Source organism: Prionailurus bengalensis, chromosome A1, assembly GCF_016509475.1.
Source record: "Prionailurus bengalensis isolate Pbe53 chromosome A1, Fcat_Pben_1.1_paternal_pri, whole genome shotgun sequence".
In the NCBI taxonomy this organism is placed as follows: Eukaryota; Metazoa; Chordata; class Mammalia; order Carnivora; family Felidae; genus Prionailurus; species Prionailurus bengalensis.
In genome coordinates, this window is record NC_057343.1 from 101,528,891 (window position 1) to 101,756,466 (window position 227,576).

General features: G+C 43.2%; 2 protein-coding genes across 2 annotated transcripts; one reads left to right on the forward strand and one right to left on the reverse strand.

Annotated features, from left to right (window-relative positions):
- The first annotated feature begins 6,084 nt into the window (after nt 1–6,084).
- SNX24 (sorting nexin 24) lies at nt 6,085–165,409 on the forward strand. The gene is made up of 7 exons (XM_043586286.1): nt 6,085–6,208; nt 94,538–94,621; nt 106,851–106,955; nt 157,453–157,547; nt 158,883–158,915; nt 159,451–159,515; nt 163,807–165,409. The coding sequence occupies exons 1-7, from the start codon at nt 6,149–6,151 to the stop codon at nt 163,872–163,874; spliced, it is 510 nt and encodes a 169-aa protein (XP_043442221.1). The 5' UTR covers nt 6,085–6,148; the 3' UTR covers nt 163,875–165,409.
- Nucleotides 165,410–177,469: 12,060 nt separating this feature from the next.
- Nucleotides 177,470–190,512, reverse strand: PPIC (peptidylprolyl isomerase C). The gene is made up of 5 exons (XM_043586300.1): nt 190,359–190,512; nt 184,143–184,256; nt 183,584–183,677; nt 180,852–181,036; nt 177,470–178,125 (listed from the first exon to the last, which is right to left on the reverse strand). Exons 1-5 carry the CDS (start codon nt 190,473–190,475, stop codon nt 177,997–177,999), a joined length of 639 nt encoding a protein of 212 aa, XP_043442235.1. The 5' UTR covers nt 190,476–190,512; the 3' UTR covers nt 177,470–177,996.
- Between the last annotated feature and the right edge of the window lie 37,064 nt (nt 190,513–227,576).

Sequence of the window (227,576 nt, forward strand, 5' to 3'; positions counted from 1 at the left end):
TTTTTTTTTTTTAAATGTTCCATACAGTATTCAATAAATTCCAGGAGATAGTCAATACTTGGTTATAAAATAGTCTTTGTGTTTGATGATTTTGCCCAAACGTAGATTAACAGAAACATTCTGGACATGTTCTGGACATCGTGGGCTAAGACTCGATGTTCACTAGGTTAAGCAAGTATTAAATGCATTTTTGGCTTAACACTATTTTCAGCTGATAATGGGTTTCTCAGGACATAACCCCACTGTAAGTCAAAGAAGGTCTGTGCTATGGCTTTATAATGTTTTGATGTCCTGTAAATTAACTTATGCCTTCATTCATTTTTCTTCTTGTTCAAACTTGCCCTGACTATTCATTTTTCATGTGAATTTTAGAACCAGCTTGTCACTTTTCTTAGCTTATTGGGGTTTTAATTGCATTGACTTTATAAATCATATTGGTGAAATCTCCTATCTTTAAAATAATTGATTCTTTCCATCTGGGAACATGCTGTAACTATTTGCAGACCTTTCTTTATGTCCTTTAATAAAGTTTTTTATGTTTCTTCAAAAGGTCTTGAACATTTATTGTAAAGTTTATCCTTAGACATTATAAGTTTTAAAGGTTGTTGCTGGTGATATCTTTTGTTTTTCCCAATGTTGTTTTCTAACTGATTAATGTTAGTGTGTAAGAAAGCTATTGTATAAGAAATCTACTGATTAGTATATATTGATTTAATATATGGTGCCTTATGAAACTTTTATTAATTCTAATAATTTTTTAGTTGACTGTGTTCTATGTAGAGTTCATCTACACATGACCTTGGTTTTCTTTCTTCCTATCCAATATCTGTACCTCTTAGGTCTTTTATGTGTCTTATTTCACTGGCTTCCAGCAAAATGTGAAAGAACAGTTGTGATACACTTATTGGTACTGTTATGATGTCTCCTCATATAATGCTGAATAGATTTGCTGTGGGATTATGGTAGTTAACCTTTATTAAGCTAAAGGTGGGCGCCGGGGTGGTTCAGTCTGTTAAGCGTGCAACTCTTGATCTCAGCTCAGGTCATGATCTCATGTTTCATGAGATCAGGCCCTGTGTCGGGCTCTCTGCTGACAGTGTGGAGCCTGCTTGGGATTCTCTCTCTCCCTCTCTCTCTGCCCCTTGCCAACTCATGCACATGATTCTCTCTCTCTCTCTCTCTCCCTCTCAAAATAAATGCATAAGCTTTAAAAGAAAAAAAAAAGATGTTTCTAGCTCTCCCTAGTCTAAGAATTATTAGGAAGTGGTACACTGATTTATTAATGATTTTTTAGGATTCATTGAAATATTCATTTGGGTTTTTTTCTTTTCTAATATGATGCTAAGAAATGCATCAACGGATTTCCTAATGTTTAGGAAACCCACCAACATAACCACCTTTATGTTGCTGGGATAAATCTTATTTGGTCATGATGTATTAGTCTTATAATTGAATGTTGAATATGTAATCCATTCCTGATAGATTTTGGTCAGAACTTCTAATATAGTGGTGCCTGGCTGGTTCAGTCGTTAGAGCATTCAACTCTTGAACTCAGGTCAAAAACTAATATAAGTTGGTGTTTTAAGTAGTTTATATTGCTAAAATATATTTCTACCCAGTATTATGTAAATATGGTGTTTTTACTGTAAGAGTTTTATACCTGGATTCTAACAGAATTTTATTATTTTGGTTATGCAAATTTTTTGCTTTTGTTTAAAAAAATTTTTTTGAACATTTAATTTTGAGACACAGAGACAGAGTGTGAACAGGGGAGGGGCAGAAAGAGAGGGAGACACAGAATCCAAAGCAGGCTCCAGGCTCTGAGCTGTCAGCACAGAGCCTAATGCGGGGCTCGAACTCAGGAACGGTGAGATCATGACCTGAGCTGAAGTCAGAGCTTAACCGACTGAGCCAGCCAGGTGCCCCATATTTTTTACTTTTATTAACAGGTACTAACTGTTCAATGTCTTACATATGTATTTGACATGTATTTTTATTAAGGTTCTGAGAAAAAATTTAGCTGGCTTGTCGCTGATCGTAGAGTAAGTCTAAAAATTATGTAGGAACAACAGGATAAAAGAGTTGCCATGTTCTCTTTAGTGTTCTTCTTTTCTCCCCTTCTTAGTGGTTACTCACAGAATTTGGTTAGAAATTTAGCCTGGGTGGCTCAGTTAATCATTAACTTGATTTAGGCTCAGGTCATGATCTCATAGTCCTGAGATCAAGCCTCACATCTGACTCCATTAAGATTCTTTTCCTCTCCCTCTGTCCCTCTTCTGGTCCCAATCATACTCTGTCTCTCCCTCTCCCCCTCACACCCCCCAAAAAAAGAAAGAAAGAAAAAGAAAAGAAATTTAGCTCTTTAAAAAAATTAAGGTCTTCTATTAGCTAGGAATTTCATAGTTACTTATTTTGTCTAAGCCTCAATTATGCCATCTATAATAACTGAAATAATAGCGATACCACTTATGGCTGAGCCGATAGACCCCAAGAACACACCCACATATTGGATTTTCAGCAAGGCAAAATTAAATTATACACAGCTATTAGAATACAGCAAAGGGGCGCCTGGGTGGCGCAGTCGGTTAAGCGTCCGACTTCAGCCAGGTCACGATCTCACGGTCCGTGAGTTCGAGCCCCGCGTCAGGCTCTGGGCTGATGGCTCGGAGCCTGGAGCCTGTTTCCGAGTCTGTGTCTCCCTCTCTCTCTGCCCCTCCCCCGTTCATGCTCTGTCTCTCTCTGTCCCAAAAATAAAAACGTTGAAAAAAAAAAATTTAAAAAAAAATAAAAAAAATTAAAAAAAATTAAAAAAAAAAAAAGAATACAGCAAATAGGTTTCACTTGGACCGTTCTGTCAGATCTTCATAGATCCACACATTTCTGCCTGTTCAGTTCAACAGGTAAACAGGTGAGCGATGCCAGACAAAAATGTATATGCCAGGTTACTAGCAGGCTTTGGGGTAGGAGAGTGTAGAAAGCATGCTAAAAGTTTGCTCAGCAATCTCTAGCACAAGGATTTTATGGTTGCATAATCCTGGGTTACATGAACCACTGAGACTTTTTTTTAAGATTTTATTTATTCATTTATTTATTTAGGGTTTATTCATTTTTCAGAGACAGAGCATGAGTGGGGGAGGGGCAGAGAGAGGGGGAGACACAGAATCCAAAGTAGGCTCTAGGCTGTGACCTGTCAGCACAGAGCCCCACGTGGGGCTCGAACCCCCAAGCCATGAGATCATGACCTGAGCTGACATCGGATGCTTAACCGACCCAGCCACCCAAGTGCCCCTATTTTATTCATTTTTTTTTTTAACTTTAAGACTCATGATTTTTTCCCCAATAATCTCTACACCCAACATGGGGCTCAAACTCAAAACCCTGCGATCAAGAGTCCTATGCTCTTCTGACTGAGCCAACCTGGCACCTCACCATTATTATTCAAAAAAAAAAAAAACCACAAAAACACAAGACAGGGGGTGCCTTGGGTGGCTCAGTCAGTTAAGCATCCAACTCTTGATTTCGGCTCAGGTCATGAAGTCATGGTTCATGAGTTCGAGCCCAGTGTTGGGCTCTGTGCTGACCGCACACAGCCTGCTTGGGATTCTGTCTCCGTCTCTCTCTGTCTGCCCTACCCTCTTCTCTCTCTCAAAATAAATAAAAACAAACTTCAACAACAACAACAACAACAAAAGAAACACTACTTCTTAGTTCTTTCAAGTCCTACAGCAGATCACACCTCCGCATGGGGTTATCAGAAAGCTTAATACTGAGACAGGGTAGTTAATAGCATCTGCCATAGTACCTGCTGCATTCTGCTGCTTTTGTAGAGATTATTTATTTTTTATTTTTTTTAACGTTTTATTTATTTTTGAGACAGGGAGAGACAGAGCACGAACAGGGGAGGGTCAGAGAGAGGGAGACACAGAATCCGAAACAGGCTCCAGGCTCCAAACTGTCAGCACAGAGCCCGACGCAGGGCTCGAACTCACGGACCGCGAGATCATGACTTGAGCTGAAGTCGGCCGCTTAACCGACTGAGCCACCCAGGCGCCCCTGTAGAGATTATTTAAATGCTTATGCAAGGCTTTCAAGAAAAATGTGCCAGGCAAAGTGCCAAGCAGGGGATAAAAAAAATATTTTTAAAGGTATATGCCCTAAAACCTACTGGGTGAGGCAGTGAAGTGAATCACAAAACACCCGGTGATAGTCACCAGAGGCATAAGAGAACCTATAAGCCAGGCTCTGAACTCAGACAGCATGGTGTCCATAGAGCTGTTTCCTAACATGAGATGGTGCTGGCCACCAGAAGAAAAGAGGAAGACGAGTCTGGTCACGGGGCACAGATTTCTGCTGAGGCATGGAGTTGCGAGGGGGGGATGCTGGAGTCGCAAGGGTGTGGGTCAGCAGACAGGTCTTCAGATGAGGCTAATGAGGTTTTGTAGGTCCACATCAGGCCCGTTCTTTCTTTCTTTCTTTTTTTTTTTTTAACGTTTATTATTGAGAGAGAGAGAGAGAGACAGAGCATGAGCATGGGAGGGGCAGAAAGAGGGGAGACACAGAATCGGAAGCAGGCTCCAGGCTCTGAGCTGTCAGCGGAGATCATGACCTGAGCCGAAGTCTGACGCTTAACCTGCTGAGCCACCCAGGCAACCCGCACATTAGCCAAGTTCTTAAAGGAAAGGGCCTGATGCTTTCTCTTTTCCCATGATTTAGGGGCTCAGGATAAACTTCAGAGCTTACCAAGTTGTAATGCCCCTGGCTTCCAGAGCAAACAGAGTTGGAAGCAGGTGTTTAGGGGCACTTGGCTGGCTCTGAGGATATAGAGTGTGGGACTCTTTGATCTTGGGTTGACAATAGAGTGTGGGACTCTTTGATCTTGGGTTGACAATAGAGTGTGGCACTCTTTGATCTCTGGGTTGTGAGGTTGAGAAGCTGATTGCCTGCAGCCCCAACGCTCACTGGCTGGTCACTTCATAATGTGACCCACAAGTCACCTCCAAGTTTCTATTCTGCTCCATGCTTTATTTATTTATTTATTTATTTATTTATTTATTTATTTTACCGTTTATTTATTTTTAAGACAGCATGAGCGGGGCAAAGGCAGGGAGAGACGGAGACACAGAATCCGAAGCAGGCTCCAGGCTCTGAGCTGTGAGCACGGAGCCGGACATGGGGCTGGAACCCACAAATTGAGAGATCATGACCTGAGCCAAAGGCAGAGGCTCAACCACCTGAGCCACCCAGGGGTCCCTCATGCTTTAAGGCAGAGTTTGCAAAGGTAATCTGCTAACATTTCATCTGTTAGGCACTTTCAGCTTATCTGGTCCTGGCCTGAAGAGCACATTCGGGCCCTCTCTTTTCTTTTCTTTCTTCTTCTCTTTTCTTCCTCGTGTGTGTGTGTCTGTCTTCTGGTTAAAATGCCACAGATACTCAAAGGCAGTATTTTAGAATTGGACCTAGAAGCCAGAACGTGGGTGTCTGTGGCCCGCTGACTTTCAGGTTCAGTATTACAATACCATCCCCAGCTTCGCGGGCGAACTCAGAACGAGACGTTGACCTTGGACTCTAAGGTAAATAGAAAAGTCTGGGTAAAAAGTTGGGAGGGTTCGCTGCTGTTCCTGCCAGCCGAGAGTTAAAAACGAAAACCCAAGCATCTGAAACCGAACCCAGGAGCTCCATGCTTTTGTGTCGCCCGCGGTCCCGCCATCCGCTCGGGTGGCGTGTCGGGAACTGCAGACACAGCGCGGGCGGGCGCCCGAAGGACAGGGAGCGCCCGGGTGCGGCCGGGTCCCGGCGCCTGGCGCGGAGGCGCGCACACCCCTTTTCTGCAGACTCACAGGTTTGCAGGCCCCGCCTCCTCCGGGCCCAGCTCCGCTCCGCCGCCCTGCGGGCCCAGACCCGGGAGCCCAGAGCCCCGCGCCCTCCGCCGCGGAGGGCCCCCAGCTCCCCGCCCCGTGCCCCCAGGAGCGCGGCGCTCCAGTGGTGCGCCGGGGGCGGCGGCGGCGGCGGCGGCGGCGGCTCCCGGCCGGGCCGCGCAGCCTGTGGGTCCCGGGGGCGCAGGGCAGGGAGGCGGGGCGCTCGGCCGGGGGCGGAGCTGCGGCCGCGAGCCCGCCCCCCGCTCGCCCTCCGCCGGCCGGCTGGCGCGGCCATGGAGGTCTACATCCCGTCCTTTCGCTACGAGGAGAGCGACCTGGAGCGGGGATACACGGTAGGCGCGGGCCGCGGCCGGACAGGGCCCCCGAGCGGGGCCCGCGGCTGCTGAGCGCGGTGGTGCCCCCGGCCGCCGCCCGCCCTGCGCGGGGGGTCCCCGGGCTGCCCTCCCTTCCCCCGGGCCTGAGGCTGGGCTGCGCCCCGGCGCGGTTGTCAGGGAGACGGGGCCCCCTCCGCGGCGCGGCGGCTCCGATTCGCTCCCTTCCCCCTCCCGGCCCCGCTCCGGGCCTCGGGGCAGGAGCGCGGGGAGTCCAGCCCTCGTGCGCCGCGCTCGCCATTCTCCCCGCCGCTCGCCCTCTGCAGCCCGGGGTGGGCTGCGTTCGTGTCTGGCACGGCTGCCCCCTCTCCGCCCAGACAGGAGTGGCTTCGCGGCGGATTGATGTCCGTTTCCAAGTTCCGTGGGTCCATTCAGATGGAAAACATGCTAATTAAAAAAAAAATCATTTGTAGCGATTTATTAAAGCCCGAGTGAGCACGTGTGTTGCTTTTAGATGGCTTCCAAAGTTTTTTTTGTTTTTTGTTTTTTTTTTTTCCTCTCCTCGTTCTGCAGTGCCTTGAGATGCCATCATCAGGTACTTTCTGAGCACCTGTTCCGTACCTGAGACTGATCCCTGAGAACTGAGAAACAGGGCCCCTCATCTCAGGCGTGGAAGAGTGTGTCGGGAGGGCGAGGGAGGGCCTGGGACCTTTGGGCAACGAGTTCAGTAAGTAAAGTGTGGGTGGTTGATTTCCCAGTGAACGTAGGCACCTTTATCTAGACCATCATTGCTAAAGGGAGAAATTCCTCATGCTGGTTGGACCTTGAAAGAATTTTGTTTCCAGTTGTTAAAGAGCAGGTAGGCAGAGAAGATTGCAGAGGGCAGCCTGAAAGGAGTGATCACATTATTCAGCTCTAACTCACTCACTTGCTAAACACCAGAGACTTTAATTCGGCAGGCAAGGGTTTGAACCTTTCTCTCCTCTAAACGTTCCTGGGTTTTGGTGACAGCCTATTTGGAACCTTGTGTGTTTTCATAGGGAGGATTAAATCGACCTCTCAAGGGAATTTTGAGAATTAAGAGCAGTGATTTAAAAAAAAAATCAGGGAGTATGTGGGCTTTTAGGATTAAGTGGACCTCTGGGTTCAGGTGTCCCAAAAGAAGCACTCAGAGTGCCTTCCTTTGGGGAGGAAACTACAACTGGGGAGGGTGGGGGAGGGCAGAGCTGAGATCTGTTTGGCCATTATTTATATAAATAAGTCTTTACAATGAATTGACATTTGGTTAAATATTGTCTATTTCACTTAAAAAGGGCGGGGGGGGGGGTGGTGTGGTGTGGGAGATTGAATTTAAGCTTGAACGTATGCAAACCCTTTTCCTTAAAGCCTTGAAACCTGGGCTGTCTTTAATTCTTCCAGATAGGTCACTTCCCCCATCAGCATCAACAGTCATGGAGGGCTTACCATCTTGGGGACATTCTTTAGGATCTGAAGATCATAGCCTGGTTGTTTGGTCATTTTTAGACGAAGGCCGTCTCAGTAATCCAAACTAAAGTTAGTTACTTCCCCAAAGAAGCACTTTCAAATCAACATTAAGGCTTTTGGGCCATTAGCGATTCTCTTCTCTTACTGCATCTGTGTTTTCCCACACTGTTTTCAAATACCTTTTCCTGACTTGTATTATTACCAGGCATGTGCCAGGTTGTGAATTAAATCGATTTGGAAGGAGCCCGTTTCTTGGTCAACTTGGCAGTGTGAAGGTTGCCTATGTGATGACAGTTGGCGTGCTTTTTAAAAGTTAACTTTTTACAAAAATCCCATTTCATTTAGACTGGTAACCATATTGTTAAGATACCACTGCAAGTGATTTTTTTTTTTTTTTCCTCTATGAGTCTAGGAAGCAGCTATTGGATACTTTGTTCCCTCTGAGCAGCTATTTTGTAACTGCTCAGCAGTTACTCATTTAGCAAATATTAACTGAATGCATGCTCCCTGTCTGTATTCTAGGTCCTGGGAATTTAGCAGCGGATAATATTTCGCCTTTAACAAACCCTCAGAATTTAAAAATACGATCGCAGGTTGCTCAACAAGAAAGTTGTGAAATAATGGATACTTCAGAGTAAAGCACATCTTTTTACTCTAGTGATTATGTCTGTTGTAAATTTAAGAAATAGTGTGCTCAAATTCAGTGATACGAGGTTCATTGTAGAGAAGTGTGGTTCTTTCTCCTTGCTTCTAATCCCTTGCCCTAAAGACATAAAATGTGGGGCTGCTGTCTTAGAGACTTTTCTGTTTGCCCTGAAAACATGATGCTTTTTTCCCCTTAGAATAAGTTGTAAGATTCATCCTACAACATGGATATCTTCCTGTGCCGATATGGATAGGTCTGTCTCCTCCTAGCTACTAGCAAAGGATCTTCCTCTTAAGGAATATTCCATCATTTGTTTACCCAGATCTCTTGTTCATGGCGACTGGCATTTGCTTCTAATTTTTAAAACATTTTTTTAAATCTTTATTTTGAGAAAGAGCAAGTGGGGAGGGGCAGAGAGAGAGACAGAGACAGAGAGAGAATCCCAAGCAGGCTTCACACTGTCAGCATGGAGCCTGATGCCATACAGGGGCTCGAACTCATGAACCATGAGGTCATGACCTGAGCTGATAACAAGAGTGGGACACTTAACCACCTGAGCCACCCAGGTGCTTGGACATTTGCTTCTAATTTTTAGCACCTGTGTCAAATGTTCGCCTGAGAAATCCCCATACATGCTTTTTTTATGCCTACTACTAGAACCTACCTAGAACCTTAACTAGAAGTGGTACTTCGGGGCTGTTTAAAGTTTTTATAGATATTGCTCCATTGTTATTTAAAAAAATTTACACAAACTTATGCTCCATGTACAAGGTAATTTACCTTTAAAGAGTGAAATTTTGCCCTTTGAGCACTTAAACATTGACTGTGGGCTTGCATGATGTCGAGAGGGGAATTGAAAGGTGCAGGGGTGTTGTTCCTTAGGGACTCTCAGCCTGGAGGGACAAGGTAGGAAAGGGCTAGGGTGCCCTGGTGTTTGCAGGGCAGAGGGAGAGGGCACTTGTGCTCTGCCTTAGGGTGGTGTGCGGGGATGGGGCCGGCGGAGGGCGGGGGCGGCTGCTTAGGAACGCTGACTTTAGAAATCAGGTGAGGTTTTTGCTGACATTGTGAAGTCTAGAAGGAGGAATTGCAGGGCAAAAATCTCATTTTAAGGGCAAGGCATTTTAAGCTCCCAGATTTAAACAAACAAGCAAACAAACAAGCTGGGAGGAGGGGCGCTTGTAAATCATTTAAGTTTATAAAGAAGCCCGAGAGGATATTCTAACAAAATTCACATGCATTCAAGTAGTACTTCATTGGTGGGTTATTCTCTACCCACCTTGTGTCCCCATAGCTTATTTGTTGGCTGTCTGTTCCCCTGCAAGGCTCTACACTTTTTAAGACTCAGTGTCCGTCTCCACAGCTGTATTCCAGTACAGGGCCTATCACATAGTCAGAATTCAGTACATGTGCGCTGAGTAAATAATGAGTGATTAGGTCTTCTAATGGGAGAGGAACACCGGAAGAACAGTGATTATGAGGCGTGAAGCAGCTCCCTGGGTGGGTGGGGGTCTGGGTGCAGACTGGAGTTTCTAGTAGCAGCAGGGATTCTGCAGGGTGACTCCTGACCCTCGAGAGAGGTGGGGAGAGACCAGCTCGGTAGCCTTGAGAGCTGTAAAGAACTGTGGACTTCAGCTCCGGACTTTGGGAAGTCGTTGGAGGATTTTTAGGAAGGAAGTAAATACAGGATGATGAGCTTTGCATTTGGAAAGAGGACCCTGGAGCATTAATCATTTAAGGAATGCCAGCCGAAGGACCAGAAGGGAGAGAGGGTGAGAGCCTGAACTGAAGGCATCTGGGAAGGGAAAGGGGAAAACGCCAATCTCCAGGGCCTGGCGACTGGACGTGAGGCAACAGTGGTGACTCCCGTGGATGCCGTTGCTGTTGACCAAATCAGAGCAGAAGCAAGGAGGAAACTTCATTTGGGGCCGGACGTATTGAGGTTTTTGTGATTGACGAGGCTGCTTAGTTTTGGAGCTCAGGATAGAGGTCTGGGCTAGAAATACCGCTCTAGGTGGTCGTTCAGCACAAAAGATGAAAAAGTATCGAAGTTGATGCTCTTCCCAGGGAGAGCATGTGGAGTGAAGAAAGATGGTGGACTGAAAGTAATCTCCTAGAGTCTGCCCGAGCAAAGATGTCTCAGCACTGCCTCCTGAGGGAGGAGGGGGAAGGAAGCAAAGGGGTGGGAAGAGAGAGAACGGTAGGTGCTTCACCGCAAGGAGGGTGCTGGCGGTGGCTGAGTGGTCTTGTAAGGATGTTGGACAGTTCGTTGGATGTGGTGGTAAGCAGGTCCCCGGGGGCGGGGTGGGGGACAGCGTAGGCTACTGTTTTCAGGTTTCAGGTATGTTGTCGCTAAAAGTAGCAACACCAGAATTGCTACCTAGGTAGCAACACAAAAGTTGAATGTATTAGATTTCATTTTTTATAGCTGTGAAAAAAGGCATTGAATTAGATGGTTTTTCGGGTTTGCTTTAACTATATGTGACTGTGTTATATGTGTCTGTGTTATGGTTATACACATCTTTTTCTTGGATTCTGGACTCTCACTGATGTACCTGGTGTATCATGCTTTTTTTTTTTTTTTTTTTTTAATACTACATAAGGCAGCTTCATACATACATGATCATAATGTTGAGATATGTGTACGGAACATTATTGTTTTAATACTTTATGGAATAGGGGCATCCGGGTACTCAGTTAAGCGTCCGACTTCAGCTCAGCTCATGATCACGCGGTTTGTAGGTTCAAGCCCCACATCAGGCTCTGTGCTGACAGCTCAGAGCCTGGAGCCTGCTTCAGATTCTATGTCTCCCTCCCTCTCTGCTCCTCTGCCACTGTGCTCTCTCTCTTTCGCTCTCTCTCTCTCAAATTCATCTCAAAGATGAACAAACATTAAAAAATTTTTAGATGGACGCCTGGGTGGCTCAGTCGGTTAAATGGCCAACTTCGGCTCACGTCACGATCTCACAGCCTGTGGGTTCAAGCCCCATGTAGGGCTCTGGGCTGACAGCTGGGATCCTGGAGCCTGCTTCTGTTTCTGGTTCTCCCTCTCTCTGCCCCTCCCCCGCTTGCGCGTGCACACTCTCTCAAAAATAAACGTTAAAAAATTTAAAAAAATTTTTAGAATATGGATTAAAATACAAAAAAATTGAACATGAGCAATCATTTACTCATTACTCACTTTCAATATTTTAAATTATTACTTCATTTGTCACCCCTTATTTTTCATTTTTTTACAATTCTGGAATATTTTAATACAAATCTAAGCTATAATTTCACCTGTAACCATTTCACTTAGGATATCCAACAAGTAAAGACTTAAAAAAAAAAAAACCCTATAACCGAAATGTCAGTATTGTCACACAATTATTGACACCTTAATATCATTCCAGTTCTCAATTCTTTTTGTTGTTTTTTAGCGTAACCCCAAAGCACGTATTGCCTTGGAATTAACAGTGATCTGCAGGAAATATTTTTATTGCCATGTTGTGTTTGTGAAAATTACAAGAAGTTGAATGAGGGCATCTGGCTATTCAGGAGTGGACCTCCCCTCTGCTTTCACCTGGTGACCGAAAGGAACAAGTTGCAGATTAAAAAAAAAAAAAAAAAAAAATTGTGTGTGCTTGACTTCCAGAGGAAGCCAGGGCGTTTCTTCAGGATATGGGCACTTTCCCCCAAGAATCTCGGAACAAATACCTCTCCTTTCATATCCTATTAGTCCCACTTGGTTTTCAACCAATCCTGTTGCCGGGGGAGCTCCGTGAGCTGATTGGCTGAGACCACAGGCACCTGGACCAATCACCGTGGCAAGACTACATTAACTAGATGGAGTTAAAATAATAGGCCTTTCTGGAGCTGGGAATGAGGTCAGTCCCCTTCCTGCCATCTAACCCAGTAGGCACGACAGTGGGAGAAGGTCAGAAGGACAGTGAGACCACGACGTCCACCACAGTATCTCAAAGTCACTCATTATAAGCATCTATGATGAAGGAGGCTTCTGTGTAACAAGGACATAGCTGCCACAGTGCCTCATGCCCATAAATTCACAGCATCAGCAAACATTAAATATGTGCTGCATAATTAAACCAGGCACGGGTAGGGTATGTTCCTTACCGTTAAAGACAGGATATACAATTGTGAAAATATTCTTGAACGTTAGCCAACACAATACTACCTTAAGAATCAAAATAGGGCACAAGAGGATTGAATTCTGCAAGTATGGTGCTTAGAAATTTGCGGACAGAAGTTTATTTTCCTTGGGCTAGAAATACATTTTAATCTTTTTTTTTTAATAGTTTTCATTTTGCAATTTATATATATTTTTAATTTTATTTTAGTATACTAATATTTTAGAGAGTGTGCAAGCAGAGAGAGAGAGAGAACCTCAAATGGGCTCCATGCTCTGCCCAACTCAGGGCTTGATCCCACCACCTTGAAATCATGACCTGAGTGAAATCAACAGTCTGTCAACTGACTGAGCTACTCAGGTGCCCCGTAATTTATATGTTTTTTATTTATTTTTTATTAAAATAAAAAAACACATTTATTTATTTTTGAGATGGGGGGAGGGGCAGAGAGAGAGGGAGACACAGAATCTGAAGCAGGCTCCAGGCTCTGAGCTGTCAGCACAGACCCAGACGCGAGGCTTGAACCCACAAGCTGTGAGATACATCATGACCTGAGCTGAAGTCGGACGCTCATCCGACTGAGTCATCCAGGCTCCCCATATGTGTTTTTTAAAATAAACTTTTAATTGCAAAATAATTTTAGACTTACAGCAAAGTTGCAAAGTTAGAAAATGCGACTACCTGTATACCCCTCACCCAGTTTCCCTTGTTAGCATCCAGTATCACCATGGTAATGTCAAAACAAGGAAACTAGCATTGGTATATTACTGTTAACTAAGCTCCAGACCTTATTTGCATTTCACCAGTTTTTCCACTAATGTCCAATCCAGGATATTATGTTGCATTTAGTTTTGTCTGATGTGATGTGAAACTAAGTTAGTAGTCCAAATTACAGCACACTGTCTCAAAAATGAGGCACGTGTGTCATTAGAAATGAACCTGTATGGATCAAATCAAATTTTAGCTATTTTAGTTGCTTTATGTGTAATTTTTACCATTTGGCAAAAAGCCTACTTGTTCTGTTCCACAAGTTTGTGACAGAGGCTGACACAGCCTAACGGTGAAAGGCTCAGGCTAGAGACTCATGCTGTCTGCGTTCAAATTTTGCCTCTAACATTTAGCTTGAAGTCTGACTTTGGACAAGTCACTTCATCCCCTGTGCTTTATTTTCCTCATCTGTAAAAGAGAATACTACTACCTACCCTGTAGAGTGGTTTGAGGCTCAAATGACATAATTCTTGCAAAGTGCAAGGAATAATGTATCAAGCTATGTTTATAATTTATTCTTTTTTTTTTTTTTTAACGTTTATTTATTTTTGAGACAGAGAGAGACAGAGCATGAATGGGGGAGGGGCAGAGAGAGAGGGAGACACAGAATCAGAAGCAAGCTCCAGGCTCTGAGCCATCAGCCCAGAGCCCGACGCGGGGCTCGAACTCACGGACCGCGAGATCGTGACCTGGCTGAAGTCGGACGCTTAACCGACTGAGCCACCCAGGCGCCCCATATAATTTATTCTTAATAGTAGGGACTGCCTTGAAGTTAACTTTTTTTTTTTAAGCTCTTTAATGTCAATGAATAATGTAAACAAAAGTCCAGGAGAAATAGTCATTTGCTATATAAAATAAAATCTTTGCAAATACTCTGAAGTACTTCAGAAGTAACACCATGGATTCATTTCATATTCTTAGTACAACTTTCAAACTGTGTGATCAATTCAGGTTTTGTTTTCTAGCCTTATTTACTGCCTATGTTTTTTTTTTTTTTTTTCCCAAGATGCTACATAAGTGATTAGGATATATTTTAGAGGGCCTAGAGATACATGCTTCTCACCTCCTCTTTTCTACCCCGTTCCCAGCACCCCTGCAAAACACTGGGGCCATCAGGCTCACACCTTGCATTCTTACGCTGGTTTTCCAGGTTCTTATTCAGATTTTCAATGCAATTTTCTGTTATTTTGCTTTGAATGTGCTTTTTCTGTTTTAATTTCCTGTTGTCTTGCCCCCCCCCTTCCTTTTTTGTTATGAAAAATTCCAACATATAGAGCAGTGAAGAAAATGATGCCTTTACTAAGCTTTTAAAATAATGAGCTTACAGCCAGCTTCGTTTCCCCTCACATTCTCCCCTCTTTCATTGTGAATCAAATCTCAGACCTGTCTCTGAGTATTTCCAGCATGTGTGTCTAAAAAACGAAGATTCTCCTTTAAAAATATAATCCTAATATAATTATCAGACACTTTAAAAATGAACAGTAAGAAAAAAAGCAGTAATTCTTCTATTATCATAAGTATCAATTCATTTTTACATTTTCTTAATTTTCCCAAGCATGTTCTTTTTTTAAATGTAGTTTGTTTGAATTTGATTGAAACTAGGTCCATATCATGTGATTGCTTAGTATGTGTCCTGAATCTTTTTTAATCTGTAGGCTCTTTTAAACAGTTCTGGGTTTTTTGTTTTTTTTTTTTTTAATTTGTTTGTTTTGAGGGATACCCAGAGCCAGTTGGGGAGGGGCAGAGAAAGAGAATCCCAAGCAGTCTCCTTACTGTCAGTACAAAGGCCCCAACCAGGGCTTGAACCCCACGAAGCCTTAAGACCGTGACCTGAGCAGAAACCAAGAGTCGGAAACTCAACTGACTGAGCCCCTCAGGTGCCCCTTAATCTCTAAGTTCTTTTTACCATCTCGTTCTCTTTCTCTTTTTTCTCTTACAATTATTTTGTTGTATAAACTGTGACATTTGTCCCATAGAGTTTTCCCCACTGAATTTTGCTGATTACGTCCCTATGATACCTTTTTCATTTGCTTACGTCATGAAAAGGCAGAGGCTGGGTCATTTTCAGCTTTGATTTGTGATGCTAGCAGCCCTTGAAGAGCATTGCCTAGATCTCTTAATTCCTTAGTGGTTGCTAAGTATTGATAGTTTAATTTTACCGTTCTTCCTTCATTTATTGACTTGAATACATGTGTACAAAGAAACTTTGCCTCGTAACTTGGTTACTCTGAGGTGTAGTTTTTCCAGGAAAAGCAGGATAAATGCCTGCTTCTTTCTTTTATTATTTATTTTTCAAAACCGTAAGTTGGCTGCCTCAAAGATCACAAATTAAAGGTTTTCAGAGAGGCTCTCTTTAAAAAATTAGTATTGTTATGAATTTGTGGATATTAGCATATTCGATACAATGTAGTCCCTTGCATTTATGATTCTGATATACTTTTTGCCCCTCTTTGGCCATCTTTCAAGTTTGGTTTCTTTGTAACGTTTTATATATTTTTGAGAGAGAGAGAGAGAGCACGAGCTGCAGAGGGGGTGGAACAGGGAGAGCAGGCCAGAAAATCTAAAGCAGGCTTTGTGCTGACAGAAGCAAGCCCCATGCAGGGCTCAAACCCACGAACTGCGAGATCACGACCCGAGTGAGCCAAGGTCAGACGCTTAACCGACTAAGCCACCCAGGCCCCGCTCAAGTTTGGCATTTTCCAATTGGGTGCTGTGTCACTGACACAATCTTAGTGGTCTTTGATCACTTCCTTGCTTCCTAACAAGGTATTCAAGGTACATCTTTTACCTTTCCTGCTCCAGGTCTGGAATTAGGGTTTTCCCTAAAGACCTCTGGTTGCTTGTATTGAGAAATGCTATTTAGAGACCATGAGCTGGGCACAGGGTATTTGTGAAGGTTTCGAGATCTCTTCGGTGGTCACAGCAGAGGAATTTTTTTAAGTTGAGGCCAACAGGAAATTTTATCTTGATCTTTTATCTTCAGTGGTGTCTTTTGTCTCGCATCGAAAATCTCAGTGCTTTAAATGCTGAGCCTGATGGAATTGGAATATCATGATTAGCAGTTTACTTTGTCTCACATTATACACATCAGCACAGAGCCGGATGCTGGGCTCAGACACATACAGTGTGAGATCAAGAGTCGGGTGCTTAACAGACTGTGTCACCCAGCCTCCACCTTAGGGCTTTTTTTTTTTTTTAGAAACTGATTTTGTTTTATACTTGTGTTAAAGTATGTGCTGCCTTAGGTTTATCTGCTGAAACTGGCTTCTTTTTATGTTCCCTTCATTCTGCTCTCTTCCTCTCCCTTTGATGACCATTAAAAAACCAAAAGTTGTTTATCTTTCCATTAAAAAAATATAAACAAATACAGGTACATTTTTGTACCCTTAGATGAAACTGTAGTCTAAAATTAAACAGTAGTGTATTAAAACATTTCTTTCCACTTGTTTTTTTTTTTCTTTTAACCTAACAATATACCTGTAGTTCACCCCCCACGGGCATATTTAAAGATGCCACCTCCTTTTCAGTAGCTCAGTTGTTTTCCATTTTTGGCTGCAGTCATTAGCCTTGTGCATATGTGTTTTTGTATTTTTGTCAGGGCATCTTTAGGATAGATTCCTAGCAGTGGGTTACTGGATCAAAAGGTACATGCCTATTTAATTTTGCTAGATATTGTCAAATCCCCTTCCTTAGGGACTGTGTTATTTTGCATTCCTATAGCAGTTTATGAAATTATGTGTTTCCTCCCAAGCTTGCCAGCTGAATGTGTTGTCAGGCCCTTGGGTGTTTGCCAATCTGATAGGTAAGCAGTGGTATTTCAGTATACACTCTTTGTAATTTGCTGGCTCAATGGCTGATGACTAGTTTGGGCATGTTTGAAACATGCTAGTGTTCCTTGTGGTTGCTTTTCTCTTTCTTTCTTTCTTTCTTTCTTTCTTTCTTTCTTTCTTTCTTTCTTTCTTTCTTTCTTTCTTTCTTTCTGAAGTAGGTATTGGGTGGGTGGGTATTTGAAATACACTATCGTCCCCTTGTTGATTTTTATTAAAAAGGCAAATGACTTAGGTTTTCACCCTATAATTCTCACTCGAGGGAAGAATCAGTGTGTAAGTTGAGTCCTACCAGCCGCCTTTCCTTAGTTCTTTGCATGTAGGCATTTAGAAGTTGTTTGAGAAACTAGAAGCTTCTCTCCCCTCTTCACCCTCACCCTTCTGTCTACCTTGCTAGTGGATGGATATTGTTCTTACTGTCAGGATTACACAAGGCAGGTAGAGAAAACACTCATTCACGTGATTATGTATTATGTGCTTAGGTCTCCCAGGCATTGTACTAGTGTTGTGGGCTCAGGGGTAACTGACCTGAATGCTTGCTCAGGAAGGATGAGTGGAAGTTTGCCAGTTTGGGCAAGGGAAGATCATTTCCGGTTCTGGTTCCAGGCAGGACGTGGTGAAGGGTAGGAAGTAATGGGAGTCAGTAAGGAGGGGTAGGAGTTTGGAGTTTGGGTTGAGTGGTTAGTGGGACTGTGGATACTCAGAATTTTATCCTGGAAGCAGCTGTATATAATGAGCATGTTGGTTGGTTGCTTGGTTGGTTCGTAGGAGAATAAAGACATCAGAGGTACTAAATGACCGAAACATATGCAAAGATAGTCACTCTCACCAGTAATTAAAGAAAAGCAAAGTAAAACAGACTTTTAAAAAGTGAATAGGCAAGGGACTCCTGGCTGGCTCAGTGGATAGAGCATGCGACTTTTGATCTCAGGGTTGTGAGTTCAGGTCCCATGTTGGGCATAGAACATACTGAAAAAAAAATAGGTAAAATGAAAATGATAAAAACCAGTACTGATGGGAATGGGGCTGAGGGGGGACAGGTTCTCTAACACCCTGTTGGTGAGACTAACTGGGAAGATGTATTTTGGAAGCCAATTTGGCAATATTTATTAAAGAAAATGTATACTCCTAGTCTTAACCTTTCCCATTCTTTGGTCTCTACCCACAAATGTACAAAGGTAGACACATGAAGCTATTCCTTGTAACATTGTTTATAATGTCAAGAAAATATGGCAACTAATCGTTTGTTTAACAGATGTTTATTGACAGCCAGCCGTGTGGCAGGCACTAATATGCCTGTTGGAGATAGAGCAGTGAACAGAGCAGTGAAGTGTCCCCTCAAGGAGCTTACATTCTAGTTGGATGGGTGGAGAGGGTCAGACATAGACCTGACAAGTACATTATACATAATATCTCAGATAGTGATAAGTGCCACTGATTCAAATATACGTGGGAAGGGAGTAAAGAGTACTGAGAAGCCCTCCCTGGGAGAGTAACAGTAGAACTGAGCCCTGAGGTTGATGAGGGGTGAGTCATGAGGTAATCTAGGGGAAGAGTGTTCTGGGCAGAGGGAACAGCACGTGCACCAAGGGCATGAGATAGGAATGTGCCCCCTGTGTTTTAGGAATAGAAATGAGTCCAGGGCAGTTGGACTGAATCAGAGAATAGAGGGTGGTCCGAGATGAGGCCACAGGTAATATGGTAGAGGGATAATGTGAGGTAGACTGGCGGGTAGTGAGGACCGAGCTGGTAGGCCTGGTAGGCACTGATAAGACTTCTACTTTCAGAGATGGGAAACAGGAGTAATGAGGTTTAGTAAGTACTGGCCACCAGCCATGTGCTGGGCCCTCTTTGAGATGCTGAGGACCCAGTGAAGAAAACACATGGAAATCCCTGCCCTTATGTGGTGGTGACAGGAGTTGTTTTAAAAGGATCAGTATCGTGGCACCTAGGTGGCTTAGTCAGTTGAGTGTCTGACTTGGCTCAGGTCATGATCTCACGGTTTGTGAGTTTGAGCTCTGCCTCGGGATTTATGCTGACATCTCAGAGCCTGGAGCTTTGGATTCTGTGTTTCCCACCCACCCACCCCACCCCCGCTCTCTGCCCCTCCCCTCCTCAAGCTCTGTCTCTCTGTCAAAAATAAATAAACATTAAAAAAAAAAAAAAGATCATTCTCATTTTGGTGAGTACAGACTCTAGGAGTACTGGGTGTAGCCACAAAGCTCAATTAAAGAAGCTATTGTACTTTCCTGGGTAAAAGATGATGATGGCTGAGAACAGTTCTATAAGTAGACATAGTGGAAGAAGGTTGCATTGTGGGTAGATTTCTGCTCATGGAGCCGGTGGGATTCACTGATGGATTGGATTTGGAGTGTGAGAAAAAAAGACCCAATAGGAGGACTACTGAAATGAAGAATTGGGGTTGAGCAGATTTTGGAGGAAAGATCAGAAATCCTATTTTGGACGTGCTCAATTTGAAATGTGTGACCAAATATCTGGGTGCCCTGTGCCCCAGTCAGCTTGACACATAACAGTAACCATCACAAACCTACCCTTTGTCACGTGGACACGCCTGCACATCTCCTCACACCATACCTAAGCTACAAATAAAAACACTGACAAGGTCGTAGTTCTGCCCAGCAAGATACAACTCTCTAGTGTGCAACTGAAAACACGTGAACCCCTTACCCCGAAGAGGTGATGAATCCTGAGTCATGTGTACTCTTCTCCTTGATATCCCCTAAGTTAAATACTATGATGTTAAGTTAGCACTCCTCAAATTCTGCGATATGAAGTCATTACCTCTTATGTTCCGTGATAAAGTGATGAGAGGGAAGAAAAAGATATCTGCTTTACATGTGTTAATAGGTGAGCACATAAACGTACTGAAGACAAAATAAGGAGGGAATATTTTGACAATTCCAGTCCTCGTTTCTGTGACCTGTCACATGGTCATGGCTGGTATTTATAACTACTTTCTTTGGCTGCTCACTCTGTATTCCCTTTGTCTTCAGCGAACACCTCAGCTGGTTGTGGTTCTTTACTACGTAGGGTGACTCAGATCTTTATTCCTGAGGGGTCTGACCATTAGTAGTCCTTTTTGAATTGAGTCATTGTAGCTTTCCATGGACTTTAATCACAGGGCATCTTACTACTAAGAGACACCCTTAAGGATCTCCTCCTATCCTACATTTGATCTTCCTTGTCTCCACTGTGGTCCCCTTTCCCCTTGCTAGTCAGGATCAGTCACCCCAGCCAGCACAGTCATCCCCTCCCTTGCTTGTTGATTCGGAGACACAAGGAGCTCAAAGTGGCCACGTGGCAGTCTTAGCTTCCAGTTCAGTAGAATTGCTGTGTCTCCTTGTGGAAGCATTCATCCTTGTGGAACTAAGACCTCCAGGCCAACAAAGCATAAAGTCACAGAGACTGGAAGCAATAATTTTGGGCACCTAGGGGTAATAATGAGTGATGTCACTCCCATTTCTATGCCTTGATTCTTAGGACTGTGAATTCTGGTTATGGGGACACAGCATCAGGTACTGGACACCGATTCAGGCCATATGCGGCCACTTGGAGAACTTTGTCCCAACCCTGCAAGGTGTTGCCACCCAGCTGGCATTGTAACTGAGCGTGTAAAAGGCCATGCCACCATTCTTTCCAGCCACCTGCTTGAAGACGGTGGGGAACATGATCATACCAGTGAATTCCATGTTTATGGACCCACTGCATCATTTTGTTTACTGTGAAATGAGCCACTTGATCAGAGCAGTGCTGTGGAATACCATGGTCATGGATAAGGAATTCCGTAAGTCCAAGAATGGTAGTTGTAGCAAAAGCATTGCACACAGGGAAGGCAAATCCTTATCCAGAATAAATGTCTATTTCATCGAGAACCAGACACTGTCCCTTCCACAATGGAAGTGTAACCCATGTAATCAGCCTCCTCCTGTGGTGCCAGATTGGAGGTGCAGAACTGGCCTCTACTGTTGGCAGATTGGGCACTCAGTGGTGGTCATACCCAGACTGGACTCACAAAGTGGAAGTCCATGTTGCTGAACCCGTGCATAACCTACATTCCTGTCCCCATGGCCATTTTGTAAGCCCATTGGGCAATGACAGAAGTGACTGGGGAGAGAGCCTGACTGGCATCTGCAGAACAAGTGATCCTATCTACTTGATTGCTAAAATCTTCCTTTGCTGCAGTCACTAGTGATGAGCGTTCACATGAGACACAAAAAAGTTTCACATGTTCCTCCTCCCCCTCCCTTCCCCTTCCCTTTCTCTTCCTCCTCCTCCTACTCCTTTGTTGCCTCCTCCTTCTTCTTCTTTTGCCTATTCAGAGAGGTCTGTCTAGGTAACCTCATCTTCCCCTTTCCTCAGAGCCAGTTTTCTAGTCATGTTCTTTGCACTTCCCTGACCATCCAGCCAAACTATTGACCATAGCCCGTGCATCAGTATCTAATCGCACATCTGACCGCTTCTCCTTTTCAGCCAAGTGAACTGCTAGGTGCATTGCTTGAAATCTGCCCCCAGGGAGGGTTTCCCTTGACTCTTGTCCTTCCTAGCTGTCCCAGAGAGGGACTAGATGGCCCAGGTGTACATTCACAGGAGGTGCTTGCATATGGTACAGACTCCTCCATCGACCAGGTCCTTCCTCTGTCAACTAATTCTGGGGAACTCCTCATGAGGCCACAGGTGCAGGCTGGAGAGGGAAGCTAGTGCGGCAGGAGTGGGGACCAGGGGCACTTCTTCACATAACTTGTGCCTTCAGGACCGGCTTGGGCTTGATCACGCATATGCCATTTTAATTTGGTAACCGAGTGTTGCTGTGCCCAGCTTTATAGCTTGGTGGGTCAGATAACACCCACTTCATGAAGGGCAGCTCAGGTCGCCTGGTAACTTGGTAGTCTCTTGTCAAGCCTCCAGTCCCTCCTAAGGTGCAATAGCAAGCCAAGAACTCTGTCTCAAAAGGAAAATAGCTATTCATGGAGGATGGCCGAGGTTTTGCTCTAACTTCCTAAGGACCTGTGCTGTCATTCACTTGTGGGGGCCTGCCAGAGGCTCAAAACAACATCCCTGTCAGCTTCTGCCACTTCATGCACTATGGGATCTGGTGGATCATATTGACCCATGTGGCAAAGCACTTTGCACAGCACTCTGGACCTCTTGCAGATCCTTCTCTTGTTCTGGACCCTAGTCGAAAGCATTAGCTCTTGGGGTCATTTGGTAAAGGGGTTGGAATAACACACTCAGAGTAAGTTGCCTCCAGAATCGAAGGAGGCCCACCACATTATAATTTTTTTAAAAAATGTTTATTTATTTTTGAGAGAGAGGGAGAGGGAGATTGAGAATCCAAATCGGGCTTCAGGCTCTGAGCTGTCAGCACAGAGCCCAACGTGGGGCTCGAATTCACAGACTGTGAGATCCTGACGTGAGCCGAAGTCGGACGCTTAACCGACTGAGCCACCCAGGCACCCCTAGGCCAACCATCATAGGGGTCAATCTGCTTTGCTCAGTCTGTAGGTTGAAATATTAATCTCACCCAAAACCACTTCACAGAAACACAGACAACAATGTTTGACCAAATATCTGGGCACCCCACGGTAGAATTCACCATCACACTTCCTTCTAAAATTGAAAGACGCACTTCATCAATAAACATGGTAGTGTTTTTCTTTCTTTTGTTTTAGTTCAGATGTGTGTGACACGAGAAAACACACTTTAATATTTTAGGATCTGATATTTATGGTAAACTATGTTTAGTGCTTTCTTGCTCTTGGAAGGTTCTTTCCTTCAGATGCATACCCATGGAAAGTTTGCACCTCCGTTTCCCAAACGTGATCGTAGTGCAGGGAATAAAAGTTTGTAGGAAAGGCCTGCTTTCCTTGTTTATTATTAGTGGACAATTAGATCTCATTGTCAGTAAAAATTGATGGCGGCAGCTTCCAAATTATCGAGCCTGTGCTAATAAATGCAACAGTTGTTCATAATTTGGTGGCAAATGACCTTTAAATGTAGATGTTTACGCAGGCTGTCCTTGGGGAACAATTTAACTTCCAAATGACACCCATGAGTACTAGTTATCATTTAAATATGCTTCCTTTTGTCAATAACAGAATAACAAATACTGGTTAGATTTCTAATGTTGATTCAGATACCAGGGAACCTGCTGAATAAATTAGTGTACATTTGATTTATATTGACCAAAATTTTTTACACTGCTGTGTTACAGGTCAAGGTGGCATGCATTTAAATGCATTGTAGAGCAGAGGTCATGCTTGACTGACACGAATGCTTACACTGTTTTTAATTAACTTTTAAATATTATCCTAAAATTCCTTCTCAAATACCAATTATTAGGAACAGGAGTGAAATTAACTTGGTCGAGAGAAACCTTATTTTAAAAGTCAATAATCCTGATCTTTCCCATAAAAATTACTGGAGTAAATTATTGCTACATTTTTACCTTATAATTTGTAAAGAAATCAGATGCGCTTTTTTTTTTTTTTTGCATCACAGACTCTGAATTCATGGTGGGTTTTACATGGGTAATTTTGCAGAAATAACCTGAAATAGTGTTGAAAATAAATTTTGCAAAGGAATGAACAGTCTTCCGTAGTGCAGGAAGTACATTACCAGGCAAATGCGTGTCCTTAGCGCTCTGAACTTTTTTGTTGATGTTGTCATGTGTACGTGGAAGGAGGATGGTTTGCAGGGTGCAGATGTGAGTGGATTTTGTCCGCCAGCCATTAGTAGTCCAAAGTAGTGTACGTTCTAGGGAAGCTTTAATCAACAGCTCATTTGCCCTTTGAGACGCTGTCTTCACAATGAACGCTGCTGCTTTTGCATAGAAATATTGTTGGATAAAAAGCATTTTGCTATCAGTGTAGAATTTATTTCATTTATGACCCATGCCAGAAGGTTCACATACTTCGGAAGTTTAGAACTGAAATGCACAAAGGTTGTTTTGTTTTGTTTTGTTTTAAACCATGAAGATCTTTGTAGGCAATCAAGAGTGTGCTTTGGGAATTCAGGAGAACCTTCTGAGCTTTGCTTCTCCAGAAGCTGCGTGGCATCTCCAGAAGCTGCAGGACAAACCTCCTCTACATTAAAACATTGCATCCACAGGAACTTTTCCACTCCCCTCCAAAGCCAAGAAGGACGTCTGCTCAGCCTGCCTGCAGTGAATGGCATTGGTGCTGGGATATCAGTTCAGTTTCAGCCACAGTGTGGGTCCTTAGCTGGTAGCTTTGTAACTAGGCTTCAGTGTACCCAGAGCAGCATTAACCCCAGAATGCCCAGAAGGGCAAAAGAAGGGACAGTATTGAAAATAGTAGTAAGAGAGAAAAGGAAGTGGGGATACTAAAATTGAAAGTGGCAAGAGAATGACAAATGTTGCATGTGCCCAGGAGATGAATCATTCAATAGTGGGAAGGCTTCTGAAGGACAGAGAGACAGTCATGTAGCATTTCTCTTAAGTGGGCATGCCCGTAAGAAGTGATTGATGAATGGAAAGACTTCTGGGTGGCAGCCGATGCTAAGGGAGGAGGCAGGGAGGAGGAGAAAATAGGCTCATAGTCGATGTGATGGTGCCGCTGGTAAGGTAGCACTTTGGATCTTTGTCCAAATCAGGGCTTGGCTTCTGGTGCAAATAATGAGCTGCTAAGGCCGTGGCGCCCAGCCCACGCTGCACCCTGCAATCACCTGGAGATCTTTACCAACTGCCAGTGCCTGGGTCCCACCCTCAGGGAGTCTGGTGCTTCTGGAATATGGGTTGAGCATGAGAGTTTTTATAAAGCTCCCTGGGTGATTCTAATGAGCAGTAGAAATAGAGCACTGCCATAGAAATGTCCCCAAGATTCTTGTGGAGATCATTAAGGCACGTTACTTGTCCCCATACATCTTAATAGGGTAAGTCTATGGTTCTTGGGAGAGATTAAACACACACTGACTTTTCAGACTCTCTGCCCAGAGACTCTCATGTAACTGGGGCTCCAGCTTTGGTATGGTTTCAAAGCTCTCCAGTTGATTTTAATTTGTAGCCAAGCCTGCAAATTATGGAGTAAGTGACTTACCCTGTTCTGAAAAAGACGCCCTATAGAGTGCGGAGTTAGCACGGAGGAGGAGAAACGTTAGCTTTGTTTAAAGCTTTGAAGGACCGGTTCACATTGTGATTCAGCAGGAGTGCATCTAGGACTGAGGGCCTGAACCACTCTTGATTCTTTGGAGCCATAAACCAAATGAACTTAAGCTTTTCTGACCTCACCAGGTTTGAGGAACTTCTTAAGGAGAGTCATTTCTAAACTTTGGAGCCAGACAGAATTGGTTCCACATTCTAGGTGTGATACTAGTGAGTGTGCTTGTGCTGTACAAGCCATAAACCTTCCTGGGCCTCATTTCCCTAAAATGCTTACCTCCTTTTTCTCTGAAAGCATCCTTGTAAGTTCTGGGCACAGAGTAGGAACTCGCCATGTGGGCGGCTCTTGTTATTTCGAGTACTTTTTTTTGGTTTGTTATCTTAAGTAATCTCTACCTCCAAGGTGGGGCTTGAGCTTACAACCCCAAGATCAAGAGTCACATGGGTAGTGGACCGAGCCCGCCAGGTGCCCCATTTCTGGTACTCCTAATTAAATCTTTGACAGTATGGGTAAAATGTCACGATATATTTTACCTTCCTGTCATCTACTATGAAAGTTTTTCCTTTTTCCTTGCTTTTGAATAACTCTATATTTAATGCACTGCTTTAAACAAATTCTTTTAAAAAAGTAATATCAAAAGAACCTTGCAGCGCTTTCGTATTAGAGAATGACATCTACGGTGTCCTAGTCATTTCATCTGTAAGAACACGTGAAGAGTGCCAATGGTATGTTTAAACATCGAGTTATTGACAACTATTTGTCAATCACAGAACCCCTAGGTGATGTGTCAGCCACTGTTCTTTGCTTTAGATGCTTAACAGTGTTCTCAGGTAAAACTTTGAATTGGTTTTCTACATTCTGCAAATATAAAGTCTTTTTAGAAGAGGCCAGACAATCCTGCCTCCATTTATAAGTGTTTAAGTATATGGCACTGGCTTGGCAGTGGGAGTGAGGCCATCCCCTATCCAGACTCATTCTTGGTGTTCTGCTCTGAACTGAGAGAGGGAGAGAGAGAGAGCGAGCGAGTGCAGGGGAGGGGTAGAGAGAGGGGGAGAAGAAGAGAGAATCCTAAGCCAGTTCCACACTGTCAGCGCATGGGGCTCAAAGTCACAAGTTGTAGGCCAACACGGGGCTCAAAGTCACAAATTGCGAGACCATGACCTGAGCCAAAATCAAGAGTTGGACACTTAACTGACTGAGCCGCTCAGGTGCCCCCAGAAGTAGAACTTTTGACTTCTGACTCATCATTGTTCAGCTTTGCTAGGTTCAATTTTAACAAATCATGTTTTAACCTAGAGTTTTGTTTTGAAGCTGTTTTCTACAGTCAGGGTTTGCTCCTTTACTGACTCTTGGGTCTAAAAAAGTACCGTGGAACTCATCTTTTTTTAAAATTGTATTTTATTTTAGCGAGAAAGCATGCAAGAGTGGGGGAGAGTGGCAGAGGGGGAGAGAGAGAGAATATTTAAAAAAATTTTTTTTGACGTTTATTTATTTTTAGAGAAAGACAGAGCATGAGCAGGGGAGGAGCAGAGAGAGAGAGAGGGAGAGACAGAATCCAAAGCAGGTTCCAGGCTTCGAGCTGTCAGCACAGACCCCAATGTGGGTCTTGAAGTCATGGACCGTGAGATCATGACCGAAGCCAAAGTTGATGCTTAACTGACTGAGCCCCCCAGGCACCCCAGAGAGAGAGAGAGAGAGAGAGAGAGAGAGAGAGAGAGAGAGAGAGAGAATCTTAAGCAGGCTTCATGGTCTGCACAGAGTCTGACCACATGGCTTGATGCCATGCCCCTGGGATCATGACCTGAGCCTAAATCAAGAGTCAGATGCTCAACCCACTGAGGCACCCGGGAGCCCTTCTGTGGCCTCATCTTTCTGTGGCCCAGAGGATTCTAAATGGGTGTCAGGGGAGGCTGGCGGTCTGTTGACTTGGAAGTTTAGTTCAGAGTTTATGTGATCTGCTCCACAGCAGCACATTTGCAACCTGGGTACTCTACGTGGTCTGAAGAGGGGACTGCCCGGGAGAGCCAGGAAGAAATGCCAGGTGGGAGCTGTAAGAGGTAGCAGCGGATGAGGGTTGGCAAAGAGGCAGAGAAGTGGAGTGTGGGACACAATTTTATCAGCCCCAGTATTTACTTGTATTCATTTATTCAGCCAATGGTGCTGGAAGGCCTGCAGTATACCAGGCACTGTACTGGGCCCTGGGGATGCCATCATTTCCTTATTTTCTCTTCAAGACCCTCACGACATTCCAAAACTCTCTCTCGCAAAGGGATTCTCCCTGTTTGTGAACACAAGGTACACTGGAGCTGTAGTAAACTAATCGTGTGTTGCCCCGCGGATTGCTGAACGTATACGTATGGTTGTGTTAATAAGCTTAAATTTGAACGCATTGGGAACTTGAGTTTCCTTGTCTTTAAAATGGGTTAACATTAGTACCTAACCCATACAGCCACTGCCAAGTACCCAACCTGCAGTGTCCTTGCCACCATTAAATGAAATAGTGCATGTGAGGGGCGCCTGGGTGGCTCTGTCGGTTAAGCGTCCATCTTTGGCTCAGGTCATGATCTCATGGTTCGTGAGTTTCAGCCCCACGTCGGGCTCTGTGCGGACAGCTCAGAGCCTGGAGCCTGCTTCAGATTCTGTGTCTCCCTCTTTCTGTGCCCTTCCCCAGCTGTGCTCTGTCTCTCTTTCTCTCTCTCATTCTCTCTCAAAAAAAAAAAAAAAAAAAAAGAAAGAGTGCATGTCATATGCCTGGCAAGGTGTTTGCCCCATACTATAGTTGGCTCAGTAAGTATCACTCCTGTTATTAGGCCTCTCTCTGCCTTCACAGTCTCAGCTTAGCCTTTTCCCAGAAGGCTAGGCACTAACGTTTAGTCAGGAAACCTTTGTGAAAGTCAGGAGGATGTCTGGGAGAGGGGACTCTCGACAGGTTGTCTCAGATGCTGGGGAAGGAGGGATGGGACAGTAAGTAGACGAGATTGGTCAAGTGGAGAGGAGCGTGGTCAGCATGTTGTACTTGATCTGATATTGAACTGCACAGCATCACAGCCAGCTCTTGTGAGTCAGGCAGAAGCTGAGGTTATGGTTATTTTGCAAACTTGACCTCTTTGGGAAGATGTTCTATGAGAGGGGAAGTAGCAGTGTGGTTCAAGAGTGCACTTTGCTGTTGGTGACATGGAACCACTTCCTAACCATGTGTTTGATGACCACTGGTTGCCTAAATGCTCTGAGCCGTGGCTCCCTAAGTGGGAATGATAGTTCCTGCTTCGTAACTAATAGGGATTGTTTAAGCAAATGAAATAATGGGTGTAAAGCAGTTAGTTCTGTAGTTGTTAGCGTTGGCATATGTTTCTAAAAGCTTACATCTTTATGTTGGATTTCTAGAGAGGGTTGCCTGAGTGAGGGTTGTGTGGGATTTCTGACATGAGTACCATTGCAACCATAAATTCATCTCCTGTTCCTCTGCTTTACCACCAAAGGAAAACTAAAACAACAAGAAGAATGCCTATCAAGTAAAAATTTGAGAGACATTTGAGTATGTGGGGGCTCATGAAGTTGAGTTAGAGTTTAACCCCTGTTGATTTTATCCATGAGCTATCCAGAACTGTGTCTTTTGAGCAGTAGACAGACCCTGTCAAAACCAATTAATGATAGGAGTGCCTGGGTGGTGGCTTAGTCCAACTTCAGCTCAGGTCATGATCTCACAGTTTGTGGGTTCAAGCCCTGTGTCGGGCTCTGTGCTGACAGCTCGGAGCCTGGAGCCTCCTTCGGATTCTGTGTCTCCCTCTCTCTTGGCCTCTCCCCTGCTCATGCTCTCTCTCTCTCTCTCTCTCTCTCTCTCTCTCTCTCTCTCTCAAAAATAAATAAACATCAAAACCAATTAATGATAGAGTTTTAACAAATGAGAAATTGATGCTGTGGGAAGAGATTACTGAGAACACTAGAGCTCACATATTAAGACCTCGTTTTTATGGAGAAAAAGTATATAAGTCTTATGGATGGCCCATCCAAAGATGCACTTGTCAAGAAGTCTTCTCTTAGTATTCTGCCATCCTTTGCTTGAGGCTTACACTCTAGGAGTGCGCCGCCTCATTTGTAAGATGAGAACTAGCATTGAGAGCCACGAAGAGAGAAAAGTCATGCAGATAATCAGTAACAGGCACCTAGCACAGTGCAAGGCATGGACTGAAAGGCAGCTGCTCTTGTCATTGGGCATCCGTCAAGCTGGCAGAGAATGGTATGTTCTCGTTTTACTTCTGGTGGTGTCACCTCTGTCTCTGGCCTGGGCATCTCTGCTCGCTTGCCCGTTGCCACGGGCCCTGAGGCCCGCAGTCTCTTGGGTTCACACTGCGTAGTGGGGAGCTGTTTAACCTGCCAGGTGGATTGCGTGTGGTTGACTTTGTGCTCTGGAAATTGCAGTGAAGCCTGCTGTGGTTCTGGTGCCGTGCACGGTTATTCTTGGCCAAAGAGCCAGAAGCCCCAAAGCCCAGGATCCTACCCGAACCGTCTGGGTCCTGAGAGCTCTGCCCTTGCTGGGGCCCAAGTGCCTGATTGGGGGGGGGGGGGGTGTTCTTGGGCACATAAGGAGCAGGTTTAGGGGGCAGATTTGAAACATGCTCCCAGTTCATTGGGGGTTAACTTAAGCAACCAAAGAGAGTTTTCCAGTAATATCATTAAGCACTAGAGAGGAACTGAAAACAGAAACTCTACTAAGGATGATCTGTGGTACAGTGAGTTTTGGTAATTTGAAGAAGTACCCCGCAACCTGAAGTGTTCAGTCATGTGTAGAGTTAAACTATAGGAAACATTTTCACATAAAAAATGGTTGTAGAACCAGAAGTGCCAAGAACTGGCTTATTAAATAACAGTGGCCAAAAATGATTGTATGTTGAAATGGACTTCAACACTTCTCTTCTTTGATTTGCCCACTTTTTGCTTCCTTTGGCTGCCCTTGGTCTGTGCAAGACCACCTCACTGTATGATGGAACACTGTGGAACTATGCCCTTTGCTCCTGAATCTATGGTGTACTGTTTTGTACTGAAGCCTTTATAAACATGCCCACTGGTTTCCTTCAGGTGCTGTTCTTAAATGGATGTGGATAGGCCCTGGGTTCTTAAGTTGGCTACAGTATTGTCATTTTGAAAATATATTATTTGTTTTACAGTTTTTTAGATTTGGAGGGTTTTTTTTTTTTAAGGCAACATTTGCTTTATGTTACAGATATATTCATTTTTTTTTTGGCCATTTATAATAGCATTAGGTTATAAAAATGAAGAAATATTAGTCTTTGAAAGCACCATAACACAGTTTGAACCAGTCAACCCCTTAATTAATGTATTTGTGACATATACATGGTATGTTAACTAACTTGATTTAAATAAATTAATTTAAAAATAAAACTGCATCTATATCTATATTTATATGTATATATTTGTGACATTGTGAGAGTGAATTTTAAGGAACAGTTCCATAAGAGATGGATAGAGATTATGAATGATCCCTGGCATGGACCCTCTGGGCTTTTAGTCTCAGTTTACAGTGGAAGCAAAGCCTTTACCTGTTATAAAGAAGCACAATTAGGGATGCCTGGGTGACTCAGTCAGTTAAACATCCAATTCTTGATTTGGCTCAGGTCATGATCTCAAGGTCGCATTATTGAGCCCTGCGTTGGGCTTTGGGCTGAGCACGCAGACTCCTTAAGATTCTCTCTCTCCCTCTTCCTCTGCCCCTCTCCTCTGCTCCTGCTCTCGTTCTCTCTCTCTCTCTCTCTGTCTCTGTCTCTGTCTCTGTCTCTCTCTCTCTCAAAAAAAAAATATAATTGGGGTGCCTGGGTGGCATGGTCGGTTAAGCATCTGACTTTGGCTCAGGTCATGATTTCACAGTCTATGGGTTTGAGCCCTGCATCAGGCTCTGTGCTGACAGCTCAGAGCCTGGAGCCTGCTTGGGATTCTGTGTCCCCCACTCTTTCTTTGCCCTCCCCCCATTCATGCTCTGCCTCACACTGTCTCTCAAAAATAAATGTTCAAAAAAATTTTTTTAAGTATACTTAACAATGGAACTTAGTAAATCAAGTATCTGAATACCTGCTTTGTATTCAGATATATATATTGACAGCTGTAAGGCCTGATTCCATCCCTCAAAGATTTTGCAGTCTAGTGCCTGTACAAGATGACAGTGCTTACGAGGCAGTAATGAATACTTTTTGGTAACAAATACAAAATGGTAAATTGCACTGGATGGAGATTCTGAGAAGGAGATCAGAAGAGTAAAGTGCCTTCAGGGAATCATGCTTCAGGTGCATTTTGAAGGCTTCGTGTGATTTAGGTAAGCAAGTGGAAAGGATAGGGCTTGTATGAAGGAGCCCCTCTCTAGTACAGGTGGGACCACGTAAGTGAACACTGTATGACAGGGGATGGGAAGGGAGCAGTACCCCGTGTGCCGGAGGCGGTTGTAGGGAGAGAAAGGAAGTCTTCTGGATGCTTGGGGCAGAGCTGCTTACAGAGGGGCCCCGTGGCGATTGCTTTGTTCTCTGTGCTCCTGGAGGGCAGGCAGCCACCAGCGTGGAAGGTGTCAGAGGCCTTTCCACTTTTGATGAGTGGGGAGAGCAGGGCACGTTCAAGTGGGTGGAACATCTGCGTTGCCTTGGAGGGAGGGGTGCGGAGGAGAGGACACCCATCACTGGCATCAGGTAAGGGTGGGATCCGAAGCTCTGAAATCTTTTAACTTTGTGCAGAAGTCAACAGGGCGGCCTAGCATGTTTCCGAGCTGCCGAGCGACGTGGAAGTGAGGAGGTCATGCCGGTGAAGCTTGGCTCGGTTTACGGGATGTTTCCATAGGGGGTTGGCTGGAGCCCCGTATTGGGCTGTCACTGTGGCCTCGTCTAGGCTGGAGGGACGGGCAGATGATCAGGATGGCAGTGTGGACCGGGACAGTGGCACAGGATGGACGTGAGGGATTCTGAAGAGAATGTCAGTGGGCTTCAGAAGCTGTCTGCAATTGGCAGCTAACAGAAAAGGATGAATAAAAAAATAATTGAGTGGCCTCTGGCTCATTCTACTTACCTCTCCACGTGGCACCTGGTACCTGACACCCCTGAACTGCTCCCCGCCTCCCTCAGCGCCTGGACATCCCCGGTGCTCATGCCTCTGAGTCTCACATATTCCTGCCTCTCCTGCCATCCTAAAGCCTCTCCTGCTGCCCCAGCTGTACTTGATCAGCTGTGTTTGCTAGTTTCATTTACTTCCTCCCTGCAGCCAACACCTTTCTTCTTACTCCCTTGTCTTCAAGGCTGTAAACCAATGAGTGGGGATTCCCCATGGGACCCCACCCTGGCCATGCGTGCGGCATGGCAGCCACATGGATGTCCCCTCCGTCAGGTGATGTTTGAGGCTCACCCTGAGTCCGGCTCTTCCTAGACAGGAAGGGCAGAGCGGAGAGAGAGCACACAGCAGAAGGATGGCCACTCAGGGAGGGTCCATGAACAGCCTCGCCTTCAGCCACATCTGCCTCGAGCAAGAATTTCTAGATAATGAGAGAACATCCTCCTTTGGACCAGGGTTGGGAGAATGGGCGGGGAGACGGGTGCCTCTTCCAAGTGCCTGGTTGATGTCCAGTGCACGGAAGCCCAGGGTAGGCGAGGCCACTGAGCGGTCGGGAGAGCGGTCGGCAGAGCATTGGAACGAGGGGGAGAACAACCACGGAGGTGAGGCAGGACCTTGGGGGAGCAGCAGGAAGGGAACTCAGGGTCAGGTAAAGGCTTTCTCTCACTGGGAACACAGACAGTGAGTGTTTCAAGGTCAAGAAGAGGCAAGGGTGTGAGAAAGGAGAGGGAATGAGTGGGAATGAGGCTTGGGGAGAAGAGGGGGCAAACGGCAGTTCTTAGAGTTACTCTTCCTGTCAGGTTACAGATGTGTGTTGAGGATTCAGCCCATATAAAGTTGGGGCTTCAGGGATAGGTTTAGAGCAGGGCTGTCTAGGGGAAATAGAATGTGAGCCACACAAGGATTTTAAATTTTCTGGTAGCCATATTTTAAAAAAGGTAAAAAGAAAGAGGTGAAATGAACTGTACTAATATATTTCATTTCGCCAAGTAAATCATAGTATTATTTCAACATGTCAGCAATATAAAAGTTACTGATGAGACATTTTACATTATTTTTTTTGTAGTAATTCCTTAGATGTGGCATGTGTTTTACACTTACAGGACACCTCTCTCTCGGGACCAGGCACATTTCAGGTGCCCAATGGCAACACATGGCGCGTGCCACCATATTGGACAAGACAGATTTAGGGACAAGGAGGGGTCCAGTTCACAGCAAAACCTCTAGCGAGGCAGGGGTAAAGCGCTCCACTCTGGGGAGCTGAAATCTCAAGTTTTAGCTTCTTCAGCCACTGGTGAGAATCTTTCTATTTTTAAGATTTCATTTTGAAGTAATCTCTGCATCCAGTGTGGGGCTCGAACTCAAAACCTTGAGATCAGGAGTTGCATGCTCTATCAACTGAGCCAGCAGGGTGCCCTGCTACTGGTGAGAATTTAATCTCACTGTGTTTTGTATGTGTGGTCAACCTGAATACCCTCCAGGCTCTTGGTTTCCACTCAGATGAGCCTGTGCTTGACTTGTGCTCATGTAGGTGGGGCTGTGGAAATAGGAAGCAGTATTGAAGGGGGCTCCAGTCCCTCTTTGGGCTCAGTTCCCAGCACCATTGTTTACCAGCTGTGAGTCATTGAGTGCATCAGGTACCTTTCTGTGCCTCAGTTTCCTGATCTCTAAAATGGGGATAACAGGAGCGCCTGGGTGGCTTAGTGGGTTAAGTGTACGACTTCGGCTCAGGTCATGATCTCACGGTTTGTGAGTTGGAGCCCTGTATTGGGCTCTGTGCTGACAGCTCGGGGCCTGGAGCCTGCTTCGGATTCTGTGTCTCCCTCACTCTCTGCTCCTGCCCTGCTCACACTCTGTCTCTGCCTCTCAAAAAGTGAATAAACATTAAAAATATATATATTTAAAAATAAGTAAATAAAACGGGGCTAGCAATCACAAATTTTATTCTAGGAAATTCTGTATTTACCATCAGAGTTGTTGTAAGAATTACATGTGGATGGCTGACCCACTTATTGCTTAACAAATTATAAATTTTTTTTTTTACCATTTTTATTCATTTTTGAGAGACAGAACACTAGCAGGGTAAGGGCAGAGAGAGAGAGAGATGGAGACACAGAATCCGAACAGGCTCCAGGCTCTGAGCTGTCAGCACAGAGCCCGACGCAGGGTTCGAACCCGCAAGCCATGAGATCATGACCTGAGGCCAAGGTCAGACACTTAACCGACTGAGCCACCCAGGCGTCCCTGCTTCACAAATAAATTTTAAAAGAAGGTATTTAGATGACTTTGTCTGAGTCCACGTTCATCATTGTTACAGATCAAAAAAAGAAACTTTTCTCGGGACTAGAACTTTATGAAATGTTATTTGAGCCTGTATTTTAAACACAAACCTGCGTCCTTTAATCTTGGACTTTACTTTGGAAAAATATGAAAATACAAAGTTTTACATCTAGTCAATTAAAATATCTGGAGCAGTGATCAACATAGTGTTCTTAGGATATGCCTTCGGTGAGTGTCTTTCACCTGTGGAACAGCACTCTAGAATCTGAGACCCTGGGGTTTCTCAGAAGTGCGCCGTGGACACAAGGCTGCTTGGTTCCGATTGTATCCCAAGTTGGAAAAACTTTTTCATTAAGAATATCTGAACGAAGAGGCTGGTGGAACAGAGTCGGCGACAAGGGGAATGGGAGCAAGGGATTTGCTGTGGAAACCTGTAACAGTTACTGCTCACGTGCCCTTTATCTGTCAGTCGGTGTCCCATTGTTCAAACGAGCGTTGACAGTCACCGCAGCCCTGGAGCGCATCCCTGAGGGAGGGCCCGGCCACCTACCTGCCGGCTTGTGTCCAGCTCAACCCTTCCCACTGGGCCCAAAGTTGACTTTCGCCTATAAAAGTGGAAAATGGGCCTGATAAAAATGTTTAGTCTGCAGGGCCTCGTTTTATTTATCATATCAGAAAAGAACAATGTTGTGTGGTGTCGTGGTCAAAATAGAAGCCGACCTTGCTTGTTCACAAAAGCTCAGCTCCTGGAGATAAGGGGGGCAAAATAATAGAGTACAGTGGAAGGAGTAGAGTGTAATTATTTGTAGCTTGTCAAGTGAAGCCCTTTCAAGCCCCAAGTGATTCAAATCTGGGAACTCTGCACAATTGGGCAAACTAACCACAGCCAGCATCAGAGAAATCTCTCCCGGCCCACAGACAGCACTGAAATTGCATCAGTTTGTCATGTACTCAGCATGCCAGCCTCACACAATATCATTTGGTTGCAAATGGGCCTGCCCCCAAAGCCCTGAAAGTCTGTGGTATCTGACTCTTGGCCTGTGATTTGTCATGTCCCGGCTGCTATCAGTGCTCAGTAATTTTAATAGGTTCTGATGGTTTCCTCGTAGAAACACAGGATGCATCTGGTTTGGGCATAGGACGTGGGAGAGACTCTGCTGGCTAAAGACAACAGGAGCATGTGCAGAGAAACTGGATATTCATTTTACCTCATTAAAAGTTGGTTTTAGGTTATAAGGTTGTGTTTTCTGAATTAAAAAAAAAAAGAAAGAAAGAAACCTCCCTGCACAGTTTAATAGCTATAACGAATACTGCGTGTTTTTTGTCGTTAAAGCGGTTACCTCCTTGGGAATGTATTGGCATCCATCTCGACGTTTAGAAATCACAGTTGTAAGTATGGAATCTGTCACACACAATACTTTATTGAGCCCCTTCCTCCTCAAAACGTGGCCCAACGATCACCACCAGGGTTGGGAGCTTGTGAGAACACAGAGTCTCGGGTCCCAGCCCACACCTACCGGAATCGACGTTCTCACAAGATCGCCAAGGGGTGTGCATGCGCATTAGATACAGTTTGAGAAGCTGAGAAGAAACTCAGGCTTAGAGCACAGGCTTTGGAGTCTGAGAGAGGTGTGTTTAAAGTCCATCTTTGTGACTGTATGTTTGGCTCTGGGTCAGTTCTGTCAGTTGCCCATTCCCATCTGAACAGGGATTGCATAACTGCATCATACGGGTCTTTTGATGATTCAGTTCAACAATGAATATGCAGAGACAGAAAGGTCTCTTCCTGTACCTCAATCAGTGCTTGGCATGGGGAAAGTGTGCCATAAAGGAAAGAGGTATAGTGGTGCCTCCAGGGACTTTACCTTGAGAGCGTGACATTTGATCTAATTGGGAAATAATTCACTTGCAAGTAATTTCCACCCTACAGGGATTATCAGCTTTGTAGATGAACTGTAGCTGAGTGTGGCTGCATTTAGTGGCCCTCCATACATAATCACTTATCTTGTTTTATTTGTTTTCGGAGAGAGAGAGCTCATGAGCAGGGAAGGGGCAGATAGAGGGAGAGAGAGGATCCCAAGCAGGCTCTACGCTGTCAGCACAGAGCCCGACACAGGGATCAGACTCACGAACCACGAGATAATGACCTGAGCCAAAATCAAGAGTCTGACGCTCAACCGACTGACCCACCTAGGCACCCCAGTCACTTATCTTGTTGACATTTGTCCCATGGCATTGTCCTATCATCTAGAATATATAGTAGAGCCATGGACAATGCCTGCTGCCTGAAGAGGTGTATAAAATGCACCTGCTGACTCCTGGAGTTGGGGCTCAGTGCCATCTCAGCATCTGCAGGTTCTGTTTCCAGAGCCCTCTCCTGGCCTCCTGGCCTCCTGGTCCTGGCCTCGTGTGGAAGAAACTCTTGCCCTTGCCCCTGTGTGCTGTGTACTAGTCCCACTCTGGGTGCTCAGGGCTCTCTCTGTTCCCAATACCTCCTGATTGTCACAGGCATTTTTTCCTAGTATGGACCTGTGGCAGGTGGGGGGCAGGGCGGGGAGGAGGAATACAGACACAAAAATTAACAGCTACATATAACACAACTTTTTTTTTCTTGAAAAACTCTATTTTCCTCTTTTTTCCTGTTTTTTTTTTTCTCGTGATAAATCTCTTCGTCTCTGTAAATGTAAAATTTTCAGCTCACAGGCTTTTAAAATGAGGAATAACAGCATACAAATTTAGTTAGTTGAGCCACTGAAACATAGAATTTATTTCCATATCTGAAGTAGTTAAGGAATTGGGGGTGGGAGGATATCTATGGAGAAACGGGTGGGCCAGGAACTGGGGAATGCTGGGCTGAGAGACAGAGGCATGGCGAGTAGGAGTGGGTATTACAGATCAAGGGCCAGGGGAAGTGCATCACAGAGCAGGGAGTGTACAGGCTGAATGGCAGGAGCATCTCGGGTACTGCAGTTAGGTCGGTCATTGTCAGCGTGCTTAGCGTGTTTCAGTAGGTAGGAGAGAACTCTTAGTCAACTCACGTTCTCATCCTGAAATAACATGGGAAAACTTGCATGTATGTATGTTTCCACAGAGGTCCCCATATTTTCATATCCGTGACCCCAAGAAGAGTTGAGAATCAGTCCAGATCCCAGGTCCAAACCACCTTCCTGTCGAAGAGAAAGCTGTTCACTGAGTTAATTTGTGTTTCCTTTTCTGTTAAGCCCTGTTATTAACGTAGTGGTACCTTTCTGTATTTGCTCATGGGTTAGTATCTGGTTAAGTCTCCTGGTGTGTCTTAAAATGAATAAATGGCATGTTTTCCTGAGTATTCCTTTTTTTTTTTTTTTTTTTCACATTTCAAGCTGACTTGATTAATTGGTTGCTTCCATGATGGTTAGCTCCTGCCATAACTCCGTGAACTTCTATTAATGTCTGGCCATTGCATTAAAGTGTTAATGCATCCAGGAAGCTTTCAGAACTGTCAGAAATGTATTACTCAAGATGGTCACATCATTGATTCTTAGGTTGGAACTTTGCTTGGATGGATTGATAAATATTTTCTGTGGCAGCGTCATCGGTTCTGTAGAAAAAGCAGATTTAGTGTCAGAGTGCTAATGAACACTACTTGATTTATTCAGTTGAATGTATAAATGTCCATTTTAACTTATGAAATTAAGATTTGGAAGTGTTAGGTAGGAAACACATTTTCTAACTTTTCCTTGGGCTTCTGTAGGAATAAGTTGGTGTCGAGTGAATTATGGACCGTTTGTCTACTTATTATTGCTGTATTGAATTAGCCTCAGTTGTTTCTTTATCTGACAAAACATATGTCAGACAATTCATTTCTCTCAGTCAAGTCTCTATTCAGTAATTACAGCCTCAATAGCAGTTAACTCACCTTAAACCTAAATAATAGGGAATAAGCCATAGAGGGGTGCCTGGCTGGCTCATTTGGTAGAGCATGCGACTCTTGATCTCAGGATTGTGAGTTCGAACCCCACCTTGGGCAGGGAGCCTACTTAAAAAATAAAATTAGGGGCGCCTGGGTGGCTCGGTTGGTCGGCCAACTAGCTCAGGTCATGATCTCAGAGTCCGTGAGTTCAAGCCCCGCATCGGGCTCCATGCTGACAGCTCAGAGCCTGGAGCCTGTTTCTGATTCTGTGTCTCCTTCCCTCTCTGCCCCTTCCCTGCTTGCTCTCTGTCTCTCTGTCTCAAAAATAATAAGCATTAAAAAATTAAATTAAAGAGCATAAGCAGTCGAGACTGCCAAGCATGTCAGGTTGGGATTAAGGGGAAGATTCTGACTGAAGGGTGGAGAAGGGGTGTGAGATGGGAGAGCAGGCGTCAAGGAGTGGGATACCCGGGTGGTTACCTGGAGCAAAGAGCATCTCCCTGCTGTGGCATCCGTGTTCACCTGGAAGGTTTGGAGCCCCTCTGAATGGGTAGCTACAGATTTACACCCATCCTCTGCAGAAAACCGAATACTTTTGTGCCAGCATTTCTTCTGGCAGTTGTACCCTGTAGGCTCACATATTCCCACACCTCCACTGGCCGTGTCAGAAGCATTTTTGCTTTTTTGTGGAAAAGGACATATTTGAAATGGCAGTCATTTAAACTGTTTAGAAGTGAACGGGTCAAAGAGTTCAGTTTGTATTTTTTTTTTTTGAAGTTTATGTATTTATTTTGAGAGAGAGAGTACAAGAGGAGCAGAGAGAGGAGAGACAGAATCCCAAGCTGGCTCCGCATTGTCAGCACAGAGCCTGACGTGGGGGCTCGAACTCACAAACTGTGAGATCGTGACCTGAGCCGAAATCAAGATCCCGACGCTTACAGACCGAGCCACCCAGGTGCCCCAAGATTTCAATTTTTAGAAAGCCCAAGTGAAGGGTTGGCCTTGAATAGAGGGAGGGTCTCGCTTTGTGAGAGTAAAAGGAAAAGAGGCTGGATTTGTGGGGCTGGATGACAGTACGTCAGTAACCAGCCCACCGTATTGGGTGTCACTGCCTCCCTACTTGTGCTCTGCCTCCTCTTCTCAAGCTTAGTGACTATGTTCTGGCTGGACTAGACCGCTGTTGCTCACAGGCTGGCCCAAGGTGCCCAGGGCCCCCAGGCCCCTCCTGTTCCACGGTCCTTCCACTTCTGGATTTGGACTCCCTTGCAACCTCTTGTTCATTTTATATCATCCTGTTTTGTGCATGCTCCGAGAATCATGCTTTTCTCCTTCATTTCTCTATGATGCCTTCCTATCTGTGACAGTTCTAGGCCGGTTGAGAGTACCCGTTCTCATTTTCTTTTTTTTTTTTTTTAATTTTTTTTTTCAACGTTTATTTATTTTTGGGGGGACAGAGAGAGACAGAGCATGAACAGGGGAGGGGCAGAGAGAGAGGGAGACACAGAATCGGAAACAGGCTCCAGGCTCCGAGCCATCAGCCCAGAGCCTGACGCGGGGCTCGAACTCACGGACCGTGAGATCGTGACCTGGCTGAAGTCGGACGCTTAACCGACTGCGCCACCCAGGCGCCCCCTCATTTTCGAATGTGGACATGGATTTGTTATTTTAAAATATGAACATCTATTAGAGGCGCCCGGGTGGCTCTGTCGGCTGAGCGTCCGACTTCGGCTCAGGTCATGATCTCGCAGTTCGTGAGTTCGAGCCCCGTGTTGGGCTCTGTGCTGACGGCTCAGAGCCTGGAGCCTGCTTCGGATTCTGTGTCTCCCTCTCTCTCTGCCCCATCCCCACTCATGCTCTGTCTGTCTCTGTGTTAAAAATAAATAAGACATTAACAAATTTTTAAAAAATAAAACAAAATACGAACATCTGTTCAATCTATTCATGCCAAAACACCACACCAGGTGTTGTGGGCAGTTAAATAATTCAGTCCCATGAACTTGAAAGGAAATTTGCAAAGATTATTTGATTTAAGTTAGTCCTCTGTCCCACCCTGTGGGCACAAATAATCGGTAATTGTTTATTTCTTGTAAAGATCGTAAGGGTGTTGTCTGTGTGTGTGTGTGTGTGTGCTGGGGGATATTTTACACATCGTAAGATTGAGAATTTTACTCAGTCTTAGAGAAAAATACTTAAAAAATGAATGTTTTAAAAATAATGAGCTTAGGGCACCTGGGTGGCTCAGTTGGTTGAGCGTCTGACTTCAACTCAGGTCATGATCTCACAGTCCGTGAGTTCGAGCCCCGCTTCGGGCTCTGTGCTGACAGCTCGGGGCCTGGAGCCTGCTTCGGATTCTGTGCCTCCTCTCTCTCTGTCCCTCCCCATCTTGTGCTCTGTCTCCCTCTGTCTCTCAAAAAATAAAATAAAACATTAAAAAATTTTTTAAAAATAAATATAAATAAAAAGAATTAGCTTATTTAATACGTGACATTTAACGACATAAATTCTGTAAAATACAAATTTAATAAAACCATGGTATTTCTTGTTCTGGGGGGAAAAAGCACAAAAAACAAAACAAATATATATAATGTAATTTTGGGGAATTCAGGGCAGAGGAGAAGCCTGAGCCTATACTCAGCCTATCAACTTCACCCTGTACCAAGCAGGTCTTCCTTAACCCTGTGTCCTGACCTAAATGGATGAGTGGACAGTTAAGAAATCAATGGGTTTTAAGGACAGAGGTTTGGGGGATTCTGGGTTTTGGAAAAAGAAGAGTAAAGGTGGTGAAATAGAACTAGATATAGTGTGTGCGAGAGGATGGGAGGGTGAGGTTCTGAGCAAGGGGTAGGTCTCAAAAGTTTCAGGAGCATGGTTGCAGGTGAGGATGAGTGTAAGGAAATGCTAGAACGTCATGGTTGACAGCTTAGACTTGACTTCAAGTAGACTACAGATATTTAGTTGATGAGTGACATTGGGAAAGCATTATAGTAATTTACATAGGCCTTTATAGAAGAAAATCAATGGTTTAGTACAGTGGTTCCTTCACTTTGATTACTAACACATTTCCACCATTTCATTTTATTTTATTTTATTTTATTTTATTTTATTTTATTTTATTTTAATTTTATTTATTTTTTTGAAGTTTATTTTGAGAGAGTGAGAGTGAGTAAGAGTGTGAGGTGGGGAGGGGCAGAGAGAGGGTGAGAGAGAATGCCAAGCAGGCTCTGCCCGATTTGAGGCTGGAACCCACAAACCGTGAGGTCATAACCTGAGCTGAAATCAAGAGTCCCTATTTAACCGACTGAGCCACCCATGTGCCTTTCCATTTCAATTTGTGTTTTCTGATCGTTAGGTTCGGCTTCATTCCTGCCTCTTTCTCCTTTCCTGTGTTCTATTGGATGGATTGTTTTTTATATCTCTCCTTTCCATGTACCTCCCCAGACATTTTGCAAGCTATAAATTTTAGAATATTTAGCATTAAAAATTTAACATTTATCCTTTGTTGTATATATTTCCAATAACCTTTAAAATTCATCATTATTTTTTATCTTTCTCCTGAGCAAAGCAAGAACCTTAGCACACCTTAAAAATTATACCCCCGATTCCATTTCTCTTTATATTAGTTGGTGGGAGGGGAGGTGAAAATCTAGAATTCTTGTTCACATTTTTAAATGGAATTATTTTAACAAGCATTTTGTCAGTATCTGTACTTTTTTCTTACATCCCAGTTTTTCCCTCTGAATTCACATTTTATTTGCTGTGAAATATAGTTCCTTTAATTTTAAACAAGGATCTCTGATGATAAACATTAATAGAATAAAAAAGGAAAAAAAGGTCTTAATTTTGCTCATACTCTCTTGGTTGATGGTTTAGCTCCATTCAGAAGCCTAAGGTGACAGTATTATTTTATCAGGATTTTGAGTATATTTCTTAGTTATCTTATGCATGTTTTGTTGCTGATAAAGTCTGTAGTCAGCCTAAGTGTCATTTAGCTGTAAACAATCAGATTTTCTCTGTAATGGCTTTTGAAATTTTTCTCCTCATCTTTGCTGTTCAGCATTTTCAATACAGTATGTCTAGGAGGTTATTTATTTATTTCTAAGTTTATTTCTTTTGAGAGAGAGTGGGGGAAGGGCAGGGAGAGAGGGAGAATTCCCATGCAGGCTCTGCACTGTCAGCCCAGAGCCTGACGCAGGGCTCAGACCCATGAACGGCGAGATTATGACCTGAGCCACAATCAAAAGTCAGATGCTCATGGGGCGCCTGGGAGGCTCAGTCGGTTACATGTCCAACTTCAGCTCAGGTCTGTGCTGACAGCTTGGAGCCAGGAGCCTGCTTCGGGTTCTGTGTCTCCCTCTCTCTGCCCCTCCCCCACTCATGCTCTGTCTCTCTGTCTCTCTCTCAAATAAATAAACGTTTAAAAAAAAAAAAAGGATGCTCAACTGACGACTGAGCCATCCAGCTGCCCCGAGAATTTATATATCCTTATTGTTTGTACACTTGACAATTTACATTTCATTCTGAGACTCATGTCTTTATTGACTTCTGGGTGATTTTTTGCCCTCAGAATGACTTTTAGATGTATACAGGGGCTTCTCAGTCTCTCCTTCACACCCTTCTGTTACTCTTTCATGCTTTCATGTCCTGTTTGGATTTCTCTTCCACACCAACAGTGATCTTTTCATTGTTGCCTAATCTCTTGCTAAACCGACACACTGAGTTCTTAACTTCACTGATGGTGTTTATCATACCTAGGTTTTCATATTTGGTCCTTTTTCATGCCTACCTATGTAAGTTTCATTTGATGTGCTTTTGTATGTTATTTTGTTTTAATTCCGACATGCTTTTGTTTGATGCTTTTTTATCTTAAAAAAATGTAATGTTTATTCATTTTTGAGAGAGAGAGAGAACACGAGCAGAGTAGGGGCAGAGAGAGAGGGAGACACAGAATCTGAAGCGGGCTCCAGGCTCTGAGCTGTCAGCACAGAACCTGATGTGGGGCTCGAACCCACAAACCATGACATCATGACCTGAGCCAAAGTCTGACGCTTAACTGACTGAGCCATCCAGGGGCCTCTTGGTGATGCTAATTTTGACCGCTTGGTTAGGTGTTGGTGGTTTTCATTGTTGAATATTTACTAGTTTTTCCTTTTGTAATTAGTAAAGTCACATTTGGAGAGACACTTTGAGATTATATAAATACTCTGTTCCCGATCAAATGTTTCCTCCCTGAGTCAACGTCCTTGGGCAGTTCTTGCCTGAATAAGTTTTGACTGTGATGTTGGCAAAGTGGACATTTTCAGACTCCGTCACTCCTCCACAAGACAGAGATTTCACTTCAGAGAGCATTGTAAAAGCGTGCGTTTGCAGCCTTGTCTTGACCCTTGAGTCCCCATTGTTATCCTTTCTTTTTAATGTAATTGCTTATTTTTAAGGAAGTGAGCCTTAGATGAGCAATGAGTTTAATCCTAATCCATTTTGTACCTATTCACAGACATCAATTATTAGTTGAAACTTTTATCCCTTCAGTAACTTTCTGCAAAAATTATAAACTTAAAAATTACAGAAGTTTGTGAAATAAAATCTAAAAGTCTTTTTTCTTCCCTTTATCTTACTTCTCAGGGGTAATCGTTTGTTATATGCCCTTCCAGACAAAAATGGAATCAGACATAATTTTTTTTAAGGATTTTATTTTTACGTAATATCTATGCCCAGTGTGGGGCTTGAACTAACAACCCCAAGATCAGGAATTGCATGGTCTACTGACTGAGCCAGCCAGGTGCCCCTGCAAATCATTTTTTTTTTTCAATAAAGAATTTATGTATCATATGTTTTGACTTTGTTGGAACTTTACCCGATACTTTTTACCTAAGGATATTTTTTTTCTGGTTGAAATTGTTGGGGTGTTGACTTTAAAATGCTTATTTTATTTTATTCTAATATTAACATGCTAATTATAATCTAATATCCTAATATTAACATAAAAATACTGATGGGTGGGAAACTTTAAAAACTCTCTAAAGCAAAATGTTAAATAAAAAAAGCAAGCTACTAAATACTAGGTGCCATATAAGACTATTTGTGGGAAAGAATGCCGAATCAGTTTTATTTCTGTCAGTGCACACGCCAACTTGACAGTCATGGTTACCTCTAGGGAAGATACTATTTTAGGTGAGAGGAAAATGTGGTAATTTTAACTTTGTTTTGTCTGCCGTTATTTTTAAACATTCTCTTAAGGTTTTATTTATTTTGTTTTGTTTTTAGTTTTTTATTTATTTTTGAGAGACAGAGCACAGGCAGGGTAAGGGCATAGTGTGGGGAACAGAGAAATGAAAGCGGGCTCCATGCTGACTGCAGAGAGTCAGATGTGGGACTCGAACGTGTGAACCGTGAGATCGTGACCTGAGCCCGAGTCAGACGCTTAATCTACTGAGCCACCCAGACGTCCCTATTTTGTTTGCAGTTTTTACAGTGATAATTCATCCATATTAAAAAATATACCATTCAAAGTATAACTTCTGGGTCATTTGGATTATTTTTGAATTGTTACCTGAAATTTTCCCTTGTCTCCTCCCATTCTTATTGGTATTCCAGCAATAATGAATCTCCAAAAAAACCTCTCATTATTTTCGGGAAGGTATTACTGCATCTTTAAGTTTTATTAAGAATTAAATGTGGTCTGCGTTATTTATGAACTGATTTTTTTTCCCCCAAACTCTCATTGTCTTGTTCAGTTATGTTATTCGAGTCGCCTTTTTGGACCAGCCAGGAAAATGGCTTCTGTGAAGAAGTGTGTTATGAGCATTAGATACTGACCTCTGAACAAACGTATAAGAAGAAAGCATGTGTGTAAGCTGGAGACGGTCTAGGGACCAAAACTGTCTTCTGCCAGTGAAATACGAATGGTCAATGTGGGGACCTGAGTGTGTTGTCAGGTCAGAGACCTGAGTCACTGTAACACAGGATCCACAAACAGTGAGGTCGTTACAGCAGCAGACTTACTTCTTTTTGTTCTTCCCTCCAATGATTACCTTTGAAGAAATTTAAACCTACAGGAATACTGAAAACAGTACAGGGGTATGCATATGTCCTCAGATTTACCCATTGTAACATTTTGTCACTTCTCCTTTATATTTTCTCTGTGCCTCTTTGTCTCTCTTTACACACACACACACACACACACACACTTTAATTTTTTTGGATGGACCCATTGAAAGAAAGTTGCACACTTACTCTCCCCACGAAAGTAAAACACTTCACTACTTCGATTCATTGGTTAACCAACCAGAGTAATGGTCCTTTGCCTAAATAAGGTACTACATTGATAGTGGAAAAATGGTGATTTTCTAATTTGATCATTTTTTCCCCACATCTATTAGTTGACATCCTTTTGTGAGAAGGAACTCCTTCCCTTTCTGCTTCTCAAATACCTCTGCCCTGTGTCAGCCCTCAGTTGTGTGTGCGATGCCCTACTCACCTTCCCTTCTGTTCCATTTGTAACGCCAGTGCCTCTGGAAACCAAGTGCTTGTGGATTCTTGAAAATACAGATTCAGCCCTGGTGGGTTAGCTGGCAGTGAAATAAGCAGGTTAGCTAAGGAGGTACACGTCTTATCTAAAGGTCTTTAAATCTAGTGTGCACTTCCCTTTCCTAATATATTTGGAATCCACTTATCTCTCCAAAGGTAAGTAAATATGGATAAGATGACTCTGCCTTAGAGAACTGTATGATTCTTTCCTATTTAAGATTTTGTTCCACTTCACAAGAATTGATGACTGAAGTGTGTAACCGGGGCACCTGGGTGGCTCAGTGGTGTAAGTGCCCCACTTCAGCTCAGGTCATGATCTCACAGTTTGTGAATTCGAGCCCCATGTCGGGCTCTGTGTTGACAGCTCAGAGCCTGGATGGAGCCTGCTTCGGATTCTGTGTCTCCCTCTCTCTCTGCCTCTCTCTCTCTCTCTCTCTCTCTCTCTCTCTCAAAAATAAACATTAATAAAAATAATAAAGTCAAGCGATGTGCTGGTGGAGAGCTCATTGCCAGTGAGATTTAAGAGGCAGCACGCTGAGGTAGTTCTCACCATCTCATCACCAACCTCTTGGGGAAGAGTGTGGCACCTTTGGGTCCTGGTGACTTGGCACAAAGCCACCCCTGGCCTGTGTTGCATTGTGTGCCCTCAGGGGATCACCTGTCATAAGTTGAAGGAGACTTAGGCAAATTGTGTCCCATGAGCACCACCAGCCACTCCCTTTCCAGGTTTGTGTGCCCTGCTTCATTCCTGCCACTCTCCCCATGCCTATCCAGCCAGCCCAAGAAAATCTCCCCTTTTCCCTACTTCAGCCAAAGCAGGGCTGTTTTCAAAGTAAATTTCACTGAGAAACAAAAGGAAAGACCAAATACACAAGCAAAAAATGCAGCAGGATAGTAATGAGTGAGCTTACAAAGAACGGTTCTTTGTTTTTAATCTTACGATAATGAGGTTACTAGATCTTTGACACGCATGTTATTTCCTCCTCCGTACCCATGGCAGACATTGCTAATTGATCCCAGCACTCATTTCTGTCGACTCAGCCTTGGAAACCTTAGCAGTACTGTGAAGCCGTCCTAGTCACTAAGATTTGGTGTGCGGGATGCATATCCTATTAAGAGTATTACATTCTGTCAACAAGTTAATTTCAGACAGAACTGATCACGCAAATTCACGGCATTCTGTTTGGTTCCACTGGGTCAGCTCATACCTTGGTGGCCCCCGTCCTGTTCCAAACCCTCTATTTCTATTTTAAAGTTAGACCACTTGTAGTTTAAGACATTCCCTGTGAGCGCTCTACTCGCTTGCCCATATTTTTTCCACCTGCTTCATCTTGAGCTTCTTTCTTTCCCTGTGACCAACAATTGCATGTACAGTCAAGAAAAAAAGTCTTATAAGCCTGGCCTTGTTTCTGTGATAGACCACAGCTTATTTATAAGAAGCCACACCTTGTTTATACAGCAGCTAATGCCTCCCAGCTAGGATTTTCTTGGTTTATATGATTTTTAAAAATTACCATGTTATGTGACTGCTCTCAACCAAACATATTGACTTTAGTGAGGTCTGAGGTTTAACTCCAACCACCAAAAAATAAATGCTTATGGCTTTTGGAAAATGTGAGCTGAATGCTTAAGTAAAGCCTCCCAAGCCCTGTGTATATCGTTCTCATGGTGCTCAGAAACATGAAATTGGACACCAGAAATGTGGGCTTTCCTGTAGCTTTTCCCCACTATTAGATGGATATGGCGTTTCAGAATATTGTACTTAACTCAAGTGTCATTAAACAGGAAACGCATGAACATCTGTAACTCAGGGGCCTTTGCCTGTGTGTGAATTTTCAGATCCTGTCTTTATTTGCCTCATCAGTATGCCAGTAGGTGTCACTGTGTACATTAAATGGAAATCCAAGATGTCATTAAGCGCCTTTCCAAAATTAAGTATCATTACCCGTCTTTCAAAAAGAGAGCTCCCAACACTAAGCTCCCAACATGTTTAAGAAAACGTGACAGCGTTCTTTCTTTACCCCATCCTGCTACCTTATTACCTTACATGAGCTCTTAAATACATATATATTGGGTGAATGCCTAAGGCTCAGAAGATGGTAAATAGCCTGACATAGTAATTGAAAGAGTGAATTCTTTTGCACGTGTGTAGGTCACTCATAGAGCTTTATTGCTAGAAACTTATCTGGCAGGGGAGGGGCAGGCAGGATTTCTTCATGTATAACTTATATTTAGTCACAACAATACAAGAGTATGCCATAAGTAGACATAGTGAATAAATCTTTGTATGTGCAGGTGCATCCATGTTCGCCACCGAAGATTTTCTGATCAAGTATTTTTCAGTATTCTACAGATTTATTAGGCTTCTCTTCTGATTTCTAAATTTTTCCTTAATGGAAAAAACTGTTCCCTCATTGTGGAACCTATCATTTTGGTAGAGCTTAATTGTTTAGATATCTGAGGCTGTCTCACTCTCCTCACTCTTCTGCTTGTCCCTTTCAAAAAAGGGCGAGTATTTGACTTTTTGTCTTCTGTTGCTTTGGGGGAATAATGAAAGATGTGCGTTATTCATGTACAGGTCTTTCATGTGAAGATAAGCACCGTGATAGACTACATTCTTCAATTTAGTCATACACATGAAGACTGTACAAATGTTCTGGAAAGCTGTGTGTATGTGTGTGCGTGCGCACACACGCTTGTCCGTGGGTGTGCATGTTTGCATGTGCACGTGTGCGTGTTACTATCTGTTGTCTGAAATACTTGAGTTGATTGTTTTGTTACCAAGAATGCCGATGTTACTTTTCATGCAGAGTGACTTAGAGAAGGTTCATGGTGACTGAGTGTACCTGAGTGAAACTTCAGGGCCTCACTGTGCTCCTGTAATATTAGCGTTCAGTTATCTTCAATCTTACTTTCCCTCACGTACATAATACAAATGGAGGGGTGTTCCGCCTGATGGCAAGCGGCAAATGGACTCCTAGACGTGATATGTACACAATTAAAACACGGTGGGGCTTACTCAAAATTCCTTTCCATTTGTAACCTTCTAAATTAATAATTAAAATCTGAGTCCCTGTAGGCAGTGTGATGTCAGGCAGGGAGCTGTGTGCAGGGGACCAGGGGATTGGGGCTCTGGCCAGTCTACCACCACGTCCCCGTTCTCTATTTATGGGGAGACAAGTGTTGTGAAGGTTAAATATGGGCTTTAGCTCAATCAGTGATACGTTGTTTCTTAAAAGACAGCAAAATCAAAGTAAACACAGAAAAATATAAATATCTGTTAAATCTTTTTTTAAAAGTTTCTTTATTTTGAGAGATAGAGTGAGAGTGCACGTGTGCTCGAGCGGGAGAGGGGCAGAAAGAGAGGGAGAGAGAGAGAATCCCAAGGAGGCTCTGTGCTGTCATTCCAGAGCCCAGCGCAAGGCTCAATCCCACGAACCATGAGATGATGACCTGAGCTGAAACCGAGAGTCGGACTGTGAACCAACTGAACCACCCGGGTGCCCCTAAGCATCTGTTAAATCCTGATAATGGGTAGAGGTATCTACCAGTATAAAGATACTGTTTTCCACCCAGAGACTTATCTAATTGGCCTGGTTGGAGACCTATGCACTGATACTTTCAAACCATTCTGCAAGTAACCCCCGTGCAGCCAGGAGTGGGAACGGTTGGCCTCCAGGGCTTCTTATTACTAAGCAGATGGACTAGATGTGGTTGGTGGGGCAGTTCCCAGCTCAGGGTCCAAGAATTGGGAGTCAGAGAACCTCATGTTTCCCATCCTTTGGTGGGTATTATGTATTCCTTGTTGGCTAGAGCCTTACAGTGTATATGTGTTGGTGGTGCTGGCCATTGCTGAAAGCTGCTTTTTTTTGATGGTCTTTCTCTCGATTTGAAAGCTTTGATCTTCGCCATTCCCACTGGAATAGTTTTCACCACCTACTGCCAGCCCTCCCTCTGAGATCGCTGCCCCACCTGGAAGAGCACAGTCTTCTCTGCCCTTTGTTTCCACCTGGCTTGAGTCACGTCACTTTGGAGCTAGTGTAGTCAGTCCCTTGCCACTGGTAGGATTCTGGCAACAGAGCTTCTAAGCAGAGGTGCTAGCTGTAGCAACAGTAGCTTGAGTGGACTTATTTTTGTGGGTTTTTTTTTTTCAACGTTTATTTATTTTTGGGACAGAGAGAGACAGAGCATGAACGGGGGAGGGGCAGAGAGAGAGGGAGACACAGAATCGGAAACAGGCTCCAGGCTCTGAGCCATCAGCCCAGAGCCCGACGCGGGGCTCGAACTCCCGGACCGCGAGATCGTGACCTGGCTGAAGTCGGACGCTTAACCGACTGCGCCACCCAGGCGCCCCTTGAGTGGACTTATTTTTATAGTTATCATAAAGCCAATGGAAGTGTACCATTTGCACAAGAAGAAAAATTGGCAGCATATAGTCTGTCAGTAATGCTTCTGTTGAATAGTAGAAACTTCCCCGAACAGTTACTTGAGCATTGACTCAGCTGCATGCTTCCTACAGTGATGAAGGAATTCAATGAGATCTTAGTTTTTAAGGACAGCATATGATCTTATGAGGATAATTCTCATGGTAGCGGTGGGGGTGTCTTAACATTGATGATTAACTTACAGGTAGAAAAACCAATGGGCTTAGTAGAAGTAATTTTTAAAATGTGAAATAGAAGACCTTTAAAAAAATTAAGAGCAGGGAAGACATAGGTGTTTGCATTAGAAAGTATGTTCAAATTTCAGTTCTGTATGGCCTTATGGAAAAATGGGTATTGTGTGGTATTAGAAAGTATAATTGGAGAAAGGTAAAATCTTATCTGTCAAAGTCCTGAGAGGCATGATTTTATTCATTTACTAATAAGAGTATTGCTCCTGTATTGGGGAAATGATCTACATATTTCAAAAGAATTTTTCAACGTTTATTGATTTTTGAGAGAGAGAGAAGACAAAGTGTGAGTGGGGGGAGGGGCAGAGAGAGAGGGAGACACAGAGTCCAAAGCAGGCTCCAGGCTCTGAGCTGTCAGCACAGAGCCCGACATGGGGCTCGAACTCACGAAGCACAAGATCAAGACCTGAATCAAAGTCTGGACACCCAACTAGCTGAGCTACCCAGGTGCCCCTGATCTAGATATTTTTAAAAGGAAATATTGCTAGTGTTTACTAGGAGGGACTATTCCATACTATCTTACTTTGGGGTTTCTTGAAATATAGCTTGTTTTCTTTTCATTTAGCAAGTTTCCGTTACGTTTCCCCTTTATGCCTTGTACTGTGGGTGATGCTAAGGAGGATGTCAAAGGTACATAAAAAGTAGTTTCTTTCTTTTAGGAATTTATAGTCTGTTTGAAGAGATTGCAGTTACAACAATGAAAACCAGTGTATGGTTAGGAACAAATACAAAGAGATAATAAGTGGTCTTGGAATTTAGGGACGATCAGCCTGGTCCAGAGAGGCTGGCATGCAGTAGATATTTTGGGCATTCTAGCCCCATTACTGCCCAAGTTCTGGGCCTCGTCATTCCTCTGCTGTCTCTGTCCCATTGTACTGCTCCAATTCAAGATTTGCCTGGCCTGTGACTCTTTTGACTTTGTCTCTTGTCATTGCTCCTTGGACTTGACAAATTTATTTTCCAAGATCCTGACCCTCTATCCTCTGCTTGGAGTGTCTTGAACGCTCGTTCCTGTTCTGTCTGACCTTGGCCTCTGGAGGTAAAGACAGTGCCCAGCTGGTGCCTGATTGCAGGGATCCTTCCTCTAGATCCCAGGACCCTCTTCTGGAGTGGCTCGTATGGAATCGCTCCATCCTGTCCTGCTTTTGACTCACCACCTGCATCTGGAAATCCTGCAAGTCTCCCAGTTCAAGATGTGCACAACGGACTTCATTATCTCCATTCTCTCTCTGCCTCTTCTAGAATCAAAAAATATTCTTGGGGCACCTGGGTGGCTCAGTCGGTTGAGCGGTCGACTTCTCCTCAGGTCATGATCTCACGGTTCGTGAGTTCAAGCCTCACATCGGGCTCACTGTGTCAACACACATCCTCTGTCCCCTCTCTCTCTGCCCCTTCCCCACTTGCACTCTCTCAAAAATAAATAAACAGGTAAAAAAAATTATTTTGCCGTCTGTATCTTCGAGTCCAGACATTACCATCTGCTCAAGTTCCCAACATAAAATATATGGGCAACCATCGTCTCTCCCTCATCTGGACGTTGAGCTGTTTACCAGCAATGTCCATGGCCCTGGTCCCTGCCCCAGCCTCCTCCACCTTCCCTGTGGACTATTGGAGGCTGTGCCACCTCACTCTTCCATAGGAGGCTCCCTTTGCTTTGCCCTCCGCTGACGTGTAGTTTGAATATGCCTTTCTGAATATTTCTGCTGCCTCTTGGCCGTCTCCAGTGCAAAGTCAGACTTGTAGGTATGGTCGACAAAAGCCCCTTCCCAGTCTTGCCCCAGTCTGCCTCCCTAACCTTGTCTCCTCCAGTCTCCTCCCTCCCTCTGCCCCTCAAGAGTCTGCTGAGATTCACCACATACCAGTTTGTTTCTCTTGCACACATGTATCATGTCAGTTCTGGATCTCCATTTTTGCGCTTAGTCCTGGAGTATCCTCAACCCCTCTGGGCCCATGTCAGTCCTCTACATGGAGAACCCACTACCCAGCTCAGGACTTGGTCCTCTGAATCTGCTGCCTCCCTGCCCCAGATGGACTTGGTTGCACTCTCCTCTGTGCATTTTTTTATTTTAATTAATTAATTTATTTATTTTGAGAGAGGGTGAGCATGAGCAAGCAGGTGAAGAGCATGGAGAGAGGGAAAGTGAGAATCCTAAGCAGGCTCCATGCTGGCAGCACAGAGCCCCAAGCAGGGCTTGAACTCATGAACTGTGAGATCATGACCTGAGCCGAAACCAAGAGTCGGACGCTTAACCGACTAAGCCACCCAGGCGCCCCTCCTCTGTGATTTTCTTGTACCCTGCCTATGTCTCTTATACCAACTCTTGCCCTCTTGTAATGATCACCGAACAAGTCTGTCCTCCATTAGTGTATCAACTGTGACCTTGCAACTTATGCTTTATGGATTCAGTGATCTCCATTGCCCTGGGCACCTACACGGTCCTTCTTTGTGGGATAAAACAAGGGCCCCACTGAATGGAATTTCAAAACCTGGGAAGTTTGGGCCATGTATTTAATGTTGAGTTTTCTTTTTCTTTCTTTCTTTCTTTCTTTCTTTCTTTCTTTCTTTCTTTCTTTCTTCCTTCCTTCCTTCCTTCCTTCCTTCCTTCCTTCCTTCCTTCTTCCTTCCTTCCTTCCTTCCTTCCTTCCTTCCTTCCTTCCTTCCTTTCTTTCTTTTCTGAAAACAGTTTTTTTTGCTATTTATTTTTGAGAGACCGAGAGAGACAGAGCGTGAGCAGGGGAAGGGGCAGAGAGAGAGGGAGACACAGAATCCCAGGTAGGCTCCAGGCTCTGAGCTGTCAGCACAGAGCCTGATGCAGGGCCAGAATCCATGAACCATGAGATCATGACCTGAGCTGAAGTCAGACGTTTCATTGATTGAGCCACCCAGGCGCCTGACTTTTATTTCTTAATGATCCTTAAATTTTGGTATATCATAGTATATCTGCCCCATGCTCCTGTAATTTAAAACATAATTATTCTGCAAATCCATTTGAGAAGACTGTATTTCTAAATTTTTATACTTTTGGGGGCACCTGGGTGCTTCACTCATTTAAGAGCCACAGACTTCAGCTCAGGTCATGATCTCATGGCTCATGGGTTTGAGCCCCACGTCGGGCTCTGTGCTGACAGCTTCGATCCTGGAGTCTGCTTTGGATTCTGTGTCTCCCTCTCTCTCTGCCCCTACCCCACTCGTGCTCTGTCTCTCAGAAGTGAATAAATGTTTTTTAAAAATTTATACATTTTTATGCTTAAAATAATTTTTTTTAATGTTTATTTTTGAGAGAGACAGAGACAGTGTGTGAGAGAGAGGGAGACACAGAATCAGAAACAGGCTGCAGGTTTTGAGCTCCAGAACAGCGAGATCATGACCGAGGCCAAAGTTGGATGCTTAACCACCTGAGCCACCCAGGAGCCCCTAAATTTTTATACTTTTAATAACCTCCTGCTTTCTGCATTTGTGATATCATTCCATTTGGTGGATTATTGTTTCTAATTAAAATACTTCAGGAACAGTACTGCCCTTGCTCACACTCTGTCTCTCTCTCAGAAGTAAATAAACATTTAAAAAATTAAAAAAAAAAAAGAAAATGTTAATTAAAATACCCCATTTATTCTTCAGATATGTTCTGGTTTTCTTCTTTTCCAGGGTACACAATACCTTCCAGAAACTACATTAAAAGATGTATAAATATAATGTATATTAAAATTAAAAACATAAATTTATGAATTTTGTATCTAGTTGGTCCTAGGGTTAGTTGGCATAGTAGGGACAGGGGATTTTATGTTTGGGTTTTTTTGTTTTGTTTTGTTTTGTTTTTGCACCCCTTCTAAATCATTGAGTTATATGGGTTAAGTCTAACATAGTTTTATTTTTATTTTTTGATTAATTGAACTCACATCTCTGAGATTCAAAGTCAAGTGGTCCACCAGAGCCAGCCAGGTGCCTTTGACAGGTGCCTTTGTTACTCAAGTGTAACATAGTTTTAAAAACAAGGGCAAGAAGGGGCACCAGGGTGGCTCACTCGAGTTAAGCGTCTGGCTCTTGACGTCAGCTCAGCTCATGATCTCACGGTTCATGGATTTGAGCTCCACATTATGCTCTGCACTGACAATACAGAACCTGCTTGGGATTCTGTCTCCCTCTCCCTCTCTGCCCCTCCCCTGATCGAGCACTCTGTCTCTGTCTCTCTCTCAAAGTAAATAAGGAAGCATAAAAATAAAAACTTGAGAATGACAGGTTGTTGAAATTACACAGTCATCAAAGGGAATGCCCCAGTATTTTAAAAATATGTCCATTTCTTACTTAAGGTCGTGAATTTTATTTTGAGCTGTGAGATCATGACCTGAGCCAAAATCAAGAGTTGGACACTTGACCACCTGAGCCACCCAGGTGCCCCAAGGTTATGAAATGTTTACATGCCTTTTTACAAATCTCAAATTACATACTTTGAAAAAAATGATCTCAAAGTTATACTTTTGTCTGTTTTATAGCCCCTTAAAGTATTAGTAATGTACAAAGTCATCAGATAATCCAGAATGTGTTAATTCTATTCAACATGCTGTTTAAAATGAACTCTGGGGGGATGATGTCTGGGTGGCTCAGTCGTTGCATGTCCGACCTTTGGTCTCAGCTCGGGTCTTGATCTCAGGGTTGTGGATTCAATGAAGCCCCATGTTGGGCATAAAGCTTACTTTAAAAAATAAATATTTCTCTTAGCATAATACCCTCCAGTTCCATCCATGTTGCTACAAATGGCCAGATTTCATTCTTTATCGTTGCCAAGTAGTATTCCATTGTATGTATAAACCACATCTTCTTTATCCATTCATCAGTTGATGGACATTTAGGTTCTTTCTATAATTTGGCTATTGTTGGAAGTGCTGCTATAAACATTGGGGTACATGTGCTCCTGTGCATCAGCACTCCTGTATCCCTTGGGTAAATTCCTAGCAGTGCTATTGCTGGGTCATAGGGTAGATCTGTTTTTAATGTTTTGAAGTCAGAGAAAGACAGATATCACATGTTGTCATTCATATGTGAGTCTTGAAAAACTTAACAGAAGACCATGGGGGAAAGGAATGGGAAAAAAAAATAGTTACAGAGAGGGAAGGAGGCAAACCGTAAGAGAGTCTTAAATACAGAGAACAAACTGAGGGTTGCTGGAGGGGTGGGGGAGAGGGGGAAATAGGTGATGGGCATTCAGGAGGGCACTTGTTGGGATGAACACTGGGTGTTGTATGTAAGCCAGTTTGACAATAAATTATATTAAAACAAATAAATAAATACATAAATAAAAATAAAATGAACTCTGTGACCAAGGGAGCACGATTAAGAATGCTAAATGCTTTTTCATTGATAATGAATCTGAGATTGGTTTTTCTTTTGCCTTTGACTCAAACTGCATGGAGTCTCATGGGAAAAAATGCCTCTCCCTCAGGCCTTGAGTGCATGTAGACCATGGTCTGTTGCTGCAGACAGGCTCGGAGCAGCCATGGGGCATCTACCCCTCCTGAGTGTCTCACAGGTGGCTCTTTGGGGCACGGTGACGGCGTTATCTCCCAGGAGGCATTTTAAGTAAGTGTGGAAGAATATAGGTATTTCACTTCAGAAAGGTTCTTCCAAATCCTTAAGGTCATTGGTGGAAGTAAATGTTAAGACGCATGGTGTACTTACGGCCTCGTTCTGGCTGTATGGATATAACACAGGACTACAGTAGGCATGTCTCATTTCAGGTTTCTGTTTGTGGTTTTTGCTTTTTTGTAAGAAAGGATCCTGACGTCATCTTGAGCTTGTCAGCAAGGAGTGAAAAGTAGAGGCTGGTGGGAGACGGGTAGGTGGGTGTCCCAGAGCGTTAGTTCCTGATGTGTGGGTTCATTCTGTTGGTGCCCTTGAGAAGCCTGTGAGTCTAGATGTTCACTGTGTTGGTTAGGGCTTGCCTGAATCAGCCACTCCTTCAGGAGATTTGGTAAATACAGGTGGCACTGGTCAACTACTTCCAAAAGTCTTCATAGTAGAGCATCACAGTGTGGCCCTGGAAACACCTGTTTGGAGTATATGACCAGATTTTCTGAGCAGGAGTTTAACAGTCTTACTTTCCAACTCATGTTACTCTTGTCTCTGAGATTATGTTTGTAATTATGGTTTTCAGGTTCTGGGACATTGCTTAAGAATTCAAGTTTAAATGGATTTGCCCAGACCATGCGGTTTTCCTTGTCAAACTCAGACCTACCGGTTATATTCTGTTCCAATGAATTGTGGATGTCTCAGGATTAATAGTTCAACCACATTTAAGTACCTACTATGTGGCAGGGCCTCAATTAGGAGACAGAAGTGGAGGGGCACCTGGGTGGCCCAGTTATTTGAGCTTCTGACTCTTTGTATTGGCTCAGGTCAGGATCTGACCTGATTTTGTAAATTTGAGCCCCAAGTCAGGCTCCACGCTGACAGTGCAGAGCCTGCTTGGGATTCTGTCTCTTTCCCTTTCTCTCTGCCCCTCCCCTACTTGCACTCTGTATCTCTCAAAATAAATAAACTTAAAAAAAAAATAGGAGACTGAATTGGAATAATGGCTAAGAGTTAGGTGCAGGATATGTGTATAAAAACAAAGGCGTAGAGGCCAGTGAACCACAAATGCAATATGTGTCCACAAAGAACTCTAAGACCAGAGAGCCTGCATGGGGTCGGTTTTTCTCCAGTCTTAGGGTGACCACAAAACTTAACATCTAAACTGATGTACTTTGGGAAGTAAAATGTGGCAACGCTGATCATTGTGCTGGGACTTACGTCTGAGGGTCATTGGGGTACATGGTCCCTCTCTCCGCTTATCACCCCCCCCTTGGCTTCCCACCCTGCTTGCTATGTCTGTAGTCTGTCATCATGTCCCTAACACAATTATACTTACCGGTTTTTTGTATCTTCTTCACTGTGAGTACAGCAGAGTGGGTTTGATTTGAGTCCATTTTTTGCTTCCTTTTAGGCAGAGGACACAGTGTGTGAATCGAAAGTATTTGGAAAACAACACATAGCCTGTGGTTCAGAAGCACTGAGTTGACAAGTGTCCTAAGGCATACGTGTTGGTCTGGGGAAGCTGAAGCATTTTTATAGTGTGATGTGTGACATGGCAATCCTTAGACTATTTCTTGAAAAATCAAACGTGTTTGAAATGAACACGCATAAGACTTTTCTGCTTTACTGTGTACTGTTTTTCATTACGGAAGCCAGGGCTATAAGTAAAAAGTCAGCTACACCAGAAAGTCCCTTATTCAGACCTGTGTAACTTCCCCGCTGAGGCCTGGCCAGCAGTGGCGTTTGGGCAGGCGGACTGGAAGATGTGCGGTCAGCAAGACTGCTCTGCTCTGTGTGTGTCGACAGAGCACCGTGCTGGGCTCTGGGGACTCCACAGGAGATGTGGCTTCTGTCTCCAAAAGGTCTCAGGTCGCAGGGGGAGGCCGCCACGCAAAGCTTGTAACGGCTTCACCCGAGTGTTACTGAAGCCCGGAGGAGAGCCATGGTCATTGCCTGAAAGAAACGGAACATGGTAAGGCGGGAACGGGAAGCTTTGCCAAGCAAGGAGGCCACGGCAGTGGGTCTGAACACCCTCCTTTGGCTCAGATGCCATTTTTTCCTTGTTAGTGTATGGATATTCTTTCCTTTCCTCTCCGTTTCTTTATTTTCTTTGTGTGCCCTATACCTTTAGTTTCTTCTGTCCTGTACTCTTAAAAAAATTTGCTTTTGAGTACAAATTTTGAGTATGTGCATGAGAAGGGGAGGGGTAGAGAGAGAGGGAGGGAGAGAGAATGAATCTTAAACAGGCTCTATACTCAGCATGGAGCCCGACTTGGGGCTCAATCCCATGAACTGTGAGATCACGCCCTGAGCCAAAATTAAAAGTCAGATGCTTAACGGACTGAGCCACTGAGGCACCCCTCCCCTTAAAATTTTTTAACTATATCTATAAGAAGATTGGAAAAAATAAACAGTAATGACTTAGCATTTATTTTTTTATTTTTTTGGAATGTTTATTTGTTTTTGAGAGGCGGGGAGGGGCAGAAAGAGAAGGAGACACAGAATCTGAAGCAGGCCCCAGGCTCTGAGCTGTCAGCACAGAGCCCAATGTGGGGCTCGAACCACAAACCAAGAGATCATGAACTGAGCTGAAGTTGGATGCTTAACCGACTGAGCCACCCAGGTGCCCCATGACTTAACATTTATTAACTACTTTCTTAGTGTCAGGTAATATATGGAGCACTGTAACGTATGATCTCAGTTACTTCTAAGAGCAGTTCTTCAAGTTCATCTGCTCTCAGTAGATGAGAGCATTTGTTTTATAAATCTTTTATAAATGAGAGGAAAGTGAGATGCTGCATAGAGGTTAAACAGCTTGGTGGAGGTGGTCAGACAGTAAGTGGGAGGGACAGGATTCCAACCAGCAGCAGGCCGTGACCACCTGTCCATTCATTGTCCTTTGGCTGCATTCCCAGCATTTGGATACAGGCCATTGGTGCTGCAGGAGATAATTTCAGTAATGCCTCCACCTTAACTAATATTCGTTGACAAGCGAGAAAGTTTTTGCTTCTCATGTAACTTTTAATCCTATCCCATTTTCCCCAGTCCTCTAAAAAATTCTCCGGAAGCTTTCACTTGTCTTCACGTTTCACCAGTCTCTCGAAGGAAGAGAGCAGTCTGTGGCCTCAGAACCTTCAGCAAGAAACATATCTTAAAAATGAGTATTTCTTTTCATACTCACTTTAAAGTTATCTTTATTTTTTACTGAAGTAAAAAGTCTACTTGGTTAAAAAAAAAAAAAAAAGAATTAAGTCCAGAGAAGATGCAGATGTGGCCAGGTTGTGTGTGTGTGTGTGTGTGTGTGTGTGTGTGTGTGTGTGTGTGTGTGTGTTGGAGGGGCGGGGGCAGTGGCTGTCTGGGAATTTGTAATTTGGGAGACCTCTCCCACCTCAAAGGAGAAATTAAAAAGGAAAAATCAAGGCCAGACAACCCTCAGGGTAAAGTGTTAGCTCTTTTTTCCTTCTTGGATGGGAGGCTGGTAATTTTGTCCCTTGCACTATGTTTTCCTTTTCTTATGTTTGTGGCGAAGTATTAGGTGTGTGGCTTGCTGATCCCTATTCCAGACACGTACTGATTTCAACTTTACAATCATGTGTCTTTATTGGCAATGGAAATAGCAGGTGGTTAAAACTGTTATCTTTACATGTCAAAGGAACAGGGACACCTTGGTGGCTCAGTCGGTTAAGCATCCGACATCACCTCAGGTCATGATCTCGCGGTTCATGGGTTTGAGCCCCACGTCCGGCTCCGTGCTGACAGCTCAGAGCCTGGAGCCTGCTTCCGATTCCGTGTTTCCCTCTGTCTCTGCCCCTCCCTCGTTCATGCTCGGTCTCTCTGTCTCTCTCTGTCTCTCTTTCAAAATTAAATAAAAAATTTAAAAGTAAAAGGAGCAGTTTGTATGCAGAGGGACTTGATCTGGTATTTTACTTCCTAGAAATACCCAGATTCTTCCATTAATAAGTAAATTTTGAATGTTTCTCAAGTTACCCCCCCTTCCTTTTTTTTCCCTATTTCCTTCCTTTTTTTTTCCTAGTGTAACAAGAATCAAAGAAATGCCCATTTAAACTTCTTTACCCAGTGGCATAAAAGTTTTAAACTGAGCAGTTACAGCTCACTACGTGGTCATTCCATTTTTCTTTTTTAAAGGACAGCCCAATTAGATTTTAGTAAGATTGAGATTTCAGTGTCTCTTGGTGTATTTGTCAGGACAGATTCACAAGTAGTTTGCAAGTGTTCATGAACAAATCAGGTTAGTAATCCATTGATACCAGCACAAATAGATTGTCCTCATCACCACATAGACAAAACAGTCAGGAGATGGGTTTGGGGCCGTAAGTACTAGTGGCAGGATATAATGAAGTTGTATTCCATTAAGCTCTCGTGTACGGGGGGCAAAATGTCATCACCTGAATGTGGCTGCATTTCTGTGATACAACCTCATCTGTTCCGTCAACTAGTTTTGCTCTGATCAATAAGCAGTTTTCTGTGGCCTTTCACTGCTGTCAGATGTCATTGAGTGATGTAAATGCACGTCAGAAACTAGAAACTTGACAGCTCACCCAGAGTGGGAAGGGAGGGGAGGAGAGGGAAATTGCTGCAGGAGACATGGTTGACAGCTGACATCTCGGGGTAACCGATTGGACACTAGCAGCCGGCACTTTTCCCATATAAACATCAAGGAAAATGATCCCGCTACGTGTAAAATACAGAACAGATGTTCTAGAGTAATTGAAGGAGAAATTATTACTGTAGACGGTAGGGTATAGTGCTCATGTAGATTGTTTACGTGAAGTATCACAAAAACAATTAGTTGCTGTTAGTTTTTGACTAAGAACAATGAAGTCAAACGAAAATACTGACATTTCTATCCATTTTCTCCATCACCTACTGCCAAAACTATAATTAGGAAAGTTTGGGTCAGCCCAGAAAGACACGGAGCAAAGCATTTATTATAACAGCATCCCTGAGATAGGATGTTACGTAGCAGTAAATGGAGGAAAAGGACAGTTTGTGTCCTCTCGCGTGGGGAGACTGCCAAGGACCATTGCTAAGTTAAAAAGCAAGAGATGGTTGGGTGTGTAATGTGCGCCTTTTGTGTAGAAGGGAGGCACGTAAGACTGATGCGGTTTGAACTTGTACGTCGCCAGGCTGAAAGGCCTGTTAGCCTGGGCACCCAAAGCAACTTGTGTGACTTGCTCACAGAGCGATTTGGGCTTCAAGGGAGTCTTCACTGTTTACTCATATCTTTTTTCTTAAACTTAAAAAAAATTTTTTTTAATGTTTTAATTTATTTTTGAGAGAGAGAGAGAACAAGCAGGGGAAGGGCAGAGAGAAAGGGAGACACAGAATCTGAAGCAGGGTCCAGGCTCCAAGCTGTCAGCACAGAGCCCAATGCGGGGCTCAAACCCATGAACCGCAAGGTCATGACCTGAACTGAAGTTGGACGCTTAACTGACTGAGCCACGCACGCCCCCCTTACACTTTTAAAATCAAACGCATGTGTTACCTATTCAAAATACTGAATTATTAAAATATATTTATTTATTTCATGTTGAAAATGGTCTTAAATACTCTAAAAGAAATACCGTCATTACCGTATTAACAAAGGACACTCCAAGAACCCTCTGGTTAGATTCTTCACTATCAAAGCTAGACAAAGACATTCAAATATATTAGAATTGAGGGGTCATTAAATACTAGTTTAAATGACTTTAGAACCACGGGCTAAAATTCAAGGACAGTTAGGTCACGAAAATAAGGCCCTTACTGTATGTTAGACACCATACTATGTAATTTATATTTATTATTTCAAATCCTTACAGGGAAAGTATTATTATCTCTACTTAAGAGATGAAAAAAGACTGATGCCCAGTGAGTTTAAATAACTGTAGGACACATGGCCAATAAGTGGTAAAGCTGGGATTTGAACCCAGGTCTTTGGTCTCCAAACATAAGCGAGGCGAGTGAGTATCAGAGTGGAGAGGACTGTAAACCACGTGGGCGTGTGCATCCTGTAAGGACAGTTGCCTTAGCCCGTGCCCGCATCATGAGTAGAGTGCAGTGTGTCCCTCAGTGTCCCCACTCAGCCAGCTTTCCCTATAGGATGACTTCTTTCCTGCTGGTATTTCAGTCATAATCTTGTGCTTAAAATTGGTTAACCTCTTTCTCTTCGCGGAGCTCCATGGGGGAAACACCATGTCTCTTTTGCTGCCCGCTATATTCCAGCTCAGAACCTGACCCACAAAAATATTTAATAAATATTGACACTTGAACAACACAAGCGTGAGGGGTGTTGACATCCCCCACACAGCTGAAAACCCATGTATATATACCTTTTCACTCCCCAGAACTTAACTACTAATAGCCTACTGTTGACTGGAAGCCTTACCAATACCATAAACAGTTGATTAACACATATTTTGTTTATTATATATATATTATATACCACAAAATTACAATAAAGTAAGCTAGAGAAAAGAAGATTTTAAAATCCTAAGGAAGAGAAGATTCACTTATTGTACTGTATTCAAAAAAAAAATCCACATGTAGACCAAACCTGTGCGGTTCCAAGGTCAACCGTACTTGCTAGAGGGGTGACTTATTTTCAGAGGCGGACCCTGTAGTAATGACAAGATGACATTGGTGTGGTTATCTTTTGGGAACTACATAATGGAATAATTCTTTCTAGGGCATGGCTTTGCCTAATGAGGAATGCAGCCTTGAGGCCAGAGTGGATTGAGAGCTTGTAGGTTCAGGGCTGAAAGATAACAATTGAGTCTATAAATAGTGAACCATCACTTTCCTACCATAGGAGTCACAGCTATAAAGGCAGAAGATTAGGAACTTGTCCAAGGTTCACCTTGACAATGGGAAACCTAAGTGAAAAAATCCAGTAGAACAAAGTTGCCGTAGAACATTAATCCTGCCATTGTGATGTTCAGGATTTGAGGTATTCTGCCTTATATCTGAGTGCCTTGAGACTGTCTTCTGGCTGCTCCCTTTGTGTCCACCCCATTTCTAGTCTTATTTATTTTCATTTTCACTTTTGAAATTCTTTTCCTTTTAATTTCAGGATCACATTATAAGATGTGGGGAAAGGTTCAAAATTAGGGCCATCCCCACGGCTCCTCAAAGGCTCAGCCTGCAGGCAGACGGGCTTTGAGGAGTAAGTGGGAGAGGGAGAGGAAGGAGGAAGGGCTGTTGGTAGCGGGTGGCTTTGGCGATGATGGAGACAGAGTGTGGGATCCTGACCCTCTCCCTCTTCAATCGGTTTTTTGGTGTAAGTAGGAGGAAAGGCTGCTAACAGATACATGGGGGAACTGCTTTGTATACAATCCATTCTGTTCTCTCCCCATCCCTTTCCTAGCACTCACTTGAAGAACCTTCTCGGTACTCCAGGTACTTCCCACACTGCATGAATAGGCTACAGATACATTTGCTAAATCTGCACACCCACGACACCTTCTCCCAGTGATGCTCTGGGAAGAGCCAGGCCCTTCCTTTTTACGCATCAGAGTCCTGTGTCAGCCTCATCGTTACGCAGTTTTGACTGGAACCCAAAGTGGGCCATTGTAACATGTAATCCCTGTCACTGATAGAATGCATTGTTTTATACTCATTAACCCTAACATGGGGATTGTAGATCATGGCCCATCTTTATGGAGATCCCTGTTATCACATACTCTCAGCATGGAGGGTTAATCTGAGGACTTCGCTGTTCTCCTCCACAGTGTCCTTTATAGGACAACTCAATTCAGTCTCACGTTCACAATTCTCCCCTCTCGGTGGTATTATCTCTCACTGGTGGTTTTGGTGTTCTCTTTGCCACTCTAAGTGGGCTGCTGACTTCACCCTTGGTCCAGCATTGATAGAGCCCTGTGGGTGCCTTCTGCCTTTGCCTTTCTTCTGAGACTAGCCTTTATAGGACCTTCCTTCTTCCACTCTCTTCTCCCCACTCCCCCACCACTACTTTTTCTTGATTTGTTTCCTCTGCCAACACCTGCAGACTGCTCAGTTGCACTGCCTTCATTACCCTGGAGGGGGCTCCACCCCTCGCTTTCCCTCTTTGGACTGGGGCCCACAGACCTATGGTGGTTTGCTCTCTCCTGGTAACCAGCAACCTTCTCTTGGTCTTACATGCGTGAGGAAGGGAGAAAAGGTCTTAGTGACTTCATTTTTAAAATGTCAAGTATCCACTTTGTTTGCAAACTTTTAGAGTCCCATTTTAAACTTGTTGTATGACTGAGTCCATTTTTATTATTTTTTAAAGTTTATTTATTTTGAGAGAGAGAGAGAGAACGCACGCATGGGGGAGGGGCAGAGAGAGGGAGAGAGAAAATCTCAAGCAGGCTCTCTGCTGTCAACATGGTGCCCCACACAGGGCTCGATCCCACGGATCATGAGATCATGACTTGAGCCGATACCAAGAGTCAGACACTTAACCAACTGAGCCACCCAGGCGCTCCGACTGAGTCCATTTTTAAACTGACGTGGTGTAATTATAAAATGCTTACATGAAAACGTTAAGAAACGTAAAATTTTTGATGTGGGACAGAACTTTGGGGAAGACTTCAGCACATTCCTGCTTGGTTTTCCCCGTCCTCTCAGAACTTGGCAGAATCCATTATTTCCCAGTCAGAAGGATTGTTGTGCACATCTCATCAAGGCAGCTCCTGCTTACAGTCATTGAGTGGCTTCTCCCTGCTCTCTTGAGAAAGGCCCAAGGATCCTCAGGCCCAGCGTGACCTGGCCCCTGCCTACCTACTTTCCATCCTTCCTCCCCAAGAGCTGCAGTCCTCCCATTTCCTCAAGTGCATCTGCTACTTTTGTTAAACTAGCCTTCCTCTCAGCCTCAAACCACCCCCACCTTGCTCTCAAGTCTTTATCACTTCCTTAGAGACTGAGCCCTAACTGGCTGTCCTGTTTGACACTCTCTTGGCGGTCTGTCCCTCAGAGCACTTGTCATACCGTGCATTGTGTTGTTAGTTCACTGTAACCTCACCATCCAGTGTATGTGGCCACATAGATGTGACCATACAGGGCACCTGGGTGGCTCAGTCGGTTAAGCTTCCAACTTTGGCTCAGGTCATGATCTCATAGCTCTTGAGTTCAAGCCCCATGTTGGGCTCTGTGCTGACAGCTCAGAGCCTGGAGCCTGCTTCGGATTCTGTCTCCCTTTCTCCCCCTGCCCTGCTCATGCTGTCTCTCCGTCTCTCAAAAATAAATAAAACATGAAAAATAATTAAAAAAAAAAAGAAGCGATCCATACATTTTTACTGAATAAACAAATCAACTGGAGTCATAAGTGAGAGTAAATAATTTATCTAAGATGGCATGACTACTTACTACCAAAATTGAGATAAAACTCATAGCCCTTGCCACGGCCTGGTTTTTGTTTCTTTACTAGTAGTCTCTGTCCATGCACGTGACTTGTTCATTCTCATTGACTGAGGAAGATGTGCTGCTGACATTGTTTCCAGGGGTACCTCAATATCTGTGTTCTGTTTCTAGCTCCTCTGTGGGGTTGGTTCCTTCTGGTACGTTCCTTGTGCCCCCTTGTAGTGTTTCATCACCGGAGCCCTGCTTTGTGGTTTTGGTGTTTTAAGGTCAGAAGGTGAATGTTTACCTACTTTTCTTAATTCTGTCAAGTGACTATTTCAGGTTTTGTGTTTGTAATTCTTGGTGCTTTTATATTTTAGAAGCTTTGACTCTGAGTCCCAATCTTGGTGTTTCCTTGTAAAATGCTTTTGTTTTGAATGGTAGATCTGGGGCCTTTGGCTTTATCCATCTCAAATTCTGTGGTAGCTATTTCTTTGCCCTTATTGACTCACTTTAAAGAAAGAGCCTGTTTATTTAACAGTGGCGTGTCGTCTGTTTTCCCATAGTACAATCTCTGACCCGAAACTAGGTTGAATTGTAATCCCTCTTTACATAAGCTGCCTGGACTGCCTGGAAACTGTCAGTTCAGCCTTCTCTGGTGGGTGATTTGGGATGTGGGCTCGTTATGCTTGCATGGCAAACTCTAAGTCATGATTCTTTTTCTCCGCTCTAGACTGTACAGAAAATTTACTGGCTGGCCTTAATTTTGTTATTGGGATCGACAAAACTTCACCACAGTCCCTTTTCATTTGCTCTACAAATACTTAAAGACTGCTCCCCTGGGGTAAACATCTCTCCTTGCTCTACACATGCCATAGGGATAGACCTCTGGTCTTGCTCTGGCTTCTCCATGGAAAAGACGATCTCATGTGACAATGACATGATGAAAAATGTGGCCTCCAGACCGAGCCTGGTAATCCTGTAGAAGAGTGATTCAATATGGCCCTGGTATGCAGGTCTTCAACTTCATTATGGAATTAAAGGAAGAAGCGTGCTGTTTGCTTGCTTGCTTGTGTCTGTTTTTAATTTTTTCCCCTTGGCTTCATACTTGCTTGTCCGACCTTTGTGAAGGAGGATTTGAAGAAACCACGCTAGGGTGGTTTTACATTTGCAGCTAATGGTGGTAGTAATAATGCTCATCATCCCTTTCTAGGCCTCGGGGTAAGGACCCTATCCAAAATCCATTAGCACAGATTCTAGGAATCATGAAGGTGAGTTCTTTGCATATCATCTAAATTAATCTAAGAGTTAGTTAGAATGGTTACTCTAGTTTTATGGAGTTCAAGGTAAATCATTTAGCACAATTTTGAATGGTGCTGACAGACCAAATCATTAAGAGCAATGATGATTTTTCTGGAGCGTGTAGACAGCATAGGGACAAGGGCACCTATGGCACTCTTTGATAATTGATTTTGCAAAAAAGGCTCCTCATGACCATAACTGTTGCGTGGTTATGACGCTTTTGAAAAGGCATTTATTTTTCTGATCCTTAGTCTTTTTAGCTGTAAAATGATAACATTCACCTGTACCTTGTGCCTCTCATTGGTTAGTAAATAATATCACCCTACTGAGATGAGTGAGGATGATTAACTGATTGATCCATGACCGTGAGTGTTTCATAGGCGTTTTGGCTTGCGTATAGTGGTTCCATTCACAGAATCTATTGTTTGCCCAAGACCAGTGTTAAGTGACCACGTAATGCATGTACCGCCATTTGCCAAGAGATGGAAAGCCAAACTGTGTCCTTGGATGCCTACCAGAGAAGTTGTAGACCCCGTTTACAGCTATTTCCTAGGACATTTTGGAAATCTAATTTGGTTTATCTCATTGGGCTAGCACTTTTGTGTGCTGCTTGATATTAGTTCTATCTTTCTTCTTGACTAAATTTTAAGCCTTGGAAGTTCTGTCCTGTGTGTATTACTGAGCTTAGCAGACATTAGGAATTTAATAAATATTTTGTAGCCTTTAGAGCCGAAAGGGTACTTGTTGGACATCTAGTTTAACATTCTCACATAGTTACAGATGGAGAGAAAGAGGAAATCCGGGGAGTTAGGTGGTTTACCAGAGTCACAGAGTCCTGGACACAGAGCAGAAAGACATTTCTGAAATGTCGTTTCCTCCTCTTTAGAACGTACAGCGTTGCCTTTGAACAAAGTTTAAATGAAGATTAAAACTTGTGTTTTACGAAAGCACACTTTATGTACTATTTTAAATAGGTCTCTCCCCATACAAATTCAAGTGTGTGTGTGTGTCTAATCTGTAGAAAAATTTATTTTATACTCTGGGTGCAGTTCCAACTTTTTGCCACTTATTAAGACTTCAGAGATACAAACCAGTAGCTCAGTAATTGCTTTCTTGAATCTGCCTTTAATAATTACATTTAGTAAAGCTGTATCGAAAATTAGAAAGGCAGAGACTAATGGAAAACTAGATTTTTCACTGAATTAGAAAGCAAGACAATCCATATATTGACAACACTTCAAGTTGAAACAGATCAGGAAAACTGTTTTGGACTGTTTGTGCAGAGAGGCAAACCCAGGCCTGATGGCCACTGGCATCCGCATTTTATGGAAGCAGAGAAACTCCAAGAGATCTCATGTAAATCGGCATGTTGCAAGGAGAGAGTCCAGGCCTGATTTAGGAACAAGTCATTTGAATCTTTTAAAGCCTGGAATTTCTCCTTGGTACTAACAAAGAAGTAAAAAATGAACAATTGCGTTAATGAAGTGAGAATACCTTCAAATTAAAAACTGTACTCACTTGGGGGTCCTGTCTTGCAGTCAGAAGAAACCCGACCAGGAAGATGGTGGACGGGCTTCACGTGGCTTACTTCTGTGGCATTTGGTGTCAGGTTTTGACTGTGTGGCCGGAAAAATTAGTCATTTTAGTTTGATTGCGTTTTGAGAAAGCATATGAAAGAAACGCCAACAGTGTATCAACTCAGAGTTGCTTAGGTCCTGGGAAAATAATAAAAACTGACCTCCAATGACGTTAGGTAAAAGTGCAGAACAGAAATACTACCTCCTCTCCCCCTGTCAGGTAGACAGTATGTTTTTGCACACTCTCCAGGACCAAGGCCAAGGAGGCTCTCATGCTCTGTCTCCCCTCCTGGCACCAGACCCGCTACATAGTGCACAGGCATCAAGTCAGTGAGCCGGGCTCACACTATGGAGGCACAAGGTTATTACAGCTTTAGAACAATGCCTTTAAAAGGGCTTGATGTGATGGGCCACATTATCGTGGACTTCCTGGGTGAGTCCCTTTAACAGCAAACGGTCGGCCACATCCTTTCTGAGAGCCTCTGCTTGCTCACAACCTGTGGCACTGGGATGTGTCCCTGTAAGGTAAGAGGAAATGTCCAGAGACTGGAGAACTCAGGTGAATAGTCACATTCAGACGATAGCACCTGCTCTCAGGCTAAGGAAGAGAGAGGGGTGAGCATTTTGACAAAGGAAGCTGGTGGGATGAGAAGGCACGTGGTCTAGTCTTTTTGAAAACCACAGACCGACCTGGAGCTTATATAGAGCCCTCTGATTTCACAGCCAGAAACCGCACACGAGGTAGAGGAGGAATAGGAGAGGAGCAGGGTCGCCTGTTTCGAGAACTGAATTTGCTGTTTGGTAAAAGAGAGGTAGCAGAAGGCAATCCCCTGAACAGAATCTGATCCGGAAGACAGTGATTTTGAACAGTAAGGTAAGCGTGCCTGGTCAGTTGCGAATAAGTTAACGTTTGTTTTCCCTCGTCATTGTGTGAAGCATAGCCCAGAAATGTGCATACCGCACAGTCTGTACCTGAGAGCAGACTTCGAGAAAACCACTTGCGATCGAGAAGTACGCAGTTGTCATGCACAAGTCAAACATGAGCTGTCCCGGCTGATGAACAGACAATAGAGATGAGAAATGACTTTCCTGTCTATATGGCTGCTAGATGTCAAAGAGGGACTTGGAACCCAAGAAGCCTGAGTTACAACTTTTTTTTTTCATTTTGAACGTTTTCACTCAAAATTTTAGAAAATGCTATGAGATACACATCTTCGACGAGGAAAAATTGGAGGAAGAAACCCTGAAAAGTGAAGAAGAGAAAAACCTTATCTGTTCCTTTAGAACATTTTGGTATTTTTTTCCGTCCCATCTTTCTTTGTACTTAGTACCTACAAATATACACTGTTATGGTATTATTTACTTAATTTTTAAAGTATTTATTTACTTAAATAATCTGTACACCCAGTGTGGGGCTCAAACTTACGACCCCCAGTTCAAGAGTCACATGCTCTTCTGACTGAACCAGCCAGGTGCCCTGATCATATATTTACTTAAATGCAAAAACAGTGTACTCTTTCTGTAGCCTCTGCTTATGTTTAAAAATTTTAGGGGCACCTGGGTGGCTCAGTTGGTTGAGCCTCTGAGTCTGGGTTTCGGCTCGGGTCATGATCTCACGGTTTATGAGATTAGCCCCCCCCCCCCACCTTTGTAAAGGGGTAACTTTGGGAGAACCATGGCAAGGAGTAATGGACATAGAGGGAGTGAATATTTGCTTTCCCAAATGAAACTCATGTACTAGTTTCGGTTGGAGTTTCCCTACTTGTGCACCTTTTTTTTTTTTTTTTTCGATCCAGGAAGAGACTTTGTTAGAAAGTTGCCTTTAAATCTGTATGTTGTGCCCTGTGGGGAATGCATGGCATGAGGTTCATGGTTGCACTGGCTCCGTGCGTACAAAAACACTATGGAAAGAGGAAAAATCTGTTCATGTCCAGGCAATGGGGGTGGTTTAATTATGAATGCCTAATACATGAAGCCTTAGAGAGGCTTGTGGAAAAGCTTTATCCTTGTTACCCTTGGGAACAGTGTGAGAGTCTTGAGATGTAGGCTTCGTTAGGTTAGTCCAGGCTCTAGGGAACAGGGGGGATTTGGGTTCTGCATTTTCAGTTTCTCTATAGAGACCACATATGTCATATTACTAAGGGAAAATGACCCATACCGATAACAAAACACCTGCAAAATGATTACATTTTTGCAACTCAACACCTTTTCCTCAACTCATTGTTCCTGCTTTAAAAGAGTGAAACAAATTAAGTGATTATGATATATCATGTAACTAGGAGAATCTCTTTGTTTAGGGTAAAGAAATCAATATGAGAAGCTCTTGGAATAGCCTCCCCCCGCCCCCACCTCCTCCTTAGCACCTCCTTATATATGGGCTTAGAAATGCTGATTCTACAGAAGAATGACAGTGATACATGCTAGGCCGGCCTCGTTAGGCTCCAAACTTCTGCCCCCATATCTGCGTGTCTGCCACTAGCATGTATCCTATAGGCTTAGGAAGGATGGCAATTGGTTAAATACAGCAATTCAGTTGTGCATTTTTCATTAGACATTAGATAAACTTCGTTTTTAAACACTCGTGTATCCGTGCGTTTTAAAAAGTAGGTTAACTGAAATTTAAGATAAACAAGAAATTTAACGGAAAAGGTAAACAAAAATAGAAGCTATTACTAAGTTAAGTGCTGTGATACAGTTTCCAAGTCTAGAATTCTGTCTTCCCAGTGGGGCCCACTCTGACCATTCTATTTAACACGGCAACTTCCTGGGGAGCCTGGCAGCTCATTTGGTTAAGTGTCCAACTCTTGATTTTGGCTCAGGTCATGATCTTATGGTTTGTGAGTTTGAGCTCCACGTTGGGCTCTGTGGTGGCAGTGGAGTCTGCTTGGGATATTCTTTCTCTCTCTCTCTCTCTCTCTCTCTCGTTCTCCCTCTGCTCCTCCCCCACTTGAGCACTTGAACACATGCTCTCACTCTCTGTCTCAAAAGAAGTAAACCTAGAAATAAAATTGCAACTTTCCTTCAGCACTCCCAATGCCTTTTACCTGATTCTGCTGGCCTCACCCATACCAGATAATCACTTTCTAAAACACACTGTATAATTTAGTTATTGTTTTATAAATCTGTGGTTACCCATCTCCCCTGCTAGAATGTATATTTCATGAGGGCAGAACTCCTTGTCACTTCACTTCACTGATACCTTGAGTTCAGACCCCTTGAACAGGGCTTAACATGCTAAGTCCTTAATAAATACTTGCATAAAGTGATTGATGTCCTCATCATCATTGTCTTTACAGTGGGACAGTTTTATTTATTTATTTATTTATTTATTTAAGTTTATTTTTTGAGAGAGACGGACACAGCACCAGTGGGGGAGGGGCGGAGAGAAAGGGAGGGAGAGGATCCCAAGCAGGCTGCATGCTGCCAGCCCAGAGCCCAGTGCAGGGCTCAAACCCACGAAGCTGCGAGACCATGACCTGAGCCGAAACCAAGAGTTGGATGCTTAATCAACTGAGCCACGTAGGTGCCCCTATTTATTTTTAAAATATTTATTTATTTTTGAGAGAGAGAGAGGTAGAGGGAGGGAGATTGTGAGGGGAGGAGGGGCAAAAAGAGAAGGAGACAGAATCCCAAGATGACCTGATCCAGTCAAGAGTCAGATACTTAAGTGATTGACCCCCCCCCCAGGCACCCCTACAGTGTGACGGTTTAATTTTTTTAAATCCTTGTATATGAGAGAGAGAGAGAGAGAAAGAGAGAGAGAGAGAGAGACAGAGCACAAGCAGTGGAGGGGCAGAGAGAGATGGAGACAAAATCCCAAACAGGCCCTAGGCTCTGAGCTACCAGCACAGAGCCTGATGCGGCGCTCGAACTCACGAACTGTGAGATCATGACCTGAGCCAAAGTCTCACACTTAACCGACTGAGCCACTCAGACGCTCCTACAGTGTGATAGTTTTAAACCAGGCTTCTATTGGGACAGTAAAAAACGTGATAAACATTTTTTTCTTGGGAAGAATTGAAATTCTGAGTTTAGAAAGAAGGCTGAGAATTCCACAATCTTAAAGAGCTTACGTCTTGTAGGTCTTACAGGTCCATTCTATATGGACAGATCCCCTCCAACCCCTTTCTGTAGAACAGAAGCTTCTTTCTCCTCAACAGGAATAACAAAATACCTCTTTAGGATTCTCAGTTGTAGAGTTGACCAAATGGTCTGCAGCCTTTCATGGGTTTAGAGCTTGTCCCTCCCCACCTGCTCTCTGCCCATGCTTCAAAGCTGAGCAGTAGAGCTTTGAAGCGGACATGTATATTGCAGATTGCCTATAGTCAAACAGCCTTTACTTTCTGGGGTCCAGTAAAGACTCCAAGTTCAACATTGAGAGAACACAGGACAATCTTGGATCTCACCTTCTTGGTGCCTATAGAAATATGGAGCCCAGGTCATTAGGAATGAGACCAGTAATTCTCAGCCATTCAGACTTACACTTTACACCTTTTTTGGTTAAAAAAAAATCTATCTGTCTACACATGTATGTATATGTATATAGGTGTATGTATATCTACATAGAGAATGCTTTAAAGTTTTTGATCTTCTGAATTGTGTAGATTTTTGTAGTGAGAATATGTTTTTTAAGAAATGAGTGTAGTGCATTATGGTGCTTCAGTGTGTTAGAGAAATCAAGACAATTTATAGCCTCAGATTTCATTTAGGCTTGTAAGAAACACAGTGATATTCAGGAAGATACTAGAACGTATGGAGTACCAACCGTATGCCAGGCTGGGTGCTAAGTGTTTCATATACCTTGTCTTATTTATTTACTCCATCACCAGCCCCAAGCAGTAGGTATTATCTTCCCTATTTTACATATGAGGAAATTAAGGCTTCGAGTGGATAAGCAATGTCTACAACGAAACACCACTAGCAAATGGCAGATCTGGATGTCATTTGTATCTGACTCCAGACTGGTGCTCTATCTACCATATTGTGTATAGCTTCTACAGAATAGTACTGATTATTAAGAAGACTCATAGTTTCTTTAAAAAGTAAAATACAAACTAGAAAAAAGGACTACTAGTTTCTTTTTTTTTAAGTTTATTTATTTATTTTGAGAGAGAAAGTGTGAGTGGGGGAGGGGCAGAGAAAGAGGGGGAGAGAGAATCCCAAGCCGGCTGTGTACTCCTGGTGCAGAGCCCACTGGGGGGCTCAGGCTCATGAACCTTGAGATCGTGTGACCTGAGCCAAAATCAAGAGTCAGACGTTCAACTGACTGAGCAACCAGGTGCCCTGACTCCTGGTTTGTTTTTACTAAAGGGGCTGCATTTCAAAACTATTTTGATAGCTTCTGGGTTCTCGTGAACAGTGTTCTTTTGACCAAGAGCAACACATTTTCTATAAGAAGCCATCTTATCTTGCACAATCTACCTCTGTCATGTCTAACTTACTGATTGTTTTCCTAACAAAAATAACTCATCTTACCCTTTTGCTGTAAGACTGCTGTGCTGGCCTAGGGTGTAGTCATGTTCTCTGCAGCATGTTGTCCCGCCATTAATTACTTGCTCACTCTTTCTGTCCCTCTTTCCTTCCTCGTTTATTTTGTGGATTCAACCTGTTCTATTGCCAGATGCCATTTAAGGCAGTGGACCAATAACAGTGAACAAAATAGATGACGTGCCTGCCCTTAGAGAATTTGTAATTTAGTGGGGAAACAGACAGTAAAACAACCAGCATTGTGTGTGTGTGTGTGTGTGTGTGTGTGTGTGTGTGTGTGTGTGTATGTGTGTCTGGGGACAGAGAATGGTGGCAACAAGAGTCTCTGATTTAGATGGAGTAGTTAGATAGCACCTCTCAGAGAAGGTGACCATGTACAGCATTTGAACAAAATGAGGGAAACGCTTTTAAGTAGAAGAAGCATGTCAAACCCTAGAGTTGGGAATGTGCTCCATCCATTTCATAGTCAACAAGGACACTGGCATAGCTGGACCAGGGTGAGGAAGACGGGTGTGCTAGAGAAATGGAGGAGGGGAGGGATGGGTTCTGGAGCTGGAGGGTGTAGGGCCCGGTAATGAGGGTTAAGGACTTGAATTCTGTTCTGGGAGTGATGGAAATCCACTGGAAAGATTTAAGCAGGGCAGCGGTATGATCTGATAGAGGGTTGCCAAGGGCCACTTTGGCTGCTCTGAAACACACATTGTTTCAGGGCAAGAGTAGAGCAGAGAGACCAGTTGGGAGGTCGGCAGGTGAGATCTCAGGCCTGGAAGGAGAAAGACACTTTAGATTTGCACAGGACCCAAAGGTTGGCAAAGACACTGGCTCATGACTTGGATGACTTGTGACACTTTTCACAAAAGTCTCAATATCCTCGTACACTGGGTTCAAGTGGACACTGTTTTATTGAACAGGTCGTTTCTTTAAAAAAAACTTTTTTTTAATGTTTATTTTTGAGAGAGAAAGAGTGTGAGCAAGGAAGGGGCAAAGAGAGAGGTAGACAGAATCCAAAGCAAGCTCTAGGCTCTGAGCCATCAGCACAGAGCCCGATGCGGGGCTTGAACTCACGAACCATGAGATCATGACCTGAGCCAAAGTTGAAGGCTTAACCAACAGAGCCACCACCCAGGCTGTCCTGAACAGGTCATTTCTAAAGCCTGACCTCCATTCTGAAAACCACTTGTTCAAGAGCTCTTGGGGAAGACCTGGAAATTTTGTTTGACCTCAACAGTATCATGAATCAGCAGTGAGACAGGGCTTCCAAAACCATACAGGTAGATACAGATCGCAGCTCTGGAATCTTTAATGCAGATTGAGCGAAGTCAGGATTCCTCTGGGACTTAGATGCCAGTCAAGTCTCTTCAGGAGCACATGATTCCCATTGGGTATTGACAGAGGTGGCTGCAGAGACCCACCATGTGTATGCACTGCAGGGTGAAGAAGTTCTGGTGATGGAGAGAAAAGTACTTCTCACTCGTAGAGATGAACGGATATGGTCAGTAAGTTACTCTCATGTGGGGTCATCTTTTCCCCTCTTAGTCCACCAAGACGTCTACCCTCCTTTATGCTGATAAAAACAGTTGTAGCCATGACTCAGTATTGATAATGACATTAGTAGGTAAGACTCTTGTTTGGGTTCTTGCTCAATACCAGACAGGGGGGCAAATTATTCACATTGATAATCACATTTAATCCCAGCAATAGATCTGTTTGAAAGGTGCCGTTGGCCCAAATCACGGAGTGTTAGGACAGCTCAGAGGAGAGCAGCAGGAAACACAGGATTCAAACCCAGGTAGTTTGATTGAAGAGCTAGAACTCTGACCCGCTGTGTTGTACTGCAAATCTGATGGGTGAAATAATTTCACACTTGTAATTTATGCATATTATGGGATAAATAGGGTTTTTTTTTTTATGAGTTGGAATACTTTATATTTATTCTATGAGAAAATCCGTGCTGAGTTTTAGAGTACTTCAACTATGAATTCTGGAGGTCAGTTCCATTCACTAAGTGGAGAAATGCCTCTCTTTCCTGAGTCCTGAATTCAACATTTTAGAAGAAATAATGACAATCTGTATTTTATCCAAAAGGTGGTCAGTACTGCAAAACGTGAACACCAAGTCATCTGGTGTTTGAGAGAAGTTTAATTTGGAAGGGGAAGGCTTTTAAAACACAGCAAAGGCTTCCGACTGCCTCAGTGGTAAAACCATACACCCCAATGTGAGCATCTCTTCCTAGACGGTCTGATCCGGTCTTCTGGTTTTAAATGACATTCACACACTCTTGATGACTCCCAGATTTAGATGTCTGACTAAGACCCAGGCTGTCAGTTCACTGCTGCTCAACATGGTCACATGGTGTTCTCCCATGCATCTCAAACTTAACATGGGGTGCCTGTTTCCTGGCAGCTGTAGAACTGGGTTCCCCGTTTCCTTGCGCTTGTAGAGCTCCTGTTGGCTGGACACAGACTGGTGGACGTATGGTCTTCCCAGCTCAGGATGGCTCCACCATCCTTCGTGTTGTTCAGGCCCCAAACCTCCCCATTATATTTGGTTCCTCTTTCTTCTTCCTTTGAGAAAATTAAAAAAAAATGTTTATTTAATTTTGAGGGGGGAGGGGCAGAGAAGGGGAAGAGGGAGGAGCGAGAGAGAGAGAGAGAGAAAAAGCACGAGAGCAAGAGAGCTTCCCAAGCAGGCTCCACACTGTTAGTGCAGAGCCCGATGTGGGGCTCAAACTCATGAACTGCGTGAGGTAATGACCTGGACTGAAATCAAGAGTCTGATGCTCAACTGAGCCACTCAGGCACCCTGGTTCCTCTTTTTTTAAACAGACTCCACTTTTTGTTGTCAGTCTGTGCTTTTCTTTCTGCTTCCGTTCACGTCTTGGTGCCACCATTCAGACCTCTTTTACCAACTCTTCTCCCTCCTGATCACTGCAGGCACATAACATGTCAAATATCTCCATGGACCCCTCTGCCCATCCCCAGTATTCTTACTTCCTTCAGGCCTATGGTAAAGGGACTAATGGTCCAAGAATGTCTATACCCTAATCCCCAGACCCACGAATATGTCACCTTATGTGTCGAAAGGACTTCATACTTGTGATTAAGGTTAAGGACCTTGAGTCATCGAGGCTATTTTGTATTTTCACCAGTATAATCACCTGAGTCCTTAAAAGTGGAAGAGAATGCAGGAAAGCAGGTAAGAGAAGTGTCACATGAGAAGGACTGCTTGGCTGGTTTTGAAGATGGAGAAAGCGGGCCATAAGCCAAAGATCACAGGCAGCCTCTAGAAGGTGGGAGCGTGTACTAGGCTGACAGCCAGTGAGGAAAAGGGGACCACCATTCTACAAGTGCAAGGAAACGGGGACCCCAGTGCTACAGCTGCCTGGAAACGGGGACCACAGTCTTGGACCCACAAGGAGACGGAAACCTTTCCTCCCAGTGAACCATCGAAGGGAACACCGCCCCACCAGTACCTTGATTTTAGCCCCAGGAACGTGAGGCAGAGAAGGCCGCCAGCCACACTGCCCTCCTCGCCCACAGAGCTGTGAGAGAAGAAATGGCACTTTGTGTTTGTGCAGTACGAGTAGAAAACTAATACAAGGTCTCTGCTCAGATATGACTTTCTTGGTCAGACCATTGCTGACCATCCTATATCACAGCCATACCCGCCCCCATCCAGGCCCTCTCTGTCCTCATTATCCTGATTTCTTTGGCCTCTGTAGCACGTATCAGCTAATATGCATTTACTTGTGTGATTGTCTTTGTCTCCCTTCCATTCAAATGTAAATAAGCTTTTGATCTTCCTCTCCTTCACAGTTTCTTTTCCAGAGAGTAGAACTAAGCCCTATGCATTAGGTAATTGTTCTTGTTGAGCCTTTGAGTTTACTGTTTGTCTGCTTTCCAGCCTCTTAAAGAGGTGCTAGGCTTCCAGGATGAGGGCCCTACACTCAGCTTCTGCCTCGTCTCACCTGCTGCCTTGGGACCTTTGCACATGGTCTGCCTAGTGCTTGCCCTTCCTTTTTGCCTACCTTTACCGTAGGTCTTTTCGGAAACATCAGCTCTTGAAAGAAACCTTCCCTGATTCCAGAGAGCAAATCTTGTCTTCCCTTATGTACATAGTTTTTTGTTTTTTGTTTTTTTTTTTAAATAAGCATTTTAGAGATGTCTGGGTAGCACAATTGGTTAAGTGTCCAACTTCGGCTCAGGTCATGATTCACGGCTCATGAGTTCGAGTCCCACACTGAGCTCTCTGCTCTCAGCTCAGAGCCTGAGCCTGCCTCAGATTCTGTGTCTTCTCTCTCTTCCCCTCCCCTGCTCTCTCTTGCTGTCTCTCTCTCTCTCTCTCTGTCTCTCTCTGTCTCTCTCAAAAATGAATAAACATTTTTAAAAATTTAACATTAAAAAATTAAAAATAAAATAAAAATAAGCATTTTTATATTGAGTATAGCTCACATAGGTTTTTATACTGTTATAGTTTGTATCATACCTCATAATTATATACTGTTTTGACTACTTTCTTAATTTCACTCTTCCTTCTATGTAGGCACCACAAAGGCTAGAATGATGGGTTTGGCTCACCACTGTTTCTGTAGTTAATGGATTGTGGGCTTTGGAACTCAGACTGTCTGAGTTTATAGATCCATTCCTGGTTCTGTGTCTTTAAGCTCTGGGCCTCTTTGTGGCTTGGTTTCCTCACATATGGAGTGGGAATAATACTGGTACCTGCTTACCTCATAGGGTTTTGTGTGGATTAAACCAGTTAATAAATGAAAGTGCCTGGAACACTGCATAATACACAGGAAGCACTCAAAAAATGGTAGGGTCGCCTGACTGGCTCAGTCTGTAGAGCATGCAACTCTTAATCTCAGGGTCATGAGTTCAAGCCCGCATGGGGAGTGGAGCCTATTTAAAAATAAATAAAGAGCGACAATTTAAAAAAGGTTAGCTGCTGCCGCCTTTGTTCTTAATATAGAGCATAGCGAAGGGCTTGGCACGTAGAGATGCACAGTAAATATCTGGGAAAATTCATTAAATGAATTTTGTAAGAGCTTGATGTTCGTGTTAAAAAATTGAATAATAATCATTTATTACATTTACCCCAGTAGGACTTAAGAAGGCAGAAAGTAGATTAAATTTGTCTTCTCATTGTAAAAATAATATATGCATGCTATCAAGAAAAATGCAGATTGCAGGGAAAGTCATGATAATTTGTAATTCAACCACTCTGGCATCATTTTGATTTCCTTTGTCATTTGTTCTGCAGATTTGAGAGTCAGCAGCTTTGTATGGATAAAATATTTTCTCCTGCTTTTCCAACTAGTGTATATTGCAAATGCTTTCTTACAACATTGTGGTAGGTTCTTTTTGGTGATGATTTTCTCCTTAGAAAAAGTCCAGTTTGTTTGGGGCATATAATACATATTATATGACGTCAATAGGAATACATGTGGCGAAACTTAGAGAGTGTGACTGCACTTTAAGTAATATGATTATGCTGGGGTGCCTGGGTGGCTCAGTCGTTTAAGTGTCCGACTTCAGCACAGGTCATGATCTCGCAGTCCATGAGTTCAAGCCCTGCGTCGGGCTCTGTGCTGACAGCTCAGAGCCTGGAGCCTGCTTTGGATTCTGTGTCTCCCTCTCTCTCTGCTCTTTCCCTACTCACACTCTGTCTGTCTGTCTGTCTCTCTCAAAAGTAAGTAAACATTTTAAAAAAAGTAATAATATTGTACCATGTAGATAGTCTGTTTAAGGGGAAGGTATGGAAGACAGTGATGCCTAAAATTGTGGAAGGCACTGGAATGGAGGCTGGACGGAGGCTAGGATGGGACTCCTTGGTCTGGAGGGCCTCCCTTGGAAGCATAAGCCCTAGGGTAGGTGAGCCTGCTCTGTGTAGTTGGTGCCTGGGTGAGGGAGGATTTAGGAAGGCGTTGGCTGCCATTGGCTTGGGAAAGCTGTGGAGAACAGGATGGGTTGATGGGTTGGAGGCAGATCGAAGAGTTGCTTTTTGCAGAAGCCATGAGCTTGTGATGAGGCGAGGCAGTTTACAGATGAGTAATTTGAGAGAAGAATGATAGATTCTTTTTGTTCTGCTCTATGACAAGCTCTTTCAGGCACACATCTCTTCCCCAAGCAGCCTGTGAGGAAGGCTGGCCTACATGCTCCTGGAAACCATCGTGTGCTTCCTGCTGGACACTTTGTTGCCCACTTCATAATTAGCAATTGCCTGTTCCATTTCAGAGCATCTTACAGAGCACCAAGACGTTTATTAGCCAACAAACGAATATAATTCGACATCATTTTGTCATTCCTGTTTTATTAACGGAGATACTATGGCTCCAGGGTGTTTAGAGATTGGCACGTTAGAAAGTAGTGCAGATAAAAGGTATCTGTTTTCATTCCTGCAAAGCAGGTTACAAAAGAGAACAAATAAAGCTCATAAAGCATCTGTCTTTCAGGATGCTTCATTGTTTACCACCATATTTGATGCATTGCCACAACAATTCAGGTAAGCAAAGGACCAGCACTATTTCCTTTTCACAGAGTCTAAGTCAAAATTATATGCCGTTGAAACTAATGAAAAACTATGTTAGCCAATCAACATGTAATGACGTGATGTATTTGAGTGCATTTTTTTCCTCACCCTGAATTGACTGATTGGGTTTATGGCATATAGATACAGCTTAAGAGGAAAAGAAAAATGAAGACTTCCTAATCAAATAATCAGGGAGCTGCAGCTAAAATTAGTCAGTACTAGGGTTGACACTGAAAACCTGTAATTCTAGGGGTGGCTGGCTGGCTCAGTCTGTGGGCCGTCAGCTCTTGATCTCAGGGTTGTGAGTTCAAGCTCCACATTGGGTGTAGAGATTGCTTAAAAATAAATTCTTTGAAAACCTGTAATTCTATAAACACTGGCAAACTGAAGAAAAACCTTCCCTTTACAACCAGAGAGATTTAAAACTAAAACATTTAGCAGAGACTTTGTCGTTATTAGGATATCTGAAAGTAATGTTTATACACAGAAAAACTTCCAATACTATATGAACGTGTAAAAGGAAAAACGAAATGTGTCTAATACCTTCCAGAACCATAAGTTAGTTGAAAGGTTGCTGATTTGTTTTAAGCACCCAGACTCTGAATAATATATTCAAAGCTCTATTTCTTGATGTCTGAATCTTAGAAAATCTCTAGTGTCCCTCCACTTTGAAAGAGGAACTGACACCCACCCCTGTTATACCTCCCCTCCATACTCAGTTTCTACTATGTGTATGATTTTAGTCTCATTATTAAAAAAGCAGTATCATGACTTATATTTATTAAACATAATAAAGGTAACTTGATCCATTTTCTTCATCCACCAATTTTTAGCAGTATCCTTTGATTACCAATGATATAAGATGAAAATAATTTCGACCCTATTTGGTTTCCTTCCCCATTCACCTCTTATTTTCTGCTGGTTATGCCATTACTTTTTATACTGACAAAAAGTATTTATAGTCCGTTCTGTAAAAAGAATTGTGTTGTATAGATTGATTCTAAAAACTGAGCACAAGAGTTGATGTTCCTGATATTATAATTATATATGTGTGTGTACATATATTTGTTTATATTTTCACTTTGTAATCAAGTGTTTGGAACTGTGGAGGATGAAATGTTGTCTTATAAATTATGAAATCTGTACTGCTCACTGGAGAGTGTTCTAAACATTATTTCAAATAGCCACTCTTTTTTTCATCTCATGCGTATTACGTTTATTTTGCTTTATATTTATTTTGCTTTATGTTTGGAACTTTACATTGTATACCATTTTATCTGGTTGGTTTTCTTGGAATTTTTAGGCAGCCTTTTTTTTTTCTTGGCAGAGAAAGCCAAATACTTTATACCATCCTGAAACCTTCTTAACTATGATTGATATTCATCATACCTGTTTTCTTCTTGAAGGCATGTTTCTTGGAGCCCTCTGGTTTCTTATTCTAATTTGAATATTTTGGGAGATACAGAGCTGCCATTTTAGGATTTTTCCACCATTAAAAAAATGTTTTCAATGTTTATTTATTTTTGAGAAAGACAGAGAGAGAGAGAGAGAGAGAGAGAGAGAGAGGGAGGGGCAGAGAGAGAAGAGGACAGAGGATCTGAAGTGGGCTCTGTGCTGACCGCAGAAAGCCCAGTGTAGGACTTGAACTCATGAACTATGAGATCATGACCTGAGCCAAAGTTGGACACTTAATTGATTGAGCCACCCAGGTGCCCCTCCACCATTTTATTCTAGGTTAGGGCCATAAGTTTTTTGGCTTTTCTTGAAAAAAACTCCATTTTTTTAAGTTTATTTATTTTTATTAAAAAAATTTTTAATGTTACTTTTGAGAGAGAGAGAGAGAGACACACACACACAGAGTGCAAGTGGGGGACGGGTAGAGAGAGAGGGAGACACTGAATCCGAAGCAGGCTCCAGGCTCTGAACTGTCAGCATAAAGCCTGACACGGGGCTTGAACTCACAGACCATGAAATCAGGACCTGAACCAGAGTCGGATACTCAACCGACTGAGCCACCCAGGTGCCCCAGGTTTATTCATTTATTTTGAGAGAGAGAGAGAGAATTCTAAGCAGGCCCCACACTGTCAGTGCATTGCCCGATGTAGGGCTTGAACTCATGAGCCATGAGATCATGACCTGAACTCAAACCAAGAGTCGGACACTTAACTGACTGAGCCACCCAGGTGGCCTGAAAAAAAATTCCATTTTTAAGAAATAACGTCAAAGAAAATCCCATCAGAATCTACAAAATCCATAAAGTGCTCCTGTGTGTCTGAAAAGAGCACTTTACTTTCTTGTTGGTGGAGAATTTGCCTGGATGTGGAATTCTGTGGTAAAGATCATTCGCCATCAAACTTTGAAGGTATATGCCGCTAAACATTTGCAATGGGTTTTCTGTGGATCTCTGGAGGCTCTTTTGTTTCTCTGTGTACCAAGTACTTCAACCCCAAATGCTTTCTTTGTAGAAACAAGCAACAAAGTAACTTGTGAGAAAGCAGTCTCCATGTGGCCATGAAGCCGCCATGATGCTTCCTGCTGGAGAAGTCCTCAGCCTCCTCTGGATAGTGGCCACTTTATAATGTTGCCTTTCTCTACATTCATTTACTATGTCCATGGATCATAGGCTCTGATGATGACAAAAACAATGGCTGGCCTTTTATATTACTTTTGACATATTTTTTGATATATACTTTGATGTGTATTTGTTATTTTATTATATATTATCTATTTTATATATCAAATATAAATTATATTTAAAAAATTTTAAATGTTACATATATTTAAAACTATATTAACTATAAATGCATAAAAATAATTATATATATTAAATATATAAAAATATATTACTGTCATATATTTTTGAGTTCTTAGTTTTGATTCATCTATCCCTTGACAATTCTACAGCTTTTTTTTTCCTTTTTTTTTTTTTTATTTTTGAGAGAGAGAGAGAGAGAGAGAGACAGAGCACGAGTAGGGAGGGGCAGAGAAAGAGGGAGACACAGAATCCAAAGCAGGCTCCAGGCTCCAGGCTGTCAGCACAGATCACGACGTGGGGCTCGAACCCACAAACCATGAGATCATGACCTGAGCCGAAGTCAGACGCTTAACTGACTGAGCCACCCAGGCACCCTGACAATTCTACATCTTCATTAATTTTTTCAAAAAGTATGGGTGGGCCATTTGTTTTCTGAGTTTGCTCACAGCTAAGATGGCCTTTTTGTGCCTTTTCATGTGAATAATAATGTGTCTGACTTCGGCTCAGGTCAAGATCTTGGGTCTCTGGGTTCAAGCTCTGTGTGGGCTCTGTGCTGACAGCTCACAGCCTTGAGCCTGCTTTGGATTCTGTGTCTCCCTCTCTCTCTGACCTTTCCCAGCTCATGCTCTGTCTCTCTCTCTCTCTCTGTCTCTTTCTCAAAAAAAATAAAATAAAATGTTAAAAAATAATAATAATCCAGAGTAGGTAACTGTCTTATTTTTCCCTGGGATATGGTCATTTCTTTTGATCTTCCCAACTTAGGAAACTTAGACTTCCTTTGATTTGATATTTGCTTTTGCTGTAATTTTGCTTGTGTTTTTATTTTTTCTTCTTTCTTTGGAGATTTTTCTTATGGGGGGGGGGCTTTTTGGTATCATGAGTTTTCTTTGCAAAGAAGCATCATGTTTAAAAAATTTTTTTAATGTCTGCTTATTTATTTCTGAGACAGAGACAGAGCATGAGTGGGGGAGGGGCAGAGAGAGAGGGAGACACAGAATCTGAAGCAGGCTCCAGGCTCTGAGCTGTCAGCACAGAGCCCGATGAGGGGCTTGAACGCACAGACTGCGAGATCATGACCCAAGCCGAAGTTGGTTGCTCAACCTACCGAGCCACCCAGGGGCCCCAAGAAGCATTGTATTTAAAAACTACACACACACATTTACTTATGCCCAATTCTTACAGCACTGTTTGATAGTGGCAATTATTTAGAGAATTCGTATTCCTTAAGCAGTAGTTTATTTGAAACTGCATCTTTTTCTCAAAATACTTTAAAATGTATGAAATTTACATATTTTCAAAGGCATGAGAACAGTTATTAGCAGTTTTCTGCAGCCAAATATAGTACAATTAAATTAATAATGTCTGTTACTTCATTACTGTGGCATCTTAGAGGAAATATGATTGAAGGTTCAGAATAAGAACAAATTAAATTTTTATACAAGCATTATTGAATTGTGTACTTAGTCATTGAATATCATAGTCATTTATAATTAGAGGGTTTAGTACCATCTTTCACTCATAAAAAACTGTCGGGTGAATTCATACCTGCTATAAGCCAGGCCCCCAACAGGCACACAATTAATGGCTTTTTTAGAGATGTAATTTTTTGAAGTTAATAACAACCTTTTAAATTTTATCTTTCTTGGGGTGCCGGTTGTGTCCAACTTCATCTTAGGTCATGACTTGGCTGTGCATGAGTTCAAGCCCTGTGTTGGGCTCTGTGCGGACAGCTCAGAGCCTGGAGCCTGCTTCAGATTCTGTGGCTCCTTCTCACTCTGCCCCTCCCCAACTCATACTCTGTCCCTGTCTCTCTCAAAAATAAATAAACATTAAAAAAAGAAATCTTAAATTTATTTTTTCTTTCTTGCTCATTCAAGTCAAGAAAGAGAATATTTCAGAGCATCTGGGTGGCACAGTTGGTTAAGTGTCAGACTATTGATTTTGGTTCAGGTCATAATCTCGTGGTTCATGAGATCAAGCCCTCATCGGGCTCTGCACTGATAGTGTGGAGCTTGTTTGGGATTCTCTCTCTCCCTCTATCTCTGTTCCTGCCCTGTTCACACATACAATCTCTCTCTAAAAATAAATAATGAAACATTAAAAAAAATATTTCAAACCCAGAGTTGACTTCAACCCTGAGTTAATATTTGGGCCATGTTTTTCTAACTGAGCAAGTATTAAAACATATATAAGAAAAGTCATATTTGAAGCAGGTGCTTGCCATTTGTGTGTATCTCATGTTCTCAGCATAACAATTTTTATTATTTTTTTTTACATTTATATATTTTTGAGAGACAGAGCACAAGTGGGGGAGGGCAGAGAGAGAAGGAGACACAGAATCCGAAGCACACTCCATGCTCTGAGCTGTCAGCACAGAGCCCGACGTGGGGCTTGAACTCACAAACTGTAAGATCATGACGTGAGCCCAAGTTTGACGCTTAACTGACTGAGCCACCCAGGAGCCCCTCAGCATAACAATTTTGTAACCCAGACAACTTGGAACACTGGACTGTAAGCTTTATTTGTGTATACAGTCCCCATCTGTATTTGGAAGGTTTTAAGTTATTTATTAGATACTTTTAGCATGTTAAAGGAAAAGCTTTATTTTTGCTTTCATTGGAAGTGAATAACTTTGTAGAGTACAAATTTCTGAAGGCAAGAGACTGTTCAACCTGGAATATGGGTTAAGTCTTTCTTTAGCTTATTTTATTTCTTTTTTAAAAATTTTTTTTAAATTTTTAATTTTTTTTATTTTTTTCAATATATGAAATTTATTGTCAAATTGGTTTCCATACAACACCCAGTGCTCATCCCAGAAGGTGCCCTCCTCAATACCCATCCCCCACCCTCCCCTCCCTCCAACCCCCCATCAACCCTCAGTTCTCAGTTTTTAAGGGTCTCTCATGCTTTGGCTCTCTCCCACTCTAACCTCTTTTTTTTTTTTTTCCTTCCCCTCCCCCATGGGTTTCTGTTACATTTCTCAGGATCCACATTAGAGTGAAACGATATGGTATCTGTCTTTCTCTGTATGACTTATTTCACTTAGCATCACACTCTCCAGTTCCATCCACATTGCTACAAAGGGCCATATTTTGTTCTTTCTCATTGCCCTGTAGTACTCCATTGTGTATATAAACCACAATTTCTTTATCCGTTCATCAGTTGATGGACATTTAGGCTCTTTCCATAATTTGGCTATTGTTGAGAGTGCTGCTATGAACATTGGGGTACAAGTGGCCCTATGCATCAGTACTCCTGTATCCCTTGGGTAAATTCCTAGCAGTGCTATTGCTGGGTCATAGGGTAGGTCTATTTTTAATTTTCTGAGGAACCTCCACACTGTTTTCCAGAGCGGCTGCACCAATTTGCATTCCCACCAAGAGTGCAAGAGGGTTCCCGTTTCTCCACATCCTCTCCAGCATCTATAGTCTCCTGATTTGTTCATTTTGGCCACTCTGACTGGCGTGAGGTGATACCTGAGTGTGGTTTTGATTTGTATTTCCTTGATGAGGAGTGACGTTGAGCATCTTTTCATGTGCCTGTTGGCCATTCGGATGTCTTCTTTAGAGAAATGTCTATTCATGTTTTCTGCCCATTTCTTCACTGGGTTATTTGTTTTTTGGGTGTGGAGTTTGGTGAGCTCTTTATAGATTTTGGATACTAGCCCTTTGTCTGCTATGTCATTTGCGAATATCTTTTCCCATTCCATCGGTTGCCTTTTAGTTTTGTTGGTTGTTTCCTTTGCTGTGCAGAAGCTTTTTATCTTCATAAGGTCCCAGTAGTTCATTTTTGCTTTTAATTCCCTTGCCTTTGGGGATGTGTCAGGTAAGAAATTGCTACGACTGAGGTCAGAGAGGTCTTTTCCTGCTTTCTCCTCTAGGGTTTTGATGGTTTCCTGTCTCACATTCAGGTCCTTTATCCATTTTGAGTTTATTTTTGTGAATGGTGTGAGAAAGTGGTCTAGTTTCAATCTTCTGCATGTTGCTGTCCAGTTCTCCCAGCACCATTTGTTAAAGAGACTGTCTTTTTTCCATTGGATGCACTTTCCTCTTTGTCAAAGATGAGTTGTTCATACATTTGTGGGTCTAGTTCTGGGGTTTCTATTCTATTCCATTGGTCTATGTGTCTGTTTTTGTGCCAAAGTTTATTTTATTTCTTAAAATAAGTTCCTGGAAAATCTGTGTACACCCAAATTTTGAAATATTTTATCCTTGACTTCAGTTTAATTTCAGAGATACTATCACAAAGGAAGAAAATTGCCTCTAATATGTAATCATACCATACTTAGCAATGGAAATAGTGTCTTTAAAGTTGTATCTACGTATTCCATATTCTCTATATATGTACATATAATATATATATGTATTATATGTATTCCATATATTCCATATCTTTTTAGCAGGTTTGTAACTTAGTAAATATAAATGGGGGCAAATTTGGCAAAATTTTTGGTAATTTATCTTGTGTTCGTCTCTGTGTGTAAGTCTGTTTACCGAAATAAGGAATATATTAATACATATAAAATATATGTACATATGTTATAAAATATACGTATATTCCATATGTACATACATGTGTACATATATAATATACACATATACATATAATGTGGATTATATAATGTTATATAACACATTTATAATATAGATACACATATAATGCATACATTGTATATTATGTATTATGTTATATATAATATGTATAATATATGTACGTGTATAGGTACATATATAATATATACATTATTTTATATATGTGTGTGTGTGTGTGTGTGTATATATATATATATATATATGTACATATATACCTAAATGTATACTGCTGGCCCTTGAGCAACATGGGTCTGAACTATGGGTCCACTTATATCTGGATTTTTTTTTTTTTAATTTTTTTTTTCAACGTTTATTTATTTTTGGGACAGAGAGAGACAGAGCATGAACGGGGGAGGGGCAGAGAGAGAGGGAGACACAGAATCGGAAACAGGCTCCAGGCTCTGAGCCATCAGCCCAGAGCCCGACGCGGGGCTCGAACTCCCGGACCGCGAGATCGTGACCTGGCTGAAGTCGGACGCTTAACCGACTGCGCCACCCAGGCGCCCCTCTGGATTTTTTTTTTAATAAATATAGTATAGTACTTTAAACATATTTGTTCTTTATGATTTTCTTAACATATTCTTTTCTCTAGCTTACTTTATTGTAAGAATACAGTGTATAATGTACACATAACATACAGAATATATGTTAATCAACTGTGTTATCAGGAAGGCTTCCAGTCATCAGTAGGCCATTCGTAGTTAAGTTTTGGGGGAATCAGAAGTTATATAAGGTTTTTCACTGCATGGGGGGTGGAGAGGGCTGGTTCCCCTAGCCCCTGCACTGTTCAAGGGTCAACTGCATAAACATGCATATAGACACACATATATAAGCATATACATATATAAACACAATAAATATGGGACAGAAGAGTACAGTAACTTAGTACTCTACTTGTACAGTACAGTAACTTGTACTGTGACTTAGTACCTTAGTACTTACGTAACTTAGTATCTACCTCAGAGTCCTAATTGAAGTATGGTAACAGTTATACGTAGGAGTACTGTGTAGCCATTAGAGAATTAGGTATTTCAAAATGTGCTGATAAGATGTTCAACATGTATGAAATAAATAAGGTAAAAAATAAAAATAGTAGAAGTAGTGCAACTGTGTGATGGGGCTCCAGTGTGTAAGAGAATAAAACAGCTTCTATATACATGGGTACCTACAGAACTTATATGTATGCAGACAACTTCTGAAAGGATATTTGAGCTCCCTCTTGAATCGGCAAGGACTTATACAGGTGTCTTCCGTAAGAAACTTCTACTTTTAAGTTTACAGTCTGAACTTTTTGAAACTTTTCCCCCATCAGTACATTTTGTGTGTGTGTGTGTGTGTGTGTGTGTTTTTTAGAAAAAACCATACAAGCTAACATTTGGAACCACAGTATAAAGAGATCGAGGGGGGAGTGTGAGCACAGAGCCTGGTAGGAGGAGGTAATATAAAAAAAGCACCTTGTACTCTGCAGAGTTGTATGCTTTTTGTATAGATCATTGGTCTGATTCCATTGACAGGGGCATAGCCTCCAAATAGTTGAGGGTGAAGACCTCAAGATATCACCATTCCTGTCCCTGCCAGGTGTCTTCACGTAGCACATATTTCTATGATGTTTAAAAACATGAGCATAGGGGCGCCTGGGTGGCGCAGTCGGTTGAGCGTCCGACTTCAGCTCAGGTCACGATCTCGCAGTCCGTGGGTTTGAGCCCCGTCGGGCTCTGGGCTGGTGGCTCAGAGCCTGGAGCCTGCATCCGATTCTGTGTCTCCCTCTCTCTCTGCCCCTCCCCCGTTCATGCTCTGTCTCTCTCTGTCCCAAAAATAAATAAAACGTTAAAAATAAAAATGAGCATATATGCATTGAATCACTCTTATTTGGTTATTTATAGAAATACTTGAGAAATTTGGTATCAGACTGACCTTTATTTTCTACTTAATGTCTCTTTTTTCCTCTGGCTGCTTTTCAGATTTTCTGTTTCTTACTGGGTTTAAAGAATTTGGTTATGATTTGCCTTAGATTTTTTATTTTTCACATGTTTCTTGTAGTTGGATCCATTGATCTTGTTGGGTCTTTGGGGCTATAGTTTCCATCCAATTTGGAAAATTTTTGGTCGTGATTTCTTTAAATTCATTTGTCTTTTCCATCAGCCCTGTTTCCTCTCTCTCCTCTCCTGTGGGGACTCCAAGTATACATACATTCTGCTGTTTCAGGATGTTCCATGGTTTCCTGAAGCTTTGTTTTTTAGTTTTTTTCCCCTTCTCTTTTTCATTTGGCATAGTTGCTGTTGGTGGATCTTTAAGATCACTTACCTTTTCTTTTGCTGTATCTAATCTGCTGTAAATCCCATCCATTGTGTTTTTGTGATAATCAAAGACATTGTTGATTTCATCAGTGGAACCCAGACTTGCTGTGTTTTTATTATCTTCCATGGATGTGCTCAACCTTTCCTTTGGATACTTAAATGTAATAAATTACCTTATAATAATGATTTTAATCCATTTGTCTACTAATTTTATCATCTTTTTCATTTCTACATCAATTTCTCTTGATTGGTTTTTCTTATTATGATTGTATCTTCCTGCTTCTTTTTGATTGGATGCCAGGCACTGTAAATTTTATCTTGTTGGGTACTAGTATTTTTATATTCCTAAAAATATTCTTGAGCTTTGTCTTGGCATGTGGTTAAGTTACTTGGAAACAGTTCGTACTCTCTAGGCATTGCCTTTAATGTTGTTTTTTGGGATTTTTGTTTGTTTGTTTTATTTGTTTGTTTTTTAATGCCGCACTAAAAGAGCCTTTAGTCTACAGTTAATTTTGTCCCACTGCTGAGGCAAGACCTTTTTGAGAACTCTAACTAGTGTCTCATGAATTATGAGGTTTTCTACCCTGACGTTTGGGGACAGGCTGTATGCCCAGTTGTCTGTCAGCTCTGAGCACTGTGTCTTCCCATCCCTTTGGTAAACGTGTCCAATCCCTCGTGTTGGGGAGGATTCGGCTGAATGTTGGAGGGAGAGACCACTGGCAGGTCACAGGAGTCCTCTCTGTGTACCTCAGTCTTGTCCAGCATCCTGTCCTCAGGACTTGCTTCCCCTCACACCCACCAACTGCACCCTAACTCGGGGGACCTCAGGGCTCTGTTTGGGGTAACCGTAGGGCTCCTTTTTGTTTCTTTTGTGTCTCACTTTTCTTCATTTCCTCGTGTCTAATGTCTTGAGAGCCATCTTTTCACATATTTTGCCCAGTTTTGAGTTGTTCCACATGGGAGGGTCAGTCTACTCCCTGTTACGCCATCTTGAACAGAAGTGGAAATCACCCCGCCCTAGACTTTAACTTTAAAAAATTGCGGGAGAGGCGCCTGGGTGGCTCAGTCAGTTAAGCGTCTGACTTTGGCTCAGGTTGTGATCTCATGGTTTGTGACTTCGAGCCCTGTGTCGGGCTCTGTGCTGACAGCTGAGAGCCTGGAGCCTGCTTTGGATTCTGGGTCTCTCTCTCTCTCTCTCTCTCTCTCTCCCCCTCACTCGCTTCGGCTCTCTCAAAAATAAACATTAAAAACAATTTTCTTTTAATTTTTAAGCAGAAATTTAAAAAAAAGTCCTTGTCCACCTACTCCTAGTCTGAAATTCCAGAGGCAGCCACATTCACCTTTTTTCCTGGTATTTCTCTCCAGATGTTGTAGCTCTCACCTTTTTCAGAGCATGCTGTCTGAAACAGCACCCTGTTCAGTTCTGTCTCATTACCCTGATGCCTTGTTCTTCACGTGCTTATTTCCTGACCTCACCATATTCATTCATGTGTTTATAGTCAGCCTTCCTCACCAGATAGGCTGTATGTGCCGTGAAGCCTGAGCTCCTGTCCCTTTTGTTCACTGCTGAATCCTCAGAGCCTAGAGCAACCCCTGGGTACATTGTAGTCCCTCAAGCCCCTCAGTAAATATCTGCTAAAGACATGAGCGAATCAAACAAATCCTACGCTTTTGCTTTCCCAGCCTCTGCCTGTGCTGTCCCAACCCTAGAGGCAGGTAACAGCCTTGAGGAGTTTGCCAGGAAAACAAAGCAGGGAAAAAGATTTTCCAGGCAGCAGGGACAACATGTATCAGAAACTCTTTAAAAAAAAGGAGTGGGGTGGGGGGATGCTGCCATGGATTTCAAGAAAATAAGATTAAATAAATTTTTTTTAATGTTAATTTTTCAGAGATAGCGCATGCACACACAGACACACACACACACACACACACACACACACACACACACACACCTGCAAGTGGAGGAAGGGCAGAGAGAGAGGGAGACACAGAATCCCACGCAGACTCCAGGCTCCCAGCTGTCAGCACAGTGCCCGACCCAGGACTCCAACTCACAAACCACAACACCATGACCTGAGCCCACGTCGGATGCTCAACTGACTTAGCTACTCAGGCGCCCGCAGAAAAATAAGATTTATGACATTGATGCCATTTCTTCACATCGTACTGGAAATTCTGATTAACCAACTTCCTTTCCAAGATATTTTCCCAGAATTTAAAAGAAAAACCCCTAACGATATTAGGTATATTGTACGTTTTTTAAATGGCAACACGGTAAAAATAGTGGCGTGAAAATGTACCACACACGGTGTCTGTGTGTGTGTGTGTGTGTGTGTGTGTGTGTGTGTGTGTATGTATGTCCACCTGCCCCGCCACCCACCCACACCCTCACGCCCCCCTGAACTGACTGACTGAAAAGTAACTGTGGAACTTAGTAATGGAGCCATCTGGTCGATAGAAGGGATGACATTCCATGAGGCAGCCACTGTGTGATGTGTCTTATCCCTGGCCTTCAAGAGGGGTGACCCTGAGGGCTGGCCCAGTAGGTTGAGCCTTTGTGAGTCTTCAACACTCTCCTTCTGTGTATCCAGCAGCAAACATGCCAATTAAAGTGGTATTTTTTTGTTTGGGTGTTCAAATTTTTGTTTACATGCTGATTAGTTAACATACAGTGCAATACTGGTTTCAGGAGTAAAATACAGTGATTCATCACTTCCATACAACACCCAGTGCTCATCACAAGTGCCCTCCTTAGTGCCCACCCCCCACCCACCTCCCTCCACCAACCCCTCCGTTCTTTATCTACCATGGTAGGTTTTGCGATGAAGCCTCATGTAACTGGACTCAGAATATAACTTCAATTGTCTCATGCAGTTCAGCAGATGGAAACTACTTTTATTGCCTCCACACTGTCCTGCTTTAACTCTGGGACCTGACACTAGAAAGGGATTCTGCATCCTATTAACCAAGCCCGGACATGGGAGCTGTGCTTCTTTTGTTTGTGTTTCTCAGGGTGTATTCCTCATCGGATTCCTGGCAGCATCTTTGAAGGAAAAGAATTTTCTTTATTGAATTAGTGACCAATTTTTTTTTCTAAAAAAAATAATATACATATATATGAGACTTTGAAGCATATGGATATGTTTTGAGAAGAAAATAGTTTCTATTTTCACTAATTGACCAAAGAAAAGTATATTTGGGGAGGTTTCCTGAAAAACCAAATGTTAGTATAAAATATTGATTAAATTCATAAATATTTACCATTTGCTTGATAAAAACACGTTTCTTAAACGGAGTCAAAGAACAGACGACTTTGTTTCTGATTCGAAGAAGTACAAATATACAAATATTTTATGTTTGGTGATTTAATTTTGTCTTTTCAAATAAGTAATACATATAAGGTAGAAATACAGAGCCAGAGGGGATCTGATTTCATAATCACGGCATTGTGACCTCATATTTCATGTGCTACCGTTAAGTAGTTTTCTTTAGGGTTAAAGTAAGCATGCTTTTAACACTCTTTCGTGTCTTGTGACCTCAAGTTTAGCTTTTTCCAGAAGGGTGACTGAAAGAGGAAATAGGCTTACTAAGTATTTGAACCGTGTTCCTTCATCTTGGTGTTGACCACATCTCGCTCAGCAGAACAGGAGTTCAAGACAAACTCTTGAAAATAACAGATCACCTTCTCTTCCATTCTTGCCAAGCATCCTTCCCCCACCCCACCTTAACATTGTGTTTTCATGAGGATTTCACAGTATCTCTCATCCCTTGTTCCCCAGTCTTGACCCCAATGACCTAAGAATCAAGAAAATGTCATGTTAGTGCCTACTAATTAGCGCACCCAGAGAGCCTTTTCTTCTGGCCTTTCAACCTTCTGGAGGTAGGAACGCAAGCTGTCACTGGCATCATGCAGGGAAAATGAGCCTTTACTACGTTTTCCCTGTTTTGCAAACAGTGGAATAAGCCCAACTGAGGCTAGAGATGAATATGCAGGTTAGGAAGAAATTAACCTAAAATGCACTGCTGGTTGCCTGATTGTCTTCTAGGTGACACAGCATGGCCGGGCGTCGAAATACCCACCCGTAATGGAATGCTCCAGCCTGCTGTGTCTGCCAGACTCTGTTGTCAGACAATTTGTTTCAATACCATCATACTCATTGGTGAAATAATTTTAAGGGAGGAATGTGCTCTGATTTAAAAAGTTTAAGGAGCATCCGAATGCATTTAAGTTTCTGTTGTTTTTAGACACGTTACAGGGAGACCTCACTTGGTACTAACTAAAGCATTTGGCTGGAATGCTCATTAATCAGTGCTGTTGGAACAGGGTCTCCTGAGCCTTCTGGGTTTTGGGGGCTCAGCTACTGTAATTAAAGGGATGAAATATATCATGGCCACAAACTTACCACATCAGACAACTGAGGGGTTTGAACTGGTGGAATTAATCTTTTTTTAAATTTCTTTTCTTTAGGTGTTTAAGATAGAAGTACTAATGAATGGAAGAAAACATTTTGTTGAAAAAAGGTACAGCGAATTTCATGCCTTGCACAAAAAGGTAACTTTTTTTCCCTTTTTCCTTGTATGTTAGATGCTGTAAGGTTAAGACTGTTTTCTGTGTTTTCTGAGAGCATTAACAGTTCCTGGAACCATACAGTTTCTTTTGTCATGACTAAGGTTTCCTTTTAAAATAAATTATTCAGTCCCTTAAAGGTGTGCTTTTTGAGTAGGTGGGTTTTCTGTTAAGGTCTTTTACATAAATAGATGTGAGGGCGTAAGCTCTTTGGGTGTTATGGGTTCACAAAGAATAAGACTGAGGCCTTATTTCATCCATGCAATACACTTAATGTGCTTTACAAAGAGGAAAGAAAGAAGCAAATGATGACTTTACAGGGAGAAATTTATTAAAATCAACTTACAGGTATCTGGAAAAGTAATATGCATGTCACATGTGTCCAGGAGCATTTGGGGAGAATGTAAACGGAGAACATGCACGATCCTTTTGAATTGCAAAGGCCACTTTGTAAGATTGGCGTTCGAGTTCTTGGATTCATTTCATTAAAAGTCTGAGATAAAAGAAACAAGAATTCAAAAGGAGTGGCTGAGTTTGGGGAGAAATGGTAAAGAAGAGAAGAGTGAATACTTTTTATTTTCTGACAAAATTTGATGTTTTGCAGGCTAGAAATTATTTTTGGGGTGCTGACATTACCTTAATATGTATGTGTGTGTGTGTATATATATATATATATATATATATATATGTATATATGAGTATATAAACACATGCATGAATATGCACACACACGTAAATGTATGCCATAATTCATTTTCTTCACTTCTGTTACTTTATTAGCTAAGAAGTTAGATGGGAAGATACTAAGTGAATATGTTAAGAAAGAGAGTCTATTCTTTTAATTTTATTAAAGACCTCTTAAATGTTCTGGAAATTATCAGTACATAAATCATGTGACACTGTGCTTACTCTATATTAAAAGTTCTTTGGTTATTTTTTTTTAAAGTGAATTTCCTCACTTTTTTTTTTTAAGTCAAGAGAATGGAGTATTCAGTATGAACTTTACCAGGATATTATTGAAAAATCAGTGAAACTGTTTCCCTCTGTACACTTTTCTCTTAGGATGGCAGGGGATAACATAAAAGTCATTCCTCAATTAAAATTTTGTCAAATCCAGATTCACTTCCAAAAGAAAGAACGCAGGTGGGTACAGATTTAAACCAGACGTTGCTGTTAGCTTTTAGGAAAGCTCCAACCTAGGAGTCTGAGAGAGGAACAAACCTGGAGTCTGGGTCTCCGTGCCTTCGCGAGGGCTTCTGTTTTTGTTTGCTTGTTTTTCACGGAAGCAGATCCCAGGGAGATTTCTGCTGGGCACCTCCTGCAATAAATTCTGACGCTAAGATTAAAACCAGATCTCAGCCCCCCTGCTCAGCCTCTGATGCCCAGGGTACGGACTAGGGCGCCTGTCACATGCAGGCTGCCTTCCTAACCTCCTAGCTCACCATGACCTCGACACAACCCAGCTGTCCCCAGCAGATATTCCAGGAGCAGCTCCACACCAGGCACAGCTGGGTGACTGCCAATTAGGCCCGCCCCGAGCGAGAACCTGCCGTGCTTCTAACCAGTGCAGGGTCGTTCCCCCCATGCTCTTCTCGAACAGGATTTTATTTTCTCCCCAGCGATTATAGGCAGTTCTTAGATACTCAGAGTCAGAAAAAAATTCCTGGGTTTTCTGGGATTCTTGTCTCAATTTCTGCATTTCGGTTAAGAAGGTTAGCTATTCTTACAATCATATAATCAGGCCTACCAGAGTTGAGAGAGTAAAAATTCTCAAACGTCTCAATTTTGTGTGTTTAAAACATCCTGGCTGGTACATAGAGATAAAAATGGCTTTGTGAGGCAGAGTTTTAGTTACGGATTTACTTGCCCCATTGCGATCGTAGTAGATTTGGCTAAAAGGTTACCATAGAAGCTAGTTAAGGACAGATCGTGGTAGTAGTGTGTGCAAAAAACAGAAATCTGTCATCTTGAGTCTACAACTGTGTTAAGGATTGAAATCAGCCAAAAATTTACTCAGAATCCACAAGCTCTACTGATCGCTGCTGCCTGTGGTACAACTTGACCTTTTTATTACATTTTGATACCCCAATTTCCGTATTTGAATTCTGTGATGTGTTCCGAGTGCTGTTTCTTTTTAAGATTTTATTTTTAAGCGATCTGTGCACCCTGCACGGAGCTCGAACTCACAGCCCTGAGATCGTGAGTCACACGCCCCACTGACTGAGCCAGCCCAGCGCGCCTTGGCTGTTACATTTTTATCGAAAATATTTTCCTTTTAAATTCAGTCAAGTCTATTATGTAGTTTTCTTGCAATCCTCAACTATTTCTGCGCTGTGTGCAATTTGCTGTGCTGCTAGTGTCCTGGTTTTTCCGAAATTTTACTTTTCCTTCTCACTTGTTAAAAGTGTTTGGCCAGTGTCCCCAAGTTAATTCTAAAATAATAAATGAGGGGCGCCTGGGTGGCGCAGTCGGTTAAGCGTCCAACTTCAGCCAGGTCACGATCTCACGGTCCGTGAGTTCGAGCCCCGCGTCGGGCTCTGGGCTGATGGCTTGGAGCCTGAAGCCTGTTTCCGATTCTGTGTCTCCCTCTCTCTCTGACCCTCTCCCGTTCATGCTCTGTCTCTCTCTGTCCCAAAAATAAATAAAACGTTGAAAAAAAAAATTAAAAAAAAATAAATAAAAATAAAATGATAAATGAGCTATTAACAGGTGCTTTGCCTCTTTAGAATAACAGGGGCATAGCTCTTCTGTGTGCCTCAGACAAAAATGCTTCCTGGCTTATTGTCAGGCTAATTTTGAGGCAGAAGGTGAGACTTTTACCCATTTCACAGTTCATCTGGTTGTCTAAAGAAAGTTCTTAATGATTATCACTTCTCCCAAACTTTAATAATTGTTTTTTTTATAATTTTATTTTTTAAATTTTTTGATGTTTATTTATTTTGAGAGAGAGAACAGGGAAGGGGCAGAGAGAGAGAGGGAGACCCAGAATCTGAAGCAGGCTCCGTTACTGTCAGCACATAGCCCAGTGCAGGGCTCGAAGTTATGAACCATGGAGATCGTGACCTGAAGCATGGGCTGAAATCAAGAGTCAGACACTTAACCACCTGAGCTACCCAGGCGCCCCTATACAAAAACATTATCCCATTCGTTTACACTTTTCTCAGGATTTCTTTCTATTTGGGGGGAACATTCAAAAGGTGTTTTTTTTTTTTCATTTTTTTCACACCATAAAGCTAAACCTTGCAGGAGGTTTGGGGACAGGGTAAATAACCCATTGTTACCCACACATATTTCTACTCTGCTACCATAATGGCTGTTTTCCTTCTTTTCTTGAAGTTTTTGTTTGTTTGTTTTTTAAGATTTTATTTTTAAGCATTCTCCCTACCCGACGTGTGGCTCAAAATCACAACCCTAAGATCAAGTCGATTACTCCAACTGAGCCAGCCACGTGCCTCTCTCTTCTTGAATTTTTTAGTAAAGCAAATGCTGCTGGGCTAACCATGTTCCTGCATGGTGGTAATTACGGTGTCGAAGTTAAGTGTGTAGGCTCTGGAAGCAGAATTTTCCTGAGTCTGCCTTTACCTCTTCCTGGCTGTCAAGTTCATGGAGCAAGTTACAAGATCTTTCTGTGTCTCACGTTCCCCATTTGGAGAACGGGAATAGTTACAGTACTAACGTCATAGGATTATTTTACAAACTAAATGACATTGTGTGTGCATCATATGGTAAACTTCCAATTATTGATGGCTTTCATTAGATATAATATTTTCCATATTCAGGGTGGTTTCCTTATGCTAGATTGCAAAAAGAAGCTTTCTCTGTCAAAGGATTTGCATATATCCTACCAAATTTCTTTTCAGAATGGTTATAGCAGATTTAAAATGCAGCCAGCACATTGGAAAGTACCACAAAATCTCATTGTGTTTGAATATTACCCCCCAAAATTATATTTATTTACTTTAGCAAACAATGTATGTTGCCTTGTTGCTGTTTTCATTGGTGTGTCTTAAGTTTGTTTAGAAGTTGTATTCCCTGGGTGCCTGGGTGGCTCAATGGGGATAAACATCCGGCTTCAGCTCAGATCATGATCTCACCATTCTTAGGTTCAAGCCCCGCATCGGGCTCTGTGCTGACAGCTCAGAGCCTGGAACCTGCTTCAGATTCTGTGTCTCCCTCTCTCTGCCCCTCTCCTGCTTGTGCTCTGTCTGTCTCTCTCTCTCAAAAAAAAAAAAAGAAACATAAAAATAAAAAAAGAAGTTGTATTCCCTTTTTTTTGACTGGTCTATCTACTAGAGTCTGATTTATTTTTACCCGTTAGTTTGTGTGGCCTGCGAATAAAATTTTAGCCATTTGCTGAAAGTACTTTTCACACAGGACCTTTTGGCCCTGATATTTATTTTAATTTACAAAAGCTTTAAATGTGTATGTTATCTGTTATGTCAATTTTCACTCTCTCAGATTCTGAATAGTAGTCATTTCTTCCAGAGTGGTGATGAGTATCTGCTTCCATTTTCTCTTAGCTTTTCTAGATTGGTATTTTTCATAGTGTGCACCTTGGACCATCTGTAACAGAACAGTATTGAATGACGTGAAGATTCTGTGTACTACCGGGACATGCTGAGTTAGAATCTCCGTGATGGAGCCCCGTAATGCGTCCTTTATTTTTATTTATTTGTTTATTAAAAATGTTTGTTTATTTTGACAGATAGAGCATGAGTCAGGGAGGGGCAGAGAGATAGGCAGAGAAAGAATCCCAAGCAGACTCCCCGCTGTCAGTGCAGAGCCCCATGTGGGGCTCACGAACCGTGAGATCATGGCTCTAGCCAAAATCAAGAGTCAGATGCTCAACTGACTGAGCCACCCAGGCACCCCAGTTATCTGCCCTTTAAATCAGGATCCCAGGTGATCTCAGTGCCTTTTGAAGTTTGACAGTTCCTATTGTGTGTTTATATTTTTAGAGGCATCTCTTAGACAACCCTCCTCACCCACCCTCTGCCTATCAGGTGCACTGAAGCCACAAGGTTTGAAACCTCAGGGGTCTTACCTGTGTTTCTCTTACCTCCTGTGTTCAGAGCGTCACCAAGTCCCGTTGATTCAGTCTTCCAAATTTCTATAATGTGCACCATTTAATTTTCCTCTTCTCTTTTGCCCTCCCAAGCCAGAGTCTTACTAATTGTCTAAGTATTGCTTTAGCAATTTCTGATCCTTGTCTTCTGATTCTTTCTCTGCTACAGATCAGTTTCCCTAAAGCACCATTTTCATCATTCTGTGGCGCCAACACATTGAAATGGGTCGGTGTTGTCAACCGTATCATGGACATTGACCCTCACGACCACTTATCTTAAACTCTCTATTAGTTTCCAATTACTGGTAGGATTAGTCATCACAAACGTAGTGGCTTAAAGCAACACGCATTTATTATGCATCGGCGGGGCCGCGTTCCCCCTGGGAGGCTCTGGGAGAGAATCGTTTCCCCGCCTTTTCTCACTTACAGAAGCTGCTCAGAGTCTGTGGCTTGTGGCCTCTCCCATCTCCAAAGCCAGCAGTATGGTCGGTCACTGCAGGTTCTGTTTCTATCATCACCTCTGCTGTCTCTGCCTCTACCCTCTCTGATGATGACACTTCCGCCTCTCCTTTGAGATTCCATTGGCTGTACCTGCATACCCCAGGATAATGTCTCCAGCTCAAGATGCTTGACTTAAGCCCATTCTTTGGCCAGGTAAGGTGACACAGCCTTAAGTTCTAAGGGTCAGGACATGGACATCTTTTGCAGGAGGGAACCGTTAGTCTGTCAACCACAAACTCCTTTTCTAGTTGACCTTATTTCTTACTTTCTCATGAGAAAACAGCAGTGGCAGCCAATTAGTCTCCCCACTCACCCTCGTGTAAGAAGATCGCTGTCTGTCTTTGCCGTGCTGAATGGCCTTCCCTCTGTGTTCTGATCTGTTCAAACCAAACTGAAATACTTCACGTTCTCCTTCTTTCCTGGGAGTTTCTTTTATTCCCTCAGGTCTTTGTTCTTGGAATTGCTGTTCCTTTATTTTATTTTATTTTTTTTAAAAGTAATCTCTATGCCCAACGTGGGGCTCAAACTCATGACCCCAAGATCGAGAGTCACATACTGTACTGACTGAGCCAGCCAGGCACCTCCTCGTCTTCCTTCAGAGTAGACGTTTCTGCTTAAATTTAAAGCATGTAAGAGATCATTAAAATTTACTTGTCTCTAAGTCTTGTCTAACTAGAAGACACTTTTTTGGGGGTTTTATACACGTCGGGACCGTATCTTATCTTTCATATCTTCCTCCCTGCCTATTAGTGTTGGGCACGTATTAGGCATTAAATAAGTAGTCGGCAAATGGGATGTTAGGAGGACATTCTGCATATTTATGAATTAACTGGAGGAATGTTTTGGCTAAAAAACTCATTTCGATTGTGGGAGTTGAGTTCCCTGTAATGTCCATCCCAGGTTACACGAGTAATTCCTTTGTAGCTGTGTAGTCCCATATGGGACCAGCACGCACACCACACTGCAACCCAAGCGGGCCCCCACTTTGTTCCTCTCTGTTCACTCTTAGCCTCGTGTCTTTAAAAAAAAAAAGTTACGGGGATTCCTCCCTACTGTTGAGGCCCGGCGGTGATGGGAAGAGCCTTAGGCTTGTATGAGTTTCCCCTGTGCCCCAGTGGCACCTGCCCGCATCTCCTGTAGACAAGCAAGTTGCCACTTTACATGGTGGTCCTTGAGAACAGCTCTGCCTCCCCAGGCCCACGGTCACGGGCGTGCGGAGAAAGTCCTGCCCTGCATGGCCAACTGGGGAACATATTTTACATGCCTTCTCAGCTGTTCACTTTCCGTTCCAGCCCAGAGGTTTCAGGGAAATACGGTGCTGGTTTGTTACGAAATTAACTGTCCTCATTCTTGTTATTGCCTACTTTTGGCTTGAATAAAATAGTACATTCTTATATTTAAATTAATGAAGTACACATTTCAAAAGAACCGGAAGCTGCCATATGGGGTCACACCAGGAATAAAGCACCTCATGTAGTACTTCTAGAGGGAACCCTGAGGACGGACGGGTACCGAGGTGGAGGGAAAGGTTGAATTTTACCCCAAAGGCTCCTCACTTCTTTCCTTAACCTTTTTGTCACATATCCAGCTCTTTGTTTAGGTGCTTGGGAAAGTATCTGTGTTCCTTTCTCTGGAAGATTGGCACTATCACCAGTGAATATGTGGGACATCTGTGTGGAGGAAAGTCTGAGTAAACTCTTTGAATGGTATAAAGAGGAAAGGGAGGGGTGCCTGGCTGGCTCACTCGCTGGAGCGTGCGACTCTTGATCTTGGGGTCGTGAGTTCGAGCCCCACGTTGGGCATAGAGATTACTTACAAAAACCTTTTAAAAATTAAAAAAATAAAAATAAAAAGATGACTCCAGGCAGAGGGGATTGTGCCTTCAGTATCACGGAATCTGGTGGCTATCCGTGTGGATCAGAAAGGCCGTGTAGCCGGACGCAGCATGGCCAGAACAGTTAATCATCCCATGGAGTGGCAGAGGAGTATTTATCTTGTGAGCAGCTGAGCCCTGCTGGAAACATATTGTCTTGGGTTTGTCTCTCCTCATCTAAAGCAATTCATTACTCACCTACAAACGCTGTCACAGATCCCCGCAGCTATGATGATCGGCTTCCTCCATACTCCTGACATAAATAAAAAGGAAAAGTGTTTTCAGTACTCTATCTTCAAGATTTAAAAAAAAAAAAAGGAGAGACAGATAATGGAGTTGATTTTCTATTTTACAATGTAAGAAATGTCACGATTCAACAGTTTTTTTTTTTTAAATGTTTATTTATTCTTGAGAGAGAGTGAGCAGGGAAAAGGCAGAGAGAGAGGGAGGCACAGAATCCGAAGCAGGTTCCAAGCCTGACATGGGGCTCGAACTCACAAGCTGTGAGATCATGACCTGAGTTGAAGTCGGATGCTTCACCGACTGAGCCACCCAGGCGCCCCACGATTCAACAGTTTTAAAGGAAGTTTCCTGAGGTTTAAATTGTAACCGAATAAATTTATTACCACAGAATACTTGAGCATTTTTGGCTTTGTCTCTGTTTGAGAAATACCTCAAATGGTGTAGAGATGAGATACATATTTATTCCCATACAATCATAAATGGTTTCTCTCTCTCTCCCTTGTTCCTCAGTATTGGATCAGTCTCATAAATAAATGAACATGAGGGGTGCCTGGGTGGTGCAGTCGGTTAAGCGTCCGACTTCAGCCAGGTCACGATCTCGTGGTCTGTGAGTTCGAGCCCCGCGTCAGGCTCTGGGCTGATGGCTCAGAGCCTGGAGCCTGCTTCCGATTCTGTGTCTCCCTCTCTCTCTCTGTCCCTCCCCCGTTCATGCTCTGTCTGTCTCTGTCCCAAAAATAAATAAACGTTGAAAAAAAAATTAAAAAAAAAATAAAAATAAAAAAAATAAATGAACATGTGCTAGTGTTTCCCATTTAACATAATACCTTTGCCTCCCTGCTTCCCTCCCATGTTGCCCACATTACTCTCCTTTCTTGGTAGAATTCCTTGAAAATGGAGGCTCTGCTCTATCCCTTCCTACTCCCTCCTTACCCACTGTTTGACTTCCCCAGCCTGGCTGGGCAGTCGGACTGTGCCCGCTTCTTGGAGCCCTTTCTTGTCTGAAGGTGCGGTTTCACCCCCTGCTCAGTGCCTGCCTGCTTCTCTGCCCTGCCTCTCAGAATCAGAGATCTCTGCCATTGTAGCCATGTCCCATTGCAGTGTAAGGAACTGCCACTTACTCAGCAGCTTAAAACAAGACAACTGTATCATTTGGGAGTTTCTCTGGAGCACGAGTCCAGGTACAGGTGTACTGGGTTCTCTGCTTAGGGTCTCACCAGGTGGGCATCCAGGTGTGGCCAAGGCTATGGTCCCATCTGGGGCTCAGGGTCCTCTTCCAAGCTTGTTTAGGTGAAAGTAGGTTTATTGCTGTCATGGGGCTGAGGCCCCCCCCCCTTTTTTTTTTTGCTGATTTTTTGGCCAAGGGTAGCTCTCAGCATCTATGCCATGTGGTTGGAACATGGCAAAGCCATGAGTCTGTGTGCTAGGACCGGGTCTCATAAAAGGTCACCTCATCAAAGGAACGGCTGTCCTGCCCACATTCACTGATCCCATATGACCCCATGGGAGGGGATTATGTAGGCACACATGCACTAAGGGGCAGGGATCTTGGGAGCTGTCTTCAGATTCTGCCATCACAGCAGTTTTTTCCCATCTGTGCCAACAGAGAAACACCCCACTGTCATGTCATCTAGTTTCATGGTTCTCAGTACCACTTAACGTATTCTGATGCCTAGATCTAGACTCCTTTCCCCCTGCCTACATCTTATCTCTCTGTGAGTGCCTCGGGGGCATCTGAGACTTAGAATCACCAAAACTAGACAATGGGTTCCTTTGTGCCAGGAGTATTTTTCATTGGATATACTAGGAACTTGATTAGGTTTCTTAACCAGGTGAGAGAAGATTCTCACATTGCAACAAAACTGAAAGCAGATGCTCCAAGTTGATGTTGCAATTCCGCAGTTATCCATATTCCAAGTTCCTTCTGGTCTTTCTGCTTTACCGTCTTTATTTTAGCGCGCGCCTTTCACTCTTCTGGTTACAGTACAGCGGCTGTCGCTCCAGGAGTGCTTCGCGTTTCTGTCAGGAAAAAGAGCCCCATTATAGTGCTGCTTGATTATGGAATCTCTCATGACCTCCTTAAAGTGAATTTATATTAAGTCATGCCCTTGCTCAAGACATTCACTAAGCTTCCCATTTAAAATGATATGGGGGCGCCTGGGTGAGTCAGTTTTGGCTCAGGTCATAATCTCACAGTTCGATGGTGGGTTCGAGCCCCATGACAGGCTCTGTGCTGACAGCTCGGAACCTGGAGCCTGCTTTGGATGCTGTGTCTTCCTCTCTCTCTGCCCCTCCCCCACTTTCTCTCTCTCTCTCTCTCTCTCTCTCTGTCTCTCAAAAACGAATAAACATTAAAAAAAAAATTTTTTTTAAAAAGGAGCAATGTGTGAGGAGAAAAACTTGTTTATCTGAGTTTTTGAAACTTTGAAAGACAATTGTGATTTCCTAGGCTGCTGTCTAGGCATTTTACAGTATGATAACCCTGCTCACACCCAGAGTGCGGACATTTAGGTAAGGACCTGAGTTCAGGATTCCCTCCATACATTCCCACTTGGCTTTCCTGGCACCTTTTAAAATAACCATTTGGAGTCAAGCCCTCGGAAATTTGGTGACCTCAGTCCTGACCAGCTGAAAGTGATCAGTGATAGGTGCTTGTCACCCTGCTGTCTTGTCTCCTGCTTGTTCCTGACCTGCCACCCCTCCCCCACTTCTGGGGTCTCTGACAAGTCTTCTGACTCTTCTTTCCTCTCCGCGGGTGTAGTGAAACCTTGCCTTCATTCACAGCAAGCCCATAGGGTCCATTTCCCCAAAGTGGGAGCTCAGGTGTTCAGGACGTATGCCCCTCACTCAGCAGGTCGTAATCTGCACATTCTTTTCTTTTTTTATTGTTTATTTACTCATTTATATCTTAGCGAGCAAGAGAAAACAAAAGAGCAAGGGCAAGAGTGTGTATGAGAACTGGAAAGGAGCAGAGAGAGAGAGGGAGCTGGAGAATCCCAAGCAGCCTCCGCGCTGTCAGCTCAGAGCCCGATGCAAGGCTCGCTCTCACAGAGTGTGAGATCATGACTGAGTCAAAGTCAAGAGTCAGACGCCTAACCAAGTGAGCCACCCAGGTGCCCCTTTAATCTGTATATTCTTAACTTCCAACACCGGGTCTGGCTTCCCGCTACACAGTCTCAGCAGGGTTTCCAAATTTTTAATTAGAACATTAAACTTCATTCCATTTGAGTCTGTGTGTTGGTTTCATATTGCTGCTCTAACATGTTAGCACCAACTGAGGGCTTAAGACAACAGAAATTTATTTTCTCATTCTTCTTGTGGTCAGAAGTCCACAACGAGTTTCCCTGGGCTAAAATCAAGGCATCCCCAGGCTGGAGGGGCGCGTCCATTCCCTTTCCTTCTAGCTTCTCGAGGTCCCCTGGGCTCTCGACCCTCCCTCTGTCAATGAAGCCAGCCACGTGGCATCCTCCAGGCTCTCTCTCAGTCGGAGCCTCCTGCTTCCTTCTCATCGGGCATCTTATTATTACACTGAGCCCACCTGGATAGTCGAGGGGAATTGTTCCATTTTAAGACCCCTGTGCAAAGTACCTGGCCATGTAAGGTGACCTTCACAGGTTAGGATGTTGATGTCATAGGATGAGTCTCCCGCAGGCAGCACTAACTCAGGTTCCAGTAGAATTTTTCTTTATATATGTTGTCCCTTAAAACTGCTGCCCAGAAAGGCTTAGCTGAGAACCGTGATTTTTCATGAACAGAATTTGGACCTAAATCTTAGGAGCATTGGAAGGATCAGTCTCTCTGTTTTAAAAAACTTAAGTTCACTCTATCGTAGACCTTTTGAGAAACTCTCCAAGTAGTTTGGTCTAGTTTACGTGTCATTTCCAGCGAGATAGTTAGAAACATTGCATTTTATTTTGCTTTTTTATGTGAAATAATATGTAGAAAGACTTTACTTCTTCTGAGCAAAATTTCATTATATTAATTGATTTTGAAAATTATAGGGGTGCCTGGGTGGCTCAGACGGTTGGGTGTCCGACTTCAGCACAGGTCACCATCTCGCGTTGTGAGTTCAAGCCGCGCGTCGGGTTCTGTGCTGACAGCTGAGACCCTGAAGCCGGCTTCAGGTTCTGTGTCTCCCCCTCTCTCTGCCATTCCCCTGCTTGTGCTCTCTGTTTCTCAAAAATGAATAAACGTTAAAAAATAAATTTAAAAAGATTATAAATGTCTTTACCTCCATTATAATGCATTTACTGAGCTTTTAATTTTTTGGAAAAAAGTAATCCAGTCTGAAATACTCAGTGATATACAAGCATAGCAAAATCTACCAAAACCATAAAACGCTTATCCCGAAACCTAAACACTTAGGAAAGCCAAGTAAAGAATTTGTTACCGAAATTTCACTGTAATTATACTTTCTTGTATCTTTTTTATTGGAGATAGTTGTGGCTCATTTTCTTTTACTGCCTTTCCCCCTCAAATAATGTCTTTATAATTGAGACATTTTTCTGTATTTTTGTTTGTTTCTATCTTTATAGCTTAAGAAATGTATAAAAACTCCAGAAATCCCTTCTAAACATGTCAGGAACTGGGTCCCAAAAGTCTTGGAGCAACGACGACAAGGTTTGGAAACATATTTACAGGTAAGATGCGTTTAGATCCTCGGTCAATAAAATGCAGTTTTTTTTGTTTTGTTTTGTTTTTTTAATTTTTTTCTCAACGTTTTTTTTTTTTTTTTAATTTTTTTTTTCAACGTTTATTTATTTTTGGGACAGAGAGAGACAGAGCATGAACGGGGGAGGGGCAGAGAGAGAGGGAGACACAGAATCGGAAACAGGCTCCAGGCTCTGAGCCATCAGCCCAGAGCCTGATGCGGGGCTCGAACTCACGGACCGCGAGATCGTGACCTGGCTGAAGTCAGATGGTTAACCGACTGCGGGACCCAGGCGCCCCAATAAAATGCAGTTTAAATAAATTTATGTCTCGATATTTTTTTTGTCAGAACTTCTGGGTGAGATGCAAAATATATCAACAGTCAGACATTCTAGATTAAAGTAAAGAAAGTTTAAAATTAAAAATATGTTGTCAGTTGGTCCTTTTAGCTTTAACGAAGTTGTATTTGTCATTGGTTCTCTGGATCGAGGAAGTGAAAATTTAGTATAAAGGTAAAAACTGATGTAAAGCAAATCTGTCCATGTTTTAATTCAGCTCTTTGAATTACTTTTTGCTTTTTGTTTGCTTTCCAAGATTTATTGCTTTCTCATGGCATTCCTAGCCTTTAGTTTTGGGTTTTGAAGACATAGAGAAACTGAATTTTTGTTGGGCCTGGCCAGTCCATATATGGAATCAAGTTGAGAACAAGTGCATAAAAATTAATTGCCTCTGATGAAGTGTCGGCTTCTTTGAAAATTAGAATGTGTGCTTGTGAAAGAATGCGATAGGAGGCTCTTTTCTGCAGCTGAGAGGAGCAAGTGGAACTATTGAGGGAAGAAAGAAAAACGCTTGTCCTAAGTGACAGGAAAAGCAAAAGAAAAGATAGAGCAGTGCCAACTTCTCTCTGTTTTTAAATATAAAAGGCTAAAGGCCTCAGATGAATATTTCATGTAGTCATTAATCCGAAGAGAACCACACAGGGCAGGTGCAGGGATGGCACAGGTCGGGTGTTCAGCCAGGACACTGAACAATTGACAGGCAGATGCATGGGAATGACCCAGGTGAGCATAGCTGGGAAGATAAGGAAGAGCAGAGCTGGACCTCACCTGAGGGTTATGGATTCGCCGTGATGAGCTATCCGTCGGAGACATGTTACATCACAGAAACAGCGGCTGTTACTTTCCTTTTTATGAATAATACCTTGTAACCCCTGTAAGCTTTAATCTTAGGGTGGCTTCTGTGCAGGCAGGTAGCGGGAGGCTCTGGGAAGCCAGGACCCAGTGTCCACGACAGAGTTTTTCTGGGTGGTTGTGCCTGAATCGCTCTTGGTTACAAGGGGAGGATACGCTGTCACTGCACGCTTCAGATGACTCTCTCCCACTGGAGAGATGCCAAGAGCCTCTTGGTGGCCTTGCGTAGTTTTCTTGGTCTTGATGGTGTTCTCCAAGGAGAGTTGACATGCTGGAGACCTTGCGATCATCTGAGGAGGGCTGTCTTGACTGTTTTTGTTCTCTTCCTTTGGGCATGGCGGTTTTCACTGCCTCTCCCTGAAAGTGGGAGATTAAAGGAAAGGGGGACCACAAAGGACAGGAACATGTGTGGCTGTGTTCCCTGGGACTCTGTACATGGAGCTGTGAGTGTTCCCAAGTTTCTGGCAGCATTGCAGAGCAAAACCAAAGCAAAAAACCAAAACACGAGACTTTAGACATTGTGTATGCAAAGGGTAGAAAGTCATGTTCTCTGTAATTAAATGGAATAGGTAAACAGTGCATTCTTACTCATAAGCCAGATTTTCCACGGATATTGTATATCTTCAAGCTCTCGTTGTGAAGAACGCTTTCCTCTTTTTCCTCCCATTGTCTTTGACACATGACTTCCATTACTACTTAGTGTAAACATTTTAAGTTGTTTGTACTTTGAATATAAACATGCAGATAAAATCAGCTGGCACCGAGAGGAGTTTACAGTGACTCTCAAATTGGGCTTGGAATTTTCTATTCTCAGAAATGGGGCTTGAAAGATGTGGTTGAGGGACCAAAAGGGCTTGGTTCCTGGTTGTGAGTTTAATATTCGTTTTCTTGTCACTTCAGTCTCCAAGGAGTTGCAGGGAGCTTTCTCTTCTCCCTTTTCTACCTGATTGTCTTTGCGGGCAGTGGGAGCTAGGTGGAAGTTGGAAAGATGAGTGGGAATACTTTATCTGTCCCAAGTGAAATGAAAACCCTGGGTAATGCATCATTTTGGGATAACTTGTGGTATGTAAGCCTCTTGAGGAGTAAGACAGCCTCCATGATCTTACGGTTCATGAGTTTGAGCCCCATGTCAGGCTCTGTGTTGACTGTGCAGAGCCTGCTTGGGTTCCTCTCTCTCCCTCTCTGTCTGCCCCTCCCCGGCTTGTGCTCACTTGTTTGCTCTGTCTCTCTTTTTTTCAGAATAAATAAATAAACTTATAAAAAAAAAAAAAAAGGAGTAGGCCAGTCTTTTCATGAACTGGCCCTTTTCTGGCCCATAAACCTGAGAGAGTATTATAGCCCAAGTCAGAGCATCTAAAGCTCACTGTGACCTTAGACGTTACCTAGTCCAACCTGCCTCCTGCCCTTCATTTACGTTCATGATTGTCTGTCTGGCCTCACTTTCCCACCCGTGGAACAGGCAGATTAGCCTTTGAGAGGGCCACAGAAAACACTTGTCCAGAGATCAACCAGTACATTCTGGACCATGGGTGAGTGCAACACCATTCCCTAAGGTGGCCCACACTGCTCTTTTATTTTAGAGATGGAGAAACTGAGGTGTAGTATGGTTACAAAACCTGCCTCACTTCCTGGAATTTATTAGTTAATGAGATGGCCTGAAATGTTAGTTTCTTAACTCTCAGGAGGCTCTTTTCAAGCTGCATTGTAGAGTTTCTAATTTTTCAGCCTTGACATAGTTTTACTTAAGGCTATATTAATAATTGTAAAAGAAATGTCCTTATAATCATAAACTTTTGCAATTTATTTAACTACCTACCCCCATCTCCCTTGATAGATTGATAGATTGGGAGTTTTTAAAATCTATAACTTGATTATTTAGAATCCTACAGGGGCAGCTGGGTGGCTCAGTCGGTTAAGCATCCAACTTCCTCTCAGGTCATGATCTCATGGTTTGTGAGTTCGAGCCCCATGTCAAGAGCCTGGAACCTGCTTCAGATTCTGTGTCTCCCTCTCTCTCTGCCCCTCACTGTTCATGCTCTGTCTCTCCCTCTCTCTCTCTCAAAAATGAATAAACATTAAAAAAAGTAAAAAAGAAAAAAATAATTCTTAGGATTCATTGTGTCTTCCAACTGGAAAAGTTCCATAGCTTCTCTCTGGTTGTGAAATTGTTCCATAAAGTACAGGTACACCTACTCTGCAACAAAAGACAAGACACATAGAGGGCCTAACCAGGTCTAACGTCGCAGAGTCCCAGAAAGAAGGGAGAGGGGAAAATACAAAAGTAGGGGAGGAAATAATCAAAGGAAAAAGAGTTGAACATTTTCCCCGGCTGGAGGCTGTGAGCCTTTACATAGACCAGGTGCCCCGAGGGCAGAACCCAGAGACCCATAGAAGCCCTCCAGGGCTCGGACACAGCTGGCAAAATTTCAGTATGTCAGAAATAAAGATCCATACTCTTCCAGAAAAGAAAAACAAACAGTGGGCAAGGTTGAGGTTCCGCCCTGGCCTCATTTTCTTATCTGAGACTGGTCGAATGGGCGGGTCCCTCTCCGTTCTTCAGTAGCAGTGTGAAATCGCAAGCTGGCCGGGTGTAGACAAAGACTTTTCATGCGTATTTCTCATGCGTCACTTGTTTCAGTAATGTGAGATTTATGTTTCTGAGAAAGGGACACACATCTCATGTCATTTACTTAAGAACAACAGCAGTTTACGTTTTCATCTTATTCATAAGGAGGGAACAACAGTTAACTCTGCAGTGGGTGTTGGGAGCTAGAGATCCAAGTGACCCATGGAAATCAAGACTAAGGATAATCTCAGCCAGAAAGAAATGCCTTAAAGAAAAGTTCATTTAGAGAAAACAGTCCACAGCTGGTGTGGGGTTTGTCAAAAAGCACTTGCAGAATGCTATAGTCAGAGGACCCGATTACCTGACTAGCCTGCCACTCATTTGTTTTTTGAACATGTACAATATGGTACAATGTTCCCTTGGGCCAGTAGTCTGGTGGACCAGAGTATTATATTTTTAACTCTTCCTCTAGTGCATGAAACATTTATTAAAATTGACATCGTGTGCTTGAAAACGCGTATTCTCTAATTCTTGAATGCACTGAGCTATATATAATCAAATGAAGCTGGTTAAGTGTGCTATTCAGTCAAACGTGGCTTTTTGATCTGCAAGAAAAAGGTGTGTTCAAATTTTCCACTTACGTTTCAAGGATTGATCGCTCCTATGATTGAGCTTAGTTCAAACATCCATCCTTTCTCTCTTGGTCCCTTTTTCTGTGAGCTTTTGCTTTTGTTGCCCACGTTTGGATTGGTGGCAGATTTCCCCTGCCCCCAACCCCCCTTTTTCTCTTTCCATTTTCCTTCCTCTGTTAGTTTGCATCTATTCTTGTCATAGTTACCTGTTCTCGTTAGTCTCCTGAGCACAACAAGGATTTTCACATCTCATCACTCTAGACCACTCTAGATCTAGGATTCTGGGTTGACGGTCCCTGTTTTGTCTTTTTCCGCTTGGAAAATACTGTACCACTTCCTTCTGGCTTCTATAGTTAATGATAAAATCCACTGTCATATTAGTGTTTTCCACTTGTATGTGAGATGAGGTTTTAAGATGTCTTTTTTCAAGATTTTATCTTTGTCGTTAGTTTTCAGAAACTTCATTGTGTGCCTTGGTGTGTATTGCTTTGGGTTTTTCCTGTTTGGAGTTTTGTTTCTCTCCTCCCTGCTTTCTCCTCTCCTTCTAGGACTATGATCGTAGGGATACATGGGGTGTTTTGTGCTGTAGTCCCACGGAGACTTGGGTCTTCTTCTGGGTTTTTTTTTTTTTTCAGACTTTTTTCTCTTCGTGGGTCAGATAAGATCATTTCTGTTGTTCTGTCTTTCCATTTGCTGACTTTTTCCTCTGTTCTTTCCATTCTGCTGCTGAACCTGTCCACTGAGCTTTTTATTTTGATTATTGTATTTTTCAGGTTTAAAATTCCCACTGATCTTTATATAGCTTTTATTTCTTTGCTGACCCCCTATATGTCTTTGTTGAGTTTTTGTACTGTTTCTTTTGTTTCAAACGTGTTCATAATTACTCATTGAAATGTTTTTTTTCTTTTTTTTTATTATTTTTTAACGTTTATTCATTTTTGAGAGAGAGAGAGAGAGACAGAGCATGAATGACGGAAGGTCAGAGAGAGAGGGAGACACAGAATCTGAAACAGGCTCCAGGCTCTGAGCTGTCAGCACAGAGCCCGACGCAGGGCTCGAACTCACAGACCTCGAGATCGTGACCTGAGCCGAAGTCGGCCGCCCAACCGACTGAGCCACCCAGGCGCCCCTACTCATTGAAATATTTTTATCTTGGCTGCCTTACAAGCCATTATCTAACATCTTTGTCTTCTCAGTGTTGGCGTCTATCGATTGTCTTTCTTATTCAGTTTGAGAGCTTCCTGGGTCTGATACGAGGAATGATTTTGGTTGATTCCTAGACATTTTTGTATTTTGTGACGATACTCCGGATCTTATCTAAACCTCCCATCTTGGCTGGCCTTCTCTGATACCCCTCAGCCTGGGGGACAGGTTGGGGGACTTTATCTCATTGCTGCCAGATGCAGGTAGAAGACCAGATTTCCCACTTGGCCTTGGTTGACACCTGGGCTGGAAAGGGTATTCATTACTGCTAAGAGGAAAGGAGTCCCAGCTCTCCCTTGGTTGCCACTGACGCTTTGGGTGCGGCACGTTACTGTCTTGGGACAGTGAGAATCCTGGCTCTCTGCTTGGCCTTCTCTGACACCCCCCTGGCATTGAGTGCCCCATTGAAGTCTCATGAGGTTGGAAGTCTAGGCTTTCTTCTAGGCTTTCCCTGGCTTGAGTGGAAGTGGAGCAACTATTCTTTCTGTGGTCGTTGGGTTGAGTAGAGTGATCGATGTCTAAAAGTTTTCTCTCTTACTAGGCTATCGTTTTCACAGCCTTCTTACTAAAGGAAATGGGCTTTTATTGGGGCTTTATTTGTCTGCAACTCTTGGTATTTCCTGGCTGCCAGCTTTTTCTGCTGTATGTCAAGATACGTGAGGCAAAACGAAATCCCAGGAAAGATAAAATGTACCTCTGTGGCATTCCTTAGGTGCTGGCAGGTTTCATTTCTTCCCTCAACCTTAGGTACAATGTCCAATAAAATGTTTTAGTTGCATTCAGCAGGAGAAAGGGAAAAAGTATAGCTGTTCCATCTTAACAGAACTGGAAGTCTGTCCTTTGAGTTTTTAGGTTTTAATATTATACTTTTTTGTTTTAGAAATTTTGTCTGATTTTTTCCCCCCTAATCTGCCTGGATGTTTCTTTGGAGGTCTGTTTTTATCTTTTTCAAATATTTTAACTCTTGGTTTCCCAGGAAAAATGGTTATCACCATTTTTTGTAGTAATCACTACTGTTTTTGTAGTTTTTTTAATGAATAATTTACAGAAATTCAAATGAGAAAAGTGAAATACAACTTCACTAGAATTTTGATCGGAATTTCAGCATCACAAACTCGAAAGTTTTAGTCCTTATTTTCCTAGTTTTTAAATGGGCAGCATCTTTTGAACAGTATACCTCCTTGATCTTGAACTACTCTGCATGAACCTGAAACATAAATCATCTTGTAAGCCTTGTAAAAGCTTCCAGATTTTAAGTATATCTCTAGTAGGTTCTAGCTTACCATTGTTAATGGTTCTTTTTCTTAGACATGCATTTTCACAGTCCAAATCTTTGGAAATCTTGATGGTTAATAGATGTGTTGAAGAGACAGTGGCTTATATCATTGCTGCCTAATTGCAAAATATTTTCCTTTTTAGATTTAGAGACACAACTAGAATGACTAAATTAATAAACTTTTTTTAAACTTCTACTCTACTGTTTCCTTCCAGACACCTTTGTATATGCTTTTGTCAAGTAAAATAAAGCATGTGTTAAATAAATCTTGGTACACAAACATCATAAAAAGTGAAAGAATAGTGTTCCACATTCGTTTAGCGAAATGAAATGGTCCATGTTCTGGATGTGAAGTAATGTATAGTAAAGTTCTTCCTATTGAATGAATATCTCCAAGAGAATACTGTATTTCCTTTTTTGTCATTGATCTCTAAGTGTGAGAAAATTCATCTGTGATAGCATCTGAAGTTTCATGATCTATGACTTTACCTATGCACCCAATTTTGGTATATATTATGGAAGCCAGTAGTCAGATGTGGCTAATAAACATTTGAAATGCGGCTAGTCTGAATCAAGATGTTCTGTAAAATATACACAGATTTCAAAACCTTTGTACAAGAAAGAATGTAAAATATCTCAATAGCTTTTATAATGATTACACTTGAAGTAATATTTTGTATAGGATCGAACAAAATATATTGTTCCTTTTTACTTTTTTCATGTGGCTACCAAATAATTTAAATGTGAAATTTACTTTTTTTAAGTTTATTTATTTATTTGGAGAGAGGGAGAGAGGGGGAAGGGCAAAGAGACAGGGAGAGAGAATCCCAAGCAGGCTCCACACCATCAATGCAGAGCCAGATGTTGGGGCTTGAATTTATGAAATGCGGCATCATGACCTGAGCCGAAATCAAGAGTCAGAAGCTTAACCAACTGAGCCCCCAGTGCCCCAAATTTTACATTTTTAATTATTATGCAGTATATCTGTGGCTTCCATTTTACTTCTGTTGGATCGTGGTGGTCTAGAGTATTCCTGTCTCTCTCTGTTGTCATTATCTGAGTCATCTAATAATCAGGAAACACTTTACTCCCTTGATTTTTTTTTCTTTATTCTTTTGGGTAGAAAATGAAAATTGCTAAATATTTAACTGTGTTCAATGAAAACTTTTTAAGTAACTTCAAAGATGATGTCTCCAAACCTTGAAAGATAATGAGTACTTTGGGTAACACAGTAAGAAAACTAAAATGTATTGTAATGATTATTATTTATTTCATTGTCTTTCCAAATGATTCCATTGTTCTATAGATGTTCTTATTATTTTCATATTTTCTTAGCACAGTTGAGAATAACTGATGAGTAATGATGAAATGATACTTAGAATCACAAAGTAGCAAAGTGTTGCAAGGTATAGGAAAAATAAGATTACTAAAATTCAGTAATGTGTATTAGGAAAGAATCCAGTTGATTCATATGGTAATCCTAAGAGTGAAGGAATTTGGTTCTCTTTTTTTAAAGATACACGAATTTTCTTTTTTTTGGAAGACATGTAAGAAAGAATAAACGTCATAAAATACCAATTTTTATCAATAGAAACACTTAATTTTCTGTCTGTCTTTTTAAAAAAAATAAAAAAGTTTATTTCTTTATCTTGAGAGAGAGAGAGCACAAGCCAGTGAGGGGCAGAGAGAAGGGGATACAGAATCCCAAGCTGGCTTCATGCCATCATTGCAGAGCCCGACGCAGGGCTTAAACTCATGAACCCTGAGATCATGACCTGAGCAGAGATCGAGAGTCAGGCGCTCAACGGACTAAGCCACCCAGGCGCCCTTAATATTCTGCCTTTTAAGTGTAATCTGTCATTCTTCTGATTCTTCTTTTCATCTTTGGTGTTCTGTTTTACCGTAGAACTTTGTTACTGTAGTTATTCTGTATCTGGGCATAGATTTTTTTTTCATTTATATTTTTGTGTATTGTGTGTGCGTTTGTGTGGGTGCGCACACGCTCTCTCAATCTGAATATAGGTACCTTTCAGTGTCTCTGGAAAATGCCCAGGTATCATATCTTTGATTGTTGCCTCTTCCGTCCCCCCCCCCTTTTTTAAATTTTTTTAATTCTCAGTCTGATAAAAGTGATGTCTTCATAGGTCTCATTTGTTTCTGCTAGTTTTTGCACATGGTACTTTGTTTCCTCTTAGTGTATTTATGTTGGTTTTTGTTTGTTTCAATTTTTAGCTTGGGTAATGCAATTTTTAGCTTGGGGATTTTTTTTCATGTCCAGGATTCAATTTACTTTTTACACGAGATAGAATTTTTGTTTGCTTTTGCTAATCACCTAGGAGCACTACCAACTGGGTGGGACTTCTTAGCTTGAAAGTTTTTTTGGACCACACAAAAGGCATTAGATTAGGTTCCAAACCTGTGAGTGGGTTTATTTCTCTCTTTCCCTTCCTCTGGGTATGTATCCTTCAGCAGCTTCATTTGGAGTTCGCCTCTTAGATCCCTGATGCCCACCTGTCTTGAGCAAAGCTTAGGCTTTATCTTCATTGCTTCTGTCCATGCAGCTTTCATAGTAGATGCTCAAAGTTCTAGGGTTCGGCTTGCCTGTGGGAAAGGACCAGCTCTGGTGCTTGCTTATCTATCAGGATTTCAATTTACATTTGATGTAAGGATGCTCGTGATTCCTTACTTTTTTATTACCTCAGTGATGCATTTTTTAAAAATTTCTTATATATATTTATATATGTGTGTGTGTGTAATTGTATGTAATATGTATTTGTATTTTAAAATAATATATATTTATATTTATAAATACAAGATATGTGAAATATATTTAAATGTATATATTGTGAGTGTATTTACATATATAGCATTTTTAGGATCCTCAGTATTCGTTTCCAAGAAAATACGGCTTAGTGAAATGTTCAAGTGCTAAATCACTCCTCATGGTTAGCCAGATACTACTACCAGGATTTACCATATGGACTTCTCTCTGCAGTTACATACATAATTTGCTACAATACGTTCTTCAAACACAGAAAAGTTTGGAAAATAAGTTTAATTATTTTACTGATTATAAGATTCTGTTTGACAGTGTTTGCTTCCCAAATCAAAATGGATTTGATATCCTGTTCATTCAGGGGAGGGTATGTGATTATGCAGGAATCTCTGGGAGGGTCCACTTGCCACAGCAAGTGACTTGTCATGTTCCATACCGGAGCAGAAGCCTTTATAAAATGCCACCTGTCATATACATGTGCTGTAAAATCGACCTTAAACATTCCCACAAGTTAGTTCCCAAAGAGGTTGCGTCGTGACCTAAACATGTTTTTTTTTGTTTGTTTGTTTGTTTTTAATTACATAACTAGTATGTAGGCTTAATGCCATGGGGTACATAGAATAAATTTTTTTTTATCTGCCTTTGACTCTTACTCAGCCACCACCCTCCCCACCCCAGTGTACTTAAGAAGACACTTTCTTCCAAAGTAGGCTGGCTTCCTGATTCCACTGTGCATATTTTCCAGCCTTTCTTTATCTTTTTTTTTTACGTTTATTTTTTATTGTTGAGAGAGATAGACACAACACGAGTGAGGGAAAGGCAGGAGAGAAGGAGACACAGAATCTGAAGCAGGCTCCAGGCTCTGAGCTATCAGCATAGAGCCCCACGTTTGGCTCAAACCCATGAACCGTGAGATCATGAGCTGAGATCATGAGCTAAGCCAAATCCGGCGCTTAACCAACTGAGCCACCCAGCCTCCCGTATCTTTTTTTTTTTTTAAATTCTTATTTATTTTGAGAGAGAGATGGAGAGCAAGTCGGGGAGGGGCAGAGAGAGAAGGAGACAGAGACCCAAGCAGGTTCTGTGCTGTCAGCAGAGTGGGATGCAAGGCTCAAACCCACGAACCCTGAGATCATGACCTGAGCCCAAATCAAGAGTCAGACGCTTAACCGACTGAGCCACCCAGATGCGCCAGCCTTTCTTTATTTTTAACCTGTCTTTATCTTTCTTTTTTCATAAGCTTCTTTACCCTTCTAAAGATTCTGTGGCAACTTGATCCCGTTCCCCATTTTGCAGTAAGAAACTACGGCTGACACGCTGGAGTGGCGTTTTATTTTGGTAATTGTTGGGTGAACAGCCGTTGGGATGCCTATCACCTGTTGCTACATGAAAATGCTGGAATAAGAGCCCAGGCACCCCCAGAATCGCATGGTCATTAAGGGTCTGATACCACCACGGCATTGTCTCAGAACTGTCCTCTTTTGCTTAATAAGCAACTTCTATACTAGTTGGAGCACACCCTTAAACCATTTTGTGAATCACATTTTCTTCCACACTTCCCTTTTCTTTTTTTTAAACTGAAGTATACTTGACATACAATGTTATATTGGTTTCAGGCATACAGCTTAGTGAGTGGACCATTCTGTCCCCTACGCGGTGCTCACTGCCGTAAGCTCGGTTACCATCTGTCACCGTACAGATGTTACTGAGTATATTCCCTATGCTGTACCTTTCCTTCTAGATTTATCTTTTAATGACCATAAACCACTTATAAACCAGATATTTTACTCGTACATTACATAAAACGTCAATTTTGTGGCCAGCAGCCATTTTTTAGATCTGTTTTTTTCATTTTGGGTTCACTTCTTTGAAGTGCACCAGGAATTAATATTCTTTTGCGGGCACCTTTTCTCCATGTACTGTGCGGACCCCCCAAAATGTATTATTTTGTTTTCATCACTCCATGAGCTTCATAAGGTAGGCACAAGTGAGCTGACAAGGACAAAGTAAATGAAACTGAGCTGAGAGTCAAGTCTTTAATGTTTTCAAGGTTCACTTACCAGAGAGGGGCTCCCTCTTGCTTTATCCCAGCAAAATTGCAAAGCACTATGTGTCCTAAGCTTCCAGGATTGTGAGTGGTCAGAACCAGAAAGGTTCAGTTTGGAACAGGTTTCTATCTAAGATCTTAGAATTATCATTAAGTTAGTTTTACTTCGTAAAGGAGTTTCCACCTCTTTATTCTCATATAATCATAGACATTTCCAAAGGTGAAAATTTTCTTCCGTGTAATATTTTCATCCTTTTTCTCTACCTTCCATTTTGGTATTTTTAAGATATATGCGTGTGTCCCTTCCTGGCCATCCAGTTCTGGCTGAGGTATTTAGCCAGAATTTCAATTATTATTGAAATTTTCTCTCTTCATCCACCCCTGGCCGGGTAATGTCATTGATGAAGCTGAGTGAACTTGGAGTGCATACCCGGGAAGCCCCGTGTTGTTCCAATGGCCACCCTATCTATGCCTTACAGCTCAGGTCCTTAGAATTTTGAGTTTCTCTCACAAATTAAGAAGTCATATAATGGCGGATTCGCTTCTTACAAAGGACTTCCTTTAAAATGCACCTGAAGTAAAGACCAAGATCTTGTGTATTGGGGGTGGGGGGCGTACCGGGAAAAGAGGGATGTACAATTTGGGCTTCACCAAATCACCATAAAAGCCTGGAGAAGTCACAGTAAGTATAAAGGTCCTGCTTATCACACGAGACAAACTGTTCTTTGTTCTCGTTAAAGATGGTGAACAGGGTGTTAAATAATATTAATGGCCGGGATTGTCAGTACTTAACAGTACTTTCCTTGTACAAGTGATTTTATTGATCGATACAGACTCCATGTAACGGGGCAGATTATTTTTAGTGATTTCATCGAAACCTTAACCAAGTTTGTTAGTGTGCCACGTATCTTTAAATAGATCTAGATGATGATGTAGATTAAGAAAAGCAAACCACCATCCATCTCTTTTTGATCTGTTAATAACTTAAATCCATCATTGCTAGCAAGTGTTTTCAGATTCTGTTGCGCATACGTTTCTCTTGTGCCTGGTTAGAAATCCTGGAACCTTGTTTCACTGGTTGGTTGGTTGTTCATATAGGAAAACCCTAACCGCTTATCCAGAATTTAGAAGGCAGGTTAGTTGTCATACTTGGCGAAATAATTGTCGAAACGTGAAGAAGAAAAACTGTGTTTCCTAAGTTTCATTTTTGTAGGCACTGCCCTCTAGATTCTTAGGTTTTGTGATAGTTCTTGAAGACTGTTTTGTGCTGAGCTGAAAACACTACAAAAGCTATAAATACTTAGCACAGTATATGATATTTCTTCTCGTATAAATATTTTTAATTTTAATTACAGAGAATTGTGCTACTTAATATCAAATGTGTTTTTTCGTTTTCTCAGTGATTTGCTTGCTTCCCATTCATCTTGAAATGAACTTCATTTAAAATAATTTTTAGTACTTGGGGCGCCTGGGTGGCTCTGTCACTTAAGCGTCCGACGTAGGCTCAGGTCATGATCTTGTGGTTTGTGAGTTTGAGCCCCACATGGGGCTCTCTGCTCTCAGAACGGAGCCTACTTTGGACTCTCGGTCTCCCTGTCTCTCTCCTCCTCCCCTGCTTGCTCTCTCTCTCTTTCTCAAAAATAAATAAAAACATTTTTAAAACTTTTAAAATAAAATAATTTTTAGTACAGAACAATTTTTTTTAATTTCCGGTACTAGCCATATGTATTACTCCTTTAAAGAAAACAATACCTTTTTCTTTCGAAGAAATACATGAAACCAGTATTTTTTTAAATGCTTATTTAGTTTTGAGAGAGACAGAGAGAGAGTGTGAGCATGAGTGGGGAGGGGCAGAGAGAGAGAAGGACAGAGGATCTGAAGCGGGCTCTGTGCTGACAGCAGAGAGCCCGAAGTGGGGCTCGATCTCGCAAACCCCGTGCTAAAGTCAGACGCTTAAGCGATTGGGCCACCCAGGAGCCCCTGCCGGTATTTAGAAAATCCACATAGTGCATTCTTGCTTACTTTGGGTGGGTGAGCCTGGCAAAGGAAGCCTGACCTGCAGAGCTATGGATATTGAGCCTTCAGAGGTAATATAGGTCAGTGGAGGTAAGGGCAGTAAAGGCAATGTGAAAAGCTCTAGGAACCTCACACGTGATGGGGAGGAACCTGTGTGGAAGAAGGGAAGGGAAGGCAAACAAGCCGTATGCTCCAAAGTGCCTTTAATGAGGCTTACAACTTAAAACTTGGGGACTTTTAAGACTACGAGTTACCAAATATTGACCACCTGATTTGGCAGTATGTACTGATTTAAAAACCAAAACCCTCTTAGTAGTCATAAAGTTAGCTTTAGTGCCCTAAACGGGAGCCTTGGGTTGATAAGATGAATGTCTGGGCTAAATCGTCCTGGACAGCTGTCTCTGCTTGTTGGCCAGCTCAGGGCTGCGTGCTGTTTCTAGAAAGGGGGTGGGTGAGATGTGGGGTGTTAACACACAGACTTGGACTCATTGCGGAATGCCAGCTCCAAGCCCCTTCTAGAAACAAGTAGTTCCCCTCGTGTCATTTCATCTATATGGACGCAAAGGTAGCCACATACTTCTTTTTCTTCGCATGCAAACTCACCTTACAATGTGGATGCCTTTGATGAAAACTTAACACCCTGAGCCAGCATTACGTTTCTGTGAGTTTTCGTTCTTTTGAAAAGATGGCTATAGTGGGCTTGACTCTGTCTTCGGTGCTACCACTTTCCATTCAGAGAAGATGTTATGAAGCCTGACATTTTTTTTAACGTTTATTTTGAGAGAGAGCACGTGCACGCTCATGCGTGTGTGAGTGGGGGCAGAGAGAGGGAGAGAGAGAATCCCAAGCAGGCTCCATGCTCAGCATAGAGTAGAGCCCGACACAGGGCTTGATCTCACAAACCATGAGATCATGACCTGAGCCGAAATCAAGACTCGGACACTTAACCGACTGAGCCACACAGGTGTCCCAAGCCTGACATTATTCCTGAGATACTTTTGATTTGTATTTTATCAGATTTGTATGTGATAGACTCATGAGTTTTGAAAGAACTGGCTTTTTTCATCAGGTTTAGTTTTAGGTTGATGACTTCAGTTTAATCAAAGAATCTGTTCCGTGGTCTTTTATTTTCTGATATAAGCAGTCTTATTTCTTCACAGACATCAAGCATTCTCTCCTTGCAGGGGTGCCTGGGTGGCTCAGTCGGTTAAGCATGCAACTTATGCTCAGGTCACGTTCTCACACCTTGAGGGTTCGAGCCCCACGTCGGGCTCTGTGCTGACAGCTCAGAGCCTGGAACCTGCTTCAGATTCTGTGTCTCCCTCTCTCTCTGCCCCTCCCCTGCTCCCGCTCTGTCTCTCTCTCTCTCTCTCTCTCTCTCTTTCTCTCTCTCAAAACTAAATAAACATTAAAATAAAAAAATCTTTCCTTGCAGATTAATATATTTTTAGTATATCAGTATTTTTGTTACTGTTCTGATTTATACAGGTGTTCATATTCAGCAACTTTGAAAAACATAAAGGATAAAAATAATTTTCTGTAATTCTTCCACTCAGACCACTGTTTCTGAACCAGGGGCAGTTTTTCCTCGCAGGGGACATTAGATGACACATACAGACATTTTTGGTTGTCAGAGGATGGGGTGCTACCAGCATTTAATGGAGGGTGTGGTCAGGGATCCTGCTCAATATCTTACAGTGCACAGGACAGCCCCCAACAGATAGTCACTTGCTCCAAAATGTTACTAGTGGCAAGACTGAGAAACCCTGATTTAAACATCTCTGAATTATGGTGTGCTTCATTTGTCTTTTTTCTGTGCATGTTTTTTAATCGTATATTTTAATATATTTGATATGTCATCTCTAATGTTTTATAAACGCTTTTCTTAATTTAAAAACATATCTCAGGGTCGCTGGGATAATTACATCTTCAGTAATTATCAACTCAGAGACAGTTTTGTCCATATTCCCAGACATAACCCACCTTCCCATATTATTTTGAAAAAACTCACAGATATCTTTTATCTATAAATATTTCAGGATGTATCTCTAATAGATAAAGTTTTTTTAAAAAAAAACTATTTTTTTTTTAATTAAAAAAAAATTTTTTTTTTAACGTTTATTTATTTTTGAGACAGAGAGACAGAGCATGAACGGGGGAGGGTCAGAGAGAGGGAGACACAGAATCGGAAACAGGCTCCAGGCTCTGAGCTGTCAGCACAGAGCCCGACGCGGGGCTCGAACTCACTGATCGCGAGATCATGACCTGAGCTGAAGTCGGCCACCCAACCGACTGAGCCACCCAGGCGCCCCCCCAAAAAAACTATTTCAATAAACGCTCCATTATATTCTATGCTATGGATGCATTATCATTTATTTCAGAGCCTGCTCCTAAGTTTTGGGATTCTTTTTAATTTTCAACCTAGAGTGTTTTGGGGTTTTTTGGGGTTTGTCTTTGTTTGTTTTCGGTGTTTTTTTGTTTTTTGTAGATCTTCGTATGGCATATTCTCCCGGTTCCACAGGTAAAGGGGAAAGTGTGCAAACTAAGCAAGGCGAGAATGAGCACAAGACCCTTAATTTCATTAAACACTGTGTAACTGGTAAAGATTAATGTCCATATCTCTTGCTAATTCTTTCCAATTACTTAGTTCATATAAATTCCCAAGCCTGGTTAATTATGCTGAAGTCAGGTAGTAATTTTGAACACTGTTCCGACAACAAGGGAATTTTCCTGGTCTAACCTTGCCCTCTCACACAGACTCTCAGCAGATTAGGCCCTCAGCCCAGAGTCCATTCATTTTCTGCTCAGGCCTAATTGCTGCCGACTGGCTGCCACAGGTACCTGGATAGCCTGCGTTTAAGGAGGCAGGGACTTCTGAGAACAAATAAGGAAAGATTAATTGTTTGTTTTGGGCCCTCCCAAGAGAAATGTGGGTCCTTAATCAAGAAAAATAATTTCTTCTGTTGATTTGGCTTATTTGGAGAGAAGATAATTGTGTAAAGGTACGTGCAAAGTGGTGCCTTTTCTAAGAGGTATTGCCACTTACCTCCACAAGAGACAAGGGCACGGGGAAATAAATGTAAGACACTGACGAAATGGATGAGGATGCCTCACATTTCTCATAGTAAGTAATCTGGCTGTTGGGCTTTCATTGGGACCAATAGTGCTAGCTGCAATTGTCATTTGTTTTGTCTGGATCTTTGGAAAACTAATCAGGGAGACAATAGTGTAAAAAAAAAAAATCAACAACACTTTTCCAAATTGTTCTTAATTGCTGGAGTACAAAGTGAGCTAAATGCTGTGATGTTTCCAATTAAGGAACCTGTTTCAAGCAAGTGCTATTAAATCTATCTTTCCCAGTCTGATAAATAAGCGATCAAAGAGTAGAGGAGATGAATTGAGACCAATTAGTTCCAGATTCCTGAAAACAGGCCATGTGAACGAATATTAGTAATGATTTGGGGCAATTTTTGGCACGGGAACAGTGTCACACCTACGGTTTTTAGTATCGAAAACTCTTTGCTTTCTCAAATCTCAGGTTGTGTGAGAAAGACTTTTGACGTGTTCTAAATCAAAATTGACCCATGACTTCAGCGAATGAATTAAAAGAGAAAAGTATAATGTCCCTCTGACAGGAAGGAATAAGGTTGTAAACACCAGAGTGTCTATACTAGTCAGGAATCAGCATGATTTTTCTGTAAAAGACCAGCTGGTAAATATTTTAGGCTCTGCAGGCCATACAGTCTCTGTCACAACCACAGGACTCTGCCACTGTCGTGTGAAGGCTGCCGTAAGATGTTAAAAGACGGTACGTAGCAAGGGAGAGGGCCTGTGTTCTAATAAAACTTTATTTACAAGGGGATGCAGCAGGCCAGATTTGGGCCTCGGGCTATAGTTGACCCTTGAATTTAAAAGCCGGTCTAGAATGAGGCAGATGGGGAACAGCAGAGGGCTGGAATGGAAGAGTGTGGCCTGGCACTGGGGGGGGGGGGGGGGGGGGGGGGCGGGGTGGACATGGGTTCAGAGTCCTGAACCTCCACTCACTGCTGTCTCACCTGGGGTTGTAACTTAACCTGTCTGTGCCCTAGTCACCTTTTCTGTAAAGGGAGTTTAAAAGGCCTACCTCATAGAGTTGGTAAAGAGGATCACGTGAGCTAATGTATATGAAGTACCATCTAGTTCCTAAAATAGAATAGGCCTACGTTGAAGAGCAGCTCTCCCTTCTTCCTTAGATCTGTTTTCCCCCAGTCCCAGAATATCCTCAGGACTCCGAAGAGCCACAAGGATTAATGCCTAATCTTAATTATTTAGCCGTGGAAATTAAATTAGAGGATATTCCTTCAGGAACCATCTCATCAAGTCAGCTCAAACCATGACTAATTTAAAATACTATTGGGGGCCATCCTGGGCAGAAATGTCCAAGATGCTGCAAGATGTTGTCACTAGGAAGTTCCAATGGAAATGCTTTATCCATTCACTCGCTCATTGATTCATAAAATAAACACCCTTGGAGGACCTGTGCTGGGCCGCAGAGTCTGCATGGCGCTTTACGTTTAGTCCTTCCCAGTCCCAGCTCAACGGCGTCATCTGGTATCTGAGGTTGAAGTGAGTCTGTTTAAATATGGACCATTTCGTCTAGGACGATGTGCACTGAGGCTCTCTGAAAAGCCCCTCTGTTTTCCTCAGTAGACAAAATAGTAGGAAGTAAATCAGGTAAATCAGCTTAAACCTTTTGAAGAACCTGCTGGTCAGGGGAGACGATTTGAGGAGAGCCCGTGTAGGCATCTCATCCCTGGGGGGCAGCACTTGCAGCCCTCTTACCGGCGTATACAAGGCCAACTGTGCATAGTCCCCCCGTTGGAATGTAGAAAGCAGTCAGGAAACTTGCAATTATATTTCTTTTTTATCTGACAAACAAGTGAAGCCAGCTTTATGAATATTACTGCTCAGACTGATTCCGACCCTTTCACAAGTCCAGATGTCAGGCAGCCTGGGGTCCACAACCAGGGGCCTCGCCCTGGTGCCCTTGATTGAGTGTTCGTTATAGCTTATTGCCTGTCAGGTGCCTCATGAGGCTGTATTACCAACTGAACCTCACGGAAGGCGCAAGTTGCTTAAAAGCGAGCCTAGCAAAGGAAGGGCAGACTGAAGACAAAACTAAAGATTGCTTGCCCGGTGAACAGCAGGAAGGAGGCAGCATTGGTGCGGGCGCTGTCCCCCAACTCCTGCCAGCTGGCTGCAGCCTCAGCGTAACCCACCCTCCCCCCCCCCAGCCTCCGAAGGCTCTGGGCACCCCAAGTGGGAAAGTAACTGGCTTTTGAAAGAACACAAGCCTGGGAGAGAACGTTTTGAAAATGGATGTCTGACAAAGTTTCTATCATTATGGGATTTGGCTGCCAGGATGAATGTTTGTAACCTAAAATTCTCTCTACCTCCCTTAAAACTTGGAAACAGAATTTTCTAGCCTGTTCAAAAACCTTTCACAAGAAGAGTTTCAGTTGGGTCTTGGATCCAGATTTTTCTAAATGCAACATTTTTCCACTTGCTCTCCAAGAACAACCGTGTGACGTCAGGAAAGCAGGGAATTTCTTGGCCAAACCTCATTAAAATGTCTTTGTCTTCCTGGAGGTTGGAATTGGAAAAATTGGTACTCTGACTTAGCAAGTGCAGCTGTTGGACCTACCAGTCTTTGTGAGATAGTGTTTCCAACAAAGGCAGTTCTTAGCACCAAATATTTCTGAAATGAATGAAATTCTCAGTCATTCTCGAACATAGTGCAGAATAGTCACTTAAGACCACCTTAAGAGGGGCTCCTGGGCAGCTTAGACAGTTAAGCCACTGACACTTGATTTCAGCTCTGGTCATGATCTTACACTTGGTGAGTTCGAGCCCCACATCTGGCTCTGGGCTGACAGCGTGGAGCCTGCTTGGGATTCTCTCTCTCCCTCTCTCTCTGCCCCTCCCCTGCCCTATCTCTCTTTCTCTCAAAATAAATAAACTTAACAAAAAAGAGATCACCTTAAGGCAGCATACTCAGTTACATTCTCATGTTAAAAGTATCATTATTTGTAATTTTTAATAAAAATAAACATTCTTTGTATCATTGATAAGCACAATAAAATAAAATTTGTTTTAAATCTTGTTTCATCTTGGGACACCTGGGCGGCTCAGTCGGTTGAGCATCCAAATTTGGCTCAGGTCATGATCTCGTAGTTCGTGAGTTTGAGCCCCGCATCAGGCTCTGTGCTGACAGCTCAGAGCCTGGAGCCTGCTTTGGATTCTGTGTGTCCTCCTCTCTCTGTCTCTCCCATGCTCATGCTCTGTCTCTCTCTGTCTCTCAATAATAAATAAATGTTAAAATAAATAAATAAATAAATAAATAAATAAATAAATAAATAAATGTCTTATTTCATCTTTATATTTCTTAAAGTTTCCTTTTGTGTATGTCTTACATAGCACATAATTAAGACAGTGATACCTTAATGGTGTATAATTAAGTAAATATGTATATTTTAGGATGGGGGCTGAACTCCTTTTCCTTTGAGAGGCCTATGATGAAAAGTCTTTGGGATACACTACTCCCTCTTTGGCAGAACCCCCTGTTCCATTCGTGCCAAGGTGTTTTAAGTAAGTAAAATAATGTAGTTACAGTGTGTTTAGAACTTGTGAAAAAAAATTTTTTTTTCCTGTAGGGCTTATTTGTAATTTATTAAACAAAGTGCTCAGTTTCCCAAAAACATTTTTGAAGGTCCTTTCCCAGTTCAGAACTTGGAAAACTCCCATCTTGCTTTTGGACTAAAAATGGCGGGTTATTTTCAGCCTCGACGAAGAGTCTTACCTCCATATCCCTGAAGCAAGTAAATTCTAGTTGTGGCAATACACTTAGAGTCTAAAGAATGTCTAGTACTTTTTTTTTTTTTTTTTGAGAGAGAGAGAGAGAGAGACCAAGTGAGTGAGCAGGCAACTGAGCAAGGACAGAGAGAGAGAGAGAGAATCCCATGAGGGAAAGAGTGAAAGAGAGAGAGAGAGAAGCAGGCTCACCTTAAGTGGGGTTTGAGCTCACCCAACGCGGGACTCGAATTGACAAACCATGAGATCATGACCTGAGCCGAAGTCAGATGCTTACCTGACTGAGCCTCACAGGTGCCCCAGAATGTCTAATACTAAAGCATTCCCTGGCTTTGCCTTCTCTACTTTTTCTTCTCATTTACAGAATGGGTATTATTTTATTTTAACTTTACTTTTTCCACAGATGCTGTTTGCCTCCTCAGTGAGGATTGTGGCTTTTACCCTGTTTTCTGTGCTCCCTGACCCTCCTAGTGATTTGAGATGACATTTGAGTCATTGTCTCTTGCCTCAGCATGCCTTTCATGTAGCAGATACATAAATTGATTTTTCGCTTTTTCTCCCTCATCCACCTGGGCAGGAAGGTAGAGCAGCGACATCTGAACAGAGGCTATGTTGTTGGAACTCTGATGGTCTGTCTGTGTTATTGTTTCAAACCGTTCGCGATGATGCCTCATGCCCTACTAAGACCGTCTTCATCTTCCAGATACACAACGGAATTCGGCACCGCTGTACCCAGGATGCGCCTTGGGCTTATTTCCAACATTATTCATCATCGCGTTGGCACCTCTCTGGTGGACGCTTTCTCCACAGAGCCTCTCGGGTACTATTTTGGAAAAATCTGGGCCATTTTGGGCCATTCATAGGTTCCTTTATAAAATCATTCCTTTCACTAAAAATAGTCCCATGACTGTGCCCTGCAAGTTATTCATAATCAGTCAGAGAAGTACTTTCCTTGGTTGTCATCACCGTGCCATTATCATTATTCAGTGTTCCTAGATCCTCATGGCAGTTTTCCTCATTCGCTTGGGGTACTCTAGTTCACCCTGAGGTGGATATTCCTACTCACCGTCATCTCTGACCTGCCAAAAAATTGTCTCATGGCTCTTTGTCAGGTACCAAACTGTCATATTCCTAGGCCACATGTCCAGAATTCCAGCCTTACTCTTCCTATCTCTTCTGTGCCAGTCACACTAGCTGACTACCTGCCCCCTTGTCTTGACCCTTGTGTTTACCCTACTCTGTACCCTGTATGTCCGGGTACCCCATACCCTGTATGTCCCTTTCTCGCATCTCCGTTCACCAGAGCATCCTGAAAGGCTTATTTGCAGTTGCCCCTCCTTCGTGAGACCTTTCTTGATTCTCCACACCCAGATGTGATACTGTGGAGCCCGAATGCACCTTAGCTGTACATACACCAGCACATCTTACCTTCTGTTACAGCTCCTAGGGCTAACTTCTCCACACCAAGTTTTCAGTCCTGCCTGCCACCCACCTGGGCTCCCCTAAACATCTTCCAACTTCAGTTCAGCCCACCCTGATGGCTGTCCAAGCCTGCAAGATGAATAGTTTGGTTTTAATGATATCTGGTATCATTCTGACCCTTTCTTTTGTTATTTTTTGTTCCTCTCTGGTAGTTGGGGACATAATCTGAGATTGAAATAACAGTAGTGCCCACACTCATCATGCAGTTTTTCACTGCATTGTATTCTCTGAGTTGATAGTGGTATTTCTGTATTATTTGGTATGTACAACATTTAAAATGGGGCTGCATAGAAATTTTAAATTGTATACAGCAAAAAAGTCACCACGAATTCAAATCCTGAAACAAAAAGACTGAAAAATATGCATAATACATAGGACAGAAGTCTGATTGCTGTGGTATGCAAAGAGCTGTTACAAATCACTAAGAGATAGATAACCCAGTAGGAAAATGGACAGAATTCACTTATTTAAAAAATTATAAATGCTCAGGAAACAAGAGAAAAAGATACTTCATTATTAATCGGAGGGTAGTAAATTAAAATGAGATATTTACTTATGGAATTGCAAAGATTCAAACAAAACATTTGTACCTTTAAGGTGACTGCCTGTTGTGGCAACCTTCTGGAGAAGCAATTTGGCATTTCCCTCTCTAGGAATTTATCCTACAATTATTCTTGCATAGTTGGGCTATGCTGTATGTAAGGCATTTATTTCATTGCAATGTAATTATACTAAAAATTGCCCAATAAGGTGCACATTAGTGGAAAATGTAGTGGAATACACTACTCCTTTCTACTACGGTGGAAAGCTCTCCAAAATACTCCACAGCAGTTCCAAAGAATGCTTTAACTGTCTATATGTAGGGACAGGGAAAGATGTCTGAGCATTATGGACTGATGCCAGAAGAAATAAGGGAGGTTTTCCAGAGACCCTTTTAATGCTTTGTCTTATGATTAGTAACATTCACAATTCAGAGCTCTGTGAAGACCAAAACACAGGGAAATCTTGTAATCGGAGTCATAGAAAACAGACAAATGGGGAAGATCCTATCTTTTTATGGTTGAAGTTTTTAAAAGCCTTATTGAAGTAGAAGAAATCCGTGGTATTTATTTATCCTTATAACCACAACCTTGTCTTGCTATTCTTCTTACTGGCAAGACAAATCACACGAGCTTAGTATCCTGCTGTATCACCGCCAGCTGAATAAGAAAATTTGCTGTGGAAATACAAGGATGACAGTCACTCTTCCAGATTGATGCTATTTATTTTTCATTGGCACAGAAAAGGTTGCTAAGCATCCCCTGGTCAGGTTCTGCCAGCCCTTTACGGCGGTAATTGCATTGTTCCATGTCTTTATCAAGGAATCCCTTGCCAGTAAGTTTTTGGGGAGGGACAAGTGTCAAGGATGAGAAGCCACAATGAAGTGCTCGTGACTGAGCAAAGATTACCCTGCTCAGGTCATTCTACAAAACTTGTCAGTTTGCTGCCCAAATAAATGCCTAGAGTCCGTAAAACATGGAGCAGAGTGACCCCAGGAAGAAAAATCAATTGCAATTCATATTTCATATGTCTATAATTGCTTGTGAAAGCATGGCACTGGTTTGTTTGCAGGGCGGCTTTGCCTCTCCCGTTGTTTCTTTCCTCATTTCTAATGGACATGTCTTTCACATGCCCTGATTTACAGTGAAGCAAAATTTGGGGCCTTTTTTTCTTGTCCATATTACCATTCTTATTACCGGTGCCCCGGACTGGATTTGATCAGTGCATTGAACTGTAGACAGGCATAGACCATGCGCTAGAAATGGCTGTTTTGATTTGAGATTCTGGAAGCTCTGGGTGTTTTCATTATTTGTTTATTCATTTTGCTCTGAGGTCAGGGCGGGGAGCGTTGTGGAAGAAATCACCTTTCATTGGGAGAGGTAGTCATTTATTAGGACTTTGAACATCAAAATTGAAAAAAAAATTGTTTTTGTAGTCGTGATCTTAAATGCTTTTTTTTATCAAGGCAGGGGACCCATAATAACTGCTAATTTGGAAAATCACCCGGTGTGTCGTATCAACCCTCTGTGACTCCAGCTTCCCCCCACCCCAAGTCTTTATCATGTGTGGCTACTTTTGGATTCGTAGCCCTTCTGTGGACTGAGATGTCATAGGCATGGAGAAAATGCTGCTTACTTTATGGATTACTGTTAGGTCAACAAAACTTTGGCAGCATTGATTAACTTGACAGTGAGTACAGCAGTACATTTATCACTTATGGCTGTGCTGTAGAAAATCTAATAAGAGGCAAACAATTCCCTTTAGAGCTGTAACAGGTTCACTGTGGCTAACGGTGCGTGCACTGGAAATTTCTGCCTTTAAATTATACCCTTGCCGCTGGTTGGGTCATTGACTCAAAGCTACTCCACTTCCCTAGTCGAGCTCTTGTTATTAATTGCATCACTGTTATTTGACTTAAATAAATATTTAAATTGCACTGTCTATGTGGTGTTTTTAAAACGCAAAGATGAATTAGATACAGTTCTAGAATGATGATTTTGAAATAGCAGCTAGAAATAGAGAGTGTTAGTGTGTGAAACTAGGAATATGACAAGGAAAACTACTTCCCACAATCAGTGTTCTCTAATGTAGCTTGTGTCATAATGGAGAACTTCGGGGAGATTTTAGCCTACTCTAACTACTTTGTAAAGAAAAGTATTTGTAAGATAACTCTTTGACATGAAATGACTACAAACGCATACTGATAGAAATCCGGTGGGATATTTCTTTTTTTTTTTTTTTTTTCCTTGATGCTAAAGATCCCCATTAACACTTGTCATATTTGTTTATTTTCCTTCCTCCTACAGATTAAACAGCATTACTCATTTTCCTCCTATATCACTTAGATTTTTAACAGTGCTCTTAGGTATATATGTAAAACAGAGGACACGATAGGTTTATTGGACAGTACACATTCTATCCAGTGATCAGAGAGGTACGTGTAAGTGTGAAAGATTCAGTAGATCTGGGTAAGTAAGAAAAAGGTTAGGTCTTTAAACTGTTGCAATAGTATTCTGGAAAACTAAAGAGTATTTGATTGGTAGGAAACTTGTCATTCTTGTGGTAAAATATACAGAAAATTTGAAAACATGCAAAAAGCAAAGCTACCTTCTCGGGGCAATCCTTATTTCACTTGACACTGTTTTTCTTTCTCTTAAACTCCTTTTTTAGACTTTCTGAAAAGCTGTCTAATTTATCTTAATTTTTTTCTTATTCCCGTGCTATGCTGAAATTCATAATTCAGCTCGAGAGACCTGGTTAAATTGGAAAAAATTCCAGTTTTTTGGTTTTTATGTGTTTTGTTTTTTTTGTCTTTTCTTTCTTTCTTTTTTTTTTTTTTTTAGTGCTTTGTATTTTGCTAGAAAACAGTCTCGAATTGAGGGATTTTATACGGTAGCATCTGTGAGATGATATAGTTTTCTTTGTTGGGAGAAAAGTGTTCTGCCTGAATCAATTGTCAAGAGGTTTAATATAATAAGGCAGCTTGTGGTATGACTAAAAGAAACACCGTGCACATGAAATTCCCACAGCAGTTTGTTTTTAGAAGAAAAACTGAGTTCCCCGGAAACATGAATACATTGAGAAGCAAGACTTAATAAGACAGACCGTAAGGAAGAGCGGAAGGGCTTGCTGTCCAAAGGTCCACGTCAGCGATCTCATCCGATATTTGTCTTTGAGATTCTAAAAGGCGTATAAAGCCAAATTACTTTTTTCTTGAGCTTTGAGAAGTGCTGTCTTTGAGTCAGTAACATTCAAGCCTGTTGATGTTAGTGTTTTGATTTAATTCAACGAGAATGTGTTCTCCTGTTTAATCTTTAGGGTAAACGTAATGTATCTCCTTTCTGGAAACTGTCTTTTCGGGAAGGGCCACGTCTACTGCTGTGGGTCTCGCAGGTTACAATAGCAGTACCCCCACCGCTTGCCCTCGTGAGCAGAGGCCGGGTATTGATTAACCATCACGCTGGCATCAGAACTACTCTTAGGATTCAATTTTTTTGTTGTTTTGCATATTTTATTGATCACAGTGGTAAATGAGCATCAAGCGTGCAAGAAGACGATGAATTGTTTACTTGCATAAAATAACCTTTCAATAAGGGAAGATGCATGGCTTACACTTTGGTTCTGTTCTGCGGCCCGAAGCAGATGGCATTCAGCTGCTATCGATTTGCTTCCATAGTTAAGGAGCAGCGTGCAACCCTGCATGCCCGCTGCATGGTGAAAAGGGGCGCAGGTTTGGGGGCCAGGGTGGAAGCCAAGAAGGACCGACTAGCCCTCCCTCTAATCCTAAGGAGAGAAAAAAAGATCGTATTTGAAAACCATGAATATCCACTTAAATGGAAACTTGAATTAATGTAATCAGATGTGTGCTGGTGTTTTTAGAGAAAGAACATTTGTGGTCATCACTTAGGCAGATGTCTCCAGTGAATCGCCAACTGAGTAATAATCAGAGAATACTCATTTTAAGCATGTTGTATCTAAAGAAAACTAAATAAAATCTTTCCCCCTGCCTCTGGGGTAGAATGAGGTAATCTTCAGATAGATCACGTATTGTCCACTGCCGAGCCTTCTGGCCTTAGACATAAATGTCCGCGTAAGCTGTGCCGACGGTCCACTGCTTAACCAGTTGTGCTTTATCTCTATTTATACAACAGTCCGCCCATAGCCTCTGTCAGCAATCACATTTGGTTTTGAAATGTCTTTCCGTAATAGGTAGTTACAGATGTCGAATTTATAAATATTTTCCTTGAAGCTGTATCCAACAATGACTTTACATCTCAAAAACTAAGGATAGACTAACCTACCCGTGGTGACTCTCACCCCCCCTTCCAAACTTATTAAATACTGAAAACCACTTGTCAAAAGCAATATGAACAAATAGCAAATCTATTTACATCATAAAGCATGTATTTGTTACTCAGAGATGCACATATAAGTGAAGTTTAGCTGAATAACTTAATTTTTGTTTGTAATTTATAATTTTAAATATAAGTAAAATACTCCTAACAAAAATGTATCATGAAGCTGCTCGCCCAATGATAGCAAAATTTTGCAGATTTACTCCACTGGTTTTTTTTTTTTTTTTTCTCGTAAATAAACTGTTAGTACAAATGACAGTCCTAAAAACATTCCCATAACTGTTATTCTTTAAAATGGAAACATTTTTTTAAGTTTTATGTATTTATTTTGAGAGAAAGAGAGAGTGAGCAGGGGAGGGACAGACAGAGGGAGAGAGAGAGAGAGAGAAAGACAGCATGAAGCCCAAAGTGGGGCTCAATACCACAAACTGTGAGATCGTGACCTGAGCCAAAATCAAGAGTCGGGTGCTTAACCTATGAGCCACCCAGGCAGCCCTACAATGGAAACATTTTACTGCAGGCTGTTTATTTGTGGGGAGAGGGGCAAGTTTGTTTGTGTGGAGAGGGGTAAGTTCACCTGGTTGGGTCCCAGGGGAGTCCTGAGTCATGTGAGCTCCATGTCCCCTACCTTGGCCATAAAGGTTTGGGGAGGTGAAATTTATTCATTCGCTTCTGTAACAAAGAGCATTTATTCCTCACGTTTCTTTCTCATCTCTTCTTCTCCTCCTATGAGAAAAGCCAACTTGGAGACCAGAGGAGTTTGAGGTGGAAAGGGACTTGTGTGAAGTGCCTGTGTGTTGAGGGCATTGTGTGTTCTGATTGGCCATCACCACATTTTACTTACTCTGAATCCGTCCCCCTGACCAGGGTGACCCAGAGAATACCTACTTGGTGCTTTTTCTTTTCTTTTCTTTTCTTTTCTTTTCTTTTCTTTTCTTTTCTTTTCTTTTTTCTTTTCTTTCTTTCTTTCTTTCTATTTTAATGTTTGCTTATTTTTGAGAGAGAGAGAGCTTGAGCTGGGGAGGGGCGGGGGGGGGGGGAGAGAGAGAGAGAGAGAGAGAGAGAGAGAGAGAGAGAGAGAGAGAGAGAGTGAGTCCCAAGCAGGCTTCTCCGGGCTGACAGCAGAGAGCCCAATGCGGGGCTGAACTGCATGATGGTGACCTGAGCGGAAGTTGGACGCTCAACTGACTGAGCCCCCCAGGCGCCCCAGTGCTTTTTCTATGAACAATAAGCTCTTGTTTCCGAGGTAGATAGACAAGACTAGTTGGCATCAGGTTTGTGAAACGAAAAGGAAAGTTGCAGACAAGGAAGCCCGTCTCTTCCCTGTTTGCTACAGGTGGGCGAGTGAGACGCGTCTGAGAAAGGAGACTCAAGGCAGGACCTCTGATACTGGCAGTGCTCTTGCTTTGTCTCAAACAAACAAGCGCTGGGTCCATGCGGCCAGCAGGTGATCAGGAGGCGGAAGGTGCAACGAGATTGTAAGGGACAGATGAGAATGGTTCAGGACCAAGCGACCGGCACACTCTTTGCATGCCCCTGTGTTGGTTGGAAAGAAATGAAAGCAAAATTATGAAGGTTAGGATTGATAGACTCTCTTAGATAGTTTATACGGTAGGTTATTGAACTCTCCTTCGAGCTTCTCTTTTTGGACTTGTTCTAATTCAGGTAAGACAGGTGATAGGAGCCAATTTAGTATATTTTTAGTAGGCAAGTACTGTTTTCACCTGACATACAATTATGTATACAAAAAGTTGGTATGTTTAATTAGTCTTTTGTTAGAAAAAAAAATTCCTCCCCATTCTTGTGGCAGTACCGAGTACCAGCCCTATTGAACAGTCTTTTGGCTGACCCAAGAAAAACTTGGTTAGCATATAGTATTTATTTAGCTCTGTCAGCTGACAGTCACACTCTTGAATGTCACCTGCAGAAGAGTGGAAAGACAGAAAACAGGCACTTTTTGTTATAACTTTACTGAGGTGTCAAATCCCTTCCATGGAATATGCATGTTATACATGGACAGTTCTTTGTAAACTTAAGAGAGCTGTGTGACCATTTTCGCAATCCATTTGTTTTTTGTTTTTTGTGGTTTTTTTTTTAATTTTTTAATGTTTATTTTTGGGAGAGAAAGAGAGAGCATGAGCGGGGGAGGGGCAGAGAGAGAGGAAGACACAGAATCCAAAGCGGGCTCCCAGCTCTGAGCTATCAGCACAGAGCCCGACATGGGGCTCGAACTCACGAACGACGAGATCATGACCTGAGCCGAAGTCGGATGCCTAACCGGTTGACTGAGCCACCCAGGCGTCCCTCACAATCCATTTCTTAGAACATTTTTCTCACCCGCAAAATTTCCTTTGTGCCCACAGACTCTCCTTTTTCCCCCTGCACAGCTTGAGCAACTTTTATTATAAACTTGAAATACCAAATGCATGTTATCAGTTGGTGGTCCCTCCTTTTTTTTTTTTTTTTTCCTTCTTCAAGTAGGCTTCACACCCAGCCCAGTGGAGCTTGAACTCACAACCCTGAGATCAAGACCTGAGCTGAGATGGAGAGTCAGACGCTTAACCCTTAACTGACTGAGCCACCCAGGCACCCTGGTGTCTCCCTTTTCTTATTCATTAGTCTTTGACTCTCTGCTCAGCGGTCTCCTTCAAGTTCAGGTCCTTGCAGTGGAGACCACCTTGCAAGGTTGTAGCCACATCTTCAGATACGGCTTTTGGAACTCGAACTCCCAGGCAGTTAGGAGAAAGAGGAGGTAAGAAGTGGGGGAAAGGAAAGACAGGAAGGAAATAATGGAGCTTTCCTTTTATTTGTGCCTTAGTCATTTCCTTTGGCACACACGTGTATTTTCCAGGAGAGAATGGCTGGTAGACAGTAGAGACCTCTTCCATGCTCGTTTTGTCCCTGACGCCTCCCCTACTGGTGGATCCAGCAGGAAAGGGAAGGGGAACTTACATTTGTTGAGCCCCTGCTGTGTCTGAGGGACTCCCCTAGCTTCCTAGGTGTGGAGGGATTGAACTGAAGGAGGTCTTGTGTCCTACTCCACCGGGTGAAGCTTGTTCTTTTAGCACCCATTTGATCCTCTCCCATTTACCCTGTAAGATACAGTGCTCTGTGTCATGGTCAACTGGTGTATCTATTACAAAACTTTAGAATTATAGCACAACTTAATTATTTATGCTTCTGAAAAAAGAGACGTCTCAGTCATCTAAAATACTAACTGATAACACAGGGCACCTGGGCGCCTCAGTTGGTGAAGCCTCCAACTCTTGATTTTGGCTCAGGTCATGATCTCACGGTTCATGGGTTCCAGCCCCATGTCGGGCTCTGTGCTGACAGCACGAAGCCTGCTTGGGATTCTCTGTCTCCCTCTCTCTCCGCCTCTCCCCGCCTCTCTCTCTAAAAATAAATAAATAAACTTAAAATTTTTTTAAAGAAAGAAATTGATGAAATCAGACTAAAGGGAAGTTATATTTTCAACGAGTAATATTTTCTTCTCAATGCTTAAAAGAGCCCCAAAGACAAAAGTAAAGGAAATTCATATCTGTTGTTAATAAAGAGCTCAAGTGAACTTTCCTGATACTTTTTTTGCAAGTGCAGCAATTTAGGTTGTATTTTGATCATTCTTTCATTTCCATCCCTTTTTTTTCCCTCTTAAATGGAATAGTATTTTTTTTAATGTTTATTTTTATTTTTGAGACAGAGAGAGACAGAGCATGAGCAGGGGAGGGGCAGAGAGAGAGGGAGACACAGAATCTGAAACAGGCTCCAGGCTCTGAGCTGCCAGCACAGAACCTGACGCGGAACTCGAACTCAAGGACCTCGAGGTCATGACCCGAACTGAAGTTGGACCCTCAACCGACTGAGCCACCCAGGCGCCCCTTAAATGGAATAGTATTTAAATTTTGCATATCCTATTGACTTTGGCATAACGAAAGGCATCTTGTAGTTTGTCTTCTCTTTTTATTTGACTCCCTTAGGGCAACTAGAACCCTTGATTTTTTAAGCATTGTTGCAGTGTTTGGCTTTACCATATACCACCTACGTAAAATATAGATTATTTTCCTTAGATTCTGTTGACCTCAGTCAGATCCATTTAAGTCATTGACCAGGGCAGACTTTGAAGCCAAGACCAGGAATTAGCTTGTAGTGTTGGCATGACTGGCTGCTCAAATTTCATCAAGATCCTTCATATAGAGCCAGCAGAGTAATGAGCCATTCTTTCAAAACTATGTGTGTATTGCTCCTGTTTTTATTTATAATGAAGCTGGTGTATTTGAAAAGGTGTCCTTTTGGGTTGGCCAAGTAGTCCCATTAATTGTGCTAGTCATTCATCATATCAGTGACAGAAGGCCACTAAAAAATTATTGAGGCCACTGTTTTTTCCAGAGTCATCCCTGTTTGCATTAATTCGTGAAGAAATGCCCATTCTTTGAACACTGGGTTTACTTGTGGAGAGTTTAAACACAGGGGTAAGTCCACCCTTCTTTGCTGTAGCTCCTGCCCCCTGCTGTTCTTATGCTCATCACAGCCATCTGTTCAAAGTCTTCCCTTGAAAGGTAGCTTTCCCCCCTGAAAATATAATTAGCCAATTCGTTGCTAAGCATTTCAACATTCCAGAGTGTATTTTAAGAGCACCTGCTGTACGCTGCCCACGTGTGCATTGTATCTTTTTTTGTTGTTGTTGTTGTTATTTCAATGCATCCGATTGATCCTTCTTTTCTCTCTATGCAAATGACACAGTTAGTGGAGTTGGGGATTTCTAAGCTTAAAGAGGCTCCTAAGAAATGAGAGCATTAACCCCAAGTGCACTGCATTCCCTGAACGTCTTGCATTCTCCTGCTCAGACTTGAAGTGGGCACCTGCTGTTTAATGTAATTAGTTTCAGAGGGAATGTCAGCTCAGTCCTCAGGAGTTTACTCTGACCCAAAAACCCTCGTAAGAAAATATCAGTGAGACAAAACAAGAAAAGTTATCACAGTCGGGAAGCTGCTTCTCACCGCGTTATTCGTTATTTGGGGGCATGTTTTAGAAGATTCCTATTTGCTGTCTGGCTCTGTGATTTTCTGGTTGCAAAACTGTGCTCAAGACAAGATTGCTCTAGCAAGTAGCTGTTTTCCTTCTCCAAAAATGACGACGTGGTGGGCTGCATTGAAAGGAAGAAAGGAAGGAAGGAAGGAAGGAAGGAAGGAAGGAAGGAAGGAAGGAAGGAAGGAAGGAAGAAAGAAAGATATGAAAACATTTGGAGTTGGAACTATAGTTTTCAGCACTTATTCTGATTGAGTAAAAAATTAAAGACAAATTAAGCATATTCCTTTTCATCCTACCTTTTTCCATTCAAACGTAAGTTGAACAAGGCTGTTTGCCAGTTCCCTTTTTATTCCTATTGATGTTTAGCTTTTAATGAGCTGTAATAAAGGGGTCAAAAAGGGTCTCATGCGAGTAGCAGGGTGAATCAGACACGAAATAGTGGCATCGCTGTTCTGTTTGGCTATTTTTCATAGATGAGCACTTGCTTATTTTGTTGGCAGTTTGTAAGGCACCTCATCTAGTCTCATGATGTTCTTTGTTTATTTCCCTCTGTCATCCTCCTTGGTTGAATCTTGATTATATATTCAGCCACACCGTGGCTGTGCTCCAGAGCTTGAGGGAGGGGAATCTGAGCCCGCCTCCAGCCATAGGGTGAAGGGGGTTGCTGCTGACCCTTGAAGGATCAGTTGGGTGTGAGAGAAAGAACAGAACTGCTAGAACCCTTTAGGGAGAGAGTACAGCCAGGAATTAGTGCAAGACCTAGATCCTCAGCTCATCCTCCACCAGGGGCAGACTCTCCAACTTGGATCTGGGCTTGGTGTTGCTGGGCTTGGATGATCGCTCATCCACAGAATACTTTTGATCTGTCTACCGCAAAGGTGGTAGTGACGATTAAGTGACCTCCTATATGTGAGGCAACTTTGCAAGCCATAAAATATTCTGCAAATAATACATATTACTGTTTTTTCTCAGCTAAGGCCTTGCATCATTTCCTACCTATCAGTAAATCCTTGCTACACCATCGCATAGCAACTGGACCTCCCGCTGCTTTTGGTCATATAGTTGCCGCAGAGGCCCTGGTTACCTCCAGCAAGTGTAACAATCATGGCAGACTCCAGTGGTAAAGTTTTCTGTTACAGTAAGCCAGACTTGGCCTTCTCAGTACCATTTCCATGGCTGGCCCCGATTGTGCCTGTGGAATGATCCTCATGCATTCAAAACCCTGTGTTGCATGCAGAGGTAAAAAGGTAAAGGTAAATGGTAAAAGCCAGGTGGACATTTGCATGAAATAATTGCAAGTGTTGTGTGTTCTAAAGGAAGCAGATAAGGGAGCCAGAAAACAAGTTCCCAGGGAGTAAGAGGGAGTGCTTGGGTTTCACTGATCCAGGAGCACACCTCCAGGGAGATGTGTACAAGGCAGCTAGAGGGAAGGGCTGGGGACAGAAGTAGCAAAGGCATGTTTGTGGCTCTGGTGACCCCTGTGGCTGTACCTTTTTGAGCAAGTGGGAGAGGATCGCCAGATGGGGGCTAATAAAAGGCTATATGTGGAAGGTGAGGGAAAGGTGGGTGGTGGTGCTATCCTTTGCTGAGATGAGAAATTGAGGAAGGTGATGGGTGGTAGTGGGGGATGGGGTTGTTCATGTTTTTGTCTTTATTTTTGTTTTTTGTTTTTTGTCATTAATGTTTATTTTATTTTTGAGAGATAGAGACAGAGCACAAGTCGGGGAGGGGCAGAGAGAGAGAGAGGGAGACACAGAATCCGAAACAGGCTCCAGGCTCCGAGCTGTCAGCACAGAGCCCGATGCTGGGCTCGAACTCGGGAATGGCGAGATCTTGACCTAGGCTGAAGTCCGACGCTTAACTAACTGAGCTACCCAGGCGCCCCTGTGTTTTGGTTTTGTTTTTTAAAGGAAATATCAAGTTATACTTTGCACCTTTTGAATTGAGGATGTCTCTAAGAAATTCCCAGTGGAGATGTTAAATAGGTATTTAGTTTCAGAAGAGAGAGCCAGCCTGGAGAAGTGAATTCGCACCTCATCAGCATCAAGGTCTTAAAATCCATGGCAGTTGGTACTGCTGAGTTAGGGAGAGTGTTCCGGGAGGAGAGAAGAGACTGCTGGCTAAGCTTTGAAAAATCCCTATATTTTGAGGCCAGGTCGAAAAGAATGAGGAAAAACACCAGAAGAGTTGCAGAGAAAAGTGGGTCAAGTGGTTGTCTGGTTGAGTACTGGCTGCCCAGAAGCTGAGTGAGGTCTGGACAAAAGTGGCCATTGGCTTTAGCAACAGGGAAGAGGTCTGTGATCTTGACAAGCTGAGAATGGCAGAAACCAAAGCCATTTTGTAGAGAGTGGTGTAATGGATGGACTGGAGATAAGAAGGGGACACAACATCTGCAGAACATTCTTGAGAACTTTTGCCATGAAAGGAAGCCGAGAAATAAGCTGTATCTTCTAGGGGGATGTTTTTTTTTTCTCATTTTGTCATCTGTTTTGTTCCGTTGTTTTAAAATGAGATGCTAGAATAAGTTTATATGCTGATAGGAACAATTCAGCAGACATGATAGAAGGGTGGATGGGTGGAAAGAAGGAAGGAATTGGATCAGGAATAGGCTGAGGAGACCAGGGCTGTAACTAAAGAAAGAAATACTTGGGAAAGTCAAGAAGCAGGCTGAGAAGCAGGCTGAGAACCAGAGCATGAACTAGAAGAATTGGCCTCTGACAGAAGAAGGGGCATTTCTTCCACTCACGCAGAGGAAGAAAGAGAGGTTGATGGAGGAGACGTGTGGATAGAGTCGGTAGGGTGAAGATAAGGGACCTCAAATCTGGTGGCTTCTGCATTCTAGTCAAAGCCTTTGTGAAGAGTGGTTATCAGCTGAGAGGTAGGGAGTCAGGGGGATTCAGAGAAGAGAAAGTATGAAATGGTGAAAAGTGTTTCCTCTGGAGCAGTGGTTCTCAATGTCTGGCTCCTGGCCAGCAACAGCAGCATCACCTGGGAACGTGAAATCTTTGTTGAAATGGAAATTCTGAGTGCTCACCCCCCAGACCTACTGGATCAGAAACCCTGGACGTGGGACCCAGCAGCCTGTGTTTTAGCAAGCTTTCTGGCATGATTCTGATGCTGGCTGAAGTTTGGGAACGACTGTTCTAGAGTAAGGGAGCAAGACCATATTTTGTGAGTAAAGAGCTTGAATTTAAAGTGAAAACAGCATGTTCGTATTGCGTGGTTTTCTTGTAGTATTTTAGGTTGAGGCATGGGTAAGAGATGCTAGGGTTCGACCAGAACTGTGGTGTCCTGAGTCCAACAGAGGGAAAGGGACTCACGGGGTTGGAAGTGTTTGATTCTGATGGTAGATCATGGAAACTTAAGCTGGACGAGGAGGGCAGGAAAAGCCAGAGGGGCCTGATGGAAATGAGAAAGTCCCAGATCGGTGCATTGGAGGTCTCACACATAGTGGAAGGGCAGTGCCATTGCAAGGAAGGGATCTGTGTAATAGCAGAGCAAGGTCATGTCTGAGCTTACTGGCCCGTAGAGATAATGCTTTGAAGATCTGACTAAATGAGTTCTGCATAAAAATTCCTTAGAACAAATACTTGGCCTGTGTGCGTGCATTAGTGCCTGCATTAAGAGGCCAGGAAGTTACAACATAGTTGGACCGCATACAAAGCACGAGCTTTTTAAAATAATAACACAAGTAAAACCATATAAGAAAATGTTTCCTTTCTTTAAATCAGCTCTTTCCATTATTTAGCTTCCGTAATAATCTTTTAGAGTTCCCACATCCAGGTCCATCATGGGCGAGGGGGTTCTCCCCACGCACGACACTGAGAAATTCTCAGACGCTAACAGGGTGTCCTCCAGTTCAACTCCATTCTGACAGTACCTACCCAGGGATACCATCAAATCCCACAGGTTATGGATTCTGTCCTGCAACACTGTCCCACCCCCGGCTTCACACACCAGTGGTAAGCTTCAGGCTCTTACCTGTACTTCTGACTGCTTGGCTATGGAGTAGAGGTTCCCCTGACCTCCTCCTTGGGTTCAAGTAACTCGCCAGAAGGGCTCCCAGAACTCAGGGAATCACTTAAGTTTACTAGCTTATTACAAGATAAAGGCTACTTATGAACAATCCGATGGTGAGATATGTAGAGTGAGATCTCAAACAAAGGAACTTCTGTCCTCGTGAGCTTAGGTCCCAGCTTGGGGGTGCATGTAAGTGTTCCAATTCCCCAAGTGTGGAAGCTCTCCCAAAAGGACTACAAAAGCCATTCTCTGAGGTTTCTATGGGGACTCCATTGCATAGTCATGGTTGACTAAGTCATTGGCCATTGGCTGATTCAACCTCCAGCTTCTGTTCCCTCTTCAGAGGTTAGGGGAAGTGGGGACTGGTACTGAAAGTTCCAATCCTCTGATCATGTGGTTGATCTGACTGGCAACTAGCCCCTGACCTTGGGTGGGTCCAAAATTCACCTTCGTTAATAACAAGACACCAATTTCAACTTTATGGCTCGGAAGCATTTTCAGGAACTATGGTATGGATGGTGACCACATATATCTAAAAAATACATTATTTGATCATCTGAATGACCAAATCATTATATCACAGGCAGATTGGGTTTTTTGTTCATCTTATACTGCTGCTGCTGCTGCTGCTGCTGCTGCTACGAAGAAGGAGAAGGGGAAGGAGAAGAAGAAGAAATAATGATATTTTTAAGGTCCTTATGGTCTATCAGATACCACAGTGGTGTCTTCATGGCCGTGGGTCTTATTTCATCATGACTACAGCATCTGAGAGGAATACTATTACTTGACCCTCTTAAAGCACAGAGAAACTAAGAAACTTGCCTAACGTTAATTTTAAATAATTGAGGTAGATAAATGCTGGGAAGTGCATACAGTTCTTGTAAACTGAAACTACCTCCCTATCACTTCTTGGTACTAAGTATGAAATAACAGGTGTCATTTTCACTTGATCATTGGCTGCCCCAGGTGATCACCTCTACTGAATCTTGTGGAAACACACAAAAAAGATTTGTTGACAGAAAAATAGGAGTGTGCCTGTCCACTGCTCCCAGGTACCTCCCCGGCTCCTTTTCCAGGGCACCTATGGGGCTGGCTGGAGGCGAGGGCAGTTGAGTCGACCAGAGCCTGGGATGATTGGTCTGGTTGACTAATGTGGGTAGTGGATAGGACTGAGAAGGTGTCTAGGTTGTCATGCAGTGGGTCCTGTGTTGTGTTCGGCCATACTTTTGTAGGTACCTCTACCTACCCCACTGATGTCTGGCTCCACAACAGCCTCTGTACTAGGGACAGGCCATGGACAGGGAGCAGAAAGGAATCCAAAAGTGTTATCTCTGAATGTCTTTCAGGTTCTTCTTCCTCTTCTTCTTTTTTAAAAAATAAATTTGTGTTTCTCCCTCAAACTTAGCTACGATCTTGAAGCTATAAACTGCTTGAAGATGTATATAATCATTTTAACTTGCTAGAGTATTAGTGTAAACCTTTACTATCTTCCTTTAATTGCTCTTAATAGAAAGCTGTTAAAAGATCATAAAATTTGTGATTAAAAGGACCCGGGTAAGGAGAATTGTATTTTCTTCCACCAGCCAATGCTAAATTATTCCCTATGGCTCATTCTACAGTGATTTGGACGATCCTTTGTAAAATAAGTTTAATGAAACCCTTTCTATTTCCACAGGGATACTGTCTATGATTTGTTTAATAGACCCAATTTGGTAGACTATTTTTTCTGGATAATCAGCTTACATTTTTCTTTGTTTAGTTTCATCTCATTAGCTATATGCTTGATTTCTTTCCTGTTCCATAATACATGTTCTCGGTACCTGCTGTGTGTGATGGACATGTTTTTTCATACAGTGGTCCTTTTCTTGCTTTTTATAGATTGTGCAATATATATGTGATCCTAATTGCTTTTTCATTTTTCATAGTCTGTTCCTTATGGTATGGACATCTTTAGTAAGTTAAAAATAGAATATCACGGTCTGTTGGTTGTTTCTCTTCCCTTCTTTCCTTCTTTCCTTTTTATTTTACTCACTTTGAAGTAATAAAGGTGGAATTGCAGAGTTGGGTTTTTTCCTTTCATTTTCTCTGTCTTTTAAAGTATTCTCCCCAGTACTCTGTTCTATGGGCCAAGAATAGGACTTTATGATCTGTGGAAGCAAGAGGTTTCCATCAGTAGCATGTGTGTTTGACCACAGATATCAGCCCAAATAAAAGGACTGAACTAAAATTGGGGTTTATCTTTCTCAGGCATAGTATTTTCTCACGTGCTACCAATGGTAGATAATTGTGGGTTTTGGTTCATTAGCTCAGGATTATCGGGGGTTGGATCTCTCTGTTTCTTGTGGCCTTTCCCTCCTGATCATAAGGTGGCAGCTGAACTTAGAGATCACACTTCATGTTCCAGGCAAGAAGAGGGAGGAAGCAGGTAGAGAGATGAGCGGAAGATGAAGGAGAGCCAGCAGAACCTGACCGTTCCTTTTCAGGAACGTTTTGGATCTTTGCCATCCAGTGACTTCCACTGACATTTTAGTGGCCGTTTCTGTGTCCCATGGCAAAGGCATTTGGAAAATGTTGGGGGAACAGATGTTGTGATGGTTTTGTTGTTGTTTGCTTTTTTAACCTTGGCTAATGGCCACACCCGCCAACAAAATTGATGTTCCATTTATAAGGATGAAGGGAAGCATGGGTCTTGGGTAGCACCTGATGGTCAGAACCACAGCCTCCAGTGGCAGAAGGCAAGGCAGAAATTTCATGTTTCTGCTTAGGTGTAGGGTAGCTTCCCGTGTGTTCATTCTGTTCCTCCTTCCAGGGATACCTGGGAGTTTATCTGAAAAAGACTGGTATAACCTGAAAACCTCCAGGAAAGTATGATCCCTGAATAAACATCTATAATTTAGTTCCAAGTATGGGAGTATTTATCTCAGCGTTAGATTTGGGAGAAGGGCTAGAATAGATAGGCTCTTTCCATGGATGCAAAGAATGGGGTCCCACTTAGACTTCCTGTGAATGATTAACAGCCATGTACATATAGGCCTACTTTCTTCTCTTCTTGCTATTGTGTTGCATCCTCCTTGGTGTGGTCCCGCTGGACGGCTCTTAACCCACCAGTGTGTTTTATGTAAGCGATTTTATTGACTACATTTTTGGTTGCAGCCAAGAGGTCAAGGGCTTCTTTCCCCTTTTCTTTGTTACTCCCTCCTAGGTGTGTTTTTAACTTTAAACCTCTGAACTGTCTCTGCAAGGGCCACTTCCCATCCTTTGTGTCATTTCTCTGAGGACCTGTTCCTGCATCTTGACACAGTCTCCACTCACCATCTGGCCTCTTCCACTAAGTCTTCCCACTGAGTACCAAACACCATGAGTTCTGCTCATCCAAGGGTCTTAAATTCCTGCAAAATAACAACTATAGCATTTACACAGGAGACTCAATGCGGTACTCATAATTTGACAAATATAAAATGGCGTTAGGGGTCTTCATTAAAAAAAAAAGAAAAGATACTTGCCTGGTGTCCTATGTCTTAACTGCTGTGTCATAAGGACGTGGAGGCCTAGGAAGTCCTAAGTGATCTGACCCACCACATGAACCCCACCAGTGCTGGAGCTGGCTCCAAGTGTACAGTTCATGAAGAAGGAGACTGCTTAAGTGAATCAGAGGCATAAATTAGGTAGTTGGAGGAAGGTTTAAGGGACTTGAGAGAGCAGATTGTTTTCAAGCCCTTTAAATACTTTAAAAACATCAGTTCATCCACATGCCTAGGCTATTCTAATTGTAAATCTTTCATTAAAAACCAGTCTCCTGAGGCTGTCTCCAGGCAACCCCACACAAGCCCAGTTCTGATTACTATTTCTTCTTTAAAGTATTAAGACAGCCTTTCCATAAGCATATCCTATAATTTGTATTTAAATTAGTGTCTTACCTCCCCAACCCCCATTATTTGAATTACCAAATCAGGTTTGGTGTGCTTTGTAATAAGTTTTATTCAAATGTTCATCCCATGGTCTTACTTTTGCCTTACAGGTAAGCAGTCAGTTTATGATTGCTTTTAGAATTTGTTTCATTTGGTTGTTTGTTTTGATTTGTTTTGATTGGATCATCAGGGAAATGCCTCACAAATGCTGGTGTTATCTATAATCTGTAATTGAGTCACATTGTTATTCAACATATAATTAGGTCATTGGAACAGATCAAAAGTGTATAAAATGTGGCTTTAAAGTATTCTTCCCAGTCAAAAAGGAATTGAGTTGGTCAGAGATTGTCAAATAGGTTTTGAAGTGTTATGAGGCCAGATTTTTTTTGGATTATGCTTTTGTTTTTTCAGGTGTTTGTGGTTTTGTTTTTGTTGTTTGTTTTTTTTTTAATATAGGGCAGAGATTAATGGAATTTATTGCCTTTCTTCTTCTGTAAGAAGAATAGTAAGATGTAAGAATTAGTCGAGATGTTAAGATAAATTTAAAATCCAAGGAAAATCAGGAATGTATTTTAAGAGAGTCAGTTTCAGTGTCTCCTTTACATTTGTCAATGGGGTCAATTAAATTTATAAATACAGCGGGAAATATATTTTGGGAAAAATCAGGATTCCAATTAATTTCACTAAGAAAAGAGCTAAACTTGTAGCACAGTACAATACATGTCAGTAAATACTTATGGAATGAGTGAATGACCGAATGGAGACATCACTTGGTCCAGTAGTTTTCAAGCTGGAGGGACCTGGCTTCTGATCCTGACTGCCCCCTACCCTCTGAGAAACCTCGCACAGGTGATTTAGCCTTTCCGAGCCCCAAATCTTTCCTGTGTAGAATTTGCATGATGATGGTGTCTCACCGTATTGTGAAAATTAACTAAGATGAGGGGCTTGGCACAAAGTAGGCATTAAGTAAATATTATTGTAGTTTTAAACCACTGTGAAAATGTCCATATTTGGTAGGTCAAAATTCTGGAAAGTTAATATGACTCAGTCCACTCTTAATCCACACAGCACATGAAATGATTCTGGTTTGTTTGTTTTTGTTTCTTTCACAAAGAATTTAGCATACTGAAGGTTTGGGGAAAGTTTCTTAAGGGAAATAATGCTTGAGCGGAGACTTGGAGGTAGGGGTTGGCCATTTGAAAAGAGGCAGGAAGGGCGTTTCCGGTAATGGAGCTACTCTCTTAGTAAAAAAGGATAAACTAAGCTAAGTAGACTGTTTCACAAGTGTTGTCTGGATAGATTGAGTCTCACCAGATCTTACCAGCTCTATTGTGCTCTGTTGTCAACGGCAGAGTCTACTGGCCCAAGATCCTTATCATGAAAAATGTTTGAGCAAAACATTCGAATATATGCACATTTAGTAATAACTTATATAACTGTGCTCCTGTATAAATCCATACATTAACAATTAGGAAGGATAGGGGCGCCTGGGTGGCTTAATTGGTTAAGCATCCGACTCTTGGTTTTGGCCCACAGTTCGTGGGTTCGAGCCCCGCGTCAGGCTCTGTACTGTTGGTGTGGAGCCTGCTCTAGATTCTCTGTCTCCCTCTCTCTGCCCCTCCCCTGCTCATACTTTCTCTCTCTCTCTCTCTCAAAATAAATAAATAAACATTTTTTTTTATTAGAAAGAATAGATTTATTTTTTTAATTTAAAATTTTAAAAAGTCTATTATTTATTTTGAGAGAGAGAGAATGCAAGCAGGGGAGGGGCAGAGAGAGGGAGAGACAGAGAATCCCAAGCATGCTCTGTACCACCAGTGCAAAGTCCAACCCGGGGATCGAACTCACGAAGCGTAAGATCATGACCTGAGCCAAAATCAAGAATCAGATGCTTAACTGACTGAGGCACCCAGGCCCCAAAATAAAAAGAAATTCTAATATCTGTTTTCCTGAATCGTGGTGATCTTGCTGCATTTCCCACATGCCTCTAGCCTACTTTAGAGACCACTGACCTAGGAAAAACATAATGAACATGGACAGTTTTCCTAATGCTTCCCAACCAGGTTTTATGAGAGTTTAAGGTTTATATTTTTCAGTTTCCACAGGGTCTCGTAAGTTCCAATCTGAAAAGTTAACGTAATCATTGGCTGAAAGCTGATTGTATCCTAGGGATCCCTGTCAGGGTTATGCTTCCTAGGAACAGAAACAAAATCACACAGAAAGGTCATACCTGAACTTGACCTGAACTGTCCCACAGATATGCCCTGCTGATGATGAGCTTATGAATCAAAACTACAAAACACAGAAGAAAATAAATAGCTATGAGTGAGAGTCAACAGACACAAAACAACAGGATTAAACCCCAAGAATTTTAAGTAAAGGAAATTTAATGAAAACCAAAAATGAAGATGTGTTAAAATAATTGAAGGCATAGGAAAAGATCAAACATCAAAGAAAAATAGGCCAGGTAGATTTAGAAAAGAACCAGTAGAAATGAAAATATAGTTGTTACCATGAACTCAGTGGCTTGATTAAGAAGTGGTTTAGAGGGGCACCTGGGTTGCTCCATTGGATAAGCATCTGACTCTTGATTTTGGTGCAGGTCATGATCTCAGGGTCGTGGGATCAAGCCCCGAGTTGGGCTCCCAGCTGGGTGTGGAGCCTCTTGAGATTCTCTCTCCCCCTCTCTCTGCCCCTCCCCTGCTCATGCGTGCATGCTCTCTCATTCAAAATAAAATAAAGTAAAATAAAATAAAATAAAATAAAATAAAATAAGGAATTTAGAGACAGCCAGAGAAAGGATTTAATGCTGGATCTGAGGGGCACTATTGCTGTCACCATTTATAGTCACCATACCATTCAGATCATATCATGTGTACCCGGATACCCCACCTACCACTCACACAGGTAACACTGCTCACTGGCCCCAAAATCCACAGAAAAAGAGTACAGTCCTTGACATGACCCAGAAGCCTCTCCCCCCCCCCCCAGCCTCTCCAGCTCAGCTTCATTGTTTTCTCAGACACAGCCACACTGGCGTCTGTTTTTCTAATATGACCACGCTTCCCGCTTTGAGCATGCTATGCTGTGTGTCTGAAATATCCCGCTCCTTTGCCCTATCAGCTCATTCTCCCAGTTCCTGGATCACCTTCCCAGGGAAGCGTTCCTTTGCTCCATAGGTTAACAAGGATGCTTTGTTGCTAACACTTAAAACAGCTAGCCACTTCCTTCAAAGTACTTGTTTCCATTTGTAATCCTACACTTATTACTGGGATTGTTTGAACACCATTCATCTTCCCCACTAGACTGTATGCCCTGTTTGTTTGGCCAACCATTGTGTCAGTGGTTGTACCCAGTAGGTGTTTGATGAATATTCCAGAAGTACACAGCACATCAATTTTTATATTAAAATAGCTCTGAAGATGCTTGGTGTTTCAGTTTCTGTTGTTCCACGATGAGTTTGGTCTTTTTAGCTATAAAATGGAATTTCTTTAAGATCTTTCGTAAGCCAAATTACATTATTTCTTTTCACATATTTTTTTTTTCTTTACCATTTAAAATAGGTTCTTGTGGCATTCAGCATTCAAGGTCCTCAGATTTCTTCCAAGATAGTCTGTAAAGCCCTGTGAAACCATAGCACTTGTCTCTTTGAATTCTGTGAACAGTGCAGTTTTTCCAGACACAGAGTTAGGTGCATGTTGGGAATGGTGTCACACACAAAATGAAGGATACGTGGCAACACTGGGCTCTTCAGACACACATCTGATTTTTTTTTTTTTAGGTGGTCATCTGACTTTTTAAAAGTGTTCCTTTGAGGGGCGCCTGGGTGGCTCCGTCGGTTGAGCATCCAACTTCGGCTCAGGTCACAATCTCGCGGTTCGTGGGCTCGAGCCCCGCATCGGCCTAGGCTCTCTGCTGTCAGCTCAGAACCTGCTTGGGATCCCCTGTCCTCCTCTCTCTCTGCCCCTCCTCTGCTCGCTGTCTCTCAAAAAAATACATAAACATTAAACAATAGTAAGTATTTATTCCTTTGATAAGCTTACTATGACTCAATTTTGAAATTCTGAGCAGTTGCTGGGGTGCAGGTGAGCAGAAGCCTGAGGACTGCAGAGCCTCTGTGCACTGGTAGCTTCGGTCCCAGAGGACAGTGACACTGCAGCCGGCTTACTGCAGTGAGGAGGCATTGATTTTTCTCCCTCTCTGTTCTTAGCTGCACCTCTGAGGCAGGTCTGGTATGAAGCATCTTTCCTGGCAAAGAGAGGAAAACCTGTCATGAACTTTGTCACCCCAACGAACATTTCAAACCAAACCAGATGGAGGAGGATCAGGGCTTTAAAGACTCCTGAAAAGCTCCCAACTTAGTTCAGCATCCTGGCTGTTGTGACAAGAGAGGTTCCCTGCAGTTTGTAACAAACCTTGACCGACGATAGGGAAGAAATTTTTTTTTTTTTAACGTTTTGAGGAGAGAATAAAAGGATCAAATCAGTGAAAACAGTGCAGCTTTGTGCAGCGATCTCGGAAGGTTAGCAAAGTGGTCTTGTCCAAGTTTTCAACAAGATGTTCCGTTCCTGTTATAATTGGCTGCTGGGTAGGTTTGGACCTAACTAGAATGCCAGCGTTCGATTTCGCCGTGTCCTCGGTGGAGATGTGTCACCGTTTATGCTCGCCTTAGTGACAATTTTCTAAAATGGAAACTCGTGGGAAATCATTACAGTGTTTATATGTCTCCCTTGTCGGATGGCGTTATCCTGTGATATTTTACCAGTGTTTTCCACTGCATGATGGCATCTAGCAAAGGTTAAGGCAGAACAGGTCCCTCTGTAATTTTGTGACTGCATTTTACTTACTGAAGAAGAAAAGATAACTGACAATTAAGTATTTGGGATGTCACAGAAAGAACATGTGCAACTAATCAATGGTATCCTCTGGGAACATGATTTTATAAAGCTGATAAGGTAGAAAAATCGGGATTTTGTGATTTGTGTTACATGATGATAATTGCACCTTTTCAATAAAAAAGACATTTCTCCTGGAGTAAACATTGAGCTTGCGGGGGATGCTGGTAGCAATGCTGTTGTTTTTTTTGCCCTATTCAGGCAATTTTTTTGTAAATGTTTTTGTAGACTATGAGGTTTTTGGTTTGGGGGTTTTTTCGGTTTTGTTTTTTGTTTTGGGCACCCATTCTTTTAGAGTGAGGTTTCTGCAGGAAACCTGTTGTATGCAAAGTCACTTATTTATTATCCTGAAAGCGAGTAACACTGTGTAAAGAATAATAATTATTATTTTTTGCTTCTTACAAGTTGCACTCAATTTCCCAGTTTTTATGCGTATCCGAGTTGGATACAGCAACAGCCCTCCATTACCTACATAGGATAGCACACACTTGTTTCAGTTCTTGATTTTACCCCGTTGCCCATGTACCTCTTAATAATAACCTGGGTTTTAGTCTGCATGGCTCCTACGTGATGAATTACGTGCACATTTCTTCAGTGCATTCTTCTGTTAATCCTACAGCTTCTACAATCTGCATGTGTATCAAAGCGCAACTAAAAGACGTTCAGAGCCCAGGCTGTTTGGAAGCTCTTAACATAGCAGGCTCTTCCCCCACATGGGCCACTTTTGCTTGTTTTATTGCACAGGTTTCAATTAGATGTAGACAGGTAACTTCTCAGCTGGTTTGCACAGTGCTTTCTTCTCATTCCAGCAGCTTTGAACATCTCCACCTTCCTTTAAAAAAACAAAAACAGTTAATCGAAGGACCACACTCCTTGGCCCAGCGACACATCATTCTGTGCTTGGTACTTGCTATTGGGTGACCTCTTTTGGAAATGATTTTGAGCCTTTTCTTCATGTTCATTGCTCACCTCTAAGCCTTTCTAAATTTATTCTTATTTCTCATTTTGGGGGTGCTAGATAATATTGCATTAAGGGGAGCAAGAGGATTGATTGCTTAGCTCATTTTATAAAAGTTCTGGAAGCAACTCTTTTTGCTGACCTACCACTCGAGACAACAGCACTTGTATACAAGCACCTACTCTTTGTCTTACATCTGTGGTGTGAATTCTGCCCCTTGGGGTATTTGATTCATTACTTATACCTGTAAAATGGAATTTAATGGGATTTATTTCCAAGTTCTTCTCTAACTTGCCATATTCATTTTTGAATTGTGTTGTCCTGCTGCATAAATGAGTTGTCCAGCCATCTGTCCAAACTCGGATCCAGTGTCAGACCTCTACCATCACAGTGATCAGTTAATCGATTAAATAGCACTGGGTCTGGGGCCATCACTGCACAGCAGTTCAAAATGCTCCTCTTGTAACACATGTAGGGGACTCATGTCTCCTCGGTTGTACTCTGACCCAGCAGTGATGGGCGTTTAAACAATATTTTCCTCCACGTTTTGCTAACCTTGTGAACCCTCAACACTACAGATTGCTAAATTCTCGAATTTCGTATGAAAGACACAGAAGCCATGAGTATGAACTCCTTTTTAATTTTTTTTTTTTTTTTTTTTAAATTTTTTTTTCAACGTTTTTTATTTATTTTTGGGACAGAGAGAGACAGAGCATGAACGGGGGAGGGGCAGAGAGAGAGGGAGACACAGAATCGGAAACAGGCTCCAGGCTCTGAGCCATCAGCCCAGAGCCCGACGCGGGGCTCGAACTCACGGACCGTGAGATCATGACCTGGCTGAAGTCGGACGCTTAACCGACTGCGCCACCCAGGCGCCCCTTAATTTTTTTTTTTTAATTTTTAACGTTTATTTACTTTTGAGAGACAGAGACAGACAGAGCATGAGCAGGGGAAGAAGCAGAGAGAGAGGGAGACACAGAATCCGAAGCAGGCTCCAGGCTCTGAGGTGTCAGCACAGAGCCCGACGCGGGGCTCGAACCCACGAACCGTGAGATCATGACCTGAGCTGAAGTCAGATGCGTAACCGACTGAGCCACCCAGGCACCCCTGAACTCCTTTCTAAATTCAATGCACTAGTAGATTTTGAACCACCAGAAAGAATCCTTCCGAAAGTTAGCCCCACTGCCAGATAAATATTTTCAACCACAGCCCAGAGCCGAAAGCACTAATGAATTCTAATAGCAAGGCAGCACACAGCCCAGTGGGGGTTGCAATTGACAAAGAGGCAGAAAACTAGAACAAGAGGGCCAGCGTGTCCTTTGGGGAGCTGGCCAACAGTGAGTGCTGCAGGCTCCCAGCCAAATGAAGAGTATGCCCAGCAGCGTTACTGTCATACGGGAACTGAAAGCGGGTGTCCTTGGCTGGACTGTCAGGGGCCTGTGACCCCCTGCCACTGTCAGCACAGTTATATATGTATGCATATTTTGCAGCAAACGAGATTCTCAGGTTTGATCCAATTTTGAAAGGGATCCATGAATCATGGAGGGTTAAGAAGCCCCGGCTTGTGCTCGCTTCGGCAGCACATATACTAAAATTGGAAAGAAGCCCCGGCTCACTAGATGGACAGTGATCCAAACTTCTAAAACCAATAAAAGAGGTTGTTGGGAATTGATATAACAAGACATTCTGAGGAAACAATGAACCTTTGTCGAAGACTCATGGTGTGCCAAAGACTCTTGGGGACATCACATCATCTTATCCTCACACTAATCCTGTGAGGTAGCCACAGGATTTTATAAAGCTGATAAGGTAGAAAAATAAGGGGTGTTGGAACCCAGTTCTTGTCCTAAAGCTCCATACGTCCTACCACACCATCCTGCCTCTCTAAGAAATGGAAATGATGAAACATTGAAAATTAATAAAAAATCATACTAAGCAAGCTATAGCAATGGGGAAACTTAATTTGATATCTAAAATGTAACTTCTATATAGTTATTTTATATTTATTTATATTTATAGAGAATATTTTTTTATTTATTATAGGTTTATATGTATTTATTTACCTATTGAATAAAATTGGGTATTTAGACCTGACGGAGGTCCCAAGAAGGTGGAACGCTCCAGGGTGCAGTTTTAAGGAGTGATCTTCTTCAGTGAAAGCTTCTCATAGAAAAAGTTGTAAATGAACAGTCATGAGGCCCCACATCACTGCTGGGGTTCTCAGAGAGTGAGATCGTGTGTTTATGAACTGGACAATCTAGTTGAAACTCATGTAATTTCTCTTGTGCATCTTCGCGCTAATTAATGACAGTCATTTCACTTGCACTTATTATATTACATTAGGTAAACTACCATTTTACACTCTATGTCTGTTTGGATTGAAGTATTAATCATTTTCTTACAAGCCTTAGCAGAGTTTAGGAGGTATTGCCCCCATATAACTGAATGCTTAACTGACCCACCCTCTTCCCCCAATGCTACTTTCTTTACAACTGTAAATCCTGAAATCCACATTGGTGACTTTTATGAAAAATATTATTTGAGAATTTTCAGCAAACAGTTAACAAAAATGCTCACAAATTTCTGGAGTTTTCGATGTTCCTTTTTTTGCAAGTATATCTTACCTAAAAAAAAAAATGTGATCATCTCTTTGTAGTTACTCTGTTTGGGGAGGCTGAGCAGGATTAATTCCTGTCCTGGTGTTGCAGTGTAAACAGCTTTTTGCCTGTCTTTTGTCATTAATGATCATGCTGTAGATGTAGCCAGTGCATTGTAAGCCAATCTGTCAAGGCAAATAAACAATTCACCTTGTTAAAATTCCCTAAATCTTGCATTAATAAAACCAAACTAACCCCCTGAACACTCAAGAGATGTCTTCCTCCATACTGCGGTGATGGATGGCATGTCTAAAGATCCTGGAAATTAAGTAGTTCAGGTCATTAAAAGTGTCCCACACTTGTTATTGATTTAATTTATTTTAAAAGGTGGGGGTGGAGATAAGAGTGTTACCCGCCCCCCCCCATTTTTTTTTTTAATCTGAAAGCTACCACTTGTACACATAATTAAAACTATTGCCTGGGTTACCAGCTCTGTATTTGTTACAACATTAAGCTTTATTATTCAGATAGGTATTGTATCATCCTGTTAAACAGATATCTAGAAACGAGGAAATGATCACTGCAACTTGACAGCAAACATTCCTGGGAGCTTCATATATATGATGATTTTTACAGCCTTTGAGTTCCAGGCACTGAAATAATGACCTTAGAGGCACTCCCAAAATTTCCTCGAGTAGATAAAAATTTAGGTGAAGGTCAGTGGAAATAGTAATGAAAGCATGCCCCTGGAAAAGGGATTTTTTTTTTTCTATTTTGTGTATTGCTTTGTTTTCCTGCTTCTTTACTTACTGTCCTTAAGCCTCAGTGGGTATAGCCGGCTATGTAAGGAATAGGAAGAGACCAAGGCAGAGCTGGATTTCCAGATGAGTCTTCTCCAGCAACTGAACAGCAGGAAGGTTGAGCCACTAGCATAGTGCAGGGGTCAGCCTATATTGTTCATTCCATTTCTGTGTCCTGAACTGGGCAACTATCTGCAAACTGTGCTAGAAATACAACCACTCGGTGCGTAAATTATGACTAAAAGCAACAGATTATGTTGAGCTAGGTATTTTAAATATACATCATTTGGCCTTTTTGTCATTGGAGCCTTATGCATCACGCTGCACAGCTGTACCTGATCAGCCGTGTGAGTGATACTTGACCATCACTTCTCACTGTCCTGTAAACCACACATGCTTATTGGGGTGTGGGGAGGAGAACCGTGATACAATATGAAAAAGACCCTTGAAGAGAGTTCTGTTACTTTCAGAGATTATTGTACAGTCTTTGATGCTTTCTCCATGGTCTTTGAAAACAAAAACAAAACAAAGGTGCGGGAGGGGCAGATGTGCAGTCGGTTCACACACCATGGTTCTCTTTGTAAAAAATAGGTACCCATGAAAATGCACTCTCTAGTTCTCCATTAGATTTCTCCTTGCACTTGCATAATTCGGATAGCCGAGAACTGACATGGTTCTGCCATTATGCCACGTCTTTAGCAGTGTTCCCTAAATGGAAGAACAGTATAGATTTTTTTTTTTTTAGTATATATGCTGATTTACACTTAGTGGTAAAGTTGTTACTGACCCTTTAAGTGGAGCTGTCCACAGAGCAATTAATGTCACTTAATCCTAATGCCCAAAGAGGTGAGAGCTGAGGGATCTTGTCTCACTCTTCCAGTTAGCAAAGCCATATGAAAAATTTCCTAAACAATAGCAATCTCTTATAGACACACACACAGCCCAGACCACCTTATCACTCAGTAAGGAAAATTTGATGTACATATCTTAGCAGTATTAGTGACGTACCCAGGTTTTTAAAATACTCTGATTGGAACCTCCACGAAGGCAAGAACTACATCTGCCTGGTCGCCCACTGACTTGCGCCCTTGTCAGCACCTGACATGCAGTAGATGTTCCGTAAATGCCGACTGGGTGAGAGAATAGATGAAATGGACTATTTGCTGGCACTGAACAGCATGCATGTCTCCTGAATTCTTAGTGGGTAAGATGGGGACCACTCCCCATACAGAGTGTGAAGAATGATACTGCTAAGAACGTAGATGGGTGCTCATGATGTTTGGAAGTAGTTCGTTGGATAGATCGCCTAGCAAATTTTACTCTCTCCGTTCTGTTTTCTACTTTTGCAGGCTGTCATTTTAGAAAATGAAGAGCTCCCCAAGCTGTTCCTTGATTTCCTAAATGTGCGACACTTGCCCTCTCTACCAAAGGCAGAGAGTTGTGGGTAAGGATTGTTGTTCACCCATTGGACATGTATTTGAAACTACTCTGCAGTCACTTGTTGGCCTAACCAATAACCCCATTGGTACTGGAAAGGGCCAGCCTGGCCACACCCCTTCTCTCTGCTGGGACAGCGCTCACGCGCCCCCTGCCTGTAGTCAAAGGAATTCCTCATCAGCCCTCATCACTATATTGTGGCCAAATGACCAAGGCTTAGTAACTCAGCTTTAGACTTAAGGAATTGACTTTTTAAGTTCTGCTGCTTCATGGAGTGATGTTACAAGACGGGTGTTATGAACCTAGATAGCCTGTTGAGAGACTCATATATTTATTTGTGGATACTTCAGCTAGGTCTATATCCCCATACACATACAGTCACATAATCATAAAGCTGAGAAGGACCTTAAGATGATTTTACCCAAGTGCCTTATTGTAGAGACACAGAATTAAGAATCTTTCCCACAATCTCTCACCTCGTAGTTGGTAGAGCCCAGGCCTTCCTGTGTGAACTCTCTCTGCTGCCCTGCTGCCTCTCTCGCAGAACCTTTTCCTGAGGGGATGCAGACCCCCGTCTTTGTCTTCCAAGGAACCAAACATTGGATACCCTCAGCACTTGGGAAGGTGTTCTTCTGCAGAATTAACTCTGAGACAAGCTCCTCACCCAACTCCGGGCCCCTGACGTGCGTGAAGCTTGTTGCCGAAAGCAGTTAGCAGCACCCCTGCCCAATTAAATCCATTATGGAGAAACACATCATCACAAAGTCTCTGGGAGCCCAAGCAGAGGAAAGGGTTGTATTCATTCGAACTACAAGATTCCAGCTGACCACACCCAAAGTCGTGTTACACCCCAGCCGTCCGCGGGACGAGACGCTGCAGACACTAGACCCCTCACTGGCAGTGTTTGCTCAGGGCCACCTTCCACTCACCCCAGAGCGAGAATTACACACACACTGCTCACCAAATAACAGGCATTGTCAGTGTGCCCTGTTCTGACTTGCGTGTACTTGCTATGAGGTGGGGGTTTATAGAGGGATGTTTTTAAGAAGAAATGTGGGAAATGACAGAGTGAAATCGTTTCTCCCTTGTACAAGTCTGAAAGTAAAACCATCAGGTTTTTAAGTGATCGTCAGGAAGATTGACATTCGAGAATATCGTGCTCACAAGATTCCTTAGAAGGAGGCGTCAGTCATGCTGTGACTCTGGAAAAACCCCTTTCTTTTCAAAATGTTTCCCATTTCGGAGCTCTAGGATTGCTGGCTGGTTTTTTTTCCTTGGTTGGCGTAAACAGTCACCCAACTTACATGGTCTTTTTTCTCTCCTCTTTTAAAAAAATTTTTAGATCGTTTGATGAGACAGAATCTGAAGAATCAAGGTAAGAACTAATACTGGCCAGTCAAGACTTACATAAAACCAGGAATAGGACTGTGGTTTTGTGAAATGTTTAGTTAACCCTGGTGTAAGGGTATCAAGTCATGATCTTCTTGAAAACGTTTGTTAGCAAATTGATTTTCAGATTATAAATATTTGATAGAAAGTTAGAGAAGTAAACAGTTATATCCAGGAGGGAAGCCATAGGAGCCCTGCTTTGTTTTGTGCAAGTAATAAGAATACTCTTTTATCAATAATTGTGCTACGAGATTAAAAAAGACGACAGCGACGTTTTTTCAGCAGTGATTTATCGTATAGATTGTAGATCTGCTTCAGATTCCACAAAGAAATGTTTAGAAGGTGAGCGCCCGGCTTGTTTATTCCCTGTAACTCAGCTTGCTATCCTTCACCCACGCGGTTAGATACATAAACCTTGAGATGTCCCCACACAGCAGTTTGATCCCCTCAAAGCTAGTTTGTAGTGTTTTCTGTTTACCGTCGTCCCCTGATGCTGACATGCCTGTTCTTGACCTTTCCAGCAAACTGTCCCACCAGCCGGTGCTACTGTTCCTCAGGGATCCATACGTCTTGCCTGCAGCCAGCGGTAATCAAACCTGTCATCTGCTAACAGCTCTTTACTGATCTGACCCTGCACCACATAAACCACGTTTTTAATACAGGTCTAACAGAGTGACATTGGTCCAGGGCTTAATAATCTGCCAATAAAACAGTGCTCTTGGTGTAAGAGACATTCAGAATTTTAATTGGGGCAGGGCTTTCGGCAAGAAATGTAATTTTTCTTTCTACTTTACCAGGCGATTTTGAATTAGAGTAATAAGGAGGAAAGGTATTTATCGTCTTTTCATTTTTTTTTTTTCTTGATGATGTTATTTGGGTCTCTGCATGTTTTTATCCAGATGCTGAGGTTTGATTCCAAGGCTCTGGTTCTTTTTTATTTAAATGCTTTTTCCCAAAAGCTGTCTGCATATATCACATGTGTATCTCTACTTCCATTTCATTTATGGCATCTTAGGTGATGGGATGTATATTTTTAGAAGATATATACTTAAATATAATGAATTCATTTAAGCATAAATATAATCAATATTTTAGATGGGTCCTTTCTTTGTGCCAAGAAATTTAAATTATTCAGAGTCCCTCTCAAAATGTTCCCTTGCCCAGCTCTTTGTGAGTACATTCTCAGACATTATCTCATTGCATTTTTTTTAACAGCCTTATGAACTAGGCAGGGCAGGTATCATCACTGGTTAATGAGAGAATCGGGGCTCAAGGAGGTCCCTGACTTGCCCAGTCTCCATAGTTGATGGGCAGACCCCTGGTGCCTGATTTCTTCTTGTGTGCTCTGTGCACAGAGTGAATTTTCAGCCTTTGTTTCTGAGAGTAACTAAATAGCATGGCAGCTAAACAGCCCGTAGATAAATTATCTGTTGAAACCATTCCTACATTCTGACAATAAAACCTTATCACCAGCAAGAGAGAAGGGACCGTTCTGTAGCCGCAGTCCATGCACTGAGATCCCTGATTTAGCTGTCAGTTCAAAGAAGGCTGGCAGGACACAGCCCGGCTCTGGCGAGGGTCCATTCTTAACACCCTGATCAGAGGGAGCTTCCTTTGCTATATAAGAGTATAGTCTCATAGTATTTTTCCTATAAAATCCTTTTCAGTGAGGAATACTTAATCACTTTTCTCTAGCATTTGCTTCTGTGTTTAAAAAATACACATTAGGGGCCCCTGGGTGACTCAGTCAGTTAAGCGTCCGACTTTGGTTCAGGTCATGATCTCACGGTTTGTGGGTTCGAGCCCCGCATCGGGTTCTGTGCTGACAGCTCGGAGCCTGGAGCCTGCTTCAGATCTGTGTCTCCCTCTCTCTCTGCCTTTTCCTGCTCATGCTCATGCTCATGCTCTGTCTCTCTCTCTCTCTCAAAAATAAATACTGAAATTTTTTGAATAAAAAAACCCCCACTGTTCCATTCACTTCGATTAGCGTCCTGCCCGTTTGCTTCCTTTATAGTAGTGATGGCATACTTTGTTCCCTTCTTTTTCTCTTTCGTGTTTACCTGCTAATCTCCAGCATCTAGCAAATGCTCACCACTCGCTGGACAGTAAATACAGCACCTTGACCTGTGCTGTTCCCTCTGCTGGGAATGCCCTTCACAAGGTGTGCACCCTGGCACCTGTGAGGACAGCTGGCTGCTGCACCCTCGTTCACACGGCACCTGCTCACAGAGGTCTTTCCTCACCTTCCCATCCTGTTGCCCTCAAGCCCCGTGCCCTGTTTCATTTTCCCCCTTTGCCTTTAAGCCACTGCTGGACCTGTCCAGGTGGTGCAGAATTTCTCTGAGTAATTCATGATATTGTCCTTTTTGCCGAGCTTATTTACTTAAATCCATATGAAATATGCTGATGATGTAAATCACTAACCTTCAAATAGACTTTTATATTTTGGGCGGTAAAGGATAAATGCCTATATGCTAACAATGCATGTTCATATATGCTGTTTGGGCATCTAATTAAAAATTGATCATTATGGGGCGCCTACGTGGCTCAGTCTGTTAAGCATCTGACTTTGGCTCAGGTCATGATCTCACGGTCCATGAGTTCGAGCCCTGCATCAGGCTCTGTGCTGACAGCTCAGAGCCTGGAGCCTGCTTCAGATTCTGGGTCTTCCTCTCTTTGTTTCTTCCCCACTTGTATTCTGTCTCTCTGTCTCTTTCAAAAATAAAGAATTTTTTAAAAATTTTTTAAGAAGATTGATCAATATTTCCGTTTATGGCTCTTGGTTTCAGTATACCTCTATGAGGGAGAAAAACTTTTAGAACTAAAATGCACTTAGCAAAATCATGGTTTCTGATTGAGATCAACATATATAGGCTTAAGTTCTGTTGCAGATTATGAAAGATATGTTTTATGGAAAATTATGTTAACTTCGTGTTGGATAAGAGCAAACAATAAGACATCAAGTGTCATCGCCCAAAGGTGATTGAATGAATGCTCCTGTACTGGAGACATTTTTTTTTTTTAAGTTAGTTTATTTATTTTGAGAGAAAGAGAGCACAAGCAGGGGAGGAACAGAAAGAGAGAGCGAGAATCCCAAGCAGGCTGTACTCTGTCAGCACAGAGCCAGATGCAGGGCTAGATCTCACAAACCATGAGATCATGGCCTGAGTCAAGATCAAGAGCCGAATGCTTAACCGACTGAGCCACCCAGGCACCCCTTGGAGATATTCTTAAAACCTATTTTGTCTGCGTATTCATTTGCTTGCCTCCCTGACTAGCGTAGAAGTTCTGTGGCATGGGCAGGGACTGCTATTTACTTAGATCCCCGGTAATTAGACAGCGCTTGGTACTGATGGTAGCTGGTACTTCACCGTGTGCCCAGGTCGGGTTCAAGTGCTTTGTTTCTCCCACCAGTTTCTACAACAGCCTATCAGGTAGGTACTATTATGAAGTCCCTCGCTCGTCATGTGGAACTCGTCACCTCTTTGACCGTGTTCCTGTCTACTCTCAATGGCAGCCAGGGTCATCTTTGCAAAACACAATTCATTTCCTTCTCCCTCTGCTTAAATTCCTTCAGGAGCTTCCCATTGCTTTTCAGATGAAACCAGTTCCTGTGCTTGAGTTGGCCTTCCTGCCCCCAGGCCTCTCCCTCATTCCCTTTTCTTCTTTTTTGTTTCTTTTTTAAGGATTATTTATTTTTGAGAGAGAGAGGGAAAGAGAGAGACGGCGTGAGGGAGGGAGGGGGACAGAGGATCCGAAGCAGGCTCTGTGTTGACAGCAGTGAGCAGCACAATGTGAGACTCGAACCCACAAACCATGAGATCATGACCTGAGCGGAAATCAGGAGTCAGAGCTTAACCTGCTTAACCGACTGAGCCACCCAGGCATCCCTCATTCCCTTTTCCACCCTGGCCCCCATTTCAGTCTTTGATCCTTCCTGGGTCCCTCCTGCCACAGACGTGCCACATGGCTAGCTCCTCTGCCTAGTCCACTCCTCCGAGAACATTTCTGCCCTGCCTTGCGAGTGCTTTTACAGGGTAGGAACTCTCTGAGGTTGGATTACTACGTGAACAGTGTTTGTCGTAAAGTTTTTGTCTTAAAGTATTGGACCAGCTAATTTCCTCACAAAATAACTATATTATTTAAAGTGGGTGGCTTAGCATAGATCCTGGGTATAATCATGTGCAGCTTGAAGTTTAGAAATTGAACCTCTGAGCCGTGTGATGGATAGGTCCCCCTGTGCAGCTTACCATTCGTATTCTCCCTGCTCCGATCACTGGCTCCTGGCTCCACATCCATACACCTCTGGGTTTCCTTTGTATCTCCTCTAAAAACGTGGCTGGTTTTTCAAGTTTGACAAGATGGTTTTTGTCGGAAATGTGCCCTTTTAAGCTTCGAAGACGGCCCCCCAATGTTACTGCTCCTTGGAAGCTCACGTAACAGCACGATCATCCTCGAGACAACTTGGACTAAACGCTCCTGTAAACCACAATGGAAAAACTGCAGCCGAGTATTCCCTGTAGAAATCTTGGAATTCCTTCAAGTATATTGAGATTTTGTTAGAAATTGAATTGCCAGTGTAATCCATCTTCCTTGTGAGAAAACATTCAGATAAAGAGCTGGGGCCTAGCAGCATTAACCATTAGAACATCCCTTAAATCAATAAGCTACAAATCTGGCCGTGCATTCCTGCAGCGCCTGGCCCTGCACTAAAGTGGCTTTAGGCCAAGGCACCGTGACAGATAACGCATCCTAAACAAGGTGGTGCGGATCCCTAAGTTACCGTGGGCCTCACCTCGTTAAATTCTACCAAACGCAATTGTATTTCGTATTTCACTGATGTGCTTAAGAAAAGCTGTGTTCCTTTTGTTTTTCAGATTTTCCAAATGTGGTTATTGAAGGAGTTCTCCACGGGATATTTTACCCTCATCTGCAGCCCAGGTAGAAATCCTACATGGCTGGAAGGAGCTGAAGCAGGTCTCACGGAAATCGATACCTACCAAATTAACCTAAACTCTATGACATAACAGCTCTAGCTAGTGGTAAAATTCACAGTCCCAGCTTAATTCAGGGCAGGGACATTTCCATTAGAATGGTGCTTTTAAAAATAGAAACTGAACCCCGGGCGGTGCTGAGGTTAAGGCCGAGCATTTGAGAAGGAGAAGGTAGCTGCCAATTTCGAACCTGGTGAGAAGGTTGTAGAATGTCCCTGTGAGCACCGAGCATAACAAAACGAAGGTACTCTCTGCTTTCGTTGCACCACTTGCTAACTGAACACCTTATCCTGAAACATACAGAGACTCATCTACTTTGGTAACTTTTTGTCGTTGTTGTTCAGATGTCGTGACACACTAATCTTTTTATCATGAGATTTTCTCAGTCAGCGATACGTGTATTCTGAAGTGCCCGCACCGGGAGAGTATCACAGAAACATGCTGTGCTAAATGTGAGGATGGAACTAAACTGGAAATTATATTTCGCTGTCAATGTTAGGGCATTTTTAAAAAACCACGTCATTTCTATTTACATTGCAGTAGGGTTGCATCTTACCTAGGAATTAGCTTCTGGGGTCAGTACCTAAAATAAGATGGAACATCGAGATCATCCTCGACTGCCCTTCAGAAAGGCGCCATCAATAAACTCTGTACACCCAACACATCCAGGTTTTCTGCCAATGTTGGAAGAAATGACCGTTTCTTCTGTTGAAGACCAATGGGAGTTGGTGTTTGTTTGGGACTCTTTTGTATAAAACCACATACCTTTCCACACTAGAATCGTACTTAGCCCTGCAAGATGCTTGCTTTCCGAGAGACAGATGTGAACTGACTTGCCTGAGGAGACACCAGAGTGACAAGCCTCATTTTGATTTCCTCACGGTTCTTCAGCACTCATCGAGGTTTACTCGTTCATTAAATGAGTAGAATTGCCACCGGATTAATTGTTATTTTCCTTATCGTTTTCTTGTTACCTCCTCTATGGAGTTTATGTACGTTAAATGTGTGTATCATCTAACGCCACTCTACATCTCACACAAGTTTGTATTTTGAGGAGTACGAGGATAAAAACATATATGCAAACAATGTATGTGCTCTATTCAGGCATTTCATTGAAAACTCATAGCTAGCCTATTTATGGTTATTAATTTTACTAAGCTGCTTTGTGGGAGAAAAATATTTGGGTTCAAGACCAATAACTGAATCATGGTTTTTGGTTAGGATATATATATGTGTGTGTGTGTGTGTGTGTATACATATATATATATATATATATATATATATATATATATATGTTTCAAGCCTGCCGCAGACTTTTAGAGATACATTTATGATAGCTATGTGACTTCATGCTGGAAACACGCAAGTACTAAATAATCAAGTGTCATGAACCGAAAATAACTGAATGCTCAAGTGTTGGGAGATATTTTTTAAATGTTTCATTGTTAGCTATTTTGAGTTAAATAAAAACAGAGATGAAGAAATATTTCAATTTGTCTTCTCCTAGGATTTTATTGGAAACACCAGTTGTGTCTTATCTCTTTATACACACACACACACACACACACACACACACACAACTTCTCACATACATACTCACATTTATCTCTAATTGAAGTGTTAAATTACCACATCTATTAAGCCAGTAGGTACCCATTAAATAGTTGATGATTTACCAAGATAGTAAGAATTTTTTTTTAATATATAAACCAAGCCCTGTTGGTGGCACACACCTCAGGAAACGTTTTTTGAGGATTTTTATTTAGTGATGACTTTCATTTTTTATTTAATTTTTAATGTGTAATTTTGCGTTTCATTTCAATTCTGTTATAGGAAATAGAAACCACGGTAGGTATTTTAAGCAGGATGGAATAGTGAGAAATTGGATGCTCATAGAATCTTTTGGAAGGATGAGGAGAGTGAACTTCTAGTGGATAATCCAGGAATGACTTCCAGAATCCTCCAGCAACATCTAATACCCACCTGCCAGGGGAGCTACAACCTCTGCCTTAAGCAGGAATTCAGGGAGCCAGGAGGCTGCTCCTGGAGCTATTGAGGTCAAAACAAAACAAAAAAAACTACGCTGTAGCTGTGATCCGGGTATCAGCAAGCAAGATCAGGAGGTAATTGTTACCACTATAACTGCCTCATAGCAGGAATCTGGGGACTGGGCCCTGGAACAGAGTGTCCACCTTTGCCACCTGCACTAACATCCCCTCTCAACACCCTTGACTTTGCTTGCCCACAGCTACAGCCGGAAGATCGTGTTCACCCACCTCCATTTTCCATCTCATGAAAGCATATCCAATTGGCAGAACTTTATGATCAATCCCCAGCCTCAAGGGAGTCTGGGAGGGCTTGGAACTGCCTGGTCCCTGCACTGCAGGAATGGACATTGGAAAGAGGCTGGAATATATTTCCATGGTTGAAAATTTAATAACATAAAAAAGGATATATAAAAAAAAAGAAAAATCTCCCACCCCGTCTCCTACATCCCGTCCCCGCCCCCCAAACAACCACTGTGCTTAGTTTATATGTGTACCTACAGAGATTTCAGCCACATACATGCAAAATCATGTTTAGTATACGTATTCCATTTCTCCCTTTTTTACAAAACAAGGATTTTCCAAGACATGGATTCATAGACAATAGAGCAGTAAAAGAGTAAAGGGAAGAAAAAATAAAAGGAAGGGTAACCACACTGTCCCTTAAAGCAGGAGTCCAGGACAGCTGTCATCTTCTGTGCTCCTAGTTCATGAATCTCTGTCTGGGCTGGGTCTCTGACGGTCTCCCGGTGCTTCCTGCGCAGCCTCTCGGGCCTCACCTCCATCATCTGGCCATTTCCTGACCAGCACCCCTTCTGTCCTCTTTGACCCGCCCCACTTTTTCAAACAGCTCTCTATCTCTGCCACCCTGAATACACCAGCCGTCCCTACCTGGTAAATCCTCAGTCAGTTTGCTTTGCAAAGTGTAGAAATGTAATCCACTCGGTTTACAAAAATAAAAATGTCAGTAGAAAACAGCCTGTGTGAATTGCCAACCATTTTACACAAATTTTTTACTTTAAAATTCTAGCCTCCCCAATAAAAATATTTTTTGATTTTAAAGAAGTGTCAAAATCTCATGATCACAGTTTAGAAATAACACATGGCTCTCATATCATCTGACACCTGTGATCAAATGATAATGGCCACTTAAGGATTCTGGCACACCCTTTAGAGTGACTACTATTAAAAAAAAGCAAATAACAACTGTTGGCAAGGATGCGGAGACCTTGAAACCCTTGTACGTTGCTGGCGAGAATGTGAAAGGGCACAGCCTCAGTGGAGAATGGCATGGCATTTTTTTCAGAAAAGTATACAAAGTGACCATGTGATCTAACCATCCCACTTCCGGGTATAGACCCGAAAGAAGTGAAAGCAGGGACTTGAGCAGATTGTTTAAACACCCACGTTCTTGCCAAGAGGCGGAAGCAGCCCAAGCGTCCATGAATGGATGAATGGAGAAACAAACTGTGGTAGATACGTGCAACGGAATATTATTCGGTCTTGAAAAAGGAAGGAAATTCTGACATGTGCTACAACACGGATGAACCTTGGAGATATGCTAAGTGAAATCGGTCACCAGGGATGACTACTGTGTGGTTCTCCTTACCTGAGATACCTAGAATAGTCCAGCTCGTGGAAACAGAAGGTAGAATGGTGGTTGTCAGTGGCTGGGGGGAAGGAGAAATGGGGCATTAACGTTCACTGGATTTCAGTTGGGGAAGAGGAGAAAGTTCTGGAGACGGATGGTGGTGAGAGCTGCACAACAGTGTGAATGTGTTTAATACCACTGAACTGTACGCTTAAAAATGGTTAAAATGGTAAGTGTTATGCCTATTTTACCGAAACATTTTTTAAGTTGTTTTTAAAGGATTTTTGAGTAAGGATGTAACAACCAGTTAATGATATTTGCCAGGGTGCGGAACAGATTTTGGCACACCTACTTGGTATTAGTCTCATATCCCTGACAACCTCAGATTCTAAAATGATATATATATATTTTTTAATTTTTTAATGTTTATTTTTGAGAGACAGAGAGAGCCTGAGCACAAGAGTGGCAGAGAGAAAGGGAGACACAGAATCCCGAACAATCTCCAGGTCTGAGCTGTCAGCACAGAGCACAGTGCGGGGCTTGAACTCACAAACCGTGAGACCGTGACCTGAGCCAAAATCAAGAGTCGCTACTTCACCGACTGAGCCACCCAGGCGCCTCGAACTACCTTTCTTTAATGGTTACTGACTTGTATACTTCGTGCAGGACCCAGTCTCAGGAGAACATCAATTTAGCCCTGGGGTGGCAGGTGGCCACAGGGAGGTACTTGTCTTAGTGGTTCTGGCTGTGTAACAGAAATGCCACAGACACGGTGTCTTATGAACAACCAAATTTATTTCTCAAAGTTCTGGAAGCTGGAAAGTCCAAGATAGGGCACTGGCACATTCAGTGTCTGATGAGCGTTCTCTGCCATGTCCTCACATGGTGGAAAAGGGGCAAGGAATCTCTCTGGACCCGCTTACAAGGGCACCAAACCCTAATTACCGCCTAAAGACCCAGCTCCTACTGGTCTCTGCTTGAAACACCCTTTGTGTCTCCCTTGAGAAGATGCTCATACTCACCTGTTAGGTCTCAGCCTAAATATTCCTTCCACAAAGAGCCCCTCGCTGGTCCCGCCACTCTGCACCATGAGTTTTTAGAATTTTTATTGTCGAAGTATTGTTGACATATATTAGTTTCAGGTGTACAACATTAATGAGTCAACAATTCTGTACCTCACCCAGTGCTCAGCGCGGTAAGTGTAGTCCCCACCTGCCACCATACGATGTTATTACATTATTGCTGATTATATTCCTTGTGCTGTACTATTCATCGCGGTGACTTATTTTATAACTGGAAGCTCATGCCTCTTAATGCCCTTATTTTGCTCATCTCCCCACTCCCCTCCCCTCTGGCAACCACCAGGTTGTATCTGAGTCCGCTTGTGTGTTTGTTCATTTGTGTTTTAGATTCCACATACGAGTGAAATCATATGATACTTGTCTTTCTCTGGCTTACTGTGTATCATAGCAAAGCGTTCCTTCTTAGCATTTAACCAAAGAACATGAACTCCGTGAGAGCAGGGCCGTTTTCTGACTTGTTTACACTCCATCTCCATTTTGGGGGCAGGAGTAGATCTCAGGAGCCACTGTGGAAGGAGTAGGTAGCCAGCACCCTATCTTCCCATCCTCAGCTCAATGCTGGCTACATGCTCCACAGCAGAAGCTTCGTAGATGCATGTGGAGCCAATGACCTTGAGTTAGGATTTGCTAATATCTTCCCAAGTTCCCATAATGTTTCATTACATCCCGATTGTTCTGAAAACAACTGTCTTCTACAGTTTACTCATGAACTTCACATACAGAGTGGTAATAGGTTGGGTAACTACACACTTGGATGATTTCTTAAACTCTCCTGTTAACAAATGATTAAGCTAATTCAGTGATTACAAACCTATGTTGTGCGACACCATAGGGCGTGGTTTTCGAAGTTTGGACCCAGGACCAGCATCATCCAAGAACTTGTTAGAAATACAATTTCTCAGGTCCTGCCCCAGACTTACAGTCTTAGATGCTCTGAATCTGGGGCCTGGAGATCTGATAAGCTCTTTAGATGATTCTTGAGGACAGAAAGTATGAGAACTGTAACCCTAGGACATTTCAAAGTATTTTCATGTTGTGTATTTTTTTATATGTTTCAATTTTTTTTTTGATTAAAAAAAAAACCCTCAATACTTCTAGGGGAACCAGACACAAAGTTAAATCAAGTCAGGATGGTACAATACAAGGCTGTGATACCTTTAGGACAACAGTCCAACCCGTCAGCATCTCAACAAAACTAACAAGGTATTTTAAATCTAGTAAAAGATAAGAACCATCACACTTAGAAATTGTCTTCCTTCACAAGAACTGTTATATCTGGTTATCATGGTAATTTTTCCTCAGCACAGAAGGCAGCAAAATGTCTTTCTAAATCCTTGATATCTTTCTAAATTTGAAACCGAGTAAACTAGAATCTTTGACCTCATGGAACTTACAGAATAATGTGATATTGGATGCCTAAAAGCCCCCAGAATTTGTCATTATGAAGTGTGTCAAGGGCTCTGAAGGACTATGAAGAAGGTTTACTTATGCACAGAGAAGATACCTAATTTAGATTGGGGCAGGGCAGGACCCTTCCCTGAGTGAGTGACATTGAATCTGAGACCTGAAGAATGCTGGAGGAATTAGCTGGGCAAAGAATGCGAGTAGGGAGAATGTGTTACAGAGACATCAGCAGGTTCTAAAGCCCTGAATCAGGAGAGAGCTGTAGCCAAGCTCCCCATGGAAAGCCAGAGAATAGTGAGGGGCTGGGGCCAGATCCCACAGGGCTCCCCTTGGGAGGTGGCCTTCAAGAGTTTGACTCCTAGCCTGCATGCAATGGAAAGCCATTGATGGGTTGTACATAGGAAGGATGTGATCTATTTTATTTTATTCAGGTTTATTGACAAATTTTATTTTTATCTTTTATACTCGTTTATTAATTAGGCATGAGACATTTTAAAACATGATTTTTAAAAAACCCTCCAGACAGCTGGCAAACAGCAGCAGGTGATCGTCAGTTTGGGGTCATGCACATGGTTTGTCCCACTTGAGCCAACTTAACAAGATCACTCTGGCTGCTCGTGGAGAATAGACTGGCCACGTGCACGATCCAAAGCAGAGAGACTGTTAGGAGGCCCCTTGAATAATCTGGGTGAGAGATGACCTCCTGTTTTAGGGTGGTAGCAGGGACGAGGATGAGACACAGACGGATATGTGAGATCTATTGCACAGCTACCGGTGAACTTGCTGGTGGACTTGAATGTGGAGGGTAAAAGGAAGGAAGAAGTCAAGGATGGGTTTTTGGCCGGCACAGTTGGGCTGATGGTGGTGCCGTTCATTGATGAGGGCTGGGGGTGGGAGGTCGGGACCTGCTATAGGCTGAATGTTTGTGTCCCCCTCAAATTCATACATTGAGCCCCACTCCCCTGTGTGATGGTCTCTGGAGGCGGGGCTTTTCGGAGGTGATTAGGGCAGGAGGGCAGAGAACTCCCTTGTTGCTTCCACCATGCAAGGCTGTCGCAAAAACACGTGAGTCCTAAACCAGGAAGAGGTTCGTCACCAGTCCCCGAGTTTGCCACCAGCCTCCAAAATGGTGAGAAATAGATTTCTGCTGTTTGTAAGCCACCCAGTCGATGGTACTTTGTTGCAGCAGCCTGAATGCAAACAGGACCCTTGTCACCCAGGGAGCTCCAGGTTTGGGGACAAATCCTTTCCTTCTTGGTCTCTTCTCCAGTGGATATACTGTGACTTCTCCTTTATGAGTTTCATCTGCAGCAGCATGAAAGCAAAACTAGATGCAACACTGTCCCTCCCCCCCCCCCCCCCCCCCCGCTGAAGGAAGCTCGCCTAGATCTTTCCCACTGTGGTGATCGGTTTGTGCCGAGGCCTCTTTCGCTTCTTGCACGAGGGTCGGGAACATGCTCTGCAGCCGGGAACAAAGCAAAGCACAGAGAGCTCCATACTGCTGCCTACCTGAGTCTCCAGGTGGTGTGTGGGGTGAATGTACACACTTCTGTCGTTGACCCCCTCCTCCAAGCAGGCCACGTGAAGCCCCCAACAAACGAAGACTCGACCGTGGTCTCCAGAGCGGACGCCACGACTTCCACAGTACTGAAGGCTGGAGAGAGTGATTTCTCATCACCTCTCAGGTCAAATCCAAAGTACTCCCCCCGGGGCCTGGTTCTCCACCAGCTGCCCACAGCCAGCCGCGCTCATGACCACGGTTTGACACTGAAGCCGGCTAGCATCCGCCGCAGACACCGCCCCTTAACCTCACCATCCCCTGGGTTTCTTCCTCTTTAATGTCTGACGCCCACCTCATTTTGGACCATCTACTTCTACCAAGCCCTTCACACCTCCACTCAGAAGGTAAAGAGGAAAAGCGTAAGTTGTTAGAAGATTACAGTCTTTGAGGAAAGCAGAAACAGTGGGAAGATGCATGGCCGCGTTTAACAACCTTTACGGTCCTGCGAGATTTTAAGTACCTCATGGTATAAATGCAGACCTATTGTTTTTGGTTACCCGTTCTGAATGTACTTGCTGGGCATCAGTTATGTGTAAGATACCGGGGAGGGGGGGATTACAATGAAGATCTAATCCTTGCCTTAGAGGAGCCTCCAGTCCAAGAGGAGATGGGAGACAGCAAGCAGGTCAGTAAGTAAGCAAGCAGTTAGAGCCCCCACCGGGGAGGAAGTTTCCAGGGAGGGCTCCCTGAGGGAGCCCTGTACTGAGTCCTAAAGCCACGGGGAGCAGAAACGCTTGCGGGAGGCTGGCGAGGCAGAGTGAACAGCTTGTACAAGGCTGGGAAGCAGTTCAGGAGTTCTGAGGTCTGCTGTGACAGGAACAAATGAAGTCTTGAATTTTCTCTGCTCTAGGCTGACCACTTCTTCTTCCTCTCCTCCTGACGTCCCGTCACAGTGTGGGCCCTGCTGCCCAGAAGAGGCACAGGAAGCAGACCTCTTTTTGTATCCAGGTTGGAAGAAAAGATTCAGGTTTCCAAATGGAGGTATCTAGGGGCGCCTGGGTGGCTCAGTCGGTTAAGCGGCGGTTCAGCTCAGGTCATGATCTCATGGTTCATGAGTTCGAGCGTCACGTCGGGCTCTGTGCTGACACCCCGGAGCCTGGAGCCTGCTTCGGATTCTGTGTCTCCCTCTCTCTCTGCCCCTACCCTCCTTGCCTGCTCTCTCTGTCAAAAATAAACATCAAAAAAAAAAAAAAAAAGAACAATTTCAAATGGAGATATCTATCCAAATTACAGGACGTACTATTTGCCACCTAGGACAGAAAGGGACCAGAGTTTGAACAGCCAATTGAATAACACTTTAAATAGCACACTGGGAAGAAAAATCCTTCCCACCCTCTCAAAAATGAGTGGATGTGGCAACAGATGACTCCTAATAAAAGTTCAGAAGTGGGCGGTGGGGGCATATTGGCATGTTGAGTTCTCTCCAGAGCCTCCAAATCTGAGAGCCTCGAGCGTTCTCATAGAAGTAGTCATAGGGTGAAAATTCCACGTATGGTTTTGGGGTTGCATATTGTTGTGACTTTAATATTTGTGAGATGGACTTTTCTTCCCCCCTCTTCCAGACAGGATTCCTGTGACTAGCCACTGTAATTCTGCTTTAGTGCCGGTTTTCTTTCCATCACTCGAGAATGTCAGCAACACTAGTGAATCTCCAAGCAGGTGATGTTGTATCACACCTAAAACTTAGGCTTGGCCGAAATCAGAAGTCCACAAGATGAATTACAGACTTAAGTGAAAGCCGTTAGGTACTTAACAGCACAAAAATTTTCCATTACAAATACTGTTTTTCCTCTTTCTTAATTAAAAAAAAAAAATGCCTTGAGGGGGCTTTGGATTTCCAAGCCTTCCAGATCAAAGATTTCTTCAGCCCTCTGAATTATAGGAATGTTAAAAACAAAAACAAATCCTTTTCCTGCTATAAAATCCTTGCCATGTTTTTGTCTTTATGTAACTCAAAACGGCTGAACTAAAATATGAGGCTGGTGAGTTCTGTTCAAAACCTAAAAACTCATCCGAAATGGAGTAGTTAAAAGTTTTGAAAGTGTCATTCTAATCAGTCTGTCCCAAGAATAACTTTTACTAGAATTTATCTTATTTGATGATCCTCGAAATTGCAAAATAGCACTTAGAATAAAACAATGTATGGCTAAGGATACCGCAATGTTTTCAACTGTTTGTTAAAGTGATTCGGGATCAAAATTTTAATAATTTGGGCACGGTGGTGGTGATGGCCAGTATAATTTTCCTCTGAGTCTGTATACGCCCTTGGCTACTATGTTTCCTTTTCACCACACGGTCGCCAAAAGAGTGAACTGTTAGTTTCAAAAGCTTTTGCAGAAAGTAGAGGCTGTTTGTAAAGCAGTAGTATAGAGTTGTGAGTCTGCCGATGGTTTTGGTATAAGGCGCAACTCTGAGCCTAAAAGAAGGAAACAGCTTTGAACAGGGTGTGTGTTGTGAGCTTATCAGCCGCCTGGCATATAGCACCTTGCCTGACAATTTACTACGTGGGCGATAAGTGGTCTCAGAATTTCAGCACTTTGAAAATGAACTCCTTTTTGCTTTGTCACTAGAGAGATGTCTATGATTATGCTCATGCTAACAAAAGCACTACAGGGCGAACTCTGTGCTCCTGTGCATGGAGACATCAGTGGCTCATGTGCCCTCTGACATGAAACTTTAAGGCACTTCATATATCTAACAGGTATTTGTTGCCAATTTCCTGACATGTTACCTTAAAAAACTTTTTTAAATAGCCTTTTTTGGGGGTACCTGGGTGGCTCAGTTAGATAGGCCAGCTCCAGATTCCAGCTCAGGTCATGGTCCCAGGGTTGTGGGATCGAGCCCCACTTCAGGCTCCATGCTGAGTGCAGAGCCTGCTTGGGATTCTCTACCTTCCTCTCCCTCTGCCCCTCTCCCCAGCTTGTACTCTGTCTAAAATAAAATAATTTTAAAAAAATGAAAAAATAGATTATTTCTAATTATTAGAAATGTATCTTAGAGAAAAATTGGGAGACCAAAAAGGTAAAAAAAAAAAAACCAAACCATAAACATAAAAGAGTGTAAAAATCCCACCATTTTATTTTCTTCATGTCAATTTATATGTTGTTGCATTTGCTTGATGAGAATGCATTTACATACTTGAGATCAAGCTGCATCCAAAATTTCTACTTTTTTTCTCAAAAACAACCATTTTCTCATGTTACTCTAAGTTTTGTATCATCGTCTTAACGAACACATGTTCTTCTGTTACGGGACATATATTTTATAACCATTCTGGGACAGTCAAGTGGCTTCCAGGATTTGGGGATCATAAATAAGCCTGCAGTTCACATCCTTTTTTTTTTTTTCATACACTCTATGAGTTTGGGGCTCAAACTCAAAACCTTGAGGTCGAGTCGCATGCTCTACCCAGCGAGCCAGCCATGCACCCCTGCAATTCACACCTTTGTACTTAAAACTATTCGTTATTGCTGTGTTAGACAAAGATGTTAGCTTCCAAGTCACAAGCAATCAATTTGCCCTGGCTTAAGCAAAAAAGGAAATGTATTAGCTCGCATAGCTAAAAAGCTAGGGGTGGAGATGGGCTTCAGGCATGGTGGGACTCAGGGGCTCGATGGTGTCTTCCGGAACGCTTCTTTCCGTTTCCTGGATCCGCTTCCCTCTGTGTCAGTTTCATTCTCAGCCTTGCTCCTGTACAGTGTCTGAGAGGAAAGACTGCCACTCTTTCCCAGTATTTCCACTGGGAGTCCCACGATTGAGACTCATTACCATGACTTGGGTCAAACGCCTTTCCCTGAGCCAGTCACGGGGTCCAGGGTGAAGGAATGTTCTGGTTAGCCTTCAGGACATCCCCGCTCCCTCTTCCACCTCACCCCCTGCCACCCTCACTCTGCACACCCGGACTCTGATGTTTCTTGAAGCCACCAGCCTGACCGTCAGCCAGGCCCACTGCCTCACACGCTCTTCCCTCTGTGTCCCCCGGGCTTGCTGCCCCCACTCCCTTCAGCCTACACTCAGGACTTCCCGGACCACATCACCTCTTCACTCTGTCCTCTCTCTGTGCTATTTCTCTCCAGAGACTTACACCTACCTGATGTCCTGCTATATATTCATGTGGCAAATGTTTGAATTATTTGTCTTCATGGGAACCACTAGGCTGTCACTGTGAGCAGCTCTACCCAGCCCTCAATAAATATCTGTCAAGTGAGCTAATAAATGAGTTTGGCAGGCCATGGATGTACCCTTCCATAGGGTCAGCCTCCCCTACTGATACGAAATACTTGCAGCAGTGGTGTGATTCCCCAAAGAAAATGGGCAGCCATGCCCAGATGGCAGGGAGAACTGGGTGCTGGACCAACCAAACACTGGGGCCCATGACCATTTCACATCTCTTTCGAAAGCAAAGTGCCAGGAATAGGACTTAAAATACGGATGTGAATGCTTTGAGTTTCTTTTTTTTTCTTCTGATTTGTAAAAATGTTTATTTTGAGAGAGAGCACAAGCAGGGGAGGGGCAGAGAGAGAGAGAGAGAGGGAGACATAGAATCTGAAGCAGGCCCCAGGTTCCAATGCTCAAACCCACGAACCGTGAGATCATGACCTGAGCCAAAGACCGACACTTAACCGACTGAGTCACCCAGGTGCCATTTGAGTTTCTTGATGTGTAAACTAGCTCCCCTATTAAAAAAAAAAAAAAAAAGACTCTCCTCATAGCAGACAAAATAATCTTTCTTCGATGCAGACCGCATCACACCCTTCCCCAACTTAACATGGATAGCTCCCCATTGTACGGTGTATAATGGAAGAAGCCGGCTGTGGCACCCAGGCCCGCACAATCCAGTCTCAGCCTGACTCCTCTGCAGCCCCGGAACCCACACCTTCTCACCTGGGGACCCTCCGGCCTCTGCTGGCCTCTCCGCCTGACCCCCACCTACCCTGTCAGCCTCAGGCCTCAGCTCCAACGTCCCCTCAGGAGACCCTTCCTTGACCACGCAAACAGGGCTCCTCTTTCACCTGCTTCACACACATGGGTGTCTCTTCCTCACCCCATCAGCACCCTGTCACCTTATTTATTCTGTCTCCAGCTCTAGAATGTAAGTTCCGTGGGGTCCTTTTCTTGCTGTTCTGGAACTCCAAACTGGTACCGGGCATGTTGAAGGCCTTCAGTGAATTTTTCTTAGAAAAAAAAAAAAAATGAGCAGGTTGCTCACCAAGAGGGTTACAGCAGCTAACACCCCCGTCGGCAGTGAGAATGCTCATTTCATCTCCCGTCCTGTTGAGATGAAACAATTTGCTTAGAATACAGCCCAAGAGATGGATTTTTTTTCAAAGGTAGTTCTCAAAATTTATTTACTGTTCTTTTTCTTTTTTTATTGAAGAGCTGGAATCCTGGGGGGGGGGGGGGGTCCTGACTGCGTGGGTCCTAGAGGAGAAGCACCGGGGCCGTTTTTGAGCAGAGCCTGCCCCCATTTGAGGCCAGGCACTCTGTTCCAGCCAGGTATGTTCCAGCAAGGCCCCAGGAGGGTTCCACTTTCTCATCCGGTTTGAGCACAGCCCGAATCTTCGTGCCCACTGTGTAACTAGGAAAAAAAGGTGCCCTTTTGTTGCAGTGGGACTCAAGGGAACTTTCTCAAACTGTTACAGTGACTAAAAATTAGTGAGTTAATCCACTCAAGTGTTTGGGATGTGGTCAGGCGTCATTTGTGTGCATTCCCATCCCAAATTAGCCAATCGTGTTGGTATTTTGATGGGCAGAACCCCCTCTAGTCTGTTCACTGTTAACATCAGAGTACGTATATTTTTGTACGTGGATTTTTTTAAAGAACTTTAAACTAAAAAAAAAAAAAAAACTCTTGCAAAAAGAATTTGACCTATATAAAAAGCATTTAATATAGAGAACACAGAAGCACCTTCCACTAGGTAAAAGTCCCGATGACATATATCTGATTGCACTAGTCACATCTCTCTTTACCTGCAGAGAATTTGTTTGAGTATAAAATAACAAACTTCATGTCCCCATCTTCTTCAGACAAATCTTCAGCATCCCTCAACCTGAAGATCACATTTAATTCAGCAGAATAATGATTGTGCTCATAGAAAGAAAAGAGATCATCCAAAGTCTTCTAGTTTAAAAATAGCACCATTGGAGAAAGAGGATATGTCTTCTAAGTGCAAAGTCCCAAGGCAAGTGATTTACTGCAGTTCATGCAAAGTAAACACTGAGTGGCTGATGTTCTGAACTTCCCTGTGATCGGGGGTAGAAAACAGAAGTAAAAACAAACCAAAACAAAACAGAAAGGCAAACAATAACTTTGGAGAATCAAAAGACACACACACACACACACACACACTATCCCTGCCAGAGTGTGTTCTTTGTTTTCTGCCCGTTGTATCACCAGTCAGGGACCTCGACCACGAAGGGTGTCTTCACGTCTACCTTGCCACTGCTGACGATGGTGCAGTCGGTGAGCGGACGGTCATGCCCATCAGTTGGCTGCAGTTCTATGGAGTGGACCACTGTCTAGGAAAGACAAGCAGACCCATGGCTCGCTTCTGACTGGCAACCGTGGCGGTCAGAAGGTGAAATCGCTGCCCAGTCTGAAAGCCCAAGTGGGAAACCAGGGTTTTTTTTGTTGTTGTTTTGGGTTTTTTTTTGTTTTTTTTGTTTTTGCTTTTTATTGGTTTTCTACCCCCCCCCCCCCCCCCCCGGGTATGATTTCAAGAACCACACACGCCAACCATGGTAAACTTACCATATTCAGGAAATTTACATACAACAGAATAAAATGTATCCACTCCCTTGCTAGTGAAAGAACGTATTTGTGAATTTCCCTCTTTTAATTAGCATTTTATATTCTAAACATAAGTAGATATTTTTGTACACACATGGCTCTCATGAAATACATTTCTTCCTGCTTCACACCCAATGTAAGAGTTAATGTGGAGCATGGATCAGTTTCTGCTTTGCCCTGTAAACGGTCTAGGCGTTAAGAAACCAGGTCAGAAGGCAGCCTTTAGAAGCGGAGTGGGGTCTGGGTTTGTCCATTTTCAAGCTGACCCCAGCCATTAACCTCCAGGTTGAGTTAGAGACCCCAGCCCCACAGTGGCGTGAAAGCCCTATCTCTACCCAGGAAGGCTGCACACACCTGACGCTTCACACTGAAGGAGGGAGGATTTGTCCAGGACTAGGAATACTGGCTTCTGACCTGCTTCCCACACAAGGTTGAGACAAAGAGGGCAACAGTACGAAACACACACACACACACACACACACACACACGATTGTTTCCTTCTGGAGAGAAACGTCTGGTGATTTTTTTTTTTTTCTGGAGAGAATATAGTTGTCATTAATCTCTCAAAGAAGTCTATGACTCAGAATGTTAAGGACTGTTCCTCTGAGGCCAGGCAGGTCTCCTAGGATGCACCCCAGTGGGTGGAAGGAATTCACTGCAGTCAGTTACAGCCATCAGAAGATGGAGAGGTCAGAAGATCTAGAAAAACCGTGACCAGAAGAAAACACAACACGTGCACTCTTCATTCTCTCACGGGTTAGCGTGATGTATTCCACAACACTCATTGCGGGAACGTCTGAACCAGTTTACTATTAAACTGTTCAAAACCTGGTTCGGCCCACTGGTCAAAAACCCAGACTGGTTGAACACACGCACACCTCCGTTCGGCTCACACCAAGAACAGCATTCCCTTAGAGGCTGGCAGAGTGGTGCATTTGTGACTGGGTAAGAATACAGTCCTGTGAGGACAGTGACGTCTCATGAAAACACAGGCCTGTTCTTTATTGTGACAGGATGTAAAGTGAGCTGCGAAGTCATCCGTGTTGGCCATATTTCATCTCACTCGCCCGTGAGAACCCTATCTTCAGCAGTGCAGGCTGAATACTTGCTTGCCCTGTGGGTTAGGTTCTGAGGGGGGTCAGCTCAGTTCCTGGCTTTTCGATGGGCAGAATCAGGATAGCGGGGAGAAGGTGGGGAAGAATCGCCATAACGGAGCTAACGTTTGGAGGGAAGAGGCAGAACTCGGACCTGAGAATGAAACAAAATCAAATATGGAAGAGGGCAGGGGAGTCAAGAATGGTCCAGGGTTGGGGTGAGCGGAACTTACAGGTGCTAGTTTAGGAGTTGGGAGAACTTCTGTGGGCAGCTAGCTGCTAAGGAGAAGTGTTGGGAACTGAAGAGAGTAAGGATTTTAAGACGTGTTCCCGTGGATTAGGAGTCGGACCCCTCTGCTATTCTTTCAGACAGACCAGCAGAAATCTGAGTTCTCTCTAGCACTTTTGGTTGCTGTACTGTGACTTCAAAAGTGACCTGTTTGTGTCCCGAAGCACCTGGGGCTCAGTGTCCTTTTTTTAACAGTTTATATTTAATTGTGGTAAGAAACACATAACATAAAATGTACCATCTTACCTATTCCTACATGGACAATGCAGCAGTCTTACGTATATTCACAGTGCACAGCTCATGGGCAGAACTTTCTCATCTTGCAAAACTGAAACTCTGCACCCACTGGACACCAACTCCCATTTCTTCCTCCTCGCCAGCCCCTGGCAACCACCATTCTCCTTCATGTTTCCGTGCATTTGACTGCTTTAGATACCAAAGTAGAATCATCCGGTCTTTTTGTGACTGGCTTATTTTACTTAACATACTCAAGGTTCATCCACGTCGTAGCACGTTACAGGATTTCCTTCCTTTTTAAGGCAGAATATTATTCTACTGTGTACACATATGGGACCCGAGTCTTATTTGGTTACATTAAAAAAGTTTTCATTTATATCAAGTAGTAAGATAAATTAAGTACTCAGTGTTTCCACGTCAAGTCTCCAGCTTTTGCCCCGGTGATCCTAACAGTCAGAACACCACAATATGGGGCGCCTGGGTGGCTCAGTCGGTTAAGCGTGTGACTTCGGCTCAGGTCGTGTTCTCGCGGTTCATGGGTTCGAGCCCCGCATTGGGCTCCGCGTACAGACAGCTCAGAGCCTGGAGCCTGCTTTGGATTCTGTGTCTCCCTCTCTCTCTGCCCCTCCCCCTACTCGCGCTCTGTCTCTCTCTCTCTCAAAAATAAACATTAAAAAATTTTAAAAAATAAAATACCAGTTTATTCACCTCTGAAGAAGCCAGTCATCATATGATGAACCTCTAACAGACACATTTTAAGATGAAAATAAATCACTGAAAGTCCTTCATTATAAATAGAAGGCTTTGAATGAGAAATAATAACATATCAAGTTACCATTCCATCAAGGACTTTTCCAAATACCACATGTTTGCCGTCCAACCAGGTGGGCTTGGTCAAGGTGATGAAGAACTGAGAGCCATTGGTATCAGGCCCAGCGTTGGCCATGCTGACCCACCCGATGCCATAATGCTTCAGTTTGAAGTTCTCATCTGGAAATGTCTCACCATAAATGCTTATACCTGGGTGAGACAAAGTGGAAAAAAAAAAAAAAGAGAATCTGGAGAATCACCAGATGTTATATGAAAGTAAATTCTTCAAAGGGAGACATAAGGTTTTAATAGAATTGGTTAACCTCTGGAGGTGGGGATGGGGAAAAGATGGTAAAACAAAGGAAAACAAAGGAGGTGATACAATTTGGCTCTAGACACTCAGATAAACACAAAAGACGTGGAAGTACCTTCTGGCCTCCAAGCAAGACCCCAACGTTGGCTAAGCCAACAGTTCACTCTGAACTAAGGAAGTGAAGGGCAGGATGACATCGTAGAGCCACATGGAAAGGCGGGTGAGCCATCCTCCTGGCTCAATCTCTGTCCGGAGCTTCAAGTCACTTGTCCTGTGTCACTCCTACCTCAGCACCCAACCGTGATGCAATTAGCACTTGCCACTCTCAGCTAATTCTCACAGCCCTACAGAACAGGTATTCTCAATCCCATTGTGAGGCAACAGGGGTTCCAAAGTTTGAAAACTGCACAGCAGAACTGGAAAGTCAGAGGACTTTCTGTCACTAAAGCTGCTGCTCCCTCCTGCGTCAGCGCTCCGAGCAAGGGCAGCCTGCCAGGAGGTCATCAGGCACGATGACCTCCGGTCTCATCAGGAGACAGAGGGTGGTGGCAACCGGAGCACCCAGCGATCCAACCCCTGAACAGAAGAACCAGACACGGGCGTGTGGACTGGAGTTCTGGCAAAGCCCCAAGTGGAGCGGAACACAGTTTCCCCCCACGACAGCGGGAGAGACCATGAGAAGTGTCTGCTCTGTCCTCTCCCACCTGGAACGCCTGCCACACCCGCCTCCTCCGCCTCCCCTTCTGCCGGGCTCCTTATCCCTCGCTTGCCAACCTTAACATCCTGGCTCAGTTAGACGGACCAGGAGTGGGTGTCCAAGGCAAGCGATTCACAGCTGACTGGTCAGGGACAGATGCGGTGGCCTGGAGAAAGCTCTGCTCACAGAGAGATCAAGACTGAAGTGAAGGGACCCGAAAGGTCCTCCCTCCAAAACTCAGAGAATTTTAACTCAAGACGTGCGTGGACATTTGCACACGTGCGTGCACACACACGGCGGGGAAGGAAAAGAGAGGGAGAAAAAAAGCAGGAAAGCGGCCACAGGAAAGCTCAGTCACTGTTCCTGCCTGGCCCCAGGGCGGGACCCTGAGATGATGCGGGTCTCAAAGGACACTGCCACCGGACCTGCAGGCTTTTCCAGAGAGGCCCAGCTCTGCAGCAGCGGGGGCTTGCTTCCCCAGGCATCCACCCTGGCTGGCCCCTCTGACCCGAGTCACCCGAACCACTTCTCTGCTCCACTCTACATCCCCATACCCCTGTGGCATTTTGGCAGGGAGTGAAAGTAACTCTCCCGAAGGACCCGGCCAATCCGAGGGCTGAATGGTCGCCATTTTGTTACAGATAAGCCATGGCGATAAGCATACACTTAGCAATAGTGCTTGCACACAGCCCAAGTGTTTCTTTAAAAAGTTAGCAATCTAATACCCATCAAAGCAAGTTATTTGCTGAACTGGAAATCTTAAACCTGAATGAAACTGAAATCCTAATGTGGTTGTAGGTATGGTGTGTGTCCAGGTCACAAACTCCCGGCGATCCCGAGGGAAGACGTTCCAGGGAGCTGGGCACCTGCAATCTGCAGTGAGGAACCACAGCCTCGGGGATATCCGACGTTGCGTAAGTTTAATTATTTGAGCGTCACAGGGCTCTGCCTTTGTTTACAAACGTGTATGTTATAATTTTGACAACTCCTCTGTTACTTTTTATTATTAGTGTTGCTGGAAAAGCTGACAACAAAATGAAAGAATTTTGAAAGAAAGGGGTAAAGCCACCTGTAATCCTGCCTCCTAAATTCCAGCCTCGCCCTCCCAGAGTGGTGGCCTCCCCTGCAAGTTCTCCTCTCCCGCATCCCCGTCTGAGGCTGGCTGCCACCCCAGCCTGCACAGGGTGTTATACTCAACCTTTCCTTCCTGTGTCAGATAGCCTTCCCTACTGTTGCAAACTGGGAGTCTAGCATTTTAAAAACTGTACAGTGGTCTACTGGATGAATATATCTCCACCACGAAAAGATAAGGAACACCAAAGCAATACTGTTTAAAATTAGGAAGCCTCCAGGTCACGATCTCGCGGTTTGTGAGTTCAAGCTCTGCGTCAGGCTCAGTGCTGGTTGGTGTGGAGCCTGCTTGGGATTCTCTCTCCCTCTCCCCCATGTGTTCTCTCTCTCTCAAAATAAATTTAAAAAAAGATTAAAAAAAATAAAACTAGGAAGCCTCGCTCATTCACACCTAGGACTAGATTTTGGTAAATGAGGTCCTCCCCCCCCCCCAGCCCCCCCCCCCCCCCCCCCCCCCGCCTCGGCCCAAACCCTGTGCTTCTGAAGAATTAGTCTGGTGGTCTTGATGAATTGGTTTCCTGAACCTGGGAATTCACTTCATGGGGTGGATACACTGACTTGATCTGAGGTGTCAGTTTAGTAGACAGAAAAGGAAAAATGCAAAAGACAGTGTTACCGCCGGTGCCGTCCCCACTGGTGATGTCTCCTCCTTGAATCATGAAATCTTTGATGACGCGATGAAATGTGCTTCCTTTATATCCGTAGCCTTTCTAAAGAGATTATGTCAATTGAATATATGAGTAGGTATAACCCACACCAAAAGATAAACCCCAGCGTTTATCTGGAAAGGACACAATGAGAAAATGACACGAGCTATCGGCAGAACCTGATGAGGTCCCTGCAACAAGGTACTAATAGAAATGTTCTCATTAGCAGACCCAAAACAAAGAAACCAACTGTGGAAGTCAAGGATTAATGTGAATAAGTGAAAACAGAGCAATCTGCGTTTTCATATGATGCAGTTCCCCTCAATTTCTAGAACCCCAAGGACACAGGGTGCCCAAAGAGTAAGATTTTGTACAAAAATAAAGTAAAATACAGTTACGACGTCCCGGGTTCATTGGACCTGCTAATTCCACACTTATTTTCCCAGAAAACATCTGTATTTACGCTGGGCTTAACAGAAGGAAGATCCCATTTTGTGCACAGTTAAGGGACCCACAGCTGAGACCTACCTCGCCTGTGGCCAGAGCGACAAAATTTTCCACAGTCTTGGGCACAACCTTTCCAAAGAGGCCAATCACAATTCTGCCAACATCTTTGTCTCCGATCCTCACATCAAAGAAGACCTGCGTGTGGTTGAACAGGCAGAGCACAGGTACAAGGTAAGAGAAGGTTAAAATCTGAGAACGCATCGCTATGCGAAAGGCCTCCCTGCCCCCACAGCAGCTTATAAGGGAGCCCTAAAACCCTCGTGTGGGTGCAAGGCACCTGTAGACATTCATTCCGCAAGCACTCAGTGAGCCCCCGCAGGCCGGCCCTGTGCTAGGTCCTGGGTCTGAAGTTGGTCAGCCAGTGAGGTCTCCGAGAAAACTCCATGCCAACCCCCCCCGGTCCCCGCACACCCCAGACCACACAGCTGCCACCTCCCATTTCCCAGCTCTGTGCTCTTCCAGAAGGGTGACGCTCCAAATCTTGGCAGGAGAGAAAAACTGGTGGAGAGAGAAATCGTCTAACCATCCAGATTTATTTTTGTGTGACTTCAAACAGGGCCCAATTCCCAGTGAGTTCTCATAGACATCTGCTGTCAAGGGAGCTGTAAGACATCAGAACGCACAGCAAGTTCTCCGAAAGGCCTGCCACTCCCCTGCGAGCCCTGTGAGGCTCCGGCTCCCCAGCCTCATCCAGAGCTCCCCCCACCCCCACCCCCGACAAAACCGTTCACCCTGGGGACTCCACCGCTGAACTCAGGGGTCATGCTCCCGAAATTGGGGGGGGAGGTGTGTGACTGCGTCCTCTCTTTCTGTCACCACATTTAGAGCAGATAAAAGGAAACACGGACCCACAGTGAGTGAGTCACTTGTGTGGATAAACCTTAGAAAGTTCTCTTAAACTATGTTGTAAAAAACTGTTCCATCCGAGGGGTGCCTGGGTGGCTCAGTTGGTTAGGCGTCTACCTTTGGCTCAGGTCATGATCTCACAGTTCATGAGTTCGAGCTCTGCGTCGGGCTCTGTGCTGACAGCTCAGTGCCTGGAGCCTGGAGCCTGCTTCGGATTCTGGGCCTCCCTCTCTCTGCCCCTCCCCCACTCACACTCTGCCTTTCTCTCTCTCTCTCTAAAACGAGTAAACATTAAAAAATATTAAAAAAACAAAACAACAACAAAAAAAACCCTGTTCCATCCGAAATGAAACCACCCACGTTTTTGCCTCACAGATCACCGTGTTACGAGGATTCCAGGCTGGAATGCTTGAAAAGGCTACCGAGTCGAAGGGCATTCTATTAGCAAGTTTAGATTATATGAACCAATTTACGGTTTGAATGGGTAAAAAAAGACATTCAAGAGATGGCTTTAAAAAAATGTAAGAAGGGTTGTCAGAGGAAAAAGATGTCTTACAGTTTAGAAAAATCATAAAGTAAAGACTGTGAAGCGTTAGTCCAAGACAAGAGCTTCTGCCAATACATCAGCACGTCTGTCACGGGGTGATGTGATATTTAGTGTTCCGTGTGGCATTTGAGAGTTTTTACGTGGCCACAGCAGCCAAAACCGTATTATTATTTATACGGCACAACTTTATAGAATGTATAAGAGGCCGGGCCCTTGAGATGCGGCGACGCACTTGAGGAGAACAAGTCAATGCGGCTGGGGGACAGGAAGCTGCATGAATGTGCAACAAGCCCGGTCGTGCAGAGCCCACGTCGCAGAGAAGCCGTTTCTCCAACGTGATTTACAAGCCAACGAGAGAATTCAATGACGGGCAGTAACGAACCAGCATCCGGAAAAGACTCAGGGACACAGTCTTCTAGGGACACCATACAAGACGCTAGAAAAGCCTGCCAGACTTGTAAAATACAGAAGAGAAAATATCACCGTTGAGTGTTGAGACAGCACGAAGAAGAAAATGTGGGAGGGCAGCAGAAGATGAAGAAGAGGGCTTGTCACCCAGCAAAATGCGTCAATAAAAAAATCTGACTTTCTTACGTGCGGCCCAGCACACGTACTAACAGCTTTTTCCCCCAAACTGAGCTTTCAACTTCATGACTGACAGCACGAAAACGCAGCAGAGTTTTCCTGACTCCAGTGGAAATGATAAAGTCAAATCTTACTCGGGCAACAAGCGCATGAGGGGCCAGAGGGGGCCCAGAGGGGGGCTGAGGGCTGAGGGCAGGCATCCTGGAAAAGGCGTGATGGGGAGCAGGCCTGGAGTGGGGGGACTAGAACGATCATGAGCCCCACCTGGCAGAGCTCCTGAAATGTGGTCTCTGTGCACAGAAGCAACAGGGAGAGAATCTCACCAGTTTCAGAAGGAAGGCTGCGGCTATGAGATCTGGGTTTTGTTAGGCAGTAGAAAGGGAAGTAACAGGATCCAGGAAAGACAGGGGATATTACTCAAGCTGGGGGGAGGAGAATCTGGGAGCTCTTAGATCAGGGAGGAGGGGGAGGGGGGGAAGAGGAGGGGGAGGGGGGAGGGGGAAGGGGAGGAGGGTAGGAGGGGGAGAAGAGGGGGGAGTAGAGGGGGAGGAGAGGGAGGAGTAGAGGGGGAGGAGAGGGAAGAACAAGAAGAGAAGGAGGGGGAGGGAGGGGAGAGGAGGAGGAGGGGGAGGAGAGGGAGGAGGGGGAGGAGTAGAGGGGGAAGAGAGGGAAGAACAAGAAGAGAAGGAGGGGGAGGGAGGGGAGAGGAGGAGGAGGGCGAGGAAGGGGAGGAGTAGAGGGGGAGGAGAGGGAAGAACAAGAAGAGAAGGAGGGGGAGGGAGGGGAGAGGGGGAGGAGTAGAGGGGGAGGGAGGGGAGAGGAGGAGAGGGAGGAGGGAGAGGAGGAGGAGAGAGAGAGGGAAGGAAACAAACAGGACCTAGTCAGTGGTGTCTCGGCACTGTGCCTACATGTCTCGTATAATTGATCCTCCCACATCCTTGGGCGAGGGGCACGTGCTGTCATCACCGATTAACACACAAGAAAAGTAAGGATGAGGGAGGCTCAGTGATTGACCAAGGTTCCCCAGCCGGGAGCAGGAAAGCCAGCTCTGCAGTCCCAGGTTACACCTAACTGGACTGCGGTTAATCCTGGCTCTCTCAGGCCGGGCAGGGGACCCCTAAAGGGCAGAAATGGTGTTTTTAGGTCCCCAGTGCTTAGCACAGCGTCAGCTCGAGCGGGTCCTCAAAACGTGACTAGTTCAATGCCAGGTGATGTTACAGGAGGACCAGGGCACACATGTAGACAGAGGGTGGAGGGGACCCAAGGCAGACCCTATCACCCTAAGATCATCTCCGACTGCTGCGTGCCCTTGAGAAGCGGACAAGCGGTGAGGCTACAGTCCCACAGAAAAGAAAAAATGTATATATAAGTAGGTGTAACATAATGGGAAATCAGGTTTAAAACAAGACAAGTACAGATGAAATGTTGTGGTTGGAGGTGGTGATTATTTATCTGTGCAGATCAGGGTGGGCTTCCTGGCTGAGGTGGCATCTGAATTCCACACTGCCCTTCAAGAGTACCTCAGTCATTTCTTTTATCCCCTGAGGGCTACTTTTGAAAGTCATTTGAAAATGATGGGCCACTGGAGGTGGGCAAAGAGGCTAGAGGGAAGAGGCACTCAGAGCCCGATCCAAACCCCTGTTGGGTTAATCCTGCTTCCCTTTCCAGAGCAACCAGGGAGGATGCAGGGAGGATCTGTTCTGGAGATGACCATTCCTTTCAGGGCTGCAAGTTCACAGGAAGATTAATAAGGTAACATGAATAACAGTAACAACTGGCCTTTTTAATCACCGTTAAGCACTTTACCTGCTTTATCACATCTAATACACAAAAGCCTGGAGGGTAGATATTATCTCTGTCTCCACTTACGGAGGAGGAAACAGAGCCTCACACAGGAAATCACCTGCCCAGGGTCACCAGGCCATAGCCACTTGGCCCCTCCATGCTGTAGAAAGTGCCAGCATGCTGTGCCGTTGGGCAGTTAGGAAGATGGCAGCATTATTCTCCCCACTCTAGGTGCCTGACCTTGCACACACCCCAGGGCATCTGCTGAAACAGTCAGGGCTGCACATGCCAATCCAGCGGATTTTGAGACCGGTGAGCCAGAGCCTGGACCTGAGGCTCTCGGACTGGGCTGAGCAGGTGGCTGAGGCGGTGGCCGGTGAGTGCCACTTTAGGCCTTGTGGGTGACAGCGCCTCCCACCTCTCTTATAACAGATTCCTACTTTTAAACGAAATCAGACGGAAAGGAAAAAGACTGATGGGGAAAACACTAGTGCAAGTTAATCTGCTTCTCCCGACTCAGAGAGTTTTTAAGGTCTCTATTTTCCAGTAGGTTCAGTTGTTTTAAAAAGTCCACTGAAAAAGTCATTCGACAGGGTCAAATCTGTAGAAGACTCACCTACACAATTAGCTTTTAGAATTTAATGACAAATTTGGTAGGAAAGAAAAGGACATATATTAAAAATTCTGAGAGTGGGGGCGCCTGGGTGGCTCCGTCCTTTAAGCGACTGACTGGCTCAGGTCATGATCTCACAGCTCGTGAGTTCCAGCCCCGCGTCACAGCTCTGTGCTGACAGCTCGTGGCCTGGAGCTTGCTTTGGATTCTGTGTCTCTGTCTCTTTCTGCTCCTCACTCGCTTGTGCTCTCTCTCTCAAAAATAAACATAAAAAAAAAATAATTCTGAGAGTAGAGTGCATGCAAACTTCCTCAGTGACAGCACCCCAGCCTAGGGGCTAAGAGGCTCCAAGTCTTCCCCTCCTGCAGCCACCAGCTTCCTCCCCTCTCGGCCTCCCTTCTAGAAGTTCCCAACCCAGGCTACACATCTCCAGACGTCCTGATTCACTTGCTCTGCGGTGGGTGACCGCACCGTTAGGTTTTAAAGCTTCCCTGGCCAAGTCTGTTCCCCAGTGCTGCCAGTGATATGCTCACACTAAGAAATTGTTCACGGTTTATCTGAAATTCATACCTAACTGACAAAGTTCTATCTCAGCTGGCAGTTTACTTCGTATCCCCCACTCCCTTCTAAACCGTGGGCAAATCTTGTCAGTGTTACTTCAAAAAAAAAAAAAAAATCAGATCAGCCCAAAACATGGAGAGGCTGAAAGTGAAATCGGTGCTCAAAACAATCGGGCTAAGTTTCTCTCTTTCACACACGCACTCGCAGCGCGGTATGGCCTTTCTGTTCACTCTTGGGCTACATCAGATGTTGGGGTGCTCTCCCCCTCCCCACCCCACCACCTCGAGTGGGGTCTCTGGTGGAGGATTTAGGCCTTCTGCCACTAGCTCCACAGTATCATTTCCACTGGCAAACACCAGCTTTGTCGTTAAAACAACTAGCAGCTGCCCCTCCTTCCAGATTCCAAGACACTGCTGCCAGTGGGTTTTTCCAGAAGTGGTGATCAAGGGCACCAAACCATTCCCTCCCTTCCTCCCTCGCTCTCTGCACCCTCCCATTATCTTCTAGCCTGGGTAAATATGCTGGAAAAAAAAAAAAAAAAAAGAGCTTAAAGTGGAGAGAAACAGTTCATGGTAGATAATCACTGCCCTCCCCCTGCCCCTCCATTCCCGATAGAGATTTTAAAAGGCTGGCAGAGCTAGTCCCATCCCAAGCTCAGGGTCCAAAGTCGAAAAAAGTCTAAGTCTAAAAGCACACCTCTCCCTCCCCACCCCCAGCGGGAGGACCACGGTTCCTAAATACAGGAGGCCAGTAGGTCTCTAGAGCAGTGCACGTAAAGCCGACCCGCACACTCCCGCGCAGAGGCTGGCCCCGGGACCCCCCCCCCCCCCCCGCCCCCAGGCCCGGGTGACAGCGGCGGCGGCTGCCCACTGCGCCCCCGCGGCTCAGAGCGCGTCTCTTCCGCCCGCCCCAATCAGCATTCTTTTCCTCCTTCTGTTCCCGAGTCCCCGCCACGCCGAAGGAAGTACTCGCGCCGGCTCCTTCCTGGAGAAAGGGCCCAATAGTTCCGGAAGCTTCCTCTAGCCCCCCGGCAGGTCACGTCGGACCCGACCACCCGCCCGGGGGACTCAGTTAGTTCAAACAGCTCGGCCCAGCGCCCCCAAGTCTCCCGGGACAGCGCCGCCCCCGCGCGCCGGCAGCCCCCTCTCCCGCCCCCCCCCCCCAGCCCCGCGGCCGCCTCGCTTCGCCTGCGCCCGGGAAGCCCCCTCCTCGCCGCCGCGGACGCTGAGGACCCAGTCCCCGAAGTTCCCCCATCCCCCTGGCGCGCACGAAGGCAAGTTGCTGCCCGCCGCTCGATCACCTTGGCCGTCACCGAGGGGCCTCGCCTGCCGACACGCGAGGCCCCCGCAGAAGGCACGAGTGCGCCGAGCCCCACGCAGAGCGCGAGAGGTAGCAGCAGCCGGGGACCCGGGCCCATGGCGAGCGGTGGCAGTGGCGGCAGCGGCTCGGGCGCCACCGCAGTCTCCGGGACCGTTGGCCGGACTCCCGGGCGGCTGCGCCTGCGCGCTCCCGGGTTGGGGGGTGGAGGCGGGGGGGATGGGATGGGGCGGTCGGGGCAGGGCCAGAACCTGGGGCGCGCCCCTCCGCAGTTCAGCCCGGCGACCCGCTGGGGACTGGGGGCGGCGCGCCGCGGAGGGCGCAGCCGGGGCTGACGGCCGCTCCTGCGGAGGGTGCGCGGGGCGCCGGGGGTCCAAGCGGGGCCCGGGGGGAGGCGCGGCCCCTCGACGAGCGAGAGCTGCAGAGCGCGCGCGGGGCATCTCCGGCAACCTACGGCGTAGGAGCGCGTTGACCCTGCGGGAAAGTTCAGGACTCCCCGCGCTGCGGGGCCGCCTGGCCACTTGCGCGCGGCCGGGTCTCTGAGGAAGGGTCCGCGTGTGTGACGCGATGTCCTAGGAAGAGCCCCCGCCGCGCCTGCCGGCTTCCCGTGCTCCATCCGAGACTTTAGCTTAAAGGTTTGGAGGTCTCTCAGAGCTTTGGGAGCCCTGGATGTGGTGACTCGATGGCACCTGATGAACGACCCTTCACTGAGATGATGCAAGTTGGAGATACAAGTTTTACAAACTTAAAAGTAGGTTTAGGAAGATTATTTCATGATATGGGGAAAGCTCGTTATATCCTTTAATGGAAAACTCCGGTTGCAGAATCACATGGAAATTTTGATCTCATCTGTGAAAATAAATATATAAAGGCTTTTTTTTTTTTTAACGGTGAGAAACGTACCACAATATTTACGGTAGCTCTGGTGACAGAATTAGGGATTTTTGCTTTCTTTGTAATTTTCTGATTTCCCAGGTGTTCTATACCGAGCATGTAAGTACTTTATAATCAGGAAAATGTTATTTTAAAGCTCAGTGCTTTCTGAATTAGGGCTTCAAAGGACTTTTAAAGTTGTAGAGTAATAGCTCCAAAATCAACTGCAAATTAAGAATAGTATTCTCTTGGTTTTTCTCTCTCTTTTTTTTAATGTTTATTTTTGAGAGACAGAGCACGCGAGCATAGGCTGGGGAGGGGCAGAGAGAGAAGGAGACACAGAATCCAAAGCAGGTTCCAGGCTCAGAGCTGTCAGCACGAGCCCCATGTGGGGTTCCAACTCAGGAACTACAAGATGCTGCTTAACCAACTGAGCCAGCCAGGTGCCCCTGTCTTGGTTTTCCGAGTGGCTCGTGCCATGACTTTCAAACCAAGATTTTCCTTGAGTAAGCGGATAGGATTCCTCTGTGTAAGTGTAGATCTAAAATTAAACCAGGACCATTTCTTATGAATAAAAGGAGTGACTTCTACTTTAGAGGGGCAGGTAGAACACTTCTGACTTTAATAGTTCAGTCCAGTGAAAGTTCTAGTGGCTTTCCTCATAACCTCTCGCCCCCAATAAAGTCACCCTTCTTGTATATAAATTGTAGCAATCTAAGCCTATCAGAGCACTTATCACATGGAATGCTTGTATTTATTTATCTCACTCATTACTGTAATCGTTTTTGTCTGACTCTGTTATCAGAAGGTAAGCATTACCAGAGCAGGGAGCATACCTGCTTTTACTCCTGTTGATGACACAGACCTAATACAATGTCTGGCATATAGTGATTTCTCAGTAAATATTTGTTCAGTGGATGAATCTGTCTACCTGCGTTTTAAAAATCACTTTATTGTGCGGCATTTGGGTGGCTCAGTCAGTTAAGCTTCTGACTCTTGATCTCAGGGTCTTGATCTCAGACTGGTGAGTTCAAGCTTGGTGTTGGGCTCCATGCTTGGCATGGAGCCTGCTTTAAAAAAAAAAAATCACTGTATTGAGAAGGTTAATACAAATAAAAGTGCACAGAATGAAAATCAATGAATTATCACAACAAAAACACCGCTAGAACTGTCTGCCCCCAAAGAGATGGGATAGTCAACAGTTCCTTGAAAACTCCCCTTGTACCTGCTCCCAGTTACTAACACTTTCTTTCCCCCAAATGGGAACCACAATCCCGACTTCTTACGTTATGGTTTTGTTTAGTTTTTTAACTTCGTTTAGTTGGAATCTCATAGCATGTATTCTTTTGCTCATATTTATGCTGGTGAAATGCATCTATGTTTTTGCACATAGCTATTTTGGTGCATAGCACAAGGTAGGCATGAAATTCCATTTTCTCGGGGCGCCTGGGTGGCTCAGTCGGTTGGGTGGCCGACTTCGGCTCAGGTCATGATCTCGTGGTCCGTGACTTCGAGCCCCGCGTGCTGACAGCTCAGAGCCTGGAGCCTGTTTCAGATTCTGTGTCTCCCTCTCTCTGACCCTCCCCCGTTCATGCTCTGTCTCTCTGTCTCAAAAATAAATAAACGTTAAAAAAAAAAATTTTTTTTTAAATTTAAAAAAAAAAAAAAGAAACTCCATTGTCTCACCCTAGGAATATCCACTTATCCCAGCACCATTTTTTGGAAAGTCTCCTTTACTAACTGCTCTGTAATGCTACTTCTGTCATGGAACAAGTGTCTCTCCATGCATGGATCTGCTTGTAGGCCCTCTCTTCTGTCCACCTGACATCTTTGTCTATCTTCGTGCCAGTATCACATTGTCTTAATGAAAATAGCTTTATAATAAGTCTTCATGTTTAGTAATGCAAATGCTGTCACCTTGTATGACAGATTCTTGGCTGTTCTTGACCCTTTCCATGTCTGTATGATCTTGAGAATCACTTTGTCATTTCCATAAACTGAGATTTTGATTAGGGTTGCCTTGTATCTATAGATCCTTTTGGAAAGACTTGCCATATTTGTAATATTCCAGTTCATGAACATGGCATATTCCTCCATTTATTTAGGTCTTCTTTAATTTTTCTCAATAGGATTTTTTAGAATTTTTCTTAACATTTATTCATTTTTGAGAGACACAGAGAGACAGAGCATGAATGAGGGAAGGGCAGAGAGAGAGGGAGACACAGAATCCGAAGCAGGATCCAGACTCTGAGCTGTCACCACAGAGCCCAACACAGGGCTCAAACTCACGAACAGCAAGATCATGACCTGAGCCGAAGTTGGATGCTTAACCATCTGAGCCATGCAGTTGCCCCTCTCAGTAAGATTTTATAGTTCTCTACCCAAAGGTCTTCTATGTTTTTGTTAGATTGACTAAAATGTGTTTGGGTTTGTGTGTGTGTGTGCGTGCTATTATAAATTGTACCCTTTTAACATTTATTTTCCTGTTTGTTGCTGTTGTAGCAAAATTAATTTTGCATATTAATTTTGAATAAATCAGCTTTGTTAAACTTACTAATTGTAATAATTTATCTGTGAATTATTCAGGATTTTCTACAGAGACAACTATATCGTCCATAGGTAATGCGTTTTACTTATTCCTTTCTAATCTTTACATCTTTCCTTTCTTTTTCTTGTCTTATTGCATTGGCCAGGACCATCAGTACAAAAGGAAGTAAAAGTAGGGGGAGTCTTTGTTTTGTGGGTTAAACAGTGTTCTCCTGAAAGATAAGTTGAAGCCCTAAGCCCCAGAATCTGTAAATGCGAGTGTAGTTAGAAATAGGGTCTTTGTTAACGTAGAGTTAAGATGAAGTCATATTGGAATAGGATAGGTGCCCTACTCCAGTGTGACTAGTGTTCTTTTAAAAAGACAAGACACAAAGACATACACAGAGAAGAACACCATGTGAAGACCGAGGCAGAAATTGGAATGATGCGTTTATAAGCCGAGGGACTCCAAGGATTTTGGCCACCACCAAAAGCTAGGAAGAGGCAAGGAAGGATCCTCCCCCAAGGCCTTCAGAGAGAAAACGGCCAGTCCAATGCCTTGATTTCAGACTTGTAGCCTCTGGAATTGTGAGACAATAAATTTCTGTTTTGAGCTGTCAGTTTGTGGTAGTTAGTTATAGCAGCCCTAGGCAACAAAGTCAACATGTTTTAGTCCCAGTTACAGAGGGAAAGCTTCCAGTATTTCACCATAAAGTCTCATACTTGCTGAAGGTTCTTTTGGGAATGAGTATTAATTTTTAGCTTATGAAAATTCCTTTCTAGTCCTCATTTGTTAAAAGTCTTTATGATGAATTTGATCGACATCATCTATTGAAATGAATTGAAAAGTGTTTTTCCCTCAGTCTGTTAATGTGGTGAATTGCATTGATTTTTAAATCTTAACCCAGTATTGCATTCTGGAATACACCCAACACATATTGGCCTTTTTACATATTGCTAGATATGGTGTGCTTATTTAAAAAAAAAAAAACTTACAAAAACTGAAAAAAGGCATTTCTCTTGAAGTTTGGGGAAAAAGTAGTGGGTAAAGTGGTTCTGGCTTTCTAGTTCAGACCAAGCTGATCTTTAACACTTCATCTTTATGTTAATGGATAAGTTTGCTAATCTTACATTCACAATGTCGGCATCTGTATTCATCAGTCAGACCAGCCTGAAATTTTCCTTTCTTGGAATTTCCTGTCAGTTTTTATATCAGGGTTATTCTGGACCTTTTAATAGGAGTTGGCAAATGGTAGCTATCCTTCCTGTGTTCTGAACGGGTGTGTGTGGCTCCTTTTCTTCCTTGAATGTTTCTTAGAATCCATCAGGGCCTGGAGTTTTCTTTATTGAAAAGCTTTAAATTATAGGCTTAATTTTTTCAAGTAGTTGATGAATTATTTAACGTTTCTATTCTTCCACCAGTTTTTACATGTAGGGTGTTTTGAGGAATTTCTCTATTTTTTTTATATTTTAATATTCTCTCCCATAAAGTTGTTTAATACATCTTTTTATTTTTATTTATTTTTAATTTTTTTCTTTTCTCTCTTTTTCATTTCTTTTTCTTAAATACAGAAAGGGAAAAAATTCATTTCTATTTTCAATTTTTATTAAAAATATTTTTCTTTAAATTTTTTCTACTCTAGTTTTTACTTTTGTGTAAATTTTTTCAAATTGTATTTTATTTTTTAATTTTTTTAATGTTTTTTTATTTTTGAGAGAGAGAGAGTGAGACAGCTTAAGCATGGGAGGGGCAGAGAGAGAGGGAGACACAGAATCCAAAGCAGGCTCCAGGCTCCGAGCTGTCAGCACAGAGCCTGATGTGGGGCTCGAACTCATGAACCGTGAGATCATGACCTGAGCCGAAGTCAGATGCTGAACTGACTGAGCCATCCAGGCACCCCCCCAATACATCTTTTTATAATTTTATAGATCTGTAGGCCTTAGAGTAATGTCTTCTTTTTCATTCCTCTCACTGTTTATTTCTTTTTCTTTGAACAGCTTCACCAAGAGAGCTGGTAATTACATTTGTTTTTATTTCATTAGCTTGTGTTCTTAACTTTATTATTTCCTTCCCTCTACCTTCTCTGAGTTTAATTTACTCTTAGTTTTTGTATCTCCTTTAGATCCACTCTCTTTCTTTCTTTCTTTCTTTCTTTCTTTCTTTCTTTCTTTCTTTCTTTCTTTCACTGAGTAATATGAATTTGTATTTCCTCTGTGTCTTTTCATGGCTTGATATAGCTCATTCATTTCTTTTTATCTTTGAGTAATAGTCCCTTATATGCTGTGCCACTGTTAGTCCATTCACTCAAGCAAAAGAAATCTCTTTGTTGCTTTCTGGTTTTGATAATTATGAATAGAGCTGCTGTAAACATCTGTGTGCAGGTCTTTGTGTGGACATAAGTTTTCAACTCCTTTGGGTAAATACATAGGAGAGTAATTACTGGATCATATGGCAAGAGTATGTTTAATTTTACACGAAATTGACAGACTGTCTTCCAAAGTGGCTGTACCTATTTGCCTTCCCCCTTGCAATAAATGACAGTTCCTATTGTGCCACGTCCTCAGCAGTGCTGGGTGTTGTCAGTGTTTTGGATTTTAGCCATTCTAATAGGCATGTGGTGGAAGTATTTTAGCTTATAATATTGTATAAGCCAAATTCTTTTTTTTTTAAGTTTATTTAGTTATTTTGAAAGAGAGAGAGAGAGCATGCGTAGGGGAAGGGCAGAGAGAAAGAGAGAGAGCTCTGTCAGCACAGAGCCCATCTCGGGGCTAGAACTCACAAACCATGAGATCTTGACCGGAGGGGTAATCAAAAGTGTGACGCTTCGCCAACTGAGCCACCTCAGGTGCTGCCAAATTCTTTTTTTTTTTTTTTTTAATCCAGGAAGATCACAACATCCCTGAGAAGAAAGAATCCTGAAAAGACGCAAAGAAGTTAGTTTTATTTTTTAATTTATTTAAAGTAAGAGAAAAATAAAAGTTTACCCATTTCTCCTCTGACCACAGCCACCAACCAGTCTGTTCTCTGTATCTATGAACTTAGGTGCTGGGGTTTTTTGTTTTGTTTTGTTTTTTTCTTTTGATGCCTGTTTGTTTATTTTGAGAGCGAGAGGGTGTGTGCATGTGCTCGTGCACGTTCAAGCAGACAGAAGAACTGACAGAGGATCCAAGCACGTTCCGGGCTCAGTGCAGAGTCCAGCTGGGGGCTCCATCTCATGAGATCACGACCGGAGTGAAATCAAGAGTCAGATGCTTAACTGACTGAGCCACCCAGGTGCCCGTGAACTTATTTTTTATATGTGTGTATTTTTAGCTTTCACATGTAAGAGAGCTCATATAGTATGTGTCTTTCTCTGACTTATTTCACTTAGTTAATCAATTTTTATCCTTTCTTCTTCTGTATTGCTCAGTGTGCAACTACAATGATAAAATCCCCCTTAATAAGCACAGCTTTAGATGCTTCCCACAAGTTTTGATATGTAGTATTTTCATTATTCTTCCCATTTAAAAATTTTTCTAATTTACACTTTTGAAAGCCCATGTGTTATTTAAGTCTATTAGTTGGGACACCTGGGTCGCTCAGTCGTTTAAGCATCTGAATCTTTTTTTTTTTTTTTAATTTTTTTTTTCAACGTTTATTTATTTTTGGGACAGAGAGAGACAGAGCATGAACGGGGGAGGGGCAGAGAGAGAGGGAGACACAGAATCAGAAACAGGCTCCAGGCTCTGAGCCGTCAGCCCAGAGCCCGACGCGGGGCTCGAACTCACGGACCGTGAGATCGTGACCTGGCTGAAGTCGGACGCTTAACCGACTGCGCCACCCAGGCACCCCTAAGCATCTGAATCTTGATCTCAGCTCAGGTTTTGATCTCAGGGTTGTGAGTTCAAGTCCCACACTGGGCTCCACACTGGGAGTGGAGCCTTCTTTAAAAAAAAAAAAAAAAAAAGATTAGTAGTTTATTTCCTCAATATGAGTTAAAAAAAATCTTTTTGTTAGTGATTTCTAGCTTGATTGTATTCTTTTTTTTTTCTTCCAAAGTTTTATTTAAATTCTAGGTAGTTAGGGGGCGCCTGGGTGGCTCAGTTGGTTAAGCGTCTGACTTCAGCTCAGGTCATGATCTCACGGTCCGTGAATTCAAGCCCTGCGTCGGGCTCTGTGCTGACAGCTCAGAGCCTGGAGCCTGTTTCAGATCCTGTGTCTCCCTCTCTCTGACCCTCCCCCGTTCATGCTCTGTCTCTCTCTGTCTCAAAAATAAATACATGTTAAAAAAAAATTTAAAAATAAAAATAAATTCTAGGTAGTTAATATATAGTGTAATATTGGTTTCAGGAGTAGAATTTTGTGATTCATCACTTAGTAACACCCAGTGGTCATCGTAACAAGTGACCTCCTTAAAACCCATCACCCATCTAGCCCATCCCCCACCCACTTCCACTATCAACCCTGTTTTATCATTAAGAGTCTCTTATGGTTTGCTTTTCTGTCTCTCTCTTTTTCCCCCCTTCCCATAGGTTCATCTGTTTTGTTTCCTAAATTCCGCCTGAGTGAAATCACATGGTATTTGTCTTTCTCTGCCCCACTCATTTTGCTTAGCATAATACGCTCTAGCTCCGTCTACATCATTGCAAATGGCAGGATTTCATTCTTTTTGATGACTAATACTCCATTGAATGTGTATACCACGTCTTTTTTATTCATTCATCAGTTGATGGACACTTGGGCTCTTTCCTCGTTTGGCTACTGTTGATAATGCTGCTGTAAACATCGGGGTGCATGTACCCCCTTTGAATCTATAGTTTTGTATCCTTTTGAGTAAACAGCTAGTAGTGCAGCTGCTGGATCATAGGTTAGTTGTATTTTTAACTTTTGGAGGAACCTCCATACTGTTCTCCAGAGTGGCTGCACCAGTTTGCATTCCCACCAGCGGTGCAAGAGGGCTCTCCTTTCTCCACATCCTGTCTCTTAGTTGTATTCTTTTATAATACGTAGACACTTGGTTAATGACATAGGATCTGATCAATTTTTTTAAACTGTTTTCTGTGTATTCAGTGTATTATTCTGCCCTTGTTAAGATTTTATGTTCTCTGTCCATGGGATCAAGTTTGTCAATCCTGGATTTTATATCTTTATCCTTACTGACTTGTATGCCTGTTATTGGTTACTGAGACAAGTGTGTTAAAATATCTCATCGTGACTGTAGGTTATCTATGTCTCCTTGTAGGTCTCTAAGTTATTTATGTATTTTTTAAATGTGTTTTAAGGCAACTTTATTGAGTGCAAACAAATCTAATACCATCTTCAGATGAATTTAATTTTTTGTCATTATGAAGTGTCATTCGAGATTTGTAGTGATACTTTTTGCCTTAAAGTCAGATACTACTATAACTTACCATCTTTCTGTGGTTACTGAACACACGGTTTGTCTTCTTCTGTGATTGTACTTGACTGTCAATCCTTCTGTCCTTATGCTTTAATATATCTCTTGTAAATAGCATAATTTTTAAAAATAAAGTTTGGTTATCTTTATCTTAAATAGAATATGTAACTTGTTTACATTTAAAGTATTTACTTAGGGGCACCTGGGTGGCTCTGTTGGTTAAGTGTACAAATTTGGCTCACGTCATGATCTCCTGGTTCGTGAGTTCAAGCCACTCATTGGGCTCTGCAATGACGGTGCAGAGCCTGCTTGGGATTCTCTCTCTCCCTCTCTTTGCCCCTCCCCTGCTCTGTCTCTCTCTCTCTCTCTCAAAATAAATAAGTCAACTTAAAAATAAATAAAATAAATACGTGTTTAGATTTAATCCTAATATCCTAATGCTTCCTTTCTCTTTGTACCCTCTTTTATGTTCCTCCCTCCCTCCTCTCTCTCCTTATCCTGATTTGATGGGATAGACGTTAATATTCTGTGTTCTTTCTCTGCCAGTGTGGTAGTTACATACTCCTTTGAATACTCTTTCAGTGGTATTACCAAAGATTACAACGTGCATTCTTGATTTTTGAAAGCCTAATATTACCTGTTATTCTTACTCTTTTTGGCTCATATGAAACCTCAGGACACTTTTCCTCTGGAATTGTATGCGGTTATCATCATGCAATTTTTATCCCCACAACACGTAATCGCTATTGCCTAGTAAATTCGTACGCATTCAGATGTACCCACATATTTATACAATCACTTTTCTTCATCACTTCCTGTATTTCTGACTTGACACCCATGATCATTTTCCTTCTGCCCAAAGAACTCCACTTGGTATTTCGTTGAGTGCTAGTCTGCTGGTGAGAAATTATTTTTTGTTTATCTGAAAATGTCATTCTTTTTTTTATATGTTTTATTTATTTTTGAGAGAGTGCAAGTGAGGGAGGGTCAGAGACAGGGAGACTGAGGATCAGAAGTGGGCTCTGTGCTGACAGCAGCCAGCCCCATGTGGGTCTCGAACTCATGAACTGTGAGATCATGTCCTGAGCCAAAGTCGGACACTCAACCGACTGAGCCACCCAGGTGCCCCTGAAAATGTCATTCTTTAATGTTTATTATTTTTGAGACAGAGCATGAACAGAGGAGGGGCAGAGAGAGAGGGAGACACAGAATCCGAAGCAGGCTCCAGTCTCCGAGCTGTCAGCACAGAGCCCAACACGGGGCTTGAACTCACGGACCGTGAGATCATGACCTGAGCCAAAGTCGGACGCTTAACTGACTGAGCCACCGAGGTGCCCCTGAAAATGTCATTCTTGAATGATGGTTTTATTTTTTTCAGCAGCATAAATACGTCATTTCTTCTGACTTACAGCTTCCATTATTTCTAATGAGAAATCTGCTGTTATTCTAATTGTCCCTCCTTTAGAGTTAATCTGTCTTTTTTCTTTTTCTTTTTTTTAAGATTTTGTTTTTAAATAATCTCTCCACCCAACTTGGGGCTCCAATTCACAATCCTGAGATCAAGAGGCACATGTTCTACCAACTGAGCCAGCTAGGAGCCACACATCTGTCTTCTTTTAATCTCAGTGGTATTAGTCACTTTCTCTCTGTATTTGATCTTTTAAACAGTTTTACTAGAACTTGCTTAGGTATAGGTTTCTCTTTATTTATCCCGCTTGGAATTCAAAAGGCCTCTTAACTCTTGTGAATGATGTCTTTTACCAGTTTTGGAAAACTCTGTCATTAACTCTTCGAAAATCACTTTTAATCAATCTCACTACATAATGCATTTACTCTGTTTTGTGTACAGTCCTTTAGAGGCTTTTTCACATGTTTCAAAAAACATTTGAAGCGGTCGTACTGTAAATTGTACAATTAAAAAGTTAAATGCGAGAATAATGTTAAACCTATGCAAATGTATTGCATGTGTGAATGATAAAAGGGACTAGCTAATCTGTTAGCAGTTATGTTTGTAATATCAAAATAAACTGGTGAAATATTATAGCTTGCCATTTTGGTCTATTTTTCATTCACTACAAAAAAGGACTGCTTGTGTTTCATTTATTAATGGTTTATGAGTACCAGAAAGTAGAGTTTTATCATATATAGCCTTTTTCCTAGTATATAAGAAACAAATTTTGGGTGCACTTACGTGGCTCAGTTGGTTAAGCATCTGACTCTTGATTTTGACTCAGGTCATGATCTCACCTTCCGTGAGTTCGAGCCCTGCATTGGGCCCTACACTGACATTGCATAGCCTGCTTGGGATTCTCTCTCTCCCTCTGTCTCTGCCCCTCCTGTGTTCTCTCTCTCTCTGTCTCTCTAAATAAATAAACTTTATTTAAAAAAAAAACAAATTTCGATTTCTGCTATTTTTTTAAATAAATGTGGCTCTCAAAACTACCTTTCACTATCTTTCAAAACCCTTTATTTTTTGTGCCCTGTGTTAGCTTTTATCCTCATTTATATAAATAACATCTTAGGTGAGTCAGGTAGTGCTTTCCCCTCAAACTACAGTGAAACTGGCACAAATACCTGTGGTAACTTAAATTCATGGTTAGCAAGTAAATGCCTAAGGCTTTTGTCAACAACTAGCTATCTGAACCGTGAACTTTTTGCCTGGACATTTCTTCCACGTGTTAAGATGAGAAAGGGAGCAGTCCCCTTAGATCATCAGGAGGCATTAGGTCTACCTGCTAGAGCTCTGGTTTGGGATCAAATTACTGGTACTTTCCTCTTGTTCTTGTCCTAATGCGCATGGCATATTTTTCCAGAGCCTGTCATTTGCCCTAATGTTCCCCCCTTTACGGACCATCCTGCCAGACTTTCAGTGACACAGTCTCCAAGGAATTAGAAAGTAACTTCCTTCTTTATTTGCCAACCTGAAGAAAACTGACCAACACTCTTTTTTTTTTTTTTGGAGTTTTTATTTAAATTCCAGTTAACGTATAGTGTAATATTGGTTTCAGGTGTATAACATAGTGATTCTCACTCTGTCCCACGTGTAGGCTGGTGCTCATCACAGCTAGTGAGCTCCTTAATCCCCGTTACCCGTTTTCCCCATCCCCCCCCACCCCTGCCCCCTTCTGCTGAGCAACACTCTTCATGACAGGTGATGTCTCCCTTCTCCCCCTCCCTGACCTCCTTCCCCAGCCAGAGAAGCAGCAGTGGCCCTGGCGAAGACGTACAGTTGCAAGGGTTCCTGCCCTCAAGGAGCTTCAAAGGTAGGTTGTGTACCTGAGAAGGGCTTAAACTACGTAAAGTGCCTGGCTGCATGCCAGTCAGTGGGCCAGAGGGTATGAGGTGGGACGACATTCAGCCCCGTGAGAAGGATCGCAGAAGGGAAATCTAAACACTGAGTTCCCACTGTGTACAAGGCACCTTGCATACGCTATGACCCCGGTGAGGTGCATGCTGTTACATGAAACTGAGGCACCGAACTCAACCCGGAGGCCCAAGAGCCATGCTTCTGTGAATTTCAGGTGTGATGGAGTTCTCACAAATCTCTCAAGTGCGCGGTCAAAAATGGCTACTCTAGAGGGGCACCTGGGTAGCTCAAATGGTTGAGCGTCTGACTTTGGCTCAGGTCACGATCTCGTGGTTCGTCAGTTTGAACCCCGTGTCGGGCTCGCTGCTGTCAGCACAGAGCCTGCTTCAGATCTTTTGTCCCCCTTGCTCTCTGCCCCTCCCCCCCTCTCAAAAATGAATACACGTTTTAAAAAATGGTTAGTTCAGGGAACATGGAAGTCCAGTTGGATTTCAGTATGATAACTGGGGAGTGAAGAGAAGTGGTGAGCCAGTGAATATAGTTCTTGCAACCTAGAGTGAAGTCAGAGATTGGTTAAATATTGATTATATTCCAAAATTAGGGAAAGTCCATTTATGTGAGGGTACTAAAACCAAGGGCTACGGAACTCTGAGGATTCCCACATTGTGCTGCATTGATCTGAGTGCTACATGTGTCTACCTTGCCCATTCAGACAACGTTTTAAAAAATTCTATGGAGACAATCTGTTCTTTAATTGATGTGTATATTTATGTTCTCTCCTATTCACTGTTATTTATTATTCGCCAGGACTGCCAACTTTTAAACAGTCTTGGGATAAATGTTTGTTCCCAACCCTTTGTTGATAGATGTGTTTTATGTAACAGTTACGGAGTCCATTAACATGAAGCACTAAAACAGAAAAAGAAACTGAAGAGATTTATAAGCATATGAAATGCCCTCACCAGATACAGTTGAAACAATAAATCCAAGGGGACATTTATGAAGTTACTATGAACATAGTTATCTACTTCAAAACATGTTTGTGGAACTGAATCATACCATATATGAGGCTTCATTTAAAAGGTGAAATACAAATTGACTCTTGTCTATTGGTAACGACTTAGTGTGTTTAAGGAAACCCCACGATTGTAGAAAAAGAGAGAAATCCCACTATAAATACACCTATGGCGGTTGTGTTCTTGGTGATAGAAATTGCCTGAATGATTTTTCTTTAAAAACTGGAAATTTGGGAGAGCTCAAATTATTAGGATTTTTAAGTGACATTGAAAGACTTCCAGCATTACTGTTGTACGAAAACACCCGATCCCTGGTAGAGCAGTGGTCCAGAGAGCAATTTTTTCTTTGGCTGCAGTATGAGATATAAGTGGTGTCCTCAGATACAAACACACCCCCCCTCCCCCCAAAAAATAAGTTGGCAAAGGAACATGGTGGCATCTGTCTCCTCGTTAAAACATCAGATTGACAAAATCCATGTACTACTCTGTTTCAAAAAGTTCCAGCTCTTTCAAACATTGGCATTCTTATCATTTTGTGCGTTCAGCGCTGGCCACTGGCTAACAACATCTGTGTGGATTTCTCCTTGAGTATCTTTCTTCCATCAGCTGATAAGCCAGTAGCTCTGAGGATTTCTGGTCAAGAGCCCTGCTCAAGAAAGAGAGCTGACAGTACATATTTGAAATTGTTTCAGAAAATGTTTCTTCTCCTCTGCCCTGTTTGTTTGTTTGTTTCCTACTTGAAGGTAGGGTCTAAAGGGCGTGGAGCTTTCAGGTTGATGTGGCCCAGGGAACCCGAGTGGCCATTTAATATGCTTTCTTTGGAGAGGAGAGACACTGATATTGTAAATCTAGCCTGTACTCACTGTCATAGGGCTAATCCATGGCCATAAAATTAGAGTCAAATATAAGATAAACTGCAGGCCACTGTTTTCACATCAATCTAAACAAACAAGCTAATGGATTATTTTAGGAGTGAAAACAAAATTCTTAATTGCTCCTTAAACATGTGGCTCTAAGTGTAAGCCTAATATAACAAATAACTTGGAGCAAATTCATTTTAATTGTATGTAAACAAACGTCTTATAATAAAAAAGGTTATTATGCTTCAGGAAAACGAAAAGAAAAAAATTTTCAAAATCCCAAGCCCCCAAATAAATACTGTTAGTATATCGGCATTTCTCTTTCAGACTTTTGGTTACTCTGTTCATCCTACTTTGAATTTTATTTTTTCAATGAATTCAGCTAATGTAATGTTCTTGGATGTCTTTTATGGTATACATAAGTATAAAATGTTTTTGGAAGATATCTGTAAGATGGCTTACAGAAATGAAAAAGCGTAAGTATTGTCACTCCTGCAATACAAAACAAAAAAAAAATTGGTCAAAAGACAAGATTTTTTGTTGTTGTTGTTGTTGTTTGTTTATTTTTGAGAGAGAGAGTTGGGGGGGTGGACAGACAGAGAGAGGGACATAGAGAATCCACTCAGGGCTCGAACCCACGGAACCGTGAGCCTATGACCTGAGCCAAAACCAAGAGTCAGATGCTTAACCAACTGAGCCCCCCAGGCGCCCTAAGATTTTCAAATCTTATAAACACCGCATAGTCATTTCCAGATGTAGCAACTGAAAAATGCAATTGGAGAAGGTAGCAGGGGGAAGGAGAAAATCCCAGCCTCAGCGGAAAGACTTCAGAGACCCGCTCGCATCTCAGGTGAGACCTCCACATCCCCACCTGCTCTCAGGGCCACACCAGCCCCTGGCACACCTCATGTGCCTCCTCTGTGCTGGCCAGGCCTGGGGAGGAAGGTGGCTGGGGGCTGGCAGAAATGCCCAGTCCCATCTGCCCAGCTTCTCGAGTCTTCTGATACCACAACAGGAAAGGCATTCATCTGGCGCCTGTCTTCTGACAGATACGAATGTAAGGTCTGGGCAAGGGAGGAAGTCTGTGCTGGGTGGGACTGTCACCGCAGGGCCCCTCGTGCATTGCCTGGTGGCTGTGCTGTGCCCCAAGGACTTCCCAGCCGTTGGGGCCACAGTCGGCCTGTCTGCAAGCGTCAGACCAGATGGAAGTTCTTAAATAGGGGAGAAGGAGGCTTTTTACCTCTCTTTCTACCAAGGCCACATGGTAAACTGTTTTGAATGATTTTGAAAAGCCTCCAAGGTTTCCACTCACTGAGGGAATATGCCAGAGAAACTTGAAAACTGAAATTTTCGGTAACAGGACCCAGTAAAGTCCTTCAAGTCTTGATGTAGATGCTGGAGTTCTAGACTCTTGTGGCTGGACGGGGCTCTTTCTGGTGACATTTTTTTTCTAACTTGTTTATTTTTGTTTTTTATTTGAGAGAGAGAGAGAGAGAGAGAGAGAGAGGAGAATGAGCGGGGGAGGGAGGGGCAGAGGGAGAGAGAATCTTAAGCAGGCTCCACTCCCAGCGCAGAGCCCAACGCGAGGCTTGATCCCACGACTGTGGGATCGTGACCTGAGCCAAAATCAAGAGTCAAGGACACTCAGCTGATTCTGCCACCCATGTGCCCCTCGGTGGTATTCTTGTTATGAGCAGGTGACTTCTAAGCTACAGTTCCAAATAAAAACAAGGAGGTTATTAATTCCGTCGTCAGAGGTCACTAAAATTCCTGCCTTCCGGGGCGCCTGGGTGGCTCAGTCGGTTGGGCGTCCGACTTCGGCTCAGGTCATGATCTCGCGGTCCGTGAGTTCGAGCCCCGCGTCAGGCTCTGTGCTGACGGCCCGGAGCCTGGAGCCTGTTTCGGATTCGGTGTCTCCCTCTCTCTCTGACCTTCCCCCCATTCATGTTCTGTCTCTCTCTGTCTCAAAAATGAATAAACATTAAAAAAAAAAATTCCTGCCTTCCACTGCAGTTTCACAAAAATATTTCTGCTCTTAACTCCATCACACCCCATGGGAAATTATTAATCATAATAATCATTGTGTTTGCCTTGGTAAGAAGAGAGTGGAATTTCTGTATCCTCCCTGAATGCTGCTTTGTATCAGTTCTCGTTGACCACTTGTGTGGCAGGCCGTTTAATGACAACCAGTCCCAGGCCCCAGCCCAGTATGTGATGTCACTCTATTGCTCCCCTCATCCAGAGATGGGTCGTATCCCCCCCCGCCCCCCCGAACCTGGGCTGGCCTTGTTTGCTGTGTCCAGTAGAACGTGGTGGAAGTGAGGTGGTCCCTGAGGCGCAGGCTCCAGTGGCCTTGCAACTGCCCTTTCCACCGGGGGCGCTGAGAGGCCACGCGGGGCAGGATCGGGCCCCACCAGCAGTACCAGCCGCCAGGCCTGTGAGGGAGCCAGCCGGGACCACCGGCCCAGAGAAGCGTGAGAGACAGGAAGGTGGTGTTGCTTACAGACGCCAAGTTTTGGGGGGTGATCCATCCTGCGGCAGCTGGTAACAGCCACACCCTGTCACCACCGTGGCTCTGTACTTAGGATCTAGGAGCTTGTTTCCTTAAGAGAATCCCGGGAACATCCTCCTATTTAGGCTGCTACGCCCCAGGCCCAAGGGTGGGAGGGCTCCATCCCAGATGAGTAATGTCGAGAATCCCCATTCTGTTCAGAGCGCGGCAGAAATGCCTCACTCAGTACCTTCCTAACTTCCCTCTCTTCCTTCTTGTGCTGTGAGGGCTGGAATGCCAAAACTACATTCCCCAAGTCGTCCTTGTGGCCCGTGTCCACATGTGACCTTGCTGTCACCAAGAAGGCATGATTTTTAGGATTAGGAGGCAGAGATGACAAACGTGAGCGGTGGCCGGGGTGCCTGGGTGGCTCAGTCGGTTAAGGGTTTGACGCTTGGTTTCAGCTCAGGTCATGATCTCACGGTTTGTGTGATGGGACCCCACCTCGGGCTCTGTGCTGACAGTGCAGAGCCTGCTTGGGATTCCCTCTCTCTCCCTCTCTCTGCCTCTCCCCCACTCATGTGCTCTGTATCTCTCTCAAAATAAATAAATAAACTTAAATATATAATTAATTAATTAATTAAATATATATACATTATATATATATGTTAACATATATATATATGTAATTTTTAAAAATGTAATTAGTGGGGCGCCTGGGTGGCTCAGTTGGTTAAGCGTCCGACTTCGGCTCAGGTCATGATCTCGCGGTCCTTGAGTTCGAGCCCCGCGTCGGGCTCTGTGCTGACCGCTCAGAGCCTGGAGCCTGTTTCAGATTCTGTGTCTCCCTCTCTCTGACCCTTCCCCGTTCATGCTGTCTCTCTCTGTCTCAAAAATAAATAAACGTTAAAAAAAAATTTTTTTTTTAAATAAAAATGTAATTAGTGATTTTTTCCCCCATGGCATGAGGAAATGAGGAAATGATTATCTCCTCCCCAGATATCATAGACATTTTTTAGAGAATATTCTTTGGATGAATGAAGGAAATTCCATACTGAATAAGTTAACATCAGATCACAAATGTATTTTGGTTTAAAATATAAAATAAATCAGAAGCAATTTGGCTCAATCAGCCAAAATATCATAAAAAAAGGTTTTCATTTCAGGTGACTTTGGCTTGTCTTTGCTAGATAGTCAATGGGAAGAAACAAAAGCAAACCAAAGTTAAGTTCTCGCTTCTGATGAGGTGAACCCCAGGCAGAAGAACTGTGAAGGACCAGTACTTTGACTGACAGGCGGGAGGAGGTTCAGAGGGAAGGAAGCTTTATGGCGCAGGGAGAGTCCTGTTGCAAAAACACAGCTTGCTTGTCTAGGTGGTGCTTTGAGCCCCAACTCAATCTCTGTGGCATCCACCTTGGGACAAGCCCAGGCAGCTGACCATCAGAGAGAACTCAATACATCATGCCTGGCATTGGCTGCTTCTCCCTGAGGGGAGAAGGTCATTCCCTAGGATGTCCCCTTTATCCTCTTTACCCATAACAATGCAATGAATACATTGTGGTACATATTTTTTTGTAAGTTTCGAGTAGTAAGAACAATCTATTTGACTGAAGATTTTTCAAACTCTTTCCTCTTGTTCAAATTCTACTACCTACTTCAGAAATGCCATTTGTGGGGCGCCTCAGCTGGTTAAGTGTCCGACTTCAGCTCAGGTCACGATCTCGCCGTTCACAAGTTCAACCACCACGTTGGGCTCTGTGCTGGAAGCTTGGAGCCTGGAACCAGCTTCAGATTCTGTGTCTCCCTCTCTCTGCCCCTTTCCAGCTCACGCTCTGTCTCTCCCTCAAACATAAATGTTTTTTAACAACAGAAGATATTCCATTTGCAGTGCCCTGTAGCCCAGGTGTCTGACACTGACTTTTTATTATTTTCTTAATTTTTATATTAAAAATGTTTTTTAAATGTGTATTTATTTTTGAGAGAGAGGGACAGAAAGGTAGAGAGAGACAGGCACAGAATCTGAAGCAGGCTCTAGGCTCCGAGCTGTCAGCACTGAGCCCAACGTGGGACTCAAACTCATGAAACGGAAGATCATGACCACAGCCAAAGTCAGACGCTTAACCGACTGAGCCACCCAGGTACCCAACACTTTAACCTTTTTAATGAACAAGTGCTGAAAAATTCGTTGCTTTGAGACCATCTTCCTTGAGTTGTCCACATGAAGAGACAAACATGCTAACTACATGACTGTAGATTTCAGCTATCCTACAGACATGTACAAATTAATGTGCGTTTCAGTATTATAATAAAAACTTTGGTTGTTTTACGTAAAATACAGAAAAAGGGGACAGATTAGGGTTTGTTTCTATTAAGTACTCAATAAGGTATCATTGATCCATTGTTCCCAACTTTTATTCCTGTGCATGTCAGCGTTAGATTTGTTTCTGGAGCTTCCTCTCTACCATTTAAGGGGGATTTAGTCTACATTTACCTTTTTTATTTCCCTAGTCATTTCTATTTTCCCTGATGGAAGTTGGAACTTATAACAGCATGCAAAATACATTAAGATGCTTTCTCTTCCTTTCTTATTTTCAACCATCTCTTCCTTTGAAAATTCAGAAGCTCTGGGGGCGTCTGGGTGCCTCAGTCACTTAAGCGTCCCACTTCGGCTCGGGTCACGATCTCATGGTTCATGAGTTCAAGCCCCACTTTGCTTTGGCTGCTATCAGCGCAGAGCCTGCTTCAGATCCTCAGTCTCCCTCTCTCTCTGCCCCCTCTCCTGCTCCTGCTTTCTGTCTCAAAAATAAGCATTAAAATTTTTTCTTAAAAAAAATTCAGAATTTCTGATCATTACCTCATGGTTACTCTAGCTGATAAGGTGGTTATAAAAGAAACATATTTATAGAAGTATCATAGTTATTCAAGATTATAATATAATCTTGAATTACACACTTTACCCAGTTGGCACAAACATTTATAATATAATAGAAAAAAAACACAACAGAGTTTTCTGGATGACTTGGCAGATTGAACATACTTGTCTAATTTTGCTCCTTCTTGAAGCCCTATGAAGACCACGGTAAAGAGGTTTAAGGTGAAAGATAAACTTACCAGGCCAGGATGGATATAACAGGAGATAAGAACACCATTTTGTAAACTGAAAAATGGATGGATGGGAGGCGTCTTAGCAAATGCAGGGAACCACATTCTAAACCTGGAGTGGGGCAGTGAAGACCCAAGCTGACTTGTCTGTGCAGTCCTCACAGGCTAGGAACTGGCAGCAGAGGAGGCTTCTGGAATCTGAGGGGGAGGGTTGGAATGCAGAGCAAAATCAGGAGGCCTGATGAGAGCCGTTGTAGCCTGGATGGAATATACCCCTCACTGCCCTCCACCCTGGGCATCGGCCCCTTGCCAGCCCCGTGGGGCCCTGGAGGTTAATTTCCTGTAGAAGTCCAGAGGATGTCCAGACCGGAAGATGCCAGGCAGCACTAAGCGGGAGGGCGGAGAGGGGGGCTACCATATGTAAACAGCAAAAGTAAGCAAATTTTTGTGGACTAAATAATCCTCTCAGCCTTTTCTGCTGTTTAACTCTCCAAAGACAGATTGCTCTACAGCGAAACCCACCATGGGTAAGCCCAAACCAAACATCTCAAAACTTCCACTCGGCTTTCATTTTCGCCATGTTAAACGTAAGCCAACAGCCAAAGATTGCCAAACATCTGAGGGATGTCACTAACCCTGAAGGTAGACGCTAAAATCAACCAAGAGGGAGAAAACCAAATTGGAGACATTAGAAGCAGTGCAGAGAGAAGAAAACAACACGGCAAAACACCCCCCAATTCATTACTAGTTTCAGAGAATTAAGGGAAGATACTGCATCTAGGGAACAAATGCTATTAGTCAAAACAAAACAAACAAAAAAACAAAACCCCAAAGACTTCTAAAGAGCAAAAAATAATTTTTAGAAACTAAGAGCAAAATAGCAAAAACAGTGCTAGGGTTGGGATTAGAAATGTTGAAGAAGAGGGGCGCCTGGGTGGCTCAGTCGGTTAAGCATGCGACTTTGGCTCAGGTCATGGTCTCATGGTTCATGAGTTCAAGCCCTGCTTCAGGCTCTGTGCTGACAGCTCGCAGCCTGGAGCCTGCTTCAGATTCTGTGTCTCCCTCTCTCTCTGCTCCTCCCCTGTGAGCATTCTGTCTCTCTCTCTCAAACAAAAAAAAAAAAAAAAAAAAAAAAAAAAAGTTAAAGAAGAAAGTTGAAGAAATTTTCCAGAAGATGGAGGAAAAAAGATAAAGAAATGGAAAGTAGGAGATTAAAGACAATAATATTAGGTAATTAATATAGATGTTTCAACAATAGCTTAGAAAAAGACAGCATAGAGAAAAGAGGGGGAGGAAGCAAAAAAATTTTTTTTTAATTTTTGAAAAGGTTCCCATCTCAACTGAAGGAGCCACTAGGTATCCAGCACCATGAATTATGGTGATCCACAGCAAAGGACGTCATTCTAAACAGTTAAAATAGGAGGAAGAGTCTAAACAATTCAGAAAAGGAAATAAGCATCACATACAACGGATTAGGAATCACGAGGTGCCCAGGTGGCTCAGTCGCTTAAGCATCCCACTCTTGATTTCCACTCAGGTCTCGATCTCATGGTTTGTGAAATCGAGCCCCATGTTGACTGTGCTGACAGCACAGAGCCTGCTTGGGATTCTCTCTCTCCCTCTCTGTCTCTCTCTCTGCCCTTCCCCAGCTGGCACTTTCTCTGTGTCTTTCAAAATAAATAAATAAACCTTAAAAAAAAAAACAGTGAAAGAATCAGAATTCACATTTCTCAGCTGCATGATGGGAAGCTGTAAGGCAATTGAGGAGTACTTCCAAATTCTGAAGCAAAGTTATTTCCTGCCCAGAATGCACTGCCAGCCGAAATATCAGTCCAGTGTAGAATAAAAACATTTTCAGATGTGAAAGCTCTAAAAATTTTTCCCTTCTGTGCACCCTTTCTCAGGAATCTCCCAGAGACTGTGCCACCAAGGCAAGGGAGGAAATAAGCCAGGAAAGAGGAAGACGCAGCATGCTGTATGCAGAGCTGGAACACATGAGCATGGTCACAGCAATCCTCAGGATAATTGGGAACAGGATGCCAGGATGACAGCTGCACAACAGGTGAGGAGGGAAACCAGTCCCGACTGGAACAGTGTGACTCAGGAGATAGACATCGTCCCTTATGTTCCTCTTTTCTCCTCGTGAACCTATTAGAGGCCGTGTTCTGCCAAAATGAGGGGGTGCGCCAAGCATGAGAGTCAGGAGACAGGGATTCTAAACCTGGAGATAGGCAAAGGCAGTTCCAGATGGCAGCCAAGGGAGAGTAGAGTTTTCTAAGAGAGATGTCTACAGAAATAAACCCGTATATGTGTGTGTGTGTGTGTGTGTGTGTGTGTTAATAAGCCCATACATATGTATGTGTGTGTATATATATATATGGCCTATATATGTGTGCGTGTATATATATATATATATATATATATGGCCTATATATATGTGTGTGTGTGTGTATATATATATATATATATATATATAGCCTATATATACACACACACTGATAGGCTGTGCAGGGGCTATTTAGTGTTTTAAAAGGCTATTGAAGGATGGGTGGCTCAGTTGGTTAAGCATCCAACTCTTAGTTTTGGCTCAGGTTATGATCTCACAGTCATGAGATTGAGCCGAGCGTCAGGCTCAGTGCTGACAGCATGGAGCCTGCTTGGGATACTCTCTCTCCCTCTCTCTGTCCCCCTCACCCCCGCTTGCATGTGCTCTCTCTCTCAAAATAAATAAATAAGCATTTAAAAAACTAAAAAAAAAAAAAGCTATTGAAGGTACAGGAAGAATTAGTAAGAAACTAAGCAAAGACAGTAAGAAAATGAAAAAAAAAATCAAGGCACTTACTCATTTCAGGAAAAACAAAGAGTATACAACATTGAATATGTTTACCCAAAAATTGTACTGTAATGATACTGGGAGGATGGGGGATGTGAAAGAGATAGATGCTGGTATACAAAACCTCAGTCCTTAAATCCCTTAAACAGAAAGTCACATGATAATGTCTGAAAGAGAGGAAGCAAAGACAGCATAATTACATATAGTATCTAAGACTGATGGTTGCGACTTACTTGTTAAAGAATTCATCAAAAATGTGAGTGCGTAACTATGTGGATGTAGATATGTGCTTTTTGTAATTTTTCATAATAAAAATTTATGGATAAAGTTATAGGACCTAGAAAAACAAAGCTGTGTAAATGCTGGAAGCAACAATTCAAAGGGGTACTCCCAGAAGACAGAGATGAGAGGTATGGTAAAGGGGTGAGTCAGGGACCAGTGTTTTTTATGAAAAGCCTTTTAGTTGATACTTTCTGACTTTGTGAATGAGGAGCATATCTCACTTAGATAAAAATTTACTCAAAAATTTTTACTATTTTTTTAATAAAAAAAATTTGGGGGGGGGCACCTGGGTGGCTCAGTCGGTTAAGTGTCTGACTTCAGCTCAGGTCATGATCTCACAGTCTGTGAGTTTGAGCCCTGCATCAGGCTCTGTGTGGACAGCTCGGAGCCTGGAGCCTGCTTAGGATTCTGTGTCTCCCTCTCTCTCTTCCCCTCCCATGCTCATGCTCTGTCTCAAAAAAATAAAAACATTTAAAAAAATTTAAAAAAAAATTTTAATGTTTATTTAGTTTTGAGAGGGAGAGAAGGAAAGAGAGAGAGAGAGAGAGAAAGACTGAACATGAGAGGGGGAGGGGTAGAGAGGGAGACAGAGAATCCGAAGCAGTTTCCAGGCTCCAGACTGACAGCACAGAGCCTGACTCAGGGCTTGAAGCCACAAACTGTGAGATTATGACCTGAACTGAAGTCAGACACTTAACCGACTGAGCCACCCAGGTGCCCCTGCTTAAAAATTTAAAGAAAGAAGAGAAAAAAAGGACTCAAGGTCCAATTACGTTCTACTCACTACTAGTTACATGACTAGGCAAGTCCTTAACCACAAAGACCACGGCGTTCTGAACTGTTCTGTGGAGAAGTTCCACTGGCCCCTCTACTTCAAGTCAAAATCATTGCTACTCTCTTCAGATACAGCTTATTTGTTGATTTAAACCTTATCTTTCATAATTACTTTAAATTTTGCATGTCTAAAGGTCCCAAACTCTTTCCTGATTGTCCATTCGCGTTGAATAGAAAAGTAACTCTTGATGATGACTTTAGCTGTTTGTCACAAAAATTGGCACTTGCACTTGGGTTTATCTTCTGTACAGTCAACAAGAAAACCTGGTCTTCCTAGATTCCTAGTCTTTAACATGGAAAAAAATATGGAGCATGTGGAACAAAAATAGCTCAAATGTAGAATCACTAGGGAAATAATTTGGACTTACATAGTTAAATGAAAAATCTCCAAAGTCATATTCGCCAGAATTACATCCAAGAACAACGTTTTATTTAGCAACTAACTGAGATGAATAGCAGCTTCAGTAGCTCTAAGCAAAGGCTCTATTCATCAAATTTAAGGACACAGGCAAAGGAAATTGATTCATTTCTGGACCTGATTGAGTTTCCACAGTTGGATGCATTGGAGGGAGACACGGCCTGAATGCTTCAATTCTGTGGTCATTGCCTGCATGTAATCTGGTCTGGAACACCCTGCCCTTGTGTCCTCAGGTCCAACCAGTTCCCCCACATGGAAGGGACTCTTGCAGCCATACCACTTTCATGATAATCAATGAGATCTTTAAGAAATACTTGTGATCTTTCCATGGAAGCACAGCTTTCTCTTAGGAGATGCCTGTATTTAGGAAACAGGAAATGCATGAAACATTGGAATACCCTTACGAAAAGGAAGGCTTAGCTTGGTGCTTTGGACGAAGGTGGTGTTCCAGCAACGCTTGTTAAATCAATCACAGGTCTCCTATTAAACTTACTATACTTGACACAGTTACAAGATTTATGTTCTCCTCCTCCCCCTCATCCTGAGAGTCTGCTTGGGAGTCAGAAGGCCCCTCTCCCATGCCATGTTATCATTACCATTTCTGTAGTTCTTTTGAGTCACTGAGTCGCACTGGCTTTAGAAATGTCTTAACTCACCTTTAGACTGTGGGGGCCGGGTCTGTCTAATTCACCCTTCACAAGGCACCTAGCAGGTGCTTAGAAAATACTTGTTCGAGGAACAGGCTTGGTTCTTGCTCTCCAGTCTCATCACCCAGGAAGCTCATTGGGTGTCTAGATGCTAGGTTCCATAATTAACTCATTAACTTGGGTTTGTAAGCCTTGCTCCTAGAGTCCAAAGACCCTGGGTTTGAGCCCTAGTTTGACCTATTGATTATGGGGCCTCAGACCACCTACTTAAACTCTCCAAGCTACAGTGTCTTCATCTCTAAAAAGGAGGTGATAACCTTCACAAGATTTTGATGAGAGTTTAGTGAAATTATATATCTAGGATGGTCTAAGAATCGAGCACATCATACGTACTCAGCAATGCTGGATCGTTTCTGTTCACCGAGCAGGTTCCTGATTAATAGAACTTGAAAGTAGTAAGAAGGGGCTGCTAACTAGTTTTAATGGTTTAAAAAGACGAACAGTTGGGGCGCCTGGGTGGCGCAGTCGGTTAAGCGTCCGACTTCAGCCAGGTCACGATCTCGCGGTCCGTGAATTCGAGCCCTGCGTCAGGCTCTGGGCTGATGGCTCAGAGCCTGGAGCCTGTTTCTGATTCTGTGTCTCCCTCTCTCTCTGCCCCTCCCCCGTTCATGCTCTGTCTCTCTCTGTCCCAAATAAATAAATAAACGTTGAAAAAAAAAAAAGACGAACAGAACTGTTATATTGACTTCAACTTGTGTTATATTAACAAAAACGTTAAGCTCTTTAGGGAAATGTATCCACTTACTGTCTTATGTTAGTAGGCAATCTTTCTCAGAACATGCATGTCTCAGATTAATTAAAAATGAACTATTCATATATGTAACTTAGTGTACAAACACTCAAAATTTAAGAAGTGTCCTTGGACTATGTTGGATCTTTGGTTATATAGGATGACCCGTGTTTGGGGCCTGGCTCTCAGCTCTGTAATTACAGCGGGCTTACAGAATTTGGAGGACTGGATGTTCACCGCTGGACACTTTGAGTGTGTTTAGCAATGAAACTAAACCAGTTTTGGGGACCTGGGTGGTTCTGTCGGTTGAGCGTTGGACTCTGGATTTCAGATCAGGTCATGATCCCAGGGTTGTGGGACTGAGCCCCAAGTCCCGGGCTCTGTGCTGAGCTTGGAGCCTGCTTGGGATTCTCTCTCTCTCTCTCTCTCTCTCTCTCTGCCCCTTCCCTCTCCTCAAAAAAAAAAAAAAACCCAACAGGTTTACAACAATAAGAGCACATGTTCCAACTAGACTAAGCGAGTATAATTTTGCCTGAAATTCATCACAACTACACACATCTAGTTTCTGTTAGAGGATTTTCTTGCACATTACTAAATAGTGGATAATGAATCATTTTACCACATGCTTTTATTATTAGATGGCCAGAATCTCACAGTGGCATGGAATGATTATGGCCTTCTAAAGAAAAATAGAGTTATACTTAAATAGTCCAGATTATTTGTGAAATCCTGTAAAACGCTCAGCTCACTTGCATTTTACTCTTTAAAATGTTTCAAGACATGATCAGCTAGAATACTTTGGGGAGATAGGGTATAGATATAAAATCAAAGAAGAGTAACTATTTACCAGCCTCCTGAATACACTATAAAAACCCTAATGATTTCATGAGACTTCATCTGTTTATTTGTTTATTACCAAATTCCTGTGGGACTGTTTGTGGCATTAAAAAAAAAGCAGAAGGGAGAGGAAGAGAGAGATCTTTTGATGTGTTGGTACTATTTCTTAATTTCTTTAATATGTAGAGATTTTTATGTTACTGTATATATTAATTAATATATATTTAATATATATCATATATATATATTTAATGTTTATTTATTTTGGAGAAAGAGAGAGAGAGACAGAGTGCAAGCTGGGGATGGGAAGAGGAGACAGAATTCGAAGAAGGCTCCAGGCTCTGAGCTGTCAGCACAGAGCCCAATGCAGGGCTTGAACCCACGAACCGTGAGATCGTGACCTGAGCCAAAGTCAGATGCTTAACCAACTGAGCCACCCAGGTGCCTCTGTTATTTTATATTTTTAACTCAAATTTCCAATGATCCTGATTTGAATTAGACTGAAACCAGATTGAAATTGGGAGGGAGGACCTTATGTTTACTAACAGAGCCTCTAAACTGTTAAGTCCTTGCCACCATGAGATAAATCCTATTTATGCTTTCTTAAACCACAGATGTTTTTACTGTCTGTGCCCATATTTTTATCACTACTCTGTTGAAAATATTGTGAGAACCTACTCCAGGGAAGACTGATATACCACAAGGAACCATGTATTTGTGCCTGTTGGGCATGTAAAATGACTCACATTTCCGTCACCTGTCCATCAAAGAATTTGTGTCATGTGTTCCTCCCTGAGGGTCAATTCCATAATGAGGCTTGATAGCCTGGAATAAATTTTGAAGATGTTGCTTACTTATTTGGATAAGCATTGTCTATTTTAATCCTTTGCTCATAATATATAAATTAATTAAAAATAGAATGTTGCAAGTACATTTATCATAACTCGGATCTTGCAAAAGTATGAAAGGAAGCTCTAGATGTTCTTATCAAGTATCTATTTTTTTTTAATATTTTTTAACGTTTTTATTTATTTTTGAGAGACAGAGAGACAGAACTTGAGCAGGGGAGGGGCAGAGAGAGAAGGAGACACAGAATCCGAAGCAGGTTCCAGGCTCTGTGCTGACAGCTCAGAGCCCGATGTGGGGCTCGAACTCATGAACCCCAAGATCATGACCTGAGCTGAAGTCAGACGCTTAAACGACTGAGTCACCCATGTGCCCCTGGAATGTATATTTTAATGACTAATACCTGAATAATCGTATCTAGTATAGTAAAATCTTGGTTTGAGAACATAATTCATTTCAGAAACATGCTTATAATCCAAAGCAGTTGTATATCAAAGGAAATTTCCCCATAAAAAATAATGAAAACTCAGATGATTCATTCCACAACCCAAAAATGTTCATATAAAAATGATTATAGGGGGGCGCCTGGGTGGCGTAGTCAGTTAAGCGTCCGACTTCAGCCAGATCATGATCTCGCGGTCCGTGAGTTCGAGCCCCGCGTCAGGCTCTGGGCTGATGGCTCAGAGCCTGGAGCCTGTTTCCGATTCTGTGTCTCCCTCTCTCTCTGCCCCTCCCCCGTTCATGTTCTGTCTCTCTCTGTCCCAAAAATAAATAAACGTTCAAAAAAAAATTTTTTTTTAATGATTATAGGGGCGCCTGGGTGGCGCAGTCGGTTAAGCGTCCGACTTCAGCCAGGTCACGATCTCGCGGTCCGTGAGTTCGAGCCCCGCGTCAGGCTCTGGGCTGATGGCTCGGAGCCTGGAGCCTGTTTCCGATTCTGTGTCTCCCTCTCTCTCTGCCCCTCCCCCGTTCATGCTCTGTCTCTCTCTGTCCCAAAAATAAATAAACGTTGAAAAAAAAATGTAAAAAAAATGATTATAATACTGTAATATAATACAAAATAATAAATAAAATAGAAAGAAAAAGAAACAAATTAACCTGCGCTTACCTTTGCAAACTTCTGTGGCTGGTGTGAGGGAGACAAGACAGGAGGGTGATTGTGTAGGACAACTTTCACTATCACTAATGGAATCACTGCTATATGTTGGCTCAGCGGAATCTTTTTCTTTCCGTGCAAATTTTTTTTTAACAAGGAACCTATCCAATGACACTTGCTTTTGCCTACTTCTGAGGGTTTTGTGGAAATGTGACATCGCAGTGATGATCACCCCCAATCCCACAGCGAGAGAGAGAGAAGAACCATGGGCTCAGTTGTGATCATGTGACATTTGATCTGGTACCGCTTGTTTTGCAAGACATTACTTGTTTATCAAGTTAAAATTTATTAGAAATGTTTGCTCATCTTGGGGAACACTCGCAGAACAAGTTACTCACAATAGAAGGTTTTGCTGTATCTTATAAAACTGTGACATGACAGTCATATGTCCTAAACAATATCTCATTTTGTTCTTACCATAGCCCTATGATGTGGATGGTGCAAACATTATCAGTCTCACTTTACAGATGAGGAAACTGAAGCCCAGAGAGACTTTAATTTACATTCCTCTAGTAAAATGGCTAACAAGTAATAGATCAGGATTCAGTCTCTGGTCCTCTTACTCCTGGTTCTGTATTTCATTTTCCTCTTTTGAAAAAAAATGAGATGAGGGGTGCCTGGGTGGCTCAGTTGGTAAAGCGATGATTCTCGATTTTGGTTCAGGTCGCGATCTCTCGGTTCGTGGGCTTGAGCCCCATGTTGGGCTCTGCACTGACAGCATGGAGCCTGCTTGGGATTCTCTCTGTCTCTCTGTCTCTCTGCCCCTCCCCAACTTGTGCATATTGCGCTCTCTCTCTCTCTCAAAATAAACAAATAAACGTTTTTTAAAAACGAGGTGAAATTCACATAGGATGAAATTAACACTTTTAAAATGTACAATTCAGTAGCATTTAATACATTCACAATATTATTCAATCAGTTACCTCTATCTAGTTTCAAAACATTTTCATTGCCCCCAAAGAAAACTCTCTACCCATTAAGCGGCCACTCTCAGCCTCTTGCATCCACCAATCTGCCTTCTGGCTCCATGGGTTTACCTCTCCTGGATGTTTCATGTAAACTAAATCATACAGTACATGACCTTTGGTGCCTGTCTTTTGGTTAGCATACTGTTTTTGAGGTTCATTCACATTGTAGCATGAATCATTCCTTCTCATGGGTGAGTAGTATTCCATTTTACGCTGATACTATGATTTCTTTATTCATTGAGGGATGTTTGGGTTGTTTCCACTTTTTAGTTTTTGTCAGGAGTGCTGTAAGAATTTGTGGACCTTTGTTCAAATAATGTTAATTGTTGCTCATGGATACTTGGATTGTTTCCACTTTTTGAACATTATGAATAATGCTATGAGCATTCATGTATAGATTTTTCTGTGGGCATATGTTTTCAATTCACCGTGTGTATACCTAGGAGTAGAAAGGCTGGGTCATGTGGTTATGGTACGTTTAACTTTTTGAGGGGCTGCCAAACTGTATTCCGCAATGGCTGTACCATTTTACAGTTCCAGAAGAAATGTATGACAGTTCTAATTTACCCACATTCTCACTGATGCTTTATCTTCTCTGTGTGTGTGTGTGTGTGTGTGTGTGTGTGTTTTAATTGTAGTCATCCTAGCAGGTGTGAAGCGGTATCTTGTAGTTTTGGCTTGCATTTTCCTAATGACTGATAATATTGAGCATCTTTCCATGTGCTCATTGGCCATTTGCATATCTTGTGCATATCTTTGCATATGTTGTGGGATAATGTTTATTAAGTCCTTTGCCCACTTGTGAACTGGGTCATTTCTGTATTTGAAGAAATTGTGATTTCTCCGCTAAAATTCTATATACCTTCTCCCTTGAAAATTTACCTGCCTGCTCCCTAAGTGTGTAATCATGTACAGAAAATGCAGTTACACATTCTCAAGATATTTTGTGCGTGTGTGTACGTGTTCGGGGGTCTTCTTCACTTGTGTGTAACATCTGAAGTTCTCCACAGGTGGAGCTCAGAGCCTAAGGCTTGGAGGCCGAGATCCTTCCTCATCTCTTGGTTCTCATTTGTGGTCATTTGTTGGTCACCATGGTGCCGTCCTCAAAAACAGCCCTGATGAACCAGGGCTGAGCAGTACGGTGGGTGGCACCTTTGGAGATGTGGGTTTCTATTTAATGGGGACCAGAAAGAAGAGTTGCCTGGCTTGCTGTCGTGTGTCAGACAATAATATGACACCTGCTCTAGAGTGAGAGGTAAGGATAGGGGTGACAGCAGAAATGGCAGAGAAGAGAGAAAGCCACACTCTTTATTTTTTTTTTAAGTTTATTTATTTATTTTAAGAGAGAGCTCAAGTTGGGGAGGGGAAGGGGCAGAGAGAGTTGAACGGAGAATCCCAAGCAGGCTCTGCACTATTAGCACAGAGCCCAACGCTGGGCTCGAACCCACGAAATGTGAGATGGTGACCTCAGCGGATATCAAGAGTCGGTTGTTTAACCGTCTGAGCCACCCAGGCGCCCCCAGACACTCTTTTTAGCCGGCTGTCACAGCCGGCTGTTACCATGGCCAGACGGTTGCCTGACGGAGTCATAATCATTTTTATGCTGTTTGTATTTCGTGTAGCTGTTTCCTTCTGTCTGTTTTGATACTGAGTGCCACTCTCTGTGAAAGTGCCAGCCTGTCTTAGGTGTGCTGAGGGAAGCACGGGCGAAAGTTCTGTGCAGATTAGGGGCATTACTTTGAAGGGGAAGCAGGGTGCTTTCAGAGCCACACGGACTGGTGGCCGCGGTAGAAATAAGGGTGAGAAGTCACCAGAGGGAGAGAGAGGCTGAAGAGCCAGCCTTCGGGCGGATTTCCTCTGGGACCCCTTCCTGACACGCCTCTGCCTTTATCCCTCGCGCAGAGCTATGTTGGTTTGCAAATGTAACTGGATAATACTTTGAGATATTAATTTACAGACTTCTGTCACATTCCCCCCTTCCCCTCCCTTCTTTTAATCAGATGGTTTGCTCTGGTTCATAACCTCAGGAAAAGGAGGTACCGGGCCAAAAAGCAGAAGCACCCTAGAAATTACTTATGTCTGTGCTGCCATAGCCCAAATCTTGGGGGGAGCTTAGAAGATTCTGGATCTGAACAAAATGCCCCGGAGGGGGTGCTTTCCTTTCACCTCCAAACTTGAAAAAAGGTTCTCCCGGGCTGAGGCGGGGATGGGGAGAGCTAAGGGGCGAGTGCATGGACACAAACGTGAAGAGGGGTTCCCAGGGCAGAGGGGGTTGTGCCCTGCTTTCCAGGAGCGCCTGGGAGGCAGCAAGGCCCCAGGGAGGAACGACTCTGTGAGGTGTGCTAGGCTGAGTCATGGCCCCTCCAGAATTCCAGAATCTATGCATATGTGACCTTACACGGCAAAGGGGACCTTGCAAATAGCATTAAGTTAAGGAACTCACGATGGGGGAAATCAGCCTGGAGTACCCAGGTGGACGCCGTGTAAGCACAAGGTCCTTGCCAGAGGCAGGCAGGTGAACAGGATCACCGGTGGTGTGGTGACATCACCCTGCTGGCTTGGAAGATGGAGGAAAACGCTGGGCGTCCCAGCATCCGGGTGCCCTCTCCCCAGCCCCCCAAGAAGGTGGCAAAAGCAAACGAGCAGATTCTCCCCTCGCACTTCCAGGAGGAGCCGGCTGGTCCTGACAGCTTGACTTTAGTTCCTGAGACCCATTTTGGCCTTCTGCCCTCCAGAACTGCAAGGTAATAATACATCTGTGGTGTTTGTGGTAATTTGTTACGGCAGCACTTGGGGGTCAGGTGGAGGCAGTGGGGGCAGGGATCCCAGGAGGCTGTGCGGTGAACCTCCCGCGCCCCAGGTGGTGCCCAGCAGGAGGCCGGCAGGAGAGCTCAAGGAACCACATGCAGGGGCAGGGGAAGCCCTCCGCACCCCCCATGACCGTGTTGGTTGGTGACCAAGGACCCAGTTGCCCGGTGGCACGGGAGTGCCCCAGAATTTCCTGTCACAGTCCAAGGGAAGGCGAGCTCCCTCCAAGCAACATGAAATGCGGGTCACGCAGCCTAAATGAGAACTCTAAATAAAGCAGGTGAGCATTCTTGCACACTGGGCATGGGGGCTGGGATTCCTACTCTCTACATAGAGTTTTCATTTCAACAGAGGGGACGAGGCAGCCATTGTGAGCCCTGTGCTTGCTATACGTGTGTGCTAGTTAGTTTTCACAACCCAGTGACATATAAGGATCCCTCCTTACCAATCTCATTTGCTCCTGAAAATGTGCCAGATAGGGGATTTGCAGAACGAGAGAGACTATATTCTGTTATTTTAAATATAAACAAAAAAAAATCATAGAGAACTCTAGGCTTACCGAGAAGTGCAATCAAGTTGCTCCAGACTTCACCAAACATCTCAGATGTCTATACAACCGTTCATCATGGATTTCTGCATCGTATAAAATGTTAAGAACACCAATCATCTAATTTTTAGTATCATTTATTTATTTATTTATTGAGAGAGAGAGAGAGAGAGAGAGAGAAAGAGAGAGAGCGCAGGATCCTGTGGGGAAATAGGTTCTACTTACATAAATGGTTAGAAAAAAAAAAAAGCTTAGGGTGGAAAACCACCACCATGGGGCAAAAACGCCCAAGGTGGGCTGGTGAGATACTGTAATGGGAACACGAGCAACTTGTTATATCACCTGCAGGAAATCACTTTCCATCTGACGCCAATATACTCTTCCACTCTGATCATAAATTCCACTTGTCACCCAGGCCCTTTGCTTCTTATACAAGTTAATGATTACTATCTGATTGCTTTCTCCATGTTCACATGTGCAAGATCTTGTTTTCTTCACGTTCACCATGTGGGCAAGATCTTGAGCGCTCAGTAAATACGGAGAAGAAACCCCGCTTCGGGGCTCTTCTCTCTTCCCGGATACTAACCTTTCTGGTATTCAATTCTGCATCCACTCTCTTGCTGGAAAAGAGAGAACTTCAGACTCATAGTCCGCAACAGGCTCCACATGGTCAGCGCAGAGCCCAACGTGGGGCTCGAACTCACAAACCATGAAATCGTGACCTGAGCCCAAAGCCAAGAGTGAGGCGCTTAACTGACGGAGCCACCCAGGCACCCCCCCTTTTTTTTAGAGAGAGATACAGTGCATGCATGCACATGAGCAGGGGCGAGGGGCAGATGGGGAGAGAGAGAATCTCAAGCAGACTCTACACTTAGCATGGAGCCTTTTGCAAAGCTTGATCCTACGACCATGGGATCATGACCTGAGTTGAAATCAAGAGTTGGACGCTCACCGAACTGAGCCTCCCAGGCACGCCAATCATCCAATTATTAAACACACTGGGTATTTTGTGTTCGATACACAATATTATGCAGTCCTACATACCGACTATATTTTCCATCTGTACTGAAACGAACTGTAATGAAAATAATATGCATATATGTGAAAGATACACAGTGAGGGCAAGTAACGCTAACTGCATCGCTGTAGGGCGCATGCCTGAGATGATTGTGGTGCTCTGTGCAGGGTCCGGCCAAGGTCAGGCTGACGTTGTAACTTTTTCTCTGCCACGTCCATGAGAATTCCTCAAAACCTGGGCGACCATAGAATTCATGACCGACAGTGGGCCCGTTTTTGTGAGTGCAAGGGGAGCTGTTGATAATCATGCTGGGACAACAGCAAAAACGGGAAGTATCTGGGGCCCAGTGGCATATGTGTTCATTCCACTTAGAGCACCTCTGGACTTTGGAGAATGGGTTTTGCCAGCTTCATGGTAAACACTGGGAAAGTAAGAGTCCAGTACTGTCTTATTCCTGGTTTTCAGGCAGGAGACACCAGGACTGAAAGAGAGAGCTTCCACTTGCCCAGGGTCACACAGTAATTTCTGCCACAGAGTGGAAATTGAGGCCATCTGTATGGCTCGGGCTGGTTTTTGTGAGTGGTTTCAAAGACTTTAAACTTGGACGTCTTTTCTGAGACTCCAGAGAGTCCGTTCCAGCCCCACAATAGGCGTGGGCAGGCCTGAGGCCGCTTCTCTTTCCCGCCCCTAACTTCCAACCTACAGTGCTGATTTTAAGGGGCCATCCTGAATGGCCCTTCATCTTGAGGGCTTGGGCCTGCTTCAGAGGCTTCAGTGCAGCAGGGGAGATGGGACACGGTCGTTCCAGTGATGAAGAGCCATTAATCCATTCACTGAATCTTTGAAACGATATTTACTGCTGTTTTGATTGTAGCCATGATTCCTGTCAGGCCCCCTCAAGTAGTTTGCTGGGGCTGCCCTAACAAAACATTACAAGTCAGCTCGTTCAGAACAACAGAAACATGTTCTCTCACAGTTCAGGGGCCAGAAATCCTAAATCAAGGTGTTGGTCACTAAGGTCATGATCCCTTGAAAGGCTCTAGAAGAGAATCCTTCTCTGCCTGCTTCTGGTGGCTCCCGGTGTTCAGTGGCTTCAGGCAACGTAACTCCCTCTGTGCCTCCGTCTTTATATGGCTGTCTTCTCTGGGCGTCTGTGTCTCCATGTGGCCTTCTTTTTTTTTTTAATTTTCTTTTATTTATTTATTTTATTTATTTATTTTTTTCAACATGTATTTATTTTTGGGACAGAGAGAGACAGAGCATGAACGGGGGAGGGGCAGAGAGAGAGGGAGACACAGAATCAGAAACAGGCTCCAGGCTCTGAGCCATCAGCCCAGAGCCCGATGCGGGGCTCGAACTCACGGACCACGAGATCGTGACCTGGCTGAAGTCGGACGCTTAACCGACTGCGCCACCCAGGCGCCCCTCCGTGTGGCCTTCTTATGAGGCCATAGGTCATTGGATTTAGGACCCACCCTAATCCAATATGATCTTATTTTAAGTACTTGGATCTGCAAAGATCCTATTTCCAGATAAAATCACATTCTTAGGTTTCCAGTGGGCACTCACTTGGGAGAGCTGGGGTCAGTATTCAACCCAGCAGCACCCCCTTTTACTTCTCACAAAGTCACCACCTCTGTGCTCTTGCCAAGGCATGATCAAGAGTTAAACATCCCTGGGATATCCACACGGAGAGAGTCCTAGGTGCCACAGTCTGGTGGCAAAAGATGGAGTGGGGGCAGGGCCAGGGGACTTGTCAGGAAATGATGTCGGCATGATTCTTTTAGTGAGATCGGAGAAAAATCCATTCCTTTACATGAATACGGTTTAGGGGGGTCAGATTTTCTGGGATCCTTAAAGCTATCCAGTGCCTGGGCACCTCACTGGCTCAGTTGGTAGAGTATGTAACTCTTGATCTCGGGGCTCTGAGTTCAAGTCCCACGTTGGGCTAGAGTTTACTTAACAAAAACAAACAGGGGTGCCTGAGTGGCTCAGTCTGTTAAGCCAACTCTTGATTTTAACTCAGGTCATGATCTCACAGTTTTGTGAGTTCGAGCCCAGTGTTGGGTTCTGTGTTGACGTTGTGGAGCCTGCTTGGGATTTTCTCTCTCCCTACCCCTCCCCAACTTGTTCTCTCTCTCTCTCTCTCTCTCTCTCTTTCCCTTTCTCTCTTTCGCTCTTTCTCTTCCTCACTCTCTCTAAAAATAAATAAAAAGTTTTAAACAAACAAAAAAAATGACTATCCAGAGTCACTTCTTGCCATCACCATTATTAGGAGAGCTCTTTAGAAACAAGAAATTCTTCTCCACCTTATTTATAAAATATCAATCTTAAAAAATTTTATTTAAAAAAATAAACCTTGGGGCACCTGGGTGGCTCAGTCGGTTGAGCGTCCGACTTCGGCTCAGGTCACGATCTCACAGTTCGTGAGTTCGAGCCCCGCGTCGGACCTCTGTGCTGACAGCTCAGAACCTGGAGCCTGCTTCACATTCTGTCTCTCCCTCTCTCTCTGCCCCTTCCCTGCTCAGGCTGTGTCTCTCTCTGTCTCAAAAAATAAAACAAACATTTAAAAAATAAAAAAATAAAAAACCTTTACCCAGATGGGGTAAGTTGAATAGATATTACTTGGATGATTCGATATTTAGAGTTAAGGAATTTGAAAGAAAAAAAAAAAACTTTCTGTGTTTTCCTCTCATCTTGTTTATGTCCGGTCCTGAACTGTAGAGTCTTGTCTTTTACCATTTCCTTCCCATTTCTTTTTTTTTTTTTATTTCACATTTTCTTAAATGTGGCGTATTCTTGTCACATCTAACTATCACTGCATCATGGGCCACATACCTTGCATATCGCTTAGTTTTCCTGATTTGCTTCAATGCCTCTGAAGGAATGTGCCAGACGCCTTGGGGCAGTGTCCCCTCGGCGGTTACTAGACTGTGCACATCTTGGGAACACAGAATGCCCCTTTTCATCTTGGCATCGCCTGTCATTTACAACATGCCTGGGACAGGGATGGTGCTCAACTACATGCTTGCTGAATGAGGGACCACATGTGCGAAAGAGACAAATTTTAACCTCCTCTGCTCATTGGAAGTGCTGATCTACTTCACAAGTTTTCTCTCCTCTCTCTCGGCTGCCCTGTCGCATTACGTATTTGTTCCCGTTACTGCCGATAGCAGCCTCTGTTGCTATCTCTGCTCATATGTTAGCACACGTTCTGACCCTCCAACTAATAGCTGTTGTTGCTCTGGGGACCTTGTAACAAAGACAGTGTGAGCTGCGAGTCAATGGTGATCTGAATCTTCTAGATCCCAGGTACATGTTCAGATGTCAGGCACCTCAAAAGCACGTAGAGAAGATGTCTGGACCCACGTCTGATGAGATGACTACTCACATGCCATGCAAGATAGGCACCCTGCCCTGTTGTCTTGTAAAACTGCCCGGTTTTCACAGGAAGAAATGGCCTAATGAAACTCATGCTCCATGAAGTGAGATTGTGGGTAATTCATGACCCAATTCTAGGACAAAATATGGATCATTAAAAGTGGCATGCTTCCATCTAAGCTTTCAACACTTACCACTTCAGAATCACAGATCCTAGCTTGTCACCGTTTCCAAGCAAGCACATGTCAAGCATTTCCAATTCTAGTTCCCTGGGGGAACTGTT

What these genes read in the sequence shown, in the direction of transcription:
- SNX24 (XM_043586286.1), top strand. Translation starts at nt 6,149, where the DNA reads ATGGAGGTCTACATCCCGTCCTTTCGCTACGAGGAGAGCGACCTGGAG. An exon ending in TTCATGCCTTGCACAAAAAG is followed by an intron (nt 94,622 to 106,850) that starts GTAACTTTTTTT and finishes CTATCTTTATAG; the next exon opens with CTTAAGAAATGTATAAAAAC. An exon ending in ACAGAATCTGAAGAATCAAG is followed by an intron (nt 158,916 to 159,450) that starts GTAAGAACTAAT and finishes TGACCTTTCCAG; the next exon opens with CAAACTGTCCCACCAGCCGG.
- PPIC (XM_043586300.1), bottom strand. Translation starts at nt 190,475, where the DNA reads ATGGGCCCGGGTCCCCGGCTGCTGCTACCTCTCGCGCTCTGCGTGGGG. An exon ending in TCGCTCTGGCCACAGGCGAG is followed by an intron (nt 183,678 to 184,142) that starts GTAGGTCTCAGC and finishes TAATCTCTTTAG; the next exon opens with AAAGGCTACGGATATAAAGG. An exon ending in CAGTGGGGACGGCACCGGCG is followed by an intron (nt 181,037 to 183,583) that starts GTAACACTGTCT and finishes TGTCTCACCCAG; the next exon opens with GTATAAGCATTTATGGTGAG.